The sequence below is a fragment of the Xyrauchen texanus genome, chromosome 29 (assembly GCF_025860055.1).
Source record: "Xyrauchen texanus isolate HMW12.3.18 chromosome 29, RBS_HiC_50CHRs, whole genome shotgun sequence".
NCBI classification, from domain to species: domain Eukaryota; kingdom Metazoa; phylum Chordata; class Actinopteri; order Cypriniformes; family Catostomidae; genus Xyrauchen; species Xyrauchen texanus.
The window spans coordinates 41776170-41978669 of NC_068304.1; the positions used below are offsets into that span (position 1 = coordinate 41776170).

Consider the following 202500-nt stretch of genomic DNA (forward strand, 5'->3'; position numbering starts at 1 on the left):
GGCTATAAATAGATACGTCACAGGTGCATCATCAGGTATTTTCTCTGAAGAGCAGTCCTGGGGCATCCCAGTGCGGCAATGAAGCTCAGCATCTCATTCCGCTTTTATCAGGGATCAAGGGTTACAGTCAAGTAACCCGAGACGTTCCCTTTCAAAAAGCTACACTTATGATGCTGCACTGAATTAGCGCTTTGGGAATGAGAATGCCCATGCCGCCGCACTGTGGATATCCGGACCCCTTGCGGATGTGCTGTCTGATCACAAGAGCGCGAGAGGTCTCAGCCATGAGTTTGTGATGTTGACTCAAGGGCATAAGAGATATCCAGAGTGGCATGAACATCCAAACTATAAAATCTAATGAATGTGTGCGGAGAGGACCAGCCTGCCGCATCACAAACATGCTGCGGAGGGACACCTCTAGCCAAGGCTTTAGAAGAGGAGACCCCTCTGGTAGCATGAGCCCTGATACCTACTGGCGAAGCTTGACCGCGCGCCTCATAGGCCAGGGCAATAGCGTCCCTCACCCAATGCAACATAGTCTGCTTGGTGCGGCCACCCCCCTGTTGCTGCCACTGGCTAGTGCGGTGGACATAAGTCTGAAGGGCACGGACTGGACAAAGTCTGTGAAGACTTTCCTGCTCCGGCGTTGTAAACTGCGGGGAGCAGAAGGCTTCGAGAGTGACCGGATGTAAGGTCGAGAAAGACACCTTAGGCAGGAAGTCAGGATGAGGGTGCAAAATTTCTTTACCCATTCCTGGGGCAAAATCTAAGCAGGCTGGCAAGACATACAGAGCCTGCAGATCCCAATTCTCTTAAGAGAGGTAATCGCCATAAGAAAAACCATCTTGAGAGTCAGAAGTTTATCAGACACTGACTCTAGAGGTTCGAAGGGGGTCTCAACTAGACCCTCAATGACTATTTCTAAGTCCCATGAAGGGGTCCTGGTCCTAGCAGGAGGCCTCAGTCGCATGGCTCCACGAATGAAGCGAGCAAGTAGAGGATGTCTCCCCAACGGCACCCCGTCCATCAAGGTGTGGCAAGCCGAAATGGCGGCCACATAGACCCTGAGAGTGTCGGGGCATATGCCTTCTGACAATTTTTCCCTGCAGAAAGCCCAGAACTGAAGCAATCTGGCAGTTAACTGGATCTGCATTATGTGCACTGCACCATCTTTCAAAGACACCCCATTTACTGGCGTAGATTCTTCTAGTAGAGGGAGCCCTAGCACTTAAAATGGTCTCGATAACCTTAGGTGAAAACCCAGTGTCCCTCAGTTGGTACCCTTCAGGGGCCAAACATGAAGGTTCAATAGCTCAGGCCAGGGATGAAATATTGTCCCCTGAGCCTGAGACAGAAGGTCCCTCCTGTCCGGAATTGCCCAAGGCGAGCTGTCGAGGAGAGACATTATCTCCAACCATACCCTGTTCGGCCAGCTCGGCGCTATCAGAAAGTGGCAGGACCCTTGCTTGCAAACTCTTGCGAAGACTCCCGGGAGCAGAGAAACTGGGGAAAATGCATATAGACGCATTCTGGGCCATGTATGCGCCATCGTGTCCAGACCCAGGGAGGCTGGTGACTCAGAGAGATGTAGAGGGGACATTGCGCTGTCTGTTGAGAGGTGAAGAGGTCCACTTCTGCCCTGTAAAATCTCACCCAGATTTGTTCCACTACCTTGGGGTGGAGTTCCACTCCCCCATCGGTATTTTCTGTCTGGACAGTAAATCTACTCCCATTCAGGCATCCAGGGATACAAGCTGCTCTGATTAACAGGAGCTTCCCCTGGGCCCAAAGGAGAATCTGCCATGCCAGTCTGTTCAGTTGGCGTGAACGTAGACCTCCTTGATGGTTTATGTAAGAGAATACCGCTGTGTTGTCCACTCGCACCAAGACATGGCAGCCTCTGGAGGAAGTATTTCAGGGCCAAAAATACAGCAATCAACTCGAGACAGTTTATGTGACAATCAAGCTGACGACCCTCCCATTCCCCTTGAGCTGGATGACTAATTAAGACCGCTACCCAGCCCGTCAGGGAGGCGTCTGTCGTTAGCAACCTGCGATGGCAAGAGGCACCTAGAGTGGGACCCAAAGTAAGGAACCGGGGTCTGAACCACATAGACAGGGTACGTAGCACGCAGCGCATAACCCATATCAGCCTAGGGGATTGGCCCTCGGATGAAATCTCCTGGCTTTGAGCCACAACTGAAATGGTCTTATGTGCAAAAGGCCCAAAGGGATCACCGAGGACGCAGTTGCCATGAGACCTAGTAGTCGTTGATACTGACAATCGAATTCCATACGATCCCCCAGATAGGTAGTTTTCTGAGTGGGAGAGAGGACGCTTTTCTTGGCGTTGAGCCTCAACCCCAGAGAAACCAGATGAGCTAAGACGATATCCTTGTGCTGTTATGCCAGTTCTTGTGACTGTGCTAGTTTCAGCCAGTCGTCTATGTAATCCAGAATTCGGATGCCCCGGAGTCGCAAAGGAGCCAGTGCCGCATCCATGCATTCTAGACTGAATGGAAGAACACGATATTGGAAAGCTTCGCTCCCGAAAGCGAACCTCAGGAACTTCCTGTGTTGTGGCAGACATTCTATATGAAAGTATGCATCCATGAGTAATTCCTCAGCCGCTTTATTATTGTGTGTGGAAAGGTTCAGCATCCCCCTCGTGAACCGAAGAGGCGTCGAGGCGCACTTCAGGATTACGAGAAGGATCAGCTGGATCTGAGGAGAGAGTGAGCGATAGGGATGGACCCCCACGATGCAAGAGGCCCACGATGAAAGAGTGGGCGCTGGCTCTTGGAAGTAAGCGAGAGGAGTGTGAAGCATTTTGACTGTAAACAGATCGCAATGCCTGCACCCACCCTGCCGCAACGCAAGAGCAGCATGCTCTTCCCCCAAACACACAAAGCAAAACTGGTGTGTGTCTGTTTCAGCCATAGAGCGTAAACATGAGAACACACACTGCTTGTTTTGTTTATCAGTCATTCTTTTTATTTTATTTTTTTTAAAGAAAAGAGAAAGGTTTCTGTGCACTGCCTAACAATTCTAACCCCTAACAGAGGAAACTAGAAAGTTTCTGACAGGCTCATGAAGACCTCCCGTTCCCCAGCATGCTCATTTGCCCCCGTCCGGTTCCGAAATGAGACATTACAGCTTGACATCTCTTTTGAGTAAAGCCGCGGGTCCAGACGGCATTCCGGGCCGCGTCATCAGAGCGTGCGCGAATCAACTGGCTGGTGTTTTTACGGACATTTTCAATCTGTCCCTCTCCCTGTCTGTAGTCCCCACATGCTTCAAAACATCAACCATTGTGCCTGTACCGAAGCAAGCTATAATCACATGCTTAAATGACTGGCGTCCTGTTGCTCTGACCCCCATCATCAGCAAATGCTTCGAGAGGTTAATCAGAGATCACATCTGCTCTGTTCTGCCCCCCTCTTTGGACCCATTGCAGTTTGCCTACCGCAACAACCGCTCCACTGATGATGCCATTGCATCTACAATACACACTGCTCTCTCCCACCTGGAAAAAAGGAACACATATGTGAGAATGCTGTTTGTAGACTACAGCTCAGCATTCAACACCATAGTGCCCTCCAAGCTTGATGAGAAACTCCGGGCTCTGGGCTTAAACAGCTCGCTGTGCAGCTGGATCCTGGATTTCCTGTCAGGCAGACGTCAGGTGGTTAGAATGGGCAGCAACACCTCCTCATCACTGACCCTCAACACTGGAGCCCCACAGGGCTGTGTTCTCAGCCCACTCCTGTATTCCCTGTACACACATGACTGTGTGGCAACACATAGCTCAATGCCATCATTAAGTTTGCTGACGATACGACGGTGGTAGGTCTGATCACTGACAATGATGAAAGAGCCTACAGAGAGGAGGTGCACACTCTGACACGCTGGTGTCAGGAGCACAACCTCTCCTCAACGTCAGTAAAACCAAGGAGCTTGTTGTGGACTTCAGGAAGAAAGGCGGAGAACACAGCCCCATCACCATCAATGGAGCACCGGTGGAGAGAGTCAGCAGCTTCAAGTTCCTCGGTGTCCACATTACTGAGGAACTCACATGGTCCGTCCACACTGAGGCCGTTGTGAAGAAGGCTCACCAGCCTCTTCTTCCTGAGGCGGCTGAGGAAGTTTGGAATGAACCACCACATCCTCACACGGTTCTACACCAGCACTGTAGAGAGCATCCTGACTGGCTGCATCACCGCCTGGTACGGCAATAGCACCGCGTACAACTGCAAAGCCCTGCAAAGGGTGGTGCGAACTGCCAGGAACATCATCGGAGGTGAGCTTCCTCCCTCCAGGACATATACACCAGGCGGTGTGTGAAAAAAGCTCGGAGGATCATCAGAGACTCCAGTCACCCAAGTCATGGGCTGTTCTCACTGCTACCATCAGGCAGGCGGTATCGCAGCATCAGGACCCGCACCAGCCGACTACATGATAGCTTTTTCCCCAAGCAATCAGACTGTTGAACTCTTGATCTATCAGGATCAATAATTAGCACTGCACTTTATTAATCTATAATCTCACACTGGACTGTCAACATATTCTCCTCAATACAACTGCTATATATATATATATACACATATATATTTCATATACTCCCACTTATTGTATTGTATTGTATATTCTGTTCTATATTCTGCATTGTATATAATTATTGTGTTGTGTAAGTATGTGTACATCTGATTTGTAAATTGTTTTGTGTAAGTATGTGTACATTTGATATGTAAATTGTTTTGTGTAAGTATGTTGTTTATTGTAATTGGTATATGTCTCGTCACTGTCATGACTGCTATGTTGCTCGGAACTGCACACAAGAATTTCACCTACTGTTGCACTTGTGTACATGGTAGTGTGACAATAAAGTGATTTGATTTGATTTGATTTGATTTTGGGGCCCGCGAGCTGGATGAGTCTTTGATTGCTGCGTCGAACGCTGAGGACTCGACTGGGCTGCCGCCTTCGGGTCTGCCCACCCAGTCTGAGTATCGGGTTAGACTGCAACCCTACAGCCTCCCCTGAGCGCTCGCAGCTCGATGATTGGTTCATGGGTTCGGGGCGCTGCTCATGGCCACACACCCCCGGTTCCTTTCTTCCCAGAGGAGCATGACGAACTCACAAGGTCATGGATGGCACCTTTCGCTGCCCAAAACAGATTTCCGGGTTCATCCGCTCTCACTACCCTCGACGGAGGGGCGGCCCACGGGTACACGGAGATCCCCCCCCTCACAGGTGCATCGCAACTGCCCTGGATAAGGCAGTTGCGATGCACCTCTGCCTGCACAATGGCGCCACCTGGCGGGATAATTTTTGTAAGATATTGACCAAAATTGATAAAATATAAACACAGTTCAATTTAAAACCCATTTAAACATTGTGAAGAGTTCCCAAACCATTTATGATTGTGTCTTTATGACATATTCTATTACCACCATCACATGTGTTTATATTATACATGTGGATAGACAGCACCATTTTCCTGTTGTCTACATAAATTACTTGAAGAAATTAGTAAAGCAAATGTTCTGTCATTCTGTAGGTATCTAGCATATAAATGTGCGTTTGAATTAGTGTAGTTTAGTTGTTTCACCACAGCTGTAGCAAAAATGAAAAAACACTCATTATAAGTCAGAGAAATGTATAGTTTTTCATTAAAATGCAACAATATTCATCTAACCAAGGTTCAGGTTCAGCACTCAATATATATAATGATTTACTGGAGAAAATAAGGTGTAAATAATTAAATTCATTTTAATGTCGTTTTAATGTGCATAACCAATATTTGTGTTCTTAAGTAATCGAATATCAAAATCTGAAGCTAAACCCAATCTGTAAATAAATATGTTTGAGTTGAATATTAATGTGCATAAATCTCATATCTGGGTTATTATGCTACTTGTAAATAATATAAATGAATGTGGTGGTTGGTTGTGTGAGTGGGGTGCAATCACTGATAATGCCCATCTGGGGGTCACAACAATTACTCTGCATAAGTGACTTGACAATGTTCAGAAAGTCTGTCCAGTGACCCAATTATGAATCATATAAACACCTCAATACATATGCATTTTGTCTAGGTATACCATTATAGACCTTTAAGAATGAGGACAAACAACAAGGTATGATACCAAAAATATATTTATTTGTAAGAATAATTCAAATAAACACCCACACAGATGAAGAGACAATGATACAGTTTGAGTTTATGTTAGCAGAAATAAAAGATTTTCTCCATTAATCGCAATATATAGATATGAAATTTAAACAAAGTTTACATTAAAAGTATCCCAGAATACCAACATATATATTTTTTTTAGCTTCCTCAGATTGATTACATTATTAACAGCACAACATATTTGAATCCCCTTGATAAAATATGAATTTTATATGATTATATTTAAAAGCTTGATTTGTTAATTCACTCCATACACACGGGTTGTTTTGCTTTGAACTTCTATATCTGTTCTTACACTTTGGCTTCCTCAAGTTTAAGACTTTCATTTTCATAAGCCACACCCTTCCAGGTGCCTTTCTTAGTTAACATCAGACAATTTAAATCGTGGGGCTAACGATATCCCCGATACTCAGTGCAAATTCACAATATTCATCAACACCTTCTTTAACAGCTTCGATGTTCTGATTACACCGACCATATCGACTTAAGAACAGGCCATTGTCGGCTCTAAATATGACTTTCCCATTCCTGGTGAAGACACTGAACTCACAGTATACATCAGGCTTAGCCTTGGCTGCCTCGATATGGTCGACACCAGACCTGTGAATTCGACTGAGGTAAACACCCCTCTGGTCTTTGAGCCGGACTTTCGAATCATTTACTTTCTCCACTATGAATTTGCACCAAGGGTCTTTGGTGCTCTTGGCAGCTTCTATGTTATAAATATTTGAGCGATAAATACAGCTGATGAACCGGCCATTGTCAGCCTGTAGAGCCACACCCTCTTCAGCACCAATATAAGATACCAGTGGACCAAAACCAGCAACTACCGCCTACAGAGACAAAACAACAGACACAGAGCACATTGTTGAACAAAATAAGTCATCCAACTTTCCTTCAGATTGTACACAATAGAGTTAAGAAGTGAGGTAGGTGGAATAATGCAGAGTGGATTTTAGATCCCTATCCCTTCACTTTATCTAAATTCCCTTTCCCAATAGAGTATGTCAGTGGAAATGTTCTGGGAAGCTACAGTTAATGAGATGATGCTTCACAGTGTAAAATGGCAAAATGATCGAGAGATGCATATCAGTGATGAGGCAAAAGATAAGTTCCACACCTTACAGATAAAAACAGGTGCTGCCAATAGTTCCCCGTTTGTCGCTCTCTTGACATTGTGTCGAAGAAGCGACACTAGGGGTCTCTCTAGAGCGCCAAATATGCCACTGATCTATGAGAAAAGGCCAATGGCAATTAGGCAGACAGTATTTGCATACCCCACCCCGGACATACGGGTATAAAAGCAGGCAAATACGTCGCGTTCATTCAGGAAATGGTCCGGCCACTACAGCGGCTTGGCTCAGCGACGTGGCCGGGAGGACACAACGTCTCATTCCCTCCATCAGGGAACGGAGGTTACATCTGTAACCTAGACGTTCCCCGTCTGTCGCTCTAGCGATGTTTTGTCGAAGAAGCGACACTAGGGGTCCAATTCAAATCACACCATGCGCTGAGCCGTATATATTCACATGTGTATGTGTTCATGTTATGTGTGAAATGGTTTTGGTAGGAAATTGTTATTTTAGCTGTTGTTCAGTATCTTTCCCTTGCTCTATATCTCTTGTGACTGCTCATTTCTTATTTTTCCAGATTCTTTGGACTGTGAGACACGCACACATTGATCCTGGTGTAATGCGTCTCTTACGCCTCTTTGGAAACTGACAGAGAGTTGGTGTCCCCCAGACTTGAGCACTAGAGTCACAGATGTATTTAGCACTAAGGAGGGTTCTTATATGTGTGGCCGCATACAAACAATGCATTACATGATATGCACTACAGATATTATGAATATGTTACATATAGACATAATGTGGTACATATGTTTCATGCATAATAGATATCTGATAATAATAAAGAACAACAAAGTCTGATGCAACATAATGACTTGATGTAAACTCACACAAACAGTAAACCGTTATAATAAGATTGATAGATTTGCATATAATGTAATGTTAAGATATTGCTCCAGTAATTAAAGATTAAATATAACGTGTAGGCAGATAAGATCCATGTTTAAATCGAGCAGGGTCATCGATTAAAAAACTGTGTAAAGGTGGTTACTATTGGATAATAGGACTGTGAGGACTGTATTAGGGGAGGTTCAGATTATCTCGTCTTCCTCTTGTGGTGTCAGAACACAATCCTCCATCAGAAAAGCCAGATTCAGTTCAAAGGGGTTTATTCAGTCCTGAAGATGACACACAGGAGGGTCATTAGTTTGTGTGTGTTTACATGTGCTTCTACAATACATAATTAAAATAATGCACATTAATCTATATGATCTCTTAAGATATTACAAGGTTAAATGGTATAAGACATTTACAACTCTCAGTGTAATCTTATACAATACTGCAATCTACTGGTTAGATATGGTAAAGGCACATTGAAAATGTCTCGGGTTACATTTGTAACCCTTGTTCGCTGAAAACAGCGGAACGAGATGCTGCACTTTGCTAAGCGCTTTTGGGAACAATCCTGCATTGTGACCAGATGTGAATATGTGTTTAACACGTCAATAAACATTGACTGGAATTTATAGCCTCGGCTGGTGAGCTCATTAGATGCACCTGTGGCCAGGATCTAAATAGACGCGTCACCAGCGTGTCGTCGGCACTTCTGAAGAGCAGTCCTGGGATGTCCCAGTGTGGCAAAGAAGTGCAGCATCTCGTTCCGCTTTTTCAGGGAACAAGGGTTACACATTTAATCCGAGACGTTCCCTTTACAAAAAGCTTCACTATGATGCTGCGCTTTGCTAAGTGCTTTTGGGAACGCAATACCCACACCGCCGCACTGGGGCTGTCCGGACCCCTACGGTTGTGAAGTGTACTCACAAGAATGTGAGAGGTCTCAGAAATGAGCTTGAGATGTCGACTCAAGGGCATAAGAGCCCGGAGTAGCATAAATATCTAAACCATAAAATTTGACGAATGTGTGCGGAGAGGACCAGCCTGCCGCATCACAAACTTGTTCAGACGTGAGCTTGAGATGTCGACTCAAGGACGTAAGAGTCCGGAGTAGCAAAAACATCTAACCCATAAAGTTCAATGAACGTGTGTGGTGAGGACCAGCCTGCCGCATCACGAACTTGTTAAGGCATGAGCCTGCCATAAAAACTGATGAATGTGCATGGAAAGGACCAGCCTGCCGCGTCACAAACTTGTTCAGGCATGAGCTTGAGATGTCGACTCAAGGACGTAAGAGCCCGGAGTAGCATGAACATCCAAACTATACAATCTGATGTATGTGTGCGGAGAGGACCAGCCTGCCGCATCACAAACCTGCTGCAGAGGGACCCCTCTAGCCAAGGCTTTAGAGGAGGCGACCCCTCTGGTGGAGTGAGCCCTGACACCTACTGGCGAAGCTTGACCGTGCGCCTCATAGGCCAGGCAATAGCATCCCTCACCCGATGTGACAGTCTGCTTGGTAGCGGCCGCCCCCCTGTTGCGACCCCCATAGCAGACAAATAATCTCCCTGACTTACGCCACTGGCTAGTGCAGTGGACATAAGTCTGAAGGGCACATACTGGGCAGAGTCCATGAAGTCATTCCTGCTCTGGCGTTAAAAACAGCGGGGAGCAGAAGGCTTCAAGAGTGACAGGACGTAGTGTCGAAAAAGGCACATTAGGAAGGTAGTCAGGATGAGGATGCAGATAGCTTTGGCCATACCTTTGGCCAATTCTAAACAGGCCGGCAAAACAGACAGAGCCTGTAGATCCCCAATCCTCTTAAGAGAGGTAATTGCCATAAGACCATCTTGAGAGTCAGAAGTCTGTCAGACGCTGACTCTAGAGGTTCAAAGGGGGTCTCAACCAGACCCTCCAGGACTATTGCTAAGTCCCATGAAGGAGTTCTGGTCCTAACAGGACGCCCCAGTTGCATGGCTCCACGAATGAAGCGTGCGACTAGAGGATGCCTCTCCAAAGGCACCCCGTCCATCAAGGCGTGGCAAGCTGAAATGGCAGCCACATAAACCCTTAGAGTAGCGGGGCATATGCCTTCTGACTGTTTTTCCAGCAGAAAGTCCAGAACTGAAACAATATGGCAGTTAACTGGATCTGCACCACTTTTCGAAGACACCCCATTTATTGGTGTAGATTGTTCTGGTAGAGGGAGCCCTAGCACTAAGAATGGTCTCGATAACCTCAGGTATCAACTGTGTCCCTCAGTTGGTACCCTTCAGGGGCCAAACATGAAGTTTCCACAATTCGGGCCGGGGATAAAATATCGTCCCATGCGCCTGAGACAGAAGGTCCCTCCTGTCCGGAATCGCCCAAGGCGAGCCGTCGAGGAGAGATATTAGCTCCGAGAACCATACCCTGTTCGGCCAGCGCGGCGCTATCAGTAAGAGGCAAGACCCTTGCTGGCGAACTCTGGCCAAGACTCCTGGGAGCAGAGAAACCAGGAAAAAACCCATACAGGCGCATTCAGGGCCATGTATGCACCATCATGTCCAGACCCGGGGGGAGGGCTGGGTGACTCAGGGAGAAGTAGAGGAGACATTGCGCTGTTCATAGAGGCGAAGAGGTCCTCTTCTACCCTGTAAAATCTCACCCAGATTTCTTCCACTACCTAGGGGTGGAGTTTCCACTCACCCGTCTGTATTTTCTGTCTGGACAGTAAATCTGCTCCCACATATGGGCATCCAGGGATATACACTAACCTGAGTGACAGGAGCTTGCCCTGGGCCCCAAGGAGAATCTCACGTGCCAGACATGTAGCTGACGTGAACGTAAACCTCCTTGATGGTTTATGTAAGAGACTACCGCTGTATTGCCCACCCGCACCAAGACATGGTAGCCTCTGGAGGAAGTATTTCAGGGCCATAAATACCGCCATCAACTCGAGACAGTTACTGTGAAACCCAAGCTGACGACCCTCCCATCCCCTTGAGCTGGGATGCTGAGCAGCCTGCGACGACGAGACGCACCTAGAGTGGGACCCAAGGTAAGAAACCGGTGTCTGAACCACATAGCAAGGGAACGAAGTACGCGGTGCGTAAACCTTATTAGCCCTAGGGGACTGGCCCTTGGATGGAAATCCCCTGGATTTTAGCCACAGCTGAAACGGTCTCATATTGAGCAGGCCCAAAGGGATCACCGTGGACGCAGATGCCATGAGACCTAATATTTGTTGATACTGATGAACAGTGCAACCTTGACCTAGCCTGAGTTTGCTCAGGGTGTTCTGAATGGACGTGATACGAGTGGGAGACAACTGTGCCTGCATCGTGATCAAATTCCATATAACCCCCAGATAGGTGATTCCCCGGGTGGGAGAGAGAACGCTCTTTGACGTTGAGTCTCAGACCCGGAGAACCAGATGAGCTAAGACAATATCCCTGTGCTGAACTGCCAGTTCTTGGAGCTGCGCTAAGATCAGCCAATCGTCTATGTAATTCAGAATGCGGCTGCCCTGGAGTCGCGAAGGAGCCAGTGCTGCATCCATGCATTTCGTGACCATCACACGACCGTCTTGACAGTTAGCAGCTTGAACTTGAACACCCTGACCGAGCGGTCCAAGCCTCAAAAGATCTCAAATCGGACGCAACCCCCCTCTCCTTCTTGGGGACCAGGAAGTATCTGCTGTAATAGCCTGACTCTTTCTCTGGAAGGGGAACACGTTCATGGCCCCTTTGACCAAGAGATTTTGCATCTCTTTCCACAGTAGATGTGTCTGCTCCGGTTTCACGGTAGTGGGAACCACGCCGTTGAAATGCGGAGGGCGGTGAGCGAATTGAATTCTGTAGCCTCTTTCTACTGTGTTCAGAACCCACATAGAAATGCCTGGCAGAAGTTTCCACGCTGCCAGGTTCTCTCAGATGGGTATCAATTTCGACACTTCCTGTTGAGGGGGTGTCGAGTGTTCCGCGTCCTGGATAAAGGCAGGAAGCAACGGTACACCCAACTCTTTGTTGGAAGCCTCTGTCACCCGAAACACCACAGGCGGCGGGAGTGAAGAGGTTTCGTGAGGGTATCGGGAGGGCCGAAGTGGATGTACACATGCCCCGTCCCGAGAGGAACCACCCCCACAAGGCTAGGTACAAGATCGTCAGGGTTTCTTTCTTTTAGAAATCACGACCCTGAGGTCCTGCTTCGGGGGCTGCTGAGGGCGACAAGCCTGTCCCCAGTCTTTATGAGGGGGAGCACGACTCGCCACGCTCTGCCTAGCAGGGGTGGGACTGGGTGGCCGAAGGCCCCGCCCCCCCTGAGTGCGGCGAGGAAAAAACTGCCCGAAGGCTTCCTCGTGGATTTTCGCCTCCTGGAATCTGGAGATAACCGTATTTATGGCATCTCCGAAGAGACCGGAAGGTGAAACCGAGGCATCGAGTTGGAAAACTCTGTCCTTATCCTTGATGCCCGAAAGGTTAAGCCATAAATGCCTCTCCGTGCTGACTAAAGCAGACATAGACCGACCAATGGAATGGGCTGTCTGCTTGCTCGCACGGAGAGATAAATCTGTGGCCCGACGAAGTTCAGAAAAGGCTTCTTCTTCGAGCGTTGCACCCGCACTCAGGTCTTTCAGTAGGTCAGCCTGGTACGCCTGTAACACGGCCATGGTGAGCAGCACAGCACCAGCCTGACCTGCCGCTTGATAAGCCCTCCCCTCTAGCATGGAGGTAGTCCTGCATGGCTTAGTGGGGAGAGTGGGTTTCTTGAGTGATGATGCCGAACCCGGTGAGAGATAGCCCGCAAGCGTCTCTTCAACCGGCGGCATCATTGAATACCCCCGTGTCTCAGAAAGAGGGAAAGGGGACAAGGTTCAGAAAGAGGGAAAGGGGACAAGGTTCACTGCGCACTGCCTAACAAATTCTAAATCCTAGCAGAGGAAAGAAAGTTTCTGACAGGCTTGTGAGAGACACAACATAGTTTGCTCTGAAGAAAACGGATCTGACGACATGCTGGTGACGCGTCTATTTATAGCCTGGCCACAGGTGCATCTAATGATCTCACCAGCCGAGGCTATAAATTCCGGTCAATGTTCATTGATGTGTTACACACATATTCACAGCTGGTCACAATGCAGGATTGTTCCCAAAAGCGCTTAGCAAAGCGAAGCATCATAGTGAAGCTTTTTGTAAAGGGAACAAGAACATCTGATTATAGGGAATTTCCATCATGTATGTGAAACTTATATTTCATACTTTAACCCCAATAATGAGTGATTCCTAGTAATATTGCCATAGAAACATGAAAAAATATGAAGAATGTTCTGAGAGCATGCGCCACCCGACACTCACATTGTTCATATCAATGAACCTGATAACAAAATACACGTCATATTAACAGGTGCCTAGTTTCCGTCCACCTTTTGCATTTTGTTATCGAGAAAGTGAAAATGCGAAAAAGAAAATGTTCGATATTTGCCTCCTTCTTCCCGTTTCCATTCAAATGACCATTTATCGATACAAATGGTGTTCATATGATGTGTGCACAGATATTAAAACGGACCACAAAATGGCTAACGGCTGTAAGTTTAACTGCTGTCTTAAATTTTAACTGTCTTAACTCATTATTTTAAGTCTTGTCTAGCTTTGGATTGCTCTTAGTATTAGCTGTTTCAATTTAACAAAGTAAATTAAAAAGAGATTCATTACTAACGTGCATTCTGTTAACTTGACCTGATAAGTGTCTGAAGTCTTCACATTACTTTTCTAGTTATGATGACAAACTTTGTAGTGTTTTAAAGTTATAGATCATAGTTATAAAAACAATAACATCACTTTTGGATGCAGCATCTAGATTTTATTTTCCTTTATAAGTTCAAATACAGCTCTTTAATAAGAATGGTTCAAAGCCAAAATGAAGTATTGTATAACCACCTCAATACATTTACATTTTACATTTATGTATTTGGCAGACACTTTTATTCAAAGCGACTTACAGTGCCCTTATTACAGGGACAACCCCCCCCGGAACAACCTGGCGTTAAGTGCCTTACTCAAGGACACAATGGTGGTGACTGTGGGGATCAAACCAGCAACCTTCTGATTACCAGTTATGTGCTTTAGCCCACTACTCCACTGGATTTTGTCTATGTATACCATTATATACCTTTAAGAATGGTGAGAAACAATAAGGCATGATGGAAAAAATATCTTTATTTGTAAGAATAATTCAAATAAACACCCACACAGATGAAGAGACAATAATACAGTTTCAGTTTATGTTAGCAGAAATACAAGTTCGATTATTTGTATTTTTTCTTTAATCGCAATACATAGATATGAAATGTGAACAAAGCTTACATCAAAAGTATCCCAGAATAGAGGTCTGCAACCCGACCCGGGCTCAACAGGACACGAGAACCTGATGGGTTTCAGGAAAGGATCGGGTCAGTTTTTCAAGTAGGACTTCAAGTTTGGGTCGGGTTCAGGTTTGTAATTAATGAAAAAGGGGCTTCCATTCCTTGTTAAAATTGTGTATGTTTACTGTTTCAGTAGTGCTAAGAATGTTGCCTATTTGCTTACATAAAATACAGCCTATTGCAACAGTACTTATTAGAAGAAATTAGATAGTAAGCAATTTTGGGTTCAGGCTTAAAATCGTCTAGGTTACGTATGTAACCTCCGTTCCCTGATGGAGGGAACGAGACGTTGTGTCGAAGAAGTGATACTAGGGGTCTCACTTGAGTGCCGAATATGTCTCTAATCTATGAAAAAATGCCAATGGAAATTAGGCAGACAGTATTTGCATACCCCGCCCCCGATCCATTGTAGCAGAGGATATATTTTTGGATGGTGGCGACGTCACCCTCGACAAGTAAGTTTTATTATATTATACAACATATTTGACTGTATATACTGAGGTATGTTTTTGTTTTGAGGTGTATTTGTCAGCTTATGTCATGTGTTTGGTGTTTTATGTCGAGTGTATGTGTGTGTGTTTTTTACGTGTAACGTTACCTGCTAACATCTTTCGTGTGCACTTGTGCAGGATTGTTTGTTCATGTGGGCTCAAGCACAGGTGTGTGTGTGTGTGTGTGTGTGTGTGCACTCATGAACCATATAACCTGATTGTTTGTGTGCATGTTGTACTGTTTATATGCTTGTGAATACAGAAACAATGTAAATGTTTTGTAAATTACTTATTTCTTTTTTGTTGTTGTTTTATATCACAGACCATCATCTGAAAATGAATCGGATGAAGTCTGGGAGCCTGTCAGAAAAAAACAGCATACTGAGGGACAGAATGACAGCACCTCATCAGGACAGGAGCCCCATCCTTCACCTTCCCAGAGAGGTTCTGTCAGCAAAACAACAAGAGGACGGGGGAGAGGGAGAGGCAGAGGCAGAGCACGGGGGAGGGGGAGAGGCAGAGGGAGAACTGGCAGCAGCAAGAGCCAGGTGGAAATGTCATCTAGCACTTCTGAAGCTGGATGGAATGATGTGGACATTCCAGACGTGACGCCACCACAGCCTACCTTCAGACCCACCAATACACCAGGACCCCAGCTCATTCGTACAGCAACTTATACAGTTCTCCAGCTTTTCCAACTTTTTTTTCAAACACCCTGTTACAGTCAATAATACAAAACACTAATGACTTTGGATCAACTCACTACTCAAAGCCCTCCAACCCGTGGATTGACATTACCCTACAGGATATTTTTGCCTTCATGGCCATGGTCATTTATATGGGTATTGTGAAACTTCCTTCATTAACGGATTTCTGGCGAGGGGGTAATCTCTACAGCTTGCCGTTCCCTAAAAAGGTCATCACAGGGAAGAAGTTTCTTCGGATCTGCCGCTCCCTTCACATCAGTAGCATGGTGGACGATGTTGCTAATGAGCAGAGAAGAGGTACAGCAGGATTTGATCGTCTCTGCAAAATAACACCACTGTACATGGAGATGAGGGATGCCTGCAAAAGGAACTTTCACCCTGACCAAGAAATTTCCATTGATGAGAGGATGGTGGCCTCAAAAGCACGCATCGGGCTAAAGCAGTACATGAAGTATAAGCCAGTTAGCTGGGGATACAAACTTTTTGTTCTTGCAGACTCAAGCAATGGGTACACTTGGGACTTCTTTATATATGAAGGGAAGCTGCAAGGAAACAGTGGCAAGGGTCTCAGTTATGAGTCTGTGATGGAGCTTCTTGACACACAGTTGCTTGGCACAGGCTACAAGTTGTTTGTAGATAATTTTTACACCAGTCCCTCTCTTTTCTGTGACCTCCTTCAGAAGAGGTTCTGGGTGTGCGGAACCATACGCACAAACAGAATTGGTTTTCCAAAAACAAAAATCAATGTTCTGGACTCTAAATCTCCCCGTGGCAGTATAAGATGGATCTGGAAGGACTCCCTCCTCTTTGTCCAGTGGCGAGACACAAGGGATGTGTTTATGTGTTCCACACTCCACACAGCCCATGCGGGGGACACTGTTCCGAGGAGAGTCAGAGATCCCGATGGGTGCTGGGTGTTGAAGGACATCTCTGTTCCACCAGCAGTGAAGGAGTACAACCGGTATGTATTATATGTATTATTACAATCTTTTATGCTATTTGAAATGAAATAAAATAAAAAAATCTTAATGTTGTTTTTTATGTCCAAACAGGTGCATGGGTGGAGTGGACCTATCTGATGCCCTGATAAGTTATTACAAAGTCATCCACAAGACCCAGAAGTGGTACAAGACATTTTGTTTATCACTTCATGGACATTGCGGTTGTGAATGCCTTCCTTCTTCACAAGGATATCTCTAAAGGTAAAGGAGAGGTACCCATGCACCAGAAGGCCTTTAGGGAGACACTTGTTGAGGAGCTGGCAGCAGCAGCTGGCAGACCTGATCCATCCCACACTCCACACACAGCACATCACAAGCCTGTGCAGTGCAGTGGCACTGCAGGTCGTCTGAGGTGCAGACACTGCCAGGCAAAGACACCAATAAAGTGCTCCTCCTGTGATGTGCCTTTGTGCTTTGTCCCAAATCGGGATTGCTATAATGATTGGCATGTTGCAAATAGACTCTGAAAAATGTTAGGTGGAATCTGTTTTAGAGCACGCATAGTTTTGTTTGAGTACCAGATGTGCCTCTGGAAGAGATATTTTCTTGGATTCTGAAAAAAAGAATCATTTGTAAATAGTTTGAAATGCATACATGTGTATGTATATATACATATATATATATATATATATTTTTTTTTTATTTTATTATTGATTTTATTTATATATATATATATATATATATATATATATATATATATATATATATAGTGTGAGTTCAAATATTAAAGTGTTTTAGTACCATAGCACTTGTTTTGTCTCTTTTGTAGAAAGTTTGGTTTCAGGAATTGAAAAAAAAAAACACTATAATGTGTTTATGCTTCAGTTACTTTGTGTCAGCAATTATTGACAGTGAATCTGGATAAGGAATATAATAGCCCTAAGTGTAACCTTTCATTAGAGCCCAAAATTATGACTGTAGAGTAAAGCATTCAAGAATGGCAGCATTTTATGTGTCTATGGTCACAAAGGGTCATTTGGAGTCTCCAAGTGGCCTTTTTTGGGAAGTGCCTAGACATACACTTAGATAAACATGTGTAAAACACTCATTTTCTAAGGTATTGTTATAAAATGTTAAACTGTGTTTGGTAAGGCTTCATGCTGTGATCCCATTGTGTTTTCCAGCTAATAGCTCCCAGCTGAAGTTATCTGCAGGCATCTGTTTACAAAAAAAAATGTAGGCAGAATTTTTTTGGTCCTTTTTCAGTGTGTTCAAAGTTATATTACTCAATACCAGTAAGACTTACAGTGATTCTATACTCCAAATGGTTCAAGAACAGCATGCAATTTAATTTGGGTAGGCCTTTTTTAGGCGTTTTAGGCAAATTTTGCAGGAATGCTAACAGGTTAACATGCTGAAGGGGAGGACTTTGTATTGATACGCCTGGCCATCGAAAGCGAACCGTAGGAAGGGTCGGTGTCAAGGCAGAATTGAGACGTGAAAGTATGCGTCCTTCAGGTCTACCGCTGCGAATCAATCTAGATGCCGGATGCAAGTTAAGATGTGTTTTTGCGTGAGCATTTTGAACGGGAGTTTGTATAAGGCCCGGTTGAAAACTCGAAAGTCCAAGATCAGTCGTAAGCCGATGCATTTCTTGGGTATGATGAAGTAAGGGCTGTAGAAACCCTTCTTCATCTCGGCTGGATGGACAGGCTCTATCGCGTCTTTGAGTAGAAGAGAAATGATTTCCGCACGCAGGGATTTGGCATGTTCGCGTGTACTGCGGAGAAGCGGACGGCCTGGCAAACTGAATTGCGTAACCGAGTCGAATGGTCCGGGCCAGCCAACGTGATGGGTTGGGAAGTGAAATCCACGCATCCAAGCTCCGTGCTAGGGGCACCAAAGGGACGATTATTTTTGACGTAACCGGCGGGGCTTTGCAGCGAGGCGGAGCAGGTTGTATGGCGTTGTGAGGTGCGGATGCGTCCCGAGGCTCTGGTGCTGAGAAAAGACTCGAAGCACTTACCTTGCTCCGCACGCCCGGCAGGGGGCGGGTTAGTGACTGAGGAGGAGGTCCTATAGTGGCGTCCTCTGGACTTGTCAGAACCGGCCGGCCAGGGAACAGTCGTGGGGCTGAGGGTCCGCGTCTAGCATGCCGGGACTATTGAGGTGTGGCGGCAGAGTGCCGTGAGAACGGCATTTCCGAGCCAGGTAACCCAGAAAGAGGAAATTGCTCTATTTATGAAAAACGTGCAAAAAATACCTTTAACTAAAGGATCTTTTCCAGGCCCTCCACCGGGGGACAGAGTGGTCTGTTTACCAACTCCAGAGCAAATGTCTCGATCTCTGGGTCGTCCGTCTCAGGAGTTCTTGGGAGCCTTTTGGGTCCTCGAAGGGGTCCATGAGACAGGGGCGTGTGCTTTCTGCGGGGTGCTCGACGCTGGGGCTGAGAGCTGGGCCCACTCTTGGTTGAGGTGGTGCAGCATGTTTTTTTTTTTTTTAAGCTGCAGGAGGTCGCCCTTGGCAGGTTTCCGGCAGGACAGGATGCCTCCATCTGCTTCTTCACCGCTGAGGACTGCTGGGCGGAGTCGTCAATGGTGCCGCCGAATGGACGGAGCTGGCAGACAGGGGTGTTCGAGAAAGCGTGCTTTGTCTACCTCCCATCTGTTCGAGTGCTGGCGCTTCTGATCTTCGTGGCCCGGGGGACCGCTCCACCATGGGGGGGGCGTGGCTGTGAGCGGTGCACATGCCCGCGGAACCAAACAAGTAGCCATGAGGGGGGGGCGGGGTTTTCCAGTCCAGTCTCATGCTAATGGTACCCGGGAAAGCATAGCGGACCTCTGTTCGTCAGGCTCAGAATGGGAGCAGACCCGAAGGTGGCGGTCCAGACGTGTCATCAGCATCAGATGCCGCTGTAAAGCTCTCCGATGCAGCGGCGATGTCGTCATCCAATTCCGAGAACTCAAGGGACTGGTCGGCCGGCCGCGAAGCGGGCCGCACTCATCCCGAGCTCGGACGGAAGCAAGCAAGCGTGCACGGGTGGTTCGAGGGGATTTACCCGGCTTTATTATCCCCAAATCGCCTCCATCGCCTGCCTCAATCCCGTAGGAAGGAGGCGAGGCACGGGGGACGGCTGAAGTGGCTTTCTCTCATGGCAAAATAAACCCGCGACCGCAATGCTGCCACGGTTATGTACTCGCACTAAGAACATAAACCATTGGAGAGAAATCTCTCATCCCGAGCTCGGACGGAACCAAGCAAGCGTGCAAGGGAGGCAGGTGGTTCGAGGGGATTTACCCGGCAAACAGAGCCCGTCATTGTCCTAAAATGGCCTTCATCATCTGCGGCGCCTGCCCCAATCCCGTAGGAAGGAGGCGAGGCTTGGGGGGCGGATGAAGTTGCTTTCTCTCATGACAACCGCAATGCTGTCATGGCTATGTTCTCGAACATAGACCATTCATAAAACACTGCCTGCGTGTAAGCGCAGCCCAGGCACGTAAGGCAGCTTTTATGACCGTCAGAGGTGGGGAGAAATAAACCGGATCCAGAAACTATGCAGAGGCGTAAACACATTTTTAAAAAGACGCCAGCTGGGTATTTGCTCTTTTAGAGAAAATAACTCTTTAAACTGCGCTGTCGAAGCACCCAAGGGTAAACTGTACTGCCATGCAGAGAATGGAGAAAGCCGCTGTAATGCGCCGTAGAATCCAACAGCAGGCAGCGTCAGAGGAACAGGAATGGGTGTGTAACTCGCAGCTGACTGCATACACGAATTTCTGAATGAACTTGACATATTTGCCCACTTTTATGCCTGTGTGTCCGGGGGCGGGGTATGCAAATACTGTCTGCCTAATTCCCATTGGCCTTTTTTCATAGATCAGAGGCATATTTGAAGCTCAAGAAAGACCCCTAGTGTCGCTTCTTCGACACAACGTCGAAGTGAGCGACAGACGGGGAACTGACGTTATCGTTTGGGCCAGGAAGGGTCTCGGCTACGAGTCAAGTTTTATTTTAAGGCCCGTGCAAACCTCTATCCCATAATACCAAAATGTGTAGTTTTAGCTTCCTCAAATTGACTACATTCTTAAGTCAAGGACATTGCAGTTAACATCACAATATGACCTTGATAAAAAATTTATTTTATATGATTATATTTGAAAGCTTGATTTGTTAATTCACTCCATACACAGGGGTTGTTTTGCTTTGAACTTCTATATCTGTTCTTACACTTTGGCTTCTTCGATTTTAAGCCTTACGTTTTCATAAGCCACACCCCTCCAGGTGCCGTTCTCAGTGAACATCTGAACCTCTCCATTGGACTTGATCTTCTTGATTGTAGCTGTGAAGGGAATCTCAGCATTATCATCCTTGTTGACCATCAGTTTCACTGTGATCTTGGTTTTGGGAGGAATTGTGATGGTAGTTTTCTCTGACATGGAGATGGATTTCTCTTTTGAGGAGCTGGTGCTATACTGTCCTGAGTATGAGATGGTGACTTCGACACTTAATAATTTAAAATCAGAAGACACAGTAGAGGACACCCCCCATGTGTGGGTCCAAGTCGTGGTCTCTGTGACTGTGTTCGTCCAGTTTAGTTTGAAGGTGTGGGATTGATCCATGCTGCTTTCATTGATGTAGTAGTCGGTTTTCACCACAGATGGCTTGTCGCTCAGGTCTGGAATTTTTCCAAAATCTATTTTGACAATTTTAAATGTGGGGCTAATGATATCCCCGATACTCAGTGTAAATTCACAATATTCATCAACACCTTCTTTAACAGCTTCGATGTTCTGATTACACCGATCATATCGACTTAAGAACAGGCCATTGTCGGCTCTAAATACGACTTTCTCATTCCTGGTGAAGACACTGAACTCACAGTATACATCAGGTTTAGCGTTGGCTGCCTCGATATGGTTGACACCAGACCTGTGAAATCGACTGAGGTAAACACCCCTCTGGTCTTTGAGCCGGACTTTCGAATCATTGACTTTCTCCACTATGAATTTGCACGAAGGGTCTTTTGTGCTCTTGGCAGCTTCTATGTTATAAATATTTGAGCAATCAATACAGCTGAGGAACTGGCCATTGTCAGCCTGAAGAGCAACACCCTCTTCAGCACCAATATAAGATACCAGTGGACCAAAACCAGCAACAACCGTATTGTCGGACTGTTTCAACAAATGTATGTAACAAACAAATACAAAGTAACAATTAAGAACAATATCATTTGAAAAATACTAATAATAATAAGCACATTTTTTTGTTTGTATACTTTAAAATTGTTCAGCAAGGAAATGTATATTTGTGAGACATATTCTCAAATCTCGGCATGTCTTACCATTTTCAGTCTTTATTCTCAAATCCCTTTTTGCTGAAACCTGCAGGAGACAAAATGTGTTTACTTACACAAACAACACATTACATTTAATAGACTAAACAATCTCAGAAATTATATGGAGGTGAAAAATGAAGTTTTACCTTGATCAAAACGTTATATCTGATGCATAAAATCTTCTTACACTTATTCGTGTCCCCAGTAAATATTAAAGTCTTATCAGTTGCAAGTAATATGTTGTTACAATACAGGAATTATCAATAAAAGTAAGATTTACTGCAACCTCAGCAGACACAATGAAGCAATGAAGGATGAGCTCAACCTTATATACTCACTGAGTAAAACAACTCCTCCTTGTGTTGACACCCGTCCTGTAAAATATGGTATCGTCCCGTATTTAAAGATGAAATTAAGTGTCCCGTATCAAATCACTATGGAATACGAGTTGTCCCGTATTTCAGCTGGTCAGATGGCGTTCATGGTGAAATCGTTCCAGATCGCTAATTTAACGTTGATGCTGGAATTTTTGCTTATTGTGTGAAAGGGACCATCTGAAAAGTCCAAATATTGTGTTAAAACGAGCAAATCCTGTGGAGGGTGTGGTAAGGGACCGTCTGACATGTCCACACGTTGTTCTAGATATGTGGAATTCTTATAAATGAAAAATATTTCTTTTTTTATAAGTCATGGATAAGGAAAGTTCTAATTTTAGCATATAAGAAATTATATACAATTTGAATTGAGTGTCTCTTATTTTACAACTTCAAAAACTGTCAAATTAACTTTATTTTATAAATAGCTCTTCCTGTCAAATTATTGCGCAACAGACGACTAAAGGAAAACGGAAAACAGCAGCGCAGAACCGGAAACAGGACTGCTCTTCAGAAAAAGATATCTGACGACACAGATTCAGTTCAAAGGGGTTTATTCAGTCCTGAAGATGACACACAGGAGGGTCATTAGTTTGTGTGTGTTTACATGTGCTTCTACAATACATAATTAAAATAATGCACATTAATCTATATGATCTCTTAAGATATTACAAGGTTAAATGGTATAAGACTATCAACTTTACAACTCTCAGTGTAATCTTATACAATACTGCAATCTACTGGTTAGATATGGTAAAGGCACATTGAAAACAGGAACATCTGATTATAGGGAATTTCCATCATTTAATGTGAAACTTATATTTCATACTTTAACCCCAATAATGAGTGATTCCTAGTAATATTGCCATAGAAACATGAAAACATATGAAGAATGTTCTGAGAGCATGCGCCACAGACACTCACATTGTTCATATCAATGAACCTGATAACAAAATACACGTCATATTAACAGGTGCCTAGTTTCCGTCCACCTTTCGTGCTATTTTGTTATCGACAGAGTGAAAATCGCGAAAAATAAAAAAATCATAAAATGTGCGATATTTGCGCCTTCTTCCTGTTTCCATTCAAATGACCATTTATCGATACAAATGGTGTTCATATGATGTGTGCACAGATATTAAAACGGACCACAAAACAGCTGTAAGTTTAACTGCTGTCTTAAATTTTCAGTCAAATCAAATGATCTGTTTAAGTCATTTCAACTCATTATTTTAAGTCTTGTCTAGCTTTGGATTGCTCTTTGTAAGTGCAAATGATTTAACAGTATTAGCTGTTTCAATTTAACAAAGTAAATTAAAAGAGATTCATTACTAACGTGCATTCTGTTAACTTGACCTGATAAGTGTCTGAAGTCTTCACATTACTTTTCTAGTTATGATGACAAACTTTGTAGTGTTTTAAAGTTATAGATCATAGTTATAAAAACAATAACACCACTTTTGGATGCAGCATCTAGATTTTATTTTCCTTTATAAGTTGAAATACAGCTCTTTAATAAGAATGGTTCAAAGCCAAAATGAAGTATTATATAACCACCTCAATACATTTACATTTTACATTTATGTATTTGGCAGACACTTTTATTCAAAGCGACTTACAGTGCCCTTATTACAGGGACAACCCCGGAACAACCTGGAGTTAAGTGCCTTACTCAAGGACACAATGGTGGTGACTGTGGGGATCAAACCAGCAACCTTCTGATTACCAGTTATGTGCTTTAGCTCACTACCCCACTGGATTTTGTCTATGTATACAATTATATACCTTTAAGAATAGTGAGCAACAATAAGGTATGATGGAAAAAATATCTTTATTTGTAAGAATAATTCAAATAAACACCCACACAGATGAAGAGACAATAATACAGTTTCAGTTTATGTTAGCAGAAATAAAAGATTCCCATTAATTGCAATACATAGTTTTTAAATTTAAACACAAAAACAAAGCTTACATTAAAAGTATCCCACAATACCAACATATGTATATTAGCTTCCTCAGATTGATTATATAAGTCATGGACATTATTAACAGCACAATATATTTGAATCCCCTTGATAAAATATGGATTTTATATGATTATATTTGAAAGCTTGATTTGTTAATTCACTCCATACACTTTGAACTTCTATATCTGTTCTTACACTTTGGCTTCTTCGATTTTAAGCCTTACGTTTTCATAAGCCACACCCCTCCAGGTGCCGTTCTCAGTGAACATCTGAACCTCTCCATTGGCCTTGGTCTTCTTGATTGTAGCTGTGAAGGGAATCTCAGCATCATCATCCTTGTTGACCATCAGTTTCACTGTGATCTTGGTTCTGGGAGGAATTGTGATGGTAGTTTCCTCTGACATGGAGATGGATTTCTCTTTTGAGGAGCTGGTGCCATACTGTCCTGAGTATGAGATGGTGACTTCGACACTTAATAATTTAAAATCAGAAGACACAGTACTGGACAGCCCCCATGTGTGGGTCCAAGTCGTGGTCTCTGTGACTGTGTTCGTCCAGTTTAGTTTGAAGGTGTGGGATTGATTCACACTGCTTTCATTGATGTAGTAGTCGGTTTTCACCACAGATGGCTTGTCGCTCAGGTCTGGAATTTTTCCAAAATCTATTTTGACAATTTCAAACATGGGGCTAATGATATCCCCGATACTCAGTGCAAATTCACAATATTCATCAACACCTTCTTTAACAGCTTCGATGTTCTGTTTACCCGATCATATCGACTTAAGAACAGGCCATTGTCGGCTCTAAATATGACTTTCCCATTCCTGGTGAAGACACTGAACTCACAGTATACATCAGGCTTAGCTTTGGCTGCCTCGATATGGTTGACACCAGACCTGTGAATTCGACTGAGGTAAACACCCCTCTGGTCTTTGAGCCGGACTTTCGAATCATTGACTTTCTCCACTATGAATTTGCACCAAGGGTCTTTGGTGCTCTTGGCAGCTTCTATGTTATAAATATTTGAGCGATCAATACAGCTGAGGAACTGGCCATTATCAGCCTGTAGAGCAACACCCTCTTCAGCACCAATATAAGATACCAGTGGACCAAAACCAGCAACTACCGCCTACAGAGACAAAACAACAGACACAGAGCACATTGTTGAACAAAATAAGTCATCCAACTTTCCTTCAGATTGTACACAATAGAGTTAAGAAGTGAGGTAGGTGGAATAATGCAGAGTGGATTTTAGATCCCTATCCCTTCACTTTATCTAAATTCCCTTTTCCAACAGAGTATGTCAGTGGAAATGTTCTGGGAAGCTACAGTTAATGAGATTATGCTTTAATGGTTTAAATGATTGATTCTGCAAGAGATGCATATCAGTGATGAGGCAAAAGATAAGTTCCACACCTTACAGATAAAGACAGGTGCTGCCAATAGTTTTGACTTTCACATCGGTGATATCTACAAATGTTAGATATATAAATGTCACCCCTATTTGAGTTCATCAAGGGGTTAATCAACAAGTTGTCAGACTGTTTCAAGCAAATACAATGTAACAATTATGAACATCATTTCAAATCTAATAATAATAATGTTTTTGTTTGTAATAATATAAAATTGTTCAGCAAGGAAATGTATATTTGTGAGACATATTCTCAAATCTCGGCATGTCTTACCATTTTCAGTCTTTATTCTCAAATCCCTTTTTGCTGAAACCTGCAGGAGACAAAATGTGTTTACTTACACAAACAACACATTACATTTAATAGACTAAACAATCTCAGAAATTATATGGAGGTGAAAAATGAAGTTTTACCTTGATCAAAACGTTATATCTGATGGATAAAATCTTCTTACACTTATTCGTGTCCCCAGTAAATATTAAAGTCTTATCAGCTGCAAATAATATGTTGTTACAATACAGGAATTATCAATAAAAGTAAGATTTACTGCAACCTCAGCAGACACAATGAAGCAATGAAGGATGAGCTCAACCTTATATACTCACTGAGTAAAACAACTCCTCCTGTGAACAGACCTGTGAAACTACTGGAATACACAACAGACGACTAAAGAACCTCCCAAACTCCAACGGTTTCATTTGCATAAGCAGGAGTGGTGCTAGTTAATTTTGATTGCAGGTGCTGAAGAGATGCTGAATCATTGACCGGAGAGCTGAACTTTGGTAACTAAGTATGTGCAAAACCCAGCATGGTCAAGTGATTTTATTCATATCAGTTTGCACATGGTGACAACAGAAGTGAAATCTCAACGCTGCATCCTCAATAAAACAGCCAACACACTTTCAGGGGTGTTTTCAGCTCATTACAGTACTGTCTGAAGCACAGGTACATCAAAACAGTGTGTGCCCTTATGGAGGTCTGGGGACATACAAACTTTTTGCAAAAACAGCACTAGAGCATTTAATGCTGGTGACTTTAGGAGCAGCCTCACCTTTTCACAAGTATATATCTTGTGTAGCAAATTATGTAAATATGAGCTACAAAGCATCGATAAAACACTTATTAACACAATTAGCACATCAAGTGTAGTGGTGTTTATCTGTGTTGTGTTGTTGTCGTATGAAATAAACTTCGAACTCAGAAATATTTGTCTTCGTCTTCTTTTTTAATGCATGTTCAAACACATGAACAATCTTTGAGCCTCTGCAGCACTTACATCACTCTCTCTCTGTGAGAAACAAAAAATGTGCATAAAAATAGATAAAACTGATTTAAAGCAACAAAAAAATAACATACCAAATTACATTACCATAAACACGTTGTCTTCAACACAAAGAGTTACCCAGAGAGATATTAATTAGATTAAATATATAATGAATTAATTGACCACCCTTCACATCCCAGGTAACAATTTTAGGTTCTAAAAGCGTTGTTTAAAAATTTGACTAAAGCGATAAAATGTCGATGTTGATTATCGTGATTATAACGTTATTACAAGGTTAAAAAACATTAACGTCTCCTAACTTTAATTTCACCACAAATATAATGTTCTTTGAGCATTTATTATTAATATTTTATGAGCGTTAAAATTGCTAAAACATCCGTGTTTTTTATACTAACTTCAGAAGAGCCAAACAAGCATGTTGGCCTGAATGTGTGCCTAAAACAATGTTTTGATTGTGCCACACTGCCACAGTGCCAGTGTTAGACCTTAAGGTAAGGTACAAAGAAGAGATCAATAAAAACATTTAGGACATGTGGCTTGGATACTACAGCATCTAATGCCATATTATAGCTTTGTGTGAGGAACAGACAAAATGATCTATTGATTGAAAATCTTGCTCTGCAGCTTAGCCGGTTTTTCGAGTTTGCATAGTCACTTTACTCACTTTACCCTAGAGTCTACATTCTAATATATGTATGTACAAGAACAGCTTGGATGCTGTACTAAATTATGTTCCACAGTGAAACAATCCTTAAAACTGTGAGAAATCTTTCAAATGCAAATTGCATTCAAATTAACCATCTTTCAACCCATTTGAATTTTTGAGAAAAACAGAAAAGAACAAGAATATTCTGAACAGATTAAGACTCATTTAAACTGAAACAGTTTCATAAAAATAAAACTTGTAGTAATTGTAATATGGTAATTTTGTTCAAAGTTACACAACAGACATAGATGACTATAAATAAATCTCACTGACTGCTCAGGGAAGGTTATTGAGTGCCTGGAAACAGTTAAGATCACATATGTGCATTAAGCCTTGCCAATATGCCAGTAAGTCCTCGCCAACCATGTGGTACACATCCATGATGTAATTAAAACGTACCCTTGTTCCGCGATGTGGAGCATACTTTAAGGTCCCTGCGATGCACTCAACAAACACCTTAATAGACTCCTTTGGATGCATCTTGCGGCATGCCTCTAAAAATCTATTTTTCATAAATCATTTGTTTGCATCAAAGTAAAAACTTTGAAACACTTTTCACACCTGAGAATTTTAACCCAGGGTCAGTACAATAACACCCTTTCTACACTGTGCCAGGCAGATGGCACATGAGCTTGAGTCTGTCTACACTGGTACAATGACACACTTTTACATGTTCTTCTCTCCCTGTTCTTGCCTGTACTTTTCTGAATCACTTTGGACCTCGTATTGTTATCACTTCTCATGTTATTGCTGATAAATGGCTTGTTGTATTCCTGATTTATAAGTCAATTTGGATAAAACTTCGGTTAAATTTGACAGAATTCTGTTGATTTTAATTAGGTTGTGAATTTTTTATTTACTTGCTGTCCATCTTGGCCAGGACACTCCTGTAAAAGAGATGTTTAAATAAAGGTTATAATAAATGAATAATTGTACATTTACATAAAGCACAGACAATCAGCTTTGAACTTGAGTAGACGTCAACAATGATTCAAATGTCTGAAGAACTTGCATCCTGTTTTATTTTCACAAGAGGTATTTCATTGACATTTTGGAACCCTGTTCTATTGTTTGTGCAACGCAATGTGGCGACACATCCAGCATATACAATCTAATTGATTATAATGGCCACAATTTTCCTTAACCCTGGTTTAACATCTCCTTTAAACTGTGGATAAGACGTGTGAAAAGCCCTAAATAGCTTAACAAAACAAAGATGTTCTAAAGAATGTATCCCATCATTTTACAGGTGCAATGAATCTGAATGAATTCTGTTGGGATGCTGTCATAATCATAGAGCATAGGTAGGCAAAAGTAAAAAAGAATTTCTTCGTGTATCAGAATATCTCTGTTTTAAATGGCCATTTATTGAACAAATATGCTTGCTGATTAAACTTAAGCAATATCACAGTTGAGGTACAGAAAATCTTTTAATGGAACACTTACGAATGATCAACATGCAAATTTCCAGGTCTTTTCTTTCCCTTTCGACCCTTGTCGTGGAACATCTTTGAAGAATCTCTCTAACATGCAAGAAAACTCTCAGAGTCCAGGGTTCCAGATGCCAAAGTTAAAGTTTATTTTGTTACCAATAAACCTGAGAAGGCCAGCTGTCCATTCCAAAACCTCATCTTCTATACAGTTTGTTATCTGGCATTACCTCATTTCTACGCCCCTTCATTATTTGTGTAACCAATGGATACTATTCGCCACCATTATCTCACAGAGCCTTTTGATATCTTTTTCCTGGCTTTAGTCGATCTTTTTAATTACTTTGACAACTGGTTGTTGTTTCTCTTTATCTTCAGCTGTGTTTCAAGGTCCGTAGCCTCATTATTTTGTTACAGCTGGGTGCTCGTTGTGGTTTTTGCAGCATCAACACTTTTAGTAACCTCATATGCTCTCTCCTGGGTCACACAAAGGCCAGGAAACTCATATAGGTACTTTGATATAAAAACATACTATAATATTGAAAAATATACTATAAGAGCCAGGCCGTCCACTGGTCATACGGCCAGCTCCAGATCTCAGCTGTCTGCTTGAACAGATCGAGTAAAGGCTCCACGTCATCTTCTGCCCCCATCTTCAGGAGCATGGGTGGGGGCAGGGGTCTGTGGTTGTCCGGGGTCGTGGCAAGGGCTCTCTCCTGGCCGAGAAGGCTTCGAATCGCATTCCAGGCCTCTGCTTGAGCTCGCATGATCTCAAAGCGATCCTGGTCCTGGGCAGCTCAAGAAGGGATTGTTGGTGGCTCTGATGTAGGCCGACGAGGGACTGGAGGACCTTGGCCAACTGGGAGGGCTCCGTGGGGCGTACTTCCAGATCCCGGTTTTCAGAACCAGTGTAAGATGCTTTTATCCAAAGTGACTTACAGTGCACTTATTACAGGGACAATTCCCCCGGAGCAACCTGGAGTTAAGTGCCTTGCTCAAGGACACAATGGTTGTGGCATCTACTACCCAGTGGGAAAGCCTCTGTTTGGAGACAGCGTTTCCTTTCCGCTGTCCCCCAAAGCATACAAAGAGCTGCTCAGAGTGTCTAAAGCTCTGCGTATGGTCCAAATAGGTACGCAAAGCACGTACCGGACACAGCAACGACGGGGCTGGGTCTGCCTCCTCCCGGGACAGCGCTTGCAGGTTCACTACCTGGTTTGCCGGGGATGTGAGTGGCACGTAGCGACCTAAGTCGCTGCTGGCTCCAAAGGAGGAGACGATGGCCGAGTAGTGACTCTGTTTGGAGACAGCGTTTCCTTTCCGCTGTCCCCAAAAGCATACAAAGAGCTGCTCAGAGTGTCTAAAGTTCTGCGTGCTCTCCAAATAGGTACGCAAAGCACGTACCGGACACAGCAACGATGGGGATGGGTCTGCCTCCTCCCGGGGCAGCGCTTGCAGGTTCACTACCTGGTCTCTAAAGGGAGTGGTAGGAACCTTGGGCACGTAGCCCGGTCGCGGTCTTAGGATCACATGAGTGTCTGCCGGACCGAACTCCAGGCAAGTGTCGCTGATAGAGAACGCTTGCAGGTCCCCGACCCTCTTGATGGAGGCGAGCGCAATCAGCAGGGCAGTCTTAAGAGAGAGGGCCCTGAGTCCAACTGATTCTAGCGGCTCGAAGGGAGGTCTCTGGAGGCCCGTGAGGACTACCGAGAGGTCCCAGGAGGGGAACAGGCTTGGCCGGGAGGGATTTAACCTCCGGGCGCCTCTTAGGAACCTGATGATTAAGTCGTGCTTACCAAGGGACTTGCCGTCTACTGCGTCTTCAAGTTGGATGGGGACAGCCTCCCCTCCAACCTCTCCTGCAAGAATAGGAGCACAGACCTAACTGCGCACCTCTGTGGGTCTTCAGCCCAGGAAGAACACCAATCTGTGAACAAGCGCCACTTCAGGGCATAGAGCTGCCTGGTGGAAAGAGTGGGCACTGACTCCCGGAAGTAAGCGAGGCGAACGCGAAGCATTTCACCCGAAAGCAGATCGCAATGCTCGCACCCGCCCCGCTCCAACGCGAGAGCAGCATGCTCTTATTGGTGAACTCAAATAGGGGTGACATTTGCCTATACAAGATACGTATATCTAACATTTGGAGATATCACCGATGTGAAAGTCAAAACTATTGGCAGCACCTGTCTTTATATACTGTCCTTGCAATGAGTTGCTTCTTCAAAGCTCGACAGTTAGCTAACAGTGTAAAGTTCTCCAAAAAAGACACAAGGCATAACTTTTCTTGGGTTCCACGAAGAAACTTTTCTTTTCTTATTATACTGTAAAACTGTAACAAAGAGCAAACCAATACAGATATCTAAAGTACACAATTTATAGCAACATAAATGCTAAGTCATAACTAATAGCCATGCTAACTATCAATTTAGTCATTTGACATGAGAAAACTCCAATAAACAAAAGATATGCCAAGTACAATTACTTTTAACATTTTTTAGTAATATGTACAGTACTTACGGACAAATAGTATCCAAGGCAACGATGTAAAAGGAAAAAATGCAGCAGGAGAAAACTGCTGGCACTCTGCTCTGCAGTACACTCAACTAACTGTTGATGGAAATTTACCTCAGAAACTTAAACTAAAGCTACTGCTGCTGGTTAGCCAAAAGGGGGCACTGTTGCACACACAATTATGTAAAAAAAAAACTCTTAATTTACTTCAGAGAGGTCAGAACACTCCCCGCCTGGCACAATAAGGTTGTGTCACAAAAACATTAAACAAGATTTAACACAAAAGCGTTACAAAGAACATCTTTTTACTGTCCCTCAGATAAAAGAACAACCATGTCAGAGATTGGTCTCAGAAACACTTTCACAGTTCCTTCTTTTACTGTTTTTACTTCTGCCTTTCGAACCTTGTTGTCACTGCTGAGGAATGTTTTGATGACACGTCCCACCGGCCAGTCATTCCTGTGAGCTTGTTTTTCTTTGAGCAAGACAACATCTCCAAGTTTTATGTTGGGCTTGTCATCTGTCCATTTCTGTCGACTCTGAAGAGTGGCAAGGTACTCCCTCCTCCATCTCTTCCAGAAGGTGTCTGCAAGACACTAAACTTGTTTCCATTGTTTTGTATGAAGCTCTGCTGGGTCAAAGTTGCCAGATGGGGCCTCTAGAGCACTGGTCTTCTGAGTTAAGATCATTGCTGGCGTGAAAACAGTTGGCATGTCTGGGTCGGTAGACACTGGCAGTAATGGTCTGGCATTTATTATTGCCATCACTTCAGCCATCAAGGTACTCAGTACTTCATGTGTGAGCCGAGTATGTACAGACTGAAGAAGCATGGCATCCAGGATCCGCCTGGCTATCCCGATGAGTCTTTCCCATGATCCCCCCATGTGTGAGGAATGTGGGGGGATTAAACTGCCACATACAGTTTTTCTCCTGAAGGTAGCCGTTTAATGTTGCATCACTGTGGTCGATTTTCAATTCTTTACAGGCACCAATAAAATTAGTGCCTCTGTCAGCGCGAAGAAGCTTGGCGGGTCCACGTACTGAGAAAAATCTTCTCAATGCATTTATGAAGCTGGATGTGGACATGGATTCCACAAGCTCAATGTGTACAGCTCTTGTCGTCATGCATGTGAAAAGTACCGCCCACCTTTTATTGTCTGCACTGCCTCCCCTTGTGCGACGCGTCATAACTGTCCAGGGACCAAAGACATCAAGTCCAACGTTGGTAAAGGGTGGCATTGGTGAGAGCTTGTCAGCTGGTAAGTCTGCCATCTTTTGAATCTGTAGTGTTCCTCTGAGTTTATGACAGATAACACATTTGAAGATAACAGATGAGACCAGGCATTTGCCCCCAACGATCCATAGTCCCGCAGCTCTGATTGCTCCCTCTGTGATGTGACGTCCCTGGTGCACCACCTTCTCGTGGTAGTATCTCACTAAGAAAGTAGCAACGTAATGAGTACGGGGAATAATAAGCGGGTGCTTTTCTTCTTTTGCCATGTTGGCAGGTGTGAGACGACCTCCAACCCTAAGTAATCCATCTTCATCAATGATGGGGTTGAGCTTTTTGAGTGGACTCTGCTTTGGTAATGTCTGCTTTGTTTCCAGACATTTGAATACTTCCCTGAAGATTTCAGACTGCACAGTGAGAATAATTACAACTTATGCACGAAAGATCTCACTTACAGTGCTTGCCTCAGTGTTACACTTCCATCCTTGAAAATTTCTCTGATAAGAAGTTGTCTTAAATGATCTTGCCACACGGATGAGCAAAGCTATGGCGTCCAATGAGAGAATCTTTCAAAGCGATGTGACTTTAACTGTGTTTCTGAAGTTGTTGTGATCAAAGTTGTTACATCAGGTCGTATCTCCACATCCACGTCAGGTTCCACTAGAGTGAAGATGTCGATCTGTGCTGGCTCTGGGTTGGATTGTGTTAAGAATGATGGTACCGAGAGCCAAGTTGTGTGTTGAAGGTGAGAAGCATGGATAGGTCTGGTGGCATGGTCTGCAGGATTGTTCTCTGTAGAGATGTAATGCCACTGCTCAGGATGAGAAGACTTACAGATACGAATCACTCTGTTTGCAACATATGTGTAAAATCTCCTATTGCTGTTGTGAATGTATCCAAGGACGATTTTACTGTCTGTGTAGAATTTCACAGCATCCATGTTAATGTCTATCTCCTCTCTGACTAGCTCATAAAGCTCCACAGCTAGAACAGCTGTGCACAACTCTAGTCGTGGGACAGTATGTGCGGGTCGTGGGGCTAGTTTGGATTTGCCCATAATGAATCCAACGTACTCCTGACCTTCACTGTCGATACACTTTAAATAGGCAACAGCTTGCTATTGCTATTATGGAGGCATCCAAAAAGATGTACAGCTCTTTTCTTTGGGCAGAGGACTGTGGGAACGGAACATAGCACCTTGGTATCTGGAGACGTTGGAGATCTTTCAATGATTCTTTCCACCTACTCCATTCTTCCTTCTTTTCGGAAGGAAGTAGTTCATCCCAGTCATTCTGCTCAGCTGAGAGTTCACAAAGGAGAGCTTTTCCCTGCATTGTTATAGGAGCCACAAATCCTAAAGGGTCATACAAACTGTTGACTGCGGCCAAAACACCTCTCTCAGTGTATGGTCTTTCCTCTTGAGACACTTTGAATGTGAAACTGTCTGTTTCCAGGTTCCACAAGACCCCCAAGCTGCGCTGTAAGGGGAGATCATCTGACGTGAGGTCCAAATCCTTCAGATCCTTGGCCCTCTCATCAGCTGGAAAAGCTTCCATAACCTTGTGACTGTTGGATGCTATCTTGTGCAATTTCAGGTTGGAGTCAGCTTGCATCTTCTGTGATCTTGTTAGGATGTCAATCGCTTCTTCAGGGGTTGGTGCAGATGCAAGTCCATCATCAACATAAAAATGTCTTACAACAAACTGCTTAGCATCAGCGCCATGTTCTCTCTCACCCTCTGCTGCAGCGCGCCTCATGCAATAAATAGCCACAGCTGGTGAGGGGCTATTTCCAAATACATGGACCTTCATTCTGTAGTCCCTCACCTTCTTGCTGAGATTGTTGTCTTCATACCAAAGGAACCTGAGGTAGCCTCCGTGGTCTTCGTGTACAACAAAACAATAAAACATTTGCTGTATATCAGCTGTGAATGCAATGGGTTCTTTTCTGAAACGTAGAAGGACCCCCAAAAAGCTGTTATTCAAATCAGGACCACTAAGCAGCACTTTGTTTAAGGACACTCCTTCATATTCAGCACTTGAATCAAATACCACTCTTAGCTGGTCAGGTTTCTGAGGGTGATATACGCCAAATGACGGTAAGTACCAGTGTTCTTTATGTTTCTTCAGTGGAGGAGCAGGCTCTGAATGCTCGTTTTCTAACATTTTCTGCATGAAGTCAATGTACTGCTTCTTCATGTCAGGTTTTCTGTCCAGTGTTTTCCTGAGAGAATGAAGACGCGTCATTGCTTGATCTCTGTTACTTGGAAGGCACTGTCTGGTGGAGCGGAATGGTAATGGCGCCACCCAGCTGTTTGCTTCATTTTGATAGACTTCTCTGTCCATCAAGTCAAGAAAAACCTGATCATCCACTGAAAACGCTGATTTTTCATCTTCTCTGGTTCTTTCAAAAACAGCAGATCCCAACATGTCTATACTACCACTATGGCACTCTTCCTGTGTACAAAAGGCTGAAAAACAGCCGAGATGTGATGACTGACTGAGAGTCTCCTTCACTAAGATTTTGTTTGGGCATGGGCTAAGAAAAGATGTGCGGCCGTTACTGAGCACATGTGTTTTCAGGACATTAACACTTGATGGCTTGTGAGTTGTTCCTAGGCAGATGTCACCCACGATGACCCATCCCAGGTCTAGCCTTTGCGCATAAGGAGCACTGTGGGGTCCGTTAATTTGCTCTCTGACCTTGTGCACCCGCAGGATATCTCTTCCCAAGAGTATGAGGATGGGAGCGTCTGGATCCACAGGAGGAATCCTCTCAGCAACTCGCTGTAGGTGTGGATGACAACGTGCCACCTCAGGAGATGGGATCTCTGTGCGGTTATCAGAAATCATGTCACATTCAATTAAACTTGGTAGTGATAGTTGAATTTTGCCATCCATGGATTCAATCATTAAGTTTATAGCTCTTCTGCCCATTGCTTTGGTTACCCCTGAGCAAGTTTTCAGTGTGTATGGGTCTGATGTGGTTGTAATGTTAAAAAGATGAAAGAATTCTGATTTAGCGAGTGATTTATTACTCTGCTCATCTAACACTGCATACATTTTCTTTGCTTCCTCTCTTCTTCCAGCAGGATACACTATCACTGGACTGATTTTGGAGCAGGAATGTTGACCATCTGAATTGCCGCATATCTCTGTGCATTTGGATGTCACTGGTGTCAAAGCATTTTCATTCACCTCCCCGCCATCATCTTTGTTACAGAAGCTCTGTTGCCACTTCTTGTGTATTTCTCAGTTTTCAAGCTCTGGGTGCTGGAGGATGTAAAGGCAAAACTGGGGTCGTTTTTCACTCGTGCCTGTTGTCTTACAAAGCTGGAGAAGAAACGAAAAGGTGGGAATGCGACTCCATTGTCATCCTTATATTTGGATCCTGTGGCAACCCATCTCTCTTGTAAGCTGTAAGGTAATTTCTCCATGATGGGATTTACACCACGAGCTGTGTCCAAATATGACAAGCCAGGTAAATATCCTCCCTCTTTTGCACACTCTATCTCCTGAAGAATGTCACCTAACTCCCTTAGCCTGACATTATCTCTGTTGGTGAGTTTAGGGAGATCTTCAACCTTTTTCAGCAGAGCATGTTCTACTGCTTCTGATGACCCATAACATTCTTCTAGTCTTTGCCAGACTAAGTTGAGTGCTGCTGTTGGGTTGAACACATGCACAGAGCGAATCCTCTTTGCCTGCTCTGCAGACTCCTCACCAAGCCATTTCATTATCAAATCCAGTTCTTCCCTCGATGAAAGGTTGAGATCTTGGATGGCACTTTGGAATGATGCCTTCCATGCCCAGTAATTCTCAGGGTGGTCGTCAAATTTCAGGAGACCTGCACTCAACATCTCCCTGCGAATAAGGTATTTTGTTAAGTCTTGCACACCTTGAGTCTCGGATAAAGGCTTCCTTTGAGGATGAAATGACTCTCTTGCAGGTTCCGGGTAGTAAAGTTTATTGTCAACATCACTTTTTTTCTCATAATGTTGAGTATCTGCGTCCTTCATGGCCATTTCACACTGCGCACACGCCACCTTGTGGCAGGCTAGTGGATCAACCTTCAATGGAAATTCCCCAGAGTGTGCTCCTGAGTATTGCCTGACATATTCAGAGGTGCGTTGAGCTGAACTGATAGGTAACTCTAATAACTCTGGACTAAGTTCACTCTTGATAGACTTATCATCTTCTTCATATGCAGCTACTTCAGCTGTTGCAGCAGCAACAGCCTTCTGACTTTTTAATATATGGAGACTCGCTTCTAGGTCATCTTTTTGCTTTATAATTCTGGCTTCTTCTTCTGCAACGGAAAGTTCAGCACGGGCAGCCTCTGCCTTAGCCCGAGCTTTTATCGCTGAGGAACTAGCTGTGGAAGCTCCACTTGACTGTCTTGAAGCACGTGACTGTACTGACTTTGCACCTTGAGTAACTCCTTGCTGTTTTTCCACACTTCCATTCTGTGAAGATGGCTGGTACCGTTTGCCTGACCGTAGACTCATTATTGCTGCACCTAACCTTGTTCAATTGTGCCCGCCGTGCTCTTGTCCTTTTACTATACTGTCCTTGCAATGAGTTGCTTCTTCAAAGCTCGACAGTTAGCTAACAGTGTAAAGTTCTCCAAAAAAGACACAAGGCATAACTTTTCTTGGGTAACAAAGAGCAAAAGACAAACAAAAATGAGATCAAACCAATACAGATATCTAAAGTACACAATTTATAGCAACAGAAATGCTAAGTCATAACTAATAGCCATGCTAACTATCAATTTAGTCATTTGACATGAGAAAACTCCAATAAACAAAAGATATGCCAAGTACAATTACTTTTAACATTTTTTAGTAATATGTACAGTACTTACGGACAAATAGTATCCAAGGCAACAATGTAAAAGGAAAAAATGCAGCAGGAGAAAACAGCACTGGCACTCTGCTCTGCAGTACACTCAACTAACCTTTGATGGAAATTTACCTCAGAAGCTACTGCTGCTGGTTAGCCAAAAGGGGGCACTGTTGCACACACAATTATATATAAAAAAAAAAAACTCTTAATTTACTTCAGAGAGGTCAGAACAATTTATCTGTAAGGTGTGGAACTTATCTTTTGCCTCATCACTGATATGCATCATTTTGTCATTTTTGCCAGGGGAAGAAGTCGACGCGTGCCAACCTGGGAACGGGCCGAGCCTAGCCGGGCCTCTTTTCTCTCTTTGTTTCCCACATAGAGCCAAATGGCTGGGGCCCTTACAAGCATCATGGGAAGGGGGTCTAACCCAGTTGGGAAAAGACCCTGCGGAGACCACATCTGCCCAGGAACGGGGAGGTAAGTGACGAAATACGTCACATGGGCCACTCAGGTCACATGTGGAAAAAATGGCGGGGTGGTATATCCAGCCTCAAGGAAGGGGGAGTTGCTACAGCACTGCGACCGGAGGGCAGCTGGAACTGCCTAAGGGAGATGCGGGTCCACTCGCAAGGGGACCATACCGCGGAAAAAACACACAGGAGGAGTCCATGCAGGAGTCCCGACCTGTGTAGCACCTTATTCCAGTACAGGGTAGATTTGAGTACCCATAGTGGATTGGGTCAGCAAATTCCTCCGCTGAATTGCAGACCCATAGGGCTAGGGAGGAGTCGTCCAGGGATCCGAATATATGGAATCTACTGGGAGAGAAAATGCACAGTTTTACCTCAACCGAGTTGAAAGGGCACTAGGTGCAAGCGATCCACCCGGCCAGTCCGTAAGTGTGACACCGAGTTCTACCGGCTCGGACTTGAGAAAACACGGGACGATACTGACTCAACCCTGAGATTGTAAAATCTCGCAAATATATTAGTTGTTGCCCAACCAACTGCTCTACATATGTCTGTCAGGGAGGTGCCCCTGGCAAGTGCCCACGAGGACACAACACTCTTTGTTAGGTGTCCGGCCAGGGTGTGTGGGAAAGCCTCTGCTTGGAGACAGCGTTCCCTTTCCGCTGTCCACCAAAGCAGACAAAGAGCTGCTCAGAACATCTAAAGCTCTGCATGTAACGAAGGGGCTGGGTCTGCCTCCTCCTGGGGCTGCGCTTGCAGGTTCACTACCTGGTCTCTGACGGGCGTGGTAGGAACCTTGGGCACGTAGCCCGATCGCGGTCTTACTTTCTGTGCAAGAGTTTCTGCAGTGCTGGTGACTAAAATCATCAGGAATTCCTGCATCCATTTCTTTTTCTTTTTGTCTTTACAACATAATAATAATAATGTTCCTGTTTGTGTTAAACTGAGACCAGCTGTACAAATCTTTCAGTTTCCAAACCCCAGTGATTTCTGCTACTGATATTATCTCTTTATATTTTGAGAAAGCACATGCACTCGGAAGCTTTCTTAAAAATAAATAAATGAAATGCTTGTGCAAACTGTTGTGCTTTAATTATTATTAAAGGCCTTTAACATATTGCCTTAATATGCTTTTCCAATGATCAACTGCTCCGTTTGGGCACATGAATAAAATGTAGAAGCTATGTGGTTGGAAATTAAGCATGATATAGTGAATATTGTATTATAATTGTGAAGTTATATTCACATGTGTATGTGTTCATGTTATGTGTGAAATGTGGTTCATTCTAGGTGCATGTAAATGTTTTTATTGTTTTGGTAGGAAATTGTTATTTTAGCTGTTGTTCAGTATCTTTCCCTCGCTCTATATCTCTTGTGACTGCTCATTTCTTATTTTTCCAGATTCTTTGGACTGTGAGACACGCACACATTGATCCTGGTGTAATGCGTCTCTTACGCCTGTTTGGAAACTGACAGAGAGTTGGTGTCCCCCAGACTTGAGCACTAGAGTCACAGATGTATTTAGCACTAAGGAGGGTTCTTATATGTGTGGCCGCATACAAACAATGCATAACATGATATGCACTACAGATATTATGAATATGTTACATATAGACATAATGTGGTACATATGTTTCATGCATAATAGATATCTGATAATAATAAAGAACAACAAAGTCTGATGCAACATAATGACTTGATGTAAACTCACACAAACAGTAAACCGTTATAATAAGATTGATAGATTTGCATATAATGTAATGTTAAGATATTGCTCCAGTAATTAAAGATTAAATATAACGTGTAGGCAGATAAGATCCATGTTTAAATCGAGCAGGGTCATCGATTAAAAAACTGTGTAAAGGTGGTTACTATTGGATAATAGGACTGTGAGGACTGTATTAGGGGAGGTTCAGATTATCTCGTCTTCCTCTTGTGGTGTCAGAACACAATCCTCCATCAGAAAAGCCAGATTCAGTTCAAAGGGGTTTATTCAGTCCTGAAGATGACACACAGGAGGGTCATTTGTTTGTGTGTGTTTACATGTGCTTCTACAATACATAATTAAAATAATGCACATTAATCTATATGATCTCTTAAGATATTACAAGGTTAAATGGTATAAGACTATCAACTTTACAACTCTCAGTGTAATCTTATACAATACTGCAATCTACTGGTTAGATATGGTAAAGGCACATTGAAAACAGGAACATCTGATTATAGGGAATTTCCCTCATTTAATGTGAAACTTATATTTCATACTTTAACCCCAATAATGAGTGATTCCTAGTAATATTGCCATAGAAACATGAAAACATATGAAGAATGTTCTGAGAGCATGCGCCACCGACACTCACATTGTTCATATCAATGAACCTGATAACAAAATACACGTCATATTAACAGGTGCCTAGTTTCCGTCCACCTTTCGTGCTATTTTGTTATCGACAGAGTGAAAATGCGAAAAATAAAAAAAATCATAAAATGTGCGATATTTGCCGCCTTCTTCCTGTTTCCATTCAAATGACCATTTATCGATACAAATGGTGTTCATATGATGTGTGCACAGATATTAAAACGGACCACAAAACAGCTGTAAGTTTAACTGCTGTCTTAAATTTTCAGTCAAATCAAATGATCTGTTTAAGTCATTTCAACTCATTATTTTAAGTCTTGTCTAGCTTTGGATTGCTCTTTGTAAGTGCAAATGATTTAACAGTATTAGCTGTTTCAATTTAACAAAGTAAATTAAAAAGAGATTCATTACTAACGTGCATTCTGTTAACTTGACCTGATAAGTGTCTGAAGTCTTCACATTACTTTTCTAGTTATGATGACAAACTTTGTAGTGTTTTAAAGTTATAGATCATAGTTATAAAAACAATAACACCACTTTTGGATGCAGCATCTAGATTTTATTTTCCTTTATAAGTTCAAATACAGCTCTTTAATAAGAATGGTTCAAAGCCAAAATGAAGTATTATATAACCACCTCAATACATTTACATTTTACATTTATGTATTTGGCAGACACTTTTATTCAAAGCGACTTACAGTGCCCTTATTACAGGGACAACCCCCCCCGGAACAACCTGGAGTTAAGTGCCTTACTCAAGGACACAATGGTGGTGACTGTGGGGATCAAACCAGCAACCTTCTGATTACCAGTTATGTGCTTTAGCTCACTACCCCACTGGATTTTGTCTATGTATACAATTATATACCTTTAAGAATAGTGAGCAACAATAAGGTATGATGGAAAAAATATCTTTATTTGTAAGAATAATTCAAATAAACACCCACACAGATGAAGAGACAATAATACAGTTTCAGTTTATGTTAGCAGAAATAAAAGATTCCCATTAATTGCAATACATAGTTTTTAAATTTAAACACAAAAACAAAGCTTACATTAAAAGTATCCCACAATACCAACATATGTATATTAGCTTCCTCAGATTGATTATATAAGTCATGGACATTATTAACAGCACAATATATTTGAATCCCCTTGATAAAATATGGATTTTATATGATTATATTTGAAAGCTTGATTTGTTAATTCGTTTTGCTTTGAACTTCTATATCTGTTCTTACACTTTGGCTTCTTCGATTTTAAGCCTTACGTTTTCATAAGCCACACCCCTCCAGGTGCCGTTCTCAGTGAACATCTGAACCTCTCCATTGGCCTTGGTCTTCTTGATTGTAGCTGTGAAGGGAATCTCAGCATCATCATCCTTGTTGACCATCAGTTTCACTGTGATCTTGGTCCTGGGAGGAATTGTGATGGTAGTTTCCCCTGACATGGAGATGGATTTCTGTTTTGAGGAGCTGGTGCCATACTGTCCTGAGTATGAGATGGTGACTTCGACACTTAATAATTTAAAATCAGAAGACACACTACTGGACAGCCCCCATGTGTGGGTCCAAGTCGTGGTCTCTGTGACTGTGTCCGTCCAGTTTAGTTTGAAGGTGTGGGATTGATTCACACTGCTTTCATTGATGTAGTAGTCGGTTTTCACCACAGATGGCTTGTCGCTCAGGTCTGGGATTTTTCCAAAATCTATTTTGACAATTTCAAACATGGGGCTAACGATATCCCCGATACTCAGTGTAAATTCACAATATTCATCAACACCTTCTTTAACAGCTTCGATGTTCTGATTAACTCGAAAACATCGACTTAAGAACAGGCCATTGTCGGCTCTAAATATGACTTTCCCATTCCTGGTGAAGACACTGAACTCACAGTATACATCAGGCTTAGCCTTGGCTGCCTCGATATGGTCGACACCAGACCTGTGAATTCGACTGAGGTAAACACCCCTCTGGTCTTTGAGCCGGACTTTCGAATCATTGACTTTCTCCACTATGAATTTGCACCAAGGGTCTTTGGTGCTCTTGGCAGCTTCTATGTTATAAATATTTGAGCGATCAATACAGCTGAGGAACTGGCCATTGTCAGCCTGTAGAGCAACACCCTCTTCAGCACCAATATAAGATACCAGTGGACCAAAACCAGCAACTACCGCCTACAGAGACAAAACAACAGACACAGAGCACATTGTTGAACAAAATTTAAGAAGTGAGGTAGGTGGAATAATGCAGAGTGGATTTTAGATCCCTATCCCTTCACTTTATCTAAATTCCCTTTTCCAACAGAGTATGTCAGTGGAAATGTTCTGGGAAGCTACAGTTAATGAGATTATGCTTTAATGGTTTAAATGATTGATTCTGCAAGAGATGCATATCAGTGATGAGGCAAAAGATAAGTTCCACACCTTACAGATAAAGACAGGTGCTGCCAATAGTTTTGACTTTCACATCGGTGATATCTACAAATGTTAGATATATAAATGTCACCCCTATTTGAGTTCATCAAGGGGTTAATCAACAAGTTGTCAGACTGTTTCAAGCAAATACAACGTAACAATTATGAACATCATTTCAAATCTAATAATAATAATGTTTTTGTTTGTAATACTATAAAACTGTTCAGCTTGGAAATGTATATTTGTGAGACATATTCTCAAATCTCGGCATGTCTTACCATTTTCAGTCTTTATTCTCAAATCCCTTTTTGCTGAAACCTGCAGGAGACAAAATGTGTTTACTTACACAAACAACACATTACATTTAATAGACTAAACAATCTCAGAAATTATATGGAGGTGAAAAATGAAGTTTTACCTTGATCAAAACGTTATATCTGATGGATAAAATCTTCTTACACTTATTCGTGTCCCCAGTAAATATTAAAGTCTTATCAGCTGCAAATAATATGTTGTTACAATACAGGAATTATCAATAAAAGTAAGATTTACTGCAACCTCAGCAGACACAATGAAGCAATGAAGGATGAGCTCAATCTTATATACTCACTGAGTAAAACAACTCCTCCTGTGAACAGACCTGTGAAACTACCGGAATACACAACAGACGACTAAAGAACCTCCCAAACTCCAACGGTTTCATTTGCATAAGCAGGAGTGGTGCTAGTTAATTTTGATTGCAGGTGCTGAAGAGATGCTGAATCATTGACCGGGAGAGCTGAACTTTGGTAACTAAGTATGTGCAAAACCCAGCATGGTCAAGTGATTTTATTCATATCAGTTTGCACATGGTGACAACAGAAGTGAAATCTCAACGCTGCATCCTCAATAAAACAGCCAACACACTTTCAGGGGTGTTTTCAGCTCATTACAGTACTGTCTGAAGCACAGGTACATCAAAACAGTGTGTGCCCTTATGGAGGTCTGGGGACATACAAACTTTTTGCAAAAACAGCACTAGAGCATTTAATGCTGGTGACTTTAGGAGCAGCCTCACCTTTTCACAAGTATATATCTTGTGTAGCAAATTATGTAAATATGAGCTACAAAGCATCGATAAAACACTTATTAACACAATTAGCACATCAAGTGTAGTGGTGTTTATCTGTGTTGTGTTGTTGTCGTATGAAATAAACTTCGAACTCAGAAATATTTGTCTTCGTCTTCTTTTTTAATGCATGTTCAAACACATGAACAATCTTTGAGCGCCTCTGCAGCACTTACATCACTCTCTCTCTGTGAGAAACAAAAAATGTGCATAAAAAAATAGATAAAAACTGATTTAAAGCAACAAAAAAATAACATACCAAATTACATTACCATAAACACGTTGTCTTCAACACAAAGAGTTACCCAGAGAGATATTAATTAGATTAAATATATAATGAATTAATTGACCACCCTTCACATCCCAGGTAACAATTTTAGGTTCTAAAAACGTTGTTTAAAAATTTGACTAAAACGATAAAATGTCGATGTTGATTATCGTGATTATAACGTTATTACAAGGTTAAAAAACATTAACGTCTCCTAACTTTAATTTCACCACAAATATAATGTTCTTTGAGCATTTATTATTAATATTTTATGAGCGTTAAAATTGCTAAAACATCCGTGTTTTTTTATACTAACTTCAGAAGAGCCAAACAAGCATGTTGGCCTGAATGTGTGCCTAAAACAATGTTTTGATTGTGCCACACTGCCACAGTGCCAGTGTTAGACCTTAAGGTAAGGTACAAAGAAGAGATCAATAAAAACATTTAGGACATGTGGCTTGGATACTACAGCATCTAATGCCATATTATAGCTTTGTGTGAGGAACAGACAAAATGATCTATTGATTGAAAATCTTGCTCTGCAGCTTAGCCGGTTTTTTCGAGTTTGCATAGTCACTTTACTCACTTTACCCTAGAGTCTACATTCTAATATATGTATGTACAAGAACAGCTTGGATGCTGTACTAAATTATGTTCCACAGTGAAACAATCCTTAAAACTGTGAGAAATCTTTCAAATGCAAATTGCATTCAAATTAACCATCTTTCAACCCATTTGAATTTTTGAGAAAAACAGAAAAGAACAAGAATATTCTGAACAGATTAAGACTCATTTAAACTGAAACAGTTTCATAAAAATAAAACTTGTAGTAATTGTAATATGGTAATTTTGTTCAAAGTTACACAACAGACATAGATGACTATAAATAAATCTCACTGACTGCTCAGGGAAGGTTATTGAGTGCCTGGAAACAGTTAAGATCACATATGTGCATTAAGCCTTGCCAATATGCCAGTAAGTCCTCGCCAACCATGTGGTACACATCCATGATGTAATTAAAACGTACCCTTGTTCCGCGATGTGGAGCATACTTTAAGGTCCCTACGATGCACTCAACAAACACCTTAATAGACTCCTTTGGATGCATCTTACGGCATGCCTCTAAAAATCTATTTTTCATAAATCATTTGTTTGCATCAAAGTAAAAACTTTGAAACACTTTTCACACCTGAGAATTTTAACCCAGGGTCAGTACAATAACACCCTTTCTACACTGTGCCAGGCAGATGGCACATGAGCTTGAGTCTGTCTACACTGGTACAATGACACACTTTTACATGTTCTTCTCTCCCTGTTCTTGCCTGTACTTTTCTGAATCACTTTGGACCTCGTATTGTTATCACTTCTCATGTTATTGCTGATAAATGGCTTGTTGTATTCCTGATTTATAAGTCAATTTGGATAAAACTTCGGTTAAATTTGACAGAATTCTGTTGATTTTAATTAGGTTGTGAATTTTTTATTTACTTGCTGTCCATCTTGGCCAGGACACTCCTGTAAAAGAGATGTTTAAATAAAGGTTATAATAAATGAATAATTGTACATTTACATAAAGCACAGACAATCAGCTTTGAACTTGAGTAGACGTCAACAATGATTCAAATGTCTGAAGAACTTGCATCCTGTTTTATTTTCACAAGAGGTATTTCATTGACATTTTGGAACCCTGTTCTATTGTTTGTGCAACGCAATGTGGCGACACATCCAGCATATACAATCTAATTGATTATAATGGCCACAATTTTCCTTAACCCTGGTTTAACATCTCCTTTAAACTGTGGATAAGACGTGTGAAAAGCCCTAAATAGCTTAACAAAACAAAGATGTTCTAAAGAATGTATCCCATCATTTTACAGGTGCAATGAATCTGAATGAATTCTGTTGGGATGCTGACATAATCATAGAGCATAGGTAGGCAAAAGTAAAAAAGAATTTCTTCGTGTATCAGAATATCTCTGTTTTAAATGGCCATTTATTGAACAAATATGCTTGCTGATTAAACTTAAGCAATATCACAGTTGAGGTACAGAAAATCTTTTAATGGAACACTTACGAATGATCAACATGCAAATTTCCAGGTCTTTTCTTTCCCTTTCGACCCTTGTCGTGGAACATCTTTGAAGAATCTCTCTAAGATGCAAGAAAACTCTCAGAGTCCAGGGTTCCAGATGCCAAAGTTAAAGTTTATTTTGTTACCAATAAACCTGAGAAGGCCAGCTGTCCATTCCAAAACCTCATCTTCTATACAGTTTGTTATCTGGCATTACCTCATTTCTACGCCCCTTCATTATTTGTGTAACCAATGGATACTATTCGCCACCATTATCTCACAGAGCCTTTTGATATCTTTTTCCTGGCTTTAGTCGATCTTTTTAATTACTTTGACAACTGGTTGTTTTTCTCTTTATCTTCAGCTGTGTTTCAAGGTCCGTAGCCTCATTATTTTGTTACAGCTGGGTGCTCGTTGTGGTTTTTGCAGCATCAACACTTTTAGTAACCTCATATGCTCTCTCCTGGGTCACACAAAGGCCAGGAAACTCATATAGGTACTTTGATATAAAAACATACTATAATATTGAAAAATATACTATAAGAGCCAGGCCGTCCACTGGTCATACGGCCAGTTCCAGATCTCAGCTGTCTGCTTGAACAGATCGAGTAAAGGCTCCACGTCATCTTCTGCCCCCATCATCAGGAGCATGGGTGGGGGCAGGGGTCTGTGGTTGTCCGGGGTCACGGCCAGGGCTCTCTCCTGGCCGAGAAGGCTTAAAATCGCATTCCAGGCCTCTGCTTGAGCTCGCATGATCTCAAAGCGATCCTGATCCTGGGCAGCTCAAGAAGGGATTGTTGGTGGCTCTGATGTAGGCCGACGAGGGACTGGAGGACCTTGGCCAACTGGGAGGGCTCCGTGGGGCGTACTTCCTGATCCCGGTTTTCAGAACCAGTGTAAGATGCTTTTATCCAAAGTGACTTACAGTGCACTTATTACAGGGACAATTCCCACGGAGCAACCTGGAGTTAAGTGCCTTGCTCAAGGACACAATGGTTGTGGCATCTACTACCCAGTGGGAAAGCCTCTGTTTGGAGACCGCGTTTCCTTTCCGCTGTCCCCCAAAGCATACAAAGAGCTGCTCAGAGTGTCTAAAGCTCTGCGTGCGGTCCAAACAGGCACGCAAAGAACGTACCGGACACAGTAATGACGGGGCTGGGTCTGCCTCCTCCCGGGGCAGCGCTTGCAGGTTCACTACCTGGTTTGCCGGGGATGTGAGTGGCACGTGCGACCTAAGTCGCTGCTGGCTCCAGAGGAGGAGACGACGGGCGAGTCGTGACTCTGTTTGGAGACAGCGTTTCCTTTCCGCTGTCCCCCAAAGCATACAAAGAGCTGCTCAGAGTGTCTAAAGTTCTGCGTGCTGTCCAAATAGGTACGCAAAGCACGTACCGGACACAGCAACGACGGGGATGGGTCTGCCTCCTCCCGGGGCAGCGCTTGCAGGTTCACTACCTGGTCTCTAAAGGGAGTGGTAGGAACCTTGGGCACGTAGCCCGGTCGCGGTCTTAGGATCACATGAGTGTCTGCCGGACCGAACTCCAGGCAAGTGACGCTGATAGAGAACACTTGCAGGTCCCCGACCCTCTTGATGGAGGCGAGCGCAATCAGCAGGGCAGTCTTAAGAGAGAGGTCCCTGAGTCCAACTGATTCTAGCGGCTCGAAGGGAGGTCTCTGGAGGCCCGTGAGGACTACCGAGAGGTCCCAGGAGGGGAACAGGCTTGGCCGGGAGGGATTTAACCGTCGGGCGCCTCTTAGGAACCTGATGATTAAGTCGTGCTTACCAAGGGACTTGCCGTCTACTGCATCTTCAAGGTGGACGGGGACAGCCTCCCCTCCAACCTCTCCTGCAAGAATAGGAGCACTGACCTAACTGCGCACCTCTGTGGGTCTTCAGCCCGGGAAGAACACCAATCTGTGAACAAGCGCCACTTCAGGGCATAGAGCTGCCTGGTGGAAAGAGTGGGCACTGACTCCCGGAAGTAAGCGAGGCGAACGCGAAGCATTTCACCCGAAAGCAGATCGCAATACTCGCACCCGCCCCACTCCAACGCGAGAGCAGCAAATAGGGGTGACATTTGCCTATACAAGATACGTATATCTAACATTTGTAGATATCACCGATGTGAAAGTCAAAACTATTGGCCGCACCTGTCTTTATCAGTAAGGTGTGGAACTTATCTTTTGCCTCATCACTGATATGCATCTCTTGCAGAATCAATCATTTTGCCATTTTTGCCAGGGGAAGAAGTCGTGCCAACCTGGGAACGGGCCGAGCCTAGCCAGGCCCCTTTTCTCTCTATGTTTCCCACATAGAGCCAAATGGTTGAGGCCCTTACAAGCATCATTCGGTCTAACCCAGTTGGGAAAAGACCCTGCGGAGACCACATCTGCCCAGGAACGGGGAGGTAAGTGGCGAAATACGTCACATGGGCCACTCAGGTCACATGTGGAAAAAATGGCGAGGTGGTATATCCTGGGTCTGGGTCTGCCTCCTCCTGGGGCTGCGCTTGCAGGTTCACTACCTGGTCTCTGACGGGCGTGGTAGGAACCTTGGGCACATAGCCCGATCGCGGTCTTTCTGTGCAAGAGTTTCTGCAGTGCTGGCGACTAAAATGATCAGGAATTCCTGCATCCATTTCTTTTTCTTTTTATCTTTACAATATAATAATAATGTTCCTGTTTGTGTTAAACTGAGACCAACTGTACAAATCTTTCAGTTTCCAAACCCCAGTGATTTCTGCTACTGATATTATCTCTTTATATTTTGAGAAAGCACATGCACTCGGAAGCTTTCTTAAAAGTAAATAAATAAAATACTTGCTTGTGCAAACTGTTGTGCTTTAATTAAAGGCCTTTAACATATTGCCTTAATATGCTTTTCCAATGATCAACTGCTCCATTTGGGCACATGAATAGAAAGACACAGACGCATTACAGGGGAATGCACCAGACACAGAGGCATTCCCCTGTAATGACTATTACTGATGTATCAATGAGTATCAACATTTCTACAACAATTCCCCGCTTTTTATCATTCAGATTACTCAATCACAATAATAAACAATAAGACAAATTTTAAGTCATATCATCACACTTACACTCTTCATCTCTGATTTTCGCATAAATGATCACTCTCTTAAACATTTGTGAAATAACATTTGGAAAAATAAAAAGCTTAGGCTGTTTTTTGTGGGGATAGTCGCCTAAGTATTAGCAAGCAAGTAAAGACTTTATCTGAAGCCGGGCTAAATGAGTAAACACCGTTACTGCACGTCTGACATAAAATCAGACCCTCAGTCACTTCAGTATAAACAAGAAATAGTGTACAGATTAAGTAGGAAAAACACATCAATTTAACACTTTGCTTATATCAGTAGGCTATAAAAATACAAAGAATAAAGTATAATAAAATCCCTCATTTCAAACCCTCTTTACATATCAAAACATTCTCAGAAAGAAAATACATACCTCATTTTAACACATTTCACAGTAGCTCTCACTACTTGTATCATCATATTTGTGTTCATCTGGCTCTGGATAGACTGTCATTTTTATCAATTGAACAAACATCCCTGCTTTAACCAGTCTCTGTACTGAGCTGGAAACACACATTATAATGCATGGTAAACATAACAATATCAACAGTCAATTGGTAACACAGTTTGAACCAGCCAATACCCCCATCCTCCCCAGAGATTCATAAACCAAGTAACCCATGTACTTTCAATATGTTCTGGCTCCTGTGCGGCTTTTCTCATGTGTTCAATTACATCCGTGATGTTGTTGCTGTAATCTGGAATATTGAAACAATAAGACATTCACAACATTTTGCAAACTCCCCTTTTCTCTGCAGTTAACATATCAAGAACCAACCTGTTTTGAATGGCCGCATCTCTTAACTGTTTCATTTCATCATTTATCATTGTCAAAGCATTTTCTGTGCTATTAGCTATTGCTAATACTGTCCATGCTAGCCCATTTATCTTATTAATTGTTACTGTTGTACCCACCCCTAAGAACAATGACCACCCCACATTGCTGCATAGTGCTTTGGTAAAACCCCAGGTAAAATTTCAACATTTATTTTTTATTTTTTTCCCTTCCCACCCCAGGTGCCTTGTTTGGCAAATACACAGATGTACACACATTCATCAAAGCTTGATAACAACACCCTCTCCATTTCTTATGTCATCCGATGAAATGCCCTGTTGCCACACACCCACACTTCTGCAGGTGAAGTTTCATGTGGCTTGCTGAATGGGCATGTGAAGTTGACTTCTTTGTCTTTGATGACGGCTGTACAATTGTCCGCTGTTCTGTCCTTCACGTTAATTCTGACCCTGCAGTCAGGCCATCCTGCTTTAAACCGTCTCGCATTGTTCTTGAATTCTTTTCAGTTTGTACCTCTTCACGATGATTACTGCTTGTGACCACATGATGGGGTCCAATCTGCACACAGGCCATGTTATCCTCTGTGGTTGGCCTTGCTCTTCCACTGATAGTGGTACTTGGTGTTCAGACTTGACTTCGGCGTTTATTGACATTCACTTGGAACAATCTCTTCCTGTTGCTGATTCTCCTGCGATGGTTGGCATGAAGCCCCATGTAGCTCTCTCTGCGACCTTCACTGGCGTGTGAGTCGTTAGTAGCACTTGGAATGGTGCCAGCCAACTTTTGGACTTCCAGCTCTTTCTCCTCAGGTCACGAATCACAACAAAATCGCCAGGCCTGATCTTATGCAGCTTTTCACCTGAACACAAACATTGGACAACAGAGAAGACATTTCTTTGCAATAATTCAACATGTCATTCTCACACAGATCTGTTGATGGCAGCCCTTGTCTACCCCTTTCTATTCCCATGAATGGTAGTCTACCAAAGAGTATTTCAAATGGACTTCAATTTGTTTTGACTCTTTTTCTCATTCTCATGTACATCAACACAATTGGGAGAGCTTTAAACCATGTGAGCCCAGTTTCCTCACAGCACTTAGCCAATTTTTTCTTGATTGTTTGATTCTCCCTCTCAATAACTGCAGTGTGTTCTCATGTCAATTTCCAAAAACTGACCCACCTGCTTTATTGCTTCATTGACAAAGTGTGTCCCATTGTCCGAGCTGATTTTCCTTGGAATTCCCCATCTCGGAACAATCTCGGTTAAAAGAGCCTTCGCTACTGCTGCCGAATCTTGTTTCGAGGTTGGGAAGGCCTCAACCCATTTGGACCACATGTCAACAATCACCAGGCAGTATTTGTGTTTCCCACAAGGGGTTAACTCGATGAAATCCATCATCAGATACTCAAAAGGCCCCCCTGATGGTGGTTGAGATACTATAGGTGTTTTTATCCCTCTTGCCACGTTATGTGTGTGTTACAAATGACACATCTTTTGCCAAAATTTTCAGCAAACCACAATTCTTTCATTTGCACCATCCCCTCTTTTGATACATGGTCTAACCCATGTATCAACTTTCCATAATGAGGAAAGAAGTGTTTGGGTAAACAAAGCATGCCATCACAGCTCATCCACACATTCTCCTTAGAGCTACAGCCAGCTGCCTTCCATCGGGTTTTCTCCTTGCCTGTGGAAAACGTTTGCATGCTCTGTAAACAAGAACAAATGTTGAGGTTATTGTCAGATATCAAAGCACACGTAGTCTCTTTTGTCTCCATCGCTGCCTCGGCCTTCGCTGCCGCGTCTGCTCGTGCGTTTCCTGTTGAGACTGAACTGTTATCATTAGTGTGTGCTGCGCATTTGCAAATCGCGACCTTGTCTGGTAAAAGACTGGCCTCCAAAAGCTCAGACACAAGAGACGCATTTAATATTGGTCGACCATCTGACTTCAAAACTTTTCTGTGCTTCCATAAAGCACCAAAATCGTGTGTTACCCCAAAGGCATAACGTGAAATTGTCACACATTTGTCTGCCATAAGTTTACATTCTTCTGTTAAAGCAACCAGTTCAGCTGCCTGAGCTGAATAATTTGATGGCAGTTTGCCAGATGTCACGACCCCAAATTCAGTGGTTATCGCATAACCAACCTTTATTCTTTCCTGGTTGTGGATCTTTGGAAGCCGACCCATCCACAAAGAGGATATTGTCACAATTGTCTAATGGCGTGTCTAATAGATCTGGATGCGGTGTGCACACCTGTTTAAGCGCTGACAGACAACAGTGAGGTCCCTCGCCATCCTCCTCTGTGGTGAGAAGTGTGGCAGGGATTCACAGTTGTGCATCTTTTAATAGTTATGTTTGGCATGTCCAATAAAATTGTGTGGTACCTCAGCCATCGGGCTGGAGATAAATGTGACGTTCTCTGCTCTTGCAATATCATGGAAAATGCGTGTGGAGCCCTCAAAGTTAAATCAGAATACCCCACAAATTCCCTGGATGCCAGTTCAGCAGCCGCCACAGCCCTCAAATAGTGTGGTAGCCCTGCTGCTACTGCATAAAGTTTGGTTGAAAAATATGCCACAGGTCGCAGTCTGTCTCCATGAGTCTGCAAAACAACAGAAGTCATAAACCCATTTTTCTTATCAACCATCTGAACAAACGGTTTGTTTACATCTGGCAGGCCCAAAGTGGGAGCCAGAGCCATATGCACTTTCATGTTAGCAAATGCCTCTTCGGCTTTGCTTGTCCAAACAAGCTTGTCACATGACCTCAGCCCTTTCCCTGTCATCAGGGCTCACAAAGGCTGTTCAAGAATGGCATAGACATGAGCTTGAGATGTCAACTCAAGGGCATAAGAGCCCGGAGTAGCATAAACATCTAAACCATTAAATTTTGATGAATGTGTGCAGAGAGGACCAGCCTGCCGCATCACAAACTTGTTTAGGCATGAGCTGAGATGTCGACTCAAGGACATAAGAGCCCGGAGTAGCAAAGCATCTAACCCATAAAGTTTGATGAATGTGTGCAAAGAGAACCCTATCGCAACACAAACTTGTCATAAAAACTGATGAATGTGAGCAGAGAGGACCAGTCTGCCGCATCACAAACTTGTTTAGGCATGGGCTGAGATGTCGACTCAAGGACATAAGAGTCCGGAGTAGCAAAGCATCTAGCCCATAAAGTTCGATGAATGTGTGCGAAGAGATCCCTATCGCAACACAAACTTGTCATAAAAACTGATGAATGTGAGCAGAGAGGACCAGCCTGCCGCATCACAAACTTGTCCAGACATGAGCTTGAGATGTCGACTCAAGGGCATAAGAGCCTGGAGTGGCAGAACATCCAAACTATAAAAATCTAATGAATGTGTGCGGAGAGGACAACCTGCCGCATCACACACTTGCTGCAGAGGGAGACCTCTAGCCAAGGTTTTAGAGGAGGAGAGCCCTCTGGTAGAGTGCGCCCTAAAACCTACTGGCGAAGCTTGACCGCGCGCCTCGTAGGCCCAGGCAATAATGAGGATGCCTCTTTGAGGGCACCCCGCCCACCAAGCCGTGGCAAACCGCAGTGGCCACATAGAACCTGGCAGTGGCGAGGCAAGTGCCCGCTGACAGTTCTTTCTACAGAAAATCCAGAACTGAAGCAAACTGGCAGTTAGCTGGTTCTGTAATAAGAACTTTAGTAGAAGGAAAGGCATGCAGGCGCATTTGTGCTATGTATGCGTTACTACGATCAGCCCCTCCCGGGGGGGGGGACTGGGCGACTCGGGGAGAAGTAGAGGAGACATTGCGCTATCAACAGAGGCGAAGAGGTCCTCTTCTGCCCTGTAAAATCTACCCACATCAGTTCCAAGTGGAAGGAGCCATAGCACTTGACATGGTCTCCATAACCTCAAGAGAAAACCCTGTGAACCTCATTTGGTACCCTTAGGGGCCAGACATGAAAGGTTTCACAATTCGGGCCAAGGATGAGAAGGTCCTCCCTGTTCGGAATCGCCCAAGGCGAGCCGTCGAGGAGAGGAATTAACTCCGAGAAACATATCCTGTTCGGCCAGTGCAGTGCCATTAATAGGAGGCAAGACCCTTGCTGGAGAACATTGCCAAGACTCCCGGGAGCAGAGAAACCGGGGAAAGAAACGCATACAGATGCATTCTGGGTTATGTATGTGTCTTAACGTCCAGACACAAGGGGGCTGGGTGATTTCAGGGAGAAGTAGAGGAGACATTGCACTATTCATAGAGGTGAAGAGGTCCTCTTCTGCCCTAAGATTTCACCCAAACTTGTTCCAAGTGGAAAAAGCCCGGCATTTAAAAAGGTCTCGATAACCTCAGGACAGAGCCCTGTGTCCCTCAGTTGGTACCCTTAGGGGCCAAACATGAAAGATTCCACAATTCGGGGCAGGGATGAAATATTGCCCTGTGCCTGAGATAGAAGATCCTTCTTCTTCGGAATCGCCCAAGGCGAGCCGTCGAGGGAAGAAATTCGCTCCGAGAACAAAGCCCTGTTCAGCCAGCGCGGTGCTATCAGTAAGAGGCAAAAACCCTTGATGGCAAACTCTGGCCAACTACTACCTTAGGGTGGAGTTCTTAACTCCCCCGTTGGTATTTTCTGTCTGGACAGTAAATCTGCTCCCATATACGGGCATCCAGGGATATAACTGACCTGAGTGACAGGAGCTTGCCCTGGGCCCTAAAGAGAATCCGATGTGTCAGAAATACAGCTGACAAGAACATGGGTGTCCTTGATGATTTATGTAAGAGGCTACCGCTGTATTGTCCACTCGCACCAAGACATGGCAGCCTCAGGAGGAGGTATTTCAGGGCCAGAAATACAGCCATCAACCCGAGACAGTGACTGTGACAACCGAGCTGACGACCCTCCTATCCCCTTAAGCTGGATGACCACTTAAGGCCACTACCCCGCCTGTCAGGGGGGCATCTGTCGTTAGCAGCCTGTGACAACAAGACGCACCTAGAGTGGGACCCAAGGCAGAAAACCGGGGTCTGAACCACATAGAAAGGGAACGAAGCCTGAGGCGCGTAACCCTTTTTAGCCTAGGGGTTTTGGCCCTTGGAAGAAATCCCCTGGCTTTTGGCCACAACAAAAATGGTCTCATGAGCAGAAGGTCCAGAGGGATCACTGTGGACGTGGACGCGGTCGCCCTGAGACCTGGAAATCGTTGATACTGATAACAGTGCAACCTTGACCTAGCCTGACTTTGCTCAGGGTGATCTGAATGGATTCAATCCTAGCGGGAGACAGTTGTGCCCGCATTGTGATTGAACTTCATATGATGCCCCGATAGACAGTGTTCTGAGTGGGAGAGAGGACGCTTTTCTTGGCGTTGAGCCTCAACCCCAGAGAAACAGATGAGCTAAGACGATGTCCCTGTGCTGAACTGCCAGTTCCTGGAACTGTGCTAGGATCAGCGAGTCGTCTACATAATTCAGAATGCAGATGCCCCGGAGTCGCAAGGAGCCAGCGCTACATCATGAATTGTGAATGTGCGGGTAAAAAGGGCTAGGCTGAGTGAAAGAACCTGACCCTGGAAGACTTCACCTCCAGAAGCGAACCTCGGGAACTTTCCATGTTGTGGCAGAACTTCTAAATGAAGTATAGAAGTGCATCATAAGATCGATGGTGACCAGCCAAACGAGTTGTAGGGCTTGAGACACGACCATCTTGACAGGCATCGTCTTGGACTTGAACACCCATGGGCAGTTCAAGCTTTAAGATCTAAGCCAGATGCCACCCCTCACCCTCCATGGGAAACGGAAAGTATTTAGTGTAATAACCTAACTCTCTCTCTGGAAGGGGAACACATACCATGGCCCTTTAACCAGGAGATTGAATTATTTTTTTTTTTACATAAAAAAGAAATCCGGTTTATGGTAGTGAGAACACGCCGTTGAAACACGGAAAAGCGGCGAGTGAATTAAATCCTGACGCCCTTATAAAACCCACAGAAAAGAATATATCTGGCAGAAGTTTCTACGCTGCCAGGATCTCTGAGATGGGTATTATATTTGAACAGTTCCTGTTGAGGGGTTGTCGAGTGTTTCGCGTCCTGAATAAAATGCAGGAACAGCGAAAACACCCAATTTTGACGGAAGCCTCTGCAACCCGTGAAGTGAAGCACGCGCCCCGTCCCGAGGGGAGCTACCCCCTAATCTAGGCGCAAGACCGTCAGGGTTTTCTCTTACTAGAAATTATAGTCCTGAGGTCTTGCTTCGGGGGCTGGAGAGGGCGGCGAGACTGTCCTCAATCCCTGGGAGGAGGAGCACGACTCGCCACGCTTTGCTTTTGAGCCTCCCTTCAGTCAGGACCGAGGCGGGTCTGAGGCTTGCTCGTCAATTGCTGAACCCACACTCAGGACGTCCAGGAGGTCAGCCTGGTACGCCTGTAAAATAGCATAGTGTGCAGAGCAGCACCAGCCTGACCTGCTGCTCGATAAGCCCTTCCCACTAAAGTGGAGGTTGTCCTACAAGGCTTTGAGGGGAGAGAGGGCTTCTTAAGTGACGATGCCGAGCCCGGCGATAGATAGCCCGCAAGCGTCTCTTCGACCGGCGGCATCACTGAAAACCCCCGTGCCTCAGCACCCACGATAGTCGAATATAATGACGTCGAGGGTATGTGAACACGGGAAGAATATATATATATATATCTTTTTTTTCTTTTTTTTAGGGGTTCCTCCATGAGCAAAAATAGAAGGGAAGGGACTCATGAGGCGTTCCCTTTCTTAGACTGGAAGATAAAATCTATCCCCTAATTTGGAGGTTTTGGTGTCTCTTTTTTGGGTGGCCAGTCCAATCTGGCAACCGCTTGAGTAACAACATCGAGCAATTCCTCCGTAGATTTTTTTTATCGCGGACGGAAAGCTCGGAGGCGGGAAGAGAATCACGATCCACCTCATGATCCGAAGAAGCGTCGGAACGCGCTTCGAGATCATGTGAAGGACCAGCTGGGTTTGGGGAGAGAGCGAGAAAAAGGGATCAACCCATCTCTTGCTCCTCAGCGAAATCCATGCAAGAGCCCCACGAACAATCTTTTTTTTTTCTTTTTCGTGAGTGCTGACTCCCGGAAGCAAGCGAGGTGAGCACGAAGCGCTCTGCATGTTAAAGCAAATCGCAGTGCGCGCACCCACCCTGCTGCAACGCAAGAGCAGCGTGCTCTACCCCCAAACAAACAGAGCAAAAACTGATGTGTGTCGTCTTCAGCTATAGAGCGAGAAGAGGGGAACACGCACCGTTTGCGGCTTTCAGTCATTCTTTCTTTTTTTTTCGTTCTTCTTTTTAGATATATATATATAATATTTTCTAAACAGAAGAGAAAAGAGAACAACGTTCACTGCACACTGCCTAACTGATTCTAACTCCTAACAGAGGAAAGAAAGTTTTGACAGGGTTGGTAAAACACACAGAAACAGAATCGCTCTGAAAAAAGAGTTTCTGATGACACGTGGTGACGTATCCATTTATAGCCTGGCCGCAGGTGCATCTAATGATTACATCAGCCGAGGCTATAAATTCCAGTCAATGTTCATTGATGTGTTGCACACATTATTCAGCTCGGTCACAACTAGGGTTGTTCCCCATAGCGCTTAGCAGCGCAGCATCGTAGTGAAGCTTTTTGTAAAGGGAACAACAAGGTATGATACCAAAAATGTCTTTATTTGTAAGAATAATTCAAATAAACACCCACACAGATGGGGAAGACAATGATTCAGTTTCAGTTTATGTTAGCAGAAATACAAGATAGATTATTATTTTCCATTAATCGCAATATATAGTTTTTAAATTTAAACAAAGCTTACATTAAAAGTATCCCAGAATACCAACATATATATATATAATTTCCATGACTTATGAACATAATCATTCTGAGGAAGCTAATATATATATATATATATATATATATATATATTAGCTTCCTCAGAATGATTATGTTCATAAGTCATGGAAATTATTAACAACACAATATATTTGAATCCCCTTGATAAAATATGGATTTCATATGATTATATTTGAAAGCTTGATTTGTTAATTCACTCCATACACAGGGGTTGTTTTGCTTTGAACTTCTATATCTGTTCTTACACTTTGGCTTCTTCGATTTTAAGCCTTACATTTTCATAAGCCACACCCTTCCAGGTGCCGTTCTCAGTGAACATCTTAACCTCTCCATTGGACTTGGTCTTCTTAGGCGATAGTTGAGAATGTCACGATTGACCGTATCGAAAGCGGCACTAAGGTTTTCCGCAATCCAATTCACCACGGTGAATGGCGAGAACGCTGCCACCTTGCGCGTGGAAATCGCCACTCTTCTACGGAAGCTTGCGATAGAGCCTGTCCCTCCAGCTGAGATGAAGAATCGGCTTTACAGCCCCTACTTCATTGTACCCAAAAAAAGGTGGTGGGTTTCAGCCAATCTTGGACTTACGGGTTCTGAAACGGGCCTTACACAGACTCCCGTTCAAGATGCTGACGCACATGCTAGTAAGTGACCAGCATCAAGATTGGTTTGTGGCATTAGACCTGAATGACGGGTACTTCCACGTCTCGATTTTACCTCGACACAGCCCCTTCCTGCGGTTTGTGTTCGAGGGCCAGGCATACCAGTACAAGTCCTCCCTTTTGGCCAGTCCTTGTCCCCACGTGCCTTCACGAAGGTCGCAGAGGCTGTCCTTGCCCCGTTAAGGGAAGTGGGCATTCGCATTCTCAACTACCTCGACGACTGGCTAACTGTTACGTCCCTCGTTATAGATGTTATTTATCTAGGAATGTTATTAGACATAACAAAAGTTTTGCTCTCATGTGTGTGTCAATATGGTATGGGAATTGCAAAAGAAAAGGATTGGACAACAACTCACAATTTAGTTGAAAAGGTTTTTTAATTCTTCAACTGCAATAAAGTGAAGTAATAGTGAAATAGTAATATAATAAAATCATAAGGTAATACCACGTAGCCAGAAGAGTCAGATCAACAGACAATCTGGTGGAGAGGAGGAGCAAGAGAGTGGTGCTTAAATCAAAAAACTAAATATAACAAAAAAACAATCCTCTAACTAAAGTTAAAGAACTGAACTAACTATCAACAAAAGATGTAGAAAGAAACATCTTCAGCGTCAAGACGCTATACCTAAAACTACCCTAACTAAACAAACAAAACATACATAGGTAGCACCACTCCTAACACTAGTGCGTCTAATACATCTCATTAACAACTGCGTGTGCAAATGTAGGTCGCGACCTGCTTACCTGACTCACAACCTCTCCCGGCAGTCTACATGGAGTTGAACGGGAACTGAGATGACAACGTCATGAGAGAGCAGCAAACATTTAGCCGTGCACAAGCACATAAAGAACGCACATATCAAGAGCACCAACACGTTCCAGCACAAACAAAGAGAAACGGATCTAACTGCCAGATCGTAACAGCAGCGAACCCAAGACACTGTTCAGCCTCTCAGACTGGTCTCTCAAACGCGAGAACCGTCCTCACCGAGCGTGCAGGCTCTCTCTCAAACCCAGAGTCTGTGTCCCGCCATTGTAGTCAGAGCCATTCATAAATCACACGGCGACAGGCGATTGGTGGCGCTGTTCCTGACGTCAGCAGATTTGACAGGCGGAGCTTCCAATGAATTCCACACCTGAAACAAAGTACAGACATACACGCAAAACAAAAATACGTACCGCAGCGTACGTAACACTCACCCCCTTAAAACTCAACCTGAAGCAGTATTTAAGCTCTAGATAAGGTGTCAGCGATGATATTTTCTGAACCCTTTTTATGTTTTATGATTAAGTTATAATTTTGCACAATCAACGACCAACGCATAAGACGTTGATTGTGATTGTACATTCTGGACAAGAACACTAATGGATTGTGATCCGTGTACACTGTAACAGGTAGAACGGAAGAGCCCACATAAACCTCAAAGAATTGTAACGCCAGAATTAGACCCAAAGCTTCCTTCTCGATGGTAGAATAATTTCTCTGATGTCGGTTGAATTTTCGTGAGAAGTAACAAATTGGATGCTCGAAACCGTCATCATCTTCTTGAATAAGAACAGCTCCCATGCCTAAAGCGCTGGCATCAACTTCCAATTTAAAACAACGTGTAAAGTCCGGAGCAGCAAGAACAGGTGCACTAGTCAACAACAACTTTGCCCCATCGAAAGCTTGTTGACATGTGTCAGTCCAAATAAAACCATTGGCTGGGCTTAATAAACTGGTCAGAGGATGTACTACAGTAGAAAAATTGCGGCAGAAACTTCTATAGTAACCAGCCATGCCTAAAAACCGACGTAACTCTCGTCTTGTCGTTGGCCTAGGAAAGTCAGCAATAGCAGATACTTTTGCACTGACAGGGCGGACTTGGCCTTGACCTACTTCTTTGCCCAAATAAGTGATCGTTGCTTTACCGAATTCGCACTTAGCCAGATTAATTGTTAGAGAAGCGTCAGCCAATCTTTCAAAAACTGTCCGCAGAACACTCAAATGCTCAGACCAATCCAGAGAATAAATCACTAGATCGTCGAGGTATGCACTACAATTTTTAACTCCTGACAATACAATGTTTACAAGGCGCTGAAAAGTTGCTGGGGCGTTTCGCAGCCCAAACGCCATAACCCGATACTGCAGAAAATTATCCGGAGTAACAAAAGCTGAAATTTCCGCCGCTCTAGCGGTCAATGGTACTTTCCAATACCCTTTCAGCAAATCTAATTTCGTTACAAACTTAGCAGAACCCAAGTTGTCAATGCAATCTTCCATCCTAGGAAGAGGATAGCTATCTGGTACAGTCACAGAATTTACTTTTCGGTAATCTGTGCAAAACCGAAATGTACCGTCAGATTTTGGAACAAGAAGACAAGGAGAACTCCATGGACTATAGCTAGGTTCAGCTAGGTCATTCCTCAACAAATAATCAACCTCAGTCTTCAACGCAGAACGCTTGAAACTATTCACCCGGTAAGGGTGTTGCTTAATGGAAGAAGTACACGTCACTTGAATATCATGCTGCAATACATGCGTTTGAGTTGGCACATCCCTAAACTGCATGGGAAATTCTTGAATTAGTTGCATAACATCCTGTTTCTGTGACTCAAGCAAGTTATCAAGGTTTTCGGACAAGTTCTTCAGAGTTTCTGAATTCGAAAGTCTACCACACATTGATAAATCATTACGAAGTGTAACACCATCATCAGGATCACACTCACCAGAAGAGGACAGCAACACCTCAACATTCACTCCCGTAGAATCAGACACCGCAGCAACAGCAGCAGCTAAAACATCAGTAGGAACAGCAACAAGCTTTTCTTTTTCCTCCACAAATTTCTCAAACACTTTTCGAGAACAATATAATTTCAACATGTTAATGTGGCATGTTCGAAACTTCCGTTTGCGGTCAGGCGTGTGTATTACAAAATCAGTCTCACTCAGTCTCTTTGATACCTTATACGGACCAGAGAAACGAGCGGTCAGAACCGAACCTGGTATTGGTAACAATACCAAAACTTCATCGCCTGGTTGAATTTCACGCACAACAGCTTTCTTATCATACCATTTCTTCATTCTCTCCTGAACAGTGGACAACGATTTTCGTGCAAATGAACATGCATTATGTAGACGTTCTCGAAACTGACTAACGTAATCCAGCACATTTCGTTCAGCTGACTTTGTGTCATTCAACATCCCGTCTTTCAGCACCTTCAGTGGACCTCGTACAGTGTGACCAAATACTAAGTCTGCTGGGCTGAACCCCAGAGACTCTTGAGTCACTTCACGGACTGCAAACAGTACTAAAGGTACTCCGTCATCCCATTCTTTACCGGAGCTTAGACAGTACTTTTTCAACATCGACTTCAGCGTCTGGTGAAATCGTTCGATGGCACCCTGACTTTCAGGATGATATGCGCTCGAGATTCGATGTGAGATACCCAAAGTTTTCAACACTTGTCTAAAAACAGTAGAAAGAAAGTTCGTCCCCTGATCTGTCTGCACAATTTTTGGCAATCCAAACGTGGAGAAAAACTTTAGCAAGGCTTTAATAATGACGGGTGCGGTTATTTTCCTCAAGGGAACAGCCTCCGGGTAACGTGTCGCAGAACACATTATAGTCAACAAAAATTGATTACCTGCCTTTGATTTCGGCAGGGGACCAACGCAATCTAAAATGATATGTTCAAACGGTTCGCAAATGACAGGGATCGGAACTAATGGGGCTGGTGGAATCTTCTGATTCAGTTTACCCATAACTTGACACTCATGACATGTGCGGCAATAATGAGACACGTCGCTCTTTAAGCCAGGCCAGAAAAAATGCCTGAGAATGCGGTTGTAAGTTTTTGTCACTCCCAAATGACCTGCTAGCTCATGATCATGTGCCAAACTCAACACTTGTTTCCGATAGACAGTAGGCAAAACAATCTGACACACAACATCCCACTCGTTCTCCCTATCTCTGTGCGGGCGCCATTTCCTTAACAACAACCCATCTTCAATCACGTAATCAGCCATGCTAACTTTATCCGATTTTGGATTTTCAGCATCCAAAAAACATTTAGTTAGCGACACATCTTCCCTTTGTGCAACCTTAATCCCATCACGAGAAATAGGTGCAGCTAACACTTCAAAATCAGCCACTGCCATGACAGGATGCCTTTCATGTCTAACATTTTCAGCATCTTTTGGATCCGTCCCAAAATTATCCTCCGTAAACACAGGTAACATAAAAGAATCGGCCAAAACAATGTCATCTCCAATTCTGCGTTGTTGAGCACGCGTAACTACGTTAGCAACAAATACATCCGGAAAATTAGCGGATATGTCATCAGCGGGAATAAAACAGTCAGGTTTATCAACGACTTCGAGCACAGGTGACACTTTACCCCCCGCCAAATCATTTCCAAGAATAAATGCCACCCCTTTCACAGGAAAAGAAGAACGTGTACCAACCCTAACAAAACCTGAGACCAGGTCACATTGTAAGTGTATCCGGTGCAACGGTACCTTTACAATCCCCATCTCAATCCCTTGCACTAACACACTTGACCCACAAAACGTCTGTTCTGACAAAGGAAGTGCATCAGAGACTACAAATGATTGCATCGACCCAGTATCCCTTAAAATTTGCACTTCTTTCTGCTCTCTGGGTTTACCATTTATGGAGATTAACCCCTTCAACAAGAATGGTTTAAACCCTGAGTCAATCGCATCTTTCTCTAAAACAGCATTAGACACCGTCTTCACAAAAGTAACAGATTTTGATTGTCCTTGCTGAGTCTTACGCTTCAGCACTAAACAATCAGAAATGAGGTGTCCCATTTTGTGGCAATAAAAACATTCTCGTGTTTCTTTATTCTGTGGTGAACTCGTTTTAGTACGGGTATTCGAATTTTGAGTTGGAAACGAACTCAATACTTTCTCCGGTCGGGGTAAAACAAAAACACTCTTGTGCGTTAACACGTACTCATCCGCAAGAATCGCAGCTTGTGATAACGTCGTGACCTTTTGCTCATTTAGATACGTGACTACTCGTTCTGACAAACAATTCTTAAAATCCTCTAAAAGCATTAGCTCTCTCAACGAACTCAAATCTTGCACGTTATTTGAAGACAACCATTTATCAAAAAGAATTCCCTTCTCACGGGCAAATTCCACAAATGTCTGAGCTACCTTCTTATGGTTCCTGAAACATTGTCGATATGCCTCAGGTACCAATTCATATGCGCGAAGAACAGCGTTCTTTACTACATCATATTGCAAGCTCTCCTCTAAGGTTAACGCAGAACAGACTTCCTGTGCTTTTCCAACTAATCGACATTGTAGTAAAAGACACCAAACCTCTTTTGGCCAACGAAGTGCAGCAGCCACACGCTCAAAAGCAGCGAAATACGCATCCACTTCGGATTCTCTAAAGTGAGGCACTAAAGCGATCTGTTTACTAACATCAAATGTAGTGGTCGAAACATCACTCACAGAATTTGCCGAATTTACTGAAACAACAGGATTAGGCTGCGCAGTACGGTCTGAGACAACCTTCGCTGACTCCAACTCAAGCTGTCGCAGTCTCACCTGTGTCTCAGCTTCAATTTCCATTTTACGGACTTCTAGACGTAGCTTCATCTCGGCTTGGCGCGTCTCAGCCCGTTCCTGCGCTTCCATCTGGATTCGGGCTAGGCGGACCCTCAGTCGCGCATCACCCCCAGACTCAACGGAAGGCGAAGAAAGAGGGTAGGAGGGCGGTAAAACAGCCTTGGGCTCGACATCAGCCTCCCCCTCGGCACTCTCACCTTTTGCCTCATCCATACTCCCCACGCTAGTCAGACGTCTTTCAACAGCCGACATGCCAGCACTCTCACTATCCATATCTGAAAATAAAAGTACTTTTAATTCGACCAAGTGTTTCAAAATGTCATTCTTAATAATGTGCTTTAGAGATTGCCTCACCACAGGAATGCGATAATGTTCAGCTATCTGCAGCAAATCGTCTTTTCTACATCGCTCAAAAATGTCCAAAGTTGGAATAGCAATAAATGATTGCAAATCGAAAGTACTCATGTCAATATTTCACTATACATTAACATGCACAAACAATCCCTTTCCCAAGCAGTTTCCCGCACCATACAAAACACCCACACACATAAAAGTTAAGGACGAGCCCCCAAATATGTTACGTCCCTCGTTATAGATGTTATTTATCTAGGAATGTTATTAGACATAACAAAAGTTTTGCTCTCATGTGTGTGTCAATATGGTATGGGAATTGCAAAAGAAAAGGATTGGACAACAACTCACAATTTAGTTGAAAAGGTTTTTTAATTCTTCAACTGCAATAAAGTGAAGTAATAGTGAAATAGTAATATAATAAAATCATAAGGTAATACCACGTAGCCAGAAGAGTCAGATCAACAGACAATCTGGTGGAGAGGAGGGAGCAAGAGAGTGGTGCTTAAATCAAAAAACTAAATATAACAAAAAAAACAATCCTCTAACTAAAGTTAAAGAACTGAACTAACTATCAACAAAAGATGTAGAAAGAAACATCTTCAGCATCAAGACGCTATACCTAAAACTACCCTAACTAAACAAACAAAACATACATAGGTAGCACCACTCCTAACACTAGTGCGTCTAATACATCTCATTAACAACTGCGTGTGCAAATGTAGGTCGCGACCTGCTTACCTGACTCACAACCTCTCCCGGCAGTCTACATGGAGTTGAACGGGAACTGAGATGACAACGTCATGAGAGAGCAGCAAACATTTAGCCGTGCACAAGCACATAAAGTACGCACATATCAAGAGCACCAACATGTTCCAGCACAAACAAAGAGAAACGGATCTAACTGCCAGATCGTAACAGCAGCGAACCCAAGACACTGTTCAGCCTCTCAGACTGGTCTCTCAAACGCGAGAACCGTCCTCACCGAGCGTGCAGGCTCTCTCTCAAACCCAGAGTCTGTGTCCCGCCATTGTAGTCAGAGCCATTCATAAATCACACGGCGACAGGCGATTGGTGGCGCTGTTCCTGACGTCAGCAGATTTGACAGGCGGAGCTTCCAATGAATTCCACACCTGAAACAAAGTACAGACATACACGCAAAACAAAAATACGTACCGCAGCGTACGTAACACTAACCATAGCTCACTCTCGAGACGTGTTGTGTGAGCACAGGGACCTGGTGTTCTCACACCTCAACCGGCTGGTCAACTGGTAAAAAAGCAAGCTCCTCCTGGTTTGGAACACCTCTTTTCTCTCTATGGAGTTGCACTCAGTCTCGATAACAGCGCACCTCCCGAACGAGCGCGCCCAGTTGGTTGCTGACCTGTCTTAAGGCGTTCAGACAGAAGACCGCGGTTCCACTGAAATTATTTCAGAGGCTCCTGGCGCATATGGCATCCTCGGTGGTGGCCACACCACTCGACTGGATGCATATGAGACCACTTCAGCACTGGCTCTGGACTCGAGTCTCGAGATGGGCATGGCACCACGGGTCATATCGCATCATCTTCATGCCGATCTGTTGCAGCCCTTGGAACGACCTCACATTTTTACCGGCAGGTGTTCCCCTAGAACAGGTCTTCAGGCATGTCGTGGTAGACCAATGCCTCCAAGACGGGTTGGGGTGCAGTATGCAATCGGCACGCAGCCGCCGGCACCTGGATGGGCCCACAGCAACGTTGGCGTATCAAGTGCCTCGAGTTGTTGGCAATACTGCTCGCCCTGCAGAGGTTCCGGCTGTTGAGCCAGAGCAAGCATGTGTTGGTTCGAACCGACAACATGGCTACGGTAGTTTGTATCAACCGTCAAGGCGGTTTACGGTCCCCTCACATGCCACAACTCACCCGCTGTGAGGGCCTTGCAACACCAAGTTGCAAGGCCCTCACATTCCGGGTGACTTCAACACCACAGCGGACGCGCTGTCACATAAGGTCACCCGCAAAGGAGAGTGGAGATTCCACCCTCAGGTGGTCCAGCTATTCTGGAGTCGATACAGGCAGGCACAGGTAGACCTGTTCGCCTCCCCAGAATGCTCCCTTTGCCCAATCACACAGATACGCCCTGACCGAGGCACCCCTCGGTATAGACATGCTGGCACACAGCTGGCCACCTGGACAATGCAGGTAACAGCCTACTGGCCCATACAGACTTGGTTCTCGGACCTCACACTCCTCGTGTCAGTCCCTCCCTCGCAAATTCCCCTGAGGAAGCACCTTTTATATCACTTGCGCCTAGCACATTTCACCTCCCTTGTGCAGAAGATGTGCATGGTTAATTCCCAGCAGTGTTCACAAATGTGTTCCCTGGTTGATTTCCTCCCAGCCCTGCAGCAGATGAGTTTGTGGAGAAACTCACTGCCAGCCCAGTACTTATGCTAACTAAGCCCCGTACTGGGATAAGTGCTCTGCATGCGTTGGTTCCCCATAGGCACACCCAGGGAGCCAGCTGACACTGGGATCGCATATCAAACAGTCAGTTACCTCCGCTGTAAAAAAAGACCCAAACGATTATAGACCAGAACAGAGCAAATCATGTGAGAAATAAAGCCAATAAAAGATAGAAACTAGAATTAAAACAGATCAGAAGGATATGTCAAGATGACCATGACTGCAAGCCTGTAAACAACCTGGCGCCATCATTCCATCCATCTGTCAGAAGTCCTGACAGAAGAGACACACTGACACTAGAGACTGTGTAGGAGCCAAATGACTTTTTAGTTGACAAATTACAGTATCGCTCGATAAAGATGGTTGTTCAGAAGTGGTTAAAGGAATTGTTCAGCCAAAAATAACAATTATCTCATTATTCACTTACCCTGATGTCATCCCAGAAGTGTATGACTGTCTTTCTTCAGCAGAACATGAAATGATCAGAAATGAAATGTTTTAGTAGTTAGAGCTCTGTCAGGTCCTTATAATGCAAGCAGATAAAAGCAGCATAAAAGTAATCAATGTGACTCCAGTAGATAATTTATTGTCTTCTTAAGCAAATCGATAGGTTTGTGTAAAAAATGTTACGATATTTACAAAGTTTAAATCCGTGCTTCCAGCCAGTGCTCTGATGCAGTTTGAAATAGCAGAGATCTTAGCGTGATGTTCAGTCCTTCTGTTGTAATGGAGGCGAGTTGAACATGCCATTGCGCTTAAGTCACACAACAGCTACGTGATGCGTCGAGTGCTGGCAGGAAGTGATTTTTTAAGTTAATAAGGTTTTAATTATTGATTGTGTGTGTGTGTGTGTGTTGCACTTAGTATTGCTCTTACATTTTTTAATTTGTCATGGACAAGGGCGTCAGCTAGGAAATAAAAAATTATTATTATTATTATTATTATTATTATTATGGTATTTATTATAATAAATATTACAGACCAGACCATTACTTATCACATTATTTAAATAATTCATGAATTCACTAATTGATACAAGAAAGGGGGGTGGCTAGATTAGGGGAGGCTATATTGGCCTAATATTTGCTGGCGATGAGTCGATATTGCAGGACAGTCTTAGATAAATTCTAAGTTTAAGTGTCTTTCCCATTTTGAGGTACAACAAAAAAAACAAAAAAAATACTTGCTTGAACAATGTAATCTCTAGAACAAATACATTAAATAGATCGAATATAAATACAATTCAATCTAAAAACAATTAAAACATTGTGAAGTGTTTCCAAACCATTTATGATTGTGTCTTTATGACATATTCTACATTATTGTTCTGACCTCTCTGAAGTAAATTAAGAGTTTGTTTTTTTTTACATAATTGTGTGTGCAACAGTGCCCCCTTTTGGCTAACCAGCAGCAGTAGCTTTAGTTTAAGTTTCTGAGGTAAATTTCCATCAACAGTTAGTTGAGTGTACTGCAGAGCAGAGTGCCAGTACTGTTTTCTCCTGCTGCATTTTTTCCTTTTACATTGTTGCCTTGGATACTATTTGTCCGTAAGTACTGTACATATTACTAAAAAATGTTAAAAGTAATTGTACTTGGCATATCTTTCGTTTATTGGAGTTTTCTCATGTCAAATGACTAAATTGATAGTTAGCATGGCTATTAGTTATGACTTAGCATTTCTGTTGCTATAAATTGTGTACTTTAGATATCTGTATTGGTTTGCTCTTTGTTACAGTTTTACAGTATAATAAGAAAAGTAAAGTTTCTTCGTGGAACCCAAGAAAAGTTATGCCTTGTGTCTTTTTTGGAGAACTTTACACTGTTAGCTAACTGTCGAGCTTTGAAGAAGCAACTCATTGCAAGGACAGTATAGTAAAAGGACAAGAGCACGGCGGGCACAATTGAACAAGGTTAGGTGCAGCAATAATGAGTCTACGGTCAGGCAAACGGTACCAGCCATCTTCACAGAATGGAAGTGTGGAAAAACAGCAAGGAGTTACTCAAGGTGCAAAGTCAGTACAGTCACGTGCTTCAAGACAGTCAAGTGGAGCTTCCACAGCTAGTTCCTCAGCGATAAAAGCTCGGGCTAAGGCAGAGGCTGCCCGTGCTGAACTTTCCGTTGCAGAAGAAGAAGCCAGAATTATAAAGCAAAAAGCTGACCTAGAAGCGAGTCTCCATATATTAAAAAGTCAGAAGGCTGTTGCTGCTGCAACAGCTGAAGTAGCTGCATATGAAGAAGATGATAAGTCTATCAAGAGTGAACTTAGTCCAGAGTTATTAGAGTTACCTATCAGTTCAGCTCAACGCACCTCTGAATATGTCAGGCAATACTCAGGAGCACACTCTGGGGAATTTCCATTGAAGGTTGATCCACTAGCCTGCCACAAGGTGGCGTGTGCGCAGTGTGAAATGGCCATGAAGAACGCAGATACTCAACATTATGTGAAAAAAAGTGATGTTGACAATAAACTTTACTACCCGGAACCTGCAAGAGAGTAATTTCATCCTCAAAGGAAGCCTTTATCCGAGACTCAAGGTGTGCAAGACGTAACAAAATACCTTATTCGCAGGGAGATGTTGAGTGCAGGTCTCCTGAAATTTGATGACCACCCTGAGAATTACTGGGCATGGAAGGCATCATTCCAAAGTGCCATCCAAGATCTCAACCTTTCATCGAGGGAAGAACTGGATTTGATAATGAAATGGCTTGGTGAGGAGTCTGCAGAGCAGGCAAAGAGGATTCGCTCTGTGCATGTGTTCAACCCAACAGCAGCACTCAACTTAGTCTGGCAAAGACTAGAAGAATGTTATGGGTCATCAGAAGTAGTAGAACATGCTCTGCTGAAAAAGGTTGAAGATTTCCCTAAACTCACCAACAGAGATAATGTCAGGCTAAGGGAGTTAGGTGACATTCTTCAGGAGATAGAGTGTGCAAAAGAGGGAGGATATTTACCTGGCTTGTCATATTTGGACACAGCTCGTGGTGTAAATCCCATCGTGGAGAAATTACCTTACAGCTTTCAAGAGAGATGGGTTGCCACAGGATCCAAATATAAGGATGACAATGGAGTCGCATTCCCACCTTTTCGTTTCTTCTCCAGCTTTGTAAGACAACAGGCATGAGTGAAAAACGACCCCAGTTTTGCCTTTACATCCTCCAGCACCCAGAGCTTGAAAACTGAGAAATACACAAGAAGTGGCAACAGAGCTTCTGTAACTGTGCACAAAACAGATGTTCCACAAGATTATATGACTATCCAGTGTAGCTCTGGTGAGAAGATTATGGAAAGTCCTGATAAGTTATGTCCCATACATAAAAAGCCCCACCCGCTAAAAAAATGCAGGAGCTTCAGAGCTAAACATATTGATGAAAGAAAATCATTTCTGAAAGAGAACCGTATTTGTTTCAGATGTTGTGGGTCAGTAAAGCATATGGCAAAAGACTGCAGAGTGACACTTAAATGTCTAGAGTGTAACAGTGAGAAACACGTCTCAGCGCTGCATCCTGGTCCTCCACCCACTACAACAGGGAGCCAAGAAGCCGACAAAGATGATGGCGGGGGAGGTGAATGGAAATGCTTTGACACCAGTGACATCCAAATGCACAGAGATATGCGGCAATTCAGATGGTCAACATTCCTGCTCCAAAATCAGTCCAGTGATAGTGTATCCTGCTGGAAGAAGAGAGGAAGCAAAGAAAATGTATGCGGTGATAGATGAGCAGAGTAATAAATCACTCGCTAAATCAGAATTCTTTCATCTTTTTAACATTACAACCACATCAGACCCATACACACTGAAAACTTGCTCAGGGGTAACCAAAGAAATGGGCAGAAGAGCTATAAACTTGATGATTGAATCCATGGATGGCAAAATTCAACTATCACTACCAAGTTTAATTGAATGTGACATGATTCCTGATAACCGCACAGAGATCCCATCTCCTGAGGTGGCACGTTGTCATCCACACCTACAGCGAGTTGCTGAGAGGATTCCTCCTGTGGATCCAGACGCTCCCATCCTCATACTCTTGGGAAGAGATATCCTGCGGGTGCACAAGGTCAGAGAGCAAATTAACGGACCCCACAGTGCTCCTTATGCGCAAAGGCTAGACCTGGGATGGGTCATCGTGGGTGACATCTGCCTAGGAACAACTCACAAGCCATCAAGTGTTAATGTCCTGAAAACACATGTGCTCAGTAACGGCCGCACATCTTTTCTTAGCCCATGCCCAAACAAAATCTTAGTGAAGGAGACTCTCAGTCAGTCATCACATCTCGGCTGTTTTTCAGCCTTTTGTACACAGGAAGAGTGCCATAGTGGTAGTATAGACATGTTGGGATCTGCTGTTTTTGAAAGAACCAGAGAAGATGAAAAATCAGCGTTTTCAGTGGATGATCAGGTTTTTCTTGACTTGATGGACAGAGAAGTCTATCAAAATGAAGCAAACAGCTGGGTGGCGCCATTACCATTCCGCTCCACCAGACAGTGCCTTCCAAGTAACAGAGATCAAGCAATGACGCGTCTTCATTCTCTCAGGAAAACACTGGACAGAAAACCTGACATGAAGAAGCAGTACATTGACTTCATGCAGAAAATGTTAGAAAACGAGCATTCAGAGCCTGCTCCTCCACTGAAGAAACATAAAGAACACTGGTACTTACCGTCATTTGACGTATATCACCCTCAGAAACCTGACCAGCTAAGAGTGGTATTTGATTCAAGTGCTGAATATGAAGGAGTGTCCTTAAACAAAGTGCTGCTTAGTGGTCCTGATTTGAATAACAGCTTTTTGGGGGTCCTTCTACGTTTCAGAAAAGAACCCATTGCATTCACAGCTGATATACAGCAAACGTTTTATTGTTTTGTTGTACCACGAAGACCACGGAGGCTACCTCAGGTTCCTTTGGTATGAAGACAACAATCTCAGCAAGAAGGTGAGGGACTACAGAATGAAGGTCCATGTATTTGGAAATAGCCCCTCACCAGCTGTGGCTATTTATTGCATGAGTAGCTGCAGCAGAGGGTGAGAGAGAACATGGCGCTGATGCCAAGCAGTTTGTTGTAAGACATTTTTATGTTGATGATGGACTTGCATCTGCACCAACCCCTGAAGAAGCGATTGACATCCTAACAAGATCACAGAAGATGCAAGCTGACTCCAACCTGAAATTGCACAAGATAGCATCCAACAGTCACAAGGTTATGGCAGCTTTTCCAGCTGATGAGAGGGCCAAGGATCTGAAGGATTTGGACCTCACGTCAGATGATCTCCCCTTACAGAGCAGCTTGGGGGTCTTGTGGAACCTGGAAACAGACAGTTTCACATTCAAAGTGTCTCAAGAGGAAAGACCATACACTAAGAGAGGTGTTTTGGCCACAGTCAACAGTTTGTATGACCCTTTAGGATTTGTGGCTCCTATAACAATGCAGGGAAAAGCTCTCCTTCGTGAACTCTCAGCTGAGCAGATTGACTGGGATGAACTACTTCCTTCCAAAAAGAAGGAAGAATGGAGTAGGTGGAAAGAATCATTGAAAGATCTCCAACGTCTCCAGATACCAAGGTGCTATGTTCCGTTCCCACAGTCCTCTGCCCAAAGAAAAGAGCTGTACATCTTTTCGGATGCCTCCATAATAGCAATTGGAGCTGTTGCCTATTTAAAGTGTATCGACAGTGAAGGTCAGGAGTACGTTGGATTCATTATGGGCAAATCCAAACTAGCCCCACGACCCGCACATACTGTCCCACGACTAGAGTTGTGCGCAGCTGTTCTAGCTGTGGAGCTTTATGAGCTAGTCAGAGACGAGATAGACATTAACATGGATGCTGCGAAATTCTACTCAGACAGTAAAATCGTCCTTGGATACATTCACAACAGCACTAGGAGATTTTACACATATGTTGCAAACAGAGTGATTCGTATCCGTAAGTCTTCTCATCCTGAGCAGTGGCATTACATCTCTACAGAGAACAATCCTGCAGACCATGCCACCAGACCTATCCATGCTTCTCACCTTCAACACACAACTTGGCTCTCGGGACCATCATTCTAAACACAATCCAACCCAGAGCCAGCACAGATCGAAATCTTCACTCTAGTGGAACCTGACGTGGATGTGGAGATACGACCTGATGTAACGACTTTGATCACAACAACTTCAGAAACACAGTTAAAGTCACATCGCTTTGAAAGATTCTCTCATTGGATGACTTTGTGCCGCGCCATAGTTTTGCTCATCCGTGTGGACATTTAAGACAACTTCTTATCAGAGAAATTTTCAAGGATGGAAGTGTAAGCACCGTAAGTGAGATCTTTCGTGCAAAAGTTGTAATTATTCTCACTGTGCAGTCTGAAATCTTCAGGGAAGTATTCAAATGTCTGGAAACGAAGCAGACATTACCAAAGCAGAGTCCACTAAAAAAGCTCAACCCCATCATTGATGAAGATGGATTACTTAGGGTCGGAGGTCGTCTCACACCTGCCAACGTGACAAAAGAAGAAAAGCACCCGCTTATTATTCCCCGTACTCATTACGTTGCTACTCTCTTAGTGAGATACTACCATGAGAAGGTGGTGCACCAGGGACATCACATCACAGAGGGAGCAATCAGAGCTGCGGGACTATGGATCGTTGGGGGCAAATGCCTGGTCTCATCTGTTATCTTCAAATGTGTTATCTGTCATAAACTCAGAGGAACACTACAGATTAAAAAGATGGCAGACTTACCAGCTGACAAGCTCTCACCAATGCCACCCTTTACCAACGTTGGACTTGATGTCTTTGGTCCCTGGACAGTTATGGCGCGTCGCACAAGGGGAGGCAGTGCAGACAATAAAAGGTGGGCGGTACTTTTCACATGCATGACGACAAGAGCTGTACACATTGAGCTTGTGGAATCCATGTCCACATCCAGCTTCATAAATGCATTGAGAAGATTTTTCTCAGTACGTGGACCCACCAAGCTTCTTCGCTCTGACAGAGGCACTAATTTTATCGGTGCCTGTAAAGAATTGAAAATCGACCACAGCGATGCAACATTAAACGGCTACCTTCAGGAGAAAAACTGTATGTGGCAGTTTAATCCCCCACATTCCTCACACATGGGGGATCATGGGAAAGACTCATCGGGATAGCCAGGCGGATCCTGGATGCCATGCTTCTTCAGTCTGTACATACTCGGCTCACACATGAAGTACTGAGTACCTTGATGGCTGAAGTGATGGCAATAATAAATGCCAGACCATTACTGCCAGTGTCTACCGACCCAGACATGCCAACTGTTTTCACGCCAGCAATGATCTTAACTCAGAAGACCAGTGCTCTAGAGGCCCCATCTGGCAACTTTGACCCAGCAGAGCTTCATACAAAACAATGGAAACAAGTTCAGTGTCTTGCAGACACCTTCTGGAAGAGATGGAGGAGGGAGTACCTTGCCACTCTTCAGAGTCGACTGAAATGGACAGATGACAAGCCCAACATAGAACTTGGAGATGTTGTCTTGCTCAAAGAAAAACAAGCTCACAGGAATGACTGGCCGGTGGGACGTGTCATCAAACATTCCTCAGCAGTGACAACAAGGTTTGAAAGGCAGAAGTAAAAACAGTAAAAGAAGGAACTGTGAAAGTGTTTCTGAGACCAATCTCTGACATGGTTGTTCTTTTATCTGAGGGACAGTAAAAAGATGTTCTTTGTATCGCTTTTGTGTTAAATCTTGTTTAATGTTTTTGTGACACAACCTTATTGTGCCAGGTGGGGAGTGTTCTGACCTCTCTGAAGTAAATTAAGAGGTTTTTTTTACATAATTGTGTGTGCAACAGTGCCCCCTTTTGGCTAACCAGCAGCAGTAGCTTTAGTTTAAGTTTCTGAGGTAAATTTCCATCAAAGGTTAGTTGAGTGTACTGCAGAGCAGAGTGCCAGTACTGTTTTCTCCTGCTGCACTTTTTCTTTTTACATTGTTGCCTTGGATACTATTTGTCCGTAAGTACTGTACATATTACTAAAAAATGTTAAAAGTAATTGTACTTGGCATATCTTTTGTTTATTGGAGTTTTCTCATGTCAAATGACTAAATTGATAGCTAGCATGGCTATTAGTTATGACTTAGCATTTATGTTGCTATAAATTGTGTACTTTAGATATCTGTATTGGTTTGCTCTTTGTTACAGTTTTACAGTATAATAAGAAAAGTAAAGTTTCTTCGTGGAACCCAAGAAAAGTTATGCCTTGTGTCTTTTTTGGAGAACTTTACACTGTTAGCTAACTGTCGAGCTTTGAAGAAGCAACTCATTGCAAGGACAGTATAATTATACATGTGGAAACACAGCACCATTTTCCTGTTGTCTACATAAATTACTTGAAGAAATTAGTAAAGCAAATGTTCTGTCATTCTGTGGGTATCTAGCATATAAATGTGCATTTGAATTAGTGTAGTTTAGTTGTTTCACCACAGCTGTGACAAAAATGAAAAAACACTCATTATAAGTTTTTCATTAAAATGCAACAATATTCATCTAACCAATGTTCAGGTTCAGCACTCAATATATATAATGATTTATTGGAGAAAATAATGTGTAAATAATTAAATTCATATTAATGTCGTTTTAATGTGCATAACCAATATTTGTGTTCTTAAGTAATCAAATATCAAAATCTGAAGCTAAAACCAATCTGTAACTTAATGTTTAAGTTGAATATTAATGTGCATAAATCTCATATCTGGGTTATTATGCTACTTGTAAATAATATAAATGAATGTGGTGGTTGGTTGTGTGAGTGGGGTGCAATCACTGATAATGCCCATCTGGGGGTCACAACAATTACTCTGCATAAGTGACTTGACAATGTTCAGAAAGTCTGTCCAGTGACCCAATTATGAATCATATAAACACCTCAATACATATGCATTTTGTCTAGGTATACCATTATAGACCTTTAAGAATGAGGACAAACAACAAGGTATGATACCAAAAATATCTTTATTTGTAAGAATAATTCAAATAAACACCCACACAGATGAAGAGACAATGATACAGTTTGAGTTTATGTTAGCAGAAATAAAAGATTTCCATTAATCGCAATATATAGATATGAAATTTAAACAAAGTTTAAAGTATCCCAAAATACCTATATATATATATATATATATATATATATATTAGCTTCCTCAGATTGATTACATTATTAACAGCACAATATATTTGAATCCCCTTGATAAAATATGGATTTTATATGATTATATTTAAAAGCTTGATTTGTTAATTCACTCCATACACACGGTTTGTTTTGCTTTGAACTTCTATATCTGTTCTTACACTTTGGCTTCTTCGATTTTAAGCCTTACATTTTCATAAGCCACACCCTTCCAGGTGCCGTTCTCAGTGAACATCTTAACCTCTCCATTGGCCTTGGTCTTCTTGATTGTAGCTGTGAAGGGAATCTCAGCATCATCATCCTTGTTGACCATCAGTTTCACTGTGATCTTGGTTTTGGGAGGAATTGTGATGGTAGTTTCCTCTGACATGGAGATGGTTTTCTGTTTTGAGGAGCTGGTGCCATACTGTCCTGAGTATGAGATGTTGACTTGGACACTTAATAATTTAAAATCAGAAGACACAGTAGAGGACACCCCCCATGTGTGGGTCCAAGTCGTGGTCTCTGTGACTGTGTCCGTCCAGTTTAGTTTGAAGGTGTGGGATTGATTCACGCTGCTTTCATTGATGTAGTAGTCGGTTTTCACCACAGATGGCTTGTCGCTCAGGTCTGGGATTTTTCCAAAATCTATATTGACAATTTCAAATATGGGGCTAACGATATCCCCGATACTCAGTGCAAATTCACAATATTCATCAACACCTTCTTTAACAGCTTCGATGTTCTGATTAACCCGAAAACATCGACTTAAGAACAGGCCATTGTCGGCTCTAAATATGACTTTCCCATTCCTGGTGAAGACACTGAACTCACAGTATACATCAGGCTTAGCTTTGGCTGCCTCGATATGGTCGACACCAGACCTGTGAATTCGACTGAGGTAAACACCCCTCTGGTCTTTGAGCCGGACTTTCGAATCATTGACTTTCTCCACTATGAATTTGCACCAAGGGTCTTTGGTGCTCTTGGCAGCTTCTATGTTATAAATATTTGAGCGATCAATACAGCTGAGGAACTGGCCATTGTCAGCCTGTAGAGCAACACCCTCTTCAGCACCAATATAAGATACCAGTGGACCAAAACCAGCAACTACCGCCTACAGAGACAAAACAACAGACACAGAGCACATTGTTGAACAAAAATAAGTCATCCAACTTTCCTTCAGATTGTACACAATAGAGTTAAGAAGTGAGGTAGGTGGAATAATGCAGAGTGGATTTTAGATCCCTATCCCTTCACTTTATCTAAATTCCCTTTTCCAACAGAGTATGTCAGTGGAAATGTTCTGGGAAGCTACAGTTAATGAGATTATGCTTTAATGGTTTAAATGATTGATTCTGCAAGAGATGCATATCAGTGATGAGGCAAAAGATAAGTTCCACACCTTACAGATAAAGACAGGTGCTGCCAATAGTTTTGACTTTCACATCGGTGATATCTACAAATGTTAGATATATAAATGTCACCCCTATCTGAGTTCAGCAAGGGGTTAATCAACAAGTTGTCAGACTGTTTCAAGCAAATACAACGTAACAATTATGAACATCATTTCAAATCTAATAATAATAATGTTTTTGTTTGTAATAATATAAAATTGTTCAGCAAGGAAATGTATATTTTTGAGACATATTCTCAAATCTCGGCATGTCTTACCATTTTCAGTCTTTATTCTCAAATCCCTTTTTGCTGAAACCTGCAGGAGACAAAATGTGTTTACTTACACAAACAACACATTACATTTAATAGACTAAACAATCTCAGAAATTATATGGAGGTGAAAAATGAAGTTTTACCTTGATCAAAACGTTATATCTGATGGATAAAATCTTCTCACACTTATTCGTGTCCCCAGTAAATATTAAAGTCTTATCAGTTGCAAATAATATGTTGTTACAATACAGGAATTATCAATAAAAGTAAGATTTACTGCAACCTCAGCAGACACAATGAAGCAATGAAGGATGAGCTCAACCTTATATACTCGCTGAGTATGGAGGTCTGGGGACAAGCTCCTCCTCAGAAATATTTGTCTTTGTCTTCTTTTTTAATGCATGTTCAAACACATGAACAATCTTTGAGCGCCTCTGCAGCACTTACATCACTCTCTCTCTGTGAGAAACAAAAAATGTGCATAAAAAAATAGATAAAAACTGATTTAAAGCAACAAAAAAATAACATACCAAAATACATTACCATAAACTCATTGTCTTAAACACAAAGAGTTACCCAGATAAACTTGGTAACAAACGCTGTTTAAAAATGTTACTAAAACGTTAAAATGTCCAGTCTTCCTCCCATGAATAGAACATTTACTGCATGAATAGAACAGGTTAGCATTCCTGCTAAAAACAACAACAACCCTACAAACTGTATTCTTTCTCATAATAAAGAAATCATGTAAAATGATGTTATATGAAACATTTATTAAAACTTTTCACAACAGATTTGCAAAGTTCAAATCATTAAATAAAAACTGGTTTAATGGTATAAAAAACAAGGACAACAAATATAAAAATTACAGGAGTCTGCATTTGTATGTAAGTGTGTTTATTTCATTGTTTTTAACGTCTTTAGAGTGGTATTCATTGCTAGATCAGGTGCTGTCTCTTTAACGTGTGTTTGTGTGTGTGCGCAATTTTTGTGTTGACTTGTCCAATAGTATTCACTGTTAGATCTGTTTTGACTTGTCCCATAGTATTCACTGTTAGATCTGTTTTGACTTGTCCCATAGTATTCACTGTTAGATCTGTTTTGACTTGTCCCTAGTCTTTACTGACACGTAGCACTTGTTTTCCTGTTCCATCTGCACTCTTTATCTGAAGCTCAAGGATTTCTTAAGCTCATCCTATAGTACAAACTGGTATTCTGATAGCACTGGTATTCTGATAGCACTGGTATAAACTGGTATGAGTGCTGTTTAGACTGGCACACAGATAGAGATGTCTGTTATCCTTGATGCACTGGTATAAATATGTTTGATTGTCAATAAACCTTTGAAGATTCTTTGATATAAATTTTGTGTCAGAGTCTCTTCCCTTGCAAGCATATGAGCGAGAGGACAACGGAGAGTGCTGGGGTTAAAACTGCGAACTACACAGATTATAGGAGAAATAATCTAACAATACAGAAAGTGGGCTCACATTGACTGATCCAATTACAATAGAAATAAAATTGTTTATAGAATACTTGGGATGTTATGAAATGCCAAATGATTGAAATGAACAGAAAATGGTGCAACTTTTTTGCAATGTTAATTTGCTACTCAAAGCATTTTGTAGGAAAAGTTTGTACTATAACTATTGCCCCTATCTCTCTCTGTGTGTGTGCAGTACACATATGTAAACGTCTAGGTTACGGATGTAACCTCCATTCCCTGATGGAGGGAACGAGACTTGTGTCGGAGAAGCGACACTAGGGGTCTCTCTTGAGCGCCGAATATGCCTCTGATATATGAAAAAAGTGGCACTACAGTGGCTCGGCTCAGCGACGTGGCCGGGAGGACACAACGTCTCGTTCCCTCCATCAGGGAACAGAGGTTACATCCGTAACCTAGACGTTCCCCGTCTTTCGCTCTCTCGACGTTGTGTCGGAGAAGCGACACTAGGGGTCCAATTTAAATCACGCCATACACTGAGCCGTGTACGTGTTCTGCTGACACAGGAGCGGGCAGGTATTTTACGTGCACAGGCGACCAGCTGTGTCAGACTGCACGTACCCTTCCCCAATGCCCCAAAATAGTTGTTGGAATCCTTCTGGTTACCCTAGACGGGAACAAGGCAACGCTTGCCAACCTGGGAACGGGCCGAGCCTGGCTGGGCCTCTTTTCTCTCTATGTTTCTCGCATAGAGCAATAAATGGCCGGGGCCCTTACATGCATCAAGGGAAGGGGGTCTTACCCAGTCTCCTATTCCTACAGGGGTAAAAGACCCTGCGGAGACCACACCTGCCCGGAAGGTGAGGTAAGAGTGGTGAATATGTCACATAGGTTTTTAGGCGACATGTGGAAATTGCCTTGGTTGTAGATCCAGCCTCAAGGAGGGGGGAGTTGCTACAACATGGCGACCGGAGGGCAAACACGGGATATACTGACTCAACCCTGAGACTGTAAAATCTCGCAAAGGTATTGGGTATTGCCCAACCCGCTGCTCTACATATGTCTGCCAGAGAGGTCCCCCTGGCCAGTGCCCACGAGGACACAACACTCCTTGTTGAGTGAGCTCGGACCCGCAAGGGGGGGGGGGCACAGCCTGGGTGTGATAGGCCAATGAAATTGCGTCCACTACCCAGTGGGAAAGCCTTTGTTTGGAGACAGCGTTCTGTTTCCGGGTCCCCCAAAGCAGACAAAGAGCTGCTCAGAACATCTAAAGGAACCTTGTGCATGTAGCCCGGTCTCGGTCTTAGGATCACATATGTGTCTGCCGGACCGGACTCCAGGCAAGTGTCGCTGACAGAGAATGCTTGCAGGTCCCCGACCTTCTTGACGGAGGCGAGCGCGATCAGCAGGGCAGTCTTAAGAGAGAGGCCCTGATCAAACTGATTCTAGCGGCTCGAAGGGAGGTCTCTGGAGGCCCGCGAGGACTACCGAGAGGTCCTAGGAGGGGAACAGGCTTGGCCGGGACGGTTTAACCTCCGGGTGCCTCTTAGGAACCTGATGATTAAGTCGTGCTTACCCAAGGACTTTCCATCTACTGCTTCGGGGTGGGCAGTGATAGCAGCGACATACACCTTTAGGGTGGAAGGGGACAGCCTCCCCTCCAGCCTCTCTTGCAGGAATAAGAGCACTGACCTAACTGCGCACCTCTGCGGGTCTGCCCGGGAAGAACACCAATTTGTGAACAAGCGCCACTTTAGGGCGTAGAGATGCCTGGTAGAAGGGGCTCTGGCTTGGTTGATCGTGTCTACGACTGTAGGTGGTAGGCCAGGTAGATCATCCGCATCCCGTCCAGGGGCCAGACGTGGAGGTTCCAAAAGGTCTGGGTACGGATGCCAGAGTGTGCCCTGCCACTGAGAAAGAAGGTCCTTCCTCAGGGGAATTTGCCAGGGAGGGGCTGTTGCAAGGAGTACGAGGTCCGAGAACCAGACCCGGGTGGGCCAATAGGGAGCCACTAGTGTGACTTGTTCCTTGTCCTCGCTGACCTTGCACAGCACCTGTGCAAGAAGGCTCACTGGGGGAAATGCGTACTTGTGCAGCCCCGCGGGCCAGCTGTGTGCCAGTGCGTCTGCCCCAAGGGGAGCCTCTAGAGCGCGCAGTGGGAGGTCTCTCGGGAGGCAAACAGATCTACCTGGGCCTTGCCGAATCGTTCCCAAATCAGCTGGACCGACTGGGGGTGAAGCCTCCACTCTCCGCTGGGCAAGCGTTGTCGTGACAACGTGTCCGCTATCACATTGAGTTTGCCGGGGATGTGAGTGGCACCTGAGTCGCTGCTGGCTCCAAAGGAGGAGACGACGGGCAAGTCGCGACATGTGGCGGGAGCGTACGCCGCCTTGGCGATTTATGTACGCTACCACAGTGGTGCTGTCTGACCTGACTAGGGCATGTTTGTCCTGAACTAACGGGAGGAACTTCCGCAGGGCAAAGAAAACAGTCAGAAACTCTAGGCAATTGATATGCCAACACAGTGGGTCCCCTCTCCAATGGCACGCAGCTGCGTGCCCGTTGCACACGGCGCCCCAACCTAGTCTGTAGGCGTCGGTTGTGACCAGGACATGTCGGGACACCTGCTGATAGGGTACTCCTGTTCGCAGATAGCAGAGGTCTGTCCAGGGTTTTGAAGTTTGGTGGCAGGCGGGGGTGATGATCACACGGTGCATGCCGCGGCGCCATGCTTGTCTCGTGACTCAAGTCTGGGGCCAGTGCTGAAGCGGTCTCATATGCATCAACCCCAGCAGTGCGACCGCCATGGAGGATGTCATATGCCCCAGGAGCTTGGAAAGGTTTTAAAGGGGCCGCCGTACCCGGCCTGAAGGTGGCGAGGCATTTCAGCACCGACTGTGCACGCTCGTTGTCAAGGTGGGCTGACATTGAGACTAACTCCACGCCGAGAAAAGAGATGCTCTGAACCGGGGCGAGCTTGCTCTTTTCCCAGTTGACCTGAAGCCCCAAACGGCTGAGGTGCCTGAGCACTTGGTCTGTGTGAGCGCATAAGGAAACACGAGGGGACGGAGACATGCCGAAGGGGAGGACTTCGTACTGATACGCCTGGCCGTCGCGAGCTGAAAGTGAACTCGGCATTGGAGAAATAGTTCAGATAGTTTATAGTCTTGAGAAAAGTCTAGAACATTCTGAGAATGTCATTCAGACGACTTTATTCATCTACAAAACAGGATAAAGATAATTTAGGTTTGTGTAAAGAAGATGCAATTATACATGTCTAAAAATATATATATTCTTTTTTTTTTTTTTTAGACATGTTTAATATAATATATATTTCGTTTGTTAATATATATATTTTTTAATTTAATGCTTTTTTGTTTGGAAATTAATTTCAAATTAAACAATAGTTTAATAGAATTGGGCTGTAAGTGTTCAAAAAAATTAAATAAAAATAGGCTAATAAAAAATAACAGAAATCACACTGAAGCTTTTCTCCAGTATTGTGTATTAATTTTTCATTTAAAACTTATTTATGCACAGAAATTATGTTTTTTGTATTGTGGGCTAATTCAGTGACTGCCGTTTATTATTTATAAATGATGTGGAAAAGTAAATTTAATAAATAAACGGATGGAAACTGCGATTAAATTAATCCCAAATAGTGGCCATTTATGTGTTCGTATTTGTGTTGCACTCTTGGAAGTGTCACGTTTCGGTTATAGAGTTATAAGGTTATTTTAGGGTTATGTTTGGGTTATTTTTGGGTTATGTTAGGGTTATTTGTCACTCCTGGAAGTATCATGTTTGCAGATCGGATCCATAATCACGTGCAATAAATCGGCTTTCAATAAATGTCTGTCATGTGACACTATATTTTTGCATTAATGGCAATTTTATCGACAAAAAGTGTTTCCAAACCAGTTTTTCGTGACATTAGATGTATCAACATAGAGTTTATGCGCTTGAGTTAAATGGAAAAGTATGATGTCGGCATTCATAGGGGTCACTCTTGAGAGCCCAAGACGCCTCTGATCTTTGATAAAAGGCTAATTGGAATTCTATAATTAAGGGGAAACTGCATACCGCTCATTAGATTTTCTCTTTGGAGCTGAATGGTCGATGGTTCAGCTGAGCAAGCGATTACCCTCCCTCAACTCTCTGCAAAGGTGCACTGCAGAGATTGCCCCTGGGCACTTCAGCAGATCCTTAGAGTATATTCTGAAAGAGTATAATTCCTAAAAGAGTATATTCTAAAAGAGTATATTCTAAAAGAGTGGCTCACAATGGAACGTCTTTTTAAAGATGCCTTTCCATCTGTGTGTTATTCCTGGAAAGGGAATGGCGGTCGATATCTCTCACCTTCAGATGGCTACGATCACTGTCTTTCTTGTTGAAAGACTTCCTGTTGCTGACGGCACAGCATGCATGCACGCAGCACGAGAGTTTGTTTGTGGCCTGCTTAGCATTGCTTATTCTTATTCTCAAATGTTCATCATTATAGTCATCGTTCATAGTTATATCCTTTGTCATTTTACCTCGTTTCAGGTTTTTACGCTTTTCTCCTCTTTCATCTGCATGTATTTTACCTGTTGCTGCTGGCACGTAGCTAGAGTCTGTGTTTGTAGCCTGCTAGTTTTTTAGCATTGCTAATGTATCTGTTTTCAGCCTTTAATCCTTAAATATCTGCCATTTTTAAGCGCGCATCGGGTTTTCCCTCATATTATTCTCTTATCGCGATTCAACTGCTTGCATATTCCACCTGCTTCCGTGTTCTATTTTTATCGCGATTAAACTGTTTGCATTTTTTCAGGGCACACCCATTTTTTTTCTCCTCTGCGGTACACAGATTGCATAGATCAAGAACAACCAACAACAACAAATAATTGCTTGAGGGACTCACATCAATCTCAAACCCTCACCACTCCGGAACATCCAACAACAAACAATTTGCAGTAAGTCATGGCATCCACTCATGTTATTTGTTCCTGCATTGCATGTCACATGTTTACAACAGCCTCCTCCGTCAGCAGTGAGGGTTTCACTTGGGATAAATGTAAGGAATTAGTCAGGCTGACGGAGAAGGTTAATGAGTTAGAGACTCGCATCCGAACGCTAGTGGAGGTCAGTGAGAAAGAGAAGCCGGTAGATACTGTTTTTGATGCGGGCAGTACAGAGAGCAACATACACTTTGGTTCCGGCTATAGAGCCCCTGCAGCAGGGCATTTGGGTGACATCTCGGCGGCATACTCGCTCAGCAAAGAGACACCACTCTCCCATTCCTGTTAGGGTTTCCAATCGACTCTCCCCACTCAGTGATGCACCCACTGAGAAACATGTTGAAAGAGCCCTTGTTATCGGCGATTCTATTGTATGGACAGTGGAAATAGACACTCCAGCCACTATTGTTAATTGCATTTCGGGGGCCAAAGCATCTGACATCAAATCAAATTTACAAGTGCTGGCTAATGCTAAACGTAGGTTTACAGGTAGACCTGTTCGCCTCCCCAGAATCCTCCCTTTGCCCACTCACACAAATACCCAGATTTGGTTCTCGGACCTCACGCTCTTTGTGTCAACCCCTCCCTGGCAAATTCCCGAGGAAGCACCTTCTTTCTCAAGGACGATGCACCATCTGGCACCCGCGACCAGACCTCTGGAACCCCCATGTCTGGCCCCTGGATGGGACATAGAAGACATCAGTTTCCTACCACCCACCGTAGTAGACATGGTCACTCAGGTGAGGGCCCCCTCTAATGCGAGGCACCAGTATACTTTGAAGTGGCATCTGTTCACAAAGTGGTGTTCTTCTCGAAATGCGAAGACCCCCAGAGGTGTGCAACTGGCTCTGTGCTTTCTTTCCTGCAGGAGAGGTTGGAGGGCTGGCTGTCCCCCTCCACTTTAAAGGTGTACTTAGCCGCTAGACCAGCACACCATGACACAGTGGACCAATCTTCAGTTTCCTGAGAGGCGCATGCAGTTGAATCCCTCCAGACTGCACCTCCTTCCATTTTGGGACCTCTCTGTAGTCCTGCAAGGCCTACGAGGGGCTCCCTTTGGGCCCCTAGAGTCAGCGGAGCTTAAGGCACTCTCTGAAGACTGCCCCCCTGATGGTGCTCTACTCCATCAAGAGGGTAGGGGACCTGCAAGCCTCCTCTGTCAGTGAAACGTCCCTGGAGTTCGGTCCAGGCTACCCTCACTTGATCCTGAGACCTCGACTGGCTATGTGCCCAAGATTCACATGACCCTGCTCAGGGATCAAGTGGTGAACCTGCAAGCGCTGCCCCAGGAGGAGGAAGACCCAGCCTTAGTGTTGCTTTGTCCAGTGCGCGCTTTACGCATCTATTTGGATCGCATGCAGAGCTTTAGGTTTTCTGAGCAGCTCTTTGTCTGCTTTGGCGGACAGCGGAAATTAAGCACTGTCTCCAAACAGAGGATCGGCCACTGGATCATCGACGCCATAGTTGTCGCCTACCAGTCTCAGCATGTGCCGCCCCCTGCAGGCCTACAGGCCCATTCCACCAGGAGTGTGCCAGTTTCCTGGGCTCTGACCAGTGGCACCTCTCTAGTTGACATTGCAGAGCAGCGGGCTTGGCTAAACCCAACACCTTTGCAAGATTCTACAATCTCTTGGTCTCATACTTTGTCTTAGCAGGAACGTACAGGTAAGTCCGGGTCAACCGGTCAGGTATATCACTTGCGCCTATGAGCTGAAGATCCTTTGAGCTGAAGATCTGAGTGGTTAATTCCCAGCAGTGTTCACAAATCTGTTCCCTGGTTGATTTCCTCCCAACCCTGCAGCAGATGAATTTGTGGAGAAACTCACTGCCAGCACAGTAATTGTGCTATCTAAGCCCCGAACTGGGATAGGTATTCTGCATTCATTGGTTCCACATAGGCAACCCCTTGTGATGTATTTTCTGCTGAAATATGTACCCTGTTTGCAAACGGATCTTCCTTGGGCAGAGGCCAGTCTCCATACTCGTAGAACCTCCTCCCCCAAGTTGACCAGGACCTAACATGGGACATCTCCACATGACATACTTCCGGCTAGACTCGGCAAGACATTTCCACTTAATTTCCACCGGGTGTGGTGTGGTTTCCTCAGTGTCTTCCCCTTGGGAGTTACATAACACAGATTTAAATGAGTTCAGCAAAATCAGCTGAGCTTCAAATGTACAAAACGCCTCAGTAGACAAAAGCCTGCATTTAAAATTAAAATTGTTTTAAAAGGCCCCCACCCCTATTGACTGCACTAGGGGGGCTAAAGTATCTACAGTCGGGAGGTGAAAGTTTTGTAAGAGGAGCCATGTCACCATTGCTGAGACAAGTCTCTGTAACATATAGAAAATCCAATTCATGAGAGAGAAAAAGATCAGAATAAAGGATTTTTAGAGAGAGATCTTTTATTGATCAAAGCCATTGTCACTGAGATACAGTCAGTCAGATGAAAGTTGAGAAGTACCATATCTATTTCTCGACTTAGCACTACCCAGGGAAAGTAGTTTTTTAGTTAGTAACATGGTCTTCACACCGCCACCTTGAAATCACGGTCTGCGATGGCCGGCACCCTGATTCAGATGAAAACTGAAATACAGGCACCAGGTACGAACACATCAAAGTCGGCAGCACTTCAACACCATCCAGCACTGAGGCCACAGAGCAGGAGGAAGTAATCCTCCAAGACTTCTTTGACCTCACAAAGCATCAAGCCCGCTTTCGACTCTTCCTTTGGCATTATCTCTGCAAGCACAAATACCCAGTCAGGTGGCAGACTCGCGTCAGCGTGTTTGGTACAGCGTGGGAAGGGAGACGCCAGCTGACACTGGGATCGCATATCAAACAGTCAGTTACCTCCGTTGTAAAAAAAAGACCCAAACGATTATAGACCAGAACAGAGCAAATCATGTGAGAAATAAAGCCAATAAAAGATAGAAACTAGAATTAAAACAGATCAGAAGGATATGTCAAGATGACCATGACTGCAAGCCTGTAAACAACCTGGCGCCATTATTCCATCCATCTGTCAGAAGTCCTGACAGAAGAGACACACTGACACTAGAGACTGTGTAGGAGCCAAATGACTTTTTAGTTGACAAATTACAGTATCGCTCGATAAAGATGGTTGTTCAGAAGTGGTTAAAGGAATTGTTCAGCCAAAAATAACAATTATCTCATTATTCACTTACCCTGATGTCATCCCAGAAGTGTATGACTGTCTTTCTTCAGCAGAACATGAAATGATCAGAAATGAAATGTTTTAGTAGTTAGAGCTCTGTCAGGTCCTTATAATGCAAGCAGATAAAAGCAGCATAAAAGTAATCAATGTGACTCCAGTAGATAATTTATTGTCTTCTTAAGCAAATCGATAGGTTTGTGTAAAAAATGTTACGATATTTACAAAGTTTAAATCCGTGCTTCCAGCCAGTGCTCTGATGCAGTTTGAAATAGCAGAGATCTTGCGTGATGTTCGTCCTTCTGTTGTAATGGAGGCGAGTTGAACATGCCATTGCGCTTAAGTCACACAACAGCTACGTGATGCGTCGAGTGCTGGCAGGAAGTGATTTTTTTAAGTTAATAAGGTTTTAATTATTGATTGTGTGTGTGTGTGTGTGTTGCACTTAGTATTGCTCTTACATTTTTTAATTTGTCATGGACAAGGGCGTCAGCTAGGAAATAAAAAATTATTATTATTATTATTATTATTATTATTATTATTATTATGGTATTTATTATAATAAATATTACAGACCAGACCATTACTTATCACATTATTTAAATAATTCATGAATTCACTAATTGATACAAGAAAGGGGGGTGGCTAGATTAGGGGAGGCTATATTGGCCTAATATTTGCTGGCGATGAGTCGATATTGCAGGACAGTCTTAGATAAATTCTAAGTTTAAGTGTCTTTCCCATTTTGAGGTACAACAAAAAAAAAACAAAAAAAAAATACTTGCTTGAACAATGTAATCTCTGGAACAAATACATTAAATAGATCGAATATAAATACAATTCAATCTAAAAACAATTAAAACATTGTGAAGTGTTTCCAAACCATTTATGATTGTGTCTTTATGACATAGTCTACATTATACATGTGGAAACACAGCACCATTTTCCTGTTGTCTACATAAATTACTTGAAGAAATTAGTAAAGCAAATGTTCTGTCATTCTGTGGGTATCTAGCATATAAATGTGCATTTGAATTAGTGTAGTTTAGTTGTTTCACCACAGCTGTGACAAAAATGAAAAAACACTCATTATAAGTTTTTCATTAAAATGCAACAATATTCATCTAACCAAGGTTCAGGTTCAGCACTCAATATATATAATGATTTATTGGAGAAAATAAGGTGTAAATTATTAAATTCATATTAATGTAGTTTTAATGTGCATAACCAATATTTGTAACTGAATAATCGAATATCAAAATCTGAAGCTAAAACCAATCTGTAACTTAATGTTTAAGTTGAATATTAATGTGCATAAATCTCATATCTGGGTTATTATGCTACTTGTAAATAATATAAATGAATGTGGTGGTTGGTTGTGTGAGTGGGGTGCAATCACTGATAATGCCCATCTGGGGGTCACAACAATTACTCTGCATAAGTGACTTGACAATGTTCAGAAAGTCTGTCCAGTGACCCAATTATGAATCATATAAACACCTCAATACATATGCATTTTGTCTAGGTATACCATTATAGACCTTTAAGAATGAGGACAAACAACAAGGTATGATACCAAAAATATCTTTATTGGTAAGAATAATTCAAATAAACACCCACACAGATGAAGAGACAATGATACAGTTTGAGTTTATGTTAGCAGAAATAAAATATTTTTTCTTTCAATTAATCGCAATATATAGATATGAAATTTAAACAAACTTTAAATTAAAAGTATGTAACCTTCCTCAGATTGATTACATTATTAACAACACAATATATTTGAATCCCCTTGATAAAATATGGATTTTATATGATTATATTTGAAAGCTTGATTTGTTAATTCGTTTTGCTTTGAACTTCTATATCTGTTCTTACACTTTTGCTTCTTCGATTTTAAGCCTTACATTTTCATAAGCCACACCCCTCCAGGTGCCGTTCTCAGTGAACATCTGAACCTCTCCATTGGCCTTGGTCTTCTTGATTGTAGCTGTGAAGGGAATCTCAGCATCATCATCCTTGTTGACCATCAGTTTCACTGTGATCTTGGTTCTGGGAGGAATTGTGATGGTAGTTTCCTCTGACATGGAGATGGATTTCTCTTTTGAGGAGCTGGTGCCATACTGTCCTGAGTATGAGATGGTGACTTCGACACTTAATAATTTAAAATCAGAAGACACAGTACTGGACAGCCCCCATGTGTGGGTCCAAGTCGTGGTCTCTGTGACTGTGTCCGTCCAGTTTAGTTTGAAGGTGTGGGATTGATTCACACTGCTTTCATTGATGTAGTAGTCGGTTTTCACCACAGATGGCTTGTCGCTCAGGTCTGGGATTTTTCCAAAATCTATATTGACAATTTCAAACATGGGGCTAATGATATCCCCGATACTCAGTGTAAATTCACAACATTCATCAACACCTTCTTTAACAGCTTCGATGTTCTGATTACCCCGATCAAATCGACTTAAGAACAGGCCATTGTCGGCTCTAAATATGACTTTCCCATTCCTGGTGAAGACACTGAACTCACAGTATACATCAGGCTTAGCTTTGGCTGCCTCGATATGGTTGACACCAGACCTGTCAATTCGACTGAGGTAAACACCCCTCTGGTCTTTGAGCCGGACTTTCGAATCATTGACTTTCTCCACTATGAATTTGCACCAAGGGTCTTTGGTGCTCTTGGCAGCTTCTATGTTATAAATATTTGAGCGATCAATACAGCTGAGGAACTGGCCATTGTCAGCCTGTAGAGCAACACCCTCTTCAGCACCAATATAAGATACCAGTGGACCAAAACCAGCAACTACCGCCTACAGAGACAAAACAACAGACACAGAGCACATTGTTGAACAAAATAAGTCATCCAACTTTCCTTCAGATTGTACACAATAGAGTTAAGAAGTGAGGTAGGTGGAATAATGCAGAGTGGATTTTAGATCCCTATCCCTTCACTTTATCTAAATTCCCTTTTCCAACAGAGTATGTCAGTGGAAATGTTCTGGGAAGCTACAGTTAATGAGATTATGCTTTAATGGTTTAAATGATTGATTCTGCAAGAGATGCATATCAGTGATGAGGCAAAAGATAAGTTCCACACCTTACAGATAAAGACAGGTGCTGCCAATAGTTTTGACTTTCACAACGGTGTTACAGAATGATGTATTCCTTGTTATTTCTGTGTGTTTCTTGTTGTCTGTTATTTCTGTTTGCTCTAAGCAGGATCAGCTGTGGGATGGCTCCACCCCTTTAATTGGCGTGGGTTTAAAACTCCAGCTTCCGCCCTTTGAAGTCGAGCTGTTGCGATTCCGGTCCGGTCGCACTTCTCCTGTCTCCTCTCCAGCCGTCAGATCATTATTTGTATCTGATTTAGATTGTTATGTTTTTTTTATTTCTCAGTGATGGTGTCTTGTAGGGCTGACCTGCCCTTTTCTTTGACATCACGTTCGTTCTGTTTTGTTAGTGTACTTAGGGTAATTTTCTGGATTTTGATTTGGATACTTTGAGGGAAGTTAGTTTGACATTGTTTATGATCTGTTTTGTTTGTTATTTTGGGCCTTGGGTCTTCCTGAAGATTATACACCCACTGGTTCATGTTACTCTTGAAATACTTACATTTTACATCTGTTTATTTTCTTTATCTTAATAAAAATGTTTATTGTTTTTTCCTGAATTTTGGGCTCATTGGTTTTTCTTTTGGTCTGACGACTGGGCGTGGAGTCATGTTTTTTTTTGTTACGATTTAGCTTAGACGGATCGTAATAATCGGTGATATCTACAAATGTTAGATATATAAATGTCACCCCTATTTGAGTTCATCAAGGGGTTAATCAACAAGTTGTCAGACTGTTTCAAGCAAATACAATGTAACAATTATGAACATCATTTGAAAACTACTATTAATAATAATAACATTTTTGTTTGTAATAATATACAATTGTTCAGCAAGGAAAAATTTGTGAGACAACATTTCAAATCTAGAAATAAAACTTGTGTCGGCATGTCTTACCATTTTCAGTCTTTATTCTCAAATCCTTTTTTGCAGAGACCTGCAGGAGACAAAATGAGTTTACTTACAGACACAATACATTACATTTAATAGACTAAACAGCCATCCATCCATCCATCCATCTTCAACCGCTTATCCGAAGTCGGGTCGCGGGGGCAGCTGCTCCAGCAGGGAGCCCCAAACTTCCCTATCCCGAGCCACATTAACCAGCTCTGACTGGGGGACCCCGAGGCGTTCCCAGGCCAGTGTGGAGATGTAATCTCTCCACCTAATCCTGGATCTTCCCTGAGGCCTCCTCCCAGCTGGACGTGCCTGAAACACCTCCCTAGGGAGTTGCCCAGGGGGCATCTTTACCAGATGCCCAAACCACCTCAACTGGCTCCTTTCGACGCAAAGGAGCAGCGGCTCTACTCCGAGCTCCTCACGGATGACTGAGCTCCTCACCCTATCTCTAAGGGAGAAGCCCGCCACCCTTCTGAGGAAGCCCATTTCAGCCGCTTGTACTCGCGACCTAGTTCTTTCGGTCATGACCCAACCTTCATGACCATAGGTGAGGGTAGGAACAAAAATTGACCGGTAGATCGAGAGCTTTGCCTTTCGGCTCAGCTCTCTTTTCGTGACAGCGGTGGGATAGAGTGAGTGCAATACCGCCCCCGCTGCCCCGATTCTCCGGCCAACCTCCCGCTCCATTGTCCCCTCACTCATGAACAAGACCCCGAGGTACTTGAACTCCTTCACTTGGGGCAAAACCTCATTCCCTACCTGAAGTACGCACTCCATCGGTTTCCTGCTGTGGAGTGCGTACTCCAGGTAGGGATAGACTAAACAATCTCAGAAATTATATAGAAGTGAAAAATGAAGAATTACCTTGTTCTTTTTTTTTTTTATTATTATTTATTTTTTTTATTTTATTAACAGACAGACATACAAACCAAAATAGTGCATTAACGAACAATATAGTAATTCCATAATTCCAGAGGTGAAAATAACAGTGTGTGTGTGTGTGTGTGTGTGTGCATAAGCAAAATAACCATTTATTATTTATTACCATCATCATTACCATCACCACCACCACTCCTCACTACCAACATGCTGCCAACATTGTATCAGTCAATTTTTATTTCTATTCTTATTTCCATCTTTCCTCCTATGTAACAATTACCATTGTCAGCACTCTTCAAAAATAAAAGATACTTTAATAAGATAATATAAGATAACCCTCCCCCCACATCGCTTCAATCCCTATTTTCTCCTAAAAGTTATTTATTTTTTTTTTTTAATTTATTTTTTTTTGTATGTTATGTGTAGTGTTTAATGTGCATTAAAACAAGGGGTACAGTGTGAGAGTGTCTCAACTTGGGACAGAGATGCTGTCCCATGGAAACCACTTCTCTCTTGTCTTGCCTGCCTAAGTGTTTGAGGTTTTTCAGTGTATATATACACATAGGCCTACATTTTATTTTATTTTTTATTTTTTTCTCCTTTTTCCTTTCTTTTTTTTCCTTTTTTCCCCTTTCCCCCTTTCCCTTTTTCTCTTTTCCTCTCTATTCTACGTTGTGATGCATTAAAAACACATGAAAAGATTAGGGGGGAATTTTGGAAACAATCAATTGATTTAACTACAGCAGTAGTGAAAACACCAGGTTTGTAATTCCAAAACAGTACTAACAATGGTAATAATAATAATAGTATTAATAATAACAATAATGATACTGATGACAATGATGGCAGTGGTGATAGCAATGATGAGAGCAACAACAATAACAACAGCAATTAAAAAAAAAAAAGAAAAATTATATATATATATAGTAATCATAACAGTAACAATAATGATAATAATGGCAATGATGACAAAAATAACAAAAATATAGTAATATCCGTGGGTTGATTAAAAAGGTGGGAGGAGTCAAAGTTGAAAGGAGAGAGAGGATTCATAGTTGTAAGAGATCAGAAAGTGTTGGATGGCAGAGGTCGGTTTCAGATGCGTAATTATAAGGGGAGATGTGTATTCCATTGTAATGAAGTCTGTAATAAGATTTTTCCAATGGTTAATGTGTATTTTGTTACGAGTTTTCCAGTTCATGAGGATAGTTTTCTCTGCAATGGTTAGAGCTATGAGGAGCATTTTAGAGTTTATAGTTTTATCAGTGATTATTGTGAGGTCCCCCAACAAGCAAAGAGAGGGCGATAGTGGGATGTGGTAGCCGACCATAGTGGATAGTGACTGTGTGACCTCTTCCCAAAAGTGCTTGATTGGAGTGCAGTGCCAGGTTGCATGGATGTATGTATCTATAGAATTGTGATTGCAATGTGTGCAAACTTCTGATGTGAAACCCATTTTGGCTAATCTATTGCCCGTGTAATGTGTTCTATGAAGTGTTTTGTATTGTATTAATTGAAGATTTGCATTTTTGGACATGAGAAAGATGTTTTTACAGATCTGGGTCCAGAAGTTGGTATCAGGAGCTATTGAAAGATCGTTTTCCCATTTTATTGTTGGTAAGTCTATGGTCTGAAGTTGATTTGAAATCATTTTTCTTCGGAGAGGAAATGTTAACCAAGTCTGATATTGCCGGTGGAAGTTATATATTTGTGGCACTGATGTTTATTTTTGCCAGAACAGAAGATTTGAGTTGTAAGTATTTTAAAAATTCTTTGCTCCCGATACCAAACTCCTGGGCCAATTGCGGAAATGTTGTTAATGTGTTAGTTTTGAAAATATGGTTAATGTGGGTGATACCCCTTTCAGCCCATGTGCCAAAATTCAGTGTTTTCTTATTGCTTATGAAGTCACGGTTATTCCACAGTGGGGTGAGGTTAGATGGAGCTAGTATAGAATTTGTGATTTGGTGAAATTTCCACCAGGCTGTCAGAGTGGCAGCTATAGTTACTGCATTAAAACATGTGTGTTGTTTGATTGATTTGGTGAGGAATGGTATGTCAGCTATATTTAATTCTTTGCATAGTGATTGTTCTATATCTAGCCATATAGTATCGGATTGGGTGGGGTGGATCCATTTGTATATGTATTGCAGTTGGTTAGCCATTGAGTAATAATAAAAATGTGGTGCTTCTAGTCCTCCTTGAACCTTGTTTTTTTTGTAGTGTAGTGAGTTTTATCCTTGGTGTTTTATTTTTCCAGTAGAAGTGAGTGATAATAGAGTCTAGTGATTTAAACCAGGTGAGTGTGGGGTGGGTTGGAATCATTGAAAATAGATAATTAATTTTTGGTAAAGTCGTCATTTTTATTACTGCTAGCCTGCCAATTATGGAGATTGGAAGGTTGGGCCATCGAAGCAAATCGTCTTCTATTTTTTTTAGCAGTGGTGTGAAGTTGAGTGTTACCAACTCTGACAGTCTGGAGGAAATCTTAATGCCTAAGTAAGTGATGTAATCATGACATATAGGTATAGGTGATTGGTGGGGTGCCACATCCCATTTGGTTTTATGTAAAGGGAGGACGGAATATTTATTCCAGTTTATTGCTTAATCTGATATTTTTGAAAAGGACTGGATTGTTTTAATTATTTCTTGAGTAGATGCTAGAGGTTCTTGTATAAATAGTAGAATATCATCTGCATGAAGTGAAATTTTATGTGTTTGTTGTAGTGTTTCAATACCTTTGATTGCTGGGTTTTGGCGGATAGCTGCTGCTAAGGGTTCAATAAAAATAGTGAATAGGGATGGAGAGAGTGGACATCCCTGCCTCGTCCCCCTGTACAGTGTGAAGCTTTGTGAGGTTAGTCCATTGGTTGTGACTGTGGCAGATGGTGATGTGTATAAAATCTTGATCCAGTTAATAAATGACTCTCCAAAGCCAAATTTTTGTAATGTGGTGAATAAAAATGTCCAGTTGACCCTATCAAAAGCTTTTTCAGCGTCTAATGTGGCAATGAGAGTATCTTTCTGTTGTACTGATGAGTAATGCATTAAATTGAATAACCTGCGGGTATTGTTGGATGCGTGTCTGTCTTTTATAAAGCCGGTCTGATCAGGGTGGATGATATAAGGTATAATTTTTTCAATTCTATGGGATAATGCTTTGCTAATAATTTTTATGTCGACATTTATAAGTGAAATAGGACGGTAGTTAGATGTAAGGGTGTGGTCTTTGTTAGGTTTAGGAATGAGTGATATGAGCGCTGTATTCATGTGGAATGGGAATTCTGCATTATGTTTTATTTCCGTTATTGTTCTACTAAATAGTGGGTATAAAATTGACCAAAAATGTTCGTAGAACTCAGCAGGGAAGCCATCCGGTCCTGGTGCTTTATTATTTTGCATGTGTTTTAGCGCAGAGTGAAGTTCTTTTTCAGTGATTGGTAATTCAAGAGAGTTCATTTGTTCCAGATTAAGTTTTGGTAGAGTGGTGTTATCGAGGAATTGGGTTATGTCTTCTTGGTTTGGGTCCAGATCAGATGAATATAATTTTGTATAGTATTCTTTAAATATTTTGTTTATCTCAATTGGTGAATTAGTTAGCTTCCCTGCTGAGTTTCTAATGGAGGTTATAGCTGTTTTTTCTTTATTTCTTTTAATTTGACTGGCTAGATATTTTCTGGATTTATTGCTATGGTGGAAAGATTCTTGACGAAGTCTGTGAATCAGAAACTGGTTTCTTTTGTTTATTATTTCATTAAGCAAAAATTTATTTTTTCTTAGTTCTTTATAGATGGTTTTTGATTGGTTATTTGCATGTAAAATTTCTAAATTTTTTATTTTTTCTTCCAGTTGGACTTCTTTTTCTTTGTCCTTCTTTTTTTATGGACTGAATATGATATAATTTTTCCCCATAATACTACTTTCCATGTTTCCCAGAGCAGTGATGCTGGTGACTTTGGAGAGTCATTTATTTCAAGGAAGGATGTCCACTCTCTCCTGAAGTAGCTGTCAAATTCTAGATCTTTCAAGAGAGATGTATTAAAACGCCATCTGGTGGGGTGCCTCTGTATTGCAGGTGGGTTCCATGTGAGAGTTACCGGAGAATGATCACTAATAATGATGGGATGAATTTTGGTTTCTATGATATTTGGTATGATTGAATTACTGGTTAGAAAGAAATCAATGTGGGAGTAGGTTTCGTGGACATTAGAATAAAAAGTGTATTCTCTGGCGAGTGGGTGTTGTAGCCTCCATCCATCACCAAGATCAAAATCACTCATGAACTGTTTTATTGTTTTGGAGGACTGCCAGGATTTCCCTGTATGTTTTGACCTGTCTAATGATGGATTGATTACAGTGTTATAGTCTCCCCCTATAATTATTGGACCGCTGGAAAGGTTTGAAAAAGAGGAAAAGAAATTTAAAAAGCAGGAGGGATCATCAGAGTTTGGTCCATAAATGTTGCCAATTGTGATTGGATTATTATTGATTGAAATGTTAATAATGATAAAACGGCCTTCGGGGTCTGAAATGGTTGTATGGTGGTTAAATTGTATTTTTTTGTTTATTAAGATGCACACTCCTCTTTGTTTTGAATTAAAGTAGGAGGAAAAACAGTGGTTAAAATGTGTAGTTTTTAAACTGTTTTGTGTAGATTGTGAGAAATGTGTATCCTGTAGAAGACATATATCAGCTTGCGTATTTTTTAGGTAACTTAGGACTTTGTTTTTTTTGTTTGAGAAGCAACTCCATGAATATCCCAAGTTAAGAATTTTAATTGCATGAACCTATAGTGTTTATTTCATAATTATGTTGTGTGAGCATAGGTCTGCATATGAATGTGTGTGTGTGAGTGTGTACTTGTAAATCTACGATACCAAAAGACAAACAAAACAGGACAAACATAAATACCTATAACTAACAACAAAACATATAAGCAATGAGCATAAAGGTTCATTTGGAGCATTTAGTATACAATGTGTGTGAGTGGTGCAAGTAGTTTAATGTAAGAATATTGATGGGGGGGGTTACAACGAGACAGGAGCAGGGGTCTTTTGTCTATACATCATTTCACAGTTTCTAGAATTAGTAAAGCCAGGGAGTAGTGTCCTTGTCTCTGAACAATTGTCCATCAATATATAATTTGTCTACTGTAATGATTGCTTTTTTACCTTGATTCATCATTGTCTTGCGGATGGGGAAGAGTAGCTTACGTCTGCGGATGATTTCTTGTGGAAATTGGTCGTTGAGTCCGTAATGGGTCCCTTTTAGCTGCTGGCCCTGTCGCTGAACCAGTACTTTTTGTTTGAAATGTTCAAATTTTACGATGATGGGCCGGGGTCGAGTGGAGTTGAGAAGTTTCTGTCCTAAACGATGTACGCGATGGAAGGTGATGCGCTCCACAGTCTCTGGTGTAAGTTTGAGCTTGTTAACCATGAAGTCCTTAACAGATTTTTTGGGGTCTTCGGTGGATGATTCGGCAATTCCGGAAAAAATTAAATTGTCTCTCATACTTCGTGATTGTAAATCCAGGATGGTTTCTTGTATAGCTTTGTTCTCAGCGGTGACGGAGGTGAGTTGAGCGTGGAAAGTTCAGCGGTGAGTGTGCCCACGGAGCTTTTAAGTGATTTGTTTTCTTCTGTGAGCGAATCGACTTGTTGTTGACTGTATTCCAGGCTATGGCGAAGGTTTTGGAATTCTTTGTGAAGTACTTCGATTAGTGAGAGTCTAGAATCCAAGTTAGATAAGCGCTCGTTGATTGAGAAAAGTATATCAGAACAGCAGTTTGTTTTGACAGGAGTGGTTGTTGGTGATGTTGGTGACGACGAAAAATCAGTTGGTATGGGAGAATCCGAAGTGCGCGGTTTTTTGGCTTTGCGTGATCGACCCATTGTACAAAGTCTATTGAAGCATTTGTCAATATAGTTCTCCAGGTGGTCCAGGTCCGAGTCGTAATCCAGGTTTTTAATCTAGGTTTTAACGGTGTCGTGGCGGGGGGGGACAAATAGGGGATAAAGTTTGTTGTCTTTCTAGCAGCAGCGCGCTGCCATGTTTGAATCACGCACCCATCACACACCAATCACCTGAGCATGACCACTCTCACCTGAGCAATTACCTTGTTCTAAATGATTATCTGATGCATAAAATCTTCTCACAAAAGTCTTAAAGTCTTATCTGTTGCAAATAATATTTTTTTACAATACAGGAATTATCAATAAAAGTAAGATTTACTGCAACCTCAGCAGACACAATGAAACAATGAAGGATGAGCTCAATCTTATATACTCACTGAGTAAAACAACTCCTCCTGTGAACAGACCTGTGAAACTTGTGGAAATTCAGAAAGCAGAAGTTCGGTCTGTCAAACTGGTTGCACCACAGACAACTAAATAACCTCAAAAGCAAAGACTTCAGAGCACATTCATAGAACAACAACAACAAAAAAAGCCCCCATGGCATATTGCTGTTTTAATTTTCTCTTACATTTATGTCAAATGAATAGAATTTATAATATTCTGATATAGTTATTTTATAGTACACTGTAAAATGGAATCTAAGTTTGTATTTCTACCCAGCAAAACAATAAAAATGACCAATGAGTTAATGCAACTCAATTATATCAAGTTGATTAGGACAAATCAAACAATAGTTTTTAAAATGCAATTGTAGAACAAATAATGCTCAGAAATAAAAACGTACATTTCTGACACTTCTTCTGAATTTTTTGTGCATCCATTCACATTTGAACCACCAAAAATGCAAACCCACTGAAGCCAGAGAAGAACTCTTTAAAGGTCAGATATCTGTTGCTGTTCATGTCCAGAGTGTCAAAGACATTCTTAAACTCATCAGCACTCAAGGGGAGCTCTCCATGTAGCCTCTACAACACAAGTCTTATAGACAACATGAAATCAAAACAGACATAATTTACTCTCTTAATGTATGCTCCAGATCTGGTACATAACGGCACATTATTTATGATCCATCTGACACATTCCCAATTGGATAAAGTCCCACCGTACATTTTTATTTTCTGATCCTTCAGATTAGGAGCGTAAAGTCGGTCACACACCAGACGAAAAGGCAGTTTCAAACACATGCTGATGCAGTTCAGGTGGCAGATGGTACACATAAAAAACTCCAAAGGTTTTTGCACTTCTTCAAAAATGAAAGTTACATTGATGGGTTTGCAGGTTATTGTATGAAACTGGTGTAACTGCACAAACTGAACAATTAGAAATCTTGACATCTATTATCTGTAGCATTGAATGGGCTTCATTCAAGATGTCACACCCAAAAAAGACATTATGAAAATACATTATGAAAGATACATATCCACAATATATCATTCAGTGATGGCTAGAGTAAATAATCTATGTCCTTTGGTAATGATTTGGGCTGAATTTCACAGAAATATATGCGAGTTGCGCTTCGTGGCGCAGCAAAAATTTGAGCAGCCTCCGGAGTCGTAGCTGGGTGGCACTGACAGTGTAACATCTGAACATGCTCCCGTCCACCAGAGGGAGCCCTCACCTGAATATTTAACTTTTTTCACTTCCTGTTCCTGCCACTTATCGCATCTCTCCTTCTTTTCATGTGTCCCTTCTGAAACCGGTCCACGAGTCACCGAGTCCTGAGGCTACTGACGAGGACAATCTAAGGCTACTGAAATCGCTGGAGCTCTGCCTACCTATTTCAGGAGATTCTTAATTCTCGCAGGAGGGGTGGTCAACTGCAATACCTCGTGTACTGGGAGGGATATGGCCCAGAGGAGAGATCGTGGATACCAGCCAAGAACATCTTGGACCCATCACTCATCAGAGACTTTCATCAAGCCCATCCGGATCGCCCGGCCCCCAGACCAAGAAGTCATCCTAGGAGAGAAACGCCTAGAGGTGTTTTTAAAGGGAGGGAATCTGTAACATCTGAAAATGCTCCCTTCCACCAGAGGGAGCCCTCACCTGAATATTGAACTTTTGTCACTTCCTGTTCTTGCCACTATTGATCGCTTCTCTAAATCATGCCGTCTTATACCATTGAAGGGTATACCCACTGCCATGGAAACTACTCAAGTACTGTTCAATCAAGTGTTTCAAATCTATGGATTACCTGATGATATTGTCACTGTACGAGGACCACAGTTCACTTCAAGAGTATGGAGAGTCTTCTGTCAACTACTCAACATCAACGTCAGTCTCACCTCTGGATACCATCCACAGGCCAATGGACAAGTGGAGCAACTCAATCAAGAGATCGGTAGATATCTACGGTCGTACTGTAGTAAGGCACAGGAGAACATCTTCCTTCCATGGGCAGAATATGCCCAAAACTCCCTCACACACTCTTCTATAGGTCTAACCCCCTTTCAATGTGTCCTGGGATATCAACCTCCCCTATTCCCTTGGTCCGGGGAGCCTTCTGAGGTGCCTGCCTTGGACGATTGGATTAGAAGAAGTGAGCTAGTCTGGAACAGTGCTCATGTCCGTCTTCAACGAGCCATCCAATCTCAAAAGATCCAAGCTGACCGACGCAGACGCCCGCATCCTGAGTAACAACCAGGTCAAATGGTGTGGATTTCTACTCAGGACCTATGCCTGAAACTCCCAGGTATGTAGGTCCCTTCAAGATCTTACGTCAAGTAAATACCATTTGGAATTGCCTGCCAGTTATCTGCCTTACCAAGCATTTGTTTCTCTGCCTTTTTGACTATTGTTATGACCATTGTGTACGTTTACTGGATTTACCTCTCTGGATTACTGTTTTGGATATGTTTGCCTGTGGACCGATTTATCAGTGATTTGACCCAAGCCTGTGACCTGATTACGTTTAAGGAATACTGTATGAATTGTTTGTTCAACCTTCCAATAAATATCCGCAAATGGAATCAGCTCAGCCGACGTCATCCTTACAGACAGACATCGAGGGGTGGCGGCGGTGTGCATACATTCATTAAAAAAATTATAAACATTTTAGAATGTGCCATGTCATCCGCCACACTTGTCCTGTGTGAGACCTCCTTAATATAGAATTTGAAAGGTATCTATCTCAAAGTGCCGCCGACTTTCATCTCACAACGACTTTAAAAGAATGATGTACTTCAGTGCTACAGTGCTACAGATTTCTGCAGGTTTGAAACTTTTGGAAAGATTATCATTCCATCATATCATCCACCTTTTGTGTATTTTGACCCATTTGAACTTTAAACATTGTTTTACATCAACTTAATGTAGCAGGGTAAAGTGTACCCATGTTGGTCATTGGCCAGTGTCATGTAAAAACATTGAACCTATCAGCAGTCTGGTGTTATGGTATAAAATGGGGAGGTTTTTGTCACTGGGGATGCGTTGTCACCCGTACCGCCCCTTTACGGAAGTTGCCATTTTTTTGAATGGGATAGTATCTGGAGTGCCGTCTCTGCGTTGTGCTGCTGTGCATAGGCTGCCCCTGGCTTTAAGCTCGTCAACGAACAAACAACTGCATGTTATGGTCAGTGACCGTGCATAGTACCGCGTTGTGAACATCTCCCGGTATGTATGAGAGCCATTCGCGTGGTTTTGTAGCTCGTCAACGAACAAACAACTGCATGTTATGGTCAGTGACCGTGCATAGTACCGCGTTGTGAACATCTCCCGGTTGAGTGACACGATCAAGGGTTTCATCTCTATTACGGGACAAGATGCGCGTCTTTTTATGTAACGCACTGTCTGCCTTGCCTGGGCTTATTCCGGTCATTGTCGTTGTGGAGTGAACTTTGTGTGTTTTTTTTTTGTAACAGCGGGCCCGGACGATTGCTCGCCGCAGAGGGAGAACAAAAGTAGTAGTGACTATTTTCTGTCTGGCTTGCCCGTCGAGCGTGCGGGCGATCGTGGCCTTATTTTGTTTCATTCTTTTATTTTTGTTTCTTGTTTAGCTGTGAATTGTAATTGATAATTTCCCTTTTTGTTTTGTGCTAATTTTTGCTTGTAGGTTTAAACTTATTTTGAGTTACAAGGTGAGCTTGAATATTGTCTTTGTATATTTTTCTCCCATGTTTGTGGACTGACTTTTTTTCTTTATTTGGGGCTGGTTAGTACCAGCTAATCAGTGTTTAGTGTTTGTCCTTTTCTCCTGTGTAATTGGGGTGGTGGGGGAAGTGTATAGAGGAGGTGTTTAGCTGCTGTTTAACAGTGTTCACCTTGAGTGCCGTGCTCCTTTGAATTGACCTCACCAGAGTGTGGGTGTGTGTGTGTGTGGGTACTAAGTGTGGTGTGTAAATTTAGGGTCACAGCAGGCCATCTCCCTCCCTTAAGCTTTCTTTTGTATTTTTTTTTTTTTTTTTGTATTTATTATTTATGTATATTGAAGTTTTCTAAAGTGTTTTTCTTGTTTTTTTCGTTTCTTTCTGACATGTGAATATTGCGCCCTCGAGATATTAACGTATTGATGGTTTTAACTTTTGTATTTGAATAAAGCAGCCTCATCTTTGGTACTCCCTGGTCTATGTCTCTCTGCTCACCGATTTTTCGGTAACAAACCTGTGCGCCCCCTGTTCTGGGGTTGGTAGTTCCTGGTATATACTGGGTGGCGTAGTCGAACGTTAGTATAATTATTGGTGCTTCTTACAGTTCCTTCTAGTACCTGACGCCCCTCGCCACATTAACTTTAACTTTTTGACCTGAAAATTCATAATGATTATGATCTGACAATATTAAAATGATGCATTTAATGCATTCATAAATTACGCTATAAAACGCTAGTACTCGTGGGTTCAATTTGACCTGGTTCATAGAAAGACATACAAGAATGCAGTAAAATAGTAGAACAGTTCAAAATGTTATTTATAAGTAAGAAAAAATAAAATGTTACATACATAAGCTTTAACTGTGTTTTAACGAGCTGGGTCAATTTGACCCGCTTATTTCAACAGTGGTACTTGACTGCCAAGACCAAGAAAAGGTAACTTAATATTTTCGAAAATGTTATTAGGTTTTCATTAGCATTAATAATTGATAATATATAACTGAATATTTAATGTTATGCCAGTTTATCTGTGTATCAGGCCAAACATTTCAAACTAGGTTAACATATAGCATACACAGCACCTTAAAATGACATTGGCCCCATATGTCAGTGTTTAACACAGTAAAAACACATTACAGACGTGACTATTCTTAGAAAGCAAATAACACACCCTGTGTGGGCACATGACAAATGTTGACAGAGATATGCTCGTGGATCATACAACTCCACATACCGTATAATCCCAGCAGAGGATTGAGATTATTATACCTTTGTGGATCTGTGTAGTTTCTACACAAATGCTGACGGCATGTGAAAACACATCAGTGTAAAGATGTGGACAAACTGTGAGCCATTACCCAGTTCTTACCCAAACCAACAGCTACAAAACTGTACCTGTGGCTTTTAAGGTTAAAAAATGCTGTTCTTTGTTCAATCAATAGTGTTGTCAGCATTTCCTACTCAGACCAACGTGTTCAGAGGAACTCTGTGGTGACTTCATAATGCACATTACTCTGCCAAAGATGTAAACGTTTTGTCATGTTTTCACAAAAGCTTATTCACAATGAAATAGAAATATTTAAATAGGGATTTATTTGAGGAATGTATTTAATCCAAATGAACTGAAATAATTAGAGGTGTAGTGCTCTCAGTTTAGGAGCTGGTTTGGCTATTAGCAATAATGAATAATTATCATAGATAATTATCAATTATTAAAATCAACAAAACACTGATTAGAATGAATGTTAGCTTTTTAATCCTTTAAATCAACAATCATCAAATTCAATAGAATATTAATTAATATCAAAGATAAGCATTTATTATTTAAATTAATGGAACATTGATTAGCCTTAACACTAGCTTACTGATCCTTCAAATTCAACAATCAAAGATAATTGTCAATTATCAAAATCAATAGAATATTAAAAAGGATTAATGTCACCGGGGCACCACCCTGAAATCAGGGACTAATAACCAGACAGTATAACAGTCTCAATATTAGATTGTTCTCTTAGGAAAATCGATGTCAGTAGAGCATCAATATTCAAAACGAAACAATGAAGGCTCTAAGATCTAAAAGCACTAGAAGAGAAATGCAGCCACGATCAGACGATAAGAGCAAGTCATGTGTAACTCTCATAAGTGCAGTCTCTGTACTGTGATGAGGCCTAAATCCTGACTGAAATTGTTCATATATACTATTTCTCTGTAGAAATTAACATATTTCGAAGGACAATACCTTTTCTAGTATTTTCGAAATAAATGGGAGATTTGAAATCGGTCTATAATTAGCCAGTTCTCCAGGATCAAGTTGTGGCTTCTTAGTAAGTGGTTTGATAACTGCCATTTTAAAGTTTGTTGGGACATGTCCTAAGGATAGCGAGTAATTAATAATATTAAAGGGGTCATGACATGAGAAACCAAATTTGCCTTGATCTTTTGGTATATAAGAGGTCTTTGTATCATTAAAACGTCCTGCAAGTTTAATATTTTAAGACGTCCTCCCCATTCTAAACGAATCATTTATTTAATCAAGCTCAAAATACAGCTCGTTCTGGATTCATGGTTAGAAGTGACGTGACGGTTAGAAGTGACGTACCAGCGTTTGCATATGACCGCCTCCAGCACAAGATAACTACGCTTTAAGCGCAAGACAACTACGCTCATTTCAGTATCGCCGTGCGCCTCACAAGTGTTCAGTCGATGGACAGCGAGCTCTGACAGAGACTACTTGTGCACAGGAAAATTACGATGCCACACAGATGTGCTGTTCCTGGCTGTGGTCAAACAAAACCTCTGAATAAGCTGCCGAAAGATCCAGACGTCAGGGAAAAATGGATGCAGTTTATTTTTTGCGGACGTCCCAGTCACGGCAGTGTTAACTTAAGCGTTTGTTCTGCACATTTTAAGGATGACTGTTTTGAGAACAAATCTTAATATGATGCTGGCTTTGCCAGAAAACTGTTGCTCAAAGATAAGTCCGTGCCGACTATTCTGGGAACAACGACGACGCAAACTGTAAGTAATCTATTTTAAACTTTAAACTACTTTTTAAAGTGCAATTTCATTCATTATGAATAATCACAGTGTTTTTACTTAGTTTACTTGCATATTGTTCTGGCTGGGGGCGTCAATAATTGATACATAGGCACTGACGTTAGCCAATCATAACAGTGGGCGTTAACACTGAAGTCTTAAATGGAAAACGCCCCCAAAACAGACTGTTTGAATCAGAGGATGAGAAACAGGGTGGGAAAAGGTCATAAATCACTAGATTTTAAAAGTTTTTCTTAAAAAAAAATATATATTAATACTATAATTGCACCTAAGGGAACATAATAATACAATAAAAAAACCCATGTCATGACCCCTTTAAGATGAGGTACTGAAATGACAGGAGATTTTACATTTACATTTATGCATTTGGCAGACGCTTTTTATCCAAAGCGACTTACAGTGCACTTATTACAGGGTCCCCCTGGAGCAACCTGGAGTTAAGTGTCTTGCTCAAGGACACAATGGTGGTGGCTGTGGGGATTAAACCAGCGACCTCCTGATTACCAGTTATGTGTTTTAGTCCACTGCGCCACCACCAATCCAGGTCAAAACCGTTCAGAGGAGATACCTCTTTTAAGAGCTTAGTTGGTATTGGATCTAACAAACATGTGGCTTTTGATGTTTCGATTAGTTTTGATAGCTCTTCTTGACCTATGTCAGTAAAGCATTGAAGTTGCATGTGAGGAAAATTATTTTTTCTTTGAGGTGCTATGACAGATGATTGCATAACTCCAATTTTATTTCTGATTGTTTCAATTTTATCTGTAAATAAATTCATGAAATCATTACTCTCGTGCTGCGACATAATATCTGGATCTGTTGAGGCTTTATTTCTAACCAATTTAGCCACAGTACTAAATAAACACCTAGGATGGTTGTGGTTATTTTTTAATTAGTTTACTAAAATATGCTACAGATGCTATGGTTCCATGCACCACGAAATACTTCTAAATTTGTACTCTTCCACATGTGCTCCATTTTCCGAGCTGCTCTCTTGAGAGCATGAGTGTGATCATTGTACCATGGTGCAGGGCTTACTTCTTTAATTTTCTTTAATTGAAGGGGGGCAACACTATCAAGAGTGCTAGAGAAGCCTGCATTTATATTTTTTGTTATTTCATCAAGTTTTTCTGGGCTTTGGGGTTTATTGGGTGTATGGCAGAGTGCTCAGAGGATGTGCAGACCAGCTGGCAGATGTTCTTACTGACATCTTCAACATCTCTCTGAGCAGTGTCATCGTTCCAACGTGCTTCAAGGCCACCACCATCGTCCCCATGATAAAGAAGTCTTCAGTGTCCTGCCTCAATGACTACCGTCTTGTCTCACTCACACCCATCATCATGAAGTGCTTCGAGAGACTCGTCATGAGGCACATTAAGACCCAGCTTCTCCCTCACTTGACACACTGCAGTTTGCATATTGTCAAAACCGTTCAACAGACGATGCCATCGCCACCACCCTCCATCTGGCCCTCACCCACCTAGACAATAAGGACTCATACGTTCGAATGCTGTTCATAGATTTCAGCTCAGCATTCAACACAATAATTCCTCAGCACCTTACTGGAAAGCTGAACCTGCTGAGCCTGGACACCTCCCTCTGCACCTGGATCCTGGACTTCCTGACTGGGAGACCTCAGTCAGTCCGGATCGGGAACAGCATTTCCACCACCACCACACTGAGCACTGGGACCCCCCAGGGCTGTGTGCTCAGTCCACTGCTGTTCACTCTGCTGACTCACGACTGTGCAGCAATGCACAGCTTGAACCACATCGTCAAGTTCGCTGATGACACGACCGTGGTGGGTCTCATCAACAAGAACGACATGTCAGCATACAGAGAGGAGGTGCAGCGACTAACAGACTGGTGTAGAGCCAAAAACCTGTCTTTGAATGTGGACAACACAAAAGAGATGGTTGTTGACTGCCCTACTCAAACTGCAAAGCCCTGCAGAGGATAGTGAGGACAGCTGAGAAGATCATCGGGGATTTCTCTTCCCTCCATCAAAGACATTTAAACTAAACGCTGCATCCGGAAAAAGCAACCAATGTTGTGGATGACCCCACACACCCCTCACACAAACTCTCCACCTTCCTGCCGTCTGGCAAGAGGTACCGAAGCATTCAGGCCTTCACGGGCAGACTGTGTAACAGCTTCTTCCCCCAAGCTATCAGACTCCTCAATACTAAGAGACTGGACTGACAAACACACACACACACACACACACACACACACACACACACACACACACACACACACACACACACACACACACACACACACCTGTACACCATCCAACTTTAAACATGTCCAGAGTTACACTTAATTCATTGTCACTTTATACCTGGCTGCTACCTCAATAACTGCTATGTCCACATGTTATGTTTACATTTGGCATTTTTAGAAAGTGTAAATTTTTTGCACTACTCATTACAAATGTGTACTGGTCAGCACTGCACTGTCTCTTACTGTGTCTATTGTCCTGTTCCTTTTAGTAATTTATTGTACTGTCCCGTCATTTTTGCACACGTTTGCACGTGCACTTTATGTTAGAAATATTATGTAGAAATATGATTTAGTCTGTGTAGTCTCATGTGGTTCTGTGTTTGTCCTATGTTGTTTTATGTAGCACCATGGTCCTGGAGGAATGTTGTCTCATTTCGCTGTGTACTGTACTAACTGTATATGGTTGAATGACAATAACAATTTTGAAGTCACCAACAATTAAAGCTCTATCTATGTTTACTACAAGATCTGATACAAAATTAGCAAATTCACTAAGGAAATCAGAATAAGGCCCGGGTGATCTATATACTGTAGCAAGGGTAAAAGACGACATAGTTTTTTATTTATAGCTGACGGTATCACATTAAACATTATTAGTTCAAAAGACTATTTATATCCTGTCCTCTGAGTAACAACAAAAACATGACTGTAAATTGTAGCAACGCCTCCTCCTCGACCATTCAGACAAGGCTCATGTTTATAATAATAACCTTGGGGAGTAGATTCATTTAACTAATTAAAATGACATCTGGTTTAAGCCAGGTTTCAGTCAAACAGAGCGCATCCAATCTATGATCTGTAATAATTTAATTTACAATTAGTGCTTTGATAGAAAGAGATCCAATGTTTAGTAGTCCTATTTGTATGTGATGTTTATCTTTAATTTGTTTGTTTTGTTCAAGTTTGACTTTAATAAAAAAAATTCTAAATGATTTTGTGAGGGTTTTGTGTTTGGTAGTTTAGGGAACAGACACAGTCTCTATGAGATATCTAGATGATACTGTCTCTATGTGTTGTAGTTTATGTGACCATCTGGATTAACCAGTTTGTCTGCTTCCTGACCTGGGCCCCAGTTAGTCAAATACTATCATTATTAAGACTATGAGCCAAATTACTAGAGAGGAGAGCGGCACCTTCCCTGGAGGGATGGAGTCCATCTCTCTTTAGCAGGTCAGGTCTACCCCAAAAACTCTTCCAATTGTCTATAAATCCTATGCTATTCTTCAGACACCACTCAGACATCCAGCCATTCAGTGACACTAATCTACTATAAACCTCGTCACCAGGGGGGCCAGAGCATATTAACTTGTCTGACATCGTTTTTGCAAATCCGCACACCTCTTTAACATTATCTTTAGTAATCTCCGACTGGCGAAGCCGGACATCGTTAGTGCCGACATGAATAACAATCTTAGAAAATCTACGTTTAGCATTAGCCAGCACTTGTAAATGTTATCTGATGTCAGATGCTCTGGTACCCAAAATGCATTTAACAATAGTGGCTGGAGTCTCTATTTCCACGTTCCTTACAATAGAATCACCAATAACAAGGGCTCTTTCAACATGTTTCTCAGTGGGTGCATCACTGAGTGGGGAGAATCGATTGGAAACCCTAACAGGAATGGGAGAGTGGTGTCGCTTTGGTGAGCATGTATGCCGCCGAGACGTCACCCAAATGCCCTACTGCAGGGGCTCTACAGCCTCTGTTCTACCAGCATCCGAAACAGTATCTACCAGCTTCTCTTTCTCACAGACCTCAACTAGCGTTCGGATGCGTGTCTCTAACTCATTAACCTTCTCCATCAGTCTGACTAATTCCTTACATTTATCACAGCAGTGAATCCCTCACTGCTGACGAAGGAGGCTATTGTACACATATGACATGCAATGCAGGAAGAAATAACATGAGCGAATGCCATGACTTATCGCTAATTGTTTGTTTGTTGTTGTTGGTTGTTCCTGAACTGTTCCTGAGCGGTGAGGGTTTGAGATGGATATGAATCCCTCACGCAATTGTTTGTTGTTGGTTGTTCTTGATAAGCGGTGCTTTGAGATCAATGTGTTTCGTGTAGCACAGAGGAGAGAGACGGGTACGCACTGAAAAATGCACACAGTTTAATTGCGATAAAAATAGAAAGCGGATGCAGGTGGAATATGCGCGCAGTTGAATCACAATAAGAGAATAAATGCAGAGGAAAACCCGATGCGCTCTGAAAAATGGCAGATGTTAAGGATTAAAGGCTTAAAACAGATATATAAGCGATGCTAAAAAAACTAGCAGGCTATAAGTACAGACTTGAGTTAGGCACCAGCAGCATCAGGTAAAATACACACAGATTAAACAGTAGAAAAATTGAAAAAACGAGGATAAAATGATAAACGTATGAGAATAAGCTATAAGAATAAGTCTTATCCGGGATGCCGTAAATACACAACAGTCCAACATGGTTGGATTACAACACAGCAAAATCTAATTTGTGATAACATTATGTTACATTAATACCTTGAGTATTATTAGCAACAATGAGCGGACTCAGCGGTCCGTAAACTGTACAAACAATAACCTTGATCCACAAGAATAACACACCTAAATATTCTATCTCTGTCCAGACGTTAACCTCATCTTTGAATCGCATGAGGATGCATGTAGAATGTGTGTTCATCCGTTGTTTAACTCCGACTCGGTTCCTCAAGGCTTTGGTGATGACGGGAGGCCATTTCCTCTCTTCTTCACTTCTGCAGGCAAATGGATGAAGGTGCAGATTGCTCGGCGGTCTCCTTCGGATCCATTAAAGTGTTTGGTGGAACACAGGGTAATCTCAACTCGTCCAGCAAGACAGAGATTGTATGGCCACAGTTTCAAATCGTACATTACTTCCTTGTGCAACTAGGCTACACCTGAGAGCAGATAAGTGTAATACATCATTAGAGACTATAAAGGGTCTACTTTTATTTGTGTACACTCACAATAACAACAAAATCTTGTGCTTTTGTAAAATAAAGAAAATAAAAAGGGTGAGCTTTCAGCAGTCTCTGTGTTCACGAGCATATTTCAGAGACACGTCAAAAAAATGAACTGAAACTCCGCGAATACTGATCACACAAACATGAAACACATGTCTAAAGAAAGCTTAAAATGTCTACTTTTAAATAAAACAATTCAAATTTAAAACAAATATTCTCCTGCAATGTAATATGTTTGAAACAAAGCGATGTACAGTTTTTACCGGTCCATCTCATTATCTGTAATGTGATCACACCCACCAGCAGAGCGCGCCATTCATACGCTAATGTACTGAGATGATCAATGCTAATATACATGCCCCCGACTCTGAGGTATAATGTAAAATTCATTAATTTTTCTGCACATTTGTAAGGACACACAGGCGAGGAAACTTCTGGAAATTATGGAAGATTTAACATTTTCCTCAGAAGAAGAGCAGGACTCTGATGAATGTTTGTATTTTGAAGAGAGACATGATCCAGTCAAGGATACAATTTCGGACAAGTAAGTCATTCAGTTTTCATTAGCTGACATGCTATTTTATGTAAACATGTACATATTTTACTAGTGGGACTGTTTACAGACTTGCCATCCAGGATTCAGAATTTTGACATTTGAAATATGTCCTAATAAGCAAGTTTTTGTTAAATTTAAAGCAGGTATTTAAATTGTATGCTGTATGATATAAAAATTATATGAATGTTTAGATTATATTTTATCTAGTGTTTATGCTGCCTCATTATCATCAAAGCTTGTGCTTGCAAATGTGTGTTCAGGTTAAATGAGTAAAATACACTTTAAATATGCCCATATTCGAAAATCAGCATATTATAATGATTTCTGAAGGATCATGTGACACTGAAGACTGCAGTAATGATGCTGAAAATTCAGCTTTGATCACAAATTGCATTTTACAATATATTTGAATAGAAATCTGTTCTTTTAAATTGTAAAAAGAGTTCAGAATATCAATGTTGTTTCTGTATTTTGGATTAAATAAATTCAGTCTTGGTAAGCAGAAGAGACTTCTTTTAACGGTAGTGTAGGTCTAAAATTAAGTAAAGTCTTTATGTAAAGAAAATATATAGTCAGATTACTTCTTTTAACTTAAAACTTAATTTTTATCATTAAGTCTCCTCACATTCATTCTCTATCCCTCATTGATAGGCCCAGGGGAGGGGTGTTTTGTTTCAGGTGTGAATTACATCCATATTCATGATCATTCACGCCTCCTCGCATCACCAAAATTGTCTTACAAAATTGTTTTGTATGAATGAGTGATCAGGATGGTTTTCACATAATTTTGTAGCAAAAACTCTCGGCTGCAAGATCCAGTTCTCAAAAGTCTTGTGGACAAATGTTTAGTATGTGTTATACTATGGGCCTTATTTCAGTGACTTAACATTTTTGTTTTTTCAAAAACCATGCATAAACGTTATTTTCTCAAAAATACAAACCTGTACACACATGTTGCTCACATATTATTGTAGCCCAGTTTGTGCTGAATACAGTGTTGTCAGACTTTAGCCATTAATATGTTTTTAAGCAACTGAAAAAAGCCCAAATGTCAAGGCATGTCAAAACTTCTCCAGGGCCCAAAACATCCTCAGACCCCAGAGGGTTAACATTTTTGACATTTTCTCAGCAAACCCAGCAGGCAGTGACTCAGCACTTTTCACTACAATCATCTTCCATTTTTATAAAACAATAAAAACTCTTATGCCACACAAAGCAACACATTTCTGCATATACCACATAAAACAATTATAATACCAAAGCATAATCATGCAGAAATTAACCCAGGGTTACACTTCAGAAGCAGATTTATTACACCACTGGAGTTGTTTGGATTACTTTTCTGCTGCTTTTGTATTTTTTTAACTTTTTCTCTGTGTTCTGCAGAAGAAAGTCACACACATCTGGGATGGCATGAGGGTGATTAAATTATGAGATAATTTACATTTTTGGGTGAACTGTTCCTTTAAATTCAATCTTTCATACACATTCAAACACTTACATTAGCAAGAAGGACCAAAGGACTAAAATCTACATTTCTTAAATGTGTTTTAAGCTTGTTTCCAATTTTCCATGAGGAAATTCTTCCTTATGTGTTCAGACACATTTGTATGACTGTTTCTTATGACTGTTTCTTATGTTGTGCCTGTTATGTATTCTAGTTTAATACTTGATACATAAGATATACGTAAGAGGAGTCATGTGAAAAGGGGGAACGGCTAAAAGCATGTTAGTTCAGTAACCACCTGTGTGTCATCTGATTTATTATTAATAAAATAAAACACAATAATACATGGTGTCAGAAGTTTTAATTGCATCGAAAGAATGACACAGCCACAACCACCCTCGAGCTTATATCTTTAAGAAAATCTCGCCGAAAATTGGAAGATTTGGGTACAAAAACTCGACCTGTTCCTGACGGCAAGCGGCATTGCGGAGAAGTCCGAAAAAGTGCAGTGTGCCACATTTCTACACGTCGCGGGTGAGGAGGCAATTAAAGTTTGCAATACTTTTGAATTTCGAGACGGTGAGAGAGACAAAATCGACGTTCTCAAACAAAAGTTCAAAGTCTATTGTGAACCGAGAAAAAAACTATCTTACATCCGTCACATATTCTTCACGAGGGCTCAAGGACCGTCAGAGAATATCGATGCCTACGTCACGGACCTAAAAAACAAGGCAAAAGACTGTGAGTTTGGAGAATTGCATGATTCATTAATGAGAGACAGAATTGTTTGTGGCATAAGAGCTGACTCAGTAAGAACAGATTACTTAGAGAGGCAGACCTCACATTAGCAAAAGCTGTGGACATTTGTCGAGCTAACGAAATCACGTCTAACCAAGTAAAAGTTCTAAATGAAGAAGTAGACATGCACAAGATCAAAACTGTAAAAAATAAGCAAAAAATCAACAGGAGAATGCCAAAAGAGGTGCAGCATGACTCGAATGATGAAAAAGAGAAAGAAAAGTGTTCAGAAATACTCAAGATAAGAGGCAAGCAAGTCACATTGAAGATGGACACTGGTGCAGAATGTAATGCTCTCTCGTTAAAGACTTTCAATTCGTTGGGCACAACGGAGAAGCTGATTAAATCCACCTGCAAGTTGCTTACGTTGTCTGGACACCAGATGTCGCTATTAGGGCAGAAACAGTTAACCTGTGAGTACAAAGGTCAAAAATACTAAATTCATTTCCAGATCATAGAAAGAGATGCTCCTGCAATACTAGGAAGAGCTACTTGTCAAGCTTTGAGAATGATAAATAGAATACATGAAGTGTCTGTTGATGATGACATTCTGAAATAGTATGAAGATCTGTTCACTGGTCTAGGATGCATTCCTGGATACCATCGCATTCAAGTGGATCCGTCAGTAAAGCCTGTTGTACATGCTCCACGAAAAGTTCCTGTCGCACTAAAAGAAATAATAATTGAAGAACTGCACAGGATGGAGGACTCAAATGTCATTGCGAGACAAACAGAGCCAACTGAGTTGGTGAGTAGCATGGTGACAATTGTCAAGCCAGATAAAATGTGCATATGTCTCGATCCACAGGATTTGAACAAGGCAATTAAACGTGAGCACTACCCACTGCTCACGATAGATGAAGTCTTGTCAAACGCCAAAGTATTCTCTGTGCTTGATTCCAACCAAGGGTTCTGGCTGATAAAATTGGACGAGGAAAGCTCCAAATTGTGTACATTCAACACACCCATAGGAAGAAACAGATTCCGCTTGCCTTTCGGAATATCGTCAGCATCTGAAGTATTTCAAAGAACTGTAGCACAAATGATTGAAGATCTGGATGGTGTGATAAACATTGTGGATGATCTGCTGGTATGGGGCGAAACAATAAAAGAGCATGACACCAGATTGATAAAACTCCTTGAAAGGGCAAGAGAGTACAACCTCAAGCTGAACAAAAAGAAATGTCAGATCAGAACTTCGCAGATCAAGAATATCGGTCATGTTCTGTCAGCAGAAGGACTGAAACCAGATGAAGAGAAGGTGAGAGCTGCAGTTCAATTACCTCCACCAGAAGACAAACAAGCTCTTCAAAGATTTCTGGGTATATTGCAGTATCTTGCCAAATTAATTCCCAACATGTCAGAAGTAAGTGCTCCACACAGACAGCTGCTGGAGAATGATGCTGAATAGATCTGGGGAAGTGAGCAAGAAACAATTTTTCAGAAACTCAAAACACTAACAACGAATGCACCAACACTGAAATTCTACGATGTCAACAAACAGTTAACATTGTCAGTAGATGCCAGCTCTGACGGAATGGGTGCAGTTTTGCTACAAGATCACAGACCAGTAGCATATGGCTCAAGAGCGCTCACAGACTGTCAACGTAGATATGCGCAAATTGAGAAGGAACTACTTGCTATCGTATACGGATGTTTACACCAAACACCATTGAGACTACAAAGGATGTTGCTCAGACTGCAAAGGTACAATCTGAAAGTCATATACAAGCCGGGCAAAGAGATGCATATAGCAGATGCATTGTGTCGCGCTTACCTCGATGAAAACATCGAAGATCTGCTTGAAGAGGAGTTGAAGGTAAACGGCGTAACACCTGAGCTACCTGTATCTGAAAAGAAACTTCAAGACTTCAGAAAAGAAACAGCTGATGATCCTGAAATACAGATGTTGAAAGACTACATCATGAAAGGATGGCCTGCTGAGAAAGGCTCAGTTCACAAAGATGTTCAGAAATATTGGACATTCAAAGAATAAGTCAGTTGCACATCAGGACTGATGTTTAAAGCTAAAAAACACATAATTCCAAACAAAATGAGAAATTAAATGCTGGACCGAATTCACGAGTCACATCTGGGCATGGTGAAATGCAAGGAAAGAGCAAGAGACATCATTTATTGGCCAGGAATGTCAGCTCAAATTAAGAAAATGGTATTTCAATGTGCCATATGCAACACTCAAAACAGTCACTCAAGAGAACCACTCATACCTCACACATTGCCAGGAAGACCATGGGCAAAGGTCGGTACTGATTTGTTTCACCGCAATGGTTCAGAATATTTGCTGTGTGTAGACTACTTCTCCAAATTTCCAGAAATTACAAAGCTGAGGAGTGATAACTGCATTGAAATCACTGTTTGCCAGACATGTTATACCGGATGTGGAATATCAGATAATGGTCCACAATATGCCAGAAAACTGGGAATTCGAGCACAAAACGTTTAGTCCGGAATATGCTCAGTCTAATGGACAAGCAGAAAGAACAGTCCAGACCATCAAGAAAATGCTCACAAAGTCACAATGTGAGAATGGAGATCCATTTGTTGCATTGATGGAATATCACAATACTCCACTAGATGGCGTTGGAATGTCACCGGCACAACTTTTAATGGGGAGAAGGTTGAAAACTGAAAAAGCTACAGGAAGAAATGAATCCAGACTTACCTGTTGTGGTGAAGCACACACGTCTAAATGGTTCACCTGAAAGACAGAGCAAGACAGTTATCACCACAAGATTTGGAAGAGAAGTTAAAATGCCATCAAGATTCAAAGACTATGAAATGTGCTAGAATAGTTATTGATTTAAAGGCCTCAAAGTAAATGCTAAATGATATAATTAAGTAATAGATCTAATGTTTGGTGATTACATTGTTGACTGTTGTTAGACAAATGTTAAGGTCCTGAATTGTTAAAAAAAAAAAAAGTATTCTAGTTTAATACGTGATACGTAAGATGTGCGTTAGAGGAGTCACATGAAAAGGGGGACCGGATAAAAGCATGTTAGTTCAGTAACCACCTGTGTGTCATCTGAATTATTAATCAAATAAATCACAATAATACAGTGCCCTCATTATCAGCAATTATAAGGAGACACAGATATTGCACACTCACTACAACACATACACAAACACACTCAGTTAAACACACTTACTCAGATGCACATTTACAAATTCAAATCTGTAAGAAAGAACCCACAAAGACATTTAAGGAAAGTGTTTTTATTTAAAATTTTTATTATGCAGAAAATTAAAAAGACATAATAGAATATGCAGAATCAAATTATATAAATAAATAATTTCAAGTTCAATAAAATACAGAATAAAATAGGAGAAAGAAGAAATATACTGTATGTACAAAGTATGTATATGAATATGAAATGCATAACGGCAGATGTAGAGGTGTTAGCAGCAACAGTTTGACTGGCGATATGTACATTGTGCAGTAATGATGACCTGCAACAGACTGATGTTATAGAGGTGATGTTGTAGATGTATAATAATGATAATATAATTATATGATTATGCAGAATGTAAAAAACTCTGTTTCCATGAGAGGGGTTGTTCAAAAAGGATGGGGCGACCCACAATGGGATTATAAATATATGAAAAATCTACCACACACACGATCTACCAGGAATAAAAATGGAAGAATAAGCCAAAGCCACGAACTTAAGATCCCAAGAAAAAGGGAAAGACGGTAAGATCATGTTAAAACACACAGATGTTCAGACATATTACAGAATTTCTACTCAAATAATCAGAAAATAAACAAGATCTTTGCCAGATTTGTTCAAAATGCACACTGGTATTGTAATCATACCAGACTCTCCATTCTGTTTACTGGGCTGAGATCTTTTGCATAAAATTGGTGCACAAATAGTTTTTTCAATGCTTCTCTACAATCTCTCATGTTTCCTGCTGTGTATACAGTCACTGTGCCTAAAGGAGGTGTGGGGAGAAAGTGAGCAGACAGCAACTGCTGGAGGCTGATGAAGCAATAATGAACCACAGACTATGGGCTCAGCACAAAGATGAAGCCGGCCTCATTGATGTGAAGCCATATACAGCTAAATGAAGCTGTAAGCACTCCAGTATACTGTAAGCAATATCAACTATCGATTGAAAAGGCCAATCATTAACCAATTGATTGAACAAGGTATTCTAATACCAACACACTCTCCATACAATACTCCAATAAATCCTGTGAGAAAGGCTAATGTAACTTGGAGATTGACACAAGAATGATTTAAATGAACCACTTTCTCTAATAGTCCCAGATATATAAACAGTTATTAATTTAAAAACATCAACACATGATTTTCACGGAGACGTGGCTCAGCGACAGAGTTCCGGATGCCGCCATTCAGCTAGACGGGCTCGCCTCGTTTCGTGCCGACAGAAATACAGCTCTGTGCGGTAAGACTCGCGGTGGTGGCTTGTGTGTTTACATCAACACGGAATGGTGCAAGAACTCTATGCTAGTCTCTAGTTACTGTTCATCGCTGTTGGAGCTTGTGACTGTTAGATGCAGACCTTTTTATCTACCACGGGAATTCACCACTGTTTGCATACTGCACACAAGAATTTCACCTACTGTTGCACTTGTGTACATGGTAGTGTGACAATAAAGTGATTTGATTTGATTTGATAACCGGAGTTTACATCCCCCCCACCGCTAACGCTAAGGAAGCGCTCTGTGAACTGTATGGGGCTATGAGCGAACTGCAGAACGCTCACCCCGACAGACTGTTTATTGTCGCCGGAGATTTCAACCATGCAAATCTCAAGACAGTGCTCCCTAAATTCCATCAGTATGTGGACTTTGCAACGAGAGGGGCGAACGCGCTTGATCTTGTTTACACAAACATCCCAGGCGCGTACCAGGCGGAGCCCCGCCCCCACCTCGGCTACTCAGACCACATCTCTGTTATGTTAATTCCAGCATACAGACCGCTCGTCAGACGCACAAAACCGCTTCAGAAGCAGGTGAAAACCTGGCCAGCAGGAGCCATCTCTGCTCTTCAGGACTGTTTTGAGTGTACTGACTGGCACATGTTCAGGGAGGCTGCAACATATGGTGATTCTACCAACTTGGAGGAATACACAGCATCAGTGACCAGCTACATCAGCAAGTGCATTGATGATGTCACTTTCTCCAAGACCATCACCACACGCTCCAACCAGAAGCCGTGGATGACTGCGGAGGTGCGCACGCTGCTGAGGTCCCGAGACTCCGCCTTCAGAGCAGGCGATAAGGCAGCCCTAAGAACAGCTAGGGCCAAACTGTCACGGGCAATCAGAGAGGCAAAGCACGCACACGCCCAGAGAATCCACAGTCACTTCCAGGACAGCGGTGACACGCGGCGCATGTGGCAGGGCATCCAGGCCATCACCAACTACAGGACAACATCAGTTGCCTGTGACAAAGATGCCTCCCTTCCAGATGCGCTGAACGACTTCTACGCTCAGTTTGAAGTGCAGAACGACGTGATGGCGAGGAAGACCACCCCTCCTCCCAACGACCAGGTGCTCTGTCTTACCATGGCAGATGTGAGGAAAACTCTACATAGAGTCAACCCACGGAAGGCTGCTGGACCAGACAACATTCCTGGCAGAGTGCTCAGAGGATGTGCAGACCAGCTAGCAGATGTTCTTACCGACATCTTCAACATCTCTCTGAGCAGCGCCGTCGTTCCAACGTGCTTCAAGGCCACCACCATCATCCCCATGCCAAAGAAGTCTTCAGTGACCTGCCTCAATGACTACCGTCCCGTCGCACTTACACCCATCATCATGAAGAGCTTCGAGAGGCTCGTCATGAGGCACATTAAGACCCAGCTGCCCCCCTCACTAGACCCACTGCAGTTTGCGTATCGTTCAAACCGTTCAACGGACGATGCCATCGCCACCACCCTCCATCTGGCCCTCACCCACCTAGACAATAAGGACTCATACGTTCGAATGCTGTTCATAGATTTCAGCTCAGCATTCAACGCAATCATTCCCCAGCACCTGATTGGAAAGCTGAACCTGCTGGGCCTGGACACCTCCCTCTGCAACTGGATCCTGGACTTCCTGACTGGGAGACCTCAGTCAGTCCAGATCGGGAACAGCATCTCCACCACCACACTGAGCACTGGGGCCCCCCAGGGCTGTGTGCTCAGTCCACTGCTGTTCACTCTGCTGACTCACGACTGTGCAGCAATGCACAGCTAAAACCACATCGTCAAGTTCGCCGATGACACGACCGTGGTGGGTCTCATCAGCAAGAACGATGAGTCAGCATACAGAGAGGAGGTGCAGCGGCTGACGAACTGGTGTAGAGCCAACAACCTGTCCCTGAATGTTGACAAAACAAAAGAGATGGTTGTTGACTTTAGGAGAGCACAAGGTGAACACACTCCGCTGAACATCGATGGCTCCTCTGTGGAGATCGTCAAGAGCACCAAATTCCTTGGTGTTCACCTGGCGGAGAACCTCACCTGGTCCCTCAACACCAGCTCTATCACCAAGAAAGCCCAGCAGCATCTCTACTTTCTTCAAATGCTGAGGAAAGCACATCTCCCAACCCCCATCCTCACTACATTCTATAGAGGGACTATTGAGAGCATCCTGAGCAGCTGCATCACTGCCTGGTTTGGGACTTGCACCGTTTCGGACCGCAAAGCCCTGCAGAGGATAGTGAGGACAGCTGAGAAGATCATTGGGGTCTCTCTTCCCTCCATCAAAGACATTTACAAAAAACACTGTATCCGCAAAGCAACCAGCATTGTGGACGACCCCACACACCCCTCACACAAACTCTTTACCCTCCTCCCGTCTGGCAAGAGGTACCGAAGCATTCGGGCCCTCACGGCCAGACTGTGTAACAGCTTCTTCCCCCAAGCCATCAGACTCCTTAATACTCAGAGACTGGTTTGACACACACACACACACACACACACACACACGTGTCCTGAGTTGCACTTTAATTACTGTCACTTTATAACTGTCTGCTACCTCAATAACTGCTATGTGCACAGAACACTATCTCATAGTATGTTATGTTTACATTTTTAGAAACTGTCATCTTTTTGCACTACTGAGTACTGGTCGGCGCTGCACTGTCTATTGTCCTGTTCATTGTCAGAAATTTGTTGTACTGTCCCGTACTTTTTGCACATGTTTGCATGTGCACTTTATATAGGTATATATAGGTATTTTATATAGGTATTTTATTTCGTTGTGTTGTCTCATGTGGTCCTATGTTGGTCCTTTGTTGTTTTTATGTAGCACCATGGTCCAGGAGGAACGTTGTCTCGTTTCGCTGTGTACTGTACTAACTGTATATGGTTGAAACGACAATAAAAACCACTTGACTTGACTTGACATGGTCATTTTACTGTAATTGATTTATGTTCTGCCTTTTTGTTTATATGTTAATGTGGGAACGTGGTTAAAATATATATTTTTTGAATGCTTTAATACTTTAGTAATTTTATTGTTATAGCAAAACTGATTTGTTGTGTGATTCCAAGTGCTAAAGCATTGGTCAATAGGACCACTGATAACGCTTTGAATGCTAATTACACTCTGATAAACCTTGAAGATGCTGATAGAAATGGTTTTGGGACACATTGTGAGGAATATGATGGTAATGAGTAAAAGATATAATAGGAGGTAAACTGGAATCTGAGGCACTTGTCTCTCCGAGACAAAAGTGGGCAATGTGAGAAATAGGCCTCAGATGGAACAATGTGATGCTTGCTTATCTGCTTTTATGTTTTCGGCACTGCCTTGAGAAAAAAAATGTACTTGATAAGAATGTACTTCTGTAATCGAGAGGAACAACCCCTTATATGGAGGATTGAGAAAGTTCGAGGTGGGGGGTGTAACCAGCCTTGTGTGACAAGAACCATATAAACCCTTGCTTGCTTTTAATAAATCGAAGAACTGCTTGTGACATTCTGTGTCCGTGTATTTCTTCCCACCGGTGAATTCATCTCCTGATCGAAGAGTGACTGCGAGGAAGGCAGAATAAAGCACCCAAATCATATTTTACTAACAGTATCAATCTTATTATAATGGTTTATTGTTATAAGAAAAAAAGTTTAAGTGTCTTTCCTGTTCTGAGATTCAACAAAAATACTTACTTGATCCAGGTAATCTCTGGAACGAAGACATTACCCAATCAATTGACCAAAATAGATGGAATATAAACACAATTCAATCTGAAAAACAATTAAAACATTGTGAAGTTTTTCCAAACCATTTATGATTGTGTCTTTATGACGTAGTCTACATTATACATGTGGAAACACAGCACCATTTTCCTGTTGTCTACATAAATTACTTGAAGAAATTAGTAAAGCAAATGTTCTGTCATTCTGTGGGTATCTAGCATATAAATGTGCATTTGAATTAGTGTAGTTTAGTTGTTTCACCACAGCTGTGACAAAAATGAAAAAAACACTCTTCTGCTGTTGTAGCCCATCCGCCTCAAGGTTGTGCGTGTTGTGGCTTCACAAATGCTTTGCTGCATACCTCGGTTGTAACGAGTGGTTATTTCAGGCAAAGTTGCTCTTCTATCAGCTTGAATCAGTCGGCCCATTCTCCTCTGACCTCTAGCATCAACAAGGCATTTTCGCCCACAGGACTGCCGCATACTGGATGTTTTTCCCTTTTCACACCATTCTTTGTAAACCCTAGAAATGGTTGTGCGTGAAAATCCCAGTAACTGAGCAGATTGTGAAATACTCAGACCGGCCCGTCTGGCACCAACAACCATGCCACGCTCAAAATTGCTTAAATCACCTTTCTTTCCCATTCTGACATTCAGTTTGGAGTTCAGGAGATTGTCTTGACCAGGACCACACCCCTAAATGCATTGAAGCAACTGCCATGTGATTGGTTGATTAGATAATTGTATTAATGAGAAATTGAACAGGTGTTCCTAATAATCCTTTAGGTGAGTGTATATGTTAGCTTCCTCAGATTGATTATGTTCATAAGTCATGGACATTATTAACAGCACAATATATTTGAATCCCCTTGATAAAATATGCATTTTATATGATTATATTTGAAAGCTTGATTTGTTAATTCACTCCATACACACGGGTTGTTTTGCTTTGAACTTCTAAATCTGTTCTTACACTTTGGCTTCCTCAAGTTTAAGACTTACATTTTCATAAGCCACAAGATGTATGGTGTGGAAGATAAGTTCCACACCTTACAGATAAAGACAGGTGCTGCCAATAGTTTTGACTTTCACATCGGTGATATCTACAAATGTTAGATATATAAATGTCACCCCTATTTGAGTTCAGCAAGGGGTTAATCAACAAGTTGTCAGACTGTTTCAAGCAAATACAATGTAACAATTATGAACATCATTTCAAATCTAATAATAATAATGTTTTGTTTGTAATACTATAAAACTGTTCAGCTTGGAAATGTATATTTGTGAGACATATTCTCAAATCTCGGCATGTCTTACCATTTTCAGTCTTTATTCTCAAATCCCTTTTTGCTGAAACCTGCAGGAGACAAAATGTGTTTACTTACACAAACAACACATTACATTTAATAGACTAAACAATCTCAGAAATTATATGGAGGTGAAAAATGAAGTTTTACCTTGATCAAAACGTTATATCTGATGGATAAAATCTTCTTACACTTATTCGTGTCCCCAGTAAATATTAAAGTCTTATCAGTTGCAAATAATATGTTGTTACAATACAGGAATTATCAATAAAAGTAAGATTTACTGCAACCTCAGCAGACACAATGAAGCAATGAAGGATGAGCTCAACCTTATATACTCACTGAGTAAAACAACTCCTCCTGTGAACAGACCTGTGAAACTACTGGAATACACAACAGACGACTAAAGAACCTCCCAAACTCCAACGGTTTCATTTGCATAAGCAGGAGTGGTGCTAGTTAATTTTGATTGCAGGTGCTGAAGAGATGCTGAATCATTGACCGGGAGAGCTGAACTTTGGTAACTAAGTATGTGCAAAACCCAGCATGGTCAAGTGATTTTATTCATATCAGTTTGCACATGGTGACAACAGAAGTGAAATCTCAACGCTGCATCCTCAATAAAACAGCCAACACACTTTCAGGGGTGTTTTCAGCTCATTACAGTACTGTCTGAAGCACAGGTACATCAAAACAGTGTGTGCCCTTATGGAGGTCTGGGGACATACAAACTTTTTGCAAAAACAGCACTAGAGCATTTAATGCTGGTGACTTTAGGAGCAGCCTCACCTTTTCACAAGTATATGTCTTGTGTATCAAATTATTATTTTTTTTTTATTTTACCTTTATTTAACCAGGTGAGCATGTAGAGAACACGTTTTCAATTGAAACGGTGACCTGACAAAATTTTAAGTAAAATACAAGTTTTCTGGGCAATAAAATAGACAGTGTCGGTATATAAACAATTAGTGAAATATAATCTATAGTAAAGACATCAAGTTGTTATCGAGAGAGAAAAAAAAAAAGCAACTATGCAGAGATAAATTAAATATTAATTTATAATAAAGGGGTCAACATGTGCAACGGACCGGCAGAAACTCTGATAGTTGTTTTTTAAAGGAAGTGAGAGAGATGGTATTCTCAAGTTTCAGAGTCTTTTGTGACTCATTCCAGTCAGATGCAGCAGCAAACTGGAAGGAGTTATGGCCGAAAGAAGTATTTGCTTTTGGGGTTACTAAGGAGATGTACCTGCTAGAGCGCAGGTTACGGATAGGTAGGGCAATAACAATGAGAGAGTTCAAGTACAGAGGGGTTTTGCGTAATATTGTTTTATATATAAAATGGTACCAGTGGGTCAGGCGTCGAGTATGTAAAGAGGGCCAGCCCACTAATGCATATAGATCGCAATGGTGAGTACTGAAAGGGGCATTGGTGATAAAACGGATGGCACTGTTGTAGACCACATCCAACCTTTTCAAAAGGGAGGTAGAGGCAGATCTATAAATGACATCGCCAAAATCCAATATTGGTAGTAAAGTCATTTTTACCAGTGTATGTTTGGCAGCATAAGTGAAGGAGGCTTTATTTCTGAATAAAAAGCCAATTCTAGATTTAATTCTGGCTTGAAGCTCGTTAATGTGAAACTAAAAAGAAAGTGAATTATCCAACTAGGTGCCTAAGTATTTATAGTTATTCACGTAATCTAGTCTAGATCCATCCAAAGTCAAGATACTAGTCAGGTTGCCGGGTACAGACAGTGTGCGGTTAAACAGCATGCATTTAGTTTTGCTCGAGTTTAGAAGCAACTTAAGCCCCCAAAATGCATTTTGAATGGCATCGAAGCTCTCTTGGAGATTGGTTAGCACAGTGTCCAATGCAGGACCCGATGTGTATAGGATGGTGTCATCTGTGTAGAGGTGGATCTGAGAGTTACCAATAGCAAGAGCAACATCATTGATATACACAGAGAACAGTATTGGTCCTAGAATCGAACCTTGTGGCACCCCCATCGAAACCTCAATAGGTCCAGACATCAGACCCTCAGATTTAACATGTTGAACCCTGCCAGAAAAGTAGTTGGTGAACCAATCGAGGCTGTTTTTCGAGAAACCAAGGCTACCAAGTCTGCCAATGTGGTTGCGATGATCGACCGAATCGAAAGCCTTGGCCAGGTCAATAAATACGGCTGCACAGTAATGCCTTTTATCAATGGCGGTTGTAATGTCGTTTAAGACCTTGAGTGTAGCTGAGGTGCAACCATGACCAGCTCGAAAACCTGATTGCATGGCAGAGAGTGTATTGTGGGATTCAAAATGTTTGATCATCTGCTTGTTGATCTGGCTTTCAAAAACCTTGGAGAGACAGGGCAAAATGGATATAGGTCTATAACAATTAGGATCCAGCGTGTCGCCCCCTTTAAAGAGGGGGATGACTGCTGCTGTTTTCCAATCTTTAGGGATTTCTGAAGACACGATTGAAAGGTTGAACAGACTAGTAATAGGAGTTGCAATGATAGCTGCTGAGAGTTTGCAGGAAGGACGGATCCAGATTATCCAATCGAGCAGATTTATAAGGATCAAGTATTTGCAAATCTTTCATGACGTCTGCTGGTTGAATTTGTGTAAAAGAGAAATTGGAGGAACTAAGGCAAGGTAATGCGGAGGGTGAAGAGCTTATGGCCGTATGGGTAGACAAATTAAACACATGGCCAGCCATAGCAAAATGCTTATTGAAATTTTCAACTATAGCAGTTTTGACAGTGGTGATGGTGTTGTCTAGCCGCAGTGCAGTAGGTAATTGAGAGGAGGAGTTCTTATTCTCCAGGGTTTTCACAGTGTCCCAGAACTTTGAGTTGGTACTACAGGCCACAAATTTCTGTTTAAAGAAACTAGTCTTGGCGTTCCTGACTGCCTGTGTGTACCGGTTCCTTAATTCTCTGAAGAGTTGCATGTCATATGTTTTTTTTAGAGGCTAAAGCAGTACGCCACAGAGTGTTTTTGTGCTGGGCTAGAGCGGCCAGATCTTGAGTATACCAAGGACTGTATCTATTTTTGGTTCTAAACTTTTTGAGAGGGGCATGTTTGTTCAAAATAGAGAGGAAGGTATTTTTAAAAAATGACCATGCATCCTCAACTGCAGGTACCAATAAGGTCAACGTTCTTCCAAGGTACCCGATTAGGAAGGCTTGTTCACTAAAGTGCTTCAGTGAACATTTCACTCTAATGAAGGTGGTTTAATTACTGACCCATTACGAATACATGCAATGAGGCAATGGTCACTGAGATCTTGACTGAAAACAGCAGAGGTATATTTTGAGGGCATATTAGTTAAAATAATGTCAATAAGGGTTCCCTTCGACACATTTTTCATGTTGTACAGGGTTGGTTCATTGACAATTTGTGTGAGGTTAAAGGCATCTAATTTAGATTGTACATTTACAGGAATTTTGAGCGTGTCCCAGTTTAAATCACCTAATAATATGAACTCAGAGGATAGGTGAGGGGCTAACAATTCAAATAAAGTGTCGAGGGCACAACTAGGGGCTGACGGTGGTCTGTAGCAAACAGCAACAATGAAAGATTTATTCCTGGAAAGGTTGATTTTCAAGACAAGTAGCTCATATTGTTTAGCCACAGATTTAGATAGAATAATAGAACTCTGTAAACTATCCCTACAAAATACAGCTACCCCCCATCCTTTAGTGGCTCTGTCTTGACGGAAGATGTTATAGTTAGGAATGAGTATATCAGAGTTTTTTGTTGATTTTCTGAGCCAAGTCTCCGATATTGCTAAGATACCAGGGTTAGTGGAATGTACTAGTGTAGTAAGTAGATCAAGTTTGGGCAATAAGCTTCTAATATTCACATGCATAAAACCCAAACTAGTCCTGTCACAGAAATCTTTAAATGATAATACCAGAGGGATTGGGGTATTAGTGTGGGCTATTGGGCCAGGATTTGACTCTATATCTCCAGAGGATATGAGAAGAGCTAAAATGAGTGATCGCCAAAATGCTTTAAAAACTGGGCGTTTAGTACAATTGTGAAAGTAAAAAAGGGGAAAGGATTTGGGGGCATAATGAGCTAGATTTACAGCATTGAGGACAAAGAGTGTTAATGCAAACGTGTTGACCTGTGATGGTAAACCGAGGTGTTTAGTAATGAAAAAAGAGGCAGCCTCTCTGGAGAAGCCATCAAATTATGTAAATATGAGCTACAAAGCATCAATAAAACACTTATTAACATAGTACTCCAATGTACATGTAATAAAAAAATTATACTCTTTGATACCTGTTTGATTGGAACTATGGCTTTACCTTGAGTTGTTCAAAAGCTGCACATGCAGGTGTTGATCTTAATAGACATTCAATATTAATCACTGTCAAACGAAGCATGCACTTGCAGATTTTTTATTAAAAAAATCACCGTCACTGTATGAATGGTGAGAGCCGTCAACTGACACCTACAAGTTACAAAATCGTCCATTACTTCTATAAAAAAATTTACACAACTTGTTCTCTCCAAAAGGATTGTTGAGTGTAAAACATGCTGATGTGAACAGGCAGCAAATTCATTAATATGAACTGTTTCCTTACAAAAGCATTTTATTATCTTTATTATCTATGGCACTGCTGCGTTAAGCTTTTTTTGCTAACTTTGCAGGCTCACATTGGCAGAAGGGCTCTGTAAAAGCGTCTGCTAAATGAATAAATGTAAATGTAAATGTTACAAGGCAGGGTCCGTGGTAGTCTCGCATAGCCAGACGTTTGACTGACGGTGTCATCAGCAATCGAGTCTCCCCAAAAATCGGGTCTCCCTCTGATGTCACAGTGATTCCATTGGCTGATGGAACTAATAATGGGTACTATATTCACTGCCTGAGTAGAAATCCTTTAAAATCTTTTTTTGATGTAGTCGAGTCATTTTTATTTGTGTTGCATATTTCACAACACATCGTTTCAAAGCAGCTTTACAGAAAATCATGCTGTGGCAGGGCGGAGCGCAAATCAAGCCTCCGAGAGGGATAAAGGCCAACTGCGGAGGATTGTGTGGGAGAGAGAGATCATTTACGGACGTGTCCGTCATTTGTGTGCATTTGTCTTTTGGTTTAAGTTATTCATTAAAATATTATTTATATTGTCAAGCCGGTTCTCGCCTCCTCATTTCCACTGAACCCCTTTACTCTGGTGCCGAAGCCCGGGAAGGAGGAGGGATACGCCGTAGTAGAGTTCTCGCCACTACCGTCCACCCCAACGGAGCAGCCGCAGCCATCTGCCGGGGGACGAGGAGCCCAGCCTCCTGGAAATGGACGACGGCCGCTGACAGTGAGGGGAGAAGGGGCTCCTAACTGACCACCTGGAGTGGTCAGGGCCGCTGCCAGGGGCAGAGGAATCCCCCACCAGCCGCTGAAACGCGCTGGGGTCTGAGACAGCCGACCATGAGCGGGGAGGGGCTCGCTGCCGACCGTCTGGAGCAGGAGAACCACTGCCAGGGGTGGGGGAGACCCCTTCTGTTCCCCAAGAACGCGGCGGGGCATTCCATCCGCCAGGGGCTGGAGGTCTGCCTCCATCCGCCCGGAGAGGCTGTCATCCGTTAGAGGGTGGAGGAGTGGCCGAGGTACAAGCTTTGGCGTATCGGAGAACTGGAGACTAGACTCCTCTCTCTTTCTCACTGCCACTCCGCGTTGGCCTTTTCCCTCTCATTTAAATTTTACAGTGTTTTTTGGGGGGTACTACACTGTTACAGGAAGTATCATTTACTTCCCCCCCTATTTAATTATTTCTGTTTCCCTCCCCTTGTCCCCTCCCTCCTTGCATATGTCACTGGTCTGTCCAGATGATGCAATCCCATGTTGACTGCATCATCCACAGACCTGTTTGCACGATAAGAAAATTGAAGGGGATCTAGAAAGGGTCCAGTGATGTCCTTCAGGTGGGCCAACACCAGTCTCTCAAATTATTTCATGACCACAGACATCAGGGCGACAGGTTAGTTTTTAGCTAAGTGTAGCTACTGCCTAGCAGTTAAAAAAAAAATACTGGCTAGGGCTGAGATTTGATCTAATCTTAGAAAAGAATGTTTGTGGGTTTAGTCTTTAAAAAGAATGTTGGGGTTTTGTAGTAAAGGCCTATGTAAATCGAGATTGATAAGACTAGGGAGAGCTGGCACAAGCGAACTTGGCAAGAGACTATACTAGAGTGAATGGAAAGCTATGTCGTGAGTCAACTTAAATGCAGTGATTTATTTTTGTGTGAGAGTGAGTGAACATTTACATTTATACCCCGCTCTGTAAGCCAGGGCGGGAACGGCGACGGCCATGCGCATGCGCGATTCATTTGCAGCCTGGACGCGGAGGGGTGTGTGTCTCCTCTCTGCTCTGACTGCTGCGCGAGGCTACTGAGAGACTGACCGCCTGTGAGTGCTTTTGGATGGGAGAGGGGCTCACGGCAGCACCCGCTGTTCGTTGAGCACAGTAAGCCTAACTGCAGAGTGATTCGTGCTTTCGAGTCTCCAAACACAACAAAAGTCTCCAAAAACACCAGTAAAAGTCGCTGGATTTGTCGCTTTTGACAAAAAAAAAAAAAAGCCGCCAGGAGGATGATTTGTTTGTGTTATAATCAGTGCTTGAAGTGGGGGGAAAAGGCGGCGGCACTCTCTTTGCATTGGTAAATCATGACATTTTTACAGTGAAAAACAAAACTTGGAGATATTGCTGTTACAACAATGTATTGTTATTTATTTAGCATAGCGTATCTCACAGCAATACTCAATCGTGTTTTGAATGATTCAGTGTTGTGAACGAATCGGTTGAGTCAAAGATTCAATGACCCATTCACAAACATCCGTCACATTCTTGATGAATCGGCCGTTTGAACGAATCGTTTGAATGAACGACTCAATGACTCGCTTAATGAAACCGCTTATGCTTATCACCTGCATTTGCGCTCACTATCGACAAACCAATCAAATTTGTTCAAAACTTTTTTTTAAATCAGTCCAAACACATTTTAATTTTTATTCAGGAGTTATGTATATACAAAACTATAACTTTTTATGACATTAGTTTAGTGATAAAAAAAATGTGCCCAAAAATTTTTTTTTTCCAGTTTTTTTTCCCCTTCCATCGTAGCCTACTCGCGCCCCCCCCCGGGAGAGTGTCCGCACCCCCCCGGGGGGACGCCCCCACCGGTTGAGAACCACTGATCTAAGAGACATTGGTGCAGAATGTAGATGGAGTAAATCAGCAATGTATTGAGGGGCTAAACCATGCAAGGCCTTATAAACATACAGCACAACCTTGAAATTTACTCTGTATCTAACTGGAAGCCAATGTAAGGAAGCGAGAACTGGGGTAATATGCTCTCTTTTCTTGGTACCTGTTAGTGCATTTTGGACTACTTGCAGATGTGAAAAAGAAGATTGAGACAGACCCACATATAAGGCATTGCAGTAGTCCAGCCAGGATGTAATAAGAGCATGAGTCACTATTTCCAGGTCCTTCTGTGAGAGAAACTGTTTTAATTTAGCAATGGACCTTAGATGAAAAAAACTTCCTTTAACAACAGCATTTATCTGCTTATCAAATAATAAGTCAGAATCAAAGATGACACCCAAGTTCTTAACTCTATTATGCATGGTTAAAGATAAAGTACCCAACTGATTTTCAATATCAGCGATATGTAGCGAAGAGCCAAATGCAATGACCACGGTTTTAGACTCATTAGCCATGAGGAAGTTTTCAGATATCCATAATTTAACTTCCTCAAGACAGGAGATGAGATTACTGATAGAACAACAATCGTTAGACCTGACAGGAAGGTAAAATTGTGTGTCATCAGCATAACAATGATAGGCTACACTGTACTTCTGAAAGATGGAGCCTAAAGGAAGCATATAAAGAGAAAAAAGGACCCAATATGGAGCCTTGTGGAACGCCACATGTGAGCAGTGTTGGGGAAGAGAAGTGATCATCAATATTGATAGAAAAAGTTATTTCCTTAAGATATGATGAAAACCAGTTTAATGCAACTCCCTTTATGCCAACCACCTTCTCAAGATGATGTAAGAGAATGGAGTGATCGATCGTGTCAAATGCTGCACTGAGGTTTAGAAGGATTAAAATGGCCCCGTTTCCAGAATCCAGGGAGACTAAAATGTAATTTGTCACATTTACTAGTGCAGTCTCAGTACTATGCAGTGCCCTAAAGCCTGATTTAAATTTGTCGAATATGTTGAAGGTGGTTAGATAAGAATAGAGCTGCGAATAAACCACCTTTTCCAAGATTTTGGACAGAAAAGGCAATTTTGAAATAGGCCTATAATTCTTAAACTATAGGATCAATGTTAGGTTTTTTCAGCAGAGGCTGAACCACAGCATGTTTAAAACTGGCAGGGACTGCTCCATTTCTCAAAGAACTGTTGATTATGGCCAGCATAATGGAGACAACAGTACTAAAAACATCTTTGAGAAGCCGTGATGTTATGACATCCATGGGAGAATTTGTAGGTTTCATTAACAAAATTATATCCGACAGTTGGGCAGATGAAACAGGGTCAAAGTGACTAAAATCAGAATCAGAATCAGAATCAGCTTTATTGCCAAGTATGCTTACACATACAAGGAATTTGTCTAGGTGACAGGAGCTTCCAGTCAACAACAATACAAACAATACCAAAAACAGCAGCAAGACATAGGTAATTAAAAACAAAAAAGAACACAAAATAAATAATTATACATATACGTACATACACTCACCTTCATACATACCCACATACACACACGTAGTGCAAATCTAATACAATCTGTATATAAAGAACAAAAAACTGTATATTATGTACAGAGCAATGTAAGTAATGGCATATGTAAGTGGATATGTTGGATAATATAAATTAAAATTAAAATTAAACTGTGTATTGCACATAATTATTGCTCAATGGGGCAGTTTTAACTGTTCATTAGATGGATGGCCTGAGGGAAAAAACTGTTCCTGTGTCTGACGGTTCTGGTGTTCAGAGCTCTGAAGCGCCGGCCAGAAGGCAACAGTTCAAAAATGTAGTGGGCAGGGTGAGTGGGGTCCAGAGTGATTTTACCAGCCTTTTTCCTCACTCTGGAAGTGTATAGTTCTTGAAGGGGGGGCAGGGGGCAACCAATAATCCTCTCAGCAAACCGAACTGTCCTTTGTAGTCTTCTGATGTCTGATTTTGTAGCTGCACCAAACCAGACATTTATTGAAGTGCGGAGGACAGACTCAATGACTGCTGAATAGAACTGTTTCAGCAGCACTGGTGGCAGGTTGAACTTCCTCAGCTGGCGAAGGAAGTACAACCTCTGCTGGGCCTTTTTCACAATGGAGTCTATGTGTATCTCCCACTTCAGGTCCTGTGAGATGGTAGTGCCCAGGAACCTGAATGACTCCACTGCTGCCACAGTGCTGTTCAGAATGGTGAGGGGGGACAATGTTGGGGTGTTCCTCATTGGTGCAGTCATTGGTGTACAGGGAGAAGAGAAGTGGGGAGAGCACACATCCCTGGGGGGCACCAGTGCTGATGGTACAGGAGGTGGAAGTGAATTTTCCCTGCCTCACAAGCTGCTGCCTGTCCGTCAGAAAGCTGGTAATCCACTGACAGGTAGAGGTGGGAACAGGGAGTTGGTTTAACTTAGTCCGGAGTATATCTGGTATGATTGTGTTGAAAGCTGAGCTGAAGTCCACAAAAAGGATCCTTACATATGTCCCCGGTCTGTCCAGATGTTGCAGGATATGATGCAAACCCATGTGGACTGCATCATCCACAGACCTGTTTGCTCAATAAGCAAATTGAAGGGGGTCCAGAAAGGGTCCAGTGATGTCCTTCAGGTGGGCCAACACGAGTATCTCAAATGACTTCATGACCACAGATGTCAGGGCGACAGGTCTGTAGTCATTAAGTCCTGTGATTTTAGGTTTCTTAGGGACGGGGATAATAACTGAGCGTTTGAAGCAGCATGGGACTTCACACTGCTCCAGTGATCTATTGAAGATCTGAGTGGGTGGCCAGTTGGTTAGCACAGGAACGAAGGCAAGCTGGAGAGATGCCATCTGGTCCTGGAGCCTTCCTTGTCCTTTGCTTCCGAAAGACACGGCACACATCATCCACACAGTTCTTGAGTGCAGGTAGTGTAGCAGGAGGGGGGAGGAGGGGGGTTGCAGGAGGTGTTAATGGTTGTGAGAATTGAAGGTCCGAGTGCATGTGGGGTGTGAAATCGGGCCTTTCAAATCTGCAGTAAAACACATTCAGGTCGTCAGCCAGTCGTTGGTCCGCCACAGGGTTGGGGGTAGGAGTCCTGTAATTAGTAAGTTGTTTCAGGCCACTCCACACTGATGCAGGGTCGTTAGCTGAAAACTTGCTTTTCAGCTTCTCAGAGTAGCTTCTTTTAGCCACTCTGATTTCCTTATTCAGTGTGTTCCTGGCCTGATTATACAAGACTCTATCCCCACCCCTGTAAGCCTCCTCTTTGGCATGACGAAGCTGTCTGAGTTTTCCTGTGAACCATGGTTTATCATTGTTGAATGACAAAAATGTCCTAGTGGGGATGCACATATCCTCACAGAAACTGATGTATGATGTAACAGTATCTGTGAGCTCGTCCAGGTCTGTAGCTGCAGCTTCAAAAACACTCCAATCAGTGCAGTCAAAGCAGGCTTGTAGTTCCAGCTCTGCTTCAATAGTCCATCTCCTTATAGTCCTTACAACTGGCTTTGTTGATTTTAATTTCTGCCTGTAGGTCGGGAGAAGATGAACCAGACAGTGATCAGAAAGACCCAAAGCTGCACGTGGGACAGAGCGATATGCATCCTTTAATGTTGTATAGCAGTGATCCAATATATTCCTGTCTCTGGTGGGGCATGTAATGTGCTGTTTGTATTTGGGCAGTTCGCGTGTGAGATTTGTTTTGTTAAAGTCCCCAAGAATAATAATGACTGAGTCCGTGTATTGTTGTTCTGTGTCTGAGATTTGATCAGCCAGCTGTTGCAGCGCTAAGTTCCCAGACGCGTTAGCAGGAATGTAAACACTCACCAGAATAAACGAAGAAAACTCCCGCGGCGAGTAGAACGGCTTACAGTTAATAAAGAGCGCTTCCAGATTAGGACAGCGCATCCTCTTTAGTGTTGTTACATCTGTACACCAACTTTCGTTGATGTAAAAGCATGTTCCACCGCCTCTCGTTTTCTCTCGCCTCTCGTTTTCCTAAAATAACTGGATGGCAGCCTGGGATCAGAGTGTATCACAGCTTAGCCCATGACATGTGTTCTAATGTCTTGAATTTTGTCAATAAAAAAATTCAAGAAACTTTTCACATGTCTCAGGGGTTGCATCAGGATAGCCAACAGGGGAAGGTTTCAAAACAGAATCAATTGTTTTAAAAATTATCTTAGGCCTATTTGCATTTTTAGCAATTATTTCAGATAAGTAGTTTGATTTTGCAGTCTTGACAGAGACTTGATACTGCTTTAAGGAATCACAAAACATTTCAAACGAAACCTTAAGTTTATCCTTCTTCCACTTACGCTCTGCCTTCCTACAATCCTGCCTAACAGAGAGAGTATGCTCATTAAGCCAAGGCTGGATGCCTGACTTATTGTTACATCTCTGTGACTTTAAAGGAGCAACCTGATCTAAAATGGCAGTGCAAGTGGTGTTAAAGACTTCAACCAACTGTGAGGTGTCTGAAGTACAAGTAATGACATCAGTGATATGAGACAGATAAGCAGAAGCATACACCTCTGAAAACTGCATAACTGTGGAAGAATTAATTGCACGAGTGAGGTGCCGGCGCACAGGGGGTAGAGGTACAGGATGTGGCTGCACAGACTCAAATAAAACAAAACTATGGTCAGAGATTCCAGAATCTACTACTTCAAGATTGGTCACATGAAGACCTGATGTTAATACCAAATCAAGAGTATGACCCTTTACATGAGTAGGTCCTGAAACTAACTGTGTGAGATTAAAAGAATTCACCATACATAAAAAATCCCTGACTAGAGGTTGCGTTTCGCAGCACACGTGAATATTAAAATCTCCCAGAATTAACAGCTTGTCAAAACGGGTTACCAGAGATGAGTTCTGAGAATTCACAAATAAAATCCTTATTGTATTTAGGAGGTCTATACACTAAAGCACAGAGAACAGGACATATTAGATTAATTTTCATCAGCTGCACTTTGAAACTTGAAAATCCATTTACCGGCAAAAGTCTGCAATGATGATGATTCCTGAACACAGTAGCTACACCACCACCGGGGCCAACAGACCTTGGAGAATTATAATAGGTACAGTTAGCAGGAGTCAGTTCACCCAGAGGGATGGCATCGCCATGGTTAAGCCATGTCTCTGTCAAGAATAAAAAGTCCAAATCCTTAGAGATAAAAAAGTCATTCAAAACAAAGGATTTGTTAGAAAGAGACCTGGCATTAATTAATGCCATTTTAACAGGAGAGGAGGCTATAGTTGAAGGTATTCCAGTATGCGAATATGATCGAAGTTGATACCATCGCTTGCAGCGACCGGTCTGTTGGCGAGACGACGAGTAGTTGACCATAATGAAGGGATACAGCTGTTCGAGGTGAGGCAGGTATGAGATTTCTCATAAGTGCGACGAGACCCCCGATGATAACGATGGAGACGTACAATACCCAGATTAGCGCAGACTTTGTAGGTTTCCACAGGCAGACGAGAAAATGAGTTTAGACGCAGCAGATCCGAAGTAGTGTAGAAATACATCCTGTTTGTGCCGATGCAGAGCAGAGCAGACAGGTAGTGTGAGTTTTGCCCTACGGAATGCCAGTCCACTAAAACTGCAATAAAACCAAAAAGGAGAAGCCAGAACCAATCCATCCACCAGGTTACGACACTGCAAAGTCAGCACTGCAAGCAGCAAAGGCTCGTGAGCAAGTTCGTAGCAAAGTTGCAGCTAGAGAGACGTCAACAAAAGAAAACAGAATAATCCAGGGCCAACGGCAATTAGTCTTTTCCTCCAGTACAAAATATCAGACAGCAGAGTCCACAGATCTGAAGGTGGTCCAGTGTTTAACTGTAGAGTGAGTTCGTTCCAAAGGTGAGTAGCACAACAACCAACACCATGGCATTCATAGAAATCCCAATCACATATCGATGAGATACAAATAGAACCTAAGCGAAGTAGCGGCAGCAGTCGAATAAAAACAAAACAAAACAAAATACACACAACAATAGACCAGAGAGTAGCGGCAGACAGACACGACAGCATTCACTTCCGTCAACACGATGGGTAAGTTCCATGCCACTCCACACTGATGCAGGGTCGTTAGCTGAAAATTAGTTTTTCAGCTTATCAGAGTATCTTTTTTTAGCCACTCTGATTTCCTTATTCAGTGCGTTCCTGGCCTGATTGTACAAGACTTTATCCCCACCCCTGTAAGCATCCTCTTTGGCCTGACAATTGCATCTATGTGAACTTCTGCAGTTAATCCAGGATGAACTTCAAAGACATTAATCATTAATCTTACAGTTCATACAAAATCTTTGTTGAAACACTGGCCCTTAACACTTACTTTACAGTTTAATCATTTAAAACCATGATTTTCCCTATACATAGGTAATATTGGCATTATATTCATGATGTTAACCAGAGGGGAACTGGCCCCCACAGTGACTCTGGTTTCTCCCAAGATTATGTTTCTCCATTAATCAACATCTTATGAAGTTTTTTGTTCCTTTGCACTCTCTGCCTTCTGTCACTCACTCGACGTTGTGTCGATGTGAGTGACATGTGTAAACCTCCAATCTTTGAGAAAAGGCCAATGAGAATTGGTGAGTGAAATTTGCATGCCACTCCCCCAGACATACGGGTATAAAAGGAGCTGGAATGCAGCCACTCATTCAGATTTTTTTCTTCGGAGCCAAGCGGTTGTGTGTCAGCTAGCTGAATCCCACTGCTGGTCCATTTACCTCTAAACAAAGAAGCATATGCTGTTGGATATACTGCTCATTCCAGTGGCTTTCTCTCCTTTTGCACGATCAGTGCAGATTATGTGCTTTGACAGCACTAAGAGATTATATATTCCTGAAAAGAGAGTATGTTTTCTTTATTAGAGCAATACACATTGATGTGAACATCTTTTAAAGATGTCTTTCCATCTTTGTATAGTTCCTGGATGCGGTCGTTATCTCTCCGTCTCCAATGGCCTTGGGCGCTGCTTTACGTATCTGGGCAGCAATCACGTTAAGGCAGCGTTCATGGATGGTTCATGTTCTCATTGCGAGTATAGGACCATGGCAACGTTGCAGTCGTGGCTTTACTTCTTCCGCGGGAAAGCACAAGGCTGGTGCTGGAGGCAATTTGGGGATTTCAATGTGCCGGGTAAACCCCCTGGACCTCCTGTTCCCCAGCATGCTCGTTTGACCCCATCGAGCTCCGAAATGAGACCTGCTTGCCTCACGACCAGCTTAATGTCTCTATCGAAGTTTTTTGTTCCTTGCCACTCTCTGCCTTCTGTCACTCACTCGATGTTGTGTCAATGTAGTGACACTAGGGGGTCTCTCTTGGGAGCCCCAAAAACCTCCAATCTTTGAGAAAAGGCCAATGAGAATTGGCGAGTGGAATTTGCATGCCACTCCCCCAGACATATGGGTATAAAAGGAGCTGGAATGCAGCCACTTTCAGATTTTTTTCTTCGGAGCTAAGCGGTTGTGTGTCAGCGAGCAGAATCCCACTGCTGGTCCATTTACCTCTAAATGAAGAAGCGTATGCTGTTGGATATACTGCTCATTCCAGCGGCTTCCTCTCATGACCATGGCAACGTTGTGGTCGCAGCTTTACTTCTTCCACGGGAAAGCACGAGCCCGGCTCAGTTGGCGCTGGAGGTAATTTGGGGATTTCAATGGGCCGGGTAAACCCTCGTGGACCTCCTGTTCCCCAGCATGCTCGTTTGACCCCATAGAGCTCCGAAATGATACCAGCCAGTGTTTTCGACCACCATTAATCACAGCAACCGCACACTGATCACCTGCGGCATGGACGCCATGAGCGTTGGACCCCCGCCTTCACGTGCCTGGCCACATCACACTCAGCTACCTCATCACCCCTCAGCCGTTTCGCTCGGGTCGATGCATATGAGACGCTCCAGCATTGGATTCAGACTCAAGTCACGAGATGAGCATGGCACCGCGGTACACATTGAGTGGCTATCATGCCAATCTGCCGCCACTTCTTCAGCCCTTACAGCAAGTGTCCAAGCACTTTGTGGTTATGACAGACACCTCCAAGCTAGGCTAGGGCACTGTTTGCAATGGGCACGCAGTCGCTGGTTTCTGGACAGGAGCCCCCCTTGGACAGATGCGCTGGCACACAGTTTCCCCCAGTGAGCCTACTTGACAGACCATGTGCAAGATCATGGAGCATGAGAAAAAAGTCACCCTCATGGCCCCCATACTGGCCCACTTAGACTTGGTTCTCGGACCTCATGCTCCTCACAACTTCGCCTCCCTGGCAAATTCCCCTGAGGAAGGACCTGTGGAATCTCCATGTCTGGCCCCTCGACGAACTGCTGAAATTTGAGTGGCCTACCACTGTTCCCTCTATGAGGCATCTATTTGCTCTGAAGTGGCGTTTGTTTGCAAATTGGTGTTCTTCCTGAGGGACATGCGCAGTCGATTAGTCCTTTACCTCCTGCAGGAGAGGTTGGAGGGGCGGCTGTCCCCTTCCTCCTTGAAGGTGTATGTGTCCATTATAGTGGTGCACCATGATGCAGTGGACAGTAAGTTCTTGAGGAAACATGACCTGATCATCAGGTTCCTCAGAGGTGCTCCTCAGAGGCGCCCGGAGGCTAAATCCTCCTAGATCACGCCTCTTCTCCTCATGGGATCTGTCCATGGTCCTCCTGGGCCTTCGGAGAGTCCCATTTGAGCAGCTAGAGTCAGTTGAGCTGAAAGCCCTCTTCTTAAAGACGGCCCTTCTGATTGCACTCACTTCTAAGTAAGCATTTTCTCTCAGCGACACTTGCTTTGATTTCGGTCCGGTAGATTCTAACGTGATTCTGAGACCCCATTAGGGGTCAGGTGGTGAGCCAGCAAGCGAAGCTGCCCTGGAGGGGGCAGACCCAGCCTCATCATTGCTATGTCCGGTGCGTGCTTTGTACAATCCGAAATTGTATCCTCGGCTGGATCAAGTCTCTCTTCAAAATACAAATGTTCTTCGGAGTCCTGCTGTTCTTCTGAGGAAAATGTGAACTCTTCGTCACTATCAAGGAGTTCCTCACCTGTGTATTGTGCTGTCTTCCAAATGTGCAGAAAAGTGAACGAACTAGATGTTTTTAAGGCACAGTCGAGGGCGTTCACCATTTGCATTGATCGTCTCAGCACTATAACTGTCCCGGCTATTTTAAACCAGGCCTGCTACAGTAGAATGAGGGGGAAATCAGTCCTGCATCAGATACTGTGTTCAGGGTAAACATGAATCAACAGAAGACAACAAAATGAAAATCTTCTCTCTTCAAATATATTGAATTTTACACAAATCACTTCATCATGCACCCAAACAAACAAAATATCACAGAAGAAAAGTCCTGGTGGGAGTGGATGAATGTGAAATGCCCCATAAAAGATGTTGACGGATAATGAGGTTGATGAAGTGAGCAGTCTTTAGAATTAACAGTCTTATCTGGGAATGGTAGTAACTGATGAAATGAAGTATTTGTCCTTCTGGTTGCAGCCCGGGATTCTTTGAATAAAGTCCTTGGGCAGTTGCCCTCATGCACCCAAGCAAACTCCCAATTCAGCACTCAAGGGCTATGTAAGTCACGGGTAATACAAAAATCCTCTATAACAGAAAACAACTCATTAACATCTTTACAAGTTCTTTTACCAAAGCATACACAAGATGAAATAAGAACTACAAACTCACGGTTGAGCAGCAAACTTAACGTTTCTCAGACCAGGATTACCATTAAGAACAGCAGATACCATGTGGTTACTCAAACTGAATCTACCTCTTACTCTCCTACTTCCTCTTTTATCTATAAGCTAGAGGTGCTACTGGTGCCCCCTAGTGGATGGGATGAACATAGCATTGAAAATGAAAACAAATAAACGTGACAGGCAGTGACTGTTACATATTCCCCCCCTCAATTAGAAAGGGTTTGCACAGTACCATGAAATGGCTTTAAGTTTTGAACATGAAAAGAATCTACATGATCAGGGTCATCAACAAAGGACACAGAGTACTTTACAGGACCAAGACATTTAATTACTCTAGCAGGACCTTTCCATTTTGCCGCTAGCTTGGCCATAAAACCATCACTAGCCCGTGATAGAGGATGAGTACGAACCCAAACACAGTCTCCAACCTGGAAGTGAGCTGGTCATCTTCGTAGGTTGTAGTAATGACGTTGTTTCTCCTGGGCTCGTGCTACATTCCTCTTTACGGTCTGGATAAGCTCTTGGTACTTGTCCAGAACTGGGTATGCGGGGTTATCTGGGTCAGGTGATTTGAGAACTGCTCTTTCTAAGGGACCTTTCAACTTTCGACCCAGCATGACTTCTGCCGGAGTGAATCCTGTACTGTCATCAGAGAATCCATACCCAAGATGACAGGTACAGTCAGATCTTCGTCTTTCATTACATACAAATTCAAATCATACCTCCTTCCTTACACTTCACATTCACAGTTCCACAACCCCAAAGATGATAACACTTGGCCATTAGCTTGTTTGAAGGTCTGACCATGACTAGAATTCAGCTGTTCTTTGCGACTCAACTGTCTCCAACAGGATTCTTGTATTAGAGTCAGAGAACTACCCGTATCCGTCATAGCTTGAAAATATCTTCCTCGGATCAGCATTGGCAGGGTGAGGAACTTGAAGTTCAACATGTTGGCATTAGGAATGGACTGCAGAATACGTGCATGCGAGGGATTGGATTTGTGATGGGCATCTCTGTCAGTTTGGTTCTTGTGCTTCTGCATTTCAGTGTTGGCCTGACTCCAATATCTCTTGGCTTCCTCAAAATCTCTCTCAATTTGCGTGCCCACTCTTTCTAATTCACTCTCCTCTTTCACAGTGCCCCTTAACAAACTTGCGAGTCGTGGATTGCAATTCCTCAAGATGGACTGTACAATCTCCTTCTCAGACATCTCCTTCCATCTTAAACATAAGGCACGATAATGGTATGCAAAGTCTCTAATTGGTTCTTTTGGACCTTGTTTCCTCTCCAGTAAACGTTTGGCAGATTCCGCTTCGTAGTCATCAGTCAAGAAAGCATGCAAGAAATCTTGTTTAAACTGGTCCCAAGTGAAAATCTGTCTTCTCTCTGCTAGCCACCAGTCCTTAGCTGTCCCCTTTAACACTGAAGTGAGCGAAGCTATTATTTCTGAGTCAGTGAGTGGTCTGAGTGCAAAATATTCTTCACAACGTTCAACAAAGGAAATCGGATCATTGTCTTCATCTGCACCAAATTGCGGGAATTCAACCTTTACCGGAGGTAGATATGGAGCAATTGACGTGTTATCAGGTAGGTTGTGAGTATGGTGATGAAACTGCTCAGTACGTGATCTGTGAGAGTCTTTTGGCAAGGCTGGGGTGAGCAAAGGAAGAGAAACTGGAGTAGACATGACATGAGCATATGACTTAAGCTTATTGTTGATTTGCGCATCTCTCCTCTTCAAACAATCCACCATAGACTTTCCCAAATCAGATATACTCAGCTCAAGTACTTTTTTTACTCTTTCACATTCCCTTTCAACCCTGTAATTCAACTTTTTTTCCAACATCAGCCACTGGTCCTTAAACTCAGAATGTGAACAACATTGACTCACTTTTTGGGTGCAGGCTTGCACTTCACCTTCCAAATCTGTTATACGGTTGGTCAATGAATCTATAATTTGTGTTGATAGGTGAATTTCAGGAACTACCTCACCAGGAGGAGGTGGTGGAGGAAGTTCATCAAGATGAATGTTGGAATCAATATCTTCATCAGAGTTACGATACAAGTCACTGAAAGTATGAATGAGTTCTTGAACAGGTTGTGGGTCTCTTCTGGTGACAAAGGGACCAGCAGTGAAATCAGGATTGGGTTCGTACTCATCCTCTGCATTTTGCGATGTAACTGACATTACTGAAACACAACAGAAAACAAATGATAAACAAACAGAAAAGTATAGACCCTGAACACTTGATGTGCAAACAGTCCCTGTTCGGGCGCCACTCTATAACTGTCCCGGCTATTTTAAACCGCCTGCTACAGTAGAATGAGGGGGAAATCAGTCTTGCATCAGATACTGTGTTCAGGGTAAACATGAATCAACAAAAGACAACTCAATGAAAATCTTCTCTCTTCAAATATATAGAATTTTACACAAAACACTTCATCATGCACCCAAACAAACAAAATATCACAGAAGAAAAGTCCTGGTGGGAGTGGATGAATGTGAAATGCCCCATAAAAGATGTTGACGGATAATGAGGTTGATGAAGTGAGCAGTCTTTAGAATTAACAGTCTTATCTGGGAATGGTAGTAACTGATGAAATGAAGTATTTGTCCTTCTGGTTGCAGCCCGGGATTCTTTGAATAAAGTCCTTGGGCAGTTGCCCTCATGCACCCAAGCAAACTCCCTATCCAGCACTCAAGGGCTATGTAAGTCACGGGTAATACAAAAATCCTCTATAACAGAAAACAACTCATTAACATCTTTACAAGTTCTTTTACCAAAGCATACACAAGATGAAATAAGAACTACAAACTCACGGTTGAGCAGCAAACTTAACGTTTCTCAGACCAGGATTACCATTAAGAAGAGCGGATACCATGTGGTTACTCAAACTGAATCTACCTCTTACTCTCCTACTTCCTCTTTTATCTATAAGGTAGAGATGCTACTGGTGCCCCCTAGTGGATGGGATGAACATAGCACTGAAAATGAAAACAAATAAACATGTGACAGGCAGTGACTGTTACAGCACATTAGCGTATGAATAGTGTGATCACATTAGAGATAAATTATCTGAGCCAGGAGTTTCATACAGATTTCATACATCACCTAGTTTCAAACAGATTACATTGCAGGAGAATATTTGTTTTACATTTGAATTATTTTATTTAAAAGTAGACATTTTAACCTTTCTTTAGACATATGTTTCATGTTTGTGTGATAAGTATTTGCGGAGTTTAAGTACATTTTTGTGACGTGTTTCTGAAATATGCTCGTGAACACAGAGACTGCTGAAAGCTCACCCTTTTTATTTTCTTTATTTTACAAAAGCACAAGATTTTGTTGTTATTGTGAGTGTACACAAATAAAAGTAGACCCTTTATAGTCTCTAATGATGTCTTACACTTATCTGTATACCCAAACATTATGGAGTATTTTAAGTTGTTTCCGCTGTAATGATGAAAATATCCAGCATGTCCGTCGACACAGAGGGTTAAACCAAACTAAAATTTCGTAAAATTGAATACTAAATTACCACTGCAGTGAAGTATGGTAAAATAAATAATAATGTTATTCAGCCTTTATTCAGTTTTATTAACACATGATCAAAAATTAGCAGCAAAACTTCAAGCAATCACAGAACGGTCCCATCAGTCAGTACACACGTCAACAAACTGTTCATCATTCATTGAGTGCATGACTGCCTTCTACTGGGATTAAAATAACTTTTTATCTTTGCTCTTCCATTTTCTGCTAAACAGCTGATCTGGTGTTTAAGGGACCGTGTAAAAATTCCACAAACTGTGCTAGAAGGCTGGTGTCCAAGCAATCATTCAATTGATCTGCATATTCTAACATAAACACTGTTATTCTAAATATTCTAAATGTTGCAGTAGACTGTTGACACGATGGATCACTTTCTAGATTTGAAGCCAGCATGTCATAGTATGAGTTCAGTGCTCAATTATTTTACAAAAGATATTATATACATATTGTAAAGGTTGTAGAAGGTTGCTATTAGATATGCTGATTTCCTCTAGGTGTGAATTTCCCAGGATGTGGAATTATGCATATTCAGTATTCAATTGTTTTTTTCAAAATAAAAATAAAAAGTTAGTCATTCACACCACTGTAAACAACCTTTACGTAATGTAACAATAACATCTTGATGAATTTAAGTGTTGTTTTTTTTCTAAAATAATTGAACAGCTCCGGAACCTTCATAATTGATATTTATTTTTTATTTTTTTAAACAACAGTGGGGTTTTTAAAGTTAGAACATACAAGTTGAATGAACGTTTTAGCACAGTTTGTGGACTTTAAGATGGTCCCTTAAGCACTAGATGAATCATGAGAACATAGATGAACTGTCACAAACGCTGGCAAGAGCACCTCCGCAATTGGCCACCGGAGATCTGCCTGCCTCACTACGTGCTCAGCCTGTCTACGATTGCCCTGCTTACCCACTGCCTTGACCATTGCCTGTTTATCTCTGTGAGTTCAATAAAGAAACTGCTGATGGATCCCAACTTACCTGAGTCTGTGTTACATGAAGATTGTATCTAAAATGAACTTTTCCCTCTCGCTGCTTTTACTGATATGCCGAAGGGGGAACTGATATGCCGAAGGGGGAACTGATATGTCGAAGGGGGAACTGATATGCCGAAGGGGGAACTGACATGCCGAAGGGGGAACTGATATGCCGAAGGGGGAACTGATATGCCGAAGGGGACAGTGACATGCTGAAGGGGGAACTGACATGCCGAAGGGGGAACTGATATGCCGAAGGGGTAACTGACATGCCGAAGGGGGAACTGACATGCCGAAGGGGGAACTGATATGCCGAAGGGGGAACTGATATGCCGAAGGGGGAACTGACATGCCGAAGGGGGAACTGATATGCCGAAGGGGGAACTGATATGCCGAAGGGGGAACTGATATGCCGAAGGGGGAACTGATATGTCGAAGGGGGAACTGATATGCTGAAGGGGGAACTGATATGCTGAAGGGGGAACTGATATGCTGAAGGGGGAACTGATATGCTGAAGGGGGAACTGATATGCTGAAGGGGGAACTGACATGCTGAAGGGGGAACTGATATGCCGAAGGGGGAACTGATATGTCGAAGGGGGAACTGATATGCCGAAGGGGGAACTGATATGCCGAAGGGGTAACTGACATGCCGAAGGGGGAACTGATATGCCGAAGGGGGAACTGATATGCCGAAGGGGGAACTGATATGCCGAAGGGGGAACTGATATGCCGAAGGGGGAACTGATATGCCGAAGGGGGAACTGATATGCCGAAGGGGGAACTGATATGTCGAAGGGGGAACTGATATGTCGAAGGGGGAACTGATATGCTGAAGGGGGAACTGACATGCCGAAGGGGGAACTGACATGCCGAAGGGGGAACTGATATGCCGAAGGGGGAACTGATATGCCGAAGGGGGAACTGATATGTCGAAGGGGGAACTGATATGCTGAAGGGGGAACTGACATGCCGAAGGGGGAACTGATATGCCGAAGGGGGAACTGATATGTCGAAGGGGGAACTGATATGCCAAAGGGGGAACTGATATGCCGAAGGGGGAACTGATATGTCGAAGGGGGAACTGATATGCCGAAGGGGGAACTGATATGCCGAAGGGGGAACTGATATGCCGAAGGGGGAACTGACATGCCGAAGGGGGAACTGATATGCCGAAGGGGGAACTGACATGCCGAAGGGGGAACTGATATGCCGAAGGGGGAACTGACATGCCGAAGGGGGAACTGATATGCCGAAGGGGGAACAACGACATATCATGTGGGGGAAAAAAACTACAAAATCAAAAAAACTGATGTTTTGTACATAAATAAACATTTCTTTACGTTGTTTTAGTAGCATTTAAACATGACATAATCATTTAGAAATGTGTAATTATGATACATCTCCATTTTATACAGCGCACCCCCAATATTTGCACCCTCAGTGATTTTGATGTGGAACCGTGTCCAGCCAGTGTTCCTCACCTAAAACATATGGATCCTACTGTGATCCTAACAGTGAATCGCACAAGTCCAGTCAAACAATTACATAAGGACGGGGGGAGAGGGGGCAATAAAGTTTACAAAATAGATTGATCACACATTTAATAATGTGATCAGTAAAGATCTCTCTCTGCATGAGATAAAGAATTGTTATCATGTCACTTTGGAAAGATTTTGAGGTATGAAATAAATCTTTTGTTCTTTTATTTGGATTGGTTTCCTTAAAAGAAATAAAATCACTCTTTCACGGAACCAAAGACCCAAGCACTACATAAATATAAATATTGCACATAAATATTACAACACATACATAAACACACAAGTGAGACTAAGAGCGAAGAACAGACAAGATTATATGAAATCAATTGAATATATGGATGTTCCATGATGTCATACTGTCCATGTCAGCTAAACTATGAAGATAATCTATCCCATCATTCTCCAAATCCCTTAGTGGCAGGTGCACTGCCTTTGACATGAACTTTCAGACATAACATATGCTTTACAGACTGCAATAAATGATAGATTGATTTATAAAGCTGAGGTTTTTAGTCAGCTTGGCCTTTAAATGTTATTTTAATGATATATTTCTTCACTTAATTTGGTCTGTGAGGCAATGTTTCACTTGGAGGAATAGATTTCATTTATTCATTAATCTCAGTATTGATTTTTAAGTCATTTATCACTCACTTATTAGTGCTGAAGGAATATTTGCCCTCAGATATAATGGCAGTGTTTATTGACATCATGTAATGTAGAAATGTCATTTAGATTCCAGGGAAAGTAGTTTGCACAATAATTTTGGCAGACACAAGAGTTTATTTTGAAAGGCGCACAAACTAAACTGTATTTAGAAGCCCTTGAGGCCTGTGAGCTTCATATTTAGGGTAATTATAGTGAAAATCACAAATGAGATCTCATCATTTCATATGACCGGCTGTGGCTAGAGTGGCAGAGCGTGTCATCGGTTTGATTCCCGGCCCACATGACTCCACATGCCGAAGTGTCCTTGGGCAAGACACTGAACCCCAAGTTACTCCCAATGGCAGACTAGCACCTTACATGCAGCTCTGCCGCCATGTGTGTGTGTGTGTGTTTGTGTGTGTGTGTGCGTGTGTTTGTGTGTATGTGTGTGTGTGTGCGTGCGTGTGTATGTGTGTGTGTTTGCGTGTGTTTGCGTGTGTTTGTGTGCGTGTGTATGTGTGTGCGTGTGTTTGTGTGAGTGCGTGTGTGTGTGTGTGTGTGCATGTGTGCGTGTGTGTGTGTGTGTGTGTGTGTGTGTGTGTGTGTGAATGGGTGAATGAGACTCAGTGTAAAGTGCTTTATAAGTGCAGACCATTTACCATCAACATCTCCACTGTTTCTCCATACAGAAAAGAGATGAATTGAGACTTTAGCAAACATCTCTCTTTAAAATCCATCCAAATCTCATCTAAGCTGCTTTCCATGTTAACTGTATAGTTCACTCTTATCATATGTCAGAAAATTCTCATTTGAGTATTAGGAGAAACATCGAAGACAAAGTTGATAGAAATGAAACACAACTGAGAACTCATTTAAGTCTCTAGCAGTAACGTAACTAGCGGAAAGATTTATCTTTGGGAAAGGAAAGAAATAATGCAATATATGCAATATAATACTATTCCCAAGTAGTAACAAACAAACAAGCAGCGACGTCTGTTGTTTCAGCCTGTATTTTTGAGATGTGCCGCATGGTAAATTAACAATGTGTATTTTTTCCTACCATTCTTTTGAATCATTCTGAAAGACATCCTGAATGCACCTGTGACAGACACCTCAGCCTCATTCGCCCATAACACGGCTATAATAGTGGGAGAGTCAGTTCCAGTAAAACATGAAACAGTCAGATGACATTGAGATGAGCAGCTAAAGCATCACAGTGTGTCGTCTTTCTGTCAAACTGTGCTCACAATCTTCTCTTTCTGAAAGCCAAACTGGCCTTTAATACAAATGACAAAACATTAGGCATTCTTTTTCAAATTCATCATCAATATGAACATCAAACGACCATGTTGAATATGTGTTTATTATTTTGAGCCAGCATTACATGTTCTGATGCAAGAGTGATTGTGCTATATCAGTTACACACACAAAACACTGAAAATGTCCGTGGACACTTTAAACGCTTTGTTTGCTTGCAGTATTGTTCTGTGCAGTGTATTTCTGTGATGTTTGTTTGTCAGAGGCAAAGGCAGTTTGTTTTGAACAATGTGAAAGTAATCACTACTTTCATGTGCTTGTTAGAAACCCAGATTTAGGAGTCCGTTCTCAGCGTTACCGAGGCCAATTAAAAGCACAACTCTCATCTTGTTTTATCATAAACGATCCGCAGTGACTGTGTGCAGAATTAATGATGATAAAACTTATTAATAACAGGCTAAATATGTTTAACCAAGGATGATATAAAAATTAAATAAAATAAATAATAATTTTAAAACATAACGTGGTTCATGGCATTAGAAACTGAATTGTGTAATATTTCCCTGAAAACAAGACGTAAGATCTTCTTGAGTCTTTTCAAGCAAATGACAAGAAATTGAATGTTTAAGGTTGTTTTATTTATAATATTTTGAGAATTGTTTTTATAGAATTTTCCACAAAGAAAAAAATAAATCATGTATTGAATTTACAGTAATAACTTATAAAGATGTCATGTGGTGTAACCATCAATTTAAAGGTTTTTAAATAATTTCCGTGCACTTTGAAAACATAAAATGTAATAAAAGATTTCAGGAAGTTTTCAAACATATATATATATATATTTTTTTTTATTTATTTTTTTTAAATATCATGCAATTTTGAGTCCAGAATATCAAAAAGTTTTCTCAGTGCTAAATGTGCTTTTCATAAAATGTCAGAATATCTCATATTTATTTATTTATTTATGACTTTCATTTGGTGGACAAAAGTTTTATAATAATAGTAATTATATTTAAAATTTTTATGTTTCATGCTTTTTTTATGTATAATTTTTTAAAGAAATAATAATAATAGATTGTTCTGATTATGTAGAACTGTCTCCGGACGGTTGCACACGTGACATGTTTTACTTAAAGCCCCTCAAAAATATATAAACTTAAACTCTAAAACATGTTCACCATAAAAGAGATCTATTCAACAAATAGTTTTCTGTAAATTATTTTTTGTATGTATTTCTAAATAACAATAGATCCAAACAGCATCACATCATTAACCCATGAAATACTTCTGCGATGTATAGCAGTGTTAAGCCCATATAAAACTATTTTAAACAACATTGCACGAGTCAAGTCACATTTATATTTGTATAGTGCGTTTAACATCACACATCATCTCAAAGCAGCTATACAAAGAATTCTGCTCTAACAGAAAATGATTGTGTGGTTTGATGCAATACATATCTACTATACATACATCCATCCATCCATCGTCAACCGCTTATCCTGTGTACAGGGTCGCGGGGCTGTACATACATACTGTATATTATTTGTCTTTTATTAGGCCCCTGTAAGCATGCCAAAGGCAGTTCTAGAATATAAGTATTTCTGGTTTCTGGTTCCGGCAGACCCTAATTGTGGGTTGGAGGATAAATGAGGTGTATGCCTGGCTAAATAGAGGAGTCTTTAGTCTTAAACTGAGAGAGTGTATCTGCATCTCGAACAGTGTTTGGGAGACTATTCCATAGTTTAGGAGCCAAATATGAAAAGGATCTACCTCCTTTAGTGGATTTTGATATTCTAGGAACTATTAACAGGCCAGAATTTTGCGATCTTAATGAACGTGTTGGAATATAGTGTGACAGAAGATCACTTAAGTACTGCGGAGCTAGACCATTCAAAGCTTTGTACATCGTTAACAGAATTTTAAAATCAATACGAAATTTAACAGGTAACAATGTAACGATGATAAAATGGGGCTAATATGATCATATTTCTTGGTTCTCGTCAGCACTCTGGCTGCTGCATTTTGAACCAATTGAAGTTTATTTATTGATCTTGCTGGACATCCTCCCAGTAATGCATAACAATAATCTAGTCTTGAGGTCATGAACGCATGAATTAGTGTTTCGGCATCAGCAACAGAGAGCATATGCCTTAATTTAGCAATATTTCTGAGGTGGAAGAATGTTGTGCTACAAACATGTTCTACTAATTATTTTATTTTTATGCATGCAGCTTTGATGTGCTTATATTAATTGAGAGACTTCATGCAATATTTGTACTTAAATATATATTTACATTTATGCATTTGGCAGACGCTTTTATCCAAAGGGACTTACAGAGCACTTATTACAGGGACAATCCCCCCGGAGCAACCTGGAGTTAAGTGTCTTACTCATGGACACAATGGTGGTGACTGTGGGGATCGAACCAGCAACCTTCTGATGACCAGTTAAGTGTCTTACTCAAGGACACAATGGTGGTGACTGTGGAGATCGAACCAGCAACCTTCTGATGACCAGTTAAGGGCCTTACTCAAGGACACAATAGTGGTGACTGTGGGGATCGAACCAGTGTCCTTCGGATTACCAGATTACCAGTTATGTGCTTAGACCACTACCCCACCACCACTCCAAATGTTTTTTTTTTTCATTTGTCATAGAGACAAATGAAAAAAAACAATGTTGACCAGTTACAGGGCCTAAGATATACACTCATATACATCAAATTGTGATTTTAAAGCGTCAATGGACTGTACAGTATGCATGAAGAACCCATAAGTGTGCTGCTGTTTCTCACTGCATGTCTCAAATGCACCTGACACGAACACGTCTACAATTCTGTGTCCTCTGATCTCTCTGGAGGGTGCATGAACGAGTCCCTTTCTGTGTGCAGAACAGTCAAATCAACCTCTATCCTCTACGGCATCTTGGAAATCACTTTTCTTTTGAGTTGAATAACTGAGCTCATTTTTCCTTTGGAATGCACCTCTAACAGCTGTGTGCCGGATAATAAACAGGCTCATATATCTGAATCCAGACATCAGGTGGTCATTGTGAAGGTTGTTATGGAGTCCAGCAGCCTGCTGCATCTGGGGAGCATCAGACCATCTGAACATATAAACCGTTTGAGCCCAGAGACACAAAACAAAGAGCAACAAAACAGAAATGATGACATCAGGATTTCCGTTGAAAACTATTAGGATATTTCAATTATTTTGGCAATCTTCTAAATTCAGAAACATCTACTTTAATGCACTACTAATATCTTTAGGATAGGCCGTGTCTTTGTCTAGTTTCTTTGTCTGGATTTCTTCACGGAAGACACGTGACAAATGTGAGATATTTTGTATGATAAACATCTTTTTAATGTAGATGTATTTAACAGTGAATTCAGTGTAATTTCTGCACAGGTTTCCCAAACAATCCCTGTGGGAAAATGCCCGCTATGCCCGATTACCAGTCCAGCTTGTCCGCTGCGTCTTCAGTGTCTCTGATGAGGGAGTTCATGAAGACACCCAGGACTGTGTGTACATCACTCGGGGGAGGAGCTATGATAATAGGGTGGAGTCCGTCACCAGTCGTGGGTGTGACCTGATATAACGTGACGTCACTATAGAGCAGAAACGAGAAGCGTTCATTTTGACACACTGTTTATGAAGAATAGAAATATAAGAAAGACTTTTATCATTGTAGGGTGTTTGTGTACACACACTGCAGACTCACATTATGTACAAACAACACGTAAAAGAGAGTTTTGCATCAGAGGTCACATTTAAAGTCAAAAGTGAAAATTTTGGGGCAATAATAATAATCATCACGCTTGACAGCTGAAGATTAAGGAATAACCCCCAGATTTATTTGTTCCCTTTCAGGGAGCACAAAACACATTTTCCACATTCTTGGTTTCTCCTGTGATGTGAGCCGCTGGTTTGTTCCTCTATTTCTTTCTTTCTCCTCAAGCCTTCATTTGTGCAATATTTGTGTTTTCACGTGTCTCTCTGAGGGCAGAACCTGCTGGTCAGTGTTCATCTGTGCTTCTGTGCCTTTTCCATTCCTTGCCAGAAGAGGTCAGTGCAGCTTTCTTTCGCCTCCTGGAGGACTTAAATTCCTCAGCATCACAAAGGGCTTTGTGTCTTCTGTTGAGAAGTGCATCTCCACAGAAACGGGGGGTTGGTAGGGTGAGCAGTGGGGGTGAGCAGTCGGGGTGAGCAGTGGGGTTAATGGTGGTTTAAAGTCCAGCGGTTTTTCTCTCAGCTTGAAACGATTCTTTCCATTTCAGGTCTGAGATCTGTGTCTCAGCCAAAAGCCCACAACTTTTCCACATGATCCTGGACCTTAAAAGAGGTCATATTGTATCATTTTATTTTCCATGTTTCTTTTTAGATTTGCACCAAAAAATTATGTCATATTAACTCTTTCCCCGCCAAACACGGAATTTTCCGGGTATCCGTGTTTTAGGTGTTATACGGTAAGGAAGACCCCTGCGCATGTTTTGAAAGAGTACGCAACTCTTTGATCAAAGAAACAGACTGCGATCGTCTCAAACATGAAGAAGTGGAGTATGAGAAGCTCAAAATATCAGACATAAACATGCCTTTTTATCAGCTTTTTGTCTGAAATGTTGTTTTTTGACAAAACCTACCTCTGTTCAAGTCGCAATAAAAAAAGAACAAATGAAGATAAAATAAAATCGTTTTTTTTTTGCCTAAAAGCAGAGGCCCAGATCTTTATTGTGATATATAGCATCTTCATATATTCATGGAAGAAAATATTCTGCGGGCCATTAAATTTTAGCGAAAATCTGTTCAGCACAAGGTGAACACACTCCGCTGAACATCGACGGCTCCTCTGTGGAGATCGTCAAGAGCACCAAATTCCTTGGTGTTCACCTGGCGGAGAGCCTCACCTGGTCCCTCAACACCAGCTCTATCACCAAGAAAGCCCAGCAGCATCTCTACTTTCTTCAAATGCTGAGGAAAGCACATCTCCCAACCCCCATCCTCACTACATTCTATAGAGGGACTATTGAGAGCATCCTGAGCAGCTGCATCACTGCCTGGTTTGGGACTTGCACCGTTTCGGACCGCAAAGCCCTGCAGAGGATAGTGAGGACAGCTGAGAAGATCATTGGGGTCTCTCTTCCCTCCATCAAAGACATTTACAAAAAACACTGTATCCGCAAAGCAACCAGCATTGTGGACGACCCCACACACCCCTCACACAAACTCGTTACCCTCCTGCCGTCTGGCAAGAGGTACCGAAGCATTCGGGCCCTCACGGCCAGACTGTGTAACAGCTTCTTCCCCCAAGCCATCAGACTCCTCAATACTCAGAGACTGGTTTGACACACATGTGTCCTGAGTTGCACTCTACTGTCACTTTATAACTGTCTGCTACCTCAATAACTGATATGTGCATAGAACATTATCTCATAGTATGTTATGTTTACATTTTTAGAAACTGTCATCTTTTTGCACTACTGAGTACTGGTCGGCGCTGCACTGTCTATTGTCCTGTTCATTGTCAGTAATTTGTTGTACTGTCCTGTACTTTTTGCACATGTTTGCACGTGCACTTTATATAGGTATATATAGGTAGTTTATATAGGTATTTTATTTCGTTGTGTAGTCTCATGTGGTCATGTGTTTGTCCTTTGTTGTTTTTTTATGTAGCACCATGGTCCTGGAGGAACGTTGTCTCATTTTGCTGTGTACTGTACTAACTGTATATGGTTGAAACGACAATAAAAATCACTTGACTTGACACTTGACTTTCTCTTATTTAGCACCTTGGGGATGAAATAATCTACAAAAAGAGCTAAAGTTAGAAACCCTTATGTCCATAAATGAATTTAAAACTACTGTAAAGATTGTTGTGATGGAAATCATTTTGTTTTTCTTAAGAGTCTCATTGTGTATAATGTCTTTTATCATGAAAATGTAATTTGGTGTTTGTTATGTATGCATTTGTTGTGATTTGGCTGCTACCCTGGCCAGGTCTCTCTTGTAAAAGAGATTCTGAATCTCAATGGGACCTCCTGGTTAAATAAAGGTATAATAATCATTGGGCATTAGTGTAGCAAAGCTACACAAGCTAGAAAGCTGCATCTGATGAATTTGAGGTGGAGGGAGGGGTGCATTGTTTCAACTGTCTGTGAGAACAACCCAGCCAATAACCCAGCAGCTGGGCAACAGAAAGACAACCCAACACTGAGAAAATAACCCCATAAAATGGTCCGAAAGGGTTAGCCCAGCGTTAGGGTTGAAAAATAACCCAGCCTTTTTTTCAGAGATGCAGATTTTTTTTGTTTAAACAGATGAAAGTTCTGAAACTTACAATTTGTTCATACTACAATGGACTTTTTATCTCAAACGTCCTAATGATGTGATCCCTTTAAGCCTGGACCATAGTGCTCAAGTCGTCTCATTATTGTACACTCGCACTCTATATGTGCTTCCTGCTCGTGGCATCTTTAATACCGCTATATTTAAAGCTCGTTCATGCTGTCCAGATGGTGTAGACCACCAGAGCTGTGCTGAGTGGGCACTGCTGGTTACATGGCTGGCAGATTGAGTAAAGTCCCTGCTTTCACCAACAGTCGAAGACCACGAGCCAGTGAAATCCCTGTTTCAGTGAAACACTGACGAGTGCCAGGCTGTCATTCACACCGGAATGGAAAACCCCTTGTAATTTAGAGGCCAGCAGATGCGGAGGAGAGATCTTGTTCAAGGTTGAGAGGATTATCACTCAAGTACAGTAACACAGTGGGCTGTAAGAACAGATGCAGCACACATACTTATCAAATGGCTTGTGATCTCCATGAATAGCCGCCATTCAAGCCTGTGTTTCCTTACAAAGTCATTTTGCATTCGTTTTCATGTTCCATGGTTTTTAAATTAAACTGTCTGCAAATACCCACAACACATTAACATCACGGAGGACACTTTAGCATGGGCAAGCACCACAGCGGAAATTAAGTTGGTTTAAAAAAATTTGGTTTTGTTTTTGTTGTTTGTTGTTGGTTTGGTTGCTGTCTCATGAAAGATTCGAATTCATGATTTACGTTTATGCATTTGGCAGATGCTTTTATCCAAAGGGACTTACAGTGCACTTATTACAGGGACAATCCCCCCGGAGCAACCTGGAGTTAAGTGTCTTACTCAAGGACACAATGGTGGTGACTGTGGGGATCAAACCAGCAACCTTCTGATTACCAATGTATTATACAGAGCACTTATTACAGGGACAATCCCCCCGGAGCAACCTGGAGTTAAGTGTCTTACTCAAGGACACAATGGTGGTGCCTGAGGGGATCAAACCAGCAACCTTCTGATTACCAGTTATGTGCTTTAGCCCACTATGCCACCAGCACTCTATACTCTATTGCATACTGTGGCAACTCAAACACAAACACAAAGACAACGTTCAGCTTAATTTAATGAACCAAATATCTTTCAGCTGTGTTTGATATAATGGAAGTGATTTTCTAGTATCAAATGATCAATGTATCATGATTACTCGAGGATGAGGTGTTGGAGTGATGCTGCTGTCTAGATTTGAGCAAAAATGACTTTATTCAGATAGTAATGGAGCTGTTATACCTCATGTCCTGAATATACTTGTGATCAGATTAATGCCACTTCGGTGAATTAAAGTACCAATTTCCTTCCCAAACAGCAAAATCTGTTCATTATTACAAACTTTTGGCCACTAGTGTATATATATATATATATATATATATATATATATATATATATATATATATATATGATATTTCAGTCTCTCTGACTGTTCTTGCTCTCATGCCAGTCTTGATTTAGATGACCGGCCCTTTTGTCTGGGAGCAAACTATAAAGATCAATTAAAACAATTGGACCTTGTAAAGTTTGGCTCCAGGGGATGACTCTGGAAATGTCAGGACATGGGCGGCAACTCGCTGAAATTTCTGGAAATCGTTTGGAGAATATGACGCTTACAATGGAGACTTTTATTTTTCTCAGTTTTTGTAATGGTGTCTTGGAGATGGATGTGTCTATAAATGACACTGAGATATTTTCAGAGGATTTCAAATGAAGAGGGTTTGTTAAAATGAGAATGTCCATTATTTTACAAAAGTTTGGAATAAGGTGCTTTTAGTATGTAATACAATGGGACAGTATAACAAATGCTGTTTGAGCACATTTTTCTCAGGTATGTTGTCTTGTCCTGCAAACAGTGCTACAGGGAGACAGGAAGAACAGCTGATTGTCCTCGCAGTGAAAGACCACATGTAACAACACCTGCACAGGATCGGTACATCCGAATGTCACACCTGCGGGACATGTACAGGATGGCAACAACAACTGCCCGAGTTACTCCAGGAACACACAATCCCTCCATCAGTGCTCAGACTGTCTGCAATAGTTCTGTTTTGTTTTATAATTTTTTTTTATATGTATGAGTAACAATTGTGTGAATAGTGCAAATACATGAACTTTTGGAGTGTTTAGCATATGATGATGTTGTTGAGTTTTTCAGGTGGTATTTGTCCTTTATATATTGTGTATGTGAATATACTCCGCTTTGTGATGAATTGAATGATTGATTAATGATTGAAGCTCATTGGCTACTGCCGATTGAGTATCACTGAAATAAATCCTGTTGTGTGTTTGTTCTCATGGCCTGGGGAAGGCCGATAGTCTGTCGATACTCTTTGGCATTGTAATGTTTGTTGCCTAATAAAATAATGATGTGTCGGAGATTGATTGCCTTGCTTTAATTTGATGTTGATAGCAGCCCCACTTGAACTTTGCTTCAGTTTGTGGTTTTGGCCTCACTGATGATGTTTTTTATGTACAAAGCAACAAGAAATGTTTAAAAACTATATTGAATGTCTCAATTTCTTTTTATACATTAATAATTACATTACTGTTTTAGAGCATCCTATTTAAACTCTCCCAGGGCTGGACTGGCTGTAGGGAACATCGGGCATTTATCCAGTGGGCTGCTGGGTAATTTGGGCCGGCCGTTGCTTGATAATTACCGGCCCAACATACAGGCGATATAGGCTGCTGCTCTGGGCTCCAACATGCCGAGCGGACCCCACTACAGAGTGAATATTCAAAAGACTCTGTAAAGTTAAACTAATGGACTGACTTTTATTTTGAAAACAGAAATTACTTTTATTTGAAACTACTTACACATCATAGCAGCGAGTGGTGGTGGCATAGTGGGTTAAAGCACATAACTGGTAATCAGAAGGTTGCTGGTTTGATCCCCACAGTCACCACCATTGTGTCCTTGAGCAAGACACTTAACTCCAGGTTGCTCCGGGGGGATTGTCCCTGTAACTTTGGCTTCGTACATGTCTTGATCCCGTCCTGCCTCCGTATACAGTCTCCAAAGGCAGCCTGAACCTCATTATTTGACAAACAAATCACAATAATGTTGAACCACATGCAACAGGTTAAGTATAAGATGAGCTCTCACTAATCACAAAATGACAAATAACTGCAAGTTACAACAAACACAATAACAGCAGCGTATATATGTTTCATTACAACACATTATAACAGTTCAAATGTATGCACAGATAAATAAATAAAAGTATATTCAATGTAGAGATGCCTCAGTGTGAGTGTATGATGTTAGATTACCATCTGAGAAACAAATCACAGTTCACTTGTTTTACAACTATTTACACACTTTCTTATTATGCAACAGCATTGATGCAAACAAATTAAAATGCATATTATATAAGAATTGTCTAAACGCCAAAGTGGGCATATTTCGGGTGGATAAGTGGACGCCAAAGGAAGCACCATACAAAGAAACCTGATAAACACACAAATAAATAAAAATAGGATGTAATAGGAGACGCTCTATCAATCTAGTGCACAACACGCTTATGTGCATCCCGAGCTCAGTGATGTGCTTTAGTGTGAACAGAGTGCTTCAAAAGTGCACAACATGTATGTTCACAACATTAAACACGCGTGGAACGTGATGAATGTGTACACAAGCAATGCTTTAAATAATGAGGACAATTTAAAACACAACTTTTCTAAGTTTACTCACTGATAGTAACTACACGCAAATGCCCCGCACGCTGTAAACATTACAAAAAGTGCCATCTTTTTATTCATCACTTTAAAATCAACACAGTTGATATTAAACTTACTAGTTTGTTGTTGGACGACTGATGGTCACATTTGTCCCATTTGTCATTTCAATGCTGCCAAACACACGATTTCAGTCACTTTTTTGATGGATATGAATCTGGTAGATCGAGTTCCTCTGTTATATTTGTACATTTGTGCGTTTAAGCTTCAGTTTCACGTGAATTGAAAGTTCACGTTCATTTCGTGACACCTGGTCATTGAAGCACCACGCGGCCACCGTCCGTAACCATAGCAACAGCTCCAGTACCCACACAGAGTTTTCCCGTTTAGGCTTGCAGAATCTTACAAAAAACAATTTTATGTTGTATATTTATACGTTGTGCGTTGATAAAAATATGTCAACGAGAACAGATGCATGATGGGTTGGGGTGGAGGGGGGGGGGGTCCCCCGTCTCCCCCAATTCTACGCCAGTGATATATTCACATGTTATATATTATTATTATACTCGTTGTCTCCACAGCCTCATATTAACTGATACAACAGTTTATTTGCACTTCTGGAAAAGAGTTGAAAGGTGATTAAGATGATTGAAATATTGACATGTCAAAGCACTTAAATACACACTTTCCCTTGAACTTTCATGTCCATTTGAACCTAACATCTGGATGCTGGGAAAGACGTTTTCAGGCATGATATTTGAGCTATAAAGTGCTTATTATAAAGTGTGTTCTACAAATCCACTCATCACATTTTCAGTGGTTTAATATGTTTTAAATATGGGCTTGGCAGTCGAGTGTGAAGCAGCTGGGATGAGGATTAGCACCTCTAAATCTGAGGCCATGGTTCTCAGCAGGAAACCGATGGAGTGCGTACTCCAGGTAGGGAATGAGGTTTTGCCCCAAGTGAAGGAGTTCAAGTACCTCGGGGTCTTGTTCACGAGTGAGGGGACAATGGAGCGGGAGGTTGGCCGGAGAATCGGGGCAGCAGGGGCGGTATTGCACTCGCTCTATCGCACCGTTGTCACGTAAAAGAGAGCTGAGCCGAAGGCAAAGCTCTCGATCTACCGGTCAATTTTTGTTCCTACCCTCACCTATGGTCATGAAGGTTGGGTCATGACCGAAAGAACTAGGTCAGCGAGTACAAGCGGCCGAAATGGGCTTCCTCAGAAGGGTGGCGGGCTTCTCCCTTAGAGATAGGGTGAGGAGCTCAGTCATCCGTGAGGAGCTCGGAGTAGAGCCGCTGCTCCTTTGCGTTGAAAGGAGTCAGTTGAGGTGGTTTGGGCATCTGGTAAGGATGCCCCTGGCCGCCTCCCTAGGGAGGTGTTTCAGGCACGTCCAGCTGGGAGGAGGCCTCGGGAAGACCCAGGACTAGGTGGAGAGATTACATCTCCACACTGGCCTGGGAACGCCTCGGGGTCGCCCAGTCAGAGCTGGTTAATGTGGCTCGGGATAGGGAAGTTTGGGGCCCCCTGCTGGAGCAGCTGCCCCCGCGACCCGACTTCGGATAAGCGGTTGAAGATGGATGGATGGATGGATGGATAATATGTTTTAAAGTGACGGCCAAATTTGCACTGTGGGACCCGTTGTCATGACGAGCAGTTAAGAGAAATGTCTTCTTTCTTTTTCAAACATAAACATTTGAAAATGAAATTGAAATCAATGAGCTGGAGTGTTATGGTGTGGTGTGTTACGGGCCGGGTTTGGTGGGCCGCTCTGGGCCAGACCGCCCCTAAACTCAGCTCAAGCATATCCCAGGACATTCACTTTAATACTTTAACTGCAACTTCATTCCCAGAGCTTTGTTCTACTCTAAACTCAAATGCATGTTTTCAGACCAAGCTCCGCATGATGCTTGTGTTGAAGACCTGACACATGTAACCATGGTAACCATGGGGGGGATCAATGCTGTAGATTGCAAATGGAAATGACACGTTTTACTGTATTGTGGTTTCTGAGCAATGACATTTAAATACACACTTTTCACCCAAACCTCTCTTCCACTTTCCATCTTCAAGATGTTCGTCCTCGATGTGCTGTAATGACCTGCGACTGTGTTCACACATGCACGAGACGTGACTATCCGAATATTCTCAACCTCTTTTCAAAACCTTATAAGCGTTGTATATTGATTTAAGCTTCTGTAGATGGCCAATCATCTTTTTCTTATTTAAATGCATCCAAGATTAACACACCAACTATTGGGATATCTACACGAGTGTTGCTGGCCTTGATCCGCACTTGCACTTTCTAGCATAAACACATTTTCACTTCATTAAGCACATTTATTATCTTTCATTATAAAAGAGTAAACAAGCATATAAGTCAATTCAAACTTATTAAGGGCTTTAGCTAAAATAAACCATTTCTTAACAGTAAACTTAACATTTAAAAGGAGTTCACCCCAAAAATAAACCCTCATGTTGTTTCAAACATGTATGACTCTCTTTACTCTAATTAAATGGGAAGGGATGGGTTTGGAACTACATGAGGATGAGTAAATGATGATTATATTTGAATTATACAGTCTCTTGAGGGTGATGTATTCATTAACCTATTCAATAATTGAGCATAGTCACCAAATGATGAAAACATACTGTTATTTAAACGCATGAGGCTTTTAGAAACCTGATGTTTTTAAGACCCACACGCACTAGTGGGACGAAAGTGAAGACAAATGTTTGGCTGGGAACGGTTTGTTTCCCACGCTTCAGTGGACGTTTGTGTGGAGCTCAGGAGAAAGCCACTCTCATTTACTGTAACTAAACCACCACAATTGAACGTGAAATGACAGAAATTGGGCCAAATAATGACATTTTTTACAATACTCCAGTGTGTTCAGATATCCCAACTCCTTTGGCCCAAATGAATGCTGTTATTCTTTATAATGGATTGGGTTTGGATCAGGGGAGATATTCTGACCATTTAATTGAACTGAATGTGGTAGTGGTGGTTTGTGGGTTGGAGGTAAATCTCTATTCATATTTGGGAAACGATAGCGAGCCGAGAATCCAACATGTGACACATTAAGTTCAGCAGACCGAATAAGCATTGAGATGAATATTGTTCATTGCTTGGGAAAACCAAACTAATATGTCACAGACAGACACCGAGTCCGAGTCTCCACACGTATTAATGGATTTCAGGCGTGATGGATTGAGTGTTTTTGAGCCTCGGCTCAATTAAAAGCCATGTTGATGGTGAACATTGTCATTCCTTCTGCCTGTGTGTTCATCACAGGTGTCATGAGGTCAAATCAACTCGTGACTATGCTTCTGAGAGAAATATTGTGGAGACTCAAGCGCTGGCAGCTCATACAGAAACTCATGTCTTGGACCGTGGCAGTTTAAATCGGTTGTTTATTACGTTCTTTTGCACGGCCAAAACCAAAATGAGCTGCCAATCTGTGCACACGATACGTCCTGCTGTTGTTTTGCTTGTACTCGGGATTGTTATTCGAGCGGTCATCGTGTATGAGAAGAGAATATCACTTTCTTTTCTATTTTGAACAATGTTTTTTAAAATCCAAATGAGATGCCGCCTGATTGGCTACAGTGGGTGCTTTGACTGTAGTGTTCTGCTCATACCTGAGAGAGTTAGCATTGACATTATTGTTAGCATTCACATTCATCTCCAAACTGAACTCAAAGTTCTTCGGCTGAAATCGGTCTTTGCTTACTGAAATTCAAAGCACTGCCCCCAGTGGCCGAATCGGGAAGTGTTTATTATTATTTTTACAATATGTATATTTTATTTGTATACACACACGCACACAGACTGTTTATAATTATGTAAGCACTATATATTGAGGGGCTTTCTCTGCAAATATTTATATATGCGATTAATTGAGATTATTATGTAATTAATTAAATTAGATATTGTAATTGATTGACAGTCATAATACAAACTGTGACGATGTGATGGGTTGTTTTTGAGTCCTACATGCCCACATTATATGTTTGAGTTATAAGTTGTATGACATGTATTGGTGGTCTATGGGTGCACAGTAGCCAAGAAAGAGTTACAACAAAAGTTTGTTTGATTCTGTTTCTTCTTACCTCTCTGGTTCATGACTGCAGCATCCGGGGGTGGGTTCTAAGAGAAGGTCCGGCCTATCTGTTTCCTGTTTTATACAGTAATCATGGAATTAATTATTATACACACACACACACACACACACACACACATGGGTAATGTAGGACTGGTCAACGAGGCCTTCTGTTGAGGAGCATTCACTGATTATAGTAGATGTATTGTTAATGTTAGATGTGGTAGTTTATGGTGTATTTGTTACTTTCTGTATTTATGTGGATGATTATTGTATGTTTTAATGTTAATTGTTAAGAGTTTGTTTATTTATGTATGAATCTTGTGTGGTGTTGATTATTTTTCCCCTTGGATTGTCAAATGGTTTGATACTTGGGTTAAAAATGTGGTGTCTTTGTCTGATTAATCAGTCCTGAAGTGGACCAAACACACACAGACAGACACACACACACACACACACACACACAGACACACACACACACACACACACACACACACACACACACACAGACACATTTTGATTATTTTATTTGGAATGACCAATACTGATTAAAACAACACAGCATCCAAATATTCACAAAGAGCCTGTTATATTTCACCTGACAATACACACATGGACAATAGTCACAACCACATGAATATATAAATCAATAGACTATGGATAGAGGTGACATCGCCTTCTCCACACATGCAGACTGCCTATGATTGCTGACACAGAACAGTATTTGGCTGTTTGCTTAGAAATCTTTTTACTCAGCCCAGCAATCTGCAAACCCCTGACGCATAATCTGTGCACATGTCCTAAACTACCAAAGATTAGGATGATCAGTTTTGTGCTGTAACCACACACTGCTAAAGCATTTGTTAATGACTGGTATTTTAACATTTATTCAGAAAAACACAAGTCCATGTAAATATCAAAACAACAACCCACTTCCAGAATCAGAATGTTTTTAAAGAGTTCATTGACAACTACAATGTCTGGAGTGTTTGGATGTTCTCTGAGGACACTTCGTAGAAGGTTTGTGTTATCATTCAGATTTGAAAACCAACTCGTTTGAACAGTCTTGTTTGTATGTATTACACTTTGTCCAGAAACTTTGCGCAGTTCTTGAGCTGTTGTGTTTACGATGCGATCGTGGCGCGCGATGTAGAGGCCTTTGAGCGCAGGGCAGCCGTTCATTATGTGCGCTGTAGATTCCAGTATTTTATCGCTGTGTAATAAGCAGAATGGTTCGTGGTGTTTTGGAAACCACAGGGAAAGATTGTACTTAGTCGGGAGAGTTTGCAGCCGGGCTTTAATAACAAATTTTAGGATACCTCCGTTAACGGTTGAGTTTTGTAGCGCCGAATGTGAGACTGTATGATCCGCGCACTGCAGGCATGCAAGCTTACCTTGAAGGCGCAGGTTAACCCAATAATCGCGCTGTTGAGCTTGAAAATATTGGAGGATCTCGTACCTGCACGTCCGGTTGTTCAGCTTCTTACTGGTTCCAGTGTGATGTATAGTCGCCTCAGCATGCACGTTTAGATCCATGATCTGCCCCTCGCTGATCTTCACCTGCTCCCCGCCTGTGTGTGCCCAACTCAGCTGTATATTAGTGTCGCTGCACAAGTCATTTAGATCGGGCCAATCCGAACGTACTCCAAATCCTGTTGCCTTGGTATCCAGCTTTCCGCTAGGTTTCGTTCGGAAGCCGAGGAAACCTGGTTCTCCATCTGCAGCATAGGGGACCTTGCGTTTACCCAGATCCAGCAGCAGTGAGCGCCGGGCCACTTCTCGAACTTTTAGATCGTCGTTATTCAACATGTGCAGTAAATGTTTTATTCTGGTAGCTGTATATATCCATTCAATGTTGGGAATCCCCAGTCCCCCCTCGGATTTGTTCATAAAGAGAATACTTCTTGATGTGTGTGTATTGAGACTTAACCATTTTCTTACCAGCTGCACGGTCTTCACACACACAGACACAGACACACACACACACGCAGACACACACACACAGACACACACGGACACACACACACACACACACGCAGACACACACACACAGACACACACGGACACACACACACACACACACAGACACACACACACACAGACACACACACACACACACAGACACACACACACACACGGACACACACACACACACACACATGGACACACACACAGACACACACACACACGGACACACACACACACACAGACACACACACACACAGACACACACACACACACGGACACACACACACACAGACAGACAGGGAAAAAACTAATGACAATAAATTGTTTATTGTTTATGAGCATTGCCTCCTGATGCCTTTCTAGTTGACACCCCACACAAACACATTTTTAAAGTTGTATATTAGTGCACTATGAACTACAATGAGCTAACAATGAACAATTGTATTATATTAACTAACATTAACAATTATTTATAAATGCTGTAAAAATACATTTCTCATTATTCGATCATGACACTTGAAGGAATATTCAGTAAAAGTGAAGCTCAATCGACAGCATTCGTGGCATAATGATGATCACCACAAAAATGTATTTCGACTCGTTCCTCCTTTTCTTTAAATGTGTTCCAGTGAGACACTTATAATGGAAGTCAATGGGGTTTAATCTGTAAACATTAATATACTGTTTCAAAAAATAAACAATATGTGTGTTAATATGATTTTACTGTCATTATATCACATCTGTGGAAACTTATTCAATTTTACAACATAGTTGCCATGACGATGTGACACCATAAACCCTAAAACAACTGTAAAAATGATTATAACTCAAATAACACACGAGTTTAACAGATGAATTAATGTAAGTGCTTTTATAACATTATAAGCGTCACATTTCTGCCTTTAAACCTCCAAAAATTCCCCTTTGACTTCCATTATAAGTGTCTCACTGGAACACATTTAAAGAAAAGTCCAAATACATGTTTGTGGTAATCATCATTATGCCATGAATGCTGTCGACTGAGCTTAACTTGTACTGAACCCGGAATATTCCTTCAATGCATTTACTAATGTTAACAAATGTAATTGTATTATAAAGTGCTACTATTATGTCTTTTAAGTCTTATGCAACAAACATTAAGCTGACTCACATTCTCCTTCAGTGCTCTGTGGTTTCCAGATCCTTCTTGTCGACAGCATTAGCAAGTTGAGCCAGTTTCTGGTGAGCAGTTATACTGTATGTCCTGCTGTTTGTATGAATGATGTATAATGTCCTGCAGGAGTGTGTGTATTACAGTACAGGCCCATTCCTGCCTCATTCTACACTGAACGGAGTTCTTCTGGCACTCAACAACTGTTAAAGCATTGGTGGGTACAGCGATTACAGTGACTCAACTGCAGACCCCTGTGTTGGGGCCCCCGCTTGAAGACCCTCTAATTAAAGAGTAAAATGCATGTACATGACCCAACGAGTGTGTAGAGTTAATCAAAGGCAAACTGATTCTACACATTTCTAGTCTGTGCAGAAATTCATCACCAGGATAGTTTAGGAATCCTTGTTTAGGAAGCGAGTGTATAGGAAGTGTCTCATGACATCATTAGGTGCACCACAGAAATGACATCTCTCTGCGGGATCAGCCGAGGTGCTGTCAGGTCTTTCTCACTCGCCATACAACAAACACCACAAACTCAGCGCTGGATTAGTTTTTCATCAAGAGAAATGCTCGGTGAGGTGTGTTGCCCATTATGTGGGCAAGTTCAATGTAATGAATAATGAAGAATCATCAAACAGGTTGTTTACATACGCTAACTCTGGCAATGTGATCGGATTAAATGAACGTGATCCTCCCAAACTTTGTTTGTGAAACTCCATTTAAAGAAATATTCCGGGTTCAGTACAAGTTAAGCTCAATCTTATTACATTGTGGCCAATTTTTGGAGGTTTAAAGTCATAAATGTGACGCTTCTAATTTTAGAAAAGCACTTTAATTCTTCTGTTAAACTCGTGTGTTATTTGAGCTGTAAAGTTGTTTAAATTGTCGTTTTTACAATCATTTTAGGGTTTGAGCGTTAGTTGACATCAGGGCTGGACTGGTAATCTGGCATACCGTCATTTTCCCGGTGGGCCGACGCACTTTGGGGCTGATCAGGTGCGGCCATCGGAAGAACCGAGTGAGTCGGAAGTGGAAGAATGTAAAAGTGAAAGGGTAGATTTATGGTAAAAATAAGGACTTAAATATTGATCTGCTTCTCACCCACACCTATCATATCACTTCTGAAGACATGGATTAAACCACTGGAGTCTTATGGATTACATTTATGCTGCCTTTATATGCTTTATGGAGCTTCACATTTCTGGTCACCATTCACTTGCATTGTATGGACCTACAGAGCTGAAATATTCTTCTAAAAATCTTCATTTGTGTTCTGCAGATGAAAGAAAGTCACACATCTCGGATGCATGAAGGTGAGTAAATGATGACAGAATTTTATTTTTGGGTGAATTATCCCTTTATGAACCCTGTAATAGGGTGTTCTGAGTGCTTTTGGCTCAAGTCTCTTTCTTAATGTAAATATAAAAGATGTTTTATCTATTTTATAGTCCACCAGGTGAAAATAAATCTCTCATTGCTTCAAAACATTACAGCACATCTCTCCTGATCAAGCCGCATGATTTGACGCATTAAAGGTTATACTTAGATTCAGAAGTGTTTTCAAATCTGTATCCTAAGGATAAGCAATATTAATGCACAGCAAACAATACAAATGAAGCAAAGATAGCCCATTATCCCACCATGTTATCTTCAGAATATTCCAGTTCATCGATGTGTTTTCAGGTCAGTTTTATAGACAGAAAAAAGCTGCCAAAGCAGATAAAGCCCATCCGACTGCGAGAAGACGCATGAATCAAGTGTGCTCGTCTGAAAGGTACACATGTGTTCACCACATGGGTGATAAATCCTCCAATACCTGCCTGAAACCACACGATCTCTCGCACATCTCTCGCACATCTCTCGCACATCACGCTGTTTTCTCTATTTCAGAGCCAAGGAATGCAGGAGGAAAGATCTCTTAAGCAATCGTACACAGAATAACACAAGACGTCTTACACTGTTAATGCTCGTCTGCGGTGCCGCTGTCCAAGAACAACAATGTTGTGAGAATCAAAAAGAAAAGCAATTTCTTGAGATTAGTGCTAGTGTGGTTTTTTTATGTTGCACAATGGTTTTCATTTCAATGTGCAAATCATTTTGGAGGGGACAAACGGAGAACAGGTTTCAAGAGCATATCTGCTTTTACACGAATCACTGCTGGTGTTCGTTCTGCTGTGAAGGGAGCAGCTTCATGGACAATATAGAGAAATGAGATGTTTGCGTTACATGATCATCTACATTTACAAGCTTGTTCGAGTGTGATCATTGTGCTCGACTGATAGTGTTGCACTTGTGATGTAACGGAGCGGGATACGAGTCCTGAAGAGCGCAAGAGTCCACACGTGAACCCAGAGTGTCATAGAAGCAGCACAAAATGACGTGCTTGTGTTCTTCATCTCACATTGACACTATCGGTTGGGTTTAGGTTTAAGGTTTAGGGTAGGGACGTCGGTTTTGTTGATTTAAACATAATAGACCTGTTTGGGAGAACATTTAACTAGTTGTTAGTGCCTCACAGTGGACATTTCACCTCAGCCATGAGCCATGATGTCCTATATGCGAACAAATGACTCTTTTGAACCGAGTCTTTTTAATGAATTATCTGAAAAGATTCTTGTAAAAGGATCAATGAAAGGAGGAGGCGAGAACCGGCTTGACGATATAAATAATAGTTTAATGATAAACTTAAAAGACAACATAAACACACACATGATGGACGTGTCCGTAAACGATCTCTCTCTACCCCACGATCCTCTGCAGTCGACCTCTATCCCTCTCGGAGGCTTGATTAGCCTAATACGGGACCGGGTGTGTAGGATCACGACCCGGCCCCGCCCTCAGCCCTGCCACATTCCTCCCTCGTTCTCTCAGGCTGGGGATCCCCCGGGGGAGGGCGTGCTTTACATCTAGTCTGCTGGCAGGTCATCCCCATCTACCTGGATGAGGGAGGGGACAAGGGGAGGGAAACAGAAATAATTAAAATGGGGGGGTACTTCCTGTAACAGTGTAGTACCCCCCCCCAAAAAACTGCAAAAATTTAAAAGAGGGAAAAGGCCAACGCGGAGCCACAGTGAGAGAGAGATGAAAAAAAAAACTCTTACTCACCAGTTCTCCGATACACCACAGCTTGTTCCTCGGCCACTCCTCCACCCTCCACCCTCGCCTCTCCGGGCAGATCAGAGGCAGACCTCCAGCCCCTGGCAGACGGAACGCCCCGCCGCATTCTAGGGGAACAGAAGGGGTCTCCCTCGCCCCTGGCAGCGGTTCTCCCGCTACAGGCGGTTGGCAGCAAGCCCCTCCCCGGTCGCGGTTGGCGGTCTTAAACCCCGCCACGTTTCAGCGCCTGGTAGGGAACTCCTGCGCCCCTGGCAGCGGCCCTGACCGCTCCAGGTGGTCGGTTAGGAGCCCCTTCTCCCCTCGCGGTCGGCGGTCATCGTCCTCTTTCAGGCGGCTGGGCTCCTCGTCCCCCGGCAGATGGCTGCTCCATTGGGGTGGACGGTAGTGGCAAGAACTCTACTACGGCGTATCCCTCCTCCTTCCCGGGCTTCGGCACCAGTGTAAAGGGATTAATGGAAAGGAGGAGGTGAGAACCGGTTTGACGATATAAATAATATTTTAATGATAAACTTAAAAGACAACATAAACACACACATGACAGACATGTTCGTAAACGATCTCTCTCTCTCCCGCACGATCCTCTGCAGTCGACCTCTATCCCTCTCGGAGGCTTGATTAGCCTAATACGGGACCGGGTGTGTAGGATCACGACCCAGCCCCGCCCTCAGCCCTGCCACAATTCTCAAAACATGTTTGTGAGGTTAGCACACGTTCTCAGCGCATCATACTGTGAATAACCATCAGTGAGTGCACAACTGAATACTGGCTGAACGCAATCGCTGATGATCAAGAGCTGGTTAGAAATAAATCATGTTCGGTGAGTTCTGCAGAGCAGCAGGTGCGACAGAAATCCAAGAACAGCACAATATGTGCACCTGTGTTTACTCGGATCATCAGTTCTTCTGCTGTTTTGCTATTTGTGTGTTAATTTGTCTGTTTTGGATGTTAATGTGTGTTTATATGTGACTTACATCAGTGAGTTCAAAACAAGCCTTTTACAGATGAATTGAAACGGTCTGTTAGACTGGAGAGGAAGTGTTGTCATGTGTTTCAAGAAAGACATGTGGAGAGGTCTTTCAGCAGTGTGTACATTATTAACAGTATTATTGAACCTCCTGAGACATGAGTGTGACTGTGTGCATTTTACATTAACATCTTTGATTTGTAACTAGTAGCAAAAAAGAAAATAGTTTCCTAATAATTGATGTCCATATATGTGGTTAGGTTACTCTAACCCTAAGTTGTTACATTTTAAGCAGTACAAGAAATTAAAACAAAACAAAAACGATCATAATTAAAGTAACAAGCATCATCCAATCACTGTCAACCATGTTCTCATGTTACGTTAAATGACATCAAAGGACTATTCGACTACGAACATTTTTGTTGACTATGTTTTATTGTCGATAACGTCGACTAATCATTTCAGCCCTAGTTGCGTATCGTGAAGCCAAAATACAACATCCATGCATGTGTGTGCAGGGTTGCATGAGGGTATCTGGGTGGGCAATCAGACGTATGACGAAACACGATAGGATTGAAGTGATCAGACCACAAACCCGAAACTTCTGTTTAGTACATTCAAAGATATGTGTTCACGTCGGGTACCCTTCTCAGCGTGCCCTCAAAGCTGAGCCATGTCTGATCTGAATTGGACACTTCTGTCTGATTACAGGGTTCAATATCAGGATCGAAAGGCCCTTTAAGCTCGTAATGCATCAGTGTTGTATTACACCACAAGAGAATGCTTTAATCACAACTGAACTCGTGTGTGCGGCACAAATGCATTTGTCTTCTGTAAGCATTAACCTGAAACACTGCCAGATCGTACACATCCATCCACAGTTGTATTACAGTCGAGGGGTGTGAATGTTTTTGGTTTGACTTGACCTCTTTTTAATGCATGCTGGGCTTTATAATATTGGCCATTCGAGAGCAACTAAAGTAGAATCTGATTCTCTTCCAGAATGAACAAATGATACACAAGTGCTGAAAACATTGCAGGAGTTCAGCTCTCAAAGACAAACAGGGTGTTTCGTTTTCTACATGCAAACTGTCTATAAACATGTTATTAATGAACCTGATGTTACATGGACAAAGATCAATAGGAAGACAGTATTTATAGGGCGACGTCCTGTGAGAGAGCTTGTCTTAAAAGCCTTAAATGAAGTGTTTATCTGTGAGTTCTGTGAGTGTTTCCTGATCTGTCAGCGTTTAATGTGCGCTTAAAATCTTAATGACATGCTGTTTTAAGAGCTAAGTGCGTCCCCTGTTTTTCTTTTCAAGTTGTGCCCTGTGGGCATTTATTTTAGCCGTACAAATGATGGTTTAAAGACCATTTTGGCCAATACATTTTCCCTCTTGTCATTTAGATTGGACCGGAGAGAATATATGTTACACATCTTGTACTGTTTCCTGACAGCTCCATTTAAATGCAAACACAAGAGAAGATGTAGCACCCTGGCGAGGTGGGCATGAAATCATGTCTCTGGAGAGATCTGTGTGCTTTTAAATGAAGCTTCCTGAAACTCCACATGTTGGGAGAAAGCTGCTTCGAGTTGTTCCTGGCAAGCACTTGTAGAGGGGGTGACTCCAAGGGCTCGTGCCCCTGCCCTTTAGCTGAGGTGCCCCTCAAATGCCTCCCAAAATAAAATCTTGTATAACCAAATGAAGTGAAGTTTTTATACTCATAATAGTATGTACGGGTGTAAAAACTCATCAATATTATGCTGAAATGTTGATGCATTGATTATGGAATTTAACAATCAATTATGATGATTATAATAATACACAAAATGTCACAGAGGCCGTCTCACATGACACGTGCACTCTTGCAACGGACATATAACGCACGACTCAGGAAACAAACGTGCACTTTAAATTAATAAAGTTTAGTTTGGATTTCTCCCTCATTGTTCATGATTGAGCGAGTCTTTATAAGCAAAATAAAATACAGTGTTGTTCTTTTCATTCACAGTTGTGATATATTATGCACATTTTGGAATATTTGAAGAATACACTTGAAAGACGATACAGCATCTTCACTCGCGATCATAATGTGTCATTAACATGTTACACGCATTATGTTTTTAATTTGTGAGCCTGACCCTAAATATAGTATAACCTCCTGAGACCCGAGCATGACTGTGTGCATTTACCATTTCCCTTTTTGATTTGTAACTAGTAGCACCTAATAAACAAGCAATATATATATTATAGCAAATAAAATGTATGTCCTCATATGTGGACAGCGGGACTATATTGTGAAATTTAAAAAAACTGCAAGCTGTAGAAAGTCAGATTACTTTCCTCATCAAATTATATATTATGTGTCCAGGAGTTTCTGAGATGGTACAGACATTACAGCTGATTTTCTATAAAGCATAATACATAATTCAGATTCACAGTAATGTCCAGCATCAAAAACTGTCAATCATGTTCAAATAAAACATTATAAATGTTGAATCTATGTACTGATGATCAATGAGTGTCCAAACATCATCTGCAGCCTGAAACTGAACTTTTGCTCCGATTTTAGGAGTGAACGCACTTAACTGCATAGAGAGATATAGGATGCTCCCTTGCTCCCTATTTAGTGCATGACTTAACCTCCAGTGTGCTGTCTGTCTGCACTGGTCTCAGAACAGTTATAGGAGAGCTATAGGATGCTCCCTTGCTCCCTATTTAGTGAATGACTTAACCTCCAGTGTGCTGTCTGTCTGCACTGGTCTCAGAACAGTTATAGGAGAGCTATAGGATGCTCCCTTGCTCCCTATTTAGTGCATGACTTAACCTCCAGTGTGCTGTCTGTCTGCACTGGTCTCAGAACAGTTATAGGAGAGCTATAGGATGCTCCCTTGCTCCCTATTTAGTGAATGACTTAACCTCCAGTGTGCTGTCTGTCTGCACTGGTCTCAGAACAGTTATGGGAGAGCTATAGGATGCTCCCTTGCTCCCTATTTAGTGCATGACTTCACCTCCAATGTGCTGTCTGTCTGCACTGGTCTCAGAACAGTTATAGGAGAGCTATAGGATGCTCCCTTGCTCCCTATTTAGTGAATGACTTAACCTCCAGTGTGCTGTCTGTCTGCACTGGTCTCAGAACAGTTATAGGAGAGCTATAGGATGCTCCCTTGCTCCCTATTTAGTGCATGACTTAACCTCCAGTGTGCTGTCTGTCTGCACTGGTCTCAGAACAGTTATAGGAGAGCTACAGGATGCTCCCTTGCTCCCTATTTAGTGAATTACTTAACCTCCAGTGTGCTGTCTGTCTGCACTGGTCTCAGAACAGTTATAGGAGAGCTATAGGATGCTCCCTTGCTCCCTATTTAGTGAATGACTTAACCTCCAGTGTGCTGTCTGTCTGCACTGGTCTCAGAACAGTTTGAAATGCAGCTTATTTTCATCATAACTCCATATAAAGCCTCTGAAAGACACATTTATCAGTTTTGCATGAATATATTTATTCTGTTTGTGATAATGTCAGTAAATATAGGAATGCATTTATTAATGTTAATGAATATAATAATATTGTATAGAGATAATGAAATAAAGCAAAACTAAATTTATATAAAAAAGCAAAATTACCCACAGATGTGTAAATGTGGAAAAATATTCACAATAACTAACATGTTTTTTTACTTTTGAGGGAATAAGGTCCCATTTTCCACATATGTGGACATCATCTTTATCAGCGCGCTCATGCGCGAAACATGGCTGATTTTAAAGCGGCATATCAAACGAAACTAGAGATGCTACTCTTTTATTTTTCCTCCTCTTTTCTCGCAATTTGTAACGGCCAATTCCCAATGTGCTCAAGTCCTCGTGGTGGTGTAGTGACTCACCTCAATCCGGGTGGTGGAGGACGAATTTCAGTTGCCTCCGTGTCTGAGACCGTCAATCCGCGCATCTTATCACTTGACTTGTTGAGCGCGTTACCGTGGAGACGTAGCGCGTGTGGAGGCTTCGCGCTATTCTCCGCGGCATCCACGTACAACTCACCACACGCCCCACCGAGAGCGAGAACCACATTATAGTGACCACGAGGAGGTTACCCCATGTGACTCTACCCTCCCTAGCAACTGGGCCAATTTGGTTGCTAAGGAGACCTGACTGGAGTCACTCAGCACGCCCTGGATTCAAACTCACAACTCGAGGTGTGATAGTCAGCGTCAGTACTCTCTGAGATACCCATCTGCCCCACTCTTTACAGCCAAACAGGTTTCAATAAAAGAACAATTTTGTTGGCGCTGTACCCGTACGAGCGCTTTACGGAAATCGATGTCATGCTGTTGTGTCATGTGATCCACTGTGCCAGAAGTTTAACACTTAAATGACAGTGTATATATAAATGCTCTTTTGTGGCTATATACTGTAGCACATTTCTATGGAAACTTTTGCAGAGTCCCCCAGTGATCTCACAAGTCTCATCTCAAGTTTCAGAAGAGATCTCAACAATGTCTCTGAGATTTGCCATCACCTTAAAAAGTCAGTTAAAAAGTTAAAAAGTCAATATAAAGTCAAACATTTTCATCAGTTATCCCAAATCATCTGTCCTACATTCACATTTTAGCTGTGTGTGCTTACTGCATGTCAGCAGTTCTCCCATCTGTGCAACATTTCAGAGAGACAAAGTTGATTCTTCATGAAGTCTCCTGAGCTGTAAAGAGCAACCTCTGAGTAATAACATTTTCCTGTGGAATATAAAATACTCTGTTGCACCAAACAGTCCTTGATTTATTGCATAGACTGATTTCTTCTTATAAGATCAGTTCCATTCCTTCAAATTCTGTCAATCATTCCCAAGAAACCATCACAGCATTTGAAAAGTAAATGGATCATGTGATAATTCTGATTTGGCAGTGCAGCAGCCACCTCATTGCAATCCTCTACCGGTCTACAGAATCTACATTCTACTCTCCATCTATCAACAAATCGCTATTTTCCACACTTGTGTCCACTGATTGATCACACATCTCCATTTCTCAGTGTTTATAGTTACTGGAGTGTGTTGGGTAAATACTGGGATTAACATGAAGGATAGATGAACTTTACATCAGCACAGGACTGTTGGAAACACACACTAATCCTGTGGCAGAGATTTCTCAGCTGCTGCGGACTACTGGAATGAGTCAGCTCACACACATCTTCACACACACACTGGAGTCACAGAGCTGAATCAGTCAACATCATTGGTGTCAGTTGGACACACACACTCACACACACACGCACACACACACAAACACACTCTCTCTCTCACACACACACAAACACACACACACACACACACACACACACACACACACACACACACACACACACACACACACACACACACACTCACACACACACACACACACACATGTTGTGTTTCCATGTTTTATGGGGAATTTCCATAGACATAATGTTTTTTATACTGTACAAACTTTATATTCTATCCCCTAAACCTAACCCTACCCCTAAACCTAACCCTCACAGAAAACTTTCCGCATTTTTACATTTTCAAAAAACATAATTTAGTATGATTTATAAGCTGTTTTCCTCATGGGGACCGACAAAATGTCCCCACAAGGTCAAAAATTTCGGGTTTTACTATCCTTATGGGGACATTTGGTCCCCACAAAGTGATAAATACACGCTCACACACACTCACACACACACACACACACTCACACACACACACACACACACTCACACACACACACACAAACACACACACACACACACACACACACTCACACACACACACACACACTCAGGGCTCAATGTAAATACACTGTGATGTATCCACTGATTTATGCAGCACTGACATGATTTTCCACACGCTCGTTTGTCGACAGTCAGGAGTTAATCTGGGAAGTGCTGGAGCTGGGGAAATAATAGAGACAAATATATGAATTTGCTTTTGATGATCACCCACGTTCAGAATTTGGGAGACTGATTGGCTTGGTTGTCATACATGAACGTTTCCTTTTTTCACCCAAAAATGATCACCAAAATTCTGCCATAATTTACATTACGCACCCTCATGATGTTTCAAACCCATGCCATTGTTTTTTCTCAGTGGAACACAAAAGGAGAAATTCACAGCATACAGTGACCAGGACTGTAATGCTCCAACAAGGTGGAGGCAAACGTTGTCCTTCTGTGACCATGCACGACACGGACGGGTGAAGCTGTTGCGCAATGTCTCAAGTATGCCAGCTGTGACATTTTAACAGTTCGAGTTGTGGTGGCAAGTGGGGTGGAAAAGATCATTTTAGCATGGCAGCTGCCACCTAGTGCCACCCTTGTGGCCACACCCTTGAGATTAAGTATTCTGCCACGTCCACACTAATAAGTCTTAGTTTGAAAACGCATTAATTTTGTTACATTTACGGCTCTCTTTCACACTGGAAGGGCACTGAAAACAGAGAATGATGTTTAAAAATGCTCTTCATTAAAGCATACTTTAAAGAATGATGACATTATAATTCTGAAAATAGAGTTTTTAAACTTTAACGGATTATTGTGGATCCACAATAATCCGTTAAATTTTAAAAACACTGTTCAGGTAATTTCAACGTCAGGTAATTCTGCTGTCATCTTTTGAACACTTAGTCATGCCAGTGCAGCTCCTGTCTACTTGAATACATGGGAAAGACCGAAATCTCCAAAACATTTAGTCACGATTACGATCAATTACATATATCAAATCAGCAATTAAATCTGACAACACTGGTATAGGGATGTACATTTCCAGACATTTTCATAATTGATCACCATGGAAATTAACAATCAAATAATCAATTAATCGTTAACATTAATACTGCAAAATGGATGTGGAGGGCTAAAAATAATATGTGCATGTAGCCCACTGCTTAAATACCATTTAAATGATTACACTTGCGAGTATTAGCATTTTCCTGTATTTGTATATATTTAGGCAATGTTTAGAACAAATTTGTGAGTTGAATTACTGTTAATAAATTAAGCTATAGCTAAAAAATAACATGTATACATATTTGAGTTCATTAAAACTTCACGTTGCAGATCGTGGGATATTTCAGACCTTTGGACTTATATTTTTATTTGAAACTTTCTTAAAAATTAAGTCAAATCATAACACGCTGCTTAAACACAATACTTGATGTACCGTTGCTAAGGTAATGGTGTGATGTCACCTGAATGTGCCTTCCTGTACACCTATGTTCTTCGCTGTTGAAGATGATGTAACAGTACATCCATTGAGAGTCAAATTATATTGTAGTGGCTTATTTTTTAGAGGTTTTTGGTCCAATAATTAGAACCTCTGTTTTGTCAGAATTGAGTTGAAGGAAATTTCTGGCCATCCAATCTTTTATTTCAATTAATACTGTTACGATCCCTGTGTTCTCTAGTCACGTTCATGTCACGTTTCCATGTGGTCCGTCCCGTGTTTTCTGTTTCACCCTCGCCAGTCACGTTCCATGTCACTCTTCCTTGTTATCCGTCCAGTGTTTTCTGTTTCACCGAACACGCTCCCTGTCATGTCTTCCTTGTTGCCCGCCTGTGTTTCACTGTCTCTGTTAGAACTACACTTCCCTTTGTCCTCCCTCCTCATCACCGCTGTCACAGCGTTATTGTCCGCACCTGTCGTCTATTTTATTATCACCTGTCTTCGTTAATCTGTCATTGGTTTTGTTTGCTCATTGGTTCCTTTGTTCTCTGTCTGTGTATTTAAGCCCTGTCTGTTTGTGCTGTGGTTGTCGTTCGTTCTGTGATGATCAGGGAAGACAGACAAGAGTGCAGATCCAAACGCAGGCTTTATTGGGATAAAAAATAAACAAACACTAGAACAAAGGAAAGTCCACGATGGGAAAACAGGCAGGAACGTGAGAACAGCAGGGGAACCTTGGACGGACGACAGGGTAACCATGAACGGGTAGACAGACTGACAGGGAACACGGACAGAAGGCGTTTAAGCAGACATCGGAACTGATACACGGAAACGTGATACTAACATTAACGAACGACAACCACAGCACAAACAGACAGGGCTTAAATACACAGACAGAGAACAAAGGAACCAATGAGCAAACAAACCAATGACAGATTAACGAAGACAGGTGATAATAAAATAGACGACAGGTGCGGACAATAACGCTGTGACAGCGGTGATGAGGAGGGAGGACAAAGGGAAGTGTAGTTCTAACAGAGACAGTGAAACACAGGCGGGCAACAAGGAAGACATGACAGGGAGCGTGTTCGGTGAAACAGAAATCACGGGACGGATAACAAGGAAGAGTGACATGGAACGTGACTGGCGAGGGTGAAACAGAAAACACAGGACGGACCGCATGGAAACGTGACATGAACGTGACTAGAGAACACAGGGATCGTAACAGATACACTCTACTAATTTGGAGAATTGTGAAATCTCATCAGGTTTTGAAGAAATATAAAGTTGTGTGTCGTCGGCATAGCAGTGGAAACTTATTCCACGATTCCTGATAATATCTCCCAGCGGAAGCATATACATGGAGAAAAGCAGAGGCCCTAAAACTGATCCCTGTGGCACTCCATATTTTACTTTTGTTTGATTTGAAAATTCCTTGTTTACACAGACAAAGTGGTAGCGGTCTGCTAAATATGACCTAAACCATGTTAATGCAACTCCACAGATGCAACATAATTCTCCAGCCTATTCAAGAGAATGTCGTGATCTATCGTGTCGAATGCAGCACTAAGATCTAAGAGCACTAGAAGAGAAATGCAGCCGCGATCAGATGATAAGAGTCATGTGTAACTCTGATAAGTGCAGTCTCTGTACTGTGATGAGGTCTAAATCCTGATTGAAATTCTTCATATATACTATTTCTCTGTAGAAATGAACATATTTGGGAGGATATTACCTTTTATAGTATTTCTGACATAAACAGGAGATTTGAAATCGGTCTATAATTAGCCAGTTCTCCAGGATCAAGTTGTGGCTTCTTAATAAGTGGTTTGATAATTGCCATTTTAAAATTTCTTGGGACATGTCCTAAGGATAGCGAGGAGTTAATGATATTAAGAAGAGGTTCTGATATTACAGGAGATACCTCTTTTAAGAGCTTAGTTGGTATTGGATCTAACAAACATGTTGTGGCTTTTGATGTTTCGATTAGTTTTGTTAGCTCTTCATGAACTATGATAGCGAAGGATTGAAGTTGCACATGAGGAAAATTATGAGACACTGTTTTCTGAGGAGCGATGACAAATGATTGCATAATTCCAGTTTTATTTCTGATTATTTCAATTTTATCTGTAAAGAAATTCATGAAGTCATTACTCTTGAGCTGTGACGTAATATCTGGTTCGGTTGAGGCTTTATTCCTAACCAATTTAGCCACAGTACTGAATAAACATCTAGGATTGTTGTGGTTATTTTATGTGAGTTTACTAAAATATGCTACAGATGCTATGGTTCCATGCACCCAGGGACAAAAATGTCATAAAAATGTTGGGGGGGACAATAAACATAACAATTTTCAAGAGCAATTTTTGAAGGGGACACCAATGGTTTTTTTGTTGTTGCCCCATTTGCATTTGTATTATTTTATTTCTTATACAGTTATTTTAAGAATATATCATTATATTATTTACAATACACATATTTTAATGATATTTTAGGGGGGGACAACCCTCAGATAGGTCCTGACCCCCCGACCCCCCCGCGATTTCCGCCTATGCATGCACCACAAAATACTTCTAATTTTGTATTCTTCCACATGCGCTCCATTTTCCGAGCTGCTCTCTTGAGAGCATGAGTGTGATCATTGTACCATGGTGAGGGGCTTACTTCTTTCATTTTATTTAATTGAAGGGGGGGCGACAATATCAAGAGTGCTAGAGAATATTTCATCAAGTTCTTCTGGGCTTTGGGGTTTATTGAGTGTATGAGATAGATCTGGAAGATTATTAGTGAAGCTATCTTCACTAATAATAAGCTCTATCTACGTTAACTACAAGATCTGTTAGAAAATTTGTAAATTCACCAAGGAAATCAGAATAAGTCCCGGGTGATCTATACATTGTAGCAAAAGACATTTTAAAATGTATATCCGACGGTGTCACATTAAGCATTATTAGGTCAAAAGACTTTTATATCCTGTCATCTGAGTAACACCAAAAACTTGACTGTAAATTGTAGCAACACCTCCTCCTCGACTTTTCAGACGAGGCTCATGTTTATAACAATAACCTGGGGGAGTAGATTCATTTAAACTAATATATTCATCCAGTTTAAGCAGGTTTCAGTCAAACAGAGCACATCCAATCTATGATCTGTAATCATTTCATTGACAATTAGTGCTTTGGTAGAAAGAGATCTAATGTTTAGTAGCCCTATTTGTATTTGATGTTTATCACATAAGTTTGACCATAATCAAATGATTTAGTGAGAGTTTTGTGTTTGGTAGTTCGGGGAACAGACACAGTCTCTATAAGATATCTAGGTGATACAGTCTCTATGTGTTGTAGTTTATGTGACCTGTGTGACGTCTCAAGGCAGCTAGCAGACGTTCGGATTAGCCAGTTTGTCTGCTCCCTGACCTGGGCCCCAGTTAGTCAATTACTATCATTATTAAGACTATGAGCCAAATTACTAGAGAGGAGAGCTGCACCTTCACTGGAGGGATGGAGCCCGTCTCTCTTTAGCAGGTCAGGTCTACCCCAAAAAATCTTCCAATTGTCTATATATCCTATTTTATTCTGCAGACACCACTCAGACATCCAGCCATTCAGTGACACTAATCTACTATGAACCTCATCACCACGACGAGCAGGGAGAGGACCAGAGCATATTACAGTGTCTGACATTGTTTTTGAAAGTTCGCACACCTCTTTAACATTATCTCTAGCATGCTTTTGAATGCACAGCGAGGATCGCCGTGAGACTCCCAAGTGCTCTGGTCACATTGAAGCGCGTCATTCTGTATCCAGGATGCACATTTTGTATAATTTTTGTACAGCTCTGTGTTCTCTTAATTTGAAAGGTTTGTGCAATTAGATGTTATTGTTATTTAGCCTATATTTTTTGTTGATGATCCATTAGTTACCATGTAGAAGTGCTGCGCTTAGTGCCCATATATCCTTCTGAGATGTGTCTAAACAGGGTCACATGAACATAACAGAGCCTAATTATAATTATACATTATTATCCTTAACACAGAATAGTCAACTCGTTGTTCATACAACAGCCCGACTCGATTATGAATATTGGTAGTGTAAGGTTTGCAGGAAGGGTTCGAGAGAAAGAGGATCTAAATGCAGGCTTATTTAATAAAATTCAGGAAAGTAAAACATGAAATCAGAACAAACCATTACATCCATGAAGGGTAACAAGTGACAGATAACACAAGAAAACCAAGGGATTAAATACACAAGGGGCAAAGGAGAAAACAAGGAACACCTGGGACTAATAATCACAAGAACCAATGAAACAAAGACAACGACAAGAACTACAAAACCCATAATAAAAACGCAATATAGGGAAGGCACAATAAACATACATGCCAACCCGTAGTGGTCACCAGGGTAATCGTGTCAGCTAGTTTTGCACATCCCAATTTTGGTCACTTTTCAGCACTACTGATTGTGTGCAGGTCCAATTATACAGCCGTTGATACTTGAGCTGGCTTTTGATTTCCTTATCGAGACCACAATCACAGATTTAAAAAACGTTTATGTGTTCAGGATTATTACGCCTTTAGCATTACCGTATATAAAACCATATATAACCGTTCTCTGCCTTCTGAATGACAAAACATCCACTTTGTGACAATACAGCAGATTCTCACACATATGTAGCACAGATGTGCCGTTCCACATGTTTAAGCCACAGACACAAAACATGACGTTTCTTTAATTTCTCTCCTATAATTACAAGTGTCTGCCGTCAGCCTCAGAACACCAGGACGGATGAAGTATTTACAGATGAATCAAGAATCCATGCGGTGAGATGGCCTGTTTATTTCAGTGATGTTGGTTGAAGCTCTGCAGCTTTACATTGTCTGTCAATGCAACATCTAACAAAGAGCTGCTCAAAAGCTGTTTCCAATGGATCAAACTGATGCTTTGTGTATGTGTTGCCGTTTATAAGGTTCCTCTGTAATGTCTGTATGACACAGAAGATAAAGCATTGTTTACATCACAGTTCTCTCTTCTGTCTCTCTCATTCATTAAACTGGCAAATCATGTTGGATTCAATTTAGTCTGAGAAGGACCAAGAAAAAACTAAATTACACTGTTCCCTACGTGTGAAAAACACAAACTGTCATGCAGAAAAGATCACAATGTATAAAAATAAGCCAATTAAACTTAATAATAAAACTGCATTTGCCTTTATAGTGACTGTTTATCAACATAAGGAGCAGAACGTTTTATGTGCCGCTACATATAATGTCTTAATGCATGTATAAAATATTAAACCCATGATTCAAAAATCTGGAGTGTGGTGTCTGGGTCCTCACTTCCTGTCTAGTTCGGTTTCGGTCTGTGTCGGGGCCCAGACGTTCATACTCCTGTCTGTTATTGACGTGTGTGCATCATGCTTGTGTCATCTTGGCTGCATGAAACGCATCTATACTCTATAGCGGTCTTTGTGTCTGTCTCTCGCGAATGCACATTGAGCTCGCTTTGCGCCGTCCGCCTGGGTCGCTAGCGGTCTTCATGTTTGTGCTGAGGTTAAAGTGTCGTGTGTGTGTGTGTGGCCGAACACTCACACAAGTGTCTTCTCTCGTCTTGTTTGTTGATTGTATCGGAGTTGGAGTTTATATCGCCGCATTTGTTTGGCGATGTGCGTTCGTGCCATTCATTATGAGAACACGCGGCTTTGTTATTGTTTCTGTATCGCAGTCCTCTCTGTCTTACGTCACAACCCGCCTCCTTGTTGGCTCATTATAGTTTCATTAGTAACACCTGGCCTATATTAACCCGCTTGATTTCTCTCCCTATTTAGTCTCCTCGTGCTGTCCAGTGCCAGTTCATCTGGTTATTTAGTCTGTTCTGTATATGCTTTCCTTTGTTCCAGTCGGTCCTGAATCCCTGTTCCCTTTGTCCCCTTCTGCGTTGTTTATGTTTTCTCCCTCGTGGGAGTTTGTTTTGGTTAATAAAGTATTTCTGGTTTTGAACTAAATCCCATTTAACCTTATTATTTAACCTTAAAGATGTCCTTTATTTTTTTACAGTACTTTAAAGTCACATTAGGAAAAACACTTACATTGCCTGACCAAAATGACATTACTATAAATTCATAATTCCTGTAACATCAACCCAATGTGTAATTAAAGATGTGATCAGTGAAGATGCAGTATGATGCTGGACTGACGTTCTCTGCACAGAATATGTTGTCAATATATGATACAGTAAGAAGTGTGTAACAAGTACATTAATGTACACTGTAATGTGATTACATGTACCACACTGTTCCACACTCTTACAGTGCAGTATTAATGAATTGACAGTTTACATTTTCAGATTTGGGTGAGAAATTACATTTACTTTTAGTCATTTAGCAGATGCTTTTATAGTAACCATAGTGACTCACAATTGAGAGAGAATCAGACATTTGTCACAGTCCTGTAATTTCCTTTACAGAAGTTAGGCCTTTGTTTACTGAATCACATAGTGGACATTTATGTCATTGGGCTCACCAGTTCCTGCCCTCTGTTGCCCACCTCTGTGACCTCTGTGACCTCTGTTGCCCACCTCTGTTGCCCACCTCTGTGACCTCTGTTGCCCACCTCTGTGACCTCTTTTGCCCACCTCTGTTGCCCACCTCTGTGACCTCTGTTGCCCACCTCTGTGACCTCTTTTGCCCACCTCTGTTGCCCACCTCTGTGACCTCTGTTGCCCACCTCTGTGACCTCTGTTGCCCACCTCTGTTGCCCACCTCTGTGACCTCTGTGACCTCTGTGACTGGCCTCCTGTATAATGTTTTGGTTCCTCTTCCTTGCAGTCTGTCCTGCTCTATGATGATACATTGTAAATGTTCATCCACACAGTCTGACAGCATATGGTACATACTGTAAACAATACATATGATATCAATTGGCAATATTGTAACAAATGCATTATATTTTCCTCTTCTGAATATGTGATTTACTGTAGATGTTGATATTGTACAAACACATAAAATAGTCAATCTAGAGATATACCAAATGATTCATTGATTAACCATAAGATCAGTTGGATCAAATGCATTCATCTGGACGTGAACCGATGCTAATATCATTATGAAAAGTTACTTTCAATGTAAATATACATGAAACACTTATTTGGTGTGGTGAAAATGTTATTTTGTGATTTTGTGTTTTGTTCTAAATATGCTGAAATGTTTGTATTTCTGATGATCTGTTCTAAGTACTAAGAGTTGTGAAAATGCACCACTGCAAATAAACTTTGATTTTGGCCGATGAAGGCTTTTGTTAGTTGTTATGTAGTTTAAGAGAGTGTTTTCCCTCCTTTGACCAAGCTGACACAGGAATCGTTCAGCGAGGAGCGTCACAGTCCTGCTGGAAGCTGATGGCAGGTCATTCTGGTGATGTGTTCCTCGTATGTTCCTTAATGCCCATGTGTCCCCAAAGATGTGAACTCATGTTAGATTTCACAACTGACATGTGTGTTTTACCATATTTCGAGCCCTCTGTTTCAGACTCGCTGTAGTAGATCGTCTCGATGACAGACACGCCAGTGGCTCCAATGAGGGAAATCTGAGCAGACATCATGAACGTTTAGAGTTTGTCATCTGCACGGTAAAGCTTTTAAGTTCATTTGTATTTTTGACATGGTGAAAGATGAGCCAATGAAGCTTTAGTGTGCAGATTTGGGGAGGTTTTGGAGAAGATGGACTGCGTTGTTTGTGGTTTCAGTGGAGCAGGTAAGCTTCAGCTCATTATGACAGAGACGTCCTGCCACGTCACAACTCTGTAATGTTATCCTTTAGCATATGCAGTCTGAGTCATGTGGCACATTTACTGTAGTCTATCTCATACATATAGTGACCACAAAACAATTTAGGACTCTTAAAACACTTAAAAATGCATTAGCTAACAAAATATGAAACCACTGGCATTTTTTTGAATAAATAGCACAAGCACCATTCATTCAGCCACACTAAAGCATCTAAATTTAGGACTCTCATCATTAAAGGATTCATTCACAAAAAAATGACTTTTATATTTGAAACTCAGAGGAGACATTCTGAAGAATGTTGATGCTTCCCTTCTCCATACAATGAAAGTGAATGGTGACCAGGTGCGTCGTTTGCATGCAGACAGAATCTGGGAATATACGCCTCATTAAGATGCTCATTAAATATGATTATTTATAGAATACACATAAATCAGAGCAAGACATCGGTTCCATCATTAGCCATGGCTTTTGGTAGCGGTAAGTCACTGATGAGCTCTCCAGGATTGTGGGTAGTGCAGTTTTATACCTGGTTGTTGGAAATTAAGTCCATTTAATGGAGTCGGGCTGCAGAAATTGCATACAGCAAGTTTAAAAAGCATTTTTGAAATAGTCTAAGCATTCGTGTGGTGCGAGGGTGTTTGTGTTGCTTTTTGTGTTGCGATTACCTGTAAGTTGGGGCAGCTGTGTCTCAGGTGGTAGAGCGGGTCGGCCACTAATCACAGGGTTGCTGGTTCGATTCCCGGCCCACATGACTCCACATGCCGAAGTGTCCTTGGGCAAGACACTGAACCCCAAGTTGCTCCCAATGGCAGACTAGCACCTTACATGCAGCTCTGCCGTCATTGGTGTGTGTGTGAGTGTGTGTGTGTGAGCGTGTATTTATCACTTTGTGGGGAACAAATGTCCCCATAAGGATAGTAAAACCCGAAATATTTGACCTTGTGGGGACATTTTGTCGGTCCCCATGAGGAAAACAGCTTATAAATCATACTAAATTATGTTTTTTGAAAATGTAAAAATGCAGAAAGTTTTCTGTGAGGGTTAGGTTTAGGGGTAGGGTTAGGTTTAGGGGATAGAATATAAAGTTTGTACAGTATAAAAACCATTATGTCTATGGAAAGTCCCCATAAAACATGGAAACACAACATGTGTGTGTGTGTGAGAGTGTGTGTGTGTGTGTGTGTGTGTGTGTGTGTGTGTGTGTGTGTGTGTGTGTGTGTGTGTGTGAGTGTGTGTGTGTGTGTGTGTGTGTGTGTGTGTGTGTGTGTATGTGTGAGCGTGTATTTATCACTTTGTGGGGACCAAATGTCCCCATAAGGATAGTAAAACCCGAAATTTTTGACCTTGTGGGGACATTTTGTCGGTCCCCATGAGGAAAACAGCTTATAAATCATACTAAATTATGTTTTTTGAAAATGTAAAAATGCAGAAAGTTTTCTGTGAGGGTTAGGTTTAGGGGTAGGGTTAGGTTTAGGGGATAGAATATAAAGTTTGTACAGTATAAAAACCATTATGTCTATGGAAAGTCCCCATAAAACATGGAAACCAAACATGTGTGTGTGTGTGTGTGTGTGTGTGTGTGTGTGTGTGTGTGTGTGTGTGTGTGTGTGTGTGTGTGTGTGTGTGTGTGTGTGTGTGAGTCACAGTGTAAAGCGCTTTGGTAACCAATAAGATTAAAAAGGTGTTATATAAGTGCAGACCATTTACCATGTCTGTGCATCCTTATAGTATTATTATACATATTTAATGTGCTTTATTGCTGCGTTACTTTGATATGCCAATGTGGTAGAGAAGAAAGAAAGACTTACAGGTTTGGAACAACATGAGGGTGAGTAAATGATGACGATTATAATTTTTGGGTGAACTTTTCCTTTAAGTGGAAATCCTTGGCAAAACTCCTCACATTAAATTATTCATCATCGATGCTTGTGTGTAAGAGTTGACCTCATCTCAAACAGACCCTCTGGTCCTTCAGTAAATTGAAGGATCATTTTCAGGGTTTCACTTAAGATTATTCCTCTGAATTCTTTTTCCTTTGGCCTTTTAAAACACTTTGGGTGAAAAATGATTTTCTCCTGGATATCCTTTTCCAATGAAATATACACTAGGACAGCTTTATTATTATAGTAAGTATAAAAAAGAGGATGTGCTAGAACGTGTTTATATCCCCGAGGTCATGTATGGTTCACACAGGTTAAAAAACAAGAGCATGTTCACGTAGAAGCCTTAAATGCTTTTCTGAGTACTGACCCAGTCCAAAACAATAGACATGTTTTCTTTGAGGTACTGTAGCTTGCCTGACAGTAAACATGTTCCAAGCCAAGGATATGGGTTTGATTCCCAGGGAACACAAATGTGTTGATAAATGCAAGATATACTGTGAGGGGCTGTTCACACCAGACATCTTTTTCTGTCCGTCTGTGCTGTTTCTCAGTTGTTTTCCAATGTAAACATGCACTGGACGGACTAGTCGTTGTTTTTGTTTTTAGTGTCTGCTTTTATGATTTTTGTTGATTTGTGATAATTATGACAGTCAGTTAATTGATTTACATCTTCAGTTTGTCTTGAGTTTACACAAAATATTATATGTACCAGTTGTCTGATCGTGTTTTTGGCAGCATTATGAATGTAATTTCACTTTCCTTTCAGAAACGCTCTTCTGTATTAATTGGTAATGACTGCGGCTGGAGTTAATGGTTTCTAACATCCCTTGACACTTATTTGAACTCACGAGCGAGGCCTGGACTGTGTCTGTGTGCTCCAAAATGTTTCATGATTTAACACCTTTTTCTGCTCTTTTGAATCCGTTCTGGCAAAGTTCAGACCTGAGAGAAATTCTGCTTCATGAAGAAAGAAGTGTTTGCGTGTCTCTGTATGCTTCATAAACACTTAATACCTGAAGCTGATGTGGTAACACTTTAGAAAACTGTTCCTTCATTATTGGGTAACTACACAGATACAAATGAGTAGCACAAAATTAACACTTTAGTTGCTACTATAATAAAATACTGAGATTAAATAATTAGTAAGTACTAGCATACAGATAATTGCAGTAGTTCACTATTAGCTAATCAATAACTATTTTTTTCATACCTACTGGAGAACTACTAAGTAATTATACTGTTTCATAATTAATGCTAAACTAATTAAGGACAAATGGCTAGAAGCTCACGCCGAGTCTTGTGCTGAGTCTATATGTGCAGCAGCACGTCTGGTCTATAATGAACCAAAGAGAGCACATGTTATACCTTATCCTTGTCTCTCTCCACTGGCTGACGGTTGATGCACGTATTAAATTCAAGGGTCTGATGCTGCATACAGAACAGTCACTGGGTCTGTTCCAACATACCTAAAATCATTTATGCAGATCTACACTCCCGCCAGAAGCCTGAGGTCGGCTAAGGAATGTCGCCTTGTTGTACCAACACAAAGAGGCACCAAAACACTTTCCCAAGCTTTGAGTTTCATCATACCATGTTGGTAGAATGACCTTCCCAACTCCATCCGTGAAGCTGACTCACTCTCTGTCTTCAAAAATGGCTAAAAACACATCTTTTCCATGAGCACTTAACCAGTCACTAAAAAAATTACAAATTCTTGTTGCACTTACATCTGTTTTGAATGCTGTTCTGATGCTAGTGAAAATTGTAGTATGGCACTTTTTGTACAAATGTCTCCTAAAGATGATTCGCTAATGTTTTCCTCTTTTGTAAGTGTTCCCACATATTTCTGAAGGAGTTATTGACCATTTGGAACATTATTCTAAAGTGAAGATCATGGTAACCCCTTGTAATAAATACAGTGTTGCTATAACCTTCTGAAGGAGTTATTGACCATTTGGAACAGTATTCTAAAGTGAAGATCATGGTAACTCCTTGTAATAAATAATGTGTTACTACATCCTTCTGAAGGAGTTATTGACCATTTGGAACAGTATTCTAAAGTAAAGATCATGGTAACCCCTTGTAATAAATAATGTGTTACTACATCCTTCTGAAGGAGTTATTGACCATTTGGAACAGTATTCTAAAGTGAAGATCATGGTAACTCCTTGTAATAAATAAAGTGTTACTAAATCCTTCTGAAGGAGTTATTGACCATTTGGAACAGTATTCTAAAGTAAAGATCATGGTAACTCCTTGTAATAAATACAGTGTTACTACAGCCTTCTGAAGGAGTTATTGACCATTTGGAACAGTATTCTAAAGTGAAGATCATGGTAACCCCTTGTAATAAATACAGTGTTACTACAACCTTCTGAAGGTGTTATTGACCATTTGGAACATTATTCTAAAGTGAAGATCATGGTAACTCCTTGTAATAAATAAAGTGTTACTAAATCCTTCTGAAGGAGTTATTGACCATTTGGAACAGTATTCTAAAGTAAAGATCATGGTAACTCCTTGTAATAAATACAGTGTTACTACATCCTTCTGAAGGAGTTATTGACCATTTGGAACAGTATTCTAAAGTGAAGATCATGGTAACTCCTTGTAATAAATAAAGTGTTACTAAATCCTTCTGAAGGAGTTATTGACCATTTGGAACAGTATTCTAAAGTAAAGATCATGGTAACCCCTTGTAATAAATAAAGTGTTACTACAACTTCTGAAGGAGTTATTGACCATTTGGAACAGTATTCTAAAGTGAAGATCATGGTAACTCCTTGTAATAAATAAAGTGTTACTAAATCCTTCTGAAGGAGTTATTGACCATTTGGAACAGTATTCTAAAGTAAAGATCATGGTAACTCCTTGTAATAAATACAGTGTTACTACATCCTTCTGAAGGAGTTATTGACCATTTGGAACAGTATTCTAAAGTGAAGATCATGGTAACCCCTTGTAATAAATACAGAGTTACTACAACCTTCTGAAGGAGTTATTGACCATTTGGAACAGTATTCTAAAGTGTTCTAAAGTGAAGATCATGGTAACCCCTTGTAATAAATACAGTGTTACTACAACCTTCTGAAGGAGTTATTGACCATTTGGAACAGTATTCTAAAGTGTTCTAAAGTGAAGATCATGGTAACCCCTTGTAATAAATACAGTGTTGCTACAACATTCTGAAGGAGTTACTGACCATTTGGAACAGTATTCTAAAGTGTTCTAAAGGGAAGATCATGGTAACCCCTTGTAATAAATACAGTGTTACTACATCCTTCTGAAGGAGTTATTGACCATTTGGAACAGTATTCTAAAGTGTTCTAAAGTGAAGATCATGGCAACCCCTTGTAATAAATACAATGTTACTACATCCTTCTGAAGGAGTTATTGACCATTTGGAACAGTATTCTAAAGTGAAGATCATGGCAACCCCTTGTAATAAATAAAGTGTTACTACATCCTTCTGAAGGAGTTATTGACCATTTGGAACAGTATTCTAAAGTAAAGATCATGGTAACCCCTTGTAATAAATAAAGTGTTACTACATCCTTCTGAAGGAGTTATTGACCATTTGGAACAGTATTCTAAAGTGTTCTAAAGTGAAGATCATGGCAACCCCTTGTAATAAATACAGTGTTACTACATCCTTCTGAAGGAGTTATTGACCATTTGGAACAGTATTCTAAAGTGTTCTAAAGTGAAGATCATGGCAACCCCTTGTAATAAATACAATGTTACTACATCCTTCTGAAGGAGTTATTGACCATTTGGAACAGTATTCTAAAGTAAAGATCATGGTAACCCCTTGTAATAAATACAGTGTTACTACATCCTTCTGAAGGAGTTATTGACCATTTGGAACAGTATTCTAAAGTGTTCTAAAGTGAAGATCATGGCAACCCCTTGTAATAAATACAATGTTACTACATCCTTCTGAAGGAGTTATTGACCATTTGGAACAGTATTCTAAAGTGAAGATCATGGCAACCCCTTGTAATAAATAAAGTGTTACTACATCCTTCTGAAGGAGTTATTGACCATTTGGAACAGTATTCTAAAGTGTTCTAAAGTGAAGATCATGGCAACCCCTTGTAATAAATACAATGTTACTACATCCTTCTGAAGGAGTTATTGACCATTTGGAACAGTATTCTAAAGTGAAGATCATGGCAACCCCTTGTAATAAATAAAGTGTTACTACATCCTTCTGAAGGAGTTATTGACCATTTGGAACAGTATTCTAAATTGAAGATCATGGTAACCCCTTGTAATAAATAATGTGTTACTACATCCTTCTGAAGGAGTTATACAGTAGTGCTGTGATCTACTACTGGAGGCCTTCTACAAGTTTAATATGCAACGATTAGTATTACATTAACTACACAATCGGCTTTCAATGCATTACCTTTCATCACAAATATAAAGTATCAACAGTAAGTACGCTGATCTCCTATAGTCACCGTACAACAAAACTTCTCCAAGGCTGATTCCACTAGTCTGTGTCCTTCCACTAAAATGCTTCTAAAATATATTTTCCATGTGTCCTTTGCCTAATTTTGATGTATGTGTTCATCGCAGCACGTGTTCGGGTAGAGCAGTGTGAGTTCGCATCAACACTGACTTGTCCTCGCTTCAGCCCCGCCTACTTCTTCACCTCCAGCATCCAGTATCGTGAATGCTGATTGCATTAGAAGTTTGATGGACATGTAGTTTTACGATTTAGATTATTCAATTCAACTATAATTTTAAATCTGCTAAATATAGGAAAATGACTGGAATATACACACTCATTGATAAACATATTCAAACATATACTGTAAAAATGCTGTACTTTTCCTAAAATAAATATGTTTGAAACCTATAAACTACATTTCTAAAAGATGTTTCTATACTTCATCTCTGACATTCCTATTTGTCATTGACACATATACAGACACAAGACAGTTGTTATGTTACATTCATAAGTTGATACTTTCAAAAGAAAGTGGTGCAACTCTGACTCTCTAAGCTAAATCAGAGCTACTACTTTATTTGTCAAAATGCATGACGTTTCGGCCTCCCTCGGGACCTTCAGACATTCATAAGTTGAAGAAAACAGAGGCACAATCATGCTTCTCTGAAGATGCATTTTCATTCTGGTGATTTGCTAATAGTCATCACAGTCATCAGTTTATAATTACTTACTGATTAGTTAATTATGTTTCCATATTAGTTAATAGTAGTGACTTAAGTGTTAATGTAGCATTACTCATTCGTCCTGCATTAATCCTGCAATTACCTGTTAATGAAGGAACATATTTTAACATGTTACCCCTGAGGGTTGCTCAGACCTGCTGGGAGAAATCAAGACTCTCTTGGATTATTAATGCTGATCTTATATTCTCAGTTGACCCAATAGGAGGACAGAACAGGTTCTGGAACAATCAGAGAGTTGAGCAACTGGATGATGAATCGCTCTGAATCACACACACACATCTCTCAGGATTTCATGAGCTCTTATCAGTTTGGCAGTGTATTTGTGAAATCGTATCACTGTGTGTAGGGTTTGTGGCTTTTCCTGTTGTGAGCGTGTGGAGTGGAGGGGGGCGGGGATGGGCCGAATATCTCGCGCCCGGTCCCCAATCAGCCTGATGGGGCGTGCGAGGGATAAAGATGGCCGGTGACGATGGTTCGAGAGAGAGAGAATTACGTGCATGTCCGTCATGTGTGTTCATGTTTATGTGTTTGTGCTTTGGTTTAAGTTTGCATTAAATTATGATTTATGTTGACAAGCCGGTTCTCGCCTCCTCCTTGCCCATCATTTAACCGTGTTACAGAGCGTTAATTGTTTTGGGAGAGAACTTGCAGTCATTGATGCATTTGTGCGTCAGAAAGACTTGCTTGAGAAGTCTTTTCTTTGAGCTCTACCTTTATAAATGATTTAAATGTGATGCATTATCTTCTCCACTGATAAAGCCATCTTCAGGTTGTTTGCATGCAGACACAAATGGTTGTAAAGGAGATTACGATAGCTTATCTGTGCTGTGCAGTTCATCACTCCTGTGGATCTATTCGAATGAGGAATGCACAGTTCTATCTCAGAAACAACCTTCGAATGGAGCAATATCCTGCTGGCTAATTATCAAGCCTTAGATCGTAATAGTGCTTTGTCAAGGTAAGAGCAAAATCAATCACACTTTTTTGCCTGAGAGCGTTCTCTTTCAAAGGACCAATTTGTCTGGCAATTCACATCAGTCGCTATCTCACAGCCATGTGTAAATTGAAAGCAGAGTGAGCGAGAGTGGATGGATGCGACTGTTCGACAGGAGAACATCACCTGAAGGTGAAACCAGGTTGGGCTGACGGCCCATTTCCTGCCCAGAAGTGGCTCGCTATTGTCAAACAGCCCGTAAAGCTTTGTTTTTCGTCTTTCTATCATCAAAAACACTCATCGTAATGCTCAGGATTGTCTGTTAATGCTGTTTCCTCAGACGTGCTGATGTGAGAGGAGAGTCCCACTCAAATACATGTGAGTGAATGTGTTTGTGATTTATGAGGGTTACAGATGTGCTCATCACACACACACACACACTAACACATACACTAACACAGACACACACACTCAAACACACACACACACGCACTCAAACACACACACTCACACAAACACTCACATAGAACACACACACACCCACACACAAACACACACACACACAAACACACACACACCCACACACAAACACACACACACACACAACACACACACACACCCACACACAAACACACACACACACACACACAACACACACACACAACACACACACACACATACAGACACACATACTCACTCACACATACACACACACACACACACACACACACATACAGAAACACATACTCACTCACACATACACACACACACACACATACACACACACTAACACACACACATACAGACACACATACTCACTCACACATACAAACACACACACACACACATACAGAAACACATACTCACTCACACATACACACACACACACACACACACACACTCACACACACACACACACTCACACACACACACACACACACACACTCACACACACACACACACACACACCTTGTTTCCATGTTTTCTACAGATAGTTACTGTAATGTCTCCCTGAAGGTGTGAACACTTTGTCATTATATGGCAGATGCAGAATTGTTTAAGCTCATACTTACTGTAACTTATTCACATCCATTCATCAGTCTGTCCTGGCTTCAAACGTTTCCAGTATTGCTGAATTTTGTAATGATTGCTGAACTACACAAAAGACCTTCTCTTCTACCTTCTGGAAACCACCATGACGGTGTGTGACAGCTGAACGCTGCTGTATCAATGATTCCACAGACTGTGATATCACAAGCCCTTTTGACATTTAAAGGGACAGTTTATCCAAAAATTCTGTCATCATTTACTCACCCTCATGCCATCCCAGATGTGTGTGACTTTCTTTCTTCTGCAGAACACAAATTAAGATGTTTAGAAGAATATTTCAGCTCTGTTGGTCCATACAATGCATGTGAATGGTGACCAGAAATGTGAAGCACCATAAAGCACATAAAGGCAGCATAAAAGTAATCCATAAGACTCCAGTGGTTTAATCCATGTCTTCAGAAGTGTGGGTGAGAAACAGATCAATCTTTAATCAGGTTTTTTGTTATAGACCTCCACTTTTGACCAGCCCCATCCAGTAGGTGGCGATATGCACGAAGAATGTGAATCGGCAAAAAAACAAAGAAAAAGAATGTGGAAGTGAAAGTGAAAGTTAAAGAGGAGATTTATAGAGTTTTATGCAATACTTTTATTCTGCTTTTATGTACTGTTTGGAGCTTCAAAGTTCTGGTCACTGTACCTTTAAGATCCTCTTACGTATCTCCAGACATGCCACCTCTAACGCCTGTCCTCCACGGTCCATGTGTTCCTCTATACATTAGCAGTGATATAAAACACACAGACAGCAGTGAGGTCAGTGCCTGAGAGGGTTCATAAGTCACAATGCACTGATTGACTCCAGATGCTGTGAGATGTGTTACAGACCAACGGTGGCTTTGTAAACTGAATGTGTGGAATGAGAGTGCTCTGTGAGAGCATCGTGATCCCCTCTTGAGTCGGGTGGCAGGTGTCGTGCCTGGACTCGTGGTAATCGTCTCCTCCGTGTGTGGTCATGAATGGCCCGCTGTTGTCTGCTAGGTCTGTCCTAAAGCTGTCTTCACATGCTTTCAGAATGATCCCACTCACTAATTACATCAGAGAGAGAATATTAAACAGCAGATTCATTCTTGCATATTTATCGGGAACTCTGTGTGTCGACGCAGATCACAACAGCTGTGATTGGTCCATTTTAACCACAGACGGCCTCCCAGAATGATATCAAGGATGTCTGAGGTAGTGTCACTTTTACAGTATTTTAATTGTTTCATGACATTAAATAAATTGTCTGCTGTTATTTTTATTCTGTTTGTGTTTCATGAAGTTTCACAGCTTATAAAGTCTAAAAGTCTTGATATGTGCGGGAAATGATATGTTTTGTATGCTACACGTCAACTTTCTGGTTGGCACAATGATTTGACCGTATTTTTGACAGTATGTGTTCAGTAAATAATCCTATTTCATAAGTTATTTAAGCAGAACACTTATCATTTAAATATAAAGTGATATTCACATGAGTAGTTATTACAGTTTCTCTCCATTGCTTAAACACATTTCTTGAAATTATTCCTCCATTTCTCGAAACTCAAAACACAAATCCAGAACTTCTCACCCAATTTCCCAAATGTCCTTTTTTCAGGTCAAAATGAAGCTCTCCACACACACACACACACACACACACACACTACAACATAGTCTTACACACTGGTGAGATAAACTCAAAACAACACCACATAAACCGCTAATAAGTGATGTTGCTTGAGTTTCTCCCCATCAGAAACCTTTTCACATGATGAACACAACATAAGACACAACAGATGAATACATTTGCACATTTTCTATTCGTTAATGTCCAGAACAATACAACAACAGCAATGATTCTGCCCCAGCATCCCTCATAGTCATTCCATGGACAAGGACATGGTCAACTAGAGTGGCACAAATTTCATCCGAGACTGATTGTCTCCTTGCCCTTCCTCTTCCTTGTCATCATCCTTCTCCTCCTCCACCTCCTCCTATTCCTCCTCCACCTCCTCCTCTTCCTCCTCCCCCTACTCCGCCATCACCTCCACCTCCTCCTCCTCTCCCTACTCTTCCTCCACCTCCTCCTCCTCCTGCCCCTACTCCGCCATCACCTCCACCTCCTCCTCCTCCTCCTCTCCCTAATCTTCCTCCACCTCCTCCTCTTCCTCCTCCCCCTACTCCGCCATCACCTCCACCTCCTCTTCCTCCTCTCCCTACTCCTCCTCCACCTCCTCCTCCTATTCCTCTTCTCCCTACTCCTCCTCCACCTCCTCCTCCACCTCTCTCTACTCCTCCTCCACCTCCTCCTATTCCTCCACTCCCTACTCCTCCTCCACCTCCTCCTCCTATTCCTCTGCTTGCTACTCCTCCTCCTCCTCCACTTCCTCCTCGTCCTCCTTCTCTTCATCCTCTCCCTAATCCTCCACCTCCTCCTCCTCTTCCTCCTCTCCCTACTCCTCCTCCACCTCCTCCTCCACCTCTCCCTACTCCTCCTCCACCTCCTCCTCCTCTTCCTCCTCTCCCTACTCCTCCTCCACCTCTCCCTACTCCTCCTCCACCTCCTCCTCCTCTTCCTCCTCTCCCTACTCCTCCTCCACCTCCTCCTCCACCTCTCCCTACTCCTCCTCCACCTCCTCCTCCTCTTCCTCCTCTCCCTACTCCTCCTCCACCTCTCCCTACTCCTCCTCCACCTCCTCCTCCTCTTCCTCCTCTCCCTACTCCTCCTCCACCTCCTTCTCCACCTCTTCCTCCTCTCCCTACTCCTCCTCCACCTCCTCCTCCACCTCTCCCTACTCCTCCTCCACCTCTCCCTACTCCTCCTCCTCCTCCACCTCTCCCTACTCCTCCTCCTCCTCCACTTCCTCCTCGTCCTCCTCCTCTTCCTCCTCTGCCTACTCCTCCTCCACCTCTTCCTCCTCTCCCTATTCCTCATCCTCCTCCTCTTCCTCCTCTTCCTCCTTTCCCTACTCCTCCTCCTCCTCCTCCTCCACTTCCTCCTCCTCCTCCTCTTCATCCTCTCCCTACTCCTCCACCTCCTCCTCCTATTCCTCCTCTCCCTACTCCTCCTCTTCCTCCTCTCCCTACTCCTCCTTCTCCTCTTCCTCTTCTCCCTCCTCCTCCTCCTCCTCCTCCTCCTCTTCCTCCTCTCCGGTGTCCTCGACCTCTTCCTTCACGTCTCTCTGGATCCACTGTTCCAAATCTGAATGATCTGACTCAGGCCCTTTTATCTCTCTATTGAAGGTTCTGATTGTGTGGGATCAATTCTGACTCTTAGTGTTTCCACCTGTGTAATTGTGTGCTAATTGTGCTCAAGCTGTGCTGACTTGAGTGAGCTGTATTGAACGCTAGTGCTTTCTAAATGAGCACATGGTGTAGGCATGAGAAATGAAGGTATTTGTGTGTAGAGTTTTGCAGTGACAGTTCAACAAATCTGACTCATGTGTCAAAACAGGGGAATAGTGTTTATAGTTCAGGGAAATGGGTTTGCCTTTTTGATCAATGGTGTTATGGTTTTGAAATTTTACTTCAAAAGCCTAGTTATAGTGTTTAAGCAATCGAGAAAAACTGTAATTAATTTGATACTTTCTTTCTCATCAAGGAACATCAAAAGTATGCCAAAATATTTATGTGTTATTATATAAGCGACTCAAGAGCAAGCATACAGTCATTTCCTCATTTATTTTCTGCCTGAAATGCAACATCTATAATAATATGTACCTACCCTGTAAAAAACAGGAAAATTACCGGCAGCTGTGTTTGACAGATATTTATCATAAAAATACGGTAACTCGTTTCAGGCTTTACGATATATTTTACGTTGCATTACCATTTATATTATTAAATGATAAACAATATATTAACATGAAAGTGTAAAAGGGTTACTGTCATTTTGACAATAATGTACCATAAATATAAATATATTATATGTTTTTACTCATCCTTCACCTCTTCCTCCTCCTCCTCCTCCTCTTCCTCCTCTCCCTCCTCCTCTTCCACCTCCTACTCTTCCTCATCCTTCACCTCTTCCTCCACTCCCTACTGCTCTTCCTCCTCTTCCTACAGAGGTTTTTACTGTATATTTCAAGGTAACTGCCCGTTAACCAGTTAACGTTTTTTACTGAAGCAGTTTTACAGTCTTTTACCATAAAATTGAACTTTTTTACAGTGTAAATTTCAACATGTTCAAATACTTTGAAGTCATTTTTAATGCTACAATAATTTAATAAATACTTTTGAATCCAGAAATTACATTGCTTGCATTGCTTTTGTTAATTTATGAAACATATAATTAATAATTAGAGTGGTGGGGGTGGCATAAAGCACATAACTGGTAATCAGGAGGTTGCTGGTTCGATCCCCACAGTCACCACCATTGTGTCCATGAGTAAGACACTTAACTCCAGGTTGCTCCGGGGGGATTGTCCCTGTAATAAGTGCATTGTAAGTCACTTTGGATAAAAGCATCTGCCAAATGCATAAATGTAAATGTAATATTTTGTTGTACTCGTCATCTTACTAATATCAATCTGTATTTAATCAGCTGTAAGTGTAGATGAGTCTCTTGTGCACTGAAGAGTGTTGCTGACTATGTGTTGTATAATGGATGATGCCTTAGATGGTAGCTCCCTATGTAGGCAGTAGTCATCAAGTCAGCTGACAGGTTTTGGAACAGAGCTCTCCTGTACTCCATGTGTGAGTCCAGGGTTACGTGGAAAGTCCCGTCTGTTGGTTGGTAGATGCAGAGTTTAATCAGAAGTTCCAGAACGAGCAGTGAGGCCTTAGATCAGTCGTAATGAACAGTACACTCTCCTCATCTGACACTCTTTATGATGAGTGGGTGGAGCCGGCAGCTCCCCACTTCACAACACACCGCAACACAAATAACACTGCACTGATGAGAATAAGCCATTCAAGATGTGTGCTTTTAAAGGGAGAGGGACTGTTCCTGTTGTAGGTCATTGCATGCATGTAACTGTAACCAGCTTGTAGATGTGTGGTGTGTAAACCACACTCCTCTGGCCTCAAGAGGTGCACTAGCGACTGACTCTAGGGGCTGTAGCCTTTAGCCTCCTCGTTAGCACGCCCGCACCCCATGCCGGACATGCCGGTTCGAATCCCGCTCAGAGAGGATCGAGCAGGATGAGTTACATGCACACAGGGCCACACACATGTGCTACATCAGTAAACAGAGCTGTGTTATTAACAGTGACCTTATGTGTCAGTCAGCAGTAAATAAACTTTATCTCCCAAAACGAATATATGGGAAATATAAGTGATGAACTGAGTCATTTCTGCACCACTAGCATCGCCACATGGATTAGCTTTATGAGACATGTTCTTTTTAGAGCTTGGAAGTTGTGACAAGGAGGAGGGCGTGGCCGGGGTGTGAGGACGCATGCCCGGCGCTGAACCATCCTAATCAGCCGGGAGGGGACAAGGACTCACTTCCTCATTGGTAGGGAAGGCAGAGTCTGCCACAGATATGTTGGACCCCATTGACTTAAACACCTCATATCGCCATCAAAATATCTTTGTTTGTGTTCCAAAAGAAGGTCATATGATGGCATAAAGGTGAGTGAATGATGGAAAACATTATCATTTTGGGGTGAAAATCCTTTAATATTGAAAAGAAAAACACCAGAGCGTGACTGTCACAGTCTGTCTCCCTCATGATTTTCAAGGACTCTTATTTTGAAGTTTCCCCCCCTGACTACATTTCCCAGAATTCACAGCATTCATCACTTCCATGTGTTCCCTATATGCTCACCTGTCCTCCATTCCATCATCTGCTCTTGTTTGTATGAATACCCTCCTGATTTGTACATTACTTGAAGTGCTGTGTTGTGATGTTAAGCTTTATTGTTGTTCCACTCCAGCAATTGTTATGAAAAGATTTAAAGTATATACTCCTACATCTCCTCTCTTGCACTCCAGGTACACAACGTTACAGTGACTGCTGTGTGCATTTCCCATTTTTGATTTGTAACTTGTAGCACCTAATAAACAATAATAATAATAATAATTCTAGAGCGAATAGTTTTCCTAAAAATGTATGTCCTCATATGTGGACAGCAGGACTAAACTGTGAAATTTTAAGTAATGTCAAACTATAGAAAGTCAGATTTTTCTCATCAAATTATTTATTATGTGTCCAGGAGTGTTGATTATTCATAAATGATCATAATTAATTCAGATTGAAAGTAACGTCCAGCATCATCCAATCACTGTCAATCATGTTCAAATAAAATGATCTCAGAACTGGTTTCAGAACAGTTATAGGAGAGCTATAGGATGCTCCCTTGCTCCCTATTTAGTGCATGACTTAACCTCCAGTGTGCTGTCTGTCTGCACTGGTCTCAGAACAGTTATAGAGAGCTATAGGATGCTCCCTTGCTCCCTATTTAGTGCATGACTTAACCTCCAGTGTGCTGTCTGTCTGCACTGGTCTCAGAACAGTTATAGGAGAGCTATAGGATGCTCCCTTGCTCCCTATTTAGTGAATGACTTAACCTCCAGTGTGCTGTCTGTCTGCACTGGTCTCAGAACAGTTATATGAGAGCTATCGGATGCTCCCTTCCTCCCTATTTAGTGCATGACTTAACCTCCAGTGCGCTGTCTGTCTGCACTGGTCTCAGAACAGTTATAGAGAGCTATAGGATGCTCCCTTGCTCCCTATTTAGTGAATGACTTAACCTCCAGTGTGCTGTCTGTCTGCACTGGTCTCAGAACAGTCATAGAGAGCTATAGGATGCTCCCTTGCTCCCTATTTAGTGCATGACTTAACCTCCAGTGTGCTGTCTGTCTGCACTGGTCTCAGAACAGTTATATGAGAGCTATAGGATGCACCCTTGCTCCCTATTTAGTGCATGACTTAACCTCCAGTGTGCTGTCTGTCTGCACTGGTCTCAGAACAGTTATAGGAGAGCTATAGGATGCTCCCTTGCTCCCTATTTAGTGCATGACTTAACCTCTAGTGTGCTGTCTGTCTGCACTGGTCTCAGAACAGTAATAGGAGAGCTATAGGATGCTCCCTTGCTCCCTATTTAGTGCATGACTTAACCTCTAGTGTGCTGTCTGTCTGCACTGGTCTCAGAACAGTAATAGGAGAGCTATAGGATGCTCCCTTGCTCCCTATTTAGTGCATGACTTAACCTCCAGTGTGCTGTCTGTCTGCACTGGTCTCAGAACAGTTATAGGAGAGCTATAGGATGCTCCCTTGCTCCCTATTTAGTGCATGACATAACCTCCAGTGTGCTGTCTGTCTGCACTGGACTCAGAACAGTTATAGAGAGCTATAGGATGCTCCCTTGCTCCCTGTTTAGTGCATGACTTAACCTCCAGTGTGCTGTCTGTCTGCACTGGTCTCAGAACAGTTATAGGAGAGCTATAGGATGCTCCCTTGCTCCCTATTTAGTGCATGACATAACCTCCAGTGTGCTGTCTGTCTGCACTGGACTCAGAACAGTTATAGAGAGCTATAGGATGCTCCCTTGCTCCCTATTTAGTGCATGACATAACCTCCAGTGTGCTGTCTGTCTGCACTGGACTCAGAACAGTTATAGGAGAGCTATAGGATGCTCCCTTGCTCCCTATTTAGTGCATGACATAACCTCCAGTGTGCTGTCTGTCTGCACTGGTCTCAGAACAGTTATAGAGAGCTATAGGATGCTCCCTTGCTCCCTATTTAGTGCATGACATAACCTCCAGTGTGCTGTCTGTCTGCACTGGACTCAGAACAGTTATAGGAGAGCTATAGGATGCTCCCTTGCTCCCTATTTAGTGCATGACATAACCTCCAGTGTGCTGTCTGTCTGCACTGGTCTCAGAACAGTTATAGGAGAGCTATAGGATGCTCCCTTGCTCCCTATTTAGTGCATGACTTAACCTCCAGTGTGCTGTCTGTCTGCACTGGTCTCAGAACAGTTTGATCTTATTTTCATCATAACTCCATATAAAGCCTCTGAAAGACACATTTATCAGCTTTGCGTGAATATATTTATTGTCATTGTGATAATGTGCAGTAAATATAGGAATGCATTTATTGATATTAATTAATAGAACTGTATTATATAGAGATAACAAAATAAAATATAACATAATGTATATTAAAATGAAGAGATACTTAATCCTCGTCTCTGTCTTGCCACCGTCCTCTTGTGGTGCCAGACATGAAGGTCAGCGAGTCTGTTGACCCACTTTCAGATCAGACACCAGCAGGACAGATCGGCCAATGACTGCAGGCCTTTCCACATCTGTGCACATGGAGAGGTCAAGGGTCAGCATGGAGTCTGATGCGCACCTGGAAGATTATCTAAGGTGTGATGGATTACAGAGGTCTGAATTGCTTAAAGGAGTAGTTCATCCAAAATGAAAATGATTTACTCACCCTCATGACGTTCTAAACCTTTGGTCATGTGACCAAATATTTTCATTTAATTTATGCATTTGGCAGATGCTTTTATCCAAAGGGACTTACAGTGCACTTATTACAAGGACAATCCCCCCGGAGCAACCTGGAGTTAAGTGTCTTACTCATGGACACAATGGTGGTGACTGTGGGGATCAAACCAGCAACCTTCTGATTACCAGTTATGTGCTTTAGCCCACTACGCCACCACCACCACTTCAAATTGCTCTACAGCATATGTTGGGAAGCTATTGTGTTGATTTCAGAATGAATATGGACTGAAAATTCAATCCCCAAAACACACCACAGGATGTGGAAGAGAAGAGTCTTTGGGTTTTGAGTGAAAAAAAATGTGCAAGGCGATTATTTGATTATGTAAATGAGATGTGAGAGAGTCATTGGATATGATAGTGGAGTAACAGGCATTCATCTATTGACCCCCTTTTGCCTGAGACTGTGAGGAAGAAATCTTTACACCCCTCTGGATTTTAGGGAAATAATGTAAATGCTACAATTCAAAAAATAAAAGAGTAAATGAAATAATTTAATACAGTAAAATATAGCATAGTATAGTTTAATAAGTAAGTAAAGATGTAAAGTACCTC

General features: G+C 41.9%; 1 protein-coding gene and 1 long non-coding RNA gene across 12 annotated transcripts; both read right to left on the bottom strand.

The window, feature by feature from the left end:
- Positions 1-6698: 6698 nt before the first annotated feature.
- LOC127622768 (uncharacterized) lies at positions 6699-123433 on the bottom strand. Of its 11 annotated transcripts, none has more exons than XR_007968006.1 (4): positions 78230-78390; positions 78090-78129; positions 25272-25504; positions 6699-6796 (listed from the first exon to the last, which is right to left on the bottom strand). XR_007968006.1 is itself a non-coding variant. In XM_052096853.1 (4 exons), the coding sequence occupies exons 2-4, from the start codon at positions 78090-78092 to the stop codon at positions 20923-20925; spliced, it is 942 nt and encodes a 313-aa protein (XP_051952813.1). In that variant the 5' UTR covers positions 78093-78129; positions 78230-78390; the 3' UTR covers positions 20827-20922. The 11 variants fall into 11 exon arrangements, 7 of the variants coding, with proteins under 7 accessions (XP_051952813.1, XP_051952812.1, XP_051952816.1 ...); XM_052096853.1 differs by lacking the exons at positions 6699-6796; positions 25272-25504 and adding exons at positions 20827-21006; positions 76678-77532; XM_052096852.1 differs by lacking the exons at positions 6699-6796; positions 25272-25504 and adding exons at positions 24221-24650; positions 76678-77532.
- Positions 123434-200322: 76889 nt separating this feature from the next.
- LOC127622783 (uncharacterized) lies at positions 200323-201386 on the bottom strand. The gene is made up of 4 exons (XR_007968014.1): positions 201282-201386; positions 200824-200915; positions 200641-200732; positions 200323-200456 (listed from the first exon to the last, which is right to left on the bottom strand). It is a non-coding gene; the product is annotated as an uncharacterized LOC127622783 (long non-coding RNA).
- Positions 201387-202500: the final 1114 nt, after the last annotated feature.

Bases quoted from the DNA above. Each gene is read 5' to 3' on its own strand.
- LOC127622768 (XM_052096853.1), bottom strand. The intron at 21,007-76,677 runs GTTAAGATGTTC...TCCAATGGAGAG, and splicing joins AGACCAAGGCCAATGGAGAG to GTTCAGATGTTCACTGAGAA.